Source organism: Salvelinus alpinus, chromosome 8 (genome assembly GCF_045679555.1).
Source record: "Salvelinus alpinus chromosome 8, SLU_Salpinus.1, whole genome shotgun sequence".
In the NCBI taxonomy this organism is placed as follows: domain Eukaryota; kingdom Metazoa; phylum Chordata; class Actinopteri; order Salmoniformes; family Salmonidae; genus Salvelinus; species Salvelinus alpinus.
In genome coordinates, this window is record NC_092093.1 from 66,795,760 (window position 1) to 67,001,854 (window position 206,095).

Consider the following 206,095-nt stretch of genomic DNA (forward strand, 5'->3'; position numbering starts at 1 on the left):
TGGCCAAGAGGCTACTCTCTCATCTCTCGCTCCCCCATATATCTCTCTTCACTTCTCTCTCTCTCTTCATGTCTCTCCCTCTCTCTCTAGGCAGCCAGGCAGTGAACTAAATGTCAATAACCCATAGACTGACAGACTCTTATTTACATCGTCTGAGAACGTGATTCACTCTCTTCCCCTCTCCCATTCTCTGTCTATCTCTCTATAGTTCTCTCTTTGTCTCTCTCTCTTTGTCTCTCTCTCTTTGTCTATCTCTCTATAGTTCTCTCTTTGTCTCTCTCTCTTTGTCTCTCTCTCTTTGTCTCTCTCTCTCTCTCTCTCTCTCTCTCTCTCTCTCTCTCTCTCTCTCTCTCTCTCTCTCTCTCTCTCTCTCTCTCTCTCTCTCTCTCTCTCTCTCTCTCTCTCTCTCTCTCTCTCTCTCTCTCTCTCTCTCTCTCTCTCTCTCTCTCTCTCTCTCTCTCTCTCTCTCTCTCTCTCTCTCTCTCTCTCTCTCTCTCTCTCTCTCTCTCTGTTTACAGGGCCACGAGCCATGTTCATCTGTCTGATAAGCAGTTGTCCATTAAAGACGAACAAGACAAATACCCAGCGATAAAACATGCAGACAATCTGTTCCGCTGGCAGACAAAATATTATACAAGACTCTCTTTTAAATCCTGAGCCACTGAAGAAAATAAATGATTTTGTTTACCACTGCATTTACAGGAACTGACTCTTTGAAAGATAGATATGTGATATATGCATGTACTCCTTTTGTACTAAACGTCAGGGGAAATAGGCCAATCCAAATGCTTGTATTGTAGAACATTGTCCACACTATCCTGTTTGTGCTTGATGTCCATAGATGTGTCTCTAAGCCTAGAGTTGCCTACATAGGAGGAGTAAGCCATAGGGCCACTGGGGGGCCTCAGAGACAGGCCATGGGTAGAGTCTGCTGGACTGCCTCCAATAAACAGAATGTTATACAGAGTCTGTCACCTGGCATAATTCAAATACTATTTGAAATCTTGCAAATACTTTGTGTTTTCTTTAGCATGTCTGGAGTGCCACCCTCCAGGTTTGGAATATTATTTTGGTCAATCAAGCCAGGTAAGCTCAACCAAGGATAGATGAAGTACTTGAAAAGACAGCCATACAACACTCCACGTCCCCCTGCCTCTGCCAAAGGCTGCCTTTCTGCTTATAATGTGGCAATATCTTGGTGCATTTGGACTGTTTAGTGGCTTTGATTGTGAAGGAACTTTCTCAATTTTGGTTATGTTGTGAATGATTTGTTTGTTGTTCATTCTTTTTAAGAGAGACATTCTGTTTATATTATTTTCCCTTTTGCAAATTATATCAGAACCTTCTTGACAGAAGCAACATTTCATCCTTGAACTCAAATCAAGGCTATGTTTGCATCCTAAATGGCACCCTATTTCCTACATAGTGCACTAATTTTGACCAAGGCCCTCAGTGCGCTATGTAGAGAATAGGGTGCCATTTGGGACACAAGCCTATGACTTTATTCCTGGAGCTCTGTGGTATTTTACTGTCCTCTGAATGAACCTGATCATTCACTACAACTAGCAACAGCCCTAACTGTGGGAAGCATTGGCCAGCATCCCTGTGGAATGCTTTTGATGCTTTGTATAGTCCATGCCCCAAGGAATTGAGGCTGTTCTGAGGGCAAAAGGTGTGGGGGCTTGCAACTCAATATTAGGAAGGTGTTCCTAATGTTTGGTATACTCAGTGTATATTTTAGTTGACCTATCTGTGTGATGTGTCTGATATGTCCGACACTCATCTATGGACGTTTCTCTTTGCCTGGATATTGTACATAAACAGAGAACAATATTAAGCCATTTGGTTATTTATATTGGCAGGCAGGCTCAGGGTCAGGGTCAGGGCAGGCAGAATGGTCAAAAATCAGGAGAACTACAAAACAGGAAGTAACGAGAAACAGGAGTACGGGAAAAACGCTTGACGAGACAAGACGAACTGGCAACAAACAAACAGAAGACACAGGTATAAATGCACAGGGGTTAATGGGGACAATGGGTTACACCTGGAGGGGTTGGAGACAAGCACAAGACAGGTGAAACAGATCAGGGTGTGACAAACTGCCTGTTACTCAGCACTCTATTGTCCCTCTAATCACTCTTGACATCAATGCAAATGTGATTGGGGATCTAATCAAACACTTCATGAGAGCCCATGAGCTCGTGTTACACAACATTTCTATAGGCTATGCAATTGCGTCAGAAAACAGAGTTTTGATGGCCTCTATTAAAAAGAGGAGGATCCCATCAGCTTTTTATAGGCTAGGCCTACTATATTTATTTCTCAACTTTCCAAATATTAAGCACATTGCTTCTATTTAAAACAGGGGTGTAGCCTACCTGGCTGGATAGAAAATTAACCACGAGAAAAGCGTCCTCCATTCGCTCTTTCAGTGCATAGATGACATGTATTTTTTTCCCCTGCCTCTGTTTCAAGACAGGTGCATGATAATGGTCCATTCTAAATCTTTTTTTTTTACATGTATATTATTTAGTATATGTAACGACACGATTAAATTAAGAATAGTCTGATGGGTGACAATATTAACCTATCACTTGTGAATGATATATCACTTGTGAATGATGCCCAGTTTGTGCAGTAAGGCAAAAAACAGCGCATGCCTTTTTTTGCGACTTTTTCAAATCATAGTCTCACACCTCATGTAGCCTAGCCCATCGGCCTAATGTTTTGATAAGGTTTGTATCACAACTAAAGTGGCCAAATAAATTAAGCATATTAATCTTCTTTACAACTGGTGTAGAGCCTAACTGGCATACATAGGCGGTTTGGGGAAGATAATTTTCACCATAAAAATGCACCTTTATAATAAAACATTACATGCATAATCGCATTTGCGGCCACTTTTGAGAATGGTGTTTTCCCGCTAATTGATTACATTGTAGAACATTTGTGCTTACAGCTTACTGCCGTGTGTATATTGCTGCAGTTATAATATGAAGAAATAGCCTAATAGTTTATCAACATTTTAGCTAAACTTTCTGATCTGTTGCATCAGACTCATTGCTTTTAAACATTTTTTTTATGCTAGTGGTTGTTTTAATTTGGAATATATCACATCCCACAACTGTCCCAGACTATGTTTGGAATATTTTTTTCTCGCAAAAGAGGACAATATGAATAGAATAGAATAGGTCAACTTTAGTACTATGGGTATAGTAGATTGACATAGGCCACTGATTTTGCTGTTCGTTAGGCCTACTCATCTTGTTGGCTGACAAAGTAAATGTGGCCAGTTCTTCCAACATCTTCACCTCGGAATTCGATAAGGATGTTGCGTCCCCGATGTGTCTGTCTTCACTTTTAGCCTGTGGGAAGGACGCGATCATGTGATGGGCATTGGCTAATAAGACTTGAGATATCTGAGAGAGCCATGTGAGCGAGAGTTGCTTCAGAGCACGCAGCCCGGAGAAGGGAATTATAGTTATTATATTCAGCCAAAGGGCACAGCGGCCACTGGCCGCAAAAGGCATGGATTTTTTAGGGGGCATTACGGCCACACAAAGGGGATACCGACAGGAAATTTGAGGCATTATCAAGTGCTTGTCAAATTGTGAATGAGAGACTGATGAAGTGTGTGCAGCCTGTGCAAAAAAACAAAGCAGAGCTCATGCCTTTTATGCAACTTTTTGCAAACCATCATTGAAATCGCATCAGGCAGCCATAGAATGTATTAAAAATCAAAACATATAGCCCAACGTTTGTATTACAACTAAAATTGTATAAATAACTATTGAAGGACCTGTTTCTTTGTTAACCGCTCAACACAGAATAGTCGCATGTGCGCACTTGTCACGCCCTGACCTTAGAGATCCTTTTTATGTCTCTATTTTGGTTGGTCAGGGTGTGAGTTTGGGTGGGCGTTCTATGTCTGGTGTTCTATGTTGTCTATTTCTTTGTGTTTGGCGTGTGTGGTTCTCAATCAGAGGCAGCTGTCTATCGTTGTCTCTGATTGAGAACCATACTTAGGTTGCCTTTTCCCACCTGTGTTGGTGGGTAGTTGTTTTCTGTCTCTGTGTCTGCACCAGACAACTGTTTCGTGTTGGTCTATTTTTGTTATTTTGTTTTAGTGTTCTGAGTTAAAATAAATATGAACATGGACACTTACCACGCTGCGTTTTGGTCCACTCCTTCTTCCACCAACAGCCGTTACAGCACTCCCTCAAATTGTTTGTAGAAAATATTATTTATATTTTATTCAGCTATGTTGAATAGTTTTCTTCAAACTATAAAATAATATAAAATAATGCTACAGAATTCTAAGCAAATCTTGTCTGCCTAAATTAACTAGTGTAGCCCACAGCCATTGGCATAGCCAGATCAGGTCCTAACATAAGGACTCAGAGTATGCTATTCTGTTTTTCTGAAATAGACTACATTTTCTTCATGTATGTTTCTTTAGACCTCTCTAAAATAATTAATGGATTTATTTTGAGGGCGTAGGCTATATTAAATGGGTTTCTAAGACTTTTTAAAATGTAGATGTTCCAAAGGTCTGCATCGGTGGCTTGTAGGCTGCAGTATGTGTGGAAGCCAGGAGATGCTAAATGTGTTTGTCAATTACCGTGAGACCGGCAGTTATTTGCTTGATAATAACCGTCTGACAAAATGTCATAACCGCCATAGACCTGCCCACGGTTCTGTCAATTTTGCTGGATGTCCTTTGGGTGGTGGACCATTCTTGATACACACGGGAAACCCAGCAGCGTTGCGCTTCTTGACACATTCAATCCGGTGCGCCTGGCACCTACCACCATACCCCATTTAAAGGCACTTCCATTTTTTTGGTCTTTCCCCATTCACCCTCTGAATGGCACACATACACAATCCGCGTCTTAATTTTCTCAAGGCTTGAAAATCCTTCTTTAACCTGTCTCTTCCCCTTCATCTACACCGATTGACGAGTGACATCAATCAGGGATCATAGCTTTCATTGGAATTCACCTGGTCAGTGTATGTCATGGAAAGAGCAGGTGCTCTTAATGTTTTGTACACTCAGTGTATATCCCAGACAAGATGGGACAAAGTAAATATAGGTCAGTGCTTGCGTACGTAGCACTTTAAATGGATTTGAGTGGTTACATATAATACATGTTGACAAAATGGCTGTGAGACAGAGACTGGGAGACTGTTGCTGTACTCCCAGGTAAGGCCATTGATTCCGGTACCACTGAAGGCCCCAGTATTCAGTCAGTCAGAAGATGTGTGTTACCATCCAGGCCCATGTCACAGCATGTAGTGGCCTGATTGGGAGATGGTAATGCATTCCTGATGTACCTTTCATCACCAAAGCCATGTTAGCGTTCACTGCACATGTTGCTGAACAATTCAACCCTTTTGTTAGTGTCATTGATATTTCGAAATGCAATATTCGGTTCATAGGCATTGACTGTAATATCTCCAGGGACCTGTGGTGAAAGGACAAGGTATGTGCAAGGTATTAAGCTTGGACGCAAATGCATCTTCCAAATGGACAATGACCCCAAGCATACTTCCAAAGTTGTGGCAAAATGGCTTCAGGACAACAAAGTCAATGTATTGGAGTGGCCATCACAAAGCCCTGACCTCAATCCTATAGAAAATTTGTGGGCAGAACTGAAAAAGCGTGTGCTTTTCCAGCTCTGTCAGGAGGAATGGGCCAAAATTCACCCAAGTTATTGTGGGAAGCTTGTGGAAGGCTACCCGAAACGTTTGACCCATGTTAACCTTTCACGGCTACTAACCCCGGATCCGGGAGCACCCCCCACACACTGATTAGCATAGATAGCATAGCTTCACAAGTAGATAGTAGCATCTAAATATCATTAAATCACAAGTCCAAGACACCAGATGAAAGATACAGATCTTGTGAATAAAGCCACCATTTCAGATTTTTAAAATGTTTTACAGGGAAGACAAAATATGTAAATCTATTAGCTAAACACGTTAGCAAAATACACCACTATTCTAACTCCATCAGTTTCTTACTCCTTCAGGTGCTATCACCAATTCGGCTCAACTAAGATATTGATAGCCAATAACCTATAAAAAAAACCATCAGATGACAGTCTGATAACATATTCATGGTATAGGATAGTTTTTGTTAGAAAAAAGTGCATATTTCAGGTAGAAATCACAGTTTACAATTGCACCGACCATCACAAATCCACTAGAATTACTAGATAGAGCAACGTGTATGACCAATTTACTCATCATAAAACATTTCATAAAAATAGACAAAGCATAGCAATGGAAAGACCCAGTTCTTGTGATTTCAGACCATATTTCAGATTTTCTAAGCGTTTTTCAGCGAAAACACAATAAATCGATAAGTTAGCATACCACATGTTCCAACGTTACCAGAGCATCGATTCCAGCCAAAGAGCGCTATAACGTAATCACCGCCAAAAGATATTAATTTTTTCACTAACCTTCTCAGAATTCTTCCGATGACACTCCTGTAACATCATTTTACAACATACATATACAGTTTGTTCGAAAAGGTGCATATTTAGCCATACAAAACCGTGGTTACACAATAAAAATACTAGGAAATCAAGCCTCAATATGTCTGACGTCATCTATCAGAGTGATCTAGTTTAATTGAAAGCTAATCATATACTTGACTAAAAAATACAGGGTAGACAGGAATCGAAAGACAAATTAGTTCTTAATGCAACCGCTGATTTACATTTTTAAAATTATCCTTACTTTTCAATACAGGGTTCGCCAGGTGAAGCTATACCAAACAAAATGGCGAAATATGCGTTTAAAATATTTCGACAGAAACACGGTTTATCATATTAAATATTGCTTACTTTGAGCTGATCTTCCATCATATTCTTGGGCAATGTATCCTTTCTATGTTATAAACGTCTTTTGGTCGATAGATGTCCTCTGTCCTTCGAAATGTCCACCACCAACGACCGACACCCCGAAACGTTTCCAAAGCTAAAAAGGGCACGACAAATAAATTCCTCAAAATCGCACTAAACGGATATAAATTGCTATAAAACGGTTCAAATTAACTACATTATGATGTTTTTAACAACTATAACGACTGAAAACATGACCGGAGAAATATCACTCTCTAAAAAACGATTTGGAACGAGGCAAGTCCGATGGCCTTCACGCTTCAGGCGCACGATGAGAAAGGGGGGTCTCTGTACATTTTGGGCTTTTATAATGGCTGGGAATATCCCATCGAGTTCATTGAAAACGTGATGACGTACAGACACCCAGAGGAAGACGTAGGCAGTGTCGGTTTCTTCATAGCATTCACTGTCGCCTTAAAAACAGACCCCAGATCAGAGGTAAAAATTTCTGAAATCTGAACCCTGTCATGAAAAGTGCTGTAGAAATTGTTCTGTACCACTCAGAGACAAAATTTCAACTCCTATAGAAACTATAGACTGTTTCCTATCCAATAATAACAATAATATGCATATTGTACGATCAAGAATTTAGCACGAGGCAGTTTAATTTGGAGACACAAATATGCTAATGCGGAACAGCACCCCCTATAGTTGCAAGAAGTTAAACAATTTCAAGGCAATGCTACCAAATACTAATTGAGTGTATGTAAACTTCTGACCCACTGGGAATGTGATGAAAGAAATAAAAGCTGCGTTTTGAAAATTCGGCATTGGCTTTGATACTCTGATTGGTTAGAGACGATCCAATCACTGATGACTTTGTTTTGTACAACACCCCTCGTTTTGACGTCACCACAAACCACTTCAACGATGGCAGTCTCAGACAGAGGTATGTAGAGAACATTGAGCAGCTGAAGAATTCAGTTTGAGTCGTCAGGCAAGTGAAAACACACGACCCTGCCTAGCTTTATCCCCCTGCCCCTTACACACACATATTTACACACACACTTACACACACACACACACACACACACACACACACACACACACACACACACACACACACACACACACACACAGATTGACACACACACTTATTACACACACACTTATGCACTCATGCACGCACGCACTCACACACACACCCACACACACACGCGCACACACACATACACACACACGCACAGCCCCCTGTCCTCCCCCCAGTGCCTTAAACCAGATCGCTTGGAAAGGCAATGTCCTCCAGTCTTTCTCTGGTTCATCCTGTTATGACTCTCTTGGGAAAACGTCAGGAATGATATTTTAGAAGTTCAATGTGAAGGTTTAAGTACACCTTTGTGTATTTTGGATATCCCCCATTTAGATGTCATATGATGGATCTGACTGGAAATGCCTCACAAAGTAGCCGTAATCTTCACTGACCACTTAGACCAAGTTAATAAATGACTTGCTTGATGAGTTCATTTCACCTGGCTTAAAGCCAACTTCAAGATGTGTGTGATGGGAGGGTTGTGTAGTCGGTGTTTTGTTGTGGTATGCTGTATAGCCCAGTAACATTTAAATGATTCAACATTCAGGTTTTTCACATATTTCTGAACTTCACAGTAATACAATCGTGGGCCTTTGTATCAATACTCCCTCAAAGAAATGGATTCCACTTAGAACTGATGAAATGTTTCTGCCCATCTCTGAGCATAACAGTAAAAGAGCCCAGTCTGGCATTGAGCCCATCCCATATAGAGCCAGTTCTCATTCAGGTGCCCATGTCCTGCTCCTAATAACACTCTAGCGAGGGAATTACTACTTAATTACACAAATACCACAGAAGCCCTAAGACCCTCCTTAACAACCCCCCCCCCCCCCCCTCCCTCCACCTCCTCTCTTACTAAAACCTCTGAGTAACCTCGTACTCCCTCCTCACATGACTGACTTTGACCTTTGAGTACCTCTGTAGCCCCCCCCCCCCCCCCCTCCCCCCTCGTTCTCTACTTTCTATCCCCTATATCCCTGGCTCCAACCCTGTAGGCCTTCCTTCCTGTTCCTGTCAAGAAATGACTCCCACAGTTGATCACACATACAGGCAGACACATGGTGGGGCTTGTATACAAGCCAGGGTGAGAGACATCGACATCTCTTGTACTGTCGGATAGCCATTCTGTATCCAAGGCAGTGTCCCAAATGGCACCCTATTTCCCAATGGGCAGACATTACCCCATAATGTCAAAGTGGAATGATGTTTTTTTGCCATTTTTACAAAATAATACAAAATGAAAGTGTTCAACCCCTTTTTAATGGCAAGCCTAAATAAGTTCAGGAGTAGAAATGTGCTTTATCAACTCACATAATACGTTGCATGTACCCCACAAATATAATTATCTGTAAGGTCTTAAAATCTTAATTTAATCTATTTTCAATTCAATTCTATTTTACCTTCTGAATGCACTGTAACTGCTCTGGGCATTGGTTCACTGCAGCTCATAGAAGTGAGTCTGTGTTTATGTTTGTTCCTATATTTACACTATGGTGTGTGTATCAGAGTGTGAGTCAGAGTTTGTGTACTACGTCTTAGCCAAAGGCACGATACTGCTTTTGTATACATCACTTCCTTCATAACACTTGAATTCTACAATATAATCGGACGTTTCTGCGATTACTCCCCTTTATTCACAGTGAAATGTCAGTTTTTCTCTTCACATTCGCATATGGAAGGTTAGGCTTGCATCCTAAACAGCACCCTAGTCCCTATTTAGTGAACTGCTTTGGAACAGGGTTTGCTTCCCAAACAGCACCCTATTCCCTATTTAGTGCATTGCTTTTCAACAATAGCCCTATAGGTTTCCCTATGGCCCCTGGTCAAAAGTAGTACACTCTTTAGAGAATAGTGTGCTATTTGAGACACACACCAAGACACACAAAGGGAATCCTAGCGGTTCTTAGCCATGAGCTTTAGGGCCCTGAACATTATATAGGTCAATCTGCTTTCCTTCCACTCTAAACCCATTCCACTGATATGTGTTGATATGATTATTTCATATCTATAAGTTGATTGGTCTGTCAGGTCCAGATGGCCTAGAAGTCTTGTAATGGAGGGCTGGGGTGCAGTGGCGGTTCTAGACCATTTCAACTGGGGGGGCCAAGCTGGGGCCAGTTGTACTGTTAGAGGGGCCAGTTACATTAGACGTTATTGTTGTCATATCGTTTTCTTCACTGCATTGCAGGCATTAGCAGGCAAAAGACCATGTTCATAATCATCATCGTTGCCACTGTCTAATAACGGATGTAAAAAAATAATGATAGCAAAAATGAGTTATGTAAAAATTATATCATACTCCACATTTAGGGGGGCCACAAGGGGGTCCAACATTTTTGTCACAGGGGCACTGTTATTACAAATCGCATTTCGACTGAATACTTGTCGCATCTGTGCGTGTGTGTATGTGTATGTGTGTGTGCGTGTGTGTATGTGTGCGTGTGTATGTGTGAGTGCGTGCGTGCGTGTGTGTGAGTGCGTGCGTGTGTGTGCGTGTGTGTGTGCGCATCTCCTCCAATATTTTTATAAACATTTCTGTAACAGTATTGCATTATACAAGCATATTATTGATTGATTTCCATTATGTTCCACACAGTCTTCGTTTTTACCAGTAAACCAACCATCAGGTTTTCCCACCCCATGGAAATCAACTGCAATAGGACTGTGAGTTTGCTCAACATATAGCTGCAACCAGGTCACCTGCGAGACAAGTCAGTATTCGACGTCCATCCATGTCTGAGGACGTCGGGAGATGACGTGGAAACCTGCCACTAGGGGCAAAAGTGAGCATTGTTACCTTCAAGTACTGTAGGTTTTGGTTTTGCTAGGGCATTGTGGACAGGGATGGACTGCCTACACTTCCTGTTCACCCACGACTGCGTGGCCATGCACGACCTCCAACTCAATCATCAAGTTTGCAGACGACACTACAGTGGTAGGCTTGATTACCAACAACGACGAGACGGCCTACAGGGAGGAGGTGAGGGCCCTCGGAGTGTGGTGTCAGGAAAATAACCTCACACTCAACGTCAACAAAACATAGGAGATGATCGTGGACTTCAGGAAACAGCAGAGGGAGCACCCCCCTATCCACATCGATGGGACAGTAGTGGAGAGGGTAGTACGTTTTAAGTTCCTCGGCGTACACATCACAGACAAACTGAATTGGTCCACCCACACAGACAGCGTGGTGAAGAAGGCGGAGCAGCGCCTCTTCAACCTCAGGAGGCTGAAGAAATTTGGCTTGTCATCAAAAGGACTCACAAACTTTTACAGATGCACAATCGAGAGCATCCTGTCGGGCTGTTTCACCGCCTGGTATGGCAACTGCTCCGCCCACAACCGTAAGGCTCTCCAGAGGGTAGTGAGGTCTGCACAACGCATCACCCTGGGGCAAACTACCTGCCCTCCAGGACACCTACACCACACAATGTCACAGGAAGGCCATAAAGATCATCAAGGACAACAACCACCCGAGCCACTGCCTGTTCACCCCGCTATCATCCAGAAGGCGAGGTCAGTACAGGTGCATCAAAGCAGGGACTGAGAGACTGAAAAACATCTTCTATCTCAAGGCCATCAGACTGTTAAACAGCCACCACTAACATTGAGTGGCTGCTGCCAACATACTGACTCAACTCCAGCCACTTTAACAATGTATAAATGTATGAAAAAAATGTATCACTAGCCACTTTAAACTATGCCACTTTATGTTTACATACCCTACATTACTCATCTCATATGTATATACTGTACTCTATACCATCTACTGCATCTTGCCTATGCCGTTCTGTACCACCACTCACTCATGTATTTTTATGTACATATTCTTCATTCCTTTACCCTTGTGTGTATAAGGTAGTTGTTGTGGAATTGTTAGGTTAGATTACTTGTTAGATATTACTGCATTGTCGGAACTAGAAGCACAAGCATTTCGCTACACTCGCATTAACATCTGCTAACCATGTGTATGTGACAAATAAAATTTGATTTGATTTGATGTGATACAGCCTGGATTCAAACCAGGGAATGTAGTGATGCCTCTTGCACTGAGATGCAGTTTCTTAGACCCGCTGTGCTGCTCGGGAGCTCCAAAGGCAAACATTCATTTGTAATTCGACTCAAGTTTTGAAGTGATAAAGGTTAAGGTTAGGCATTAACTCCAAATGGTTAAGGTTAGACATTAACTCCAAATGGTTAATGAAAGGGTTAAGGTTTGGGATAGGCTTAAAATGCTGGAGGCAAAACCATGTTTCTATGCATTCAGCTCACTATGAGCAAAGTCTGAGTCAACAAACTTTCACACATTAGCTCAATTTCTTGTCCTGCTGAATTCCACCCTACTCACAGAATAACACTGATTAAGCAATTGGTTAAGTTATTATTATTCTTTTTGAACAGTGTGGTGGTCCTCCCCTCTCCTGTGCTATAGTCCATTGGCTTGCCTGGCTGCTCTTTACTTATCTAATAGTTTGTTGATCCTGCGCTAACCATAATCCTCTGAGTGGTGTTAAATCTCTCAGCACACTGAACACAGTGCATACTGTACATAGTTAACATGCTTCTACTTCACATGCCAGCCAACACGCCACATAATGAAACTGAGCACATGTATCATAATACATCTATGGTGGGTAGACTCTGTAGCCTGTAAACAGTGTTGTATGTCACCAGCTAATACACGTATTGTGGCATGACCTCGGGTTCGTAGTCATATGTGAGTCACACCGTATGTGTGTGAACTGCCTGAAAATGATCAGCCTCACTGTTAACCCTTAAAAAAATAAAATCTCCCTCTGGGATTCTGTTACTGTCTGTCATTTGCCACATCCATGGTTAATTTAGTCTTTGTTTTACTGCTCCAGATCAGTTCTTTTGTTCTTTCTTTTGGAGATACTGTCTTTGGAATGAGGACAACCTGACCTCGGGTCTGTCAGCATCTTTGTTTCATACCCATATTGAAGTCTGAGATGACTGTTATGGTCCTGTCCCAAATCGCACGCTATTCCCTGCATTCTTAGAAAAAAAGGTGCTATCTAGAACCTTAAAGGGTTCATCGGCTGTCCCCATAGGAGAACCCTTTGAATCCTCTGTAGAAAGGGTTCTACATGGAACCAAAAAGGGTTTTACCTGGAACCAAAAAAGGGTTCTCCATGGGGACAGCCAAAGAACCGTTTTGTAACTCTTTTTTTTCTAAGAGTGTATATAGTGCACTAATTTTGACCAGAGCTTTATGGACCTTGCTCGAAAGAAGTACACTATATAGGGAATAGGGTGTCATTTGGGACGCAGCCTATCTTACCTCAGGAGAGGAGGATGTGCTGAGTGTGAGGATGAGCTGTGTGTACAGTTGTACAGAACATTCTGTTTAGGCTCAGAGGAGAGAGGGAGAATGCCCCTCTGTAGCTCTCTGATCCTCAAATGAACTTTCGTCTTTATCCATTTTTCTCTCACCTTCAAGCTGCACTGTGTTCACTATTTTGCTCTCTCTCTCTTTATCTCTGTCTCTTTATCTCTCTCTCTCTCTCTTTCTCTTTCTTTCATCTAAAGCTCAGTGTAGCAGCCAATCAGGGCCACACACACACACACACACACTCACTGTGCAGAGAAGCATGCTGCGTTCTACAGTAATCCTTCTTTCCTCTGTGCTCTTTAATTCTCTGTAAATGCTTCCGGTGAAGGGGTGTGTGTGGTGTGTGTGTGTGTGTGTGTGTGTGTGTGTGTGTGTGTGTGTGTGTGTGTGTGTGTGTGTGTGTGTGTGTGTGTGTGTGTGTGTGTGTGTGTGTGTGTGTGTGTGAGAGAATGTGTGTGTTTGTTACTTCCGGCTGCTTCCAGTATCAGGACAAGATCTTTTCACGCGCATGAGGAGACAGTGTGAATGAGGGAAGGAGAGAGAGAGGAAGAGTGATAGGGAGAGAGAGGATTGGGAGTTTGAAGTGAATCCGTCGATGGAGCGGTGAGCAGGAATGCGAGTGGCTGTGTGTGTTGGGCAGCTGAGCGGTGACATGAAGCATCTGGAACGGCTTCAGCAGCTGCACCTGAGGAGGAGGGATCACAAATCATCCGCTCTCTCTCTCTCTCCCTCCCACTCTCTCTCTCATGCTCTTTTTTTTCTCTAACTCACTCACTCACTCACTCTCGCTCTCTCTCGTGTTTTGTCTGTGCTCGCCAGAGCACTGCAACAGTTCCACACTGAGCAGCAGCAAAGCAGTGGAAGAGCAAAGAAGAGGAAACCGAAAAGGAAGAGAAGAGCAGAGAAAACGGGAGTACGGAATTGTTTGCATATGACAGAGAGTCAATGAGAGAGGGCGTACAGGACTGTCTGTATATGACAGAGTCAATGAGAGAGGGACTACAGGACTGTCTGTATATGACAGAGAGTCAATGAGAGAGGGAGTACAGGACTGTCTGTATATGACAGAGAGTCAATGAGAGAGGGAATACAGTAGATTAAAGAAAAGGAGGAGGGGATGAGAAGAGTGTGAGAGCGGGGGATAGAGAGGGAAACAGTGGGTTATAGAGCTGGAATGCGCTGACATTAAGGAACTGGCTGTTTATATATGCATTTGGCCCGGCACCTTCTGCCGAGCCACAGGTTTGAGCACACACACACAAACACACACACACACACACACACACACACACACACACACACACACACACACACACACACACACACACACACACACACACACACACACACACACACACACACACACACACACACACACACACACACACAGCTCTGTTTGCTTTGGAGGATAAGCCCAGGAGGCCCTGTCAGGAGAAGAGTACACCTTCCAGGGAGCTGTTAACTTTTCCCGCCCCCCTCTCTCTCTCTCCTCCTTCTCCCCTTCTGCCGTCCCAAATGTACCCTCCTCCCTCTGGCTGCCCAATCCAGCCTACCTGCTCCAGTCAGGACTCGCAGAGCCCAGTGGGAGACACACACACACCGAGAAGCTGGAATACTCTACTGTTTACCACGGACCTGGCACGAACAGAATCTAAGAGAGACAGATAGACCGAGAGTCCCAGACAGGCAGCCTTCCACTGACTTCCAGCAGGATGTCTAAAGCTTCACGGCTGGCTCGACCATCCTCCGCCGGGGCGGGCTCCAAGCTGTCGTCCTCCCGTAAGGAGGCTCCTGGTGGGGCCCGAGCCCGGGTGGTGAGTGTAGGGGAGAAGCTGATGAGGGCCGGCAGCGACGGGACCCTGACCAAGCAGAGGGCCCTGGCTGCAGCCGCCCCACCTGCACTGCAACAGGCGGACAAACAGCAGCCCCAGATGCAGTGTCAGACTCAGACCCAGTTCCAAAGCCAGGCACAGACTATGGACATGGTGGCCCAACCCAAGAGCAGAATCAGCCCACCTAAAGCCTCAGCCCTTCCACAGGGCTCTATGCACAGTAAGTACTGGACTACAGTCATGTTGCTTTTCATCTGTGACACCGGTGGCCATGTGTTTATGAGCATCTCAGATAGATTGTAGCTTCCATCAAGGCAAATGTCTGCATCACTTCCAATCCCCCATATATGTTTTTTGCAAATATGTCACCGACCGCCTTGATTCGGTCTTATGTAGCAACATTTGAAATTGTGTTATTTACATTGGATAAAAGCCGAGACTCAGAGCTACAAAATGGTATATCATACACTGCATTTGAGGAACAATGGGAAAGTAATTCTGCTTTGAAAGTTGATAAACTTGTAAATTCACTTTTGAGAAAAATATTTTTGGTAGCTACTGGAGAGCTCTTCTTTGTCTACACCCATTCAGCATTGTTCACACCTTCTTAAACTTTAGCTCCACCAATCTCTTTAAGGGTTGATCCGAGGGTTCTGTCCTGACAACAGCAGTCAAGCATCCAAGCTACCTAACAGTTGTCGCAGTGACATTCTATTAAAATGGACACTTGCATAGTGGAGTCTTTTGTTGAGACATGTAGCTAGCTAGCGTGCAATTTTTTTACCATAATCACAACTCATGACGTTACTACCCTGCATGAATATGCAGGTAGCTAACCAACCAGGTTCAATGTGAGCTAGCTAACATTAGGCTATAACAAGCAAAGCAAATGGCTCCGAGATACGAATAATACACGTAATGTTAGCTAGCGAGCCAGCCAGCTAACGTTAGCTAGCTAGCTAACAGTACACTTTAATTGAAATGAAAATATTTTGTCAAAATTAGAAACGTGTAACATCTGAAAATGTAGCTAGCTGGACTATCTTACCCGTGGTCTGAAATAGCTAGCTAGCTAACAGTACACTTTAACTTGAAATGAAAATATTTTGTCAAAATTAGAAACGTGTAACATCTGAAAATGTAGCTAGCTGGACTATCTTACCCGTGGTCTGAAATTGGAGTAGATGGCCAAAGCGAATTTACCAGCTATGTCTATCAACAGTTGTCGCAGTGACATTCTATTGAAATGGCTACTTGCATAGTGGCGTCTAGACTATTTTACCCGTATACATCATGGTTGGCCGCTTCTCCCTGTCACGGATACCATGGTTGCCATGGTTCTCCGTCTCCTTAGCTATCATACTCCAATTCCACTGATTTTAAAACTCGGTCCTCCAGAAAATGGAGAGCAACACTTATGCAGTTCTACTAAGCAATATATTTTTTTTAAAGCCGCGTTAGACAGGATTACCTACACATACTAACCAGCTCAAATAGACAGAAACGCGCTATATGGCAGACCAATCCAAATTCATCTCTCGGCATGTCCAGCCTACGCATTATCTCAGCCAATCATGGCTAGCGGGAAGGTTGCTCACTTTGTCTGTGGCTTAATCAACTAGGATCATAATTTAACGATGTATTCATATTTACAGATGGCATGCAAGTTTGTTATTAAGGCACATGAAAGTTCACATGTTCCAGAAGGCATTTCTGCCCAAAAAACGCATTTTGTTTAAATAAAGGATTACGTTCAAACGGCTCTCATGTGAAGTAGTGACCCGCGACATACGGCTAGTTTCCTGAAACGGGTCACTTATATATACACACTACCGTTCAAAAGATTTGGGTCACTTATATATGTCCTTGTTTTTGAAAGAAAAGCTAATTTTTTGTCATTAAAATAACATCAAATTGATCAGAAATACAGTGTAGACAATGTTAATGTTGTAAATGACTATTGTATCTGGAAATGGACGATTTAAAAAAAATATGAATATCTACATAGGCGTACAGAGGCCCATTATCAGCAACCATCACTCCTGTGTTCCAATGGCACGTTGTGTAAACTAATCCAAGTTTATCATTTTAAAAGGCTAATTGACCATTAGAAAACCCTTTTGCAATTATGTTAGCACAGCTGAAAACTGTTGTTCTGATTACAGAAACAATAAAACTGGCCTTCTTTAGACTAGTTGAGTATCTGGAGCATCAGCATTTGTGGGTTCGATAGCAGGCTCAAAATGGCCGACAGTCAAGTTCCTTACTTTTCCCCCCTTCCACGTTCCTCTTCCATTTTTGCGGTAATGATGCAATTAGTTGGTTGTAATTTTGGAAAGAGCATTTGAGTTTAACCACAATATTTGCTGTATTATTTGTTCAGTATTTTATGGGGCTCCCGAGTGGCGCAGTGTTCTAAGGCGCTGCATCTCAGTACTAGAGTCTTCACTACAGACCCTGGTTCATTTCCAGGCTGTGTCACAACTGGCCATGATTTGGAGTCCCATAGGGCAGTGCACAATTGGCCCAGTGTCATTAGGGTTTGGCTGGGGTAGGCCGTCATTGTAAATAAGAATTTGTTCTAAACTGACTTGCCTAGTTAAAAAAATTATGAAATTGCAACTAACTTTCTGTAGCTTGTTTTAAAATAGCGACATTTGGGAGACAATTTCCTTTTCAAGTAACTGAAAGTGAGAGGTCTGAATAAAGGAAAAGGAAAAAGGACATTCTTGAACATAGACATTCTTACTAATTTGCTAGAGAACCAGTTCGGATTTGAGTATAACTTTTGTATGATTGAAGCCTTTAGTGAGAGGTCACCCAGTAAAATACTATTTGAGTAAAAGTCTAAAAGTATTTGGTTTTAAATGTACTTAAGTATCAAAAGTAAATGGAATTGCTAAAATGTACTTAAGTATCAAAAGTGAAAGTAAAAATATAAACCATTTCAAATTTCTTATATTAAGCAAACCAGGCGACACAATGTTCTAGTTTTTTTTATTGACGGATAGCCAGGGGCACACTCCAACACTCTGACATTATTTACAAACTAAGCATTTGTGTTTAGTGAGTCCTTCAGATCAGAGGCAGTAGGGATGACCAGGGATGTTCTCTTGATAAGTGTGTGAATTGGCACATTTTACTTGTCAAAATGTAATGAGCACTTTTGGGTGTTAGGGAAAATGTATGGAGTAAAAATGATATATATTTTTTTAGGAATGTAGTATAGTAAAAGAAAAAGTTGGCAAAAATATAAATATTAAAGTCAAGTACAGATACCCCAAAAAACTACTTAAGTAGTACTTTAAAGTATTTTTACTTAAGTACTTTACACCACTGTGTAATAGTAGTATAGTAATTGTAGTAGTTACAGTATATGGGTGGTAGACTAGTTTCACTAGTCCCATGTTAGCCACCAAGCCATTTCCTTACTCCCATGCTACTCAGTTTACAGGTTTGTTTTGCCATGTGTGTGGTCGGCTACAGGGGATCCGTGTGTTATCTGTTTGTTTTGTGTGTATCGGTCAGACCGGCTTGTTGTGGGATTAGATCTACCTATCAGGGCTCCGCTTCCTGTCCTGTTCATCAGTCAGACTTTAGTGTTATGTCGTGTATTGTTCACGATAGGGTTGTCGTTGTGATATCCGTATTCTGATACTCAGAAGTATCATGATAAGCAAACAAAACATGAAGCAGACTTCATTTCTTGTGTCTTGAGGAAAACAGTCTTTTAATGTTGGAAACATAGAAACACATTTTGTCACGTTTGTTTATTTTTCTAACTTTAGCAGAAAAAGTTTATTTTGTAGTTTATTTTTTTAGTTTATTTTTCTAACGCACAATTTTAGCAGGTTTTTAAAATCATTTAAACTGCTTCGTTTTTCCCTTGTTGCCCTTGGAAAATTGAGTATCGTAGGACTGTGATACTGGTATTGTGATTGACAACCCTGGTCCAGCATTAGATCGTCCTATCAGCGCTCTGCTTCCGTGCCTCGGAGCCGAAGGCGTTCCTCACCTGATCACGTGACTGGATCCCACGTCACGTCGTTGTTTTTTCCAATCCCATCTCCGTGTGGTGCGGATGATGGAAGGGAGCAGGGGGCCTGATCACTCACTTTTGGCCCCATCATCACATTCCCTCACCCTAGTTAGCTTAGATTAAACACAGTAGGAGAGTTGGCCTCGTCCCAAACGGCAGCCTATTCCCTTTATAGTGCACTACTATTTCCTGGCCCTGGTCCAAAGTAGTGCACTATATGGGGAATAGGGGTCATATGGAATGCACCCTAAACCTACCCTTGGTTTTGTAGTGTCATTGTCTTGAAGTATTTGGTGAGTACCGGTATCTTGTATCAAGTAAACACATGTGTTTTCATTATAGGGAAACTTCAGGATTTTGGCAATGAAGCCCTTTATCTACTTCCCCAGAGTCAGATGAACTCGTTGATACCATTTTAACGTCTCTGTGTGCAGCTTGAAAATAAGTTGCTAACTGGCGTTTGTGCAATTGCTAACTAGCATTAGCACAACGACTGGAAGTCTATGGTAACTGTTAGCAGCGGCTCGTGAAACTACCTCAAAAAATTGGTATCCTTGAGTTAATAATAACTCTTGGGAAGTAGATAAAGAGCTTCATTGCCACAATCCCGAACTATCCCTTTAAACTATCTATCCCCTCTGTCAATCAAGATGTTCCCTGCCAATTACACACACACACGCACGCACGCACGCACGCACGCACGCACACACACACACACACACACACACACACACACACACACACACACACACACACACACACACACACACACACACACACACACACACACACACGCGCCTACACGCATGCACACACACGCACGCGCACGCACACACACACATACACAGACACACACACGTTTCGGGGGGGTTAAATAAAATGTTTTGTCACATGCTTTGTAAACAGCAGGTGTACACTAATAGTGAAATGCTTACTTACTGGCCCTTCCCAATAATGCAGACAGAAAAACAATTATAGAAAGATAATTACACAAGGAATAAATACACAATGAGTAACGATCACTTGGCTATATACACGGGGTTCCAGGCTTGGTGCATCAGTACCGTTTGCCATGCAAGTCTATGACTTGGGTGGCTAGAGTCTGACAGTTTTTAGGACCTTCCTCTGACACCGCCTGGTATAGAGGTCCTGGATGGCAGGAAGCTACCCTCTGTAGCGCCTTCCAGTCGGATGCCAAGCAGTTGCCATACCAAGCGGTGATGCAGACAGTCAAGATGCTCTCAATGGTACAGCTGTTGAACTTTTTGAGGATCTGCAGGCCCATGCCAAATCTTTTCAGCCTCCTGAAGGGGAAGAGGCGTTGTCGTGCGTTCTTCATGACTGTGTTGGTGGGTGTGGACCATGTTAATTCCTTAGTGATGTGGACACAGAGGAACTTGAAGCTTTCGACCCGCTCCACTACAGCCCCGTCGATGTGGATACCATTCATCCTAGTGTCAGGTCTGACTTATCTGTTTCTTGTCTAACTCAGAGACAGTCAGTTGGGGGAGGGGAAACAGGGGAAGAGACAGGGGAGACAGACAGCGTTTTGGCAGGGGGGAGGACGGTGGGAGGAGAGGTGTGAGCTGTAGGCGTGAGTCAAACTTTCGGGTGACAGAAGGAGGTCAGGAATGTGAGCAGGGTATGCTGGGAAGTCTGCAGGTCTGGAGCCGTGTGTGTGTGTGTGTGTGTGTGTGTGTGTGTGTGTGTGTGTGTGTGTGTGTGTGTGTGTGTGTGTGTGTGTGTGTGTGTGTGTGTGTGTGTGTGTGTGTGTGTGTGTGTGTGTGTGTGTGTGTGTGTGTGTGCGTGCGTGCGTGCGTGCGTGCGTGCGTGCGTGCGTGCGTGCGTGCGTGCGTGCGTGCGTGCGTGCGTGCGTGCGTGCGTGCGTCAGTTGTTCTTACCTGCAGTAAAAAGTCAGGTTGTGGGTTATGAGGGGCAGGTCTGTACTGGAAACCAGATGTCTCCCAGTCTGTGGCTCTGTGTGCTCCCTCCAACCTCTTCACACAAACAGACCACTGGCCAGGAGGACTCCTGCCCCTCCTATGCACGCACACACACATATGTCTTCTCTGTGTCTTTTTCTCTCTCTTTACTTATATATTTCTCTGTATCTTCATCTGTCTCTGTCTTTCTTTCTCTTTATGTCTCTCTCTCTCTCTCTGTCTCTATCTTTCTCTCTTGCTTCCCCCTCTTTCTTTCTATACCTTACTTTCAAATTTCCACCGCAGTATGTACAGAGTTTCTACCCACTGTTATTCTTAACTGAAGAATTACTTTGCGCCACGCCACCGCCCCACACACATACACTCTCTCTCAAAAGACTTTCAAACAGAATACATGATCTGTGTATTGTGGCAGATGGAGGCTTGGAGGACTCAGCTGTATGTTTCTCTATGTGAGTCGGAGTGATGATGACAAAAACAGAACTTTCTCCACATTTCCTGCTGAGGCCTGAATCTTAGAGGCAGCTCCACATACAAACACTGTAGATATTCAATTTGTAGAGCTATTTTGGGTGATTTTGTTGTTTGTCGAGAGCCCTCATTCACTATCTGTCTGTCTTTATTTGGAAGTTACTTCAATGATTCCGCAATTTTCTCTAAACAAATAACTAGTCGCACTGGCATCACCGTAACCTCCTATTTTTCACTTAATTTAAATCTTTATAGGAAAATAGGAAATAGCCTTCTGCCCTATGGGCCATTCTGGCTCGGATAAGGCTAATTTATCATCATAACCTTGTGTTTCACCTCACCTTTATGAACAGAGATTACCGATACAGGTTCATAGATCAAGCTCAGGTCCCATTTTGTGCTGGTTTAATAGGTCAAGCTATGGCATCTAAGGCCACGCATGGGCCATGACCAATGTGCGTCCCCAATGGCACCCCGTCGCCTATATAGTGCCCTGGTCAAAAGTAGTGCATTGTATAGGGAATAGGGTGCCATTTGGGACACAGCCCATGGCTGCAGCCGAGGCACTGAGGTCGGTCTAGCGATGATGTTGCGTGACTGGGGCCGGATGATAAGCGTGTGTGACAGGTGACATTTCCAGCATCTGTTAAGTCTTCAGTGTTGACGTAAGCCACTGAAGCTGAAATAAAAGCTCTGATTTGCCCTTAAAGATGTCAGCTGATGTACTGGCTGCTGTAACCTGGTCAGTAACAGTAACACACCTGACCAATCATATTTTTACTGCTCCCCACTGGAGACCGGGGTTCAATCCCAGCGTCCACTTTCTACTGTGGTCCCACTTGCCTGTCACCCCTCCGGTCTTGGCTGCTGTGGAAATCAGTTTGTCATCAGAGGAGACCATGGAGTGTGCCAGAGGCCAGTGGTCTAAGCTGGCCTCTTTAATGACACATCTGGCAGGTTTAAGGCTCTGTACGTCTGAGACACGCATCGATAAGAAGAGAGCGAGAAGAGAGAGAGAACGAGAGAGCGAGAGAGACTGCTAGGCTGCATTATCAACCATCAGCTAGTCTATCTCCAAGCACCCACGCGCTCTTATCTCACCAATTCAATTTAAGGGCTTTATTGGCATTGGAAACATATGTTAACATTGCCAAAACAGCCTCTCTCTCTCTCTCTCTCTCTCTCTCTCTCTCTCTCTCTCTCTCTCTCTCTCTCTCTCTCTCTCTCTCTCTCTCCCTCTCTCTCTCTCTCTCTCTCTCTCTCTCTCTCTCTCTCTCTCTCTCTCTTTCTCTCTCTCTCTCTCTCTCTCTCTCTCTCTCTCTCTCTCTCTCTCTCTCTCTCTCTCTCTCTCTCTCTCTCTCTCTCTCTCAGCTGTACTAGTGTATTGTCAGTAATTTTGTAAAGTAAAGGCGGGTGAGACACGAGCAGCACGGGGGAAAAGCTAAAGCCCAACGTTCCCCAGTTATCCTTAGTCATCCAGGCCATTAAACAGTATAAGGAGTCATCTTGTGTTGTGCCTGTGTGGTGTCAGTATGGCATGCAGACGGACAGCAGAGTTTAGTATGTGGATTTGTCTGGACATGAATGTGAGGGTACTCACTTCAGTTTCCTGTGAATCATCAGAGATTACAATAAGGATGCACTTTGAGACTGTGTGTGTGTGTGTGTGTGTGTGTGTGTGTGTGTGTGTGTACTTTCTCAGTGGTCTGTGAAAGACTTTTCTGATCGAGATTTTGTTACATTACTTCCGGCAGATGACACAGGAGCGTGCGTGACAGAATATGGTGCCATGACAGTTGGCACCAGGTTATTCCAGGCTTGAACCTTACAAGCTGAGCCATTCCACACCTGTTCCTTGTTCATTTGTTCTCGACTGACGCTTTCTGATTTGGGGTGGAAAACGCACTATGGTTAAATGAGCTAAAACAAGCTCAATCTAATTGGGATTACTTTCTTTAAGCGTGAGATAAGATCGCTTTCCTCAAAATCGAGAAAGGATTTGATTAATTAATGCCTAACATTACCCATAAAGCCCTCTGGTTTATCTATTGGCGACCTTGACAAACTTTGGCAACACTGTAAGTGTTATTACAGACCATCGTAACACACTGGCCCAGATCAAACAGCCCTCAAAGATTCTTCATTAGTGGTCCACATCTTTCATTACGCATTTCTCACTACACTGGGTTTTGAAATTTAATTTGCCTCAGAGTTTGTATAAATATAGAATTTCTTAGCTCCATTGACTGAGCGGTGGCTTGGACATATATACACAGCGGTCTGCCAAAGGAGAATTACATGGGGAGGGGAGTCACAGACAATACCATATCAAATTGTATTTGTCACATGCGTCATAAACGACAGCTGTAGACTAGCTGTGAAATGCTTACGAGCACTTCCCAATAATGCAGAGAGAAAAACAATTGTTATATATTGCTGTGTGTTCCAAATGGCACCTTATTCCCTATAAAGTGCACTTCTTTTGACCAGAGCCCTATTGATCCTGGTCAAAAGTAGTGCAACTACATAGGGAATAGGGTGCTATTTGGGATGCGAAGAAGGTTATGAAAAAAGCCTGTGCTAAAGGATTGAGATAATTGTCAGACTTTGGCACAGGAAGGAAAAAAAAGATAGACACCAGACATGAATCATCTCAGTCAGACAAACTCAGCCAATTTTAGAAGTCAAAGACCTCCATTTATGGTGGATTATGGGAAGAAGAGGTTGCATGGTCGCCATGGCAGCAGGGAAAATGGCTTCCAGGTTGACAACCTGCAATGTTTGAGAGAATCAAATATGTGATGCATTGTCGGTAAGTTGTGACTAATGGATCTACAAATAAGAATGTGTAGTTAGTTTTGATGCAAGGGGATTTGTAGGTGATTTGTAGATCCATCAGTTGGCAGTCACCTGTTGTGCCATGTTGTGTCGCTACTGTGTTGTTGTCAAGTTGTGTTGCTACCATGCTGTGTTGTCATGTGTTGCTGCCATGCTAGGTTGTCATGTGTTGCTACCATACTGTGTTGTTGTCTTAGGTCTCTCTCTATGTAGTGTTGTGGTGTCTCTATTGTCGTGACGTGTGTTTTGTCCGACATTTTTTTTTTTAACCACAGCCCCCGTCCCCGCAGGAGGCCTTTGGCCTCTTGGTAGGCTGTCATTATAACTGAGTTAAGTTAACTAAAAATAAAAAAAACACACTGTCTACCTTAGTCATGTGGACTGAAGAACTGTACCTGGCTGGCCCAAGGGTCTGAGAATGTAGGTGTGAGATCATCATCATGCCCTGCTTTAACTCTATGAGACGTGCTCCGCTGTTGTTCGCTAATGACCGGACGCCTATGTGTCATCCTTCAATCCAAACAGACTAGAATCAGGTCACTGAGCAAGAAGTGTGTGAGTGTTTCAGAGAGACTGGGTGGGATACTTTGTTTGGTCTAGTGGGACTTATTCATTCAAGCTCTAGCTTGAGGCAGTGCATTATACTGAACAAAACTAGAAAGGCAACATGTAAAGTGTTGGTCCCATGGTTCATGAGCTGAAATATGCACAAAACGCTTATTTCTCTCAAATTTGGTGCACACATTTGTTATGATCCCTGTTAGTGAGCATTTCTCCTTTGCCAAGATAATTCATCCACCTAACAGGTGTGGCATATCAATAAGCTGATTAAATAGCATCATCATTACACAGATGCACCTTGTGCTGGGGAATATGATGTCACACACGTCATTATACAGTACTTACTGTAATATGAAATACAGAATTTTACTTGCCACTGAGCTGCACATACAGTTGAAGTCAGAAGTTTACATACACTTAGGTTGGAGTCATTAAAACTTGTTTTTCAACACTTAGGTTAGAGTCATTAAAACTAGTTTTTCAACCACTCCACAAATGTCTTGTTAGCAGACTTGTCACAATCGTCTTCGTGAGAGAGAGATGACCAAGGCGCAGCGTGTGCAAAATACATCTCTTTATTTTGGAAGAGAGAAAAAACACGAAAACGAACACTATACACAAACTAACAAAAAACAACAAACGACCGTGAAGCTAAATAACGTAAGTGCACAGACAAGCAACAAACGTTCAACATAGACAAGACATATACAATGACCCACAACAGCTAAAGCCTATGGCTGTCTTAAATATGGCTCCCAATCAGAGACAACAGTAACCAGCTGTCTCTAATTGGGAACCCATTCAGGCAACCATAGACTTTCCTAGACAACTACACACAACACTAAACCATCTATACTCCTTAACCCTCTAAACCATACAACCCCCTAGACAATACAAAAACACATACTTCATGATGTCACACCCTGACCTGACTAAAATAATAATGAACACAAAGATAACTAAGGCCAGGGTGTGACATAACCCCCCCCTTAAGGTTTCGAACTCCGGGCGCACCAGCATCAAGTCTAGGGGAGTGTCTGGGTGGGCGTCTGTCCACGGTGGCGGCTCTGGCACTGGTCGTGGTCCCCACCCCACCATAGTCACTACCCGCTTACTTAACCCCACTGGAATAAGGGGCAGCACCGGACTAAGTGGCAGCACCGGACTAAGGGGCAGCACCGTACTAAGGGGCAGCACCGTACTAAGGGGCAGCACCAGGATAAGGGGCAGCACCAGGATAAGGGGCAGCACCAGGATAAGGGGCAGCACCGTACTGAATGGCGGATCCTGGCTGGCTGGCTCTGGCGGATCCTGGCTGGCTGGCGGATCCTGGCTGGACGGCTCTGGCGGATCCTGGCTGGACGGCTCTGGCGGATCCTGGCTGGACGGCTCATGACTGGCTGACGGATCTGTCTGCTCATGGCTGGCTGACGGATCTGGCTGCTCATGGCTGGCTGACGGATCTGGCTGCTCATGGCTGGCTGACGGATCTGGCTGCTCATGGCTGGCTGACGGATCTGGCTGCTCATGGCTGGCTGACGGATCTGGCTGCTCATGGCTGGCTGACGGATCTGGCTGCTCATGGCTGGCTGACGGATCTGGCTGCTCATGGCTGGCTGACGGATCTGGCTGCTCATGGCTGGCTGACGGATCTGGCAGATCCTGTCTGGTTGGCGGCTCTGGCAGATCCTGTCTGGTTGGCGGCTCTGGCAGATCCTGTCTGGTTGGCGGCTCTGGCAGATCCTGTCTGGTTGGCGGCTCTGGCAGATCCTGTCTGGTTGGCGGCTCTGGCAGATCCTGACTGACGAATGGCTCTAGCGGCCCCTGACTGACTAACGGCTCTGACGGCTCGGGACAGACGGGCGGCTCTAATGGCCCGGGGCAGACGGATGGCTCAGACGGCGCTGGGGAGACGGATGGCTCAGACGGCGCTGGGGAGACGGATGGCTCAGACGGCGCTGGGGAGACGGATGGCTCAGACGGCGCTGGGGATAGTTTTTGCAAGTCGGTTAGGACATCTACTTTGTGCATGACACAAGTAGTTTTTCCAACAATTGTTTACAGACAGATTATCTCACTTATAATTCACTGTATCACAATTCCAGTGGGTCAGAAGTTTACATACACTAAGTTGACTGTGCTTTTAAACAGCTTGGAAAATTCCCGAAGATTATGTCATGGCTTTCGAAGCTACTGATAGGCTAATTGACACCATTTGAGTCAATTGGAGGTGTACCTGTGGATGTATTTCAAGGCCTACCTTCAAACTCACTGCCTCTTTGCTTGACATTATGGGAAAATCAAAAGAAATCAGCCAAGACCTCAGAAAAAAATTGTAGACATCCACAAGTCTGTTTCATCCTTGGGAGCAATTTCCAAATGCCTTAAGGGACACCGTTCATCTGTACAAACAATAGTACGCAAGTATAAACACTATGGGACCACGCAGCCATCATACCGCTCAGGAAGGAGACGCGTTCTGTCTCCTAGAGATTAATGTACTTTGGTGAGAAAAGTGCAAATCAATCCCAGAACAACAGCAAAGGACTTTGTGAAGATGCTGGAGGAAACAGGTACAAAAGTATCTATATCCACAGTAAAACGAGTCCTATATTGATATAACCTGAAAGGCCGCTAAGCAAGGATTAAGCCACTGATCCAAAACCGCCATAAAAAAGCCAGACTACGGTTTGCAACTGCACATGGGGACAAAGATGGTACTTTTTGGAGAAATGTCCTCTGGTCTGATGAAACAAAAATAGAACTGTTTGGACATAATGACCATCATTATGTTTGGAGGAAAAAGGGGGAGGCTTGCAAGCCGAAGAACACCATCCCAACCGTGAAGCACGGGGGAGGCAGCATCATTTTATGGGGGTGCTTTGCTGCAGGAGGGACTGGTGCACTTCACCAAATAGATGGCATCATGAGGTAGGAAAAGGATGTGGATACATTGAAGCAACATCTCAAGACATCAGTCAGGAAGTTAAAGCTTGTTCGCAAATGGTTCTTCCAAATGGACAATGACCCCAAGCATACTTCCAAAGTTGTGGCAAAATGGCTTAAGGACAACAAAGTCAAGGTATTGGAGTGGCCATCACAAAGCCCTCACCTCAATCCCATAGAATATTTGTGGGCAGAACTGAAAAAGCATGTTCGAGCAAGGAGGCCTACAAACCTGACTCAGTTACACCAGCTCTGTCAGGAGGAATGGGCCAAAATTTACCCAACTTATTGTGGGAAGCTTGTGGAAGGCTCCCCGAAACATTTGACCCAAGTTAAACAATTTAGAGGCAATGCTACCAAATACTAATTGAGTGCATGTAAACTTCTGACCCACTGGGAATGTGATGAAAGAAATAAAAGCTGGGCCTCCCGGGTGGCGCAGTGGTCTAGAGCACTGCATCGCAGTGCTATGCTGCGCCACCAGAGTCTGGGTTCGCGCCCAGGCTCTGTCGCAGCCGGCCGCGACCGGGAGGTCCGTGGGGCGACGCACAATTGGCTTAGCGTCGTCCGGGTTAGGGAGGGTTTGGCCGGTAGGGATATCCTTGTCTCATCGCGCTCCAGCGACTCCTGTGGCGGGCCGGGCGCAGTGCGCGCTAACTGAGGGGGGCGGGTGCACGGTGTTTCCTCCGACACATTGGTGCGGCTGGCTTCCGGGTTGGAGGTGCGCTGTGTTAAAGAAGCAGTGCGGCTTGGTTGGGTTGTGCTTCGGAGGACGCATGACTTTCGACCTTCGTCTCTCCCGAGCCCGTACGGGAGTTGTAGCGATGAGACAAGATAGTAATTACTAGCGATTGGATACCACGAAAATTGGGGAGAAAAGGGGATAAAAATTAAAAAAAAAAAAAAAAAAAAAAAAAAGAAATAAAAGCTGAAATAAATCATTCTCTCTACTATTATTCTGACAATTCACATTCTTAAAATAAAGTGGTGATCCAAACTGACCTAAGACAGGGCATTTTTACTAGGATTAAATGTCAGGAATTGTGAAAAACTGAGTTTAAATGTATTTGGCTAAGGAGTATGTAAACTTCCGACTTCAGCTGTACATACATACAAAGCCTACTTCGAATGTTGAACATGTCACAGTGCTACCAGAGAGTAGCTGCTCAACATTGGTCAATCATCATATGATGGAACTTTGAGCTTTGCTTTACAAAGGCTTCAAAACTGGCAGTGAACTACAGGGCAAACAGACCAAAAGGACATGGCAAAATGCACAACCATTTCAGAATCAAGACTTGCTGCCACTCCAATCTGTTTCCTAAACAAATTCATGGGGCACTATAACCACATAGGAGTTAAATTGGTACAGCATTCTCATGGGTTCAACAAATATAGACTCTTACAAGGCACGTCGCAAAATATGTTAATGAGCAATACCATACAGCCACTAGTGGTCAAACGTTTTTTGGCGAGCCTGTATTCTGTGGGGTGGAATTACAGTACCATTCGAAATACAGCAATTCTTTGCTTCGCCCACAACATTTCCCCACAATACATTTTACTGTTGATAATACCCTAAATTGCTATGTAATTCACAGTTTTCTGTTACAGTGTGTACACTAATTAATATTGCTATTAAGCCCTCGTCTTTGTACCCCATCTATGCCCTTCTCCAAAGCTAATTACGGCAACTTGTAATCTCGCCAACCGAAACTTGTAGATCCTGCACTGAGCACATATTGTGTTCCTGCATCCCAAATGGTACTCTTTCCCCTACATAGTGCCCTACTTTTGACCAGAGCCCTATGCAGACTTTAGTTTTTTCCCCAATCTTATGTATGGACTATGTTGTTAGCTTTTAGCGATCATGGCTAATTCACTTGACTGGCGGATATGAGCAGATACCAGTGGATGCTAGCTCTCCCCCAGGCGTTTTCTCTGATAGAGCAGACAGAGCAATCAATACGCCTCTGCCTCCATTCAAACCACGCTGATTCATTAAAACATGGGGCTACGTAAATACTTGTGTGGTACCTAGTGCTCTCTCTCTCTGTGTTGTTATGGATCTCTGTATTCCATCACTTAGCACTGAATGTTCAGTCTATATGACGCTGTGATGTATCAACTTTATTCCTGAAAAAGAACTACCCTTCTGATGTTGATTTTCATGAATATTTGAATTCTGTGATCGTGTTCAGTTGCTATTACAGTGTTGTATTCAGGCTGCGCTCCTGTGGAGGAAATTCACAAAGTTTGAGTTTATTGATACGTTCTAAATCAATCTTCTCATTCATTCATTTTGATGTTGCTTTTCAGTCGTATTCCAACATCTGTCATGATTGTGTGGGGAAAGTACTTGTGTAAATTTATGACAGGGATGTTTGTATGTCAGCATCATGGGGGCTGTGTCCCAAATGGCACCCTATAGTGCGGTACCTTTGACCAGAGCCTATGGGGTATTGGTCATCTAAAGAGGGACTCCAGCTCAGGCAACTATCTCCCCTCTCTTTATTCCTTTGGATTTAGCGGCATCATGTTCAGTGACGGAAAGGCTGGGCCACACTCTGACAGGTGACCCTGTCTTGTGAGACGGCTTAGCTACAATACCACTGAGGGTAAAACTGATACAGTTAAACAAAAGATTTACTGTCGACACACTGCGGTTGTACTATATGCAGTACATTGGGCTGTGTGTCTGGCCGCTGTGCCACCCATAGAAAAATGGATGCATGCATGACTGTAAGTCGCTTTGGATAAAAGCATCAGCCAAATGGCATATATTACTATATTGTTTTATGAGCAAAGACCAGGAAATTCCAGCCCTGCATAATCAGGATTTGTAGGCTCTGAGCTCAAGAGGGGTAAAATGGATTCTTTGAAAACTACTTCCATTGAATCTATTCTTAGGACTAAACTAGATCTGTGAGCCACCATTCCAGAAGTGAATAGAATTTCCTTCCTATTATTGTGACGTTTCCTGGACGCTAGCCTACACGTTGGTTTCCAACGTATTTAGCTGTCTTGTTTATCACCATGAAGAGGCATGCCTGCTCTTTGTATTCCTGGTCCCTATATACAGTAGGGCACCACTTTTAACCAGGGCCCACAGAGGTAGCCCCTGACTCGCTGACTGCATTAATAAACCTTATAGGGAATAAGGTGCCATTTGGGACACATGTCCTACTGTGCATGTACAGTATGACTTGAATCAGTTCTGCCTGTACACTGCGTCGTGGTTATTACAGCTAGCTGTTATCTGTACATCTCTAAAGCCCTGTTTGGCAGAGAGAGAGCACATCCTCTTGGCCTCTTACTGGCCCATATTTGCTGCTGTAAATAAATACCCGTTGATAAATCAAAATCCAGGATCCAAAAGTCAAATAAATCAAAATCCCAAACCACTCAACTCCAGATTTATTTTGAGGAGTAAGAGGAGGAGTGGTGATGCTATTCCAGGACCATTTATGATTGGATAGCCTTTTGATTCAGATAGATACCAGCTTTAACACCTTTAACGCATAAACCGTTAACCCACCGTGCGCTGCCATCGCTGGATGGTAATGGTCCAATTCGAATGATTGGAGACACTAGTCATGCTTGATAAAAGCAGACTGAATGCACACACGCACTCTAAGAATGCGGAGCTCGCTCTTCACTAGTCCATTAAACAGAGCTCTTTTAAAAGCATTCCTTTTTGTCCAGAGAAATGCTAACTTGGGGCACTCTGCGAGCTTATTGACAGGTCATCATCTGACCTGGAGAGACTGTTAATGTTACCCAAATAACAGTGGTCTTCAGACTTGAATTCCCATTCATTGAATAATATGAATTGGCGATCTCATCTCACCGCGAGGATATATTAATAACACTTATCTTGAATTCAGAAAGTTGAGTAAACAGCAACAACAATGCAAGGTGCTGTTAAATGAGATTTGGTTTGTGCAAGGATATTGTCAGAAAATGACAGCAACAACCCACACCGGGTGTGGTGATTTTTTAAATGTAACTAGTCAAGTCAGTTAAGAACAATTATTTACAATGACTGCCTACCGGGGAACAGTGGGTTTAACTGCCTTGTTCAGGGGCAGAACAACAGATTTTTACCTTATCAGCTTGGGGATTCAATCCAGCAACCTTTCGGTTACCGGTCCAAAGCTCTAACCGCTAGGCTACCTGCCTCCCCAAGTGAATTGACTTCCATAACTGTAAATCTTACTTAATGTAGCAGATTCCAAGAACACAGGATGAGATGTTACTATCCTTTGTGCAAGCACTTCCAAGAGTTCATGAACAGTGAGCCTGGTGAAATTTGGGGAGCGCATCGTCAGTAGTGTACCTTTGGTTCCTAGGGTGTTTCGGCCTTTCACACTATACACCCTCCCCAAAGGCGGCCAGCGACAGGGTGATCAATCCTACGCTTGCGTCCCATTCCCAATTAGTCATAGGAGTTGCCTTGTTGTTGATAGCCAACATCCCATGGGACTATGCATGGCAGGGGCGTCCTCCTCCCTGAGTCAAGCATTGTTGACCGCATACCTCCTGGCCCTCTCACTTCGGGGCCCAGCTGGGGTCTTTCCTCTTCATCCAGAGCCATTGAATGCTGCCTTCTGCCGCCTCTGATACAGCTTTGATTGCCGAACGCTGGCTCTGGCCCTTAATTCCCAGGTCTCTAAGCAGTCTGGTTGTAGATGTTGCCACAAAACCTCTGCAGCCCACCTCCACTGGTCGGACTTCTGTGTTCCAGCCATGGTGCCGTGCTTCGGCAGCTAGATCGGCATAGCGCAGATGTTTTCGCTCATAAGCCTCATCTACTGAGTCCTCCCAGGGTACTGTGAGCTCAATGATGAAGACCTTCTTGAGCGAACGGGACCAGAGCACCATGTCAGGTCTTAGGGTGGTGGTTGCGATCTCCGGAGGAAACACAAGTTGCCGGCCAATGTCAGCTAGCATTTTCCAGTCGCGGGCCAAGCGCAGCTGGTCTCGCTCTAATGGTGTAGAGCCGCTCTTCGGTGGTTTAGCCCCTTCGCGGACAAAGGTCGTCCGTAAGGGGTGTGATGCTGCTGGGGGTGGTAGGGAGTTGGTGGCAGCTCGCTTCTCCTCCAGGGCGGACGCAAGGTTTTTAAGGACTTGGTTGTGACGCCAAGTGTAGCGTCCTTGGGTGATGCTTGTTTTACACCCTGTGAGAATGTGCCTGAGGTTGGCTGGCAGTATTACATCTATCTCTGGAGTCTAACTGGCCAACTATTATAACACTCTGATGGGTGAAACTCCCCTATTCTGTCCCAGTTTCCAGCAGTCTGCCTCCGAAGAATGTTTTTCCTCTGATTCTGATGGTGTGACGGTCATACAGCTCAAGCTGAGAGAAACTTTCATCTTAGCTTTATCCTGCAGTGCATTTGGGAAAGTATTCAGACCCCTTGACTTTTTCAACATTGTGCTACGTTAGTCTTATTCTAAATTGTATTAAATGTTTTTTTTCTTCTGATCAATCTACCCACAATAGCCCATAATGACAAAGTAAAAACAGGTTTTTAGAAATTGTTGCAAATGTATCTATATTTTTTCACTGAAATATCACATTTACATAAGTATTCAGACCCTTTACTCAGTACTTTGTTGAAGCGCCTTTGACAGCAATTACAGCCTCGAGTCTTCTTGGTTATGACGCTACAAGCTTGGCACATCTGTATTTGCGGAGTTTCTCCCATTCTTCTCTGCAGATCCTCTCAAGCTCTGTCAGGTTTGATGGGGAGCGTTGCTGCACAGCTATTTTCAGGTCTCTCCAGAGATGTTCGATCGGGTTCATGTCCGGGCTCTGGCTGGACCACTCAAGGACATTTAGAGACTTGTCCCGAAGCCACTTCTGCATTGTCTTGGCTGTATGCTTAGGGTTGTTGTCCTGTTGGAAGGTGAACCTTTGCCCCAGTTTGAGGTCCTGAGTGCTCTGGAGCATTCGTCAAGGACCTCTCTGTACTTTGCTCCGTTCATCTTTCCCTCAATCCTGACTAGTCTCCCAGTCCCTGCCACTGAAAAACATCCCCAAAGCATGATGCTGTCACCACCATGTGGTCACCGTAGGGATGGTGCCAGATTTCCTTCAATCTTGGTTTCATCAGACAATAGTATCTTTTTTCTCATGATCTGAGAGGAGAGGTACCTTTTGGCAAACCTTTTGGCAAACTCCAAGCGGGCTGTCATGTGTCTTTTACTGAGGAGTGGCTTCCGTCTAGCCACTCTACCATAAAGGCCTGATTGATGGAGTGCTGCAGAGATGGTTGTCCTTCTGGAAGCTTCTCCCATCTCCACAGAGGAACTCCTGAGCTTTGTCAAAGTGACCATTGGGTTCTTGGTCACCTCCCTGAACAAGGCCCTTCTCTTCCGATTGCTCAGTTTGGCTGTGCAGTCAGCTCTAGAAAGAGTCTAGCTGGTTCCAAACATCTTACATTTAAGAATGATGAAGGACCTTCAATGCAGCAGACATTTTTTGGTACCCTTCCCTAGATCTGTGCCTCGACACAATCCTGTCTCGGAGCTCTAAGGACAATTCCTTCGACCTCACGGCTTGGTTTTTGCTCTGACATGCACTGTCAACTGTGGGACCTTATATAGACAGGTGTGTGCCTTTCCAAATAATGTCCAATCAATTGAATTTATCACAGGTGGACTCCAATCAAGTTGTAGAAACATCTCAATGATGATGAACGGAAACAGGGTGCACCTGAGCTCAATTTCGAGTCTCATAGCAAAGGGTCTGAATACTTATGTAAATAAGTTATTTCTGCTGTTTGTTTTTAGAAGTTTGCAAAAATTTATAAAAACCTGTTTTCGCTTTGTCATTATTGGTTATTGTGTGTAGGTTGATGAGGACAATTTTTGATTTAATCCATTTTAGAATAAGGCTGTAATGTAACAAAACGTGGAAAAAGGGAAGGGGTCTGAATACTTTCCCAATGCACCGTATGTTTATCCTACGTTTCAGGAGGAAAGGTTCTCATAGGAACGTTTCGCTGTAGTATAATCCAATTCAAATACAGAGGATGTATGCATCTCAAAGTAAGGGTGATGATTTTGGATCAGTTGTGCCTTTTAGATCATATTTAATCATATTACATTGACAGGGAAGTCCTGATCCTAGATCAGCAGTCATACTCTTATTACGGCATTGTCGGAACTAGAAGCACAAGCATTTCGCTACACTCGCATTAACATCTGCTAACCATGTGTATGTGACAAATAAAATTTGATTTGATTTGAAAATAAGATTTGATTTGATTTGATACTCTGAGACGCTTGGTATACAGCCCCAGACCTGGCTGCGGTTGGCTATACTGTTGCCTGCATATTTATTTGGTTGAACTTAAAACAGTATCGATTTGTGTACTCTATAGTAGGCCTCGACTTATTTAGAGAATATTAATGGCCCACATCAAGTTTTTATTTGTGAGTGAGAGTCACACCTATTCCTTCCAAATTGAAATTGAGAATGCATCATGTTGACCGACACACTGTTCAAATGACATGACAAAGTGCATTGTGACACCATGAAATATTTAGAATACAGAGAGAGAATCAGAGAATCGACTCAGACAGACTCTCTGCACACTCTTAGAAATAAGGGTAGGGTATTGTTCCCTGGGGTACAAAAAGTTCAAAATACACATAATGTACCTTCAGAGGAACACATAGTGATCTCACATGGTACTGTTTGGTACATTTTAGGGTGCTTTTTTTGTATATACAGTACCAGTCAAAAACACACCTACATTGTAGAATAATAGTGAAGTCATCAAAACTATGTAATAACACATATGGAATCATGTAGTAACCAAAAAAGTGTTAAACAAATCTAAATATATTTTATATTTGAGATTCTTCAAAGTAGCCAACCTTTGCCTTCATGACAGCTTTGCACACTCTTGGCAAGGTAAAATATCACAAATAGAGCTAGATAAAGCCAGAAGAATAATATACTGGTTGTACATAGCTACGGATGTAGGATCTTAATTTGATCAACCTGTTGCAGGAGAACTTTCCTGCAATTCAGGACATTTTAAACGTGTAGTGTATTTGAGGTTTTAAAAGGCTTCTAAAGTTTGTAATGTCCATTTGAAATTTCAGACTTGAATTTCCCTTATGAACAATGAATCAACCCCTATAAACCACATAATAATTCACATTTCCTGTTGCTGCAGGATTATTTTCCCGCTGTAGCAAACTAGCTCAAATGTAAAGTATTTTGTGTTTTCATGGTCTTCACTCTCTCACTGTAAGTGTCTCAAGGTCCCAACATCAGCGTTAGCTCTCCTAGTACAGAGCTTTTTGATGTTGTGATGCGCGCCTGGGTGCCTGGGTCGATTTATGGTCCTGGTCTGTCCCTGCATGTACTTTTTGAGAAGTATCTCATTAACCCATCAAAGTTAATGTAGCTCAGTTGGTTGAGCATGACGCTTGCAAACAGCAGGATAGTGGGTCAAATTCCTGGAACCAACCATGTGTAAGAAAATGTATGCATGCATGACTCAGTGAGTGAGTGAAGACCATGAAAACCCGAAATACTTTCAATTTGAGCCAGTTTGCTACAGCAGGAAAATAATCCTGCAGCAACGGGAAATGTGAACTATTATGTGGATTATAATGCATTGACATCTTTGTAGGGGTTGGTACCCTCTTAGGCCTCACTCCCCCCTATCTGAGATACCTACTGGAGCCTTCATCCTCCACATACAACAGCCGTTCTGCCAGTCACATTCTGTTAAAGGTCCCCAAAGCACACACATTCCTGGGTTCCTCTTTTCAGTTCACTGCAGCTAGCGACTGGAACGAGCTGGAAAAAACACTCAAACTGGACCGTTTTATCTCCATCTCAATCATGGACACTCTTACTGACAGTTGTGGCTGCTTCGCGTGATGTATTGTTGTCTCTACCTTCTTGCCCTTTGTGCTGTTGTCTGTGCCCAATAATGTTTGCACCATGTTTTGTGCCGCTACCATGTTGTGCTGCTGCCCGCTTTGTGTTGCTACCATGTTGTTGTCATGTTGTGTTGCTACCATGCTCTGTTTTCATGTGTTGCTGCCATACTATGTTGTCGTCTTAGGTCTCTCTTTATGTAGTGTTGTTGTGTCTCTCTTGTCGTGATGTGTGTTTTGTCCTATGTTTTGCATCCCAGTCCCCGTCCCCGCAGGAGGCCTTTTGCCTTTTGGTAGGCCGTCATTGTAAATAAGAATTTGTTCTATAACTGACTTGCCTAGTTAAATAAAGGTTAAATGAAAAATAAACTGAAAAAGTAACAGCCCTGCTACACTATAGCAATCTGGCGTCCTGCATTGCCATTGAGGACCTGCTTCCTATGAAAGCTGTTATACTGTTGGCAGCGTCCAAACTCAAGAATCGCTGAGGTTCAATTCTCGATGGCTCATGTGAATTTAAATAATGAGGAATAAAAGTCGATTTTGGTTGCGTATGGCCTCAACTACACACCACTGGTTGTACTAAGACTTATGCGGTCAGGAAGCTACTAACTACGATAGCTACATTTATGTTCACAATGTAAACAAAAGCAACTAATGAGAACTTGCGAAAAAAGTGGAACAAAGCTATTGTACTTACGCATAGTCGATGAATATGGTACAGTACAGTAGGTTTAAATAGGACTAAAGACACTCTTCCCCTCTGCTCCTTTCCGCTCTCAAAACAACGTGCTCTCTGTAGCAGGGCAGAACGTCACAGTGACGCCGCGCTGATTGCAAAGCTTAAAAGAGTTAAATGGCATATATTATTATATTACATTAACAAAGCTTCCAAGAATGTATTTAAAAGAAACTGTGGTACATTTACAACAACATCATCCTGAAAATTGTTCATTAACAGGAATGTTCTATTTTGGGCCTAGAATACTGGTATGCTAGCATCCCTTTGAGTGAGCACATTGTTAAGCAGCAGAAAGGATTGCATGTAAGAGAGTGTAATGCAGTGGTCACCAACCTTTTCTGAGTCAAGATCACGTTTCTGAGTCAAAATGCAAGCCGAGATCCACATGATCTACATGACTTCAAAAAACAGAAGACCTTGCAATATTTAACAATTAAAAACAGATCTTTAGCAATGAGGTTTGTGCAGTAGGCTATAGGCCCAATACATTATCACTGCATACAGGCTATGCTTGCCCTACCAATGTTGTTCTTCTCAAACCATTTTGAAATTATATCTTAACAAATGTAGGTATATGACCACACTGGTAATATATCATTTGTTGTATTACTTGTGGGCCTCGCTGAGTGAGCATCATTTGTATTTTCATTTTCTGAACTGATCGCCTGCATTTGATGGTCAGTCTGAGGGTTTGGGAGGGAGCAGCGGTGAGCAGCGGTGAGGCTGCCTCTCACCCCACTCACCGTCCCTCCGCTCTCCCTCCGCAGAGAAAAGCTGATATCCAGCTGATATCAAAACTCAAGTCACACTGCATTGTTTCTGCCTCATGAACCAATTCCCGTTGTTACTCCTATGACCAGAGAAGGTGAAATATTCCTCGATATTAAAAAAGACACGAGCCACTAATATTAACAACGCAAGCTTATACTCATTGCAGCTGCAGTGCTGGTTGTAGCGTGAGTGGAAGTAGGGAGAACGCTCATTTTATAGCTTATAAAAGTGTTGAACAATGTGTTGACGGTTCTGAATAACAACTCAAACATGAACTTACTCATAAAAACAGCAGCTTTTTTGCTGTATTCGTTGAGTCTCTCTCTAGTCATGGTTTTAAACGTTTTTAAATATCACAGTATCAACTTTGCGGTGTGTCCGAGGCTTATTTTTTTACAGCTTGAGGAACGTGTGCAGACACCGTGATCTGAGCTATCTGATTGGCCAGCGGTAGGCCTATAGGTGCACTTGATTTGCTCTCTGGGCCTGCCGGGTTTGTGGAGTTCTACCTTCAGACACATGAAATGGTTCAAAATGGGAACACTTTGCCTTCCCGGCACTAGGGCTGCTGAATCAGGTGCACCTACCGCCAACAGGGTGAAACAAATGTTTAAAAATAGTAACGCAAGGCTTTACCATTGGGTTTTTTACAGAAATGTTTGGTGATCAACTAGGAATGCCTTGGAGATCGACCAGTCGATCACGATCGACCTGTTGGTGACAACTGGTGTAATGGATGAGCCAATTAGATCCCTGCTACAATGGGTTCCTTCCTGCTAGTCACTGTGGCCCAATTATCCTTTTTTTTACTATTCTTGCCTCATAGAAAACATAACATGAAAAAACCATCTTGACTACTACTTTTTCAGAGATAATTGTAGTGGCGGATGCCAAACGTATATATTTTTTCTGTCCTCTAAATGTTTATGTGAGCCGCAGGGCCATTTGCACAGTGGCTCATGTGTTTTTGGGGAATTAAACAGATTGGACAAGGGGCATTTACATTGGAAGGGCAATATGTAACCTACTGTATGTGATCTACAGTAAGTATAGATGCAATCAAAGGTGAACCTGGAAAAATGGATTTCCCCATGTTGACAGCGATTCCTGACCTTATCTTTGACAGTGAGTTCTAATCTAATCCTCTCTCAAGCTGCGTCCCAAATGGCACCCTATTCCCCATAATAGTGTACTACTTTTGACCTGGGCCCATAGGGCTCTGGTGAAAAGTAGTGCACTTTATAGGGCATTTGGGATGCAACCTGAGGCCCGTCAATACCAAACGAACTAGATGAATCTACATGAATCTACTTCACGTTAAATGTGGGCATCTGCTAAATGTGCAATGCCAAGAGTGTGCAAAGCTGTCATCGAGGCAAAGGGTGGCTACTTTGAAGAATCTCAATTCTAAAATATATTTTGATTTGTTTAACACTTTCTTGGTTACTACATGATTCCATATGTGTTATTTCATAGTTTTGATGTCTTCACTATCATTCTACAAGGTAGAGAGTAGTCAAACAATTATTATAATAATAACCTTGAATGAGTAGGTGTGTCAAAACTTTTGACTGGTACTGTATATGTTTATCAGTTCTCTAAAGACTCATAGTGTATATCGTTATAGGTGAGTTAGAGTGTCCCCAGCAGGCCAGGTAGAGAAACTACAGGGAAATACACCTCCCTCATACCGTACACTGAACAAAATAAAAGTGATTAAATGGTTCTTCCTCAGCTCTTAAGGTTCCTCGCAGAACTCTTGCCTGATAAAGAACCTGAGTTCAGTGTGGGGTTCTTGACGTGGCATCGACGGTTCTTCAGAATTCTAAAAGGTTCTTGAAGTCTATGGAAACCTGCATGTCCCGGTGTTAACTAGGGTTGCTTTTTCAGTGTAACATTTATAGTGTTGATTCAATAGTTAAATTAACACTGTGAATAGTTACATTTGTGTAAAAGAACCCCAGTGTTGGGGTTAATAACCAGAGTTGAACCAAAACCACAACCATCATTATCATATTTCCCAGCATGCTCTATAAGCATGTAGATTTTTTTCATTGTTTCTTTCACTGTCTATGTTTTTGCATGTACATTGTTTGATTGATTGATAAATTCATCTTATGTTACTGAAATATAAATAGCATACTATTCTAATCTGTTACGTGGATTTATTGCACCTGTTACTGAAATGGTTGTTCCAGTTTAGATGTTTAATGTAGTCTCATAACTTTATATCCCCAACTCTGGCTAGTCGTTTCGAATGCCGGGGAATTTTTTTCCATATGTTGGATATTCCCACTCTGGCTGGGTCTCAGTAGGAAATACACATCACTTCGGAAACCAGCATAATGTGTTTAAGGCCACTGTATTCAAGTTAAACTAGGTGCTCAAAAGAAGGCCTAATGACATATGCATTGTCTTAAATAGTACTTCAATGACAACATATTCATTTCGGATCTTATTTGGTGAATGCCACAGGACTGAAAATGTATGAATCCAACAAATATGTCTTTGTCACTAGCAAACAAAATCATGGGTGGTACTAGTAACTCTAAAATTCACTCGAAAGGAATTCTGGGAAATATGCAAATAAAGCTTAAAACCTTACAGCAGGGCTATTCAATTCTGGTCCTGGAGGGCCGAACCATTTCTGGTTTTGGATTGTGTATGGTTCTTCACAGAACCATCCCATTTATGGTTCTTCAGAGACCCTACAATGATTCCCCTATGGCCAGCTCGTTGTGTAAGTGTCTGATGTGCTTCTCTTTATCCTCTAGAGAGACCTACGGGTTTAATTAAGACTCAGCTAAAACCCAGCTCACTGTCAGCTCATCTCCTTAAACATTATGGAGAGAAGCTTTTGCTCCTCTCAGACTGGGACTGTGGGAAACCCACAATAATATAACACACACACACACACACACACACACACACACACACACACACACACACACACACACACACACACACACACACACACACACACACACACACACACACACACACACACACACACACACACACACACACACACACACACACAGGATCAAATTCCGCCACCTCATAATTCAGGGGATTTTGGAAAGGAGCAATAACATGGTTTTAAAGCAATGTGAAGTCATCTCTCAGAGATGTATGTTTGAAGCCAGGCGGTGAGGCTAAAGCCGTCATTCAACTGACACAACGTTTCGCCAGGGCTCTCACTGAGTAGAGAGAGGATATGTCCAAGATGGCACCCTATGCCCCCTGGTTAAAAGTAGTGCACTATAAAGCAGGGGTTGTAGCCGAAATCATTTTCCAATCGTTCTGTTCCGAGCAGAACCCCTTTTTTTCCGTTCTGTTCCAATGTTCCCGACCAGAAAATTAAGTTCTGAACCGGTTCGAAACCCCAAAAAAGTAACGGTTCATATAACATGAGTTCCTTTTTGTTCCTTTTGTAACCAGTAAAATCAACATTGTCATTACATTTAGCTCATTTATGCAGCTTTCTGTAAGATACAGTTGGATAGTTGTTTACATGTTTGATTGGCGACTGACATTTCACGGGTTTGGAGAAACCAAGAGAGAGGGATGGGTTGGAGGAGACTTGAAGCGCTGAACTTCATGACCTGATGACCTGACGTGAACCTCATGACCTGACGTGAATCGGAATGTGTTTAGGCTACTTCAAGCATTATAACTTCACCGGAATAATATTTTTGGAACTAAAAAGAAAATAACGATTCTATTCCGGAACACTAGAGATCACTTTCGTTACCAGGTCTGGTTCCGTTCCATGAAAAATGACGGTTCTGTTCCCTGAAGATAGTAGGGTGTCATTTGGGAGAGATCCTGAGAGAATAAGGGGATTTCAGCTCAACTCATGGGTTTAACACTTCATAGAACCGTTATTTTCTGTGGGCGTACTGCACTAGCATCGAATAGTCCCCGCGATATGCAACTTTTCAGGGAAGTCAGGAACCAATACACACAGTCAGTTAGGAAAACAAAGGCTAGCTTTTTCAACAGACATTTTCATCCTCTAGTTCTAACTCCAAAAAGTTTTGGGGCACTGTAAAGTCCATGGAGAACAAGAGCACCTCCTCCCAGCTGCCCACTGCACTGAGGCTAGGAAACACTGTCACCACCGATAAATCCACGATAATCGAGAATTTCAATAAGCATTTCTCTACGACTGGCCATGCTTTCCTCCTGGGTACCCCAACCCCGGCCAACAGCTCCGCACCCCCCGCAGCTACTTGCCCAAGCCTCCTCAGCTTCTCCTTCACCCAAATCCAGATAGCTGATGTTCTGAAAGAGCTGCAAAACCTGGACCCGTACAAATCAGCTGGGCTATACAATCTGGAACCTCTCTTTCGAAAATTATCCGCCACCATTGTTGCAAACCCTATTTCTAGAATGTTCAACATCTCTTTCGTATTGTCCGAGATTCCTAAAGATTGGAAAGCTGCCGCGGTCATCCCACTCTTCAAAGGGGGTGACACTCTAGACCCAAACTGTTACAGACCTATCTCCATCCTGCCCTGCCTTTCTAAAGTCTTTGAAAGCCAAGTTAACAAACAGATCACTGACCATTTCGAATCCCACCGTACCTTCTCCGCTGTGCAATCCGGTTTCCGAGCTTGTCACGGGTACACCTCAGCCATGCTCAGGTTACTAAACGATACCATTACCGCCATCGATAAAAGACAGTACTGTGCAGCCGTCTTCATTGACCTGGCCAAGGCTTTCGACTCTGTCAATCACCGTATTCTTATCGGCAGACTCAACAGCCTTGGTTTCTCAAATGACTGCCTCGCCTGCTTCACCAACTACTTCTCAGATAGAGTTCAGTGTGTCAAGTCGGGGGGCCTGTTGTCCGGACCTCTGGCAGTCTCCATGGGGGTACCACAGGGTTCAATTCTCGGATCGACTCTTTTCTCTGTATATATCAACGATGTCGCTTTTGCTGCGGGTGATTCCCTGATCCACCTCTACGCAGACGACACCATTCTGTATACATCGGCCCTTCTTTGGACACCTCCAAACGAGCTTCAATGCTATACAACACTCCTTCCATGGCCTCCAACTGCTCTTAAATGCTAGTAAAACTAAATGCATGCTCTTCAACCGATCGCTGCCCACACCCGCCCGCCTGACTAGCATCACTACTCTGGACGGTTCTGACTTAGAATATGTGGACAACTACAAATACCTAGGTGTCTTGCTAGACTGTAAACTCTCCTTCCAGACTCATATTAAGCATCTCCAATCCAAAATTAAATCTAGAATCGGCTTCCTATTTCGCAACAAAGCCTCCTTCACTCATGCTGCCAAACATACCCTCGTAAAACTGACTATCCTACCAATCCTCGACTTTGGCGATGTCATTTACAAAATAGCCTCCAACACTCTACTCAGCAAACTGGATGCAGTCTATCACAGTGCCATCCGTTTTGTCACCAAAGCCCATTATACCACCCACCACTGCAACCTATATGCTCTCGTCGGCTGGCCCTCGCTACATATTCATTGCCAAACCCACCTGGCTCCAAGGCATCTAAGTCTTTGCTAGATAAAGCCCTGTCTTATCTCATCTCACTGTTCACCATAGCAACACCCACCCGTAGCACACGCTCCAGCATAATAGCTCACTGGTCATCCCCAAAGCCAACACCTCTATTGGCCGCCTTTCCTTCCAGTTCTCTGCTGCCAATGACTGGAACGAATTGCAAAAATCGCTGAATTTGGAGACTGATATCTCCCTCACTAACTTTAAGCATCAGCTATCTGAGCAGCTTACCCATTGCTGCAGCTGTACACAGCCCATCTGTAAATAGCCCATCCAACTACCTACCTCATCCCCATATTGTTTTTATTTACTTTATTTTGCTCTTTTGCACACCAGAATTCTACTTGCACTATCTATCTGCACTTCCATCACTCCAGTGTTCATTTTCTAAATTGTAATTGGCCTATTTATTGCCTTACCTCCCTACTCCATTTGCACACACTGTATATAGATTTTTCTACTGTGTTATTGACTGTACGTTTGTTTATGTGTAACTCTGTGTTGTTGTTTTTTGTCGCACTGCTTTGCTTTATCTTGGCCAGGTCGCAGTTTTAAATGAGAACTTGTTCTCAACTGGTCTACCTGGTTAAATAAAATAAATATAAATAAAAAGACATTGGATAACTGAAGTGTGTTCTTCAAAAGCCCTTAGTGTTTGTTTTGTTTTACAGTAAATGGGCACATGTTCTCTCTGTGTGTGTGTGTGTGTGTGTGTGTGTGTGTGTGTGTGTGTGTGTGTGTGTGTGTGTGTGTGTGTGTGTGTGTGTGTGTGTGTGTGTGTGTGTGTGTGTGTGTGTGTGTGTGTCTGAGGATGATAATAAAAATGAATATTGATCTAATAAATGAATGTGCGTGGGGTTAATACAACATTTCCCAAACTGCAAGGGGTGCACGTTTTGTTTTTTGCCCTAACACACACACAGCTGATTCAAATGATCAAAGCTTGATGATTAGTTGATTATTTGAATCAGCTGTGTAGGGCAAAAAAACAACAGCAATAAAAAGCAGCATGTGATTGTCAGAGGTTTTCTTTCGCCACTGTTTTCATTCTCCACTCTTTGTCAAAACTTGGCTTTAGTATCCTGTAATCAGTTGAAATACAAGGTTAGCATCTTACATCATGCTTTTGTTTTTTTACTTCGAGTTTGCTATTTTTCAAAAATGGAATCTATGGCATTATTTAGGATGCTTAAAGAATGAATAAAATAAAACAAATGATTTGAACAACAGTGCAGGAAGTATGGTTTCACATTTAAAGAAAAATCTAAATAGTGTGCCTTCAATGAGATTCGACTCCATAGTTTCCTACTCTACCAGTCAGGTGAAACTACATGCAGAAAATCCAAGCTATATTTGTAAGAGCGATGTCCAGTAGAGGTCGGTGTTTGAAAGCAGTTTTACAGTCGGAGGAAGGACCGGAACCACAGCGAAATCAGTGAGCTCTTGCAACACACGGTTTGAAAAAGCATGTGATCAAACGAAGCTTCTAACATAATCTTTGACGTACTTATGATAAAGCGATACGCGCGTCGGCACAGTTGAAGTTGCTCGGTGATTTTGACGCACGACTACAAGCTACGGTATCAAATTTAAATTTAGTCTAACCCAACAGTTGTATCAGCTAAACAAACCTTACGTGTAAGCTCTCAAAATATGGCCTTGTATTGTGTTAAATAATGTAATTAAAATGACAACATATTCACTTAGGATATCACTTGAGGACTGAACATGTATGTATGCAACAATCATGTCTCTAACACATTCAGTCATGGGTTGTAACTCTACAATTCACTCGAAAGGCAAGGCATTGTGGAAAATACAGGTATGCAAATAAAGCTTTACACTATGCAGTGTGTTAATTCAACACTGTTCAGTGTCAATACAGGTCCACGCTTTCAGTGTTAATTTAACACTGTGGAATTTGCTGTGTAGGCACCAAACAAACCGAAGATAGCAGGCTGAAATATGGAGGGACTACCTCAATTTGTCCAATTACAAATACTTGTTTGTGATTTGTGCCCTAAAGATAAAGACCCTGATTGAGGCCCAGTGTGGAGTACAGGAAGAGGCCCTGGTAGAAAGTTGTCCCAGAGTGATACAAAGCTGGCCTGATTGATTTGCTTCATGTTGTCTGTGCCTGAGGGGATTCTACCACTCATGGTTCTGCTTCTCACTGTCTACTATAAGGGCACAGGGCGAGACCCAGATGCAGACACGGGAGGCAGATGGTTCGAGTCTCTGATATTTATTATAATCCAAGGGGCAGGCAAGATAATGGTCATGGACAGGCAAAAGATCATAAACAAGGTCACAGTCCAGGAGATACAGAGTGGCAGGCAGGCTCGAGGTCAGGTCCGGCTGGCGGGTTCAGAGTCAAGGTAGGCAAGGGTCAAAACCAGGAGGACTAGCAAAAGAGAGATAAGAAAAAGCAGGTGCATGGAAAACCACGCTGGTTGACTTGACAATACGAACTGGCAACAGACAAACAGGGAACACCGGAATAAATACCCAGGGACTAAATGGGGAAAACGGGTGACACCTGGGAGGTGGGTGGAGACAATCACAAAGACAGGTGAAACAGATCAGGGCATGACAGTCTACGTCCCAGATGGCACCCTATTCCCTATGTAGTGTACTACATAGGGAATAGGGTGCCTTTTGGGACACCCACACTGTTCCTACATCACAAGACCCTGACAAATAACTCCCTCTAATTCTCTGTGTTTATCCTATGACAGCTCAGAGATACATCCCCCATTTTCAGTCACGTGAATGAACTCAGGTTTAGTGAACTCGTTGGCCTTTGTCTGGTACTTGCATTTTTATTCAGAGTGAAGTTGATGCAAACGCTAGGTGTCACACTACAGTCCAATCGTCGTCTACACTAGCTTTCTGATAGAACCACAGTAATTCCTATCTGACTGAACATCAGAAACTAAACTACAGTGACTGTACCTGCCAGAAGCCTCAATGTCAAGATGGGAGGAGGATAGAGAGGGACGGAAAGGGAATAGAGAAAAAGTATAGGAAGACAGCTGTAGAGAGAGAGACAGCAGAGAGGAAGAGAGAGAGAGAGAGAGAGAGAGAGACAGCAGAGAGGAAGAGAGAGAGAGAGACAGCAGAGAGGAAGAGAGAGAGAGAGAGAGAGACAGTAGCGAGGTAGAGAGGTGCGGCGAGAGTGAAAGAGAGCGAGAGAAGAAGAAATCGAAGAATAGAAAGATGAGGGATGAGAGGAGGGTGAAAAGTCTATAGCTCGCAGCTGGCTCGGGCGGTGAACATGTCACACACCTCTCCTCTTCGGCGCCACCTGGTTTCCCGTGAGGGCCCTGGACAGAAAGTATAGGAAGGGTTCTCTCCTCCACCACCTGCTCTCTCTCTCTCTCTCTCTCTCTCTCTTCATCCCTCGCTCTCCATCTCTCTGTCTCCATTCTCTGTCTCCATTCTCTGTCTCTCTCTCATGACAGTCATTGCCTGGCTGTCACCGCCTCACGCAGGAGAACAATACCACTGCTAGTCATAGGCTGAGTCCCAAATGGCAAACCCAGGGCCCATGGTGCTCTATGGACCCTGGTCAAAAGTAGTGCAATATATAGAGAATTGAATGCCATTTGGGATGCAACTGTTCTCTTACCTTCAAAGGAGAGTAAAGCCAATGACACAACACATACGAATCCCTGACTGGAGAATCAGACATGATCTCTCTTTCAGAGACAGTGGAGTTGGGAAAGGGGATACCTAGTCAGTCGTATAACAGAATGCATTCAACTGAAATGTGTCTTCTGCATTTAACCCAACACCTCTGAATCAGAGAGGTGTGGGGGGCTGCCTTAATCAACATCCACGTCTTCGGCGCCCGGGGATCAGTGGGTTAACTGCCTTGCTCAGGGGCAGAACGACAGATTTTTACCTTGTCAGCTCGGGGATTCAATCCAGCAACCTTTAGTTTACTGGCCCAACGCTCTAACCACTAGGCTACCTGCCGCCCCCCCAACTGTGTTGTGAGTTCAGATGTTGTACAGTAAGTGTTTAACACGTAGAATCACCCCCACCCTCATCACTGTTGTTGTTACATTCATTTGGCTCAACTTGGCTGTCTCCTGAGGTAATATAGGAATATTATGAGATAATTATGTTCAGGGGCCCGAGACAAAACTTCTTTGAATATTCAGGAAACAAGATAGTTATAAAATATTAAGTCATGTACTTTGTTAATCCCAGCGGGGGGAATTGGGCTTTACTTCAGGAACCAAATAGTTTTATTTCAAAAAGTTTACCTAGGAGAGATGCTGAACATATGGCAGGGGTGACAAACTCATTCCATGGAGGGCCTAGTGTCTGCTGTTTCCACCCCCCCCCCCCTTTCAATTAAGACCTATACAACCAGGTGAGGGGAGTTCCCTCCTAATCAGTGACCTTCATTCACCAATCATGTACAAGGGAGGAGCGAAAACCCGGCAGACACTCGGCCCTCCGTGGGATGAGTTTGACACGTGATTTAAGGTTTTCGGAGGTAATCTCCTACAGAGGTACAACCTATGAATAATTGATTGTAGTTGCAGATGCTAAGTGAGAATGCGAAACACGAGATAAACTGGCAGCCGTCTGGTAGCTCAAACAACCTTGAACGTTCCAGAGAATTTTCTCTTTAACGAATATAAAACAATGTAGCTGTCTGTCAGGGTTGCATTTAGAAGAATCAGACAAAAACCAACATGTTTTTTTCATGAAATATGCATTACGGAGAAGCACTTATATGCACAATGACAACTAATTTCCTGGCAAAGAGAGAGAGAGATAGAGAGAGAGAGGGAGAGAGGGGGTGGGAGAGTTTGAGTATGAGTTAAAAAAAATACTTTATTGGGTCTGGGAACCCACAGCACAATAAACACTCAAACAAACAAAAACATGGTTACACATCAGTTAGAAAAGCAACACCAAATATTCCTCCACAGTAACTAACCACAGCAACCCCTAAACACCCCATATGCTCATAAACAGCCCAATGTTACTAACCAGTTTGTAACAGGCAAACTCAACCCTCAGTCTCGCTGCCAACATCCCCTCCAGCATGCCCACCACATCCACAGACTCCAGTCCCCAAATACTGTTCTTTCGTGTCTTCCAAATTGCTAATTTAGCTGCCCTTGACACAAAGTTAAGTAAGAGAACTCCGCATCAGCTGACCCAGCTTGGTACGCCCCACACCTAACAGGCATGAACATAGTCTGGCTGAACACATAGCACGGGACTGGGTGGCAGTGTTATAAAAAGAGAGGCTCTTCAAAAAGCCACCTCCCTGGTGGCATGCCGGCCTTACGGGACATGTCAAACTCTCCAAGCCTGCGTAACAGACACATAGAATGTTTCTACTGACAATTGAGATGCACAAACTATGGCATAAGGGGATGACAAGCGGAGAAGAGGCAATCAGTAATGTGATTAAGACATTAATGAGCGAGCGACGACGGACGTAGTCAATACAACTATTTGTTCAGCACTTTTGAAATGTACAGCGACAGAATTCAGAACATGGGCCATTCTTACAGTGTACTCCCTTTACACCAAGTCAGAACGGTAGGATAAATAAAGGGGGCATAGAAGCAGACTATGAAAGTGTCACGTCCTGATCTGTTTCACCTGTCCTTGTGCTTGTCATCACCCCCCTCCAGGTGTTCTTTGTTTGTCTGGGGCCAGTTCGTCATGTTTGTTCAAGCCTACCAGCATTTTCTGTCTCAGCTCCTGCTTTTCCCCAGTCTCTCTTTTTCTCGCCCTCCTGGTTTTGACCCTTACCTGTCCTGTCTCTGATCCCGCCTGCCTGACCACTCTGCCTGACCCTGAGCCTGCCTGCCGTTCTGTACCTTTGCCCCACCTCTGGATTACTGACCTCTGCCTGATCCGACCCTGAGCCTGCCTGCCGTCTTGTACCTTTCCCCCACTACTCTGGTTATCGACCCCTGCCTGCCTTGACCTGTTGTTTGCCTGCCCATGTTGCTGTAGTAAACATTGTTACTTTGAAACAGTCTGCATCTGAGTCTTACCTTGAAACCTGATAGAAAGATCTTACAATATTCAATGATTACATTTATCTAAAACAGGTTATAGGCTACATGTGAGCCACCAAGTTAGAACAGTAGGTGAAATTAAGAGGTGAAAATATACCAAATTATTAGGGTGAGGCACATTGAATGCCGTTTGGGTCTTTAAGTGTCAAAACAGATACACGTGAAATAATACTATTTGACCCATTAAATAAGCTTTTAATTTGACACGTCAAAGAACACAATTCTATTATAGAATGTTGTGTGTGCTGAACTTGCACGTGCAAGCCAAGTGCCACCACTACTATCAGTAGCACTGTCAAAGCTGTACAAAAAAAAGTTGGCAAACAAGCGCACACTGGCCACGAACGATGTGTTTACTATACCGCGTTGGTGAAAATAGACCAAATTATTAGGGTGAGGCACATGGTCTACTAACAGCTTACTACACAACATACACTTAGTATTTATTTCTTAGCTTCAGTATACATTTCTCCCTTGCATATTACATCATTTATGCAGCAGCATAACGTTACAATACATTTTTGGACTCACCTTGTGCTGTGCTCACTTAAAAAGGAAGGTTGCGCGGTGGTCCTTTGTGGGCAAATTTTGTCATCAAACTTTGTCTTCAAAGTCTGGCATTCTCTGGATTTATAGTGCGAACTCGGGGAGAAAACACACAACCACTCCACTGAATAGCAGGCAAGTGGTTGCTTTGCAATGCTTGCAGTTAGCCACTTATTCCTTCCAAACCACTCATTGTTGAATTTGCGATTTCTAACTTGTTGTGTAATGTTTATGTCCAATGGCCGATGAAACACCGATACCTTGTATCTATAATTTCTCTTCACTATTTATCTTCATATGACAAGGATTAAAAAGGATTTTCCAGGAGATTGTCGACTTGATTCATGATGATGACTGCTAGCTAAGATTTTCGAAAGTAAGATGTTGACTTGATCAGTCCAATCAAAGCTACTGTACATATAACATGATTTGACGTCATTTTATCTGTGGCCAATGACCTTGAGCCTTCTTGGAAGGGCTCTTCTAATGTAACTCTATGGCAGGACCCAAAGGGCTTAAATGTTCGACGTCTACTCTTACTAAGGACTTAGACTTGGCCTGTGATGTAGTGTCCCCATGAGTGACAAAATAACATGCAAAACAGGCAAGCCCCCCACACCTAACAGGCATGAACGTAGGCTGGCTGAACCCATAGCACGGAACTGGATGACAGTGTTATAGAAAAAAGAGGCTCTTCAAAAAGCCACATCCCTGGTGGCGTGCCGGCCTTACGGGACATGTAGAAAACTCTCCAAACCTGCGTACCAGACTCATAGAATGTAGTCAGGACAGACAAATCACCCCCCTCTAGCTTTAAGAGGAAAAGGTGCTTGTCTAAGCCCAAACAGCCTGTTCTCCTCATCGATGTGTAGGCTGTGGCGACCCAGCTAGAACCGTCACTGTACAACAGTCTCTGGGCTGCTTGAAGCCAGAAAGCCATGATCCTAGAAGAAATGTTCACCATGCCTTGCCCACCATCGTGCAGTGGCAGGTACAGGGCTGCCGCTTGAATCCAATGTTGTCTAGAACAGAAGAAATTGACATTAGAATCATTAGTCTGTGCCACAGGGTAGAGGCGGCTAGGTTATTGGCTACCAGCACCCTTCCCCTTTAAAAGACAGCTGGGGTAGCACCCATTTCCACCTAGACAATCTGGCACACACCTTCTCCACTACACCCACCCAGTTCTTTTTTTATAAAGACATTTGAGCCTAAAAAAAACCACAAAGTCTTCATCCCATCTCTGCTCCACTGAAGCCCCCCTGGTAACCGTGGAGCGGACCCTATCTGAAGCTGACTTGTCCACAGCGATTCACTCTTTTCCCCCAATTATCTCTAGCTGAGGAGGCCCCCTCATACACCTTTAAAGCGTTTGAGAGAGCCTTAAGATTCTCACTCCCTGTAATAAAAACTGTCACGTCATCTGCATATGCAGACAGTGCTATCGTAGGTCCCTTCATAACCCCTGGCACAGAGAAAACAGTAAGCCTCGCTCTTAAAAAACAAAGCATTGGTGAAATTTCCAGACAAAATAACTGTCCTGAAATTGGGCATCCCTGCCTAATACCCCTATGGACTGTTTGCGTTGCAATGTCAACTGCCCTAGGTTTAAAGTTAACAAAAACACTAGGAGCATCCATATCCTTGAGGGTAGCAAAGCGAGACCTAGTCAAGGCACCATTCACTATTTCATGTAAAAGCGACCTCAGTTCATGTCTCTTGTCCTGTAAGTTCATGACTAGTCTGGGGTCATTCTGAGTGAGCAACTTCAATTCAAGTTGATGTCCTGTTCAAGGGCCCTGATAGTCTCTTTAACTTCAATACTAGACAGAACAGTGTACTGGCCCTTCCCAACCTCCCACCATTGTCTCAAGGACTCCAAATTCCGTTTAATAACCCTCAATTTCTCCCAAAACAACAAAAACTTTTCACAAAATATGGCATCATGTAATAATTAGTCATTCAAATATCAATAAGGTGATGACCTTCGTGGACAGGACAAGTGAATATCAACAGTGACAATATGGTGATCAGAAAAATCCACAGGAGTAATGTCACATATGGTGATCGGAAAAACCCACAGTTGTGCTCAGATGCATACAACCTGTCTAACCTTGCTGCACTGACGTGACCTTCATTAACTTTTAGCCATGTGTACTGCCTAACTTTTGCATGTCTTACGCTCCCCACATCAGAAGGCTCAAACTCAGTTAATAGACCAGAGAACCTACCCTTAGTACCTCCATATAGAAAAGAGAAAGGAAAAACATAAAAAACCACAAAGAAACCAGACAAAGAAGAAAAAAAACCCTATGAGGCATGATAATCATCTTTGTTTTAATTTTCTCTTAACCTTGCCACGATTCCCACTACCTTTTACTGCCGTGACAGCAGTAACAAATTTCCTCAAGCGGAAATGTTTCTTCACACTCAACTTCTCTAACCCCACCGTCTTCTGTAACACCACAGCTGACCTCACAAACGTATCAACATCAAACAAATCTCCCAATTCAACAGATTTCCCAGAAGTCTGATCCAGGAACCAATGTACCTCTTCTAGATTGTAAATTGAGTCGTTGCCAGCTGCTATCATATCAACAGGGATATCAGAAATGTCCATATCCTTCTCCTGATCCTCCTCAACTGAGGCCACAGACCCCTGACTCCCCTCCACCACATTCCTCTCAACACTCCCCACTTGCACCCCGTCACTCGTACCAGGCATCTCCATTGCCTGGGAGACTAGACCCACCTGAACCCCCCTCCTGTATCCAATTACTCGTAATGGACATCTCCTCCACTACCTGGGAGACTAGACCCACCTGAACCCCCTCCTATACCCCATCACTTGTACTGGGCATCTCTTCACCAGTCTGGTGAAATGGCTCCCCAGACCCATCCTTACCTCCTACAAAAATATTTTTCTGCTGCACATCAGATGCTATGTTCCCCACTGGTACAAGCTGCAACTCAGCACCCTCAACACAAACAACTTGTTCCTCAGCAACAGGTGCTTGTGGCTGCTCTACCACAGTCGGCCCACCACTCCTTACATCAGAGGGCCCAGGCGTTACAAGTACCACCTGCGTCCCACCCTCCACCTTCTCCTTTTTCGGGCAAGCATGTCACTTATGGCCATCATCCCCACACTCAAAACACCATTGACTACCCGTACTCGTACAAGCCATATACAGTCTGTTGTCATAGTTGATTTTAAACGATAACTCCAAAGTCTGCTCCAGTGAATCCAAAAACATAAACACCCGTTGCCAAAAATACATAACCAGTTTCAGAGGCAGGTGTTTGCAACCCAGCAGGATTTCATTGAATTTGCTAACTTCCAAAACCGCAATGACTAGCGCTCCAATAGCTCATTGGGAATAAAAGGCGGTGCGTCCGACATCGTAACCCTTGTTAACGGAGAAAAAAGCGGCGTAACTTGAATAAACATACCTTAACCGATCGACATGATCACCCTTCTTTAAACAAAAAACCACCATCGCTTTATTCATCGCTTTATTTTCATAGCTTACCTTCTCTCTTACGGCGACCAGAAACTCCTCCACAGTGACAGTAGCTTCAGTAACACACCTGAAGCCGTGCTGAAGTGACAGGGACGGCGTCCCCATGTGGGTCGCCAACCTCACCAAAACCAGGGCAATTCCAACAAGAAATACAATATACATAATTCTACCACAAAAAAAATAATATTTATCATGCATAGAAAAAGGAAAAACCCCAAGAAAAGGAAACAAAAAAGAAAACACAGGCAATCTAACTCCAGACACCACTCGCACTCGCTCATACAATTCCCAGCATGCACCAACACTCCCAGCATGGAGAGAGAGAGAGCAAAGTAAGGAGTAAAAACTAAAAAGTTTGGATTGATTCCTCTAAAGGTGATTATTTTGCCTTATATTAGACTACTGACATTAGGTCAGAGTTGAGAATTATGCGTCCCGGGAGTATAAACATGTTAATATAATCAAATGACTTTGATTATGGCTGATTAACGGGCTAGCTATTTGGAATGCTAATTCAGCCACAGCCTACGGGTTCATGGGCATTGTGACCTTCCCTCAATTAAATTCTGTAGATCATTTAATGACCAAAACACCACACCAAACATCATCTCCTTTCCCTGCTAATTAGTCGACTTGAGGATCATCATTAAAAAGTCGCTAAATGCTTTAGTTAAAATTCTAAATTAGAACATCAATGTGGACTCAAAAAATTATATTTCCTTAGTAGATTTCTATGTGTGACGACGGGTAGACTAGCCCGCCTAGGTAGGGGTTTTACTCAACAATTTATTGGGGGGGGGACAGCCGAATAACTCTTTTTTTCTAAGCGTGTAGGGTCCACACTGCATCCCAAATTCCCCATAGTGTATGGTTGGGCTCTGGTCAAAAGTAGTGCACTATATAGGGAATAGGGTGACCACGCAGCTCCAGTCTTCCAGAGAGAGGGGGCATGAGATGGCTGTGGGGCTTGAGGAGGGTCAGTGAAGAGGGACAGTGAGTGACTGACTGACAGCCCAGGGTGGTGTTGTATCTCACCAGGGATGAGAAAGTCTTTAGAGAGCTGTAGATGTCATCCCTATCACTCACCACAGCAGCTGTTTTACACGCCCCTGATAACAAGACTACATCTTCCCTAAGGGACAGAATCTCTCTCACACACCACACACACACACACACAGACACAGTCAACATTTTAGTCTAATGGATGGATCAAATACATTAAGCAATACAACATTTATTTGTATTGTACTCTTCCAGTGCCTATTGGCTCAGTAATGAGCCTCATAGGGCTCTGGTTAAAATTAGTGCACTATGTAGGGAACAGGGTGACATTTGGGACAATATAATGCAGGCCTCCATGGTGAAGCCCTATCATCCCTCCAACCATTTCATTTATCAATGTTGACCCTGATTCCCCTGCTTTATGTTATGGGTCTGTGGTGCGTCAGCCTCTGTTATCTCAGTTAGTCCTCCTCCACGTTCTGTCTGGCCTTATGAAATCAAACATTCCCATTATGTAAGGCTGACATTAGTTAAGAACTTTGCTGATGATTCCATTCAAAACACATCTCCATCTCCACACTCTAAGTAGAACCATATAGGGTTCTTCGGTTTGTCCCCATACTGGAACCCTTTTTGGTGCTAAGTAGAACCCTTTGCAAAGGGTTGTACCTATAACCCTCTATGTAGGGTTCTTCATAGATCCCCCTGTATATGGGTCTATCTAGAACCCTCTATGAAGGGTTCTACCAATAACCATTTCATCATCTAATGGTTCTTCCTAAAACCCACTATGAAGGGTTCTACCAATAACCCTTTTATCTTTGAAGGGTTCTTCTTAGAACGGTGAACGGTTCCATCAGCCTTTTTAGCCTTTAAAATTAAAATCTTTATGACAATACTGTACATTACATATCTCATAAGGTCTTTATTTGAGGGGGTTAGTTATACCCTAACACAGTGGTTTTAGAACATTCCTGTTTCACAGGCCACCTCAGCCCTGCAAGTCACATTATACTGGCTTGCAAAGTGATGTGTAATTTCCAATGAATATGAATGTACAAAGCCATCGACACGTGACAACATTCATTCCTATGTGAAAATTCAATAGCGCATTTGAAGCCCAGGAAGTTGGTTAAGACGGCGTCTTATGTGGGAGATGTATGTAGACATAACATGCGCAGTTTGAGCTACTCCGGAAAGTGCCGTTGCAGGCTAGCTCAGTGCTGCCTCCTCTCATTGAGTATATCAAGCTTAAGGCCAACCAGGGTACTGCAGCCTGCCATTAGCTACTAAATGATCCTTATAACTTATTCTGTGTGTGATTTTAAACTAATCGGTTCAAGGACATACATCTGGTGTATTAGAAGTAATTATTGGTACCATGATTGTCTTAGAATGTTTTTTTTTTTTTCATGAACATTCCCATTATCCACTTCACTATAATGGGGGGATCCTGTTTTCTGCAAACAATGACTGCGGTCGGGCTTGAACTTTGTGGCTTCAATGAGAGGGGGCAGTCATTCTTCCCTGATAATTCCTATTAGAATCCAGCCCGATTGAGAATATCCACTATTGGAACTTTCAATCACTCAAAACCTGCATTCAGAATGACTGCCAAGGTAGGGAAAGTAATATTTGAGACGACCTGTTAAAATGGCGCCGGCGCAGAAGGCAGACGTTTTACGTGCCCCCAACCGATTGTGTTTTTTGTTCATTTATCTGCATGGTTTGTAACTTATTTTAAAAATATTTTTGTACATAATGTTGCCGCTGCCGTCTCTTATGACCGAAAATAACTTCTAGACATCAGGACTGCGATTACTCACCACGGACTAGCAGAATCCTTTTTCTTCTTTCATGACTCTGACGAGCCCGAGGCGGAGGATATACGGCTCCCTCGGGAACAGGCCCCGACCCCATTGATCTGCGTGAAGAGGATGCGGAGATGAGTAGGCGGAGATCGAACAAACCCCCACTCCCCTCAATTCTGCTCGCAAATATGTAATCTCTGGACAATAAAATGGACGAGTTATTGGGAAGATTAAACTACCAAAGGGACATTAAAAACTGTAACATCCTATGCTTCACAGAGTCATGGCTGAACAACAACAATATCAACATACAGCTGGCTGGTTATACGATGTACCGGCAGGATAGAACAGCAGCGTCTGGTAAGACAAGGGGCGGCGGTCTATGTATTTTTGTAAACAACAGCTAGTGCACGATATCTAAGGAAGTCTCGAGCCATCGCTCGCCTGAGGTAGAGTTTCTCATGATAAGCTGCAGACCACATTACCTACCGAGAGCGTTCTCATCTATATTCTTTGTAGCTGTTTACATACCACCACAGTCAGAGGCTGGCACCAAGATAGCATTGAATGAGCTGTATTCCGCCATAAGCAAACAAGAAAACGCTCAACCAGACGGGGTGCTCCTAGTGGCCGGGGACTTTAATGCAGGGAAACTTAAATCAGTTTTACCTCATTTCTATCAACATGTTAAATGTGCAACCAGAGGGAAAATAACTCTGGACCACCTGTACTCCACACACAGAGATGCATACAAAGCTCTCCCTGCCCTCCATTTGACAAATCTGACCATAATTCTATCCTCCAGATTCCTGCTTACAAACAAAAATTAAAGCAGGAAGCACTACTGACTAGATCAATAACAAAGTGGTCAGATGAAGCAGATGTTAAGCTACAGGACTGTTTTGCTAGCACAGACTGGAATATGTTCCAGGATTGCTCCAATGACATCTGTCATTGGCTTCATCAATAAGTGCATTGATGACGTTGTCCCCACAGTGACCGTACATACATACCCAAACCAGAAACCATGGATTTACAGGCAGCATCCGCACTTAGTTAAAGGCTAGAGCTGCCGCTTTCAAGGAGCGGGACTCTAACCCGGAAGCTTATAAGGAATCGCGCTATGCCCTCCGATGAACCATCAAACAGACAAAGCGTCAATACAGGACTAAGTTCGAGTCGTACTACACCGGCTCTGATGCTCGTCAGATGTGGCAGGGCCTGCAAACCACTACAAACTACAAAGGGAAGCACAGCCAAGAGCTGCCCGGTGACACGAGCCTACCGGACGAGCTAAACTACTTCTATGCTCGCATCGAGGCAAGTAACACTGAAACATGCATGAGAGCATCAGCTGTTCCAAATGACTGTGTGATCACGCTCTCCGCAGCCGATGTGAATAAGACCTTTAAACAGGTCAACATTCACAAGTCCGCTGGGCCAGACTGATTACCAGGACGTGTACTGCGAGCATGCGCTGACCAACTAGCAAGTGTGTTCACTTACATTTTCAACCTCTCCCAGTCCGAGTCTGTAATAACAACATGCTTTAAGCAGACCACCATAGAGCCTGTGCCAAAGAACACTAAGGTAACCTGACTAAATGACTACCGACTCGTAGCACTCACGTCTGTAGCCATGAAGTGCTTTGAAAGGCTGGTCATGGCTCACATCAACACCATCATCCCAGACACTCTAGACCCACTCCAATTTGCATACCGCCCCAACAGATCCACAGATGATGCAGTCTCTATTGCACTCCACACTGCCCTTTCCCACCTGGACAGAAGGTTTACCTATGTGAGAATGCTATTTATTGACTACAGCTCAGCATTCAACACCATCAAATCAAATCAAATACAATTTTATTGATTACATACACATGGTTAACAGATGTTAATGCGAGTGTAGCGAAATGCTTGTGCTTCTAGTTCCGACCATTCAGTAATATCTAACAATTACACAACAACTACCTTATACACACAAATGTAAAGGAATGAATAAGAATATGTACATATAATTATATGGATGAGCGATGGCAGAACGGCATAGGCAAGAGGCAGTAGATGGTATAGAGTACAGTATATACATATGAGATGAGTAATGTAGGGTATGTAAACGTTATATAAAGTGGCACTGTTTAAAGTGACTAGTGATACATTTATTATTACATCCAATTTGTAATTATTAAAGTGGCTAGAGATTTGAGTCAGTATGTTGGCAGCACCCACTCAATGTTAGTGATGGTTGAAGAGGCGCTGTTGCGCCTTCTTCACCACGCTGTCTGTGTGGGTGGACTATTTCAGTTTGTCCGTGATGTGTACGCCGAGGAACTTTCCACCTTCTCCACTACTGTCCCGTCGATGTGGATAGGGGGGTGCTCCCTCTGCTGTTTCCTGAAGTCCACGATCATCTCCTTTGTTTTGTTGACGTTGAGTGTGAGGTTATTTTCCTGACACCACACTCCGAGGATCCAGGACTTCCTGACAGGCTGCCCCCAGGTGGTAAGGGGTAGGTAACAACACATCCGCCACGCTGATCCTCAACACAGGGGCCACTCAGGGGTGCGTGCTCAGCTCCCTCCTGTACTCCCTGTTCACTCATGACTGCACGGCCAGGCACGACTCCAACACCATCATTAAATTTACCGATGACACAACAGTGGTAGGCCTGATCACCAACAACAACGAGACAGCCTATAGGGAGGAGGTCAGAGACCTGGCCGTGTGGTGCCAGGACAACAACCTCTCCCTCAACGTGATCAAGACAAAGGAGATGATTGTGGACTACAGGAAAAAGAGGACCGAGCATGACCCCATTCTTAATGATGGGGCTGCAGTGGAGCAGGTTGAGAGCTTCAAGTTCCTTGGTATCCACATCACCGACAAACTAACATGGTCCAAGCACACCATGACAGTCGCGAAGAGGGCACGACAAAACCTATTCCCCCTCAGGAGACTGAAAAGATTTGGCATGGGTCCTCAGATCCTCAAAAGGTTCTACAGCTGCACCATCGAGAGCATCCTGACTGGTTGCATCACTGCCTGGTATGGCAACTGCTCAGCCTCCAACCGCAAGCCACTTCAGAGGGTAGTGCGAACGGGCCAGTACATCACTGGGGCCAGTGAGGACCTCTATACCAGGCGGTGTCAGAGGAAGGCCCTGAAAATTGTCTATGACTCCAGCCACCCTAGTCATAGACTGTTCTCTCTGCTACCACACGGCAAGCGGTACCAGAGTGCCATGTCTAGCTCCAAGAGGCTTCTAAACAGCGTCTACCCCCAAGCCATAAGACTCCTGAACATCTAATGTCTACCCAGACTATTCACATTCCCCCCCCTCTCCACACCACTGCCACTCTCTATTGTCATCTATGCATAGTCACTTTAAGTAACTCTACCTACATGTACATACTACCTCAACTAACCGTGCCCCCGCACATTGACTCTGTACCTGCACCCCCCTGTAAATATTGTAAATATTTTTTACTGCTCCTCTTTAATTACTTGTTACTTTTATCTCTTATTCTTTTCGGTATTTTTTGAAACTGCACTGTCGGTTAGGCGCTCGTAAGTAAGCATTTCACTGTAAGGTTGTTGTACCTGTTGTATTTGGTGCACGTGACTAATTCAATTTGATTTGATTTTGATTTGACCTAAACAATCATCTCAGTAACGGGTGCATTAAGTCCAACTACCAACAGATTCAATTGGTTTAGAAAATCTATGTTATTTATCTTTTTGTAGCATAAGATCAATCAATCAATGCACATGTACTGTAAATGCACAGATATTGAAACAAACTTTTCTAAAAATCAACATGCTCGGAAATATGATAATGATGGGTGTGGTTTTGAGTGTTTTATTACACGCGGAGATCATCCGTTCACCAACTCTGCTTCTCACAAAGACATGGTGGTTGGAACCAAAAATAAAAAATTTGGACTCATCAGACCAATGGACAGATTTCCACTAGTCTAATGTCCATTGCTTGTGTTTCTTTGCCCAAGCAAGTCTCTTCTTCTTCTTGGTGTCCTTTAGTAGTGGTTACTTTGCAGCAATTCGACCATGAAGGCCTGATTCACGCAGTTTCCTCTGAACAGTTAATGTTACTTTTACTCTGTGAAGCATTTATTTGGGCTGCAATCTGAGGTGCAGTTAACTCTAATGAACTTATCCTCTGCAGCAGAGGTAACTCTGGGTCTTCCTTTCCTGTGGTCTTCATGAGAGCCAGTTTCATCATAGCGCTTGATGGTTTTTGCGACTGCACTTGAAGAAAGTTCTTAAAATTTTTGACTGACCGTCATGTCTTAAAGTAATGATGGACTGTCGTTTCTCTTTGCTTATTTGAGCTGTTCTTGCCATAATATGGACTTGGTCTTTTACCAAATAAGGCTATCTTCTGTAAACCACCCCTACCTTGTCACAACACAACTGATTGGCTCAAACGCATTAAGAAGGAAATAAATTCCACAAATTAACTTTTAACAAGGCACACCTGTTAATTGAGATGCATTCCAGGTGATATCCTAATGAAGCTGGTTGAGAGAATGCCAGGAGTGTGCAACGCTGTCATCAAGGCAAATTGTGTCTACTTTGAAGAATCTCAAATATAAAATATATTTTGATTTGTTTAACACTTTCTTGGTTACTACATGATTCCATATGTGTTATTTCATAGTTTTGATGTCTTCACTATTATTCTACAATATAGAAATTCGTAAAATAAATAAATAAATAACCTTGAATGAGTAGGTGTTTCCAAACTACTGACTGGTACTGTACATTTACTGTAGGTACAGTTTAAAACATTCTCACACCCATCCTTTTAAACTGTATGGTTAAAATGTCAAATTTAAACACTGATATACAACGCACTATTTTAAAGAAAGAGAAAAATACAATATAAAAGCTTATTCAGAATCAGAAGGGTTCTATATAGAACCATTCTTGCCTTCCAAAGAATCCTTCTTGCCTCCCAAAGAATCATCAAAGAACCCTTCCTCCCAAAAACGGTTCTTAGGATGAGAAAGGTTCTAGGTTGAACCCTATGACTTAGAAAGAACCTTTTCTCTTCCAAAAAGGATTCTTCAAATGAAAATGGTTCTTGGTAGAACCAAGCCCTATCCCTCTGTGAAGAACCCTTTTGGAACCCTTTATTTTCTAAGAGTGTAGAGCATCGTATGTAACATCCCCCTGCTCTCAGAATTAGATCCAGAAGCAATGGATTGTGTAGTGCAGATAGATACAAAGCAGACAATGGAGTTAGAAACAACGATAGTAGATCAAATGTGAAAATAGTTGTTATATACCAAGATTATATACCAAGATACTTAAGTCTAGTGGGTTAACCATGGACGTTCTGTGAAGAAAGTGTAGCAATTAAATAGAAGTTAAATTACGTAATTGTATCTTTTTTTGGTTTCCCATACAGACAAATGAACATGCACGCATGCATACATGCACGCACACACACATCCAATCTGTTTGTCTAGATGTGTTCGTAAACATGTGCAGTATCACTGTATAACAAACTAGCTGTTGGTGTTATTGTGTCAAAGGTCAAAATACAGGATATGATGTAGGCTGGGGCGGTATACCGATATACCGTATACTGGGTTATTTGGAAATAGCCACGGGATGGTTTTTCAATACGTTTTTTTACCCCCTTTTTCGTCATATCCAATTGGTAGTTAGAGTCTTGTCCCATCGCTGCAACTCCCTTACGGACTCGGGAGAGGCGAAGGTCGAGAGCCGTGCGTCCTCCGAAAACATAACCCCGCCAAGCCGCACTGCTTCTTGACACACTGCTCGCTTAACCCAGAAGCCAGCCGCACCAATGTGTTGGAGGAAACACTGTACACCTGGCAACCATGTCAGCGTGCATGCACCCAGCCCGCCACAGGAGTTGCTAGGGCCCGATGGGACAAGGACATTCCGGCCGGCCAAACCCTCCCCTAATGCGGACGACGCTGGGCCAATTGTGCGTCGCCTCATGGGTCTCCCGGTCATGGCCGGCTGCGACACAGCCCAGTATCAAACCAGGATCTGTAGTAATGCAGCTAGCACTGCGATGGAGTGCCTTAGACCGCTGCTTCACTCAGGAGGCCTGAAAATATTTATTTGAAGTTATTTAATACATTTCAATATTTGCAGCTACCTTTTAAGTAAATACCTGCAGTCAACTTGTTATTAAATTAAATTCTTCATTTCACCTGTAACATTATTTTTCATTATGAAGCTTACCAGTAGTCTCCAGTCACACAATGACTAGAGACCGGAGCCTTGTGAGTCACTCGCAGAATGCACCAGGTGATGTAGTTACAGTATGGATTTCACAACTGTTTGCCAGCTAGATATCTTAGAACTATTAAGTAAACTGTCTAAATGACAGTTTAAATGTGCTAAATGCTCTGCAGTTGTGCATTTGGTTAGTTATCTAGCTAGCTAAGCGTGGTTAGCTTCTTGCTAAATCGAGCTTCTCTTGGAATCAAGAACCTTGCTGTCTAATAACCTTGCTGTCTAGTAGCATTTTTTGTTACTTTTATAACTTTATGAGCTGGGATGTCTGTCCTGCAATTAGTTTATGTCAGAGACTGTTGGCATGTGTACATTAGCATTTAGCTATCATTCGCTATGGGATTTTTCAAATACTTGTTAGCATTGCTAACTTTCAGATTACAGAGGCTCAACGTGGTTTGAAAACAGCACCCCTCATGTTCAGTGCCGGTATTACCGACAATCCCGGGATGGCACAAGGTTGGTATGAAGTTATGACAATCTGGATACCGCCCAAGCCTAATAAGACGCATTAAAGAGATACATAAGTATTTTGGTAATGAGGCCCTTTATCTACTTCCCCAGAGTCAGATGAACTTGTGGATACCACGTGTATGTCTCTGCGTGCAATTTGAAGGAAGTTGATAACTAGCGCTAGCGCAAGTGCTAACTAGCATTTAACGCAATGACTGGAATATATGGGTATCTGCTAGCGATACCCATAGACTTCCAGTAATTCAGAAAATCCCAAAGTATCCCTTTAACATACAGTTGAATTGTTTCTACCTGCAAGTCACATTATGCTGGCTGGCAAAGTGATGTGTAATTCCTATTGGAATCAATCTGGAGTTAGGATATCCAACCAGAGGCATTGTCAATCACCAGCAACCTCCATTCAGAATGTCTGCCAGGGTAGAGAAAATTAATTAGTGGGATTACCTCAATCATTTAAACTGGAACAACCATCTCAGTAATGGGTGCAATAAATCCAAAAGATTGGATTAGTTTAGAAAACTGTTATTTATCTTTCTGTAGCATAAAATGTATTAAGCAATCAATGTACATACATGTAACGGCTTTCCTCCATCTCTTCATCCGAAGAGGAGTAGCAAGGATTGGACCAAAGTGCAGCACGGCTAGTGTTCAACATGTTTAATTAAAGAACAAGTGAAACACTACAAACATACAAAATAACAAATGTGAAAAAACCGAGACAGACCTATCTGGTGCAGACAATCACAGAGACAGGAAACAAACACCCACAAAATCCCAACACAAAACAAGCCTCCTATATATGATTCTCAATCAGGGACAACGATTACCATCTGCCTCTGATTGAGAACCATATTAGGCTGGACATAGAAACAGACAAACTAGACACACAACATAGAATTCCCACCCAGCTCACGTCCTGACCAACTAAACACATACAAAACAACAGAAAACAGGTCAGGAACGTGACAATACAAAAACACAGATATTACAGTAAAACAAACAAATCTGAACATCTCACTGCTGGGAGCATGCTAGGAGCATGCTGGGAAATATGATATATGGTTCTATGTCGAGCCTTTCTTGACTTCCAAAGAAACCTTCCTGCCTTCCAAGGAATCATCAAATCAAAAATCAAATCAAATTTTATTAGTCACATGCGCCGAATACAACAGTGAAATGCTTACTTACGAGCCCCTAACCAACAATGCAGTTAAAAAAAATTGGGATAAGAATAAGAAATAAAAGTAACAAGTAATTAAAGAGCAGCAGTAAAATAACAATTTCGAGACTATATACAGGGGGTACCGGTCAATGTGCGGGGGCACCGGTTAGTTGAGGTAATATGTACATGTAGGTAGAGTTATTAAAGTGACTATGCATAGATGATAACAACAGAGAGTAGCAGTGGTGTAAAGAGGCGGGGGGGGGGGGGGGGCACTGCAAATAGTCTGGGTAGCCATTTGATTAGATGTTCAGGAGTCTTATGGCTTGGGGGTAGAAGCTGTTTAGAATCCTCTTGGACCTAGACCTGGCGCTCCGGTACCGCTTGCCGTACGGTAGCAGAGAGAACAGTCTATGACTAGGGTGGCTGGAGTCATAGACCATTTTCAGGGCCTTCCTCTGACACCGCCTGGTATAGAGGTCCTGGATGGCAGGAAGCTTGGCCCCAGTGATGTACTGGCCCGTTCGCGCTACCCTCTGTAGTGCCTTGCGGTCGGAGGCCGAGCAGTTTCCATACCAGGCAGTGATGCAACCAGTCAGGATGCTCTCATTGGTGCAGCTGTAGAACCTTTTGAGGATCTGAGGACCCATGCCAAATCTTTTCAGTCTCCTGAGGGGGAATAGGTTTTGTCGTGCCCTCTTCACGACTGTCTTGGTGTGCTTGGAGCATGTTAGTTTGTTGGTGATGTGGACACCAAGGAACTTGAAGCTCTCAACCTGCTCCACTGCAACCCTGTCGTTTCTTCCAAAAACGGTTCTTAAGATAAGGTTCTAGGTAGAACCCTTTGCCTTACGAAGAACCCTTGTCTTCCAAAAAAGGTTATTCTGATCAAAAGGGTTCTTGGTTAAACCCTATTCCTCTGCAAAGAACCCTTGGGTTAAATGCGGAAGACACATTTCAGTTGAAGGCATTCAGGTGTACAACTGACTAGGTATCCCCCTTTCTCTTCTCCTTTCCCTGTTGGAACAATTTCTTTTAATGGTGTAGGGTTTTATGTTTTATGTATTACATTTGGGATGCCTCCATAGCCTTGATATACAGCAGTAAGACGATAACGCTGGTCTTTAACTATAACATTAGCCTTTACTGTAAAGGTTTTCTTCCAGGGGTGAAGGAGAGGACCAAAATGCAGCGCAGTTAGTGTTAAACATGTTTAATTAAAGAACAGTGAACACTACAAACAACTACCAAAATAACAAACGTGACAAAAACCGATACAGACCTATCTGGTGCAGAACACAGACAGGTAACAACCACCCACAACGAACAGAGTGAAACAACCTACCTAAATATGACTCTTAATTAGAGGAACGCAAAACACCTGCCTCTAATTAAGAGCCATACCAGGCAACCCTAAACCAACATAGAAACACACAACATAGAAGGCCCACCCAAAACTCACGCCCTGACCATCACACACATACAAAACAACAGAAAACAGGTCAGGAACGTGACAGAACCCCCCCCTCAAGGTGCGAACGCCGGGCGCACCAGCACAAAGTCCAGGGGAGGGTCTGGGTGGGCATCTGACCACGGTGGTGGCTCAGGCTCCGGACGCTGTCCCCACACCACCATAGTCACTCCCCGCTTCTGTATCCCCCTCCCAATGACCACCCTCCAACTAAAACCACCTAAATGAAGGGGCAGCACCGGGATAAGGGGCAGCACCGGGATAAGGGGCGGCACCGGGATAAGGGGCGGCACCGGGATAAGGGGCGGCAGGTCCTGGCTGAGGGACTCTGGCAGGTCCTGGCTGAGGGACTCTGGCAGGTCCGGGCTGAGGGACTCTGGCAGGTCCGGGCTGAGGGACTCTGGCAGGTCCGGGCTGAGGGACTCTGGCAGGTCCGGGCTGAGGGACTCTGGCAGGTCCGGGCTGAGGGACTCTGGCAGGTCCGGGCTGAGGGACTCTGGCAGGTCCGGTCTGGCGGAAGGCTCTGGCTGATCCGGTCTGGCGGAAGGCTCTGGCTGATCCGGTCTGGCGGAAGGCTCTGGCTGATCCGGTCTGGCGGAAGGCTCTGGCTGATCCGGTCTGGCGGAAGGCTCTGGCTGATCCGGTCTGGCGGAAGGCTCTGGCTGATCCGGTCTGGCGGAAGGCTCTGGCTGATCCGGTCTGGCGGAAGGCTCTGGCTGATCCGGTCTGGCGGAAGGCTCTGGCTGATCCTGTCTGGCGGACGGCTCTAGCGGCTCCTGTCTGGCGGACGGCTCTAGCGGCTCCTGTCTGGCGGACGGCTCTAGCGGCTCCTGTCTGGCGGACGGCTCTAGCGGCTCCTGTCTGGCGGACGGCTCTAGCGGCTCCTGTCTGGCGGACGGCTCTAGCGGCTCCTGTCTGGCGGACGGCTCTAGCGGCTCCTGTCTGGCGGACGGCTCTGTAGGCTCATGGCAGACGGGCGGCTTTGCAGGCTCATGGCAGACGGGCGGCTTTGCAGGCTCATGGCAGACGGACAGTTCAGACGGCGTAGGGCAGACGGGCAGTTCAGACGCCGCTGGGCAGACGGGCAGTTCAGGCGCCGCTGGGCAGACGGGCAGTTCAGGCGCCGCTGGGCAGACGGGCAGTTCAGGCGCCGCTGGGCAGACGGGCAGTTCAGGCGCCGCTGGGCAGACGGGCAGTTCAGGCGCCGCTGGGCAGACGGCAGACTCTGGCCGGCTGAGACGCACTGTAGGCCTGGTGCGTGGTACCGGAACTGGAGGTACCGGGCTAAGGACACGCACCTTCAGGCTAGTGCGGGGAACAACAACAGGGCACACTGGACTCTCGTGGCGCACTCTAGGCCTGGTGCGTGGTACCGGAACTGGAGGTACCGGGCTGAGGGCACGCACCTCAGGGCGAGTGCGGGGAGAAGGAACAGTGCGTACAGGGCTCTGGAGACGCACAGGAGGCTTGGTGCGTGGTGCCGGAACTGGAGGCACTGGGCTGGAGACACGCACCATAGGGAGAGTGCGTGGAGGAGGAACAGGGCTCTGGAGATGCACTGGAAGCCTGGTGCGTGGTGTAGGCACTGGTGGTACTGAGCTGGGGTGGGAAGGTGGCGCCGGATATACCGGACCGTGAAGGAGGACACGTGCTCTTGAGCACCGAGCCTCCCCAACCTTACCAGGTTGAATGGTCCCCGTAGCCCTGCCAGTGCGGCGAGGTGGAATAGCCCGCACTGGGCTATGCAGGCGAACCGGGGACACCACCTGTAAGGCTGGTGCACGCCGGCCCGAGGAGACATACTGGAGACCAGATACGTTGGGCCGGCTTCATGGCACTCGGCTCGATGCCCAACCTAGCCCTCCCAGTGCGGCAAGGTGGAATAGCCCGCACTGGGCTAAGCACGCGTACTGGGGACACCGTGCGCTTTACCGCATAACACGGTGTCTGACCAGTACGACGCTCTCTCACTCCACGGCAAGCCCGGGGAGTTGGCTCAGGTATCCAACCCGGCTTCGCCACACTCCCCTTTAGCCCCCCCCCCCCCCCAAGAATTTTTTGGGTGTTACTTACGGGCTTTTCAGGCTTCCGTGCAAGACGCGTCCCCTCATAACTCCGGTTCTTCACTCCGGTAGCCTCTGCTCTCCTCAGTGCCTCCAGCTGTTCCCATGGGAGGCGATCCCTTCCAGCCAGGATCTCCTCCCATGTGTAGCAACCTTTACCGTCCAAAACATCCTCCCATGTCCATGAGTCCTGTTTACTTTGCCGCTGTTGTTGGTTCCGCTCACGCTGCTTGATCCTGTTGTGGTGGGTGGTTCTGTAAAGGTTTTCTTCCAGGGGTGAAGGAGAGGACCAAAATGCAGCGCAGTTAGTGTTAAACATGTTTAATTAAAGAACAGTGAACACTACAAACAACTACCAAAATAACAAACGTGACAAAAACCGATACAGACCTATCTGGTGCAGAACACAAACACAGAGACAGGTAACAACCACCCACAACGAACACAGTGAAACAACCTACCTAAATATGACTCTTAATTAGAGGAACGCAAAACACCTGCCTCTAATTAAGAGCCATACCAGGCAACCCTAAACCAACATAGAAACACACAACATAGAATGCCCACCCAAAACTCACGCCCTGACCATCACACACATACAAAACAACAGAAAACAGGTCAGGAACGTGACATTTACTTTCACAGTATTGGACTTCCGCTCTGAAATGATGTTACTGCAGTAGAACTACCAGAAACATTATCCCACCGCCGCCTCACATTTGAGATTATAAAATGGGCTTTAAAAAGGAGAGCAGCCCAGTGAGGCTTTGGCTGATCTGAAATAAATAACTGTAAAAGTCTGCACGATCTGAGCTGAATCACAAGTAGAATCTGCTTCACATGTTAGCAGACACTAACCGTTAGGCTACCTGCCGCCCTATGGCGTATTTTTGCTGTGCGTTCAAAATGTCCGCCGGTCCACACGTCACAGACCCATCGACTTGAATGGGGACACCTGTTCTAGTTATTCTATTTCTATGGTGATCAGTGCCCTTTGTCCTAGCGCAGGAAGTGCATCGCTAGGCTCACTACTAGACACATTGGGCTCAAACTCAGTTCATGTTGTGAAAGTTCAGCGCTATAGCGCGATTTAAATGTAGAGGCAATGTTCCCGCGGAGAATGCATTCCCAGTGAACACTGCATACAGTGGCTCAATCAGAAATCACCTTTAAATTTAAATTGTGATATTGCGCTGAATTTCCGCGATACGGATTGAATCTAGCCCTGCGTTGGGCAAGTGGAATGATGCCCTCCAAACTACATCTAATATTAAAGTAGGAAGAACTCCATGCATGAGAGAGAGAGAGAGAGAGAGAGAGAGAGAGAGAGAGAGAGAGAGAGAGAGAGAGAGAGAGAGAGAGAGAGAGAGAGAGAGAGAGAGAGAGAGAGAGAGAGAGAGAGGGGGAAGCGATTCCCAAACCTTCCATAACAAAGCCATCACCTACAGAGAGATGAACCTGGAGAAGAGTCCCCTAAGCAAGCTGGTCCTAGGGCTCTGTTCACAAACACAAACACACCCCACAGAGCCCCAGGACAACAGCACAATTAGACCCAACCAAATTATGAGAAAACAAAAAGATAATTACTTGACACATTGGAAAGAATTAACAAAAAAACAGAGCAAACTAGAATGCTATTTGGCCCTAAACAGAGAGTACACAGTGGCAGAATACCTGACCACTGTGACTGACCCAAACTTAAGGAAAGCTTTGACTATGTACAGACTCAGTGAGCATAGCCTTGCTATTGAGAAAGCCATGTCTGCCGTAGGCAGACATGGCTCTCAAGAGAAGACAGGCTATGTGCTCACTGCCCACAAAATGAGGTGGAAACTGAGCTGCACTTCCTAACCTCCTGCCCAATGTATGACCATATTAGAGAGACATATTTCCCTCAGATTACACAGATCCACAAAGAATTCGAAAACAAATCCAATTTTGATAAACTCCCATATCTACTGGGTGAAATTCCACAGTGTGCCATCACAGCAGCAAGATTTGTGACCTGTTGCCACAAGAAAAGGGCAACCAGTGAAGAACAAACACCATTGTAAATACAACCCATATTTATGCTTATTTATTTTAACTTGTGTGCTTTAACCATTTGTACATTGTTACAACACTGTATATATATAATATAACATTTGTAATGTCTTTTTTGTTTTGAAACTTCTGTATGTGTAATGTTTACTGTTCATTTGTATTGTTTATTTCACTTTTGTATATTATCTACCTCACTTGCTTTGGCAATGTTAACACATGTTTCCCATGCCAATAAAGCCCCTTGAATTGAATTGAATTGAATTGAATTGAGAGAGAGAGAGAGAGAGAGAGAGAGAGAGAGAGAAAAAAAAGAAGCTGGGCAGCCAGACAGTCATTAAAAACAGAACTATAGGGATATAATGATGCTGCTGCAGTCACAGACACACACAGTCAGGCAGTCAGTGACATGAAACAGGTGGCGCATTCAACTAGCATCGGCCTTTCTAGGGAGTTTTTCCTAGCCACCGCGCTTCTACACCTGCATTGCTTTCTGTTTGGGGTTTTAGGCTGGGTTTCTGTACAGCACTGTGACATCAGCTGATGTAAGAAGGGCTTTATAAATACATTTGATTGATCATTCAACTAGCATCCCAGAATGCTTAGCTCTCGAGAAGAATAGCAGAAGCTTCAGAACGGACTGAATAATATGTCTGAATAGCTTCAGGTGTAAGGTTCAGAACAGACTAAATAACATGTCTGAATAGCTTCAGGTGTACGCTTCACCTTCTTTCTCCATTCCCTCCATTCACCTTCTTTTCTCCCTTCCATTTGTTTGGGCTCTGCAAAGACTGAGGAGGGATTTGGCAGCGGGGATTCGTCTCTGGCGAGGGAGGCAGATGAGAGGGGGCCTGTTTGTGTGTTTGTACAGAAGACAAGTGAGGTAAGGGGATTTCCTGCTTGATGAGGCGTCGGAGTTTTGCGTCCCAAATGGCACCCTCTTCCCTATTTAGTGCACTATTTTTGACCAGAGCCCTATGGGCTGAATCTATGGGCCCTGGTCAAAAGTAGGGGACTATACAGGGAATATGATGCCCTTTGGGACGTAACCACAGTCTTCTCCCAGCTCTGTGCATCATCCTCATTCATCCAACTTCCTTCCTGCTCCAAGCTCCATAAATCACTCGCTCAGAGAGTCAACATCTGAGCTCCATCAATTTCTCAATCCGCTCTCACCCCCCACTCACCCCCCTCTCACATCTCATATGTTCATGGGTTGCGGGGTAAAGACTGACACGTAAACACCCAGGTATCTACTCCCTCTCATCTCCCCCCACCTGAGCAAGAGTGGGACTGACGAAAACACGTTTAAAACACATTCTGTCACCATACTTATTCAACAGGGGCTGATCTAAGTTAGCTATCTAAGTTAGCATTCTCCCTCTTGGCCTCGTATTTATCAAGCTTGGTCTAGGATCAGTTTTTATCTGTTAGATCATAATGTATTAGATTATATGGACAGAGAGGACCTGATCCTAGATCAGCACGCCTACTCTGAGTCACAATATGCGTGTGTCTAGCTAGCCTGCTCCAACACATTGTACTCAGGCTAAACATTATTCATGTTTCCAGAACCGGCATGACTGTGGCATGATGAAGGAAACTTGATCTGACTGTGTGGTTATCCAGCATGGCTCTGAGAGTGACCTGGAGAGAGTAGTGGTGATGGGTCGAGTTGAGGAGAGCAGAGGAGATAGAGAGGAGAAGATAAGAAAGAGAGGAGAGGAGAGTAGGTGAGAGCGAAAGAGAAGAGACAGAGAGAGAATCTACTTTACTTGCTTTGGCAATGTTAACATATGTCTCCCATGCCAATAAAGCCCTTAAATTGAAATTGAATTGAGAGAGAAAGAGAGAGAGAGAGAGAGAGAGAGAGAGAGAGAGAGAGAGAGAGAGAGAGAGAGAGAGAGAGAGAGCGAGGTGGGTGGGTAGATGACAGGAGAAGAGGGAAAAGAAGAGGTGAGTTGAGGAAGGTAGAAGAAAGGAAAGGAATGATGGGAAGAGGAGGGTGATGTACTGCCTGGATGTGACCGATTAAGAACAGGGGATCTGCAAAAACTCTAACTGCAGACATGTTCTAGCACAATCTTAAAACGTATCATATTGTACTAGGCCTCATCATTGGACCATCGTGAAACCAGGGAATTTGAATTTTAAGTTTGTGCTTTAAATGAAGGGAGTGAACGTTATGTATAATACGGGTTACATGCAGAACAGTGGAGGCTACTGAGGGCTTTTAATAATGGCTGGAACGGAGTCATGGAATGGTACCGTTCATTTGATACCATTCCGCTCCAGTCATTACCACAAGCCTTGTCTCCCCAATTAACGTGCCACCAACCTCCTGTGATGGAGAAAATCTGACCTCTCTGAAATGAAAATGGATGGTCCTCCCTTTAGCAAAAATATACAGTATTTGACCTAAATTCCCCCTGAACGCTTGAAAAAAAAAAACAAGTGACCCTTGCCTAGACCCCAAATAATAGTTAAAACATAAAGTGGATAGCAGAGAACATGCCTACCGTTTACCCTCACGTTTACCCTCACTTCTTGGACAGACCATAGCCTTAGATATGTCTTTTTACCAACTGTTTTTCGTGTTATAATAATTTTGATAGCACACAGGGCTGCGGGCCAGAAGGTTGTGGGTTCACAGCCGACCGTGGACAAGAGTAGGGGTGGAATTATCTCCTTTATAGTAAAAGCATTGCATTAATCGATCCGGCGTATTTGCAGGTCTTGTTTGCAACCAAACTGTCCCTGTTTGCAAATAATGAAATCTGAGACGTCATTAGGAATCTGAGCATGGTAGCCTACTTTCAAAAGTTAGGCCTACTGGTACCTTTCCACAGAGTTGGCTGACCGACGGAGAATAATCAAAGCTTTACCTGCTGGTTACTCTTCTTCCATGGCTCAACCCAACGAGAGAAGATCACAAGGGTTTCCCTAAAAGCTGCCTGGGTTTAAACATCCTCTGTTGTACAGAAAGTGAATAGCTCAATCAATTGATAGTGACAGAATTAGATTACTTCCCCATTTTTTTTTTTGTATCCTCGGCTGTAGAAGGTTGTAGCTCAGCCTCAATGTCAAAGAAACGGAACACTGAGATATGCCCATATGCATCGGAGTCACGTCTTTCCCGGGTATTTTACAGCTTGTTTCTAGCATAAAGCATTGTGGACCAAAGCGCTGTTATAAATCCATTTATATATCAATTTATTTTCTTCAAAATCTTAAGCTAACAGGGAAATATGGTGCCATTTGTGATTCAGCGTAGTGCTTCTGTCAACCTGTGTTTCTCTCACCTCTCCCTCGTCATCTCTCACCCCTTGCCTCTCCCCCTCCCCTCCCCTGCCTGTCGGGGGCTAGGTTGGAGGTGGGGTATGGCTGTGGGTTGGGTAGGGGGATAGAGAGAGGGGGGGTGGAGGTATTAGTGGTGAAAATCTTTGCCAGGCCTCAGAGCAGATGCCTTGTATTGAGACTGAGCCTGGTGCCCAGTTAGCCTTGCATGGCCCAAGCCTGCGGTTTGTAACAGCTAACTGTTGGATTTAGAGAGAACGTTCCAGTCACACCCCCACCCCTTGGTTGATACCCCCTCCCTTCATCCCTTGCTCCCTCTCTCCACTCTAAAAATGTGTGCCTCAGTAGGACAACCCAGCAGGAAGTCCACATGTTTTCCTTTAGCCTCCAGCCCCCCCCCCTCTCTCTCTCCCTCTCTCACTCTCTCTCTCTCACTCTCTCTCTTTCTCTTCCCCCTCTTCTGCCCAGCCCTGTCCCCCTCTCACTTACAGTGTTTCATTGAGGTGAGCCAAATTCTGGATAGTGGCGAGGTTACACAAAACGTATTCAAGAGGGCACTCACACGCACACCAACACACACACCTATGCATGCACACACACACTTGGTCACACACACAGTCTCACACACATCCGAACATATGCAAGCTGAACAATGGCTGTTTACTGAGGGAGTAGGTAAAGGGGGGGGGGGGGGGCGTACCTCTTTGGAGGGGCTGATTGGAGCCAGCGTAAACACACAGCCCGGGAAGTGTTGAAGTGAGGGAATGAGGGAGGGGAGAGAGACAGAAGGAGGGAGGAACAGTAGATGTGTACAGACAGGGAGAAGGAAAGTTTTCTACTGCAGTGTCTGTCCCTCTGTACGAGTTTCGCCTCTCCCACACGGTTGTCCCGTTTGATTTCGGACGAATGACAGAGCACCCGAGAGGTGAGTAACTACATCTCTATATGCGACCACATACATATTCACACACACACACACACACACACACAAACACACACATACATTTGCTCATACACACACACTCACTGACACACAGACCAGTGTAAGAGCTGGACAACATGACAAGTCTGGGCTTGTGAGACTTCACTTAAGCTGTTCTCTATTTTATTGCCTACCTGATTGTCATTTCTAGAGGATTGTGCACGTTGTGATATGTTTTTAACTCCTCCTGATTGCTTTCAAATGTTCCTTTAAAAGTGGTCTTAAAATGGGCAATCTGGTTGAATGAGCCATTGTTTCTTGAAGAATATCAAATATAAAGGCCTCGTGAGCTTAGTTCAACTGTCTTACCCCTTCAGAATGTTAAATATAAACGTGTTGTACTCTCTGCAAGATGTTGTTGCCTGTTGCTGTTGTGTGGTGCTATGGAACGAAGCCAGTGGGTGAAGTTGGTGGGATGTTGGAGGGAGAGTCATGTGTGTACAGCTGTGTGTGTCTAATGAGACCAAATGGGGAAGGAGTTGTTTTGGGGTCATACACCAAGAGATACTGACATTGACAGAAGTTTAGACACTGTTGCATTATGGTTGCTTTATCAACACTGTCCTTAAGCTCACTCGCTATCATTTCCGGTATCCTCCCTCACTCTTTTGAAATCAAACCAGATCTGGGAACGTTGTGGACAGCATCTTTCTGTATTGTCATAGTTTGCTTTTCAAGATCACAGCAGAGAGATTCCTTATTCCTTATTAGGTAGATATGGATAATTTTCTATCAGATTTATTTAGATTTGACCATGTATTTTGGGGTGGCAGATAGCCTAGTGGTTAGAGTGTTGGGCCAGTAATCGAAAGGTTGCTAGGTCAAATCCCTGAGCTGACAAGGTAAAAATCTGTCGTTCTGCCCCTGAAAAAGGCAGATAACCCACTGTTCCTAGGCTGTCATTGTAAATAAGAATTTGTTCTTAAACTGACTTGCCTAGTTAAATAAAGGTTAAAAAAAATTAGATGAATGTAGTTTGCTTTCTGGATCAAATTTGGGGATGTGTTCTTATTTTCAAAGTGAACACCGGTGTCACCGAAGAAAAGAAGCGATCTTAGCCTCACATCACGTTGATCTGCTACAGTGTTACGCTCGATATACTTCATATACTGTAGGAAATGTCTGTTTGTTGTGGTCGGTGAAGTATGCCTATTTTAAACGGTACATTTTAGGCCAATGGAAACTAAGACTCCCTGGATAACAGTGGCTGGGTGTACTATCCTGGCAAAAAAAAAAATGAAAATGAAATGAAGACCCATATCAAGATCCACTGTAACCGAGGTGATATGTTCAGTATTTTTGCTGTGGGTTTGAGAAGCAGAAGTCTATTTTCCAGGCTGGCTTCATGATACCCCGGGACATTTTCAGTGTTTTCCTCAAGTTAAAGTAGATTCACATCTGGAGTTATTGGGCCAGTTGCCCGAGTGGAACCCTTATGGAATATCAATGTTTTCAACAGGCATTCACACGTAAATGTTTGATATGAATCTCACTTAACGTCAAAGTCTAAACAGTAAACTTCGTTTTTTCTCTCTTTCCCGTAAATTACCATAATGTATTTAGAAGCTGGACCTAATGTTTGCATGACGTGTCTAATAAGCCTAATAACTGATTGGCAGGGCATCACTACACTGGGTTAGTTGGTAACTGCTTTCTCTGCACTTTCTCTGCAGTTGTTTTTCTACTAGTTTTTCTCCTGCAGTACTCTCCAGTAAATGTCTTGCTACTGCTTTAGAGGCAATAGATTCACATTTAAATTAACCTAAAAAAAAAACATTTAGGCAAGTCAATTGATTAGCTAAATAGGTGCTTCTTACCATAAACACAATAGCTGAGATTTTTGAATTCGGACAGAATACTGATAGATTTGTCAAAATAACCGACTGAAGTTCTGCTTCAAAGCAATAAGTTCATACACGTTCCGTTTGAATATGCTGAGACATCCTCCGTGGTGAAATTTGAGATGTGTTGAATCTTTCTCAGCGGTTTGTTTATTAAGCCCCGCTCCCCGTAGGGAGAGGAACGTCTCGTCACATGAGCTCGCACCTCGTCCCGCACACCCCATCCCTCATCCCGCCCGGCGCTTGTTGCCTGGCAATGCCAAACGGCCTCCGTCTCACAAGTTTTCTCTTGCCCGCTCTTTGCTGATGCTGTGGATTGACACCAATTTACTCAAAGGAAAACTGCATGGAAAACTGTTATTAAGTGTAACGCAAGTCTGTTGAACCCAAATCAAGCTATTTGTCTAAGTGCTAGCACATGGAAGCACATAGAAGCACATGGAAGCACATGGAAGCACATGGAAGGGCAGGGATTTTGGCAGTAACCTACATCAACAAGCCGAAGCACAATCATTGTCGCCTCACACCAGATGTCCGCCCTTTATGATATTGTGATGCGAGTGTCCTTCCTGACTGACTAAGTTCTTGACCACGTGACTACACTCCATCGAGAGAAAGTCCCAGTGGGGGCCTCACTCCGCATCCATGCCTGGGATCAAACACCAAACTGGGTCATAGCTAGCAGTTGATGAGGGTCTGTGGCTATGGATTTGGATGGCTGTCTGGAGGGATTACGCTCTACGTTAACACACCTGCGCCCAGCGGCATGAGGACCAGTAAGATCCGACCAGGTGTTTACCCACCAACGCTATCAGCGACGTCTGTCCTCATTGGGCCCTCAGCCAACATAGTCAGTAATGTCAGCTCTCATTGGGGGTTTTGTGGCTTGATCAAACCCTGTCAAAGAACTTCTGATACGAGGTCACATTTTGAGTCGGAGCGTCGAACAAGATGAAACGCTGCACTGGATAAAATGATTGGAAGTTAGTGTGTGGTTCTTGGAGGTGTGTGTGTGGAGTTTTTGGTGGAGTGTGTGTGGGGGGGTGGCTTTCATCCTGAACTCGATATCCACGAAGCATCCCAAGGTAGTTTACCATCAATCAACGAATTAATCTATCCATTTAATCACCACCAAAGACTTAAGATGACGCCCTAAAGGCCAAGCACTTCTAGGAGACTGTAAGTTGCTGAAACATATCTTGTAAGGAGAAGATTTTGGAGTTGAGTTTCTTCAACACATCATCTGACTTCATACACAAGGCTTCTTTTGTGACTTGGAACCAGATAGCGATCATAGTCGATTATCTTAGTTACCATCATTGAAGTCATGTGAGCCCCACCACATTCTCATTGTTAGGGCTTTCATCCTGAACTCAATATCAGAGAAGCATCCTAAGGTAGTTTACCATCAATCAACACATCATCTGGGGTTAAAACTGGGAGGTGTCCTTTTGGCAAGAACAGAGTTTGTATAATTGAGGTGGATATGATGACAAGGGATTATCTCCTATTACATTAATCAACTTCTCCCTACTGCTTAGTGACCTCATCATGAACCAAATCACTTCCTTGAATTTTTTTACATTTTACCTTCATTTAACAAATTCTTATTTTCAATGATGGCCTAGGAACAGTGGGTTGACTGCCTTGTTCAGGGGCAGAACGACACATGTTTACCTTGACAGCTCGGGGATTTGATCTTGCAACCTTTCATTTACTAGTCCAACGCTCTAACCCCTAGGTTACCTGCCACCCCAAAGATGGAGGATAGGTAAAAAAAAATGTATTTTTGCAAAATGGAGGGAAAACACTTTCTTTGGAGAGACGAGTGAATTTTGAAAACATTTCATGATGTAAGTGAGCACCTCATCGGTCGACACTTTAAACAAACCAAAGATAGGCCCATTCCCATTTCACAAATAGACCACGGGTTTGTATTGCTCTTGGTTGCGGTTGAAGACGCTTTCGGTCAGCTTGTGATGGCCGCATTTGAGATACTTGTGCCAGGAAAAGTGACAGGCTAGCAGAAAATAGTGTAGTAGGGTGCCACATTTCAAAGTTATTCAACTAATAATGATTTATTATACTGTAGTTCTAGCATTTTCCCTCTATATCTTAACCCTACAGTATATTAGTAATTCAATCATCCTTGAATGCTGGAAAGAACATTTGTTTGACCCGAAGCAGTTATATGAAATGTTGTCCACATCTTACATAAACAATGGGGTTTTCTAATGGTGATTTACTGTGGTTACAAAGACGTTTTAATAGGATGGGAGGGAGGCACATGGAGAAAACAGGACTGGCATAAAGACAGCCAATCCTTCTTTCACTGATGCTGTGCTCTCTTTTACATTTCAGCGTTTCACTGATTTATTTCATTGTTTCTTTTTTGACATCTTTAGTCTTCCGTACTCTTTGTCATTCTATTGTTAGGTCACGGTAGAGAATGACATAAGACATCAGCATTTAAAGGAGTTCATAGGAGCCTATATGCTGGATGTGACAGGGATTATCCATAGATGAAATATGTGCTTCCTGTCCTATGGTGACGTGGGCTGGGCACTGAGCTTATGGAAAATCTGGCAAGACATTACATTTGTTTTTTAGGAGGCTGCGCTGTGAGGAGCAAGCCTCTATTAAAGGGAGGGTAAATGTGGCTTATACAGAGAATTGGTTGGAGTTGGGTCAAACTGAACTAGCATCAACCATTTGGCTTTAATTCTTTATTTATACATTTTTTGAACAATCATTTATCAATATTGTCAATGTCTTTGAAGACATGCTCGTCTAACACACACATGCACACACACACATGTTCTACTCACACACATCCCTCAATCTTAATCCCCCATCTTTTTAACCAAAGACATTCATGAACTCCACCTCATCACTTGCGAAGTAATTTGTTGACTCCCCTCTCCCATCTCCTCCCCCTCCAGCAGGGGCAAGACAAACGTTCCGCTCTCCTCCCATAGAGAACACACACCATCCTCCGCTGACACTCTCAGCTGCCATTATGCACTCCCCCTCTCACTGTTAACATTCCTGCGCAAACATTGTCGTCTCCCCCCACAGAAACGGCATCTTTAAAGATACAAGACCGGTCTGGTTTGGTCGGGTGCGTGGAAGGTCACACGTTCTGAACACGATACTGTATGTAACGTCACTTTGTTTGTCTCTATATGCTCATAGGCAAATCAACGTTTGTCGCTATGGACACCTGAACCTTAGATCAGCTTTACCACACTCTGCCTAGAGTGTTTCCTTCCTCCTTGCTTCCGTAGTGTTATGTAAGGGGTTTACCAGCATGATATCAGCGCGTGAGGGTTTAAGCAACAAGATATCAGCATGAAACAGCAAGAATGAGTCAGGAGCGAGGGATGAGGACGGAGCGATGAAACGACCTGAGGAGCACCCTGATAATCAGAATTAGTGGCTAATTGATGAGCGGGTGAAACATTGTGATAAGCCCTTGATGTGCCTTTCCTATCAGGATGGTTTAATTGGACATCCATTTGCCTTCGCTTCTCTCAATCCTTTTTTTGGAGTATTTGCCTCCGTCTCAAATGGGAGCCTTTTCCCTTTTATAGTACACTACTTTAGACCAGAGCCCCATGAGCCCTGGTAAAAAAAGTAGTGCACTATATAGGGAATAGGGTTCCATTTAGGATGCAGACATTGTGTTGGTAAGAAGTGGAAAGCTGTCTCCGTCCTTATGAACAGTTGTTAATTAAGATAAGTCTTTAGTTCGATATTTGATATATGGATGAAATTCCACCTCAGTAAGTCGTTTTTTGGAAAAGCTTGGGCCCTTGTCCTCGGATGATTTCTTTTCAAGTTTTTCCTCCATCCATAAGCTAATGACTCCTTATCGCACCCCATATTACACTTTCCGTTAGCAAACACAATGTTTTGAGGTCCCCGCATTGGACATATTCTTGAAAGCGTGTCCTGGGTTTGCTGGTTAGATTAGATTGCGGTCGCCGTTGCATGAAATACACGGGATGTGGTGTGATGCTGAGTAACACAGATATAGAGTTGGAGGAAACTGGCCCACTGTCTCTCTTTAGGGTGGTTAAACTATTATGATAACACTCTACACTTGCGTCACAAATGGCACCCTTTTCCCTATATAGTGCACTACTTTCAACCAGAGCCCTATTAAAAGTAGTGAACCACATAGGGAACAGGGTGCCATTTGGGGTGCACACTATGAGCAAAAACAGACATGATAAAATAAATACTGTCTCGCCCTGAAAATGTGAATATTGAGTCTCATCCATATAAACCTAAATATAGTGTCAGATGATGACTTTGGAGTGAGAGTGGTATGTTTTAAAGCTTTATTGATGTTGTACTGTGTGGATCAGGGAAGGCACTGCATCAATCCTGTGACATGGGATTGGGTTGGAGTGTGACAGAATTCCCAACTCTGAATCCACATCTGTGCTGAAGACATCGGTTTTGTCATATGATTGAGTCCATTACTTTAATACGAAACGTTATTGGGGTGTGCTCAAAGTTATGGATAGGAACTATGAAGACCATTGTTGAACACCCTTGTCCAGCCCAAGAACCACATGTACTTTTGCGTTTTGTTTTTAAGCGACTTTGATATTATCTGTATAATTGAAAAGCGCTACATAAAATATGTCTATTATTATTATTATGAAGCCAGACTACAGGTGGCAATCTGCATACACAGTAAATGCCTTTTAATCCATCCTTTTCTGAGTAATTGTGTCACACTTTGAGGGGGATTAAGGTACATTTTTAAAGGTCCTGTTTGGATGTCACTTTTTGCAAGGGTTTCTTCATGTTGGGATACTTTAGCGGTGAAAGATGTCGAGGCAGGGAGAAAGTGATAGGAAGTAAAGTACTATAAGCCTTCCTATTTTTCCCCTCGTCATTTCAAACAGTTTTCCATTGTATTGTTGATTTTCGGTTGTGGTTAAACCCTTTATAAGGAGACATTGCAAAGTAAGATGGGATCTGCTGCTTTCTGCGCGTGAATTTAATTTGGAGATGTTTTTGTTTCTCATTTTGAATATTTCATTTAGTTGCCTTCAGGATCTCAGCATATCCACTGAGGCCTCAGAATAATAAAAGGTGGTTTGAATTAAATCCATTTATTTACATGAAATATCATTAGATTTGAAATCTAACGGAGAGTCTGCACATCTGTAGATACTGAAGAAATAAACGCAGACTTAAATGCATTTGAAAGAAATCAGAAACTGGAAATCTTGGCTAGATTTGTCCTTAACTTTCAGAGCTCACCTCCCCTGGTAAAATAATTCTGAGAGAGGCTGCTGCTAAATTTCCCCCTTTTCCATCCCCCTAAGATATTCCTATCAGCTTACACCTTGAAAGTCACGGCCACAGAACATTCCTGATAATTCCAAGCCTTTCCATTGGTTTGTATAATGGCAGGAAGAGAGGAAGCTGTCCAGAACACTTCAACAATCCATCCAAGTGTGGCACGGAGAGAGAGAGAGAGAGAGAGAGAGAGAGAGAGAGAGAGAGAGAGAGAGAGAGAGAGAGAGAGAGAGAGTGTGTGTTGTGTAAAGTGTGTTGTGACTTTGTTAAATGCACTTTAAATAAATGTATATATTATTTGATTTGATTTGAGAGAGCGAGAAAGGGAGAGAGAGAGAGAGAGAGAGAGGTCTCTCAGGTCCATTGCCCTACCCTCCTTGGCTAGAGAGAGAGATGTCTCCTTGCCTTTTCTCGTGTCCTTTCTCTTGCTTCTTTCAAGGCTTTTGTTCAAAGTTGTTTTTCCTTTCCATCTGGTTTTCCTTCCAGGACGTCTATGTCCTTCCCTCCAGAAGCACAACAACAATACCCTGCTTAATTTTACCACTGTGGTCATGGTCCTTGACCACTGGAGAGCACATGCTAGTGCCATTAGGATGAGGATGACCGCAGCCTAACCACAAAAGGACCACAAATAACCATCTCACTTCTCTCAGGTTGAACCCTAGGGAACTGTAGGACTGAATCAGCTGATTGCATCAGGAGAGAGATGACTTCCCTAGGAAGACTCCTGTAAAGGGGGGGGGGGGTGAGTGAGTGAGTGTGTGCGTGCGTGCGTGCGTCTGACACTGATATCCCAGACATCTCACTGACTATATGACCTCACTGAATCAGAACTGTGGAACTGTGGACCCACCCAGGGGCGGGGACTGTTTTGGCGGTTGCGCCGATGAAACTTTTACTTAACCCTCAACCTCACTCTCTTGGGCCTGAGTTCGTCATTGTCCGTCCATTCACTAGACACCAACCCAATCAACCGGACCGGTTCTGAGGACCGCTTGAATGTAAAGCAGCGACGATCTGACTCTTATTCTAACATTCGATTCTGACATAAGTGAAGTTAGGAATCAGTATTAACCTCAGTCAGTTTGAAATGAACTCTTGTTTTTAACCTGTGGCCACTGAATATCTATTAGCCCCTGACATATGGATGACAGTCATGGGCCGGCGTCTCTGCTTTGATGGACTTAGACACCGCATGCCAAATGGTACTCCATGCCGTCCATGCCGTAGGGAATAGGGTGCCATTTGGGACGAACCCTCTGTCAGCATGGTGATCATGATGGAGGGCTCTTAATGAGTTTAATTATGGCCACTTTCTCGATCTACATTTATAGAGACTGTCTGCATCCATAATGGATGGGTGTCTTCCTCCAAGTATTGATGAGCCCCAGTTAGAAGGACTCAATATAACTGCATATCATTCACTATAGTCAAAATGGTCCCGTGTGGCTCAGTTGGTAGAGCACGGTGCTTGCAATGCCAGGACTGTGGGATGATTTCCGCTGGGACCAGCCACACGTAGCGTTATGTGTGTTGAGAGGTGTTGTGGGGGATATGAGATGAGAAATGCACTCAGGGTACAAACTGTTAAGGACACCTGCTCCTTCCATGACATAGACTGACCAGGTGAAAGCTATGATCACTTGTTAAATCCACTTCGATCAGTGTAGATGAAGGGGAGGAAAGAGGTTAAAGCATCATTTTTAAGCCTTGAGACAACTGAGACATGGATTGTGTATGTGTGCCAGTCAGAGTGTGATTGGGCAAGACAAAAGATTGAAGTGCCTTTGAACGGGGTGTTGTAGTAGGTGCCAGGTGTCGAGAACTACAACGCTGCTGGGCTTTCCACACTCAACAGTTTCCTGTGGGTATCAAGAATGGTCCACCACCCAAAGGACATCCAGCCAACCTGACACAACTGCGGGATGCATTGGAGTCAACATGGTGCAGCATCACTGTCGAACGCTTTCGACACCTTGTGGAGTCCATGCCCGAACGATTTCAGTCTGTTCTGAGGGCAAAAAAAGGGGAAGGCGTAAATGAATATTAGGAAGGTGTCCCTAATATTTTGTACACTCTTTGTAACATTCAACCTATAGCTGGTGTGTGAGATAGTATAACATGGTGTGTTTTGTTTGACCGTGTCCACGTTAGCTGGGTTTCTCAACTCCACGGTATGTACACGTCGGTAGAGTTGTGTTGCAACGACTGAAGGCCGAGTGTACCTCCAACTGCATCGAGCCGCTGTCAGTCGACACGAGGGAACAGTCGGTGGTTGTATTTGACGAACGTTTTATTAAAAAGTATGGATTTCGGCAAACAAAGAAAGGCACTCGCCTACAGAGGACAAACACAGGTACACGGTAAGGGTTCGATTGACAGCGACTACCCGCAGTCGTCTCCGCTCAACTCCTTTGATGTGATGTACAGTACATGGTGGAGATGAGAAAAGCTTGGCTAGGTATGTAATAAGTACCATTCAGACCATGGATAAAGTGTATAGGCATAAATATCATACCGCCACATAAATGCTAACCTCCCCTGTTATTGTAACTTTCTCACTCAAAATTATTTGAGATTCATTTAGGACTTTCCGTAATCATGGTAGCATCCACATTAACGTAGAAGTGTTTCTTATGTACAATAAAAGTGACACCAAAATGACGCAATACATTATTTACCATTCATTTCTATTGGGAACAAAATCATCTGAAACACAAACCAAAATAAACAGTGAATGCTTCCAACAGGTTTGTAGAGTCACGAGCTTGATGTAGTCATTGCGTGCTATGAATATGGGACCAAATACTAAACTTTTCACTACTTTAATGCACATACAGTGCCTTGCAAAAGTATTCATCCCCCTTGGTGTTTTTCCTATTTTGTTGCATTACAACCTGTAATTTAAATACATTTTGATTTGGATTTCAAGTAATGGATATACACAAAATAGTCCAAATTGGTGAAGTGAAATAAAATATATATATTTTTAAATGTATAAAAATAAAATAAAACTGAAAAGTGGTGCATGCATATGTATTCACCCCCTTTGCTATGAAGCCCCTAAATAAGATCTGGTGCAACCAATTACCTTCAGAAATCACATAATTAGTTAAATAAAGTCCACCTGTGTGCAATCTAAGTGTCACATGATCTGTCACATGATCTCAGTATATATTTACCTGTTCTGAAAGGCCCCAGAGTTTGCAACACCACTAAGCAAGGAGCACCACCAAGCAAGCGGCACCATGAAGACCAAGGAGCTCTCCAAACAGGTCAGGGACAAAGTTGTGGAGAAGTACAGATCAGGGTTGGGTTATTAAAAAAAATATCCGAAACTTTAAACATCCCACAGAGCACCATTAAATCCGTTATTAAAAAATGTAAAGAATATGGCACCACAACAAACCTGCCAAGAGAAGGCCACCCACAAAAACGCACGGACCAGGCAAAGAGGGCATTAATCAGAGAGGCAACAAAGAGACCAAAGATAACCCTGAAGGAGCTGCAAAGCCCACAGCGGAGAATCTGTCCATAGGACCACTTTAAGCCGTACACTCCACAGAGCTGGGCTTTACAGAAGAGTGGCCAGAAAAAAAAGCCATTGCATAAAGAAAAAAATAAGCATTCCCAAAAGGAATGTGGGAGACTCCCCAAACATATGGAAGAAAGTACTCTGGTCAGATGAGACTAAAATGTAGCTTTTTGGCCATCAAGGAAAACGCTATGTCTGGCGCAAACCCAACACCTCTCATCACCCCGAGAACACCACCCCCACCGTGAAGCATGGTGATGGCAGCATCATGCTGTGGGGATGTTTTTCATCGGCAGGGACTGGGAAACAGGTCAGAATTGAAGGAATGATGGATGGAGCTAAATACAGGAAAATACTTGAGGGAAACCTGTTTCAGTCTTCCAGAGATTTGAGACTGGGGCGTAGGTTCACCTTCCAGCAGGGCAATGACCCTAAGCATACTGCTAAAGCAACACTCGAGTGGTTTAAGGGGAAAATTTAAATGTCTTGTAATGGCCTAGTCAAAGCCCAGACCTCAATCCAATTGAGAATCTGTGTTATGACTTAAAGATTGCTGTACACCGGAACCCATCCAACTTGAAGGAGCTAGAGCAGTTTTGGCTTGAAGAATGGGCGAATATCCCAGTGGCTAGATGTGCCAAGCTTATAGATACATGCCCCAAGAGACTTGCAGCTGTAATTGCTGCAAAAGGTGGCTCTACAAAGTATTGATTTTGGGGGGGAGAATAGTTATGCGCTCTCAAGTTTTCAGTTTTTTTGTCTTATTTCTTGTTTGTTTCACAATTTAAAATATTTTGCATCTTCAAAGTGGTAGGCATGTTGTGTAAATCAAATGATACAAACCTCCCAAAAATCTATTTTATTTCCAGGTTGTAAGGCAACTCAATAGAAGAAATGCCAAGGGGGGTGAATACTTTGGCAAGCCACTGTATAAGTGAATTTGTCCCAATACTATTTGTTCACTAAAATGGGGTGACTATGTACAAAAAGTGTTGTAATTTCTAAATGGTTCACCCAATATGGATCAAATTAAAGCTGACAGTCTGCACTTTAACCTCATCATCATTGTATCATTTAAAATCAAGAGTACAAAAAATGTGTCACTGTTCCAATACTTTTGAAGCTCACTGTATGTGGTCATTTAGTATTATCTACGGGCGGGTAATCTGGACTCAGCGCTGCTGTGGCTCTCGTTGATTATGGCCAAAGTTTCTACACTAATCCGCTTGAGCTTAGGCTGTCCTCCCTGGGCGCGCACACACATACACACACGCACACACACACAATCACACCACGTGCACACACACACACACACACACACACACACACACACACACACACACACACACACACACACACACACACACACACACACACACACACACACACACACACACACACACACACACACACACACACACACATATACCGGGTGCATACACATGCATGCACGTGTTGCCCACACGTGCATACACACAGACACACACCGCACACAAAGTGTGTGATTAAAAATCAGATATGCTTGTCCATCCTCCAAAAATTCAATAAATAAATTCAATTGGAATGAAATACAAGTTCTTAGCGCCCACTGCCCAGAGTCTCTACTCAGAAGGCCACAGTATGTGTGTGTGTGCGTGTGCGTGTGTGTGTGAAGCGCGTAGTGTCTGTTTGCTGTAGCCCTGTGAGGTAGAGGCCAGAGAGCTGATCTTGGGACATAATCAGCAGCATAGCCTTTGTGGTTACCATGGTTTCCTCTTCCCTGCCTCAGCCTGCGGGAGAGACTTAGGATCTGTGAACCATATTTTAATTAAACCTCCCTAAGAGATGGATAGGAAGAGAGCTTAACCGATTTGACACCTCTGCTGTGTCACCCTTCTCTGGGCATGAGAGGAGATATGCTGGAGGATAAATGGTACAGTTTGGGTCCTGCATTTTTAAGGACTAATAAACACCCAATGAGCTGGGAAAAGAGTTGAAGGAGAAGAGTCTGGAAGAGAAATGAGAGAGAGAGAGCGAGAGAGAGAGAGGAGAGGAGGAGAAAATGAAAGAGAAGAGGAGAGGAGAGGGAAAGAGGGGTGCTCTGCTCAGCCCCACTGTCTGTGGTGTGACGGCCCTTCCCATCATTACATCACTGACATACCTCAGCACTGATGACATCGCACAACTGGGATGGGGCCTGTGATTGAATGATGTCATCAGGAGCAAATCAGATTGCTCCTATCCCGTGAGGTCCGCTAGCCACTGTTCCCAGAGTTCTGAAACAGTTAAAATCACCCACCTCTCTCTCTCGCTCTCTCTCTCTCTCTCTCTCTCTCTCTCTCTCTCTCTCTCTCTCTCTCTCTCTCTCTCTCTCTCTCTCTCTCTCTCTCTCTCTTCTCTAAAATTACAGCCTTTTCTCTCTTTAAAAAAACAAAAAACAAGTAGTCTCATTTTAGACCCCCTAGCTGCCTCTAGCTCGTTGCTGAGAGTGTAACTGTAGCCTCCTCTCTCCACCAGAGCATGTAATGCTGTAAATATGTCGCTACACGCTAGTTCGCTAAGAGAATTAGCATTTAGCTAACTTAACAGAAAGCAAGAATCTGTTGTTCTGCACAACCGAACAGGTCTCAACTTTACCTTGTTTGGTTTGTGTCTTTCTATATCGATATGTTCAAGGCTGAGAAGCCCAAATAATTTAAATTAGTCATTCTATTCCTACACTGTTACGAAAAACGGTAATTTATACAGTCATTTTAGGTATTATCAACAGTAAAAAAAAAACTCTGAAACATTTTACTACAGCAAACTGTAAATGATGGTGCATTGTGGGAAAATTGCTGTTTTTCCACCCCACAGAATACAGTACCGCACCATATCTTTGGCGCGCCAAAAACCTTTTGACCACTAGTGGGTGCATGATATTGCTGTTTCTGGCTCATTAACATATTTTGAGGTGTGCTTTGTAAGAGGCTATATTTGTTGCACCCGTGAGTGAGAATGCTGTACCAATTTAACTCCAATGTTGTTATAGTGCCCCATCAACTTCCAATGTACAGATGACATATTGGAGTAACGACTAGTCTTAAAACTTAAATGGTTGAGCCTTTTGGTCTGTTTTGTCCTGCAGTTGCTGCCAGTTTGGTTGCTGCCAGTTTTGCAAAGCTGTCGTCAAGGCAAAGGGCAAAGAATCTCAAATCTCAAAGAATCTCAAATCTAAAATATCTTTTGATTTGTTCAACACTTTTCGGGTTACTACATGATTCCACATGTGTTATTTCATACTCTGATGTCTTCGCTATTATTCAACAATGTAGAAAATAGTATAAATAAGTTGCGTTCAAGGGTGGCAATGTCATTTAAACAGATCAACTTCACGAAAAGCTGAGGTAGTCTATTAGCTATGTTATGAAACAGCATTTCCATAATGGGGGCTTGAATTGTTTTGTTGTGACTTGAGCCTCGACAACATTGTAGATCACAAGAAAGCTCGGAAGGATTTCGACGGGTCACAAGATACAACGTTTATGTTACACTTTACAATAAGGCAGCCTTTATTTTAAATTGTTACCAACGTTTATATAAAGTCTCTCTCTGACACTCCTATGTCCCTAACACTGGGGGGCGCTACCCACACAGGAGTAACTATTACAGCCAGGCAGAGTAGCATCAGTAATTGACACTGCATCAGTGTGGTTAGACAGAGCCAGCCACTGAGCCATTCACTCCATCTCAGCCCTCTCCCGCCATACATCACATGATCTCATTCCTGCTTGACTGTGGATTCTGTCAACATCCCAAATGGCACCATATTCCCTATTTAATGGAATAAGAGTAGTGCACTAAATAGGGAATAGGGTGTCATTTGGGACAAAGCCTCTGGCTCCGCTCTGGTGAGCCAGTTAAAGTCTGTGGTGACTCTTTCCCTCTCTGGTGGGAACAAAGCCTCTTATTCCCTTCACCATTAGACCTCCTCTATCACTTACATAGAGGTTTTATATGGGAGTGGGACTTGTATCTGTTTCGTGTTGGTAAACTGTTATTGCATGGGCCACCTCTGGGTTTTAGAAGTGACACCAGTTTTGTGATTGTAGCTCACCCACGCTTGCTGTGTAAACTTGGGAAGCTATTCAAGGTGTGGTTGGTTTCTCTGACCTCAGGCTGTTGTTGGTGGAGACTTTCACCCCCAAGCTACAGAACAATGTCTCTGCAGGAGAGGGGATTTACTCAGTGTGCATGCCCACACATATGCAGAACTTTCAACCTACTGACGCCCTTGTTTTTGAAGCCCATGTCTATTGATAGTTGGGGAATGTAACGTACTAACATGTTCGAACAGTCTGGCCAGTGCTCAGTCATCCCTCCATCTCTCCTTCGCTCCATCACTCCCACTAGAGATGGGCAGCCTGCCACCAAACACACCCCCAACCTCTTACAACCCATGCCTGGGTGCAGTCCACACAGTCACGCGCACGCACACCCACCACGAACGCACGCGCGCACGCACACACACACACACGCACGCACGCGCGCACGCACGCACACACACACACACACACACACACACACACACACAGCGGGTTTCACAAGTAAACAGTGAGACAGAAGCTAGGGTTCTTCGTGTGTTGTTCCACCACAGGGTATTTCATAATGCTCTGCCACCTGGTTGGTTTTTCTGACCTCAGGCTGTTGTTGGTGGAGACTTTCACCCCCACGCTACAGAACAATGTCTCTGCAGGAGAGGGGATTTACTCCGGATACATGTCCACACATATGAAGAACCTTCAACTTACTAACGCCCTTGCTTCACAATTCTGAATCCCGTTTCTATTCATTGCTTTGGTAGTTGGGGAATTATTTGAATTGTATTTACCTTTATTTATCCGGGGAAGTCTAATGTGTTGACTGGGGTGCATTTACAGACCTGCCTCCCTCCATGTTTGAATAGTCTAGCTGGTGCTCAGGAATCCCTCCTTCCCTCCCATGTACACGCACGCACGCACACGCACGCACGCACGCACGCACACCGCAAGTTTCACAGATAAACATTGAGACAGACGCTCCAGTGTTCTCAGTGTGAGTTGCTCCACCGCGGAGTATTTCACAACGCTCTGCCACCTGCATCATTTATCAACTCAACTGGTCCTCGTGTCAACACACCTAGCTAGATAACAGTGCCAACAATCCTCTGTGTTTATATCACGGACTGTCCCAGAAGATAAACTGGGATACGTAATGCAAATCGCAGTTGATGTGCACTTTGGTAGTTCTCAAATGTTCTTGAGAGAGAAAGAGACAGACAGACAGGCAGATAGTACTATGACAGTCTGGAGGACGCAACTGGAGGAAGTGCAGTTCACCCTAGGAAGTTCCACATCGATTTGTATCATTTATTTCCTATTTGCACTGCACTGCTGGACCTGTAGGGTTACAGATGAACCTGGGGTTGCAAATGAGGTCTGTGGCCAGCGAAGTCTAGCCTGGCATGTCCAGAGGCAAGAGAGAGATGGAGGGCGACAGAGGACGTGGGAGGGAGGGAGAGAGAGAGAGAGAGAGAGAGAGAGAGAGAGAGACAGACAAAGAAAGATGGAGAGAGAGTCAGAGAGGAGAGAGGCAGGTGTGGTGCAGGAAAGAAAAATAAGTAATGAATGTGTGATTGACTGGCTGGCTGGCTGGCAAGTCAGGGCCCTTAAGCTGCTTATCACTATGGAGAGAGCCAATTGCAGCACAATCACTTTTAAATAAACTTGACTGCAAGGACCGTCATATTAAAAGACACACTAAAACAGAACCAATATGGAACCTGTGCACCACCTACCACAGCTGTATAGATTAGAAAAGTGATTTTCTCTTTGTGAGTCTCTCTCTCTCTTTTCCTTTCTCTTCTCTTTGTCACAAGTTTATTCTTATGTGGACAGCTGATCCAGTCTAATGTCCAGTCTAATGGGGGGGGGGCGTAATCTTGCGCCTCCTGCCAAAAGATAAGAGGTATGTTATCATCAAGAACAAACACGTCTGCTATACTAAACCTTTTTATAATGTTATGATTGTTGACTTAATACTTCTGGCCCAGCCTCAGTGGACCTCTGTGGACTACTTGGCGGCTTGGTAGTGAAGTGTTTTAGGTCCAAGATCTCACTAAATGATTGGATTCTCTGGGGATATTAGGCTAGCATTACTTGTCAGGCATCAGCAGGGACAAGGAATACAGTACGTTGGATTCAATTTTAAATTTGGCGACATCATGGGCTGTTCCTGAGGTTCCTCAACTGTCCAACCACCGAGTCTCAACTGTCACTCAGATGGACTGAGAGACAGATCAATGCCATACACTCTCTGTTTGTTCTCTAGAGGTGTATACAGTATGTGAGCATGCAGTTCCCTGTACTGTAAGCAGTTATTGATTAGTTTGGGATTCATTATTAGTCTTAAAGGCCCAGTTCAGTCCAAAAATATTTTTTTCTATGTTTTATATATATTACCACATTATTAGGTTGTTAGTGTAAGAGCTGTTTGAAAAGAGCACCTGAAATGTTGTTTTGGTGGGATGGAGTTTTGGCCTGGCTTTAAGGCATTAAATGAGTTAATAGACCAATAAGAAAGAGAGTTCCAAATCTCTCTGCCAATAACAGCTAATGTTCAGGTTTCCCCTCCCCAATCAGACCACTCCCAGACAGTCCTAGGAAAAGTCTTGCTTGAGAAATTGCTCTTTGCTTTGAAGCAATTTTTGTTTCTTTTTAATCATTTTAATTGAAAACAATCACAGTAAGGAACTTAATTGATACCCAGCAATGATTTGATATTGAGATACAAATGGCTGCATTGGACTTTAAGCCTCCCACCATGATGTTCAACTATAATGACTCCATATTGTATTTGCAGGAGGAAGTCACGGACATGATCTTGAAATCTGTCCATTTAGTGGGTAAGATATCCCACTTCTCTGATACTTCATGTATTGTGCTCAGTCTCAGCGATACATGCAGAGGAGGGGATAATATCCATTTCATATACAGTAGCACCCAGCGAGGCAACTTCTCTGCTATGTTAGTGGTTGCTCTGGAGGTCTAGAGGCCGGGGCCCAGCCTTGAGTGACTCACAGCCCCAGGAACAACTCTCCTAGCAAGGGGAGGAGAGGGAGAGTCGGGGAGTAAATCAGGGGAAGAGAGTGAGAGGCGTTCCCCACTCTCTCTCTCCTGGCAGGATGTCCCAGTCACATCTGATCTCAGGCGATGCCCCTCTCCTCCTCCTCTCTTCTCTTCTGTTCCTCCTCTCCTCCTCTCCTCCCCTCAGGATGCTATGGGCCTGTCCGATGAGAGATAGATGGTGAGCAGGGAGGGAGACCAGCGGATGTCTGAACTGGGCTGTGTTAGGGAGGGCCTGAGCCAAGGTTTGGGTTGGGTTGAGTTAGTCCACCCATGCCTGAGCAGAGAGAATAACAGTGAAGGGGAGGTTGTTGGTAATAATATGCACACAAGCAGGCACACATGTGCCCGTTTTCAGACTTACGCATAGGTGTTCTGAGATTATTACTGAGTGAGGAAGAGCAATAGAAGCACTTTGTCCCATTTCAGGCCCTCCACACACACATACACACTCTCTCTCTCCACTTTTGCCAAGTTTTAACCCATTTTTCTACATGACTCTAACTGTATTATTAGATTGTAGCAAACAGCATCCCCTGTTGTAGAACATGTTCATGTGCAGGGACTGGCCCAGTTTTCAAGGGAGTGTATGTCAACTTCATATGTGCAGGAGTAGGGTGAAGTGCCTCTAGACGCTGATCCTGGGTCAGTTTAGCATTTCCCACCACTAATGGTTAAGGTTAGGAGTGAGGGTGGGTGGGGAAGCTGATCCATCGTCTGCACCTAGGGGAAACTTCACCGTGCATTTGTCACCTGTTAAGTCAACCTCGCATGCACACAAATGGAATGATGGATGGATGTTTACTGAAGGAGGGAGGAGGAGAAAGGGAGGAGAAGGGGAGTCGACTGGTGTCTCAGGGTACTCCAACGGCACATTGTGTCAGCATTCAGCAGACAAACACCGTGGGTTGATGATGTTCAGTGGAGCGCTAGGCAATAACAGAGAGAGCTGTCGGTTGGTTCTGTTCCTCCACAAAGCCATCGGGACGCATTCATTAGTACTGACAGAGCCCAACATCAGAGCTGTTTGGACTCTCTGTTTGTCAGGAACAGGGAGGATGGGGAGAAAGAGACAGACGGACGGACGGACGGACGGACGGACGGACGGACGGAGGGAGGGAGGGAGGGAGGGAGGGAGGGAGTTGTGGGTGATGCATGAGAAGACAAATTAAATCTACTAAGCAATTTGTTGTGATACGGACTGTTTCTTTTTAGCTCAATCATTTTCTTTTGAGTCAGATCTAAAGTATGATCTGTTTTCAGAAAGACACAGGCTTATTTGCTAGCAGGGCCTCTCTCACAGAGGATCAGGCTTATTGGCTAGCAGGGCCTCTCTCACAGAGGATCAGGCTTATTGGCTAGCAGGGCCTCTCTCACAGAGGATCAGGCTTATTGGCTAGCAGGGCCTCTCTCACAGAGGAAATAAAACTTGTTTGTGTGACTTTATTTGAGCTCACCGCCTTTTCCAGATGGGAGAATATTGAGTTTGCGGTCGAGTTAAAGACACACAGGTGTATCAACTCAAAATGAGCAATTCCATTCCATCGAGCACCAATAAAATCATGTAAAATGCATAATTTGTTTAGTTGAAGTACCTCACTGGAATATGATGGCCACTGGTGTTGTACCTTTGTGTTAATATGCATTTTCACTTTCAGAGAGTTACAGATAGGCAAATGAGTTATACACTTTTCCTCAACTACTCTTGTATCTATCTCGTCCTGTTTTTCTTTATCTCTCGGTCTCCCTCTCTCTATCTATCTCTCGCACACACACGTATGCACACACACACACACACACACACACACACACACACACACACACACACACACACACACACACACACACACACACACACACACACACACACACACACACACACACACACACACACACACACACACACACACACAGTCTGGCTATCACAGTGGTTCATATCATATCTAGCTCCTCTCTTTTGGTACCCGGCCTATCCAGGTTGGCAGACATGTCTCTATCTGTTTATTGAAGACAGGAAACTCTGGTCAGTCAGGTTTGCGTTCTCTCTCTCAGACGTCTTAATGCAGAAGTGCCATAATTAGCCTTCCATTTCGACTGAAGGGCTGAGAGTGTAGATATACACTGAGTGTACAAAACATTAGGAACACCTTCCTAATATTGAGTTGCACACCCGCCTTTGCCCTCAGAACAGCCTCAATTTGTCGGTGCATGGACTCTACAAGGTGTCAAAAGCGTTCCACAGGAATGCTGGCCCATGTTGACTCCAAAGCTTCCCACATTTGTGTCAAGTTGGCTGGATTTCCTTTGGGGTAGTGGACCATTCTTGATACACACGGGAAACTGTTGAGCGTGAAAAACCCAGCAGCGCTGCAGTTCTTGACGCAAACCGATAAGCCTGGCACCTGCTGCAATACTCCGTTTAAAGACACTTAAATCTTGTCTTTCCCATTCACCCTCTGAATGGCACACACACACAATCCATGTATCAATTGTCTCAAGGCTTAAAAATCCTTATTCAACCTGTCTCCTCTCCTTCATCTACACTGATTGAAGTGGATTTAAGTGACATCAATAAGGGATCATAGCTTTCAACTGGTCAGTCTATGTCATGGAAAGAATTGGCGTCCTTATTGTTTTGTACACTCAGTGTATCAAGCGCACTCATTTTGACCAGAGCCCTATAGGCCCTGGTCAAAAGTAGTGCAATAATTAGGGAATAGGGTGCTAGAGTAAACGGAGTTTGAGTTGTGGCGGTGGAGACTACGTTTGAATGAAAAGCCCCAGAGGAAGCCGATACAGTCAGAGAGGAGAATGAGCTGTGGTTATCTGTGTGGTGGAGGTTTGGGATTATACAGCTAGTGAGAGAGAGATGGCACAGCCATGGCTCCATACAGACCTCCATCACTGTTCAGTGCAGAGCACAGACTGTCCACTGGGTACCAAAGACATGGGTCACATGAACACTCACTGGGGACAGAGGATGAGCAAGAGAGGGGGGAAGGAAGTGGGAGACAGAGAGGTGTCAAGGGGGAATAGAGGCAACTCAAGTTAAGTGGTATTTTAAGGACAGGGAGAAACAGCCATCTGCAGAAATAGTATTCGTGTCAACAATCTGGCCTCCCAGCAGTTCTGGGTACTTGCGCCATTGATTATTCAAGATGTCTTAGTAGATTGCATAGGGAGACCCCATGAGACGACATGGGACGATATCAGCTCTTGAGCGTTGTACAGTAGCCTCATATAACGTTGTAACAGTGCTGTGATAGCATTATAAATTCAGTCTTACAGTTAGGAGTGGTTTTAACTTCAACCTTAAAGTTAGGAGGGGTTTAAATCTTCATTTTTAAAGTTCATTTTCAGTCTTAAGAGTGGGGAGGGCAAGGAGGATGTTGGTCTGTGAATGAACCAATAGCCGTTCTACTGAGCTCAGTGGGAGGTGCCAACCCTTGGACCCTCTCGAATCTAAACAGAGCAGTGGTGAGTTAGTCTGTCTAGGACTAGAAGTTAAAGTCAGCTCCCACGTGATTGGATGACAGGTTTACCAACGAGGTTCCGGCACCTAACTATTTTGGGAAAATGATATGTGACGGTATTATGGTGTTATTTTAATACTTTTTTCCCCCCATGACTGTGTATACTGTACATGCTGCAATGGGGACGAATAAAGTATTTCATATCTTATGCCAAAAAGCAGATCAACGCCGATGAAACTAGAGACGACAATTCTACACGTTTACATATCCTATCTCCCCTATAGTTTTGTTTGACTTTGTCCTAGTTATTGCCCTACTACAAACACTCAAGAGTAACAGAAATGACCTCGTTACTGGAATGTGTGTGAAAGTGTCGACATGTACGGAAATCTTTTTACGACAGGAACGTGCACAAAGTGAAGCAGATACACTCAGGGGCCAAAAGTTGAGAGCCCAAACGTTTCCTGTGTGTGTGTGTCGGATTGTGTGTGCAAAATGTGACCGGGCTGCATTGTGAGAGCATTAATAGGTGTTTTTCATTGAGCTAAAAGAACCAGCATGGAAAAGACCTTGTCGGATAGATCAGCAATCAGCTTCCTCTCAATGTAGAAATCAGCCTCTCTGTACGCTGTCAGACGCGGCAGGTGACCTCCAGACTGCCTGTCTCAAATGGCACCCTCAAAGGGCCCGTCAAAAGCCCTGATCAAAAGTAGTGCACAATATCAGGAATAGGGTGAGATTTGGGACGCGTTCCGTGCACTACCCGTCCTGCCCAGAGCATGGCAGAACCCTGGCAGGGTGGCAGGGGCCCTTTGACCGGCTGCTCATGGGAAGGAGGTGGGTACTGTAATGAGTTCTAGTGACGGACGTGGCAGGAATCAGACGGTCTAAAACTAGGCGACTGACGAGAATGCGAAGAACCTTCACGTGCTAAGAGAGTGAGTCCATGGCGACAAACAGGGGAGGGAGATATGGATCATGCGGATGTGTCCGTCAAGACGGTGGTCTTGAACAGAATCCTCTTCCAGAAGGTACAGGCAAAAAAAAACATCCGTATACCTTTGGATTGGGTTTCGACAGCCGATAGTCCAGATCTTATGCTCAACATTTTCAACACGTACGAATGGACATTGTGCATATCATCAGGGGAGTACAGATTGTCGTGTTCATAGTGATGCCCTATGTGGGCTCTGCTGTCGTAGCACACAGCAGCTCTTTGTTTCATGGTAATGGATAAGTCATACCAGAAGAGTGGGAGAAGTGCCTGATACATTCCTCCATAAATGACTACGGGATGTGTCCCGAATGGCAACCTATTCCCTATATAGTGCACTATTTTTCCCCCCAACTATATCGGGAGTAGATGGCGCCATTTGGGACCATGTACATGGAGCAACTGGAGACGACCAAAGCACGGGTCTATCATTGACTTAGCAGTGGCAAATGGGAGAGAGGACATTCTTTAGATACTTGCCTGTAGACACATTTCACTTTTTGCCACCTCTGAAGACTTTCTCAGAGTACGTGGTCATGTTCCGTCTAGGTGTTCACAATAGGGTCTGTTTGGTTGAGTGAGTGAGTGAGTGAGTGAGTGAGTGAGTGAGTGAGTGAGTGAGTGAGTGAGTGAGTGAGTGAGTGAGTGAGTGAGTGAGTGAGTGAGTGAGTGAGTGAGTGAGTGAGTGAGTGAAAAAGCCATAATCCCTTATTGATGTCACTTGTTAAATCCACTTCCATCAGTGTAGGATTTTTATGCCTTGAGACAATTGAGACATGAATTGTGTATGTGTGCCATTCAGAGGGTGAAAGGGCAAGACAAAAGATTTAGAGTGCCTTTAAACAGGGTGTTGTAGTAGGTGCCAGGCTTACTGGTTTGTGTCAAGAAGTGCAACACTGCTGGGTTTGTCACGCTCAACAGTTTCCCGTGTGTGTCAAGAATGGTCCACCACCCAAAGGACATCCAGCCAACTGGACACAACTGTGGGAAGCATTGTAGCCAACATGGGCCAGCATTCCTGTGTAACGCTTTCAACACCTTGTTGAGTCCATGTCCCGACGAATTGAGGCTGTTCTGAGGGCAAAGGGGGGATGCAACTCATTGAGGAAGGTGTTCTTAATGTTTTGTACACTCAGTGTATAATTACCTGTCCATACTATGCTATAGGGATTCTGGGTCAACGGTTTGATGGCTGTCTGGGAGTAAGCGGGTGGCAGTTCCACTTCTCTCCATTTGTTTGACATGATCTTTTATCTGGCTCAGCTTTGTGTGCTCAGACACACACACACACACACTCACACGCACACACAAGTCCCAAAATGTTGGGTATATGTTTGCAGTCCTTTATAGCAAACATATACGTTTCAAGTCAACAGTACACTCACACATTTAGACAAATCTAAATATGGAGATTCATTATTTTTGATTCCCATCACCCTTATTGTACTGCTTGAGCAGGTCAGCTTTGTTAGGTTATGCATATGTGTGGCATATATTACAAAACCATTTTCATGACTGTACTTATGATGGCAGCTGAGCAAAGATAAGTTGAGAGCCTTGTGTGATGAATATAAACTGTCCGTAATCCAGAAGTAGGACACGTTCCTGGTTACATCTCTCTTTTGACGAAAGTAGTGCACTATAAAGGGATTAGGGTGCCATTTGGACACAAGCCTGTCACTGTCAGGTTCCCTATGAGATCAGAGGGAATGGCTTAGTAGGAGTCAGCTCATATAAGACATACTGCAGTGACAAAGACCAGAGTGGTCCATGCGTGTGTCTGCGCGCGTGCGTGTATGTGTGATAGAGAGTGGGTCAGACACCTGTTGGGCTGGGGCCCACTCTCTAACTGAACGATGCCAGTAACCTATTTTAGATGGCTATAGAGAGGAGGCAACTTGCACACGCATGCAAACTCTCTCTCCCTCTCACATACACATGCACACATACCCAACCTTACACAAATAAGCAGTCAGTGAGTGGTTGGCCTGAGGCAGAGAAGAGGTGCTTGCTGTCCCTCCTGTGTCCTAGAATGCAGTTTGTTTTCTAAATCCCTACTGGTCACCCCTGTGGTTCTGGGCGGATCTCTAGGCCCTTTTTCACATGAGCCCTGTCTGCAATTTGGAAGTCAACAGTTGCCTGTGTTGTTTTTCTATTTCTCCCGACCCGTTTTCCTCGCTCCCAGTGTGTTGATAAAATGGAAGAAGGGAGAGGAGGACTTGAAGAGACAGGCGAGGAGGATGTATTCTATTCTATTCTAGAATGTTCAAGTCTTGTGGAAGGTAAGGAAACTGAAATAGAATTGGCTGATTTAACGTTTCTTGTAGTGTTCGGTCTAGATACAGTAGCGAAGTCATTTGGGAGTTAAAAATAGACCTGTGAGTACATCAGCCATGTTGCAACACTCAACTAGAGTAAGGGTAAGGGCAGTGGGATATCTTTCATTACCCGTCCCGCGGCACGGTTTGCTGGTATGTTCCTACCTCCATTACACCCCCATTAGCAGTGCTTAACTGATCTAGACAGAGTTTACAGTGAGTTGTGTAGGTGGATATATCCACGTGAATGCAACGTTACCAGTTCGGTTGGTGTTCAAGATTTAATGTCGCAAGTACAGTGAAATGCCTTTCTTGCAAGCTCTAACCCCAACAACACAGTAAATCAATAACAAAGGAATACAAAAAAAATTGCAAGGTAGAATAAAAACACACACTATATAAAAGAAGAAATAAGAAGAATGCGATAAAGTAAGTAAGCATACTATATGCAGGGTCAATTCCCGTACCATTTTTACAATGTGTAGGGATACTGGATCGATAGAGTGCTTTCAGGAAGTATTCAGACCCCTTGACTTTCTCCACATTTTGTTACGTTACAGCCTTATTCTACAATGGATAAAAAAAAAATAAAAAAAAATGATGGGGTATTGTGTGTAGATTGATGAGAAAAATAAATGGATTTAATCAATTTTAGAATAAGGCTGTAACGTAACAAAATTAAGTCAAGGGGTCTGAATACTTAGTAGCAGCAGCGTATATGAGGGTTGCATGTGAGTGGGGGTGTGTAGAGTCAAACTCTTGGATCTCTACTCCAGAGATGGCATCCTGTCAATGAAATACAAAAGGTCTCCAAAATACCGCTGTAATGGTTTTCTTTCATCTTTTATCACTTATGGTTCATTAAACAAGTCCAAATAGTTATTGCCATTTCCCTTCCACTGAAGTATTTCCTGCTCATTCAAACAAGCGTTTCAAGTTCAATGAGTCATAATTCGGACGTGACTTTTAGCAAGGCACTTATTAACAGAACACTTTAGTGTATTTTTAGACATAGAAATAGTGATGTGTGTGTTAGCAAATGATGAAGTAAGTGGTCACACTGGGTGACCTTAATCGACAGACCAAAACACCATGCGATAAGTAACACTACTGTGTGGGAGGGAAGCAGAGCGACTGAAACACAACGCTGGAACCGAAAGTCGTGTTACACCCATGTGCTTTTGTTTGGTGAGGGAGGGAACATAACACAGCGATGATGATATACTGTGGCTGGACGCTTTTCACGTGACTGCCGTTGAGCTTGGAGATGGTGCTGCAGGTGTTATTGAGAGAGCTGGTGTTATGGAGAGAGGGCATCTTGTAGACGTTTCTCTTTGCGTTCCCGACATTCATGCCTTTCTGTTACCACCGTCAGTGTGTTTTGTGAGAAGCCTCGTCTCTTCAATGCCTGCGTGGGTATGGCCCCGTTGTAAAGCCTGAGGAATCTCCCATTTCAAGACTCTGTGAACAGATGTACAGAAAATAATGATTTTGCTTGTTTCCCCATTGAGCTGATCAAGCACCGCTTTACAATGATTTTGAAGAATTTCCTAATTGAAAAAAAAACAAACATATGAAGGCCAATCTGGGATTCAAACAACAACACCCTGCCACGTTGATTTTCATGTACCAATCCCAGATTGCCCCGTTAAACTGAAGCAGTGAAAAATATCTGTTGAAATGCCCACTTTCTAATCTCCTCTGCTGTGTGCTTGACCTAGAAAGAGACGAATCCTGAGGTAACCTCCCCAGCCAGAGCCAGACCCTTATGTTTCCCCATTAGCCTTTGAAAAGTAAACATTACGGCTGTACCTGCAGTCTAGAGAAACACGCCAACAGATCAGCATGCTTTATTACTCTCGCCCTGTGTTTTCACACTCCACCGCGCTCCTCTCTTATCCTCCACGCCCCAGCTCAACGCAGAACCAACAGCCTGGAAGAATTACAGGAAAAAGAGTCTGTCAGCACACGGCCCCATGGGATAGCTCTCAGCAAGCCCCTCACTGTCACAAACACACTGGCTGCATCCCAAATGGCATATTCCCTATATAGCACACTGTAGTAGTGAAATAGTAATCGAAAGTAGTGATTTGTAGTGTTATGGCCCAGTCCCAAGGAACAGATAGATTTATAACAAGATAATAGAGTGTTTACAGCTTGAACTAAAGGAAATGTTTCTCATTCTCTCTTTAGTGATGCTTCAGAGCTTTTGCATCATTTCAGCCAGTAGTTTTGAAAGGAGTCCTCATGAGCCAAAACGGGCCCTTGAAATTGTGCACAATTATATACTACAACATCCTTGCAATGTATTTTTTTTTAAATTGCAATTCGTATGATATGTTACGAATTGAATTTGTACAATATGTTAAGATAAGATCCCGGGCTGCCTCTTTAAGATTGAATGTCATGTTGATATAGTTGGGTAGTTAACAGTATGTTGATGTGTTAAAATGAAGTTGAATGGTTTTCAATATTTATGTTTTTAACTAGACGTGTGGTTTCTGTTTGTCCTGGAAGTTCATGATGTATCAAAGTTCACAGTTGAGAGGAAGACAGGACATCCCTTTAGAGAATGGTGTTATTCCAAGTCAAGATGGCCGCCGTTTTTCAAACATCCTAATGTGCTACTGGATGGAATAACATTTCCTTCTGAAAATATTGACTTTGACGTACGAATGTCTGTAGTCAGTGACTTCTGTTCACTGTGATGATTCCATTTCCCAATTCTCTGGATAACGGTCCGTCTCTCTCCTAGACATATTTTGAATATTTGCCCAGGCTTTTGAAAGTGGGGAGAGTTTAAAGTGAACAGCTGCTTCAGTTTGATGTTTTCATCACTGTTATTGTTTCTGTCACATGAAATCTGGAGTTCCGATCGCTGATATAAGCAACAACATGACTATGTGATGAGATGGGGGGGTGCATCCTGAATGGTATCCTATTCCCTTTATAGTGCACTACTTTGGACCAAGGTTGGGCACTATATAGGGAATAGCGTGTGATTTGGGACACACATGGGGACTAGTCTGCAGTACTGGATGCTTCCTGTCCTGGAAGATATCAATATCCCACTTTATGATTTTATGATAATTCATGCAATGAAACTGAAAGGTTGTTTCCTGTGGCTAGATTTATTGAAAATTCCCAACAGATAACAGAACAATGCTTCTCATCATTTTCTTGGATGCTTAGTTCTCTGCTGATGCTGTCATTGAGTAGAGAACCGATGATCTTTTCATCTTGAGCCCCAAATGGAACTGTGTATACTAAACAAGAGCGGTCGGCTATGTCAATACATGTCCATTCGGGACATGTATCGTCCGAGGGTGAATATTCTGCAAATATTTTCTTCCTTTGCCCCAGGCAAGCTCAATCAAATGGCAGATAAAGCATTTGGTCTAATTTCAAATAGTAATTGAACCCAGGTCTGATCTGTAGATACATCATTTTTGGTCTAGAGCCTCTACAGGATCAGTGTCCCCCCCGCGGGACGGTTGAGCTAATGTGTGCGAATGTGATTAGCATGACGTTGTAAGTAACAAAAAAACATTTCCCAGGACATAGACATGTCTTATATGGGCAGAAATCTTTAATTGTTTCTAATCTAACTGCACTGTCCAATTTACAGTAGCGATTACAGTGAAAAAATATCATGCTATTGTTTGAGGAGAGTGCACAACAACAAAAACATTTTATCACGGCAACTGGTTTGATACATTCACCTCTGAAGGTAAATAATGTACTTACGTTCAGTAATCTTGCTCTGATTTGTCATCCTGAGGGTCCCAGAGATAAAATGGAGCATAGTTTTGTTTGATGTAGGAACTGGGTTCTACAGTTTGAACCTCTGCTGTTTGAACCCCTCCCAGTCTGGCCGGTCCACTGGTGTTCAGGGTTAGGTCTTTGACTTAGACTATAGTTTAATAGTCATGTGTATGCCCTAAAGGTTTGTCAATGCACCTAAGGACATGCACGCGCACACACACACACACACACACACACACACACACACACACACACACACACACACACACACACACACACACACACACACACACACACACACACACACACACACACACACACACACACACACACACACACACACACACACACACACACACACACACACACACACACACACAGTGTGAGAATAAACAGTAAAAGAATACTGTCCCAGTTTGTATAAAATAAAAACAAAAGGCAAACTACTTCCAAAACTAAGCTACTAAAACGCTACTAAAACTAAGTGCTCAGATGCATATGATTTCCAGTGGATCAACATTACTGCAGGATGGGACTAAAAACAAACAAAAGATAACTATTGTAAACTATACTATGTCCGTAAAATGTATTTAGTATGTACAGTGCATTCGGAAAGTATTCAGACACCTAGAACAAGTTACAGCCAAGTTACAGCCTTATTCTAAAATGTATTACATCGTTTTTTTCCCTCATCAATTTACACACAATGCCCCATAATGACAAAGCAAATCTTTTTAAATGTAATTTTAGCAAATGTATAAAAAATAAAAACACACATTTGTTTTTTCCTGCATAGTAGATTCTTGGGCGCCACTTCCCTGCCCACTGCCACACCCACCTCCTAAGCCCCTTTTTGGCCCAGGAGAAACCATACACCCACACACCGTAAAGAATAGTGCCACAGTACCTGTATGTTGACCCAGCCTCTCTCCCTCTCTCTCCAGAGCAAACCAAAAGCAACCTAAAGGTGACCTCCCCGGAGGACTCCGAGCACCTGAGCAGGAGGCAGGGCCCCCCGGATGGGACCCCCACCCGGGCCCAGAACCCCAAAGGTAACAGCAGCCGCAACGTCCCCCGCAGGCACACGTTAGGGGGGGCACGCAGCTCCCGAGAGATCCTGGCCATGCAGCCCTCGGACATGGACAAAAAGAGGGAGGCCTTCCTGGAGCACCTAAAGCAGAAGTACCCTCACCACGCCTCAGCCATCATGGGCCACCAGGAGAGGCTCCGGGAACAGGTTAGTGACGAACAGGTTAGTGACAGTGGAGATATTTCATTACATATTTTTTACTTGCGTTTCCTACTGGCGGTCTAAGCCACTGCCACCAGAATACAGTTACCAGTGAAAGCGTGGGACCGAATCCGACCCACTGCTATTCTAGCACACCCTCATCTCTTTCTACCTTTACTGCCAGTCTTTCACTTGGGATCTATTGTGACACTTTTCCTAGTTAATCAACTTCTTTGGTCCAAATTATCATGAATGTGAGACTACTCTTTTACACCTGGGGTGTTACAAGTAATTTGTATTTGTCTTGTTTGGGTCAGGTGACAGTCCAATTGCAACACTATTTCTCCCTGTTTTGCCACAAGTCCTTTCCATAAATCATGTTGTCACCTTTTTTTTCTCCTTAGTCTGCTCCAAAATTACACATGTTTTTTTTGTATTTTGTCTTGTGCAGAAGAGGTAAACATTAGGCTCCGTACTGTGTTGGTTTCCCGGGCACGGATTAAAGCTAGTCTTGGACTAAGAAACATGGTCAATGGAGAATCTAGCTTTTTAGTACAGGACTCAAATTAATCTCTATCTGGGAAACTGGCCCCCAGTGTTCACATTCAATATTTCACAAACTCTACAAACTTTGCATCTACCATTAGCTGCTTATTGCATGTTGGTCATTCATTAATAATGACCGCTAAATAACCATAGATTCATCATCAGAGTCCCCTGCTCACACACAAAAACAGACAGAGTCTTTAGTCTTTAGACAGCTCCCTGGTTCATCTATTGCTGCTCATTGGACCCTATGATCACTCTGCGACACAGCTGATGCCATTTTGTTTATCTGTCGGCCCCAGCCTCAAACTCAGGCCCTGTGTGTAGCTAACTGAACTCTGCCCGTTCATCGCCATTTACCCGTTGTTGTTGTTGTCCTAGCTGTTTACCTGTTTACCCGTTGTTGTCTTACCCGTTGTTATCTTAGCTCTCCCAATCAACACCTGTGATTGCTTTATGCCTTTCTCTAACGTCAATATGCCTTGTATACTGTTGTTTAGGGCAGCTCTCATTGTTTTATTTTACTGCAGAGCCCGTAGTCCTGCTCAACATGCCTCAGATAGCCCCCTTGTCCCACCCCCCAAACATGCAGAGACCGCACCTAACTTAACTGGCGCCTCCAGAGATGCAACCTCTCTCATCATCACTCAATGCCTAGATTTACCCCCACTGTACTCACACCCTACCATACCTTTGTCTGTACACTATGCCCTGAATCTATCCTACCACACCCAGAAATCTGCTCCTTTTATTCTCTGTTCCCAACGCACTAGACAACCAGTTCTTATAGCCTTTAGCCGTACCCTCATCCTACTCCTCCTCTGTTCCTCTGGTGATGTAGAGGTTAACCCAGGCCCTGCAGCCCCCAGCACCACTCCCATTGCCCAGGCGCTCTCATGTGTTGACTTCTGCAACCGTAAAAGCCTTGGGTTCATGCATGTTAACATCAGAAGCCTCCTCCCTAAATTTGCTTTATTCACTGCTTTAGCACACTCCGCCAACCCTGATGTCCTAGCCGTGTCTGAATCCTGGCTTAGGAAGGCCACCAGAAATTCTGAAATTTCCATCCCCAATTACAACATTTTCCATCAAGACAGAACTGCTAAAGGGGCCGGAATTGCAATCTACTGTAGTGATAGCCTGCAGAGTTCTGTCGTGCTATCCAGGTCTATGCCCAAACAGTTTGAGCTTCTACTTTTAATTATCCATCTCTTCAGAAATAAGTCCCTCACTGTTAACGCTTGTTATAGACCCCCCTCAGCTCCCAGCTGTGCCCTGGACACCATATGTGAATTGATTGCCCCCCCATCTATCGTCAGAGTTTGTACTGCTAGGTGACCTAAATTGGGATATGCTTAACACCCCGGCCGTCCTACAATCTAAGCTAGATGCTCTCAATCTCACACAAATTATCAAGGAACCTACCAGGTACAACCCCAAATCCGTAAACATGGGCACCCTCATAGATATCATATTGCTCTCTAAATACACCTCTGCTGTTTTCAACCAGGATCTCAGCAATCACTGCCTCATTGCCTGCGATGCGACCACCCCTCATCACTGTCAAACGCTCCCTTAAACACTTCTGCGTGCAGGCCTTTCTAATCGACCTGGCCCGGGTATCCTGGAAGGATATTGACCTCATCCCGTCAGTAGAGGATGCCTGGTTGTTCTTTAAAAGTGCTTTCCCTACCATCTTAAATAAGCAAGCCCCTTTCAAAGACATTTGAACTAAGAACAGATATAGCCCTTAGTTCACTCCAGACTTGACTGCTCTTGACCAGCACAAAAACACCCTGTGGCGTACTGCACTAGCATTGAATAGTCCCCGTGATATGCAACTTTTCAGGGAAGTCAGGAACCAAAGGCTAGTTAGGAAAGCAAAGGCTAAATTTTTCAAACAGAAATTTGCATCCTGCAGCACTAATTCCAAAAAGTTTTGGGACGCTGTAAAGTCCATGGAGAATAAGAGTATCTCCTCCCAGCTGCCTACTGCACTGAGACTAGGAAACACTGTCACCACTGATAAATCCACGATAATCAAGAATTTCAATAGGCATTTCTCTACGGCTGAGAGTGTGGTAGCCCTTTGTGACTCAGACTGAATCTTTAGACCAGGTGTGGTAGTCCTTTCCTGCTGTCATTGACCAAAAGCACACTCTTTAGACTCATGGGTGGAATATTATTAATATTTGTCACAATTCCATAATTTTACGACGAAAATAAAAAAATTCTATGTCAATTTTCTTTTTTTAAACATTTTTTCAGGCTTTTGTGATGTATAATAAAATAAAATAAAATAATAAAAAGAAGTGTAATATTGGGATGCAAACTCAAAATTGAATACATTTCAATTCTATATCTGACATGGTACAGGTGTCTTCTTTTTTAAGCCCATAACCATGTGTGTCAGGTTAATACTTGTGTTTCAAAGTAGATTTGTTTAAGACTACCAAGAAACACTCTGTGTGACCCTGATTCAGGTTCAACATTTTATTCGCAAGCTCATTCAATATGGCCTGCGGGGTGTTTGAGTAAAAACAAAAGTGTATACAGTATATATATTAGTGATGGGGGGAAAAAATGATACAGTTACATATCAGAATATTATTTTTGGCAATCTATTGTATTGTATCGTTTAGACAATATCACAATATTATTTTATGCGCTAATTGGCTGTACCTGCACCAAAACTCGAGTATCTTTCCTGCATAGCTTGTTCTCCATCTTCTTTTAAAATAGGGAGCCAATTTGTCTTCAGCACTTTTATTTCTCAAGGCTCGCTCTTGTCCCTCTGCTACAGACATACTGTATGGTGAGCAATATGTTTGGACCATGGTATCTCAATAAAATCACCGTATTGAATCGCAATACATAATGTATAGACTCGTGAGAATCGCAATACATATCGTATCAGCACCTAAGTATCGTGATCATTTTGTGTCGTGAGGTCCCTGGCAATTCCCAGCCTTGCAGAAGTATTCAGATTTTATTGTGTTACAAAGTGGGATTAAAATGGATTTAATTGTAATTTTTTGGTCAACAATATACACAAAATACTCTGTAATGTCAAAGTGGAAGATCATTTTATTTTTATTCATAAAAATGTAAATAACTAAAATATAGTCATTGCATAAGTATTTAACTCCCTGTTTTAGGCAAGCCTAAATTATTTCAGGAGAATAATTTGGCTTAACATATCACATAAAAAGTACATGGTCTCACTATGTGTGAAATAATAGGGGTTGGCATTCATTTCAAGCACAGATTCAGCTACAAAGACCAGGGAGCTTTTCGAAAGCCTCATAAAGAAGGGAAGTGATTGGTAGATTGGTAACAATATCAAATCAGGCATTGAATGTCTTAACAATTATGCTGTGCGTTATGTATTAAACCACCCAGACACCTCAAAGATACAATTATCCTTCTGAACCGAGTTGCAGAACAGGAATGAACGTTACCATGAGGCCATTGGTGACTTTAAAACAGCTACAGAGTTCAATGGTTGGGATGGGAGAGAACTGAGGATGGATCAACAACATTGTAGTCACTCCACAATAATGACCTCAATGACAGAGTGAAAAGAATAACGATAATATACAAAATAAAGACATTCCAAACCATGCATCTTCTATGCAACAAGACACTAAAGTAATATTGAAAAAGAAAAACATGGCTAAGGAATGTGCTTTTTGGCCTAAATGCAAAGCCCTGTGTTTGGAGCAAATCCAACACAACACATAACTGAGTAACTGCCTCCTAATTTTCAGTCGTCATGGTGTGGGTATGCTTGACATCGGTACATTCTGGGGAGTTTTTCAGGATAAAAAAAGAAACGGGATAGGGCTAAGCACAGGTAAAATCCTAGAGCAAAACCAAAATCGGTCTGCTTTACACCAGACACTGGCAGAGGAATTCACCTTTCAGCCGGACAATAAACACAAGGCCGAATCTACCCTGGAGTTGCTTACCAAGAAGACAGTGGATGTTCCTTATCAAGTTACCTTTTAAACTTAAATCTGCTTGAAATACTATGGCAAGACTTGAAAATTGCTGTCTAGCTATGATCCCCAACATCTTGACAGAGCTTGAAGAGTTTTTAAAAGAATACTTGGCAAAGCTCTTAGAGACTTACCCAATAAGACAAACAGCTGTAATTGCTGCCAAAGGTGTTTCTAACATGTAGGGACTCAATTTTTAATCCCACTTTGTAACACTTTGTAATGAAATGTGAAGAAATCCAAGGAGTCTGAATACTTTTGGCAAGGCACTGTATAGTATCAAAAATTCCAAACACGGTGGAAAGAGGAAAATGTTTTGCACGTTTTCACGGCGAGGAAATATATAACATTTTAAGTGCGGCCCTCCAGACCTCAGTGATGACCGAATGCGGTTTGACATCTCCGCTTTAGACAATGAAGAATGTATGTTGCCGTATCACCCTTGGGGCAACTTGGCCGAGCAGAATGTTTTTGGGGGAAGGAACAGTAGAACCTCAGACCTTTGGTTCAGCTGTCCTCTCTGTTTGTGGTTCAGATGAGACAAAAGGGCGTGGTCACCTGGCTTTATAGTCAAAACAATAGAGATAAATGTGAGCCGGGCACTAAGTCATGAGGGTGTACTGGCTGTGCGTGTCTGTGTACATGCGAATTGGTATGCATTCTGCATTTTCTGCCCATTATGATTGATTATCCATGAATAAGATTTTATGAGACAGCAATCATTGCAATTCAAGACAACAAACCTCAACAATTTGAGCAGCAATGTTAATTTTGTGGGGGGTGGGGGAGAACAGCTTTAATATTGGAGATAGATTGTGGCTTCCATCAATGTAGTTGTCTGCATCACTTTCAATCCCCGATATATTTTTTTGTAAATACAGTACCAGTCAAAAGTTTGGACACACCTACTCATTCAAGGGTTTTTCTTTCATTTTACATTGTAGAATAATAGTGAAGACATGAAGACAAAACTATGAAATAACACGTATGGAATCATGTAGTAACCAAAAAAGTGTTAAAACAAATCAAAATCAATCATAATAGATTTGAGATTTTATTCAAAGTAGCCACCCTTTGCCTTGATGACAGCTTTGCACACTCTTTGCATTCTCTCAACCAGCATCACCTGGAATACTTTTCCAACCGTCTTGAAGGAGTTTGCACATATGCTGAGCACTTGTTGACTGCATTTCCTTCACTCTGAGCTTCAACTCATCCCAAACCATCTCAATTGGGTTGAAGTCGGGTGATTGTGACGGCCAGGTCATTTGATGCAGCACCATCACTTTCCTTCTTGGTCAAATAGCCCTTACACAGCCTGGATGTGTGTTGGGTCATTGTCCCAACACAATGTTGAAAAACAAATTATAGTCCCACTAAGCGCAAACCAGATGGGATGGTGTATCGCTGCAGAATGCTGTGGTAGCCATGCTGGTTAAGTGTGCCTTGAATTATAAATAAATCCCTGACAGTGTCACCAGCAAAGCATCCCCACACCATCACACCTCCTCCTCCATGCTCCACGGTTGGAACCACTCATGCAGAGATCATCCGTTCGCCTACTCTGCGTCTCACAAAGACACGGTGGTTGCAACCAAAAATAGCACATTTGGACTCATCAGACCAAAGGACAAATTTTCACCGGTCTAATGTCCATTGCTCTACAGTTTCTTGGCCCAAGCAAGTCTCTTCTTATTATTGGTGTCCCTTAGTAGTGGTTGCTTTGCCCCATATCGACCATGAAGGCCTGATTCACGCAGTCTCCTCTGAACAGTTGATGTTGAGATGTGTCTGTTAGTTGAACTCTGTGAAACATTTGTTTGGGCTGCCAATTCTGAGGCTGGTTACTCTAATGAACTTATCCTCTGCAGCAGAGGTAACTCTGGGTCTTCCTTTCCTGTGGCGGTCCTCATGAGAGCCAGTTTCATCATAGCACTTGATTGTTTTTGCGACTGCACAAAGAAATGTTTAAAGTTCTTGAAATGTTCCGGATTGACTGACCTTCATATCTTAAAGTAATGATGAACTGTCGTTTCTCTTTGCTTTTTATTTTTTATTAAACCTTTATTTAACTAGGCAAGTATATAAAGAGCAAATTCTTATTTACAATGACAGCCTGGAATCCAACCAGTAGTGACACCTCAAGCACTGAGATGCAGTGCCTTAGACCGCTGCGCCACTCGGGAGCTGTTCTTGCCATAATATGGACTTGGTCTTTTACCAAATAGGGCTATGTTCTGAATACCACCCCTACCTTGTCACAACACAACTGATTGGCCCAAACACATTAAGAAGGAAAGAAATTCCACAAATTAACTTTTAATAAAGCACACCTGTTATTTGAAATGAATTCCAGGTGACTACCTCATGAAGCTGTTTGAGAGAATGCCAAGAGTGTGCAAAGCTGTCATCAAGGCACAGGGTGGCTACTTTGAAGAAATTCAAATAGAAAATATATTTTGATTTGTTTAACACTTTTTTGGTTACTACATGATTCCATATGTGTTATTTCATAGTTTTTCTTCACTATAATTCTACAATGTAGAAAATACATATCAAGAAAAACCCTTGAATGAGTAAGTTTGTCCAAGCTTTTGACTGGTACTGTATCTATAATATATATATACTGTATATATTTTTAAATATATTTTCCTTTATTATTTTCCCCTAACTCTACCATCCCTCCCCTAATTGGAGTAAACTAATGGACAACAACTCTTAGGATTCTACTTCCAGCTTATACAGTGCATTCGGGAAATATTCAGACCCCTTGACTTTTTCCACATTTTGTTACGTTACAGCCTTATTCTAAAATGTATTAAATACATGTTTTTCCTCATCAATCTACACACAATACCCCATAATGACAAAGGGAAAACAGGTTTTAAGAAATGTTAGCAAATTTATAAAATACTAAAAAACAGAAATACCTTATTTACATAGGTATTCAGACCCTTTGCTATGAGACTCGAAATTGAGCTCAGGTGCATCCTGTTTCCATTGATCATCCTTGAGATGTTTCTACAACTTGATTGGAGTCCACCTGTGGTAAATTCTATTGATTGGACATGATTTGGAAAGGCAAACATGTCTATATAAGGTCCCACAGGTGACAGTGCATGTCAGAGCAAAAAAAGCCATGAGGTTGAAGGAATTGTCCGTAGAGCTCCGAGAAAGGATTTTGTCAAGACACAGATCTTGGGACGGGTACTAAAAGATTTCTGCAGCATTGAAGGTCCCCAAGAATACAGTGGCCTCCATCATTCTTAAATGGAAGAAGTTTGGAACCACCAAGACTCTTCCTAGAGCTGGCTGTACAGCCAAACTGAGCAATCAAGAGAAAAGGGCCTTGAGGTGACCAAGAACCCGATGCTCACTATGACAGAGCTACAGAGTTCCTCTGCAGAGATGGGAGAACCTTCCAGAAGGACAACCATCTCTGCAGCACTCCACCATCAGGCCTTTATGGTACTGGGTAGACGGAATCCACTCCTCAGTAAAAGGCACACGACTGCTTGGAGTTTGCCAAAAGGCACCAAAAGACTCTCAGACCATGAGAAACAAGATTCTCTGGTCTGATGAAACCAAGATTGAACTCTTTGGCCTGAATTCCAAGCGTCATGTCTGGAGGAAACCTGGCACCATCCCTACGGTGAAGTATGGTGGTGGCAGCATCATGTTGTGGGGATGTTTTTCAGCGGCAGGGACTTTGAGACTAGTCAGGATCGAGGGAAAGATGAATGGAGCAAAGTACAGAGATCCTTGATGAGAACCTGCTCAGGACCTCAGACTGGGGTGAAGGTTCACCTTCCAACAGGACAACAACCCTAAGCACACAGCTAAGACAACGCAGGAGTGGCTTTGAGACAAGTCTCTGGATGTGCTTGACTGGCCCAGCCAGAGCCCGGACTTGAACCCAATCGAACATCTCTGGAGAGACCAGGAAATAGCTTTGCAGCGACGCTTCCCATCCAACCTGAGAGCGCTTGAGAGGATCTGCAGAGAAGAATGGGAGAAACTCCCCAAATACAGGTGCGCCAAGCTTGTAGCATCATACCCAAGAAGACTTGACACTGTAATCACTGCCAAAGGTGCTTCAACAAAGTACTGAGTAAAGGCTATGAATACTTATGTAAATGTGATATTTGCTTTTTATTTTTAATAAATTTGCAAACATTTCTAACAACTTGTTTTTGCTTTGTCATTATGGGGTATTGTGTGTAAATTGAAGGGGGGGGGGGGGGGGGGGACTATTGAATCAATTTTAGAATAAGGCTGTAATTTAACAAAATGTGGAAAGTCAAGGGGTCTGAATCCTTTCCGAATGCATTGTACATACTATATACATTTTACGGACACAGTATAGTTTAGAATAGTTAGTTTTTAGTCCCATCCTTCAACTCTACTCAACCCCTGAGCAGCAATGTTGATCCACTGGAAATCATATGCATCTGAGTACTTCGTTTTGGTCGCTATTTATTAGCATATTTTTAGAAGTAGTTTGCCTTTTTTATTTTAGGGTTAAGATTACAATACTGGGACAGGTGTCTGTCATTGAGTGAGTGAGCCAAACTCTAATATATATTTCAGCAACATGAGGCTAGTTGCCGATCTACAGATGTAAGATCTTAATTTGAGCAGGTTTGCGACAACAGAAAAATAATCCTGCAGCAGGAACTGTGAATTATTAATGGACATTTTTCATAAGGGGAAATCAAGTCAAATTTCAAAGTCGAAACTTCAAATCTTTTTATACCTCAAATGCACTACAACTTTTACATTTAACTTGGTGATCAAATTAAGACCCTACATTGCATATATATATATTAACTTAAAATAGGAAAGGAAACCCATTTTCAGATATTGCAGTCATACAGGTAAATTCAGCTTTGAAATGGGTGGAGTTAAAGTTATTTTGAAGACTCATGATGTTACCGCTTGAGAGGCTCAGTTTTCATGTAAGTGCCTGTTGGAGTCGAGAGAGTGGAGCTCGTATGTAAATGAAATAACGTAAGAACTCACTGAAGTTGCATGGAAGAGGATTGTCCGAACTCATGGCTCTTTCTCACCTGTCTGAATTCTTCATGGAAATACAAATAATCACATTCTGACAAAGGCACCAATAAACGTTCGTCTTCGCAGTTTGGACAAAGGTAGGCTATTCATTTTCTTTCATGCACGTTTTTTCGCATTCTTCGATCAATTCAAACATGCGGCCGTGCACTGTACCTCTTGAAACGTGCATGTTATGCGAATACGGTAGAATCTATGAATGCGCTCATTTAGCAATAGTTTGTATTATAATGTTATTTTATCTGAACCGTGGTGCATACTTGAACCAAGACAAGGAATGGTGAGTTATCAGATGCTCACACCGGGGCGGAATCGGATGTTGAAAAAGTTGCCACTTGAGTTTTATAATAAAGCTGGAACAAGCAATTTTCTGACGTTCTATTTTGGTTTTGTATTAATCACATTCATGCAAATGCAGGCTACGGAATTAATATTGTGGTGCGCTGGAGTTTCTCAATACCTTTATAACCGCAAGAGACGTGAGATCGTCATCGTGCGGGCTGATATTGAATTGCTAAACACTGAGTGTACAAAACATTAGGAACACCTGCTCTTTCCATGACAGACTGACCAGGTGAAAACTATGATCACTTATGGATGTCATCAGTTAAATCAGTGTAGATTAAGGGGAGGAGACCGGTTAAAGAATGATTTTTAAGCCTTGTGTATGTGCAAGGCAACATATTTAAGTGCTTTTGAACGGGGTATGGTAGTAGGTGCCCAGCCTGGTCTCATAGACTAGACGTAACATAGTACATGTATATCCGAAAAAGAGAAATTAGTATGTTATGTTACGTTTGGTACGGTTACTTAAGGCAAAATCAAAAGTAGGGTGGTTGGTGGTGTGGATGTGTAGGCGTGTAACGCGAACGTCTAGCAACCCACAGGTTGTGAGTTCGAACCTTAAGGTTAGGGTTAGCTAGGGTTAGGGGAAGAGTTAGCTAAGATGCTAAGTAGTTGCAAAGTAAACTCGGCAAGAAAAGAAACGTCCTCTCACTGTCAACTGCGTTTTATTTACAGCAAACTTAACATGTGTAAATATTTGTATGAACATAAGATTCAACAACTGAGACCTAAACTGAACAAGTTACACAGACATGTGACTAACAAAAATGGAATAATATGTCCCTGAACAAAGGGGCGGTCAAAAGTAACAGTCAGTATCTGGTGTGGCCACCAGCTGCATTAAGTACTTCAGTGCATCTCCTCCTCATGGACTGCACCAGATTTGCCAGTTCTTGCTGTGAGATGTTACCCCACTCTTCCACCAAGGCACCTGGAAGTTCCCGGACATTTCTGGGGGGATTGGCCCTAGCCTTCACCCTCCGATCCAACAGGTCCCAGACGTGCTCAATGGGATTGAGATCCAGGATCAGCTGTCCGTCCTGTCTCCCTGTAGCGCTTAGGCGTCTCACAGTATGGACATTGCAATTTATTCTGGCCACATCTGCAGTCCTCATGCCTCCTTGCAGCATGCCTAAGGCACGTTCACGCAGATGAGCAGGGACCCTGGGAATCTTCCTTTTGGTGTTTTTCAGTCAGTAGAAAATCCTCTTTAGTGTTCTAAGTTTATAACTGTGACCTTAATTGCCTACCGTCTGTAAGCTGTTAGTGTCTTTATGACCGTTCCACAGGAGCATGTATATTAATTGTTTATGGTTCATTGAATAGCCTGGTAAAATGGTGTTTAAACCCTTTACAATGAAGATCTGTGAAGTTATTTGGATTTTTATGAATTATCTTTGAAAGACAGGGTCCTGAAAAAGGGACGTTTCTTTTTTTGCTGAGTTTAGATCAAAAGTGGTATGTAGTTGAAGTTGCTAATTATCAGAAATTCCAAAGTTGTCTGTGATGAGATTCAAACTCACAACCTTTGGGTTGCTAGACATTTGCGTTATACGCCCACACATCCATCAGGACTAACCACCCTACTTTCGTTTTTGCCTTAGGTAACCATCTGTCTGATGTAACCATACCAAATGTAACATATTATACGAAGTGTCCCGGATTTACATTAACTGTGTTACGTCTAGTCTGAGACCAGGCTGAGTAGCTTGGTGCACTCTTGTTAAATTTGGCTGTTACACCATTGGAATATTTATTCTGCACTTGTGGGCCTACAATCTTGCGGTTGCGCGTCTGTCAACCTGATTCAGTACAGCTTTGACAAGTCAACAAATATGTGTGTTTGTTTCTACTTACTAGTACACTCTAAAATCAAATTGTTCCATATAGTGCCAAATAAGGGTCATTTGGCTTGCAACCATAGCTGAACCCTTTTTTTAAAGTTTCTTCTAAGAACCATGCTTATAAGGTTCTAAATGGAACATGACTGTTTATATAAAGAACCATAAAGATTCTATATATCACCAAAAAATGGTTCTGCTGTGGTCACAACCTTTTTGGGGGCGATGTAGAACCCTTTTTTATGGTTCTTGGTAGAACCATACAGGGTTTTGTATTGTGGTTTAATAGCCATATGATATACAATTCCATAGGTCTTACTGTGTTTTTTAACTAATTATATCAGGTGTGTTACCTCTGGAACAGTCGGGGGTCACTTAGGAGAAAATGAAGGACTACTGACTTCTTCACCTATTCTCAATTAACACAAGGCCATACATGAATCTTTCACAAATCACCATCACTAGCCATAGTCATATATACCATTTAATAGCATAACACAACAGGGTTACATGAACTGGAATGATACGCTCCCTCATGGTTGCACAAAAAGAGCTGTCCACAAACCACGCCCCAAAATATTCTAATGAGCTACCTCCCTACATATTAATTAGTGCTAAAAGAGGCCATTTTTGTCCAATACCGATATATTCCTTGCCAAAAAACCTGGTACCGATAACCAATATTAAAAATTTTAGGGGCCTTTTAAGCATTCTAGTACAGTTAAATAGTTGAAACACTGACCAAAAAGTTGTTTTGTTGGCATTTACATATGTCCCCATTACCAGTAAAACAATCTATTTATCTTTCAGCTCTGTCTGTCCGTGGCCTCTTCTGTCGTGGGTCCTCTTCCACGGTGCGCACTGATCACTGTGTCCGTTTCCATCTTGTCCAGCTGTGTCTGTAACATTTCACGTAAACCTTGTCTGCATCGAAGTAGCATTGAGCAAGGTGGCGACACAGTAAAGAGGCTCAGAGAAAATGCCACCGAATCGCTTGATCACAGCCTCTAGTACAGTACTTTTGCAAGTTTTAATCCCACGGTCTGTGTCGGCAGTTTTGTTGAGCAGGCGTTTCAATGCCATGACAGAGGGTATCACGTCTGCTGCAGACGCAGTTGATGAGCTTAGTTCTCGAGTCCGTTGGTCGAATGGAGCTAGGAGTGTGTTCATGTTTCCAAGTTTCAAACATTTTCTCAAATGCCATTGAAATAATGGCAGCAGCGGTATGAGAACCAGCACATTCTTGAGCACGCAATACGGCTTTCCTCAGTAGGAAATCCTCGTCGACCCACTGTTCTGTCAGACTCAGCATGCTCATGGGGCTGACATCGCTGGTCCAAATGTCAGTCGTGAAGCTAATAGCAGTGACCCCCATAGCAAGTAGCTCATGGATGTGCTTTTCAACAATACTGTGTAACTCCGGTAGGGCAACATCTGAAAAATAGCGCCTACTTGGTAGTGTGTACTGGGGCTCGAAGTGCTCGACCAGTCGGCGAAAGTCAACATCATCCACGACGTTTGTCAAGGGCAATAAATTCCATTATCTTGGCGTTGATGGATTTCACCTTTTGAGTTGTCTCGCTGAAATGTTCTTACTCTTTCAAATGACTGCTCGACTTGAACTTGTTTAGTTGTTGGAAGTGTGCCCTTAGTTTTTTACTGCTTTTGTTCTAAGTAGTCGCTGAACGTCTGGGGGGCGATGCACTTTCAAATGAGTAATTAGGTTTGTGGGATTGAAAGATTTCACTTTCTCCCCTCCTCGGGAAATAATAGCAGCACAAACGTTGCTTATAGCCTGTTTGTTATCTTCCTTTGAAACTTCAAAATAGATCCACACAGCAGACATTGTGGGCTAGGTTAGGAATTCTGTGTTGCACGTGCCGCACTGTCTTTTTCGTGGCGTCATTACGTCATCTACCTACGTTATATAGGTATGCACGTCAGCTTTGACATCGGTTTTGCACATCAGCGTTAAACTAGACATCGGGCCGATACCGATGTTGGCATTTTTTAGCTAATATCGTCCAATTCCGATATGCTTACCGATTTTATATCGTGCATCCCTACCACAAACCCTCTCATTCATCAACGATCATGTCATAACTCTACCTTAGTCCGACATTACTGTCGTTGTGAAAAGCAGTGCAGACTAGAAAAATCACTAGCAGTGTGAAAAGCCACTAAGGCCATTCTCTCCCACGCTACTGTTGTCACATCGTTGTCCGGACAGGAATAGCGAAGCAACAACCACGGTGCAGGATAGCGAAGCGGCAAGCACATACTTTGTAATCTCGCTTTGGGTTGAGATTTCACAGGAGGGCTTTTTTTCAAGGTTAAACAGCGGTCAGGAAGATACCTCTCTGTGCACAGTGGAAGCGGATAACCCAGTACAGAATGACTCGCACTCAATTTCTCTCTCTGATTCCTAACAAAACCTGAGGGGTTTCATTTCCTCCTCTACTCATTCGGACTTTAAAGACCTAGATCCATGGGAGATGAGATAGCTGCCCACGGCCCCATCCTCTCCTCTGGGTGTTGGATGAGCATGCTTAACCACTCCTCTCTACTCCCACACACTCTCATGCAAACACACACACACACTTCTCCCCATGAGGGAGCTGAGCTGTGACATGGCTGGCCACGGCTGGCCTGGTCCTCAGTGTGAGGGATTACAGCCGCCATGTTAGGACAGCTGTCTGGAGCTGTGTGCGCAGCCATGTCAGGCCACTCTACGTTACGTGATACACTGGATGGTTCCGACACAGTCGCAAGGTGGACACAAAATGACTTAGACGCAGATGCGGGGGGTCACGTTACAGGTGGATACAAAATGACTTGGACACAGTTGCGTGGTGGACACATTGTGATAGTAACCCTCTCTATTCCTTTTGGATTGTTTTGGTGGCACAATAAACACTGTGGACAGCCTCTTGGTAATCAACAGGTAGGCTTAGTGGAGTAGTCCATGGCAAAGTATTACCAAAATATATTACAAAAGTATTTTATGAAAGGGCATAGGTTGGATTCAAACCCATGCCGACTTGTGTGGCATGGTCTGCGGCACTAACCACTAGACCACACAGGCCAGGGTCAGTATATTTTCTTTGGAAGATCCATGGGTTTACCACCTGTCACATTCAGAATCACAATCCATAAAACTCATTGAGTGACTCATACCAGTGAGTATATCTTCTCCCATCCCTCAGAGACTCGTCAAATACTTTATTCAATGTTTGCAACATTTGGCCGATCCCTTGCATACCTCTCTCCCCAGGCTTCTGGCCCAGCTACAATGTTATTCCTTAACTCCAAGGTCACCTAGATAACAGTGAGAAGCAGCTCTCTCTCTGGCTGGAATTTGCGATCATCCACTGAACGCGAAAGAAATGCTTCCTCTGCATTTTTTTATTTTAACTCTAACACGAACAACATGCAGGAAAAAGTTGAAATGTGATTTTATTCACTGTGTTTTTCAGAGTTGGAGTGTGTACTATGTTCTTCAGATTTGTTTTGCTGTGTTACATATTTAATAACGTGAATGTACGGTCAACAGAGATGCAATAGTTTGGAATCTAGGTCCCTAACAGAAGTCTTACACGATTGCAAGTCTACTATGCTGTAATGCTAAGTTCGTTATGACACTGAAATGTCAACGGACTGGTTAAAACCAACCATATTAAACCCCAGGTTTAATATTATTATATTATTATATATTTTGACTCTCTCCCCAAAGCTTCGAATGAGACAAGGTAACACATTCTTATCCCTCCGAACCCTCTAACCGATATACTGTGGTATTTTCATAAAGAGACATGTCATGGCTCTAATTCCTGTGTGTCTCGATTCACACAATCACCTCAGTGGAGCAGGTGTCCGTCCAGACATCTGTTTTTAATCAGCCCCTCTCAGCAGTCTCGACGGCTGTCAGAACAGGAGGAAGGAGCTGAGGCTATTTAATGGTCTCTGCTCAGGTCCTCTCCAGCCACTCCTCCACAAGTGCCGCTTTCAGATCAGAATGACTCCTCGGACTGAAACAAACGACAGCCGCAGGGCTTGAGGAGTTAATGACAGACACGTGCAGACCTGCCATCCCGGGAGGTGTAGGGTGTTAAAGTGGGGGCTGGAGCTGGAGGTTTGGGGTTGATGGGATGCTGAGGGGACAAGTGACCCATAGATTGGCGCCGTGCCTGGGGTTTAATCCTGAAGGAAAGGGGGGTGACGGGGGGACAGGATGAGGGCTGTGGAATAAGCCTTTTTTGACAGAACCAGACCTGATAACACCCCTAGACAGACAAGTCTTTACACACACAAGTCTCACAATGCACACAAGGAAATCAGACTAGTTCAGCTAATCTGGCCAGCTAATCTACTGATGTAGCAGGATTCTCCGGTATGATACACAACAGCATTGTTTGCAGAGGCGTTTTTGCAGTCACACTGGAAGTCAACAGATCATTGTTCTTATTAGACAGGTTTCTGTTCTGATTCACCTCCGTCAGAATTGCTGATTCTCCATAACTGAAATTTTTTTAATAAATGTTTTTATTTCAATTTTATTTAACTAGGCAAGTCAGTTAAGAACCAATTCTTACTTACAATGACGGCCTACCCCGACCAAACCCTACCCTAACCCGGACGACGCTGGGCCAATTGTGCGCGACTCCAGATCACGTCCGGTTGTGATACAGCCGGGGATCGAACCCGGTCTGTAGTGACACCTCTAGCTAGCTGCTCCAATCGGTCGGAAATAACAATGTAATTATTTCATATCCAAATCCATTTGTTAATTTCTGGCTGTGAATATCGATTGCCCTCTTACACATTCCACATAGAGAAATGCTGCAGGAACATGACCGGAGGTAAAAACGCAGAAAAATATTACTCTGGGGAAGGTTTTGCAGGTTGCGCCTAGCCTGCCGAATAGCCTAATTGTACCCACTGGAATGTATGTGTTTAATGTTAAAGAAGTTTTTTTTTTAAAGTCTCCCATTTCATTGACATCTCTTTCGCCTAGAAATCTGCTCCTTTTATTCTCTGTCCCCAATGCACTAGACGACCAGTTTTGATAGCCTTTAGCCATATCCTCATCCTACTCCTCCTCTATTCCCCGGGTGATGTGGAGGTTAACTTCTTTGGGGTACCCCCCCTTCTTCTCAATTTCCACCTAAAGACATACCCTAATCTAACTGCCTGTAGCTCAGGCCCAGAAGCAAGGATATGCATATTCTTGGTATCATTTGAAAGGAAACACTCTGAATTCTGTGGAAATGTGAATTGAATGTAGGAGAATATAACACAATAGATCTGGTAGAAGAAAATACAAGGAAATAAACATAAGTTTTCTGTTTTTTATTGTTGCTGCATCATCTTTCAAATGACCAAGAACAGACAAACATACAGATAGGATGCTGTGGATGATTTGAATGAAGAACATAAGATGGCAACAATAGCTGAGCAAAGTTTTAGACAGATAACTTCAAAAATGAGCGAGCTACATGACATTGAGCATGAAGTCACCCAGGTGTCCCACACAAATGTACCCAAATGTACCCAAGTGGCTGAATTGGTACAGTGATACATTTTGAAGGAAAGAACTATATACAAAATACATAAATGCTATTCTAACACCCCCCCCCCCCTAAAAAAAAAAATATATATATATATATGAAAAAAAATATATAATAATAATAATAAACAAACAAATAACAAGGGTAACTATTTACACATTTTCTATTTACAATATTGTGAAGACCCTCAGTCCCGCCATGGCCCATAGCAGTCTCTTTCTGCTGTAAAGCAGAGGCTTACTGAGCAGGTGGTGCAGGTGATGGGGCATTTCCTGTGACAAAGGGCACAATGACGTCTCCCTACTGTGCCCTTTTTGCCCTGAGGCACATTCATGCCTGCAGAGATGAATCTGGGCAGGTGAACACCACTGGTTGGAGCAGAAGGTGCTGCAGTGGACTTGCTGTAGCTAGCAAGCTCCTGGATGAGCAGCTCCCTGAAGGCTAGCTGTGAGATGGGGGGCTGTCTCTATCAATTTCCTCTATAATTTGGGTTAAATCTGTATACCTAGACTTTGTTTTAGCTTTTCCTGATTTATTCGCCATAATTAAAATATATAAACTTGTTGAAAATGCTATTGAATATGTGCTGCTAAGCGTAACACTCGTGGCTCCGTCAAGTAGGATTTGCAATGGCGAATGAACCTCTTTTACGCCAGAGTTTACGACAAAGGCTGGTCTTCAAACGTATAACCATTACATGTTGCTGTTTACCTCAGCACATTGGCTATCTTCCAAGCTAGATTTCAAGATGATCAGTGGTCATTGGGCCAAAATACAGTCGATCAACGATAGACCGGTCCTACCATTGATGCGCAATGAGGTAATGATTGGTGTCTTCAAATCGGTTTGTTTCGGTCAATACGTCCCGGGAAAAGAGCCATCATGTATGGTTGTGTTAGTAACAACCAGAGGATTGCAATGAAACCAACTATGACTGGATAAACGTTTGTGTAATTACCACGAACGCTTCGTCCAAAGTTGAATGAGACGGAAATCACGACGCAACCGGTTTACAAATGTTTTGTGTTAGGCTATAAAAATTGATTTTATCAAACAAAACAAACATTCACTGTGTAGTTAGGACACTTGGCATTGCCACCAGAGGAAGATCTTCAATGGTAAGCGATTTATTTTATTGTTATTTCTGACTTTCGTGACGCTAATGCTTGGTTGGAAAATGCTAGGAATACTTGTGTGTGTGGGGCGCCGTCCTCAGAAAATCTCATGTTTGCTTTCGCAGTAAACCTTTTTGAAATCTGACACAGCGGCTGGATTAATAAGACGTTCATCTTTTAAATGATGTAAGATACATGTATTTACAAGAATGTTTAATACAACGAATGGTGTATTTAAAATGTTAGCTCTCTGCAGTTTCACCGGATGTTGGCCTGGTGGGACGTTAACGTCTCACCTACCCTAGAGAAGTTAACCCAGGCCCTGCGTGTCCCCAGGTGCTCTCATTTGTTAACTTCTGTAACCGAAAAAGCCTTGGTATCATGCATGTTAACATCAGAAGCCTCCTCCCTAAATTTGTTTTACTCACTGCTTTAACACACCCCGCCAACCCTGATGTCCTTGCCGTGTCTGAATCCTGGCTTAGGAAGGCCACCAAAAATTCAGAGATTTCCATCCACAACTACAACATTTTCCGTCAAGAAAGAACTGCCAAAGGGGGAGGAGTTGCAATCTACTGCAGAGATAGCCTGCAAAGTTCTGTCATACTTTCCAGGTCTATGCCCAAACAGTTCGAGCTTCTAATTTGAAAAATGCATCTCTCCAGAAATAAGTCTCTCACTGTTGCCGCCTGTTACAGCTCCCAGCTGTGCCCTGGACACCATATGTGAATTGATTGCCCCCCATCTATCTTCAGAGTTTGTTCTGTTAGGTGACCTAAACTGGGATATGATTAACACCCAGGCAGTCCTACAATCTAAACTAGATGCCCTCAATCTCACACAAATTATCAAGGAACCCACCAGGTACAACCCTAAATCCATAAACATGGGCACCCTCATAGATATTATCCTGACCAACTTGCCCTCCAAATACACCTCTGTTTTCAATCAGGATCTCGCTGCCTCATTGCCTGCATCCGCTATGGGTCGGCGGTCAAACGACCACCCCTCATCACTGTCAAACGCTCGCTAAAACTCTTCTGCGAGCAGGCCTTTCTAATCGATCTGGCCCGGGTATCCTGGAAGGATATTGACCTCATCCCGTCAGTCGTGGATGCCTGGTTGTTCTTTAAAAGTAATTCCTCACCATTTTAAATAAGCATGCCCCTTACAAAAAATGTAGAACTAAGAACAGATATAGCCCTTGGTTCACTCCAGACCTGACTGCCCTCGACCAGCACAAAAACATCCTGTGGCGGACTGCACTAGCATCGAATAGTCCCCGCGATATGCAACTTTTCAGGGAAGTCAGGAACGAATACACGCAGTCAGTCAGGATAGCAAAGCAAAGCATCCTGCATCCTGTAAACTCAAAAGTTTTGGGACACTGTAAAGTCCATGGAGAATAAGAGCACCTCCTCCCAGCTGCCCACTGCACTGAGGCTAGGTAACACGGTCACCACCAATAAATCTACGATAATCGAGAATTTCACCACTGCGACCTGTATGCTCTCATCGGCTGGCCCTCGCTACATATTCGTCGCCAGACCCACTGGCTCCAGGTCATCTATAAGTCTTTGCTAGGTAAAGCTCCGCCTTATCTCAGCTCACTGGTCACGATAACTCCCACCCATAGCACGTGCTCCAGCAGGTATTTCTCACTGGTCATCCCCAAAGCCAACACCTCCTTTGGGCGCCTTTCCTTCCAGTTCTCTGCTGCCAATGACTGGAACGAATTACAAAAATCGCTGAAGCTGGAGACTTATATTTCCATCACTAACTTTAAACATCAGCTATCTGAGCAGCTAACCTATCGCTGCAGCTGTACATAGCCCATCTGTAAATATCCCATCCAATCTACCTACCTCATCCCCATATTGTTTTTATTTACTTTTCTGCTCTTTTGCACACCATTATTTCTACTTGCACATCATCATCTGCACATCTATCACTCCAGTGTTTATTTGCAAAATTGTAATTACTTTGCTACTATGGCCTATTTATTGCCTTACCTCCTCACGCCATTTGCACACACTGTATATAGACTTTCTTTTTTTTCTATTGTTATTGACTGTACGCTTGTTTATTCCATGTGTAACTCTGTGTTGTTGTTTGTGTCGCACTGCTTTGCCAGGTTGAAGTTGTAAAACTTAACTGAGAACTTACCAACTAAATTGTCACTCAACAATACATCTGTTGGGAGATAGGTTACGGTTTATAATGAGATATTTTAATTGACCTAAATGTGAATGCTATTTACTGTAGTGATAATAATATTATGTTACAGTAGTAATATTCCATCTCAGCTCTTGTTGGCAAGAGTTACAAAGGTTCAAACCAACTCATCTTCAAGTCAAATCCAATTTTAATTGTCACATGCGCCGAATACAACAGGTGTAGACCTTACTGTGAAATGCTTACTTACAAGCCCTTAACCAACAATGCAGTTCAAGAAAGAGTTAAGAAAATATTTACTAAATAAACTAAAGTAAAAAAAATTATAATAAAAAGTAACACAATAAAATATTAACCGAGTCAATGTGCGGGGGTACAGGTTAATCGAGGTAATTTGTACATGTACAGTAGGTAGGGGTAAAATGACTATGCATAGATAATAATCAGTGAGTAGCAGCAGTGTAAAAACAAAGGGGGGTGTCAATGTAAATAAGTGGGTCAACAACCAAATCAACAGTATCTGCCCTATAACCTATCCTGATAGACCCCTAGAGGCTGTCCTAGTCCAGGACTGTATCTCACCTGGCACCCTATTCCCTATAAGGTGCACTACTTTTTGACCAGGTATAGGGAATAGGGTGACACTTGGAACAGTGTTGTCAGTGAGAGCTGATGAGTTTCCCAGCTCTCAACTACAGTACCTGACCTCTATCCATACAGTGAGCAGTAGGGGGGTGTTCACCAATCACCACCTCCACCCTCTCCCTGCACGCCTTCGCAGGATGATTTCAGCACTGACAAACTCCCAGCTCAAACTCCGAGCATCTGGTCCCGTTGATCCAACCCCTCCTTGACCCTCGCGTGTGCCCGCTTCAGCAAGCGTTTCTCATTGAATGAGAAAGGGGGCTACACCTGGAAGCTTGGAGAAAGTATTTTAAAGGAAGTTAGTTTTAAACTGCTTTATGGATGATATCATTGGTGATATACTGTATTCGATTAGACGGTGTTTTGATGTGACATGATTTGTTACGTCTTAAATGCTACAGATGGACAGGATGGCTGTGCTTCTCCTAATTCCTGCATAAGGTCTTACCGTGTGTGCATTTGAAAGTACACAGAAATGATTCAGTGTTGAATCAACACTGACAGTGTTCAATTTAACACTGGGCCAGTGTGTATGGGTCCACACTTTTCAGTGTTAAATTAACACTGCTTAGTACTGACGCTGTTATACTTTGTCAGTGTTAGGGAATTAACACATTTAGTGTTATGCATTAACACCTTAAAGTTTTTTTAACACTAGGAAGTGTATATACAGTGCCTTCGGCATGAATTCAGACCCCTTGACTTTTTCCACATTTTGTTACGTTACAGCCTTATTCTAAAATAGATTTGAGATGTTTTTGCACATTTATTAAATACAAAAAACTGAAATATCAAAATAAAATAAGTATTCAGACCCTTTACTCAGTACTTTGTTGAAGCATCTTTGGCACGATTACAGCCTTGAGTCTTCTCGGGTATGACGCTACAAGCTTGGCACACCTGTATTTGGGGAGTTTCTCCCATTCTTCTCTGCAGATCCTCTCAAGCTCTGTCAGGTTGGATGGGAAGCGTTGCTGCACAGATATTTTCAGGTCTCTCCAGAGATGTTCGAGAGTCCTTTAGGTGCCTTTTGGCAAACTCCAAGCAGGTTGTCGTGCCTTTTACTGAGGAGTGGCTTCCGTCTGGCCACTCTACCATAAAGACCTGATTTGATAGAGTGCTGATTTGATAGAGTAACTTGCTCACAACTTTCCCTGACATCACACATACTTTGTAATTTTCGATTTACCTGATATAGTAGGATGGCTAACATTCGATGTCTGTAGATGCGTTGTCTTCTAGGCACGATATGAAATGCAATCACAATTGACTGTAGCGCATATGAGGCACACACAACTGTTCCATGATGACTGAAAACACAACCGTGGGATGAACGAGTGACACATTTCTGGCCAAGAGCGGTCCATTTAAAGTGTATTAATTCTTCCCTTGCACCGCAAGTGTCATCAGAAGTGTCTACTTAAGTTGAAGGCTGAGGGGAGAGGGTGTGTCTTTTAATTGTTTGGAATTAGAGGTCGACCGATTTTATGATTTTTCGATACCAATTATTGGAGGACCAAAAAAAGCCGATACCATAATTCATCGGCAGAATTTTTTTATTTTCCATTTTTTATTATTATTATTTATTTTTAATCTTTTTTTTAATTTAAAATTATTATATTTAAGTTCTTTTTTTTGTAATAATGACAATTACAACAATACTGAATGAACAACTTATTTTAACTTCATATAATACATAAATAACATCTATTTAGTCTCAAATAAATAATAAAACCTGCTCAATTTGGTTTAAATAATGCGAAAACACAAGTGCAATATGTCCCATGTAAAAAATATACTGTTTAAGTTCCTTGCTCAGTACATGAGAACATATAAAGGCTGGTGTTTCAATATTCCCAGTTCTTCAATAATCCCATTAAGAAGTTTTAGGTTGTAGTTATTATAGGAATTATGACGCGTCGACTATTTCTCTCTATACCATTTGTATTTCCTATACCTTTGACTATTGGTTGTTCTAATAGGCACTTTAGTATTGCCAGCCTAATCTCAGGAGTTGATAGGCTTGAAGTCATAAACAGCGCTGTGAAGCAAGCATTGCTAAGAGCTGCTGACAAAAGCAGTAAAGTTTGAATGAATACTTACGAGCCTGCTGCCGCCTACCACCGCTCAGTCAGACTGCTCTATCAAATCATAGACTTAATTATAATATAATAAACACAGAAATACGAGCCGTTGGTCATTAATATGGTCAAATCCGGAAACTATAATTTCGAAAACAAAACATTTATTCTTTCAGTGAAATACGGAACCCTAAGTCTAGATATTGCTGTTACATTGCACAACCTTCAATGTTATGTCATAATTATGTAAAAATCAGGCAAATTAGTTCGCAACTAGCCAGGTGGCCCAAACTGTTGCATATACCCTGACTGCGTGCAATGAACGCAAGAGAAGTGACACAATTTCCCTAGTTAATATTGCCTGCTAACATGAGTTTCTTTTAACTAAATATGCAGGTTTAAAAAATGTACTTCTGTGTATTGATTTTAAGAAATGCATTGATGTTTTTGGCTAGGTACATTTGTGCAACGATTGTGCTTTTTTCGCGAATGCGCTTTTGTTAAATCATCCCCCGTTTGGCGAAGTAGGCTGTGATTCAATGATAAATTAACAGGCACCGCATTGATTATATGCAAAGCAGGACAAGCTAGTTAACCTAGTAATATCATCAACCATGTGTAGTTAACTAGTGATTATGTGAAGATTGATTGTTTTTTATAAGATAAGTTTAATGCTAACAGGCAGTTCGGGGGCAGTCCGTCATTGAAAATAAGAATTTGTTCTTAACTGACTTGCCTAGTTAAATAAAGGTTAACATTTTTTTTTTAATTATGCATGAATGACTCATGTTTTGGATAATGGCTGAGCACCAGTATCAGTTGTCAATGGAGAAGATCTGTCTGTCGATTACAGGTTCTCTCTCCAGCAGGTTGTGTGTGTGTGTGTGAGAAAGAGCTTAAGTCATGAGTTTAGTGTACTGTAATATCAGCGTGTGTGTGTGTGTGTGCTGGAGTTGTGAGTGTAGTGCGGCGTAGTATCTGATATAACTGATATAAGCACATCCAGGAGGTCAAAGAAAAAAACAGTGCTGGGGTCAATGGTGCGTGAGGAGCATACACGTAAAGGTCAAAGACGACCGGAACAGATGGAGGAGCGTGATAGGAAGGCATGATGATGATGGGCAACTGTAGATATGCAATATGCAATATGTTCCCTATTTGCATGGGTCAATCAAACAAATCCAGGTCTGATAAGATTGTCTGAACCTTGTGTGTTGATGTACGTGTGAGTGTATGTGCGAGTGTGTATGTGCGTGCTGGGATTACAGGAGATAAAAACGCACATGAAAGAGAGATGAACATTTGCTTAAGTAATGTCACATCGAATGAAAAGTTCAGTGTGTGACTAAGAGTGTGTTTGTGCGAATGTGTGTGTTTGTTCGTGCCGCTGTGTTGCCCGCCCCCTCTCCCTCTCCTTTGGGAGATAGAGGATCATTTAGTATGGGTAGAGTAAAGGGGTGTGAGTGGTCCCCAGTAAGCGTTCACTAGACACGTATAACACTTTAATAATGGGGATCAGGGCCCTGTGACTATTCCTCACTCTGAAGAAACTACACCTTGCCTCTGTCCCAAATGGCACCCTATTCCCTTTATGGGTGGACTACTTTTGACCTTTGGGTTCCTGGTCAAAAGTAGTGCACTACATAGGGAGTAGGGTGCCATTTGCGGCCGCATCCATTGTGACTTACTCTCAGACGTTAACTTATTTATGAGAGCATGTGGGAGATGTGATGCTAAGAAGACTTTACTTAAGATATTGCTTAAGTAACAGGTGGCATCTCACATTTCTTGTTACCTTCTCCCGTTTCTTTGCTATGCTGTCTTTAACGTATTCAGACCGAGATGGGGAAAGAAACTATCCTGTTACAATTACAAAATGTTTCCAATGGATCAAAATATAATACAAAACACTATTTTGTATTTGTTTTTTTTTATTCTTCGAAATACAAAATACATTTAACTACACGCCTTCACAACAACCACATTCTTAGTAACAAAACAAAAAAACATTGTACTTACTATGGCTGATATGTTGTTGTTTATATACCTTAGTTGAATTCCCTGACTGTAAGTCACTCTGGATAAGAGGGTCTGCTAAATGACCAAAATGTACAAATGAACAATTACAAAGCACACTGGGTCCATATTATTTTAAAGAAGTATTTAAATACGTATTTCAAATCCATGTAACAGAAATACTGTGCGTGTGTGTGTGGTTGTATGTGACCTGAGAGAAGAAGCAGCTCTGTGGGTTCGTGGACAGATAAGGATTTATTTTATTCTCTGAGAACTTCTTACCACAGTTTCTGAGCCATATTCTCATCTTCACAATCATCAGATACACACAGAGAGGCTCAAATTAGACCTGACGGTTATACGGGCCAGGACAAACTCTGGAAGAGAGTGTGTTCTGTGTGTGTGTGTGTGTGTGTGTGTGTGTGTGTGTGTGTGTGTGTGTGTGTGTGTGTGTGTGTGTGTGTGTGTGTGTGTGTGCGGGTGTGTGTGTGTGTGTGCGGGTGTGGATCCCCTTAGAATGAAACCCAGCAGAGCTGTTATTACGGGAAAGCCGGAAGCGTCAGAAGGGATAAATCATACTCGGAGTACTAATGTTATGACATTAAAGGACAAGTCTAGACAGAACGTGATGCCAGAGCTCTGTCAGCAAATACTTTGTGTGTGTGTGTGTGTGTGTGTGGAAAGTACAGTAATGGGTAAATGATCTGTTAAGACCTGGGTAGCCCAGACCTGTTAAACTCTGGCTTGCTCAATCCCAAAATTGCATGACAGTTACAGGCACCAGTACAAAACAGAACCAGTAAAATGACCCTGCAAGCGTGCAAGGTATTCCATGACTAACAGCCTCATATTATTTCCAACGTTTATCTTCTGATGTAATCACCTGTAACTTAAATGCCGTGCAACACAACTCTTAAGGAAAAAGCACACGAATTTCACGTGATCACACGTGTTTCACATGTGATCTCGTGTAAAAGCAACATGTGATAACATGAAAGTACACGTGAAAACATGACCCCGTGTGAAATAAATGTGACATGGCGACGCAACATTTCAACATGTGATAGCGTGAAACTACACGTGACAACATTTACTAAGTTTTTCACATGTATAATTGCACAGGTGAATGTTTTTCATATGTGAAAATGCAATTCCACATGTGAGAATTCGATTTTCACATGTGAGGAGCATTTTCACGTGAAAAACGTTCACATGTGAAAATCTAATTCTCACATGTGGAATTGCATTTTCACGTATGAAAAACATTCACCTGTGCAATTTTACATCTTGAATCAAGATGTCAGGAACGTGACAGTTTGAGTGGTCGTTAGTGTCTATGTCCCATGCTGCGAGGGGAAACTGGGACCAGAAATCGGCCAGGTCATTTCTAATACACCAGGCCATTTTTTTTCCTAGAGGCCCCCATTTTATTATCCAAATAAGGATTATTCTGTGCAACAAAAAAAATTATATTTAGACTGTCGCTCTTGGCCAAAGATGGACTGGTCCATCTGGCATTTTCCCGAACTGCCCTATGGCTAGTCTGTTTCTCAGAGACACTGATTACGTTTTACCAGTATTACCATTGAGGTTTAGCCTAGCAGGCTGAGGTCTTATCTGTTCTGGGGACCGGTGTCATCTTTCTGCCCTCATGAGATGGGTAAATACCAAAGGGGATTGGGGACATTTCAGAGCTATTCATTTTTGATCTAAAACACACTGTCAAACTTGTAAATCGATTTACTGCTCCCAGATAAATCTTGTCTCGGTGCACAAAGATATTATTTTTTTCAATGCACGACTTAGAGATTTAAAAAAAGAAATAAAGTGTGTTGATTTTGATTAGTGTGTGTTTTGTGTGTCCACATGGTTGGTTGCCCTGGTTCTACACACACACCCACACACACACACATCCCTTGACTGCTCTCCCCTGACACTGTGGTGGTGATTAGAACTTTGATGTGAGTGTATCCTGGGCAGGCTGGACTGGAAGTCATCGCCATCCTTCTATCCAGTCTGGGGGAGAACAGAACAGAACAGTGGGGCTGGAATAACAGCAGGATGTGTGTGTTCAGCAGACCAGGGGAGTTTCCACTAGACTAAGATATGGGAAGCTCTGCAGGAGGGAGATAATCGCCGTGCTGGTAATTCACTGTAAACATCTTCTATTCTATTAAATGTCTTCAAACCTGGAGGGAAATATTGAATCTATTTAATTCTGCTTATGATCAGGATTGTGACTATGATGATTGGGCATGTAGGCCTCTTATGTACAGGTTGAAATTGAGAGCATATTGATTCAGTGTTTGTAGTAAGTTGGTCGGATGAACAAGCAACTGAGCGACACTATATTGATTGCCACATAGCGCATTGTAATATGTGGCCTTTCAGAACGTCAACCTTCCATTTGCGTCGCTCGTAGGAGTACGTTTGGCTAGTGAAAGTCTGAGTTTGAGTCTGAGTTTGGTGTCGGCGAACCCTCTGTTTGTGTGCTCAGGCAAATATGTTTTGTATAGGCTCTCTCAGTGCAGGGCACACAGAGGTCTGTGTGCGAGCCTGATTGAGGTCTGCCTGAGTGAATGTAATCGAATGGCTGGGCCAAATCAGTTGTGCACATTTCAAAGTTGCTGAAACCGATTGAACGTAGGTTCTGGGAAGGTCAATGGACCTGTTGTCATATGGTTTATTTTTGCGTCCCAAATGGCACCCTATTCCCTTTTGCCCAAAAGTAGTGCCCTGCATAGGGAAAAGGATGCCCTCTGGGACATAGTCCATCTCTAGCTAGAGGGGTCTCACAGCTAACCCCCGTTTGAACGTTGCCATTCTCTCTTTTTCCAGACTCTCTGGATCTTATGACTGTACAACAGTAGGCTAAACGAGGTAGCTACTCGGGGGGACCAGGATGAATATGTATGAACTTTCCAATTTGTAAGTCGCTCTGGATAAGAGCGTCTGCTAAATGACTTAAATGTAAATGTAAATGTACTCCTACCTCTGAATGTGTCAGTGTGTGCTGTATCTGCTTTGACTGCAACTCCTGCTACAATTATTCACTTTTGTTCATCTTTTTTTCCATTAACCTATCCACTTTCTATTTTTTTATATATTTTACAGCTTTGCTGCCGCTGACACATACATTTTACATACATGGTACTTTTATATACAGCAATCGCATAATAATACATTTATTGATGACAGGGCCTAGGAATTCGATATACCGTAATGTGTCTGATATACTGTAATGTGTCTGTTACAGTGTAAGTCTGATATGTCTGTTTTGATTACAGTTAATACCTGATAAAAGTATATTTATCGCTGACAGAGAATAAATAGGAATTTGATATGCCGTAAGGTGCAACCACAGTGCAAACCGCCTCGAGTCCACAGATTACAGCCCTTCTCCATGGAACGCGTGATTGGCTTTGATTGTTGATACTGTAAAGTCGACCCCTTTTAACGAACCAATTAGCCCGGTCTGTCCAGCCCCAGGCAGGCAGTCTGTCTGAAGGTCATGTGATAATTTGGAGGGAGGGGGATTAGAGGTGGAATGTGGTATGAGAGGGGTTAGGGAGGGGGACACAGCCATAATGAATGGGAATGGATGACAAGGGGATACTAGTGTATAATGTCATTAACACTTGGGTTGTGGCACTTTTGTTGCTGGGCCACGTAGACATACGGATAACCCTGTCCAATCTGAGGAGCCACTCTGCTAACACACAGATGTACAGTTAGGGTTAGAGAGGGTGGTTCGACGGTGTGTCTTGCTGTCTTCCCATGATGTACAGGGCAGCATGTAGAAGTATAGTACACAGACAGAGTGTACATGGTTAAGGGACTCCAGATGTGTGATACTCATACAGATCTGGCCAGTTAATTACATGGGGCTGAGGGATGGTCCTCTCTCTCTCTCTCTCTCCTCTCCTCAGGGAGCCAACACAATTAGCATCTTAAGTGAAAAGGCTTGCTGACATCACCAGTGCGGGGGCTAAACCATGATGAGCTTTTGCTTCCTGGCAGAAGTCCACACTCCTTAATGTCTGCCAAGTTTGGCGAGAGAAAGAGAGAAAGACCTAGATGAAAGAAAGTTCATCTAGGTCTTGGCGAGAGAAAGAGAGAAAGACCTAGACGTAAATAGTCTTCGCTTCTTATTCAACTCTTAAAATGAGGATTTGAGAACAATTCCTTGACATTAGATCGATTAAGTTTGTCTATTTCTGTGCCGCACAACCTGAAGCACGAAGCGCTCTTAAACAAAGACTCGAAAACATTACTTGTGAAGTTGCTTCTGTTTTACAGAAATCAGCCCAGCCCCCTGGCAGCCATGGCTATATTTTCCACAAAGTGTTCTATGTCTGCCACTATCTTTTGATAGAAGCAGTGATTATTTTTTAAATATCATCATTCAGTTTAATCACCACGTCTCAGCACTGTACTATACCTCTGATCATCTGTCTGAAACCAAGACGCCACAACCGTAACGATGTTTAGACAACGGGGCGGCAGGTATCCTAGTGTTTAGAGCGTTGGGGCTAGTAACTGGAAGGTAACTGGATCGAATCCCCGAGCTGACGAGGTAAACATCTGTTGTTCTGCCCCTGAGCAAGGCAGGTAACCCACTGTGCGCTGCAGACGTGGATGTGGATCATGGCAGCCCCCTGCCTCTCTGATTCAGAGGGGTTGGGTTAAATGCCGAAGACACATTTCAGGTGAATACATTGTTGGACAACAATGTTATGGAATTGTTCTTATTTCTTGACTTTTCATCCATCCGTTTTTGCGGAGTATCTGCTCGTTTGTGAATCCAGGAAATGTACTTAAATTGTATGCAAAAGTAACCTGATTTGACACTCGTGAAAATCTTTCAAGGCTCGAAAGACAGAGACACACACACACACACAGGTAACCAGTGTGAAATGGCTAGCTAGTTAGCGGTGCGCGCAAGTAGCGCTTCAATCACTCGCTTCGGAGATCTTGAAGAAGCTGTTTCCCTTTCAAGGGCTGCAGCTTTTGTGGAGCGATGGGTAACAATCCTTCGTGGGAGGCAGTTGTTGATGTGTTCAGAGGGTCCCTGGTTCAAGTCCAGGTCGGAGCGAGGAGAGGGACGGAAGCAACACTGTTATGCACACAAAGTAAAATGCTACTCTACAAAATATTACTTTTGCTAAATAAAAACTCATATAGCAGCTAAACCGTTCATACATTTGACGGAGAAGGATAAAGGAATTTTAAGGGACGTATTCAATGAGTATAACAAAACAGACATCAAACACCCAATGGGGCGGCAGGTAGCCTAGTGGTTAGAGCGTTGGGCCAGTAACCGAATGGTTGCTGGATTGAATCCCCGAGCTGACAAGGTACAAATCGGTTGTTCTGCCCCTGAGCAAGGCAGTTAACCCACTGTTCCCCGGGCGCCGTGGATGTCGCCCCCTGCACCTCTCTGATTCAGAGGGGTTGGGTTAAATGCGGAAGACACATTTCAATTGAATGCATTTAGTTGTACAGTTGACTAGGTACCCCCCCCCTTTCTGCAATGGACACCACCTCTGGAAAGAGACCAGTTTGGAAATTAAACATGAACAATGTCGAAACTGCAACTAAAAGGCACGCTGGATCTTTTATTATACTCTAAAGACTTTGAAAACAGAACATGCTCTCGTGGAATAGAAAATAGTATAACGTTTATCAAATCAAATCAAATCAAATTTTATTAGTCACATACACATGGTTAGCAGATGTTAATGCGAGTGTAGCGAAATGCTTGTGCTTCTAGTTCCGACAATGCAGTAATAACCAACAAGTAATCTAACCTAACAATTCCACAACTACTACCTTACACACACACACAAGTGTAAAGGGATAAAGAATATGTACATAAAGATATATGAATGAGTGGTGGTACAGAACGGCATGGCAGATGCAGTAGATGGTATAGAGTACGGTATATACATATGAGATGAGTACTGTAGGGTATGTAAACATAAAGTGGCATAGTTTAAAGTGGCTAGTGGTACATGTATTACATAAAGATGGCAAGATGCAGTAGATGATATAGAGTACAGTATATACATATGAGATGGGTAATGTAGGGTATGTAAACATTATATTAAGTGGCATTGTTTAAAGTGGCTAGTGGTACATTTTTACATAATTTCCATCAATTCCCATTTTTAAAGTGGCTGGAGTTGAGTCAGTATGTTGGCAGCGGCCGCTAAATGTTAGTGGTGGCTGTTTAACAGTCTGATGGCCTTGAGATAGAAGCTGTTTTTCAGTCTCTCGGTCCCTGCTTTGATGCACCTGTACTGACCTCGCCTTCTGGATGATAGCGGGGTGAACAGGCAGTGGCTTGGGTGGTTGTTGTCCTTGATGATCTTTATGGCCTTCCTGTGACATCGGGTGGTGTAGGTGTCCTGGAGGGCAGGTAGTTTGCCCCTGGTGATGCGTTCTGCAGACCTCACTACCCTCTGGAGAGCCTTACGGTTGTGGGCGGAGCAACTTTAGGAACGATATCCAATTACCTTGATAAAGTAGTAACATTCAGACTGAATGTGTTTGATCAATTTGGTCCCGACGGTCATAATCATTGTCATCTTGTGTACTGATGTCCTTCAAGCTGTTTTTTCTATAGTGTATCACTTTTACTGTATCAAACGTGTTCACTTCTCAGTGCCACATGTTAACACTCATCACCTCTGCTGTAAGTGACCTACACAGAATGATATGATAGCCTACTCGGTGCTGAAATAGTAGGTGCTCTATGGTTACCATTGACTATCATAGCTAACTAAACCACACAGGGTGATATGTGTAATTTAGGTCTCCTCCCCAGCCGTGACCGGATCAACGTGTGGTCGATGTGTCTAACAGCAGGTTGGTGGTTGTAATCAGAGGTTAAACCGTGATTTTCACGTCTAGGCCATGACAGGAAGTGGTTGCAGCTGGGATAGGAAGTGGCTTTTCTGGGATAGAGGGGTGCCAAATGGAGTGCCTGCCAGAGAGAGGGAGGGAGGGAGGGTGTGTGTGTGCCTGTATGTGTGCGTGCGTATGCGCATGTGTGAAAGAGAGAGAAGGAGGATAACTTGCTAAGCTCATCCGATAGACACCTCATCATTTTGGTGTTGATGTGTGAACTTTATTACCACCATCCGCAGGGAGGTGGTAGGTCTATTTGACATTTTGTCCACATAATACAATCACACTGAAGAACCTCGATTGTCTCGAGCCTCTCTCCAACTTGCTCAGTATGTATTCTACCACGCGACAATATGTATTTAACACAGCCAGGTTTTCAGAGTAGCCTGGTACTGTATCTACCTCAACATAATTGGTTACACTCATAAATAATTACTTTTCACTCATAAATAATTACTTTTCACTCATAAATAATTCCAAATCAGTTCAAATTTCCGAGCATGCTCCTTGGTTTCGGATGACAAATCAACTGAACTTGGCCCTCCATGTGACTGTCTCATCATGGGCCATACATACAAAAGACCTTACCTTTCCACTCACTACACAATAGAGTTGTAGTGCTCGGGTCATCAGGCCTGCGTCCCATATGGCCGCCTATTCCCTATATAGTGCACTACTTTTGACCAGGGACGTATGGGAATAGGGTGCCATTTGGGACGCAGCCCCAGATATGCCCAGAGGATGCTGCTGCAATGTCAGGTGACAGGTCACTCCTGTGGTGAGTACGCTGAAGGTGACATGTCTCATCCACTCAACGATGTCATACGAGGTGACTCAGCACAGAGCTAGTCTGAATAATAATGAGGGCGATGGTGTGGAGGGTGATGACTATATAGAAACAATCATACAGCTATTTATAGCAAAGGATTAGTAGACTATAGTTTATGTTGGATCGATTGGAAAGCAGATACAGTATAATCTATTAAAATAAATATCTCACACAGTTCTGTTCAAATTGCTGCCTTGTTTCTTGACATGTTTGATGACCATCTGTCACCTCTCCCTTTCCCCACGTATTCTCTCTCTCTCTCTCTCTCTCTCTCTCTCTCTCTCTCTCTCTCTCTCTCTCTCTCTCTCTCTCTCTCTCTCTTCCATCAGTCCTTACAGGGCATGTTGTCTTCTCTCCATTCTGAGCTTGACATTCAGAGGTACTTGCTGAAAATCCAATTTCCCCACACAGTTAGTCTGATTTTTATCTTATCTGCATCATGCCTGGGCGTGTGACTGTCTGCATCCCAGCTAACCTGTCTGTCAGGGTTGGGATCAATTTGAATTAAAGGCAGTCAATTCAGGAAGTAAACTGAAATTCCAATTCAATGATTGAAAAAAACGGGCAACTATTTTCAATGACTTATCAATAAACGGAAAAGGAGAAGCTATTTATGTCAAAATGCGTCGTTGTGCGTGCACCTGGGTGTGTCCTCAGAACCGTTAGCTTGATAAAGGGCTCTCTGTGTGCTGACCTCTCAATGTTAGTCAAACTGTCACCCTGGCACAGATAACCTTACAATACTACCAGGCTTCTCAACGAGCTCCACAGCCTTTAACACTCTGCCAGGCCCACAGGACTGCCTGCCTGGTGAACTCATTAGTGGCTTTAATCAGCCTCGCTACACCTTTTCCCTTGGTTGTTGTGCAAAGCTTGAAAAATAACTCTGACCCGGAAGAAGAAAAATATGGTGTGCTGGAGTTATTTGTATATTTTTTTGGGGGGGGGCGATTTTGGGGCTGTAACTACCTGCACCACAAGCGAGAAAAGCATGGGTGTGTTTGTGTGCGTTAACTCTTCACTTCTCAAGTTGTGTGAAGCTTGTCAAAAGAGAAACGCATTATTATTACTACGTGATAAGGCCTCGGGACCGTTTCGTGTTTTCTTTGCAACTGCGACATGGTAAATCATAGTGTGTGTGCTTGTGTGAAATATAGTGGGGTGTGTCATGTTTGCCTCACCTCACCTTATCTGTATACTCCTGCTTAAATCACTGCCTGCTCCACATTAGTCAATGGGCTGAGGGGGATACCCAGCACAACCAAATGACTGCCCCCTCTAACATTTTTAGCAACTGCGACATGGAAAATCATGGTGTGTGTGTGTGCTTGTGTGACATAACCTATAACAGACAGTGTCGGTCTGTGCGTCTGCAATCTGCACTGATGCAAACAATTGACACCCAAATAGACTGAGTGCATGACTAGAATGTCACACAATGGCACTGGGCTTTTCACTGTGTTGACGTCCTTAGTGAAAAAGCTTGTCTTTTGTCTTAAACACTTAATTAACACGAGTGTTTGGTTCAGATGGCTTTGCTGGTTAAAGAATGGTGCTTGCAACACAGAGTTGTGGTGGGTTTGATTCCTGCATGGGACACTGGCACATAGCTTAGGGAAATTGTGTTTCAGTTTGTGTAAGCTTCCTATGTAGGGTTGCAAAATTCCAGTAACCTTCCCAGAATATATTTTGCGGGGGACATTTGGGGAAAGTTAACGGAATTTTTCCAACCCTTTTCCTGTGTATCGTGACCCCCCCCCCCCCCTCTTGTTGAACCTCTTTCTCCTCTTCTCCCTTCTAGAGCAGAAGCCCTCAACACGGCCTTAGCAGCTCCAGTGTAGGGGACCAGGCTGAGCACCTCTCCCTGGCCTCCCTGGAGTCTCTGGACACCATGTCAGAGGCTGATGCCCCCACCACCTTCACCAGAGGCAGCCGCTCCCGCGCCAGCCTGCCCGTAGTGCGCTCCACCAACCAGACCAGGGACCGCTCGCTGGGTAGGGGACCACAACATGGCCACACTGTGTTTGATGCTATTTTGATGCTATTAACCACAACTACACCAAGGACTGTTTCACACACACACACACACACACACACACACACACACACACACACACACACACACACACACACACACACACACACACACACACACACACACACACACACACACACACACACACACACACACACACACACAGATAGACACAGCTTGCATAACCCAGCCTGGCTCTCTTAAAAAAAAACACACACACACACTTACCAGGGTTTCTGAACATTTGACCTGCAGCATTTTAATTTACCAGACATTTGAGAAATGTAATGGACCCTGTATAGGGTGCTTAACCACCCACGGTGCTCAGAATGACAGAATTCACATTTAGATTATGGTTATGCATCTCAACGGACCATGCAACCCGAGGATGCAACAGCGTGCGTCCTTCTTACCGAATTCCGATGTGCACTTTGAAGATTTTTTAAAAACTTTTCCACAGCAGACAAGACGAGTAACGAACGGCAAGATCACTAGCCTATGTCAATCTACTATCCCCCATAGTACGAACGTTGACCTATTCTGTTGATCAGCTTGTCATTCATTGCGAGGAAGAAATAGCCTGTTCCAAACACACTCTGGAACAGATGTGGGAAGATGGATCCCAAATTCATAGAACCAGTACATAACAAAAAAACGTTAAAAAGCAATGAGGCTGATGCAACAGATCAGGGCCCGGTTTCCTGATAGCGATGGAACTTAGGCTTACAGGTGATTTTAACGATGCATATTTCTTACAACGGCCGAAAATGTAACATCCGTTTCCCAAAACAACCGCTCAGGTAAGTGCGTCATTGGAGCACGTGTCAATACTGATGGGATTGAAAGAAAGGAAGCGCTGCTCTCGGATCAGCTTTCTCCATTCAAATATTTCCTTAAAATGGGAAATAATTAACAATACTGACGTCGGATCAGCTCCTCGAGAGATTTGCCACTGAAAATATTGAGGCGGCTTATTCTTCTAATGCAGTGGTTCCCAAACGTTTTATAGTCCCGTACCCCTTCAAACATTCAACCTCCAGCTGCGTACCCCCTCTAGCACCAGGGTCAGCCATACACACACACACACACACTATACGATACATTTATTAAACATAAGAATGAGTGTGAGTTGTCGTCACAACCCGGCTCGTGGGAAGTGACAAAGAGCTCTTATAGGACCAGGGCACAAATAGTAATATAATAATAATCAATCATTTTTCTCTTTATGTAGCCATCTTACACATAAAACCTTATTTGTTCATCAAAAATTGTGAATAACTCACCACAGGGTAATGAGAAGGGTGTGCTTGAAAGGATGCACATAACTCTGCAATTTTGGGGTGTATTGGAGAGAATCTGTCTTAAATCATTTTCCACACACAGTCTGTGCCTGTATTTAGCTTTCATGCTAGTGAGGGCCGAGAATCCACTCTCACATTGGTGTGTGGTTGCAAAGGGCATCAGTGTCTTAACAGCGCGATTTGTCAAGGCAGGATACTCTGAGTGCAGCTCTGTCCAGAAATGGACTGGATGCAGGGCATGAAAAGGATAACGAATCCAGTTGGTTTGTGTCGTCCGTTTCGGGAAAGTACCTGCGTAATTGCGCACTATCACATTTGACATTGTCTGTAAGCTTGAGTTCATTTGCACACAAAAAATCATACAATGATGGAAAGACCTGTGTGTTGTCCTTGTTAATGCAGAAAGAGAAGCGCTCCAACTTCTTAATCATACCCTCAATTTTGTCCCGCACATTGAATATAATGCGGAGTGTCCCTGTAATCCTAGATTCAGATCATTCAGGCAAGAAAAAAACATTACCCAGATAGGACAGTCGTGTGAGAAACTCGTCATCATGCAGGCGGTCAGACAAGTGAAAAGAACTTTAAGCTGGTCTCTCAATTCAAAAAACGTGTCAATACTTTGCCCCTTGATAACCAGCGCACTTCTTTATGTTGTAAAAGCGTTACATGGTCGCTGCTCATATCATTTTATAGTGCAGAAAATACACAAGAGTTCAGGGGCCTCGCTTTAACAAAGTTAACCGTTTTCACTGTAGTGTCCAAAGCGTCTTTCAAGCTGTCAGGCATTCCCTTGGCAGCAAGAGCCTCTCGGTGGATGCTGCAGTGTACCCAAGTGGCGTCGGGAGTAACTGCTTGCACGCACATTACCACTCCACTATGTCTCCCTGTCATGGCTTTTGCTCCATCAGTACAGATACCAACACATCTTCACCACCAAAGTCCATTTGATCTCACAAAGCTGTCCAGTACTTTAAAAATATCCTCCCCTGCTGTCCTGGTTTGCAGAAGAGGATGTCTTCCTTAATTGACCCCCCCTCTCCCCCATAAAAGTAATGGAGCTGTGCCAGGCCTGCCACGTCTGACTCGTCCAGCTATAACGCATATAATTCACTGGCTTGTATGCAAAGCAGTAATTGTTTCAAAACATCTCCTGCCACGTCACTGCTGCGTCGTGAAACAGAGTTGTTTGATGAAGGCATTGTCTATAGTTTTTTTTGTCCTTCTCCCCCAGCATTGTCCCAGCCATATCCGCGGCAGCAGGAATAATTAATTCCTCCACAATAGTATGGGGCTTGCCTGTCCTAGCCACTCGGTAGCTCACCATATAAGACGCTTCTAGCCCCTTCTTATTAATGGTATCTGTTGCTTTTATACATGTCTTACTGCTCGAAAGTCGTCTTAATTCTCACTCAAAGAACTCCCGTTGCTAATTTTTCAAATTGGCATGTTTTGTTTCTAAATGTCTGCGCAAGAGTGAAGGTTTCATTGAGTTGTGAGATAGTACTTTTGCACATATAACACACGGTGGCTGAGGAAAGGCACTACTCCCAATATAAGTGAGCCCCAAATCAATGTAGTTATCATATTTGCGTCTCTTTGATGGTCCAACGTCCCTGTCTGTTGTTCAGTGCTTTCCCGGGTAAGGGGGCAGTAGCTCTTCGGCTGCATCAGATTCACAACTGTCAATGTCCATGCTAGCTGGGCTAACAAAACATGTAGAATTACTGATGCTAGCATTGGGTGTGCTCGTGGAAGCAGAACAACTTGTGTCGTTGATAGGTGCAGGTGTAGTACTGCTGGTAGTAGCAGTACTACCAGTAGAGCCGGTATGTGTCTCTATGTACACAGGCCTTACTTTTATTAATCAATTTTACCTGTATTTGACATTGTGTTGTTATTTTGCTGAACAGGTTTGGTTTAATAACATTTTTGCCAGTGAAACGAGGCTACTCAGGCGAGGGGGAAAAAAACTCCCCAAATGTATAGCCCCGTTGGAAAATATAAATGGACTGTTTGAAAATGTGAACAAAAATGATTAGTCTTTAAAAAATGTGAATCGCATTTTTCTTTGGCATACCCCCGATGGCATTGCGCGTATCCCCGGGTTTGGGAATACCTGTTCTAATGCTTACCCAATAAAATGCACAAAATCACAGATTTGGCCCATCAGTCAGTTAAGAACAAATTCTTATTTACAATGACGGTCTACACCGGCCAAACCCGGACGATGCTGGGCAAATTGATGGGACTCCCAATCACGGCCGGTAGTGATAAAGCCTGGATAGACTAGACATCATGAAATATTTAGAGACAAATTACAGACAGCAGCCTAATACAACAAAATACAACTCGATTGAACATGAAATATATTTAAATATAATTGAAATAGGCCTATACGTCGCTTTTTTTGTATCAATTACAAAGACGTTGGCAACATTGTATTTGTATTCAACTTTGTTCGGAAGTTATTGGTGGTCACAGAGACGGATAAACCGTGTGATTCTATGTTCTGTGTATAAAGTGGGCAAAAAAGCATCTAGCGACACACTTAGCTGTTTTACAAGTGGTCCGAGGCAGGCGATAGATTACGCACATTTCCAAGTGCAACGTTAATAACGATGGTTTTAGGAAACCGCTCTGAGATTGAATGATGCGCCCTATGAAGGTTCTAACAATGAATAAAGTGTGACACGCTGAACCCTGTCTATCTCTGCACTTGAATTGTTGAGCAATCACTGGGCATATAAAAGCACGAGTGGCGAAACCGAGTGGTGTAGACCATCACAGCCATGAGAAAAATGTCAAAAACACATGGACTCAAGTATATTATTGCTTTTATACAACGGGTTACCAGCATTAAAAAGCCACATTCTTTCCTAAACCATCCATTTTTTTCCAACAAAACGTGATTCTCAAGGAGTATTTCTATCTGTTTTTTAACGCCCTTTTGTGGTGAAAAATAAGCCCTCCTAAGCCCACCCGTGGTTGCACCCCTGTCCAGTCATGTGAAATCCATAGATTAGGGCCTAATGTATTTATTTCAATTGACTGATTTCCTTATTTCCTTATATGAACTGTAAGTCAGTTTGAAATTGTTGCGTTTTATATTTTTGTTCAGTGTACACTACCATTCAAAAGTTTGGGGTCACTTAGAAATTCCCTTGTTTTTGAAAGAGTAGCACATTTTTTTTGTCTATTAAAATAACATCAAATTGATCAGAAATACAGTGTAGACATTGTTAATGTTGTAAATGACTATTGTAGCTGGAAACGGCAGATTTTTTTATTTTTTATGAAATATCTACATGTGTTCCAATGGCACATTGTGTTAGCTAATCCAAGTTCATCATTTTAAAAGGCTAATTGGTCATTATAGAAAACCCTTTTGCATTTATGTTAGCACAGCTGAAAACATGATTAAAGAAGCAATAAAACTGACCTTCTTTAGACTTGTTCAGTATCTGGAGCATCAGCATTTCTGGGTTCGATTACAGTCTCAAAATGTCCTGTAAAATAAAATGTAAAAAAAAAGAATAATGTTCACTTCGACCCCCCTGTAGATGTCATAGCTATGCATCTCTGGAATATTGTCAGGCATTACATGCATTTTAGAAAATCATGTTACGTGACGTTAAATATATTGAAATGTATTTCTTTTTTCGTATGGGTATTGACAGGATTAGAAATGGTGTTAGCTATCAAGGCAGAGGGCACTTAATTTGCATCAGTATGACAAACGCCTTCGGTTGGGTGGAAATGGTTGCATTAATAGGCTGTAGCATAGCTCTAGTAATGCCACGGTGGTTCTTCTAAGAGCCAGTCATTTAACTTTGCTGACCTAAACCGAGAGAGTGCTACAGTACAACTCTCATAATCACACTACAATGTAGTCAGCCTCCGAGCCTCTCAGGATTTTGCTTCTTAAAACGTTATTTGAAAATGTAAGCAAAGGACACATCTTAGTTTGAAGTGACTTTAGGTTGACTATTTGTCATTTCATACATTTTGAGTGCCTCTAAATGTGTTGTTTACATTTGGGTACCACACCACTTTGACCAATGTGACAATTAATAGAAGTCATTTTGCATGCTGTTCTGTGCCAAAAGAGGCCTCTTGCTTAGGTTGAAATGCAGACATTTGCGGACACCGCAAGAGAAAGCGTTACGCTAGCAGCAAGGGTTATGGGGCGATGAAGGGCTGGAGAAAAGAGGGCACATTACCCAGCATTCCTCTGGTGGCCGTCCCATATGGACTAAGGTGAAAGTTGCCCCTAAACACTGATCTTAGGAAAGTTAGGCATTTTCCCCACTAATGGTTAAGGCTAGAATTGGGCGAAGGTAAGCTGAGCCTAGATTTGATCCCAGGGGAAACTTCACCCCGTAGCCTCCCACACACACACACCCGCAGTCGTGTCCCCAGAGACATCTGGTCTTCCTTAAGAGCCCTGTGCCAGTAGAAGTAGTGCCTTCAGTCAGAGGACTCCTTAACACAACATTGGAGCTGTAGTCGCTGACATCTACAGTAGGAATTACTCTATTCGAGTGAGTTTCTGTATTCTCTCGATGTTACATATGTGTGTGTAGAAGTGCAACATTATGCTTATACTAAAGTATAGTAGTAGTTGTTTTGGAAGAACTTTTGGATAGTTATTTATTGCTGTACTGCGTTTTGTATTGTAGAAGCGAGGGAGTGTGGGAATTTAAAGAACTCTCTTTATTCTGCATTTGAAGTGAACGTAATTTAAGGGGATTTGGGTCCATTTGGAGAAGCGTTAGAGTAGAGTGTTGAATAGGATGTGACTGCGGTAAAGCCTTGCGAGCTCTAGAAACTAAGGCTGCATCCCAAATGGCACCTCATTCCTTATGTCGTGAGCTACTTTTCACCGGAGTCCATAGGGCTCTGCTCAAGAGTAGTGCACTATATTGGGAATACAGATGTACGGTCTTAATTTGATCACCCTGTTGCAAGAGAACTTTCCTGCAATGCAGAAAATGTCAAACTTGTAGCGTATTTGAGGTTTAAACGTATTTGAGGTTTAAACATTAATTCTAATCTAATCCACAAAATAATGTACATTCTAATCCACAAAATAATGTACATTTCCTGTTTCTGCAGGATTATTTTCCTGCTGTAGCAACCTAGCTCAAATTTAGTTCCTAGTGTGCCATTTGTCAATCAAACAAAGTATATTCTTCTCTGTCCATGTGCTGTGCAGCCACGCCATTTGGTTCTGATTTAAGAGTGGAACCAGACAGAGTGAAACCAGACAATCAGCAACCACATACAGTCCTGCAATCCGACTCCATCTTAGAATTGAGCTGTCTAAAGTCTCCGGAGCTAATAAGGTTCGGTTTTTAGGGAATGTTACAAACGCTGCATGCGAAATAGAATGTGAAGCCCAGTGTGTGTCCCAAATGGCACCCTATTCCCTGTAGGCCCTGGTCAAAAGTAGTGCACTCTCAAGGGAATAGTGTTCCATTTGTGACGCACTACCAGTCATCAAATAATACATGTGGTATTAGGATCATCTGCAAGGTCTTTCATCATAATGAAAAGCTAGTGGCTAACTGCTAACATAACAGTACACCAGGGAAAGAGCGAGTTGGTTCACCAACTGACTACGTTGTTACAAGGAAGCCCTACTATTAGTTATAGAGCCTGAGATGTATGTACCATATAGGGGCTCAGCACTTTATTTCCTGGATCCTCTCTCTCTTTAATGGAGCCTATAGGATCTTTATTATACTACCGGAAACGTCTGGTCTTTAACTCAATGGAAATACACTGAAGATATAGTGTTTGTGCTGTATGTCCGACTGCGTACAACTCATGTGGCCCCACAGTACACAAAGCATGCGTCCCAAATGGCACTCTATTCACTATTCTCTATTCACACAACTTTGAATCGTGACCCATAACACTGATGTCATGTTCCTGTACATGGTTAACAGCCACCAGATCATCATCAACCAATCATTAACTCTTTGGTAACCCTCTCTACTTCCCAGGCGTGCTGTACCTGCAGTACGGAGAGGAGACCAAGCAGATCCGGATGCCCAATGAGATCACCAGTGGCGACACCATCAGGGCTCTGTTTGTGAGTGCCTTCCCCCAGCAGCTCACCATGAAGATGCTGGAGTCTCCGAGTGTGGCCGTCTATGTCAAAGATGACATGAGGAACATGTACTACGAGCTTACTGACGTCAGGTAAATGTTTGTGTGTGTGTGTGTGTTATGTCTCTATTTTCCCACACTGGGTTAGCTAGAGCAGGTCATTTGGGGGTTTCCTCCCTATGTCTCAGTCTCACCCCTGTAAGGTCCTCAGGGTTACCCAGCAGCCTTCCTCTCTCCCCTCCTTAGGCTCTTCCTGTCTAATGAGCTCAACTTACGCAACACAGGAAGTGACCCTCTCCACTTCCCAGTCAACCCAATAGCTGTGTGGATGAAAGACCTCGGGATGTGGAGCCCTACTGTAGTAGACGCTTTAGTTCCAACAACACCTAAACAAACCCAAACAATACAGTCCCAAATGACACCCTAATCCTTATCTAGTGCACTACTTTGGGTTTGCCTATGGGCCCGGGTCAAACGTAGTGCACTACATAGACATTAGGGTGCCATTTTGGGTTGTGAGAACAGTTTTAGAGCCTCTACTTTCTCAAATGTTGTCCCACGTGATGGAAAGTGGAACGTTCTATTGTGGTCGACTTCATGTGTTTTTACACGTGTCCTTCCTGCTCAGTTGGCAGGACAAAAGGATTGGACAATAACCCATAAACAGTCTTGTTTCTTCCAGAGCCACAGATTTAAAGTGAGTGAGGGAGCTGTATCAAAGGTGGCCACAGTCTGGCTTTCTTCTATGTGCAGAAACATGTGCTTGTGCAGAGAGACACTTTTAATGAGTCCCAAATGGCATCATATTCCCTACTTGGTGCACTACTTTTGACCAGGGCACAAAGGAACTCTGGAAAAAAGTAATACACTATGTAGGGAATGGGGTGCCATTTGGGACGTATGTTAAGTGTCTCTTTGCAGAGGCACATGTAGCATTAGCGTTAGCCTTTCTTTTAACACAGAGAGAAAAACGAACACCAGTGAGATTCTGTAAGACAACACTGACCAGGGTTTCTTGCCCTCACAGTCATCCCCACACACAGTCACGTCACCAATCACCCACTTCCTGGTATTATGGGTGTGTTTATGGGAGACAACACTTCATAAAGTCCAACCATATATACAGGGCATTTGGAAAGTATTCAGACCCCTTGACTTTTTCCACATTTTGTTACGTTACAGCCTTATTCTAAAATGGATTCAATTACATTTTTCATCTACACACAATACCCCATAATAACGAAGCGAAAACAGGTTTTTAGAAACTTTTGTGAATGTATAAGAAAAACAGAAGTACCTTATTTATAAAGGTATTCAGACCCTTCGTTATGAGACTCGAAATTGAGCTTGGGTGCATTCTGTTTCCATTGAGCATCCTTGAGCTGTTTCTACAACCTGATTGGAGTCCACCTATGGTAAAATCAATTGATTGGACATGATTTGGAAAGGCACACAATGTTCTATGAAAGGTCCCACAGTTGACAGTGCATGTCAGAGCAGAAACCAAGCCATGAGGTCTAAGGAATTTTCCGAGACAGGATTGGGTCGAGGCACAGATCTGGGGAAATGTCTGCAGCATTGAAGGTCCCAAAGAACAGAGGCCTCCATCATTCTTAAATGGAAGAAGTTTGGACCAAGACTCTTCGCCACCAAGACTCTTCGCCAAACCAAACTGAGCATTCGGGGGAGAAGGGCCTTGGTCAGGGAGGTGACCAAGAACCAGAAGGTCACGCTGACAGAGCTCCAGAGTTCCTCTGTGGAGATGGGAGAACCTTCCAGAAGGACTTCCATCTATGCAGCACTCCACCAATCAGGCCTTTATGGTAGAGTGGCCACTCTTTATGACAGAAGCCACTCCTCAGTAAAAGGCACATGACAGTCCGCTTGAAGTTTGCCAAAAGGCACCTAAAGGCCTGATCTTGAGAAACAAGATTCTCTGGTATGATGAAACCAAGATTGAAAACTTTGGCCTGAATGTCATGCGTCACGTCTGTAGGAAGCCTGGCACCAACCCTAAGATGAAGCATGGTGGTGGCAGCATCATGCTGTGGGGATGTTTTTCAGAGACAGGGACTGGGAGACTAGTCAGGATCGAGGGAAAGATGAACGGAGCAAAGTACAGAGATATGCTTGATGAAAACCTGCTCCAGAGTGCTCAGGACCTCAGACTGGGGGGGAGGTTCACCTTCCAACAGCACAACAACCCTAAGCACACAGCCGAGACAACGCAAGAGTGGCTTCGGGACAAGTCTCTGCATGTCCTTGAGTGATCTAGCCAGAGCCCGAACTTGAACCCATTCGAACATCTCTGGAGAGATCTGAAAACAGCTGTGCAGCGACGCTCCCCATCCAACCTGACAGAGCTTGAGAGGATCTGCAGAGAAGAATGGGAGAAACTCCCCAAATACAGGTGTGCCAAGCTTGTAGCATCATACCCAAGAAGACTCAAGGCTGTAATCGCTGGCAAATGTGCTTCAACAAAGTACTGAGTAAAGGGTGCGCTTTTTCATCATGGGGTATTGTGTGTAGATTGATGAGGGGTGGGGGAAACTATTGAATCCATTTTAGAATAAGGCTGTAAAGTAACAAAATGTGGAAAAAGTCAAGGGGTCTGAATACTTTCCAAATGCACTGTATACGGATTGCCCAGAGAATGATTTGACAGTGCAAACAGAAGCTATTTAGTGACTATATTGTATTTTACTATATTTGAATTTCTGTATAGTACAAGCTTTTGGCACACTGGGCAATTATACTCAATTCTGAAGGCTCAAATGGAAAAACAAGTGTTCTCTATCTGTAATGTTCTTGCGGTGGTGGGATGTTTACTTTATGACTAGCCGTCATCTTTTTTTTATCAGGGCTGTAAAAGTTGTCACATGTTTGTTCCTCGCAGACTGGTACGGTAGAGCGCAGGAGTACTCGCTGACTCGGAACACATCTAGACAGAGAGAGCTTTACTTAGGAGCTTTATATATTAGAGGAAAACTATTTACCATAACACTACTAAAACATTGTTGGACTAATTGGACATTTTGACACAGCACCGTGATGTCTCAGCCAGTGTATGGTCAGTACACCAGACCACGGACTGTGTATGACATCGCCTTATCAGAGTACACACCAATGTCTCGGTATAGGAGTCTCGCAGCTAGAGGAGACAGACCGCTGTCCGATAGTGATATAATCTGGGCACCTCGTCAAACTTCGGATGTTTCTCTCTACAGGAATATCACGGATCACTCCTGCCTGAAGGTGTACCACAAGGACCCCGCACAAGCCTTCAGTCACGGCCCAAGACCCACCAACGGCGATGCCAGGGTGAGTACTTTACTTTCGCTTTTATTCACCATCTTCAAACAGCTTAAAATACAATGTTTTTGTTTATGGAAAATATATTTCACAGCGGTTTAGATGATACAATGATTCTCTACACTATACTTGCTTGTTTTGTCACATAAACTGAAATTAGGCGAACTATTATAATTTTAGAAACCAGGAAATGGAGGAGCAATTTCTGCATAGTGCATCTTTTAATTCCTGTCTGAGCAAAGGAATATAGAGGGTCTAATTCTAAGTCCATCCCTACTGTGGTGCTTTTGTAAAAAAAAAAAAAATTGTATTTACGACAGGTATTATTATGTGCAACATGCCAACCATTCCCATGGAAACCGCTCCAGTACGGAATAGGCCATTCTAGTCAGTCTAACGTATAAATAACACCGTCTATGTGGGCCGTACCTCTTCCTCCACTCTCCGCCTATCCTCCTCTACCCTCTTCTCTCCTACTTATCATCCCTCCCTCTCAGCATCTAGGTAGAGGAATGACCCCCCCCAACCTCCCGTCTTCCTTGATCTGTTTATGGGGGTCTTCTGTTCATGGGGGTCTTCTGTTCTCCGTGCCTAATTTTGTGGGGATCGAGGGAGCCTTGTGTGTGCTTTAGCGCAGTTCTCCGGAAATAACGGAACTACATTCATGGGGCTTTTCCTTGTCCATTCTTCTCCAAATCTCCTGCTATTCTCCCACAAGGCTGTTGCCTGCTCTCCTCCATGTTGGTTTCCTGTTGATGTAACGGAACTAACGCTCAAAGACCTCATTCCTCGCGTGTTCTAACCCCAAATCCGTTCTGATCATCTGAACCCCATACTCCCTAGTCCTCTTGGATGCTTCATCTATCTAGCCAAGAGGAGTCTCCTCCATGTGTACTTTTGCCCAGAGCCCTATTGGGTCCTGGTTAAAAGATGGGCACTGTATAGGGAATAGAGTGCCATTTTGGGATGCAAAACAGGAGTGTTATTGCAGTTATTCCAATCACAACAACCCTTTCAATGAGCCCAGCATCATGTATTGTGTCTTTGTAGAGAGACGGCAGCTTTGCTTGATGGGAAGTGGAGTGTGCTGACAGATTCTGTAGTGTTTTAATTTAGTAGTAGAGTAAAGTATCATTGAGTCTTAAGTCTAGGGACTACTATTGATTAATTCTCTCTGTTATTTATGAAACTGTGCTTCAGTCTGCCTCTATTTCCTACTGTATAAGCATACACCGTGTAGTAGAGTATTTTACTGAAATGAATCGAACACATAGGATACCAAGGAGAAACCACCATTTCTAAAACAACTACTGCATGCACGGCAGAACATTTAAGAAATAACCATTGATTGCTCTACTGTTGATTGTTTAACAGGAAGTAGACATATGTTATGAGCAGTGTTATAAAAAGTGAACACACTCACCCACCCACATACACACACACACACACACACACACACGCGCGCACACTGCATGAATACGCAACCCAGTTCTCATGAGCTGTCTTATCAGTTCTGTCATTGTTTAACCCTCAGGAGCAATTCACACACTCATTCTGTCTCTCTAGACTACTGGACTACTCTAGGAGACTTATGGGCGTTGTCTTCCGCACACACACACACACACACACACACACACACATGCGCACACTCACGCACAGGTTGCACACACACACCCGCACAGGTTTGAGTTTATTTGTTCTGGCCTAGGCACTGGCGGTGGCCGCTTTGATGATGTTTGAATCCCAGATTGTTCCTTTAACAGACCATATGAGTTAGGCAATGGACTTTGATCTCATCCAGGGATGGGCAAAAATGACAAAATACAATTATAAAATACAAATACAAAATGCCATGAAGATCAATGTATCAAAATGAACTACACAATACTTGTATTTGAAATACATATTTTAATGACTTCCAAGTGTTCTATCATTTGAATTACTCTGGGCTGTATTTTGTAATGTATTTAATTAAAATACTAAAATACATTTGCAGGTAGCTGGCCCGAACAGCAACAACATTCTCAGTACCAAAAAAAAGAGACTTCTGATACCAATTGTTATGAATTTTATGAATAATGACTAAATGTGGAATACATTTAACGTAGAACTATAACTAACAGAATTCTACCCTGTCTCTGTTTAATGATAAATAATGTTTGTCCATAAGAAAGAGGGACTGTTAGCAGGCAAGGAACTGTGTCAAACAACTTGTGACCACTGTGGAACTGATAACAGGGAAGGAAGTCTCCCCACCCAGGGAGGGGAGAGACCTTGGGCTTGTAGTAGATTGTATAACAGGTGGCAGGCAATGTGTGAGAAGGAGAAGACTTGTGAACTATATTGTCATTGTTTCTGAGAGGAGGAGGGACATTTATGACGAAATGTGAGGTATATAGACCAATGTACAGGAAATGATAAGCAGAGCTCTCGCAAATAAACCTGCTGACTATTGTAGACTGGCCTCTGTCTGTTTCATTTTAATAAGAACCTTACAAATTCTTATTAACAGACCGAGTATTTTAATTGAAGTTCAGTTTATGAACATTGAGACCAAAATTCTCATGACACCAATGCAGGGGAAAAGCAGGGCCACAAAATGTATACAACTTACAGTATTTTGAAAATACAAAATACATTGGAGTGTAGTTCAGCCCAGTGTAATTCAAAGACAAAAATACTCAGAAGTCATTCAAATACGTACAGTGGGGAGAACAAGTATTTGATACACTGCCGATTTTGCAGGTTTTCCTACTTACAAAGCATGTAGAGGTCTGTAATTTTTATCATAGGTACACTTCAACTGTGAGAGAAGGAATCTAAAACAAAAATCCAGAAAATCACATTGTATGATTTTTAAGTAATTAATTTGCATTTTATTGCATGACATAAGTATTTGATACATCAGAAAAGCAGAACTGAATATTTGGTACAGAAACCTTAGTTTGTAATTACAGAGATCATACGTTTCCTGTAGTTCTTGACCAGGTTTGCACACACTGCAGCAGGGATTTTGGCCCACTCCTCCATACAGACCTTCTCCAGATCCTTCAGGTTTCGGGGCTGTCGCTGGGCAATACGGACTTTCAGCTCCCTCCAAAGATTTTCTATTGGGTTCAGGTCTGGAGACTGGCTAGGCCACTCCAGGACCTTGAGATGCTTCTTACGGAGCCACTCCTTAGTTGCCCTGGCTGTGTGTTTCGGGTCGTTGTCATGCTGGAAGACCCAGCCACGACCCATCTTCAATGCTCTTACTGAGGGAAGGAGGTTGTTGGTCAAGATCTCGCGATACATGGCCCCATCCATCCTCCCCTCAATACGGTGCAGTCGTCCTGTCCCCTTTGCAGAAAAGCATCCCCAAAGAATGATGTTTCCACCTCCATGCTTCACGGTTGGGATGGTGTTCTTGGGGTTGTACTCATCCTTCTATTCCTCCAAACACGGCGAGTGGAGTTTAGAGCAAAAAGCTCTATTTTTGTCTCATCAGACCACATGACCTTCTCCCATTCCTCCTCTGGATCATCCAGATGGTCATTGGCAAACTTCAGACGGGCCTGGACATGCGCTGGCTTGAGCAGGGGGACCTTGCGTGCGCTGCAGGATTTTAATCCATGACGGCGTAGTGTGTTACTAATGGTTTTCTTTGAGACTGTGGTCCCAGCTCTCTTCAGGTCATTGACCAGGTCCTTCCGTGTAGTTCTGGGCTGATCCCTCACATTCCTCATGATCATTGATGCCCCACGAGGTGAGATCTTGCATGGAGCCCCAGACCGAGGGTGATTGACCGTCATCTTGAACTTCTTCCATTTTCTAATAATTGTGCCAACAGTTGTTGCCTTCTCACCAAGCTGCTTGGCTATTGTCCTGTAGCCCATCCCAGCCTTGTACAGGTCTACAATTTATCCCTGATGTCCTTACACAGCTCTCTGGTCTTGGCCATTGTGGAGAGGTTGGAGTCTGTTTGATTGAGTGTGTGGACAGGTGTCTTTTATACAGGTAACGAGTTCAAACAGGTGCAGTTAATACAGGTAATGAGTGGAGAACAGGAGGGCTTCTTAAAGAAAAACTAACAGGTCTGTGAGAGCCGGAATTCTTACTGGTTGGTAGGTGATCAAATACTTATGTCATGCAATAAAATGCAAATTAATTACTTAAAAATCATACAATGTGATTTTCTGGATTTTTGTTTTAGATTCCGTCTCTCACAGTTGAAGTGTACCTATGATAAAAATTACAGACCTCTACATGCTTTGTAAGTAGGAAAACCTGCAAAATCGGCAGTGTATCAAATACTTGTTCTCCCCACTGTATTTCAAGTACAGTACATGTAACAGAAATATGACACTTGCAATAAGTTGTTCTGGGATTCAAACAGCAAAGCGGTTAGATTCTTCAATAATCAATGGCTTTATTTAATTTAAATTTGATAATCCATATATTTATATGTATGTATTCTTATTCCATTCCTTTACTTAGATTTGTGTGTAATAGGTAGATGTTGTGGAATTGTTCGATTATAAGTAAGAAATTGCTGCACTGTGGGAACGAGAAGCACAAGCATTTCGCTACACTTGCAATAGCAGCTGCTAATCATGTGTACGTGACCAATAAAATTTGATTTGATTTTGATTTAAAAGTCCCAAAATTGATGTACCAATCCCAGATCACTCCTTTATATGCCTGCTCATGAAGTGATACAGCTATAATAGTGTATACAGGGCATTCGGAAAGTATTCAGACCCCTTGACTTTTTCCACATTTTGTTACGTTACAGCCTTATTCTAAAATGTATTAAATAAATGTTTTTCCTCATCAATCTACACAGACATAACAAAGCAAAAACATATTTTTTTCATTTTTTTTCCAAATGGATAAAAAATATAAAACATACCTTATTTACATAAGTATTCAGACCCTTTGCTATAAGACTCAAAATTGAGCTCCGGTGCATCCTGTTTACATTGATAATTCTTGATGTTTCTACAACTTGATTGGAGTCCACCTGTGGTAAATTCAATTGATTGGACATGATTTGGAAAGACACACACCTGTCTGTATAAGGTCCCACAGTAACAGTGCATGTCAGAGCAAAAACAAAGCCATGAGGTTGAAGGAATTGTCCGTAGAGCTCTGAGACTGGATTGTGTCAAGGCACATATCTAGGGAAGGGTACCATAAAATGTCTGGCGCATTGAAGGTCCCCAAGAACACAGTGGCCACCATCATTCTTAAATGGAAGAAGTTTGGAACCATCAAGACTTTTCCTAGAGCTGGCCGCCCGGGCCAAACTGAGCATGAAGGGAGTTTACCAAAAACCAGATGGTCACTCTGACAGAGCTCCAGAGGTCCTCTGTGGAGATGGTTGTCCTTCTGGAAGGTTCTCCCATCTCTGCAGCACTCCACCCATCAGGCCTTTATGGTAGAGTAGCCAGACGAAGCCACTCCTCAGTAAAAGGCACATGACAGCTTGCTTGGAGTTTGCCAAAAGGCACCTACAGGACTCTCAGACCATGAGAAACAAGATTCTCTGGTCTGATGAAACCAAGATTGGACTGAATGCAAAGCGTCACATCTGGAGGAAACCTGGCACCATCCCTATGGTGAAGCACGGGGGTGGCAGCATCATGCTGTGGGGATGTTTTTCAGCGACAGGGACTGGGAGACTAGTCAGGATCGAGGGATAGATGAACAGAGCAAAGTTCAGAGAGATCCTTGATGAAACCTGCTCCAGAGCGCCTCAGGACCTCAGACTGGGGCGAAGGTTCACCTTCCAACAGGACAACGACCCTAAGCACACAGCCGAGACAACATAGAAGTGGCTTCGGGACAAGTCTCTGAATGTCCTTGAGTGGCCCAGCCAGAGCCCGAACTTGAACCCAATCGAACATCTCTGGAGAGACCTGAAAATAGCTGTACAGCGACGCTCCCCATCCAACCTGACAGAGCTTGAGATAATCTGCAGAGAGGAATGGGAGAAACTCCCCAAATACAGGTGTGCCAAGCTTATAGTGTCATACCAAAGAAGACTCAAGGCTGTAATCGATGCCAAAAGTACTTCAACAAAGTACTGAGTAAAGTGTCTGAATACTTATGTAAATGTGATAATTGTTTTTTTATAAATTTGCATACATTTCTAACAACCTGTTTTTGCTTTGTCATTATGGGGTATTGTTTGTAGGTTGATGAGGGGTGGATGGCGGACAATGTAATCAATTTTAGAATGAGGCTGCGATGTAACAAAAAGTCAAGGGGTCTGAATACTTTCCGAATGCACCGTAGTGTTCTGAAAAATGAAGTGGACATTTGTAGTGGCTGGTGTGCAAATACTTTCTGCTTGAAATTGACACGTGAATCAAATTCATTCAACATTGATCCATGCCAATTTTGTACCATTACTATATATACGGTATAATGCCTGTATGAATTAACTGTTGTTTCTATGCCATTGAGCCATTAGCTTATGGCAGGTTGCCCTTTTTAAATGCAGACTGTGCAAAGTCATACATTTTAATACTGAAGCACACACACACACACACAGGCAAGGTAAACAGTGGCTTTATTCCTGACAGATGTGAAGCTGAGAGTGCAGGTGTTTTGTCTAGAACATTTGCGAGACAAAGGAGCTTTTCTTATGCATCCTCGCATTAGCAGCTCCTCTTCGCTGTGAAACCAAAACCTGGCATACGAGGAAAAGGGCAAATGCAGAACAATAACCAATCGAGTGGTGCACCTGTTCGAACAAAATGTTTTGATTGGAGTGGAAGAACACTGCTGCACGCCTCAGTAGGGCTAAGCAGTGTCCTGTCTCCTCTAAAGAAATGATCAGATACACACACTGCATTGATTATGTCTATCGACAGTAAAGTCAGTGAGAAATCATTTCTGCTATTGGTCTCCATTTTGTTTTGTTCTCCTCTAAGAGATTGTTTCCCAATGTTTTGGGGGTTAAATATAGGGTTTCGAGTCTCATTGCAACAATCAAACTGCTATGAGATCGAGTTGGAGATACTGACTAGATGCTAGCTAAGATAACGTTGTTTTTTGTGTGTTTATTTTACTCTGCCTGCTAACACGCTGGGTGATTCAGAATCCATTGAAGAGCTTGAACGATTCATTGACGAGAGGTACTTACGAACTCAAAGAAACATGTCGCTGGTTTCGGAGGATTCAAGCATTGTTAAGGACAACCAACCCAATCAACAAAACAAACCAAATCCAAGTTGGCCAAGCGGTATCAACGATGGCACCAAACCATCCCCAAGCAAGAGGGCGCGTGTGGAGAGAGGTTTTTGGATGTTGACTTGTTAAAATCCATCAATGAACGGCTTGCCAAACATGATATCTTGGATATACTACGAGAGGACATCAATGCATTATGTGCCAGTCTAGAATTCAGCCAATGTCAGATTGATTATCTAAGGAAAGAGAACACAGAGCTGAAAGGTACTATAGACTCTATTCATGGCAAGGTGGAGGTGGTGCAAAGGGAGAACAAACAACGTAAAGAAACCTTGCTTGATGTACAGTGTCGATCAATGCGGGACAATCTAATATTTTCAGGGATACTGGAGAATGACAACAGCAGAGGCTGTGAGGACACTGTCCGAGACTTTATGTAAACTCAACTGAAACTGCCCACTGATGTTGTGTGTAATGTCTCTTTCTCCAGAGTCCATAGAATGTGTAAGGCCTCTGGGAATAGGCCACGGGATATTATTGCATGTTTTGACCAATTTAAGCAAAAGGAAATGACGAACAGCAGGGGCAGAGAACTCAGAAACACTGATTTAGGAATGAATGATCACTTCCCCACTGAGATCAATGAACAGATATATATTTTTTTAAATCCCATCATGAAGGAAAAGCGTTGCCTGAATCAATGAGTCTCCATGGTGATGGACAGACTTTACATCAACGGGCAACTGTATCGGGACTCTAGAGTAACTCCCTGGCTATTTTAATTCAACGTTCAAATCAGAGTTTGTGTGTTGTAGTGTATCATGACAACTTCAACTATAACGAATACATGCTCTATTGATCTCCACTTGATAAGGAAAGACCATTTCCGGAGACCTTCTCCCTTACCTCACCTCGCTCATCAACTCATCCTTGACCGCTGGCTACGTCCCTTCCGTCTTCAAGAGAGCGAGAGTTGCACCCCTTCTGAAAAAACCTACACTCGATCCCTCCGATGTCAACAACTACAGACCAGTATCCCTTCTTTCTTTTCTCTCCAAAACTCTTGAACGTGCCGTCCTTGGCCAGCTCTCCTGCTATCTCTCTCAGAATGACCTTCTTGATCCAAATCAGTCAGGTTTCAAGACTAGTCATTCAACTGAGACTGCTCTTCTCTGTGTCACGGAGGCGCTCCGCACTGCTAAAGCTAACTCTCTCTCCTCTGCTCTCATCCTTCTAGACCTATCGGCTGCCTTTGATACTGTGAACCATCAGATCCTCCTCTCCACCCTCTCCGAGCTGGGCATCTCCGGCGCGGCCCACGCTTGGATTGCGTCCTACCTGACAGGTCGCTCCTACCAGGTGGCGTGGCGAGAATCTGTCTCCGCACCACGTGCTCTCACCACTGGTGTCCCCCAGGGCTCTGTTCTAGGCCCTCTCCTATTCTCGCTATACACCAAGTCACTTGGCTCTGTCATATCCTCACATGGTCTCTCCTATCATTGCTATGCAGACGACACACAATTAATCTTCTCCTTTCCCCCCTCTGATAACCAGGTGGTGAATCGCATCTCTGCATGTCTGGCAGACATATCAGTGTGGATGACGGATCACCACCTCAAGCTGAACCTCGGCAAGACGGAGCTGCTCTTCCTCCCGGGGAAGGACTGCCCGTTCCATGATCTCGCCATCACGGTTGACAACTCCATTGTGTCCTCCTCCCAGAGTGCTAAGAACCTTGGCGTGATCCTGGACAACACCCTGTCGTTCTCAACTAACATCAAGGCGGTGACCCGTTCCTGTAGGTTCATGCTCTACAACATTCGCAGAGTACGACCCTGCCTCACGCAGGAAGCGGCGCAGGTCCTAATCCAGGCACTTGTCATCTCCCGTCTGGATTACTGCAACTCGCTGTTGGCTGGGCTCCCTGCCTGTGCCATTAAACCCCTACAACTCATCCAGAACGCCGCAGCCCGTCTGGTGTTCAACTTTCCCAAGTTCTCTCACGTCACCCCGCTCCTCCGCTCTCTCCACTGGCTTCCAGTTGAAGCTCGCATCCGCTACAAGACCATGGTGCTTGCCTACGGAGCTGTGAGGGGAACGGCACCTCCGTACCTTCAGGCTCTGATCAGGCCCTACACCCAAACAAGGGCACTGCGTTCATCCACCTCTGGCCTGCTCGCCTCCCTACCTCTGAGGAAGTACAGTTCCCGCTCAGCCCAGTCAAAACTGTTCGCTGCTCTGGCACCCCAATGGTGGAACAAACTCCCTCACGACGCCAGGTCAGCGGAGTCAATCACCACCTTCCGGAGACACCTGAAACCCCACCTCTTTAAGGAATACCTAGGATAGGATAAAGTAATCCTTCTAGCCCCCCCCCCCCTTAAAAGAGTTAGATGCACTATTGTAAAGTGGTTGTTCCACTGGATATCATAAGGTGAATGCACCAATTTGTAAGTCGCTCTGGATAAGAGCGTCTGCTAAATGTCTTAAATGTAATGTAAATGAAAGGGCTGCATATAGCTCAGGTTAATGTATGTAGCCTTCCTAACAAAATACATGAGGTTTTTAACTTGGTCCACATAAATAATATTCATATTTTGGCTTTGACCAAAACGCATTAAGATTCATCTGTAAATGATGGGCAAATTAACATTCAAGGATATAGTCTACTGAGAAGGGACAGGAATAGGAATGGTGGGGGTGTAGCACTGTACATTCAGAATCATATACCTTTTAAGAGGAGGGATGACCTTAATGCATGTCAAATAGAGGCACTATGGGCTCAGGTACATCTGTCTCACCAGGCACCCATATTGGTAGGATGTGTGTATAGACCTAGCTCTAAGGTGTCCTATCTGGATGACTTATGCACTGGGTTTGACCAGGCCACAGATAGCAACAGAGATGTATTTATCTTTTCTTTTAATATAAATTGGAAGGATCATAATCATTCGAATAGAACTAAATTGATGATATGCCAAGAACTGTGGTTTGAAACAAATGGTTAATGATACTATTTGATCATCAACTAAGTTGGGTCACCGTTCAGACACATGCATTGATCTGATTTTCTGTAATATACCATTGCAATGCTTAAAAGCCAGATCAATGCCAGTGGGCTGGACAGACCATAGTATTGTGACCATAACCATGAACACCAAGGTTCCAAAGAAACCCCCAAGGATTGTGGTCAAGAGAAATGTTAAAACATTTAATCATGAGCTATTTCAAAATGTTTTGGCTGCTGTACCCTGGGAGCTGATTTATCTAGAGGATGGTTTAAACTACGCTACAGAATGTTTTATTGATTTGCCCACTGAGGTAATGGACCATCATGCACCAGTAAGAAAGGGTACTGTTGGGGCTCGTCCATCTCCATGGATTGATGATGAACTGGGTGAGGCATTTTCTCAAAGAAATATAGCAAAAGTCTTAGCAGCCAAATCTGAACTAGAAATTGATGAACAGAATTATAGAACATTTACGTAATTATGCAGTTAAATTGAATCGTAAGAAAAAACTGTTATTTTACAACAACGCTTTTATTGATTGTAAAAAGGTATGGAATACAGTTAAGGGCTTACTTGGTGCATCTATCTCATCATGCCCGTCTAGTGTGGAGGTTGACGGGAGAACAATCACAAAACCAGCTGATATTGCCAATCGTTTTGCAGATTTTTTCTTTTTTTTACAAAGAAAATTAATTTACTGAGCAATAATGTGAACACACATTCTTCCAAACAAACTATTGTCCAATGGATTGATGATCATATTATGAGCAACCAAGACCTGCTCTTTTAGTCTAGAAATGGTGTCAGTAGAGGAGGTGTTAAACCTATTGAAGTCATTACCCGATGGTAAATCTACAGGTTATGATCTTCTGGACCATTTTTTACTTCGCTGTGCTGCTCCCCAGATTGCAGTTCCACTGAAATAAATGTTTAATTGGTCACTGGAAAAGGGGATGTTTGCAAATGTATGGAAGCATGCGAAACTGTGTCCTATTCCGAAAGACAGCAAACAACCCATTACGCCTGCCGATAGTCGACCAATTAGTCTACTCCCTTCACTCAGCAAGATATTGGAGGGTATTGTGAGGAGACAAATATGGGAGTACATGGAAAAGAATGATCTGATTACAGAAATCAGCATGCTTATTGAAAAAACCCAGTCCACTACCACTGCATTGGTTGACATGACTAACCAGTGGCTCAATGCTATGGATAATGGCAGGTTTGTGGGTGTACTATTTTTAGATTTTAGTGCAGCATTTGATTTAGTGGATCGTGAAATAATTCGGACAAAATTAATGCATTATGGAGGTAGCATTGAATTGGGTACAGTCATATCTAACTGGCAGGAAACAGTTCACCTACAGTTCAAGTTGGAAGTTTACATACACTTAGGTTGGAGTCATTTAAACTAGATTTTCAACCACTCCACAAATGTATTGTTAACAAACTATGGTTTTGGCAAGTCGGTTAGTATATCTACTTTGTACATGACACAAGTCATTTTTCCAACAATTGTTTACAGACAGATTATTACACTTATAACTCACTGTATCACAATTCCAGTGTGTCAGAAGTTTACATACAGAAAGTTGACTGTGCCTTTAAACAGCTTGGAAAATTCCAGAAAACGATGTCATGGCTTTAGATGCTTCTGACAGGCTAATTGACATCATTTGAGTCCATTGGAGGTGTACCTGTGGATGTATTTCAAGGCCTACCTTCGAACTCACTGCCTCTTTGCTTGACATCATGGGAAAATCAAAAGAAATCAGCCAAGACCTCAGAAAAAAAATTGTAGACCTCCACAAGTCTGGTTCATCCTCGGAGCAATTTCCAAATGCCTGACGGTACCACGTTCATCTGTACAAACAACAGTATGCAAGTATAAACACCATGGGACCGTGGTCATACCAGCCGTCATACCGCTCAGGAAGGAGACGCGTTCTGTCTCCTAGAGATGAATGCACTTTGGTTGGAAAAGTGCAAATCAATCCCAGAACAACAGCAAAGGACCTTGTGAAAATGCTGGAGGAAACAGGTACAAAAGTATATATCCACAGTAAAACGAATCCTATATCGACATAACCTGAAAGGCTGCTTAGCAAGGAAGAAGCCACTGCTCCAAAACCGCCATAAAAAAGCCAGACTACGGTTTGCAACTACACATAGGGACAAAGATTGCCCTTTTTGGAGAAATGTCCTCTGGTCTGATGAAACAAAAATAGAAATGTTGGCCATAATGACCATCGTTCTGTTTGGAGGAAAAAGGGGGAGGCTTGCAAGCCAAAGAACACCATCCCAACCGTGAAGCACAGGGGGGGCAGCATCATGTTGTGGGGGTGCTTTGCTGCAGGAGGGACTGGTGCACTTCACAAAATAGATGGAATTATGAGAAAGGAAAATTAAGTGGATATATTGAAGCAACATCTCAAGACATCAGTCAGGAAGTTAAAGCTTGGTCGCAAATGGGTCTTCCGAATGGTCAATGATCCCAAGCATACTTCCAAAGCTGTGGCAAAATGGCTTAAGGACAACAAAGTGAAGGTATTGGAGTGGCCATCACAAAGCCCTGACCTCAATCCTATAGAAAATTTGTGGGCAGAACTGAAAAAGTGTTTGCGAGCAAGGAGGCCTACAAACCTGACTCGTTACTCCAGCTCTGTCAGGAGGAAGGGGCCAAAATTCACCAAACATATTGTGGGAAGCTTGTGGAAGGCTACCCAAAACGTTTGACCCAAGTTAAACAATTTAAAGGCAATGCTACCAAATACTGATTGAGTGTATGTAAACTTCTGACCCACTGGGAATGTGATGAAAGAAATAAAAGCTGAAATAAATCATTATCTACTATTATTCTGACATTTCACATTCTTAAAATAAAGTGGTTATCCTAACTGACCTAAGACAGGGAATTTGTACTGGGATTAAATGTCAGGAATTGTGAAAAACTGCGTTTAAATGTATTTGGCTAAGGTGTATGTAAACGTCCGACTTCAACTGTATATCAATGGTTCACTTTCTTCCCCTCATGCTTTAAACTGTGGAATACTGCAGGGCAGCTGCCTTGGGCCACTTCATTATTTAATATATACCATGACCTTCCTTATGAAGCTCAAGCTACCATATTTGCAGATGATACTACAATTTATGCAGCAAGACAATTGGTTCAACAGGTACAGCAAGCTTTACAAGGAGATTTGGAGAATATCAGGGAGTGGGTTTGCCGGGAACAAACTTGTTTTAAACACCAAGAAAACCGAAGTTATGTTGGTCATTTCCACTAGGAAAAGGCCAACACAGCATAGGATACAATGAAGTATGGGAGGAGTACAAATTGAGGAAGTGTCAGAAACCAAACTACTAGGAGTGCAGCTAGACAACTGCTTATCATGGTCATCTCAAATAACTCATCTATGTAAAAATAAATATTAAAACAGCATGCATGAACAGAAGGATAGCTAAATATTTACCAGGACAGATTCTTAAGCAAATAACACAAGCATTAATTGAGAGTCAAGTGAATTACTGTTCTGTGTTCTGGGGAAATGCATCATCAAGTGAAATTAGGAGGCTGCAAATTGCACAGAACAAAGCAGCAAGGATTGTTTTAAGGTGGATATATGGTTCTCCTGTTGTAGAAATGCGCAATGCTCTTGGTTGGTCATCAATCAACAAGATAATTGAAAAAAACATGCTTATTTTATAATATACACCATTTAAAACAGCCAAACTCTGGTATTCAGTTGGTAAGAGACAGACATTCAGTAAATACTAGGAATAGATTGTCCACCATCTGTATTATCCAGACAGAAAAGAGAAATAGGCAAAAATAACATTTTGATTTAGAGCAAAAAGAAATGGAATAATTTAACTGAGCAAACCAGAAACCTTTCAATATATAAATTTAAACAATACTTTAATACCATTTAAATATAATACATAAGAAAGTTGTGCTGGACTATGGTAGATGAAGAATCAATATATATTTTTAGACTGAGTATTTATCGGGTCAATATGTTCGTCTATTATGTCTGTTTGTAACATTGTGTTATATGTGAAAATGTGTACGTATTATAAATTGTATTTGAATGTTTAAGGACTCTTGGAAGATTAGTCCAAATGAGATCAAAATATATTAGTGGGGTTAAATAAGTTAGCGGTAGCCATGCTCATATGTTGACAGTTTCCCCAGTGCGTGTGTGCAACAGTTAATCAGTAAGCTTGCAGGCTTCATTTACATCAGGGTGTTGTAACAGAGGTGACTGGAATAAAACACATAATTTCCACTACACATAAGCCACACATGCCTGACAGTCAAGTAGCCTATTTATGCATCACTGTTTTATTCAAAAAAATCCTCTGTGTTTGTAATGTTCAGAGTCAGAAAGCAGCAAAACACTGCTTAGAGTCATCTATCTACATTGAAAAAATAAAGCTTCTTAAATGGTTCTTCCTCAGCTCTTAAGGTTCCTCGGAGAACTCTTGCCCGATAAAGAACCTTTGAGTTAAGTGTGGGGTTCTTGACGTGGCATCGACGGTTCTTCAGAATTCTAAAAGGTTCTTGAAATGTATGGAAACCTGCAGATGTGTCCCATTTCATAACACACAGAAAATTGCCCAGTGTTAACTAGTGTTGATTTTTCAGTGTAACACTGTCAACAGGGCCGGATTAATAAATCATGGGGCTTAGTTTTATTTTCTAGGTCCAGAAATCTGCCTTAAAAAAAAAGAAAAAATAATTTCATTCAATTCTACGTCATTTACATGATCGAAGACATCTGAATCTTTTGTAATACCACACAAATGACTGAAATTAGTGGCTACTCTGACTGACAAACTGAGATCAATTTGGTCTTGAATTCAAACAAACAATAGCTCAGGCCAATGAAGCGACACACAGATTATACAATATTAGGAGGACATATACAGTATATGCAGTATATCATAGGCTACTAAATACAATTTTCAGTGGCACACTGACTCACCTAATGATGAAGAAGATGAAACCATAGGCTACTCACGTTGATGGCCGGTGTGCTCGTAGTATGTCTGTATCTCAAGATGAGGTACTTTGAAAAACAGTGCTGCTGTTCGCAGAAAATTGGCAGTCGTTGAGACGAATGTTTTATATTGGTTCTACAGAAAGACTAGTCTTCTCTTCTCAGCAGTAGGCATTTGCTTTCCAAACCGTAAGTTTTTGCGATTTGTATTTTGAAATCTGCAAAAGGCAAACCGGCAGCCACAACCAACCATAGAAATATAATCCATAGATGGCAGTTCCCATTCAAGTCAGAACTGGCAGCCATTGCCAGTGTACCAATGAGTTTAACAGTCAAATTGCCAGGCTAAGAGGTTACAAAACCCTTCTATGGGTTATATGTCTATGGCCACAACGTAACAAGCTGCATCTTTGGAACGCATACTGCCCAATCTGCGGCCTTCCTGACTGTAGGCATACCGGTAACTGCCAAAATAAAGGAAACACTTGAGTAAACGAGGGATACATATATGTTATAGTGTGGTGTGCATTTTCCTGGAATGGTTTAGTTCCACTTGTAGAATCTAGGCCAAGGCGCATTGAAGCTGTTCTGGCAGCTCGTGGTGGCCCAACACCATTTTAAGACCCTTTATGTTGGTGTTATTTTGGCAGATACCTGATACCTGCATGTGCTTGTGATAAAACTTCATCCACAGGTCTTTTTTTTAAACTATTGATCCTCTGTGGCTGAATTATTTTTGAGCACTGAGAGCGGCCTACTGTGGTTGGGCCCTGACTCACACAATTGACCAGTCACAATGTGTATTTAAAATGTTTTATTAATCAGTTACTCAAGGCAGGGCCTATCATTTACCCACGTGGGCCCCCTACATCCTATCCTCACCCATCTGATGATTAGCAGAGCTGTCTACACTCCTTGAGAGTGGGCTCCTGAGTCCTCCTGTGGTTGGTGTTTGCAGTAAAATAAATAAATAAATATATATATATATAATATATACTGTATATATTTCCTTTATTACTTTTTGTAATAATAATTGGGCTCCCCACGGGCCTTGGCCCAGGGGCTTCAGGTAAGCCCCTGCATTAACCTGGCCCTGAATGTAAAGAGTTAAATTAACACTCAGTGGTGTAAAAGAACCCCAGTGTTGGTGTTAATAAGTTGTTGAACCAAAACCACACCCATCATTATCATATTTCCCAGCATGCTCTATTGCAGCTTGATTTGTTTTAAAATAGTTTTTTTTCAATATTACATTTAAGTCATTTAGCAGACGCTCTTATCCAGAGCGCTATGTTTTTGCGTGTACATTCATTGATTAAATAATCGTATGTTTTTCAAATATAAATAATATACATTTGTCTAAACTATTGCTGTTACTTGGACTTATTGCACGCGTTACTGGGATGGTTGTTCCAGTTTAGATGTTTACGGTAGTCTTATATCTTCGTTTTCTCAACCCTGGCAGTCATTCTGAAAGCAGGCCGGGGGGGGGGGGTTACACATTCAGGCCATTGTATTAGGGTAAAACTAGGCCCTCAAAAGCAGGCCTTGTGGAAAAAAACGATCTAAATCTCGAAGGAGGATTCTAAAGATTGTCAATGTAATATATACTGTATAAAATACCATCGTGTTTTTGTGTTTCAGAAACGATTAAGTGTCTACTGAATGGTTCTTTCTAAAAGTGAACAGCAGTGGGGAGGGTGTGACAGCTGATGTGTGTGAGAGAGGTGAAAAGTCTGTATCACTGAACAAAGACTCCCGACTGGGCTGCATCCACAGCCAACAAAGACAAACTCATTGGTTGATTAGTGAAAACACCCTTTCTATAAATATGTTAAAGGTAATACTGGCTGGGATTCTTCTATTCAAAGGCACTGGAACGACATATAATAGAGAAAAAATGTAAACCACAAGCTACGGAGTTCAAAAACTTTCGAAGTCAAATATTTTCACACGTCTCGTATGGAAATGCTCAATGTTAAAACTGTTTTGGTTTAATAGGATTATTACAAGGTGGACATCGTACTGCATATATGTCCTAACAAAGCAAAAGCGCCTGGTAGTTGTATGAAGTTGAACACAGCTGTTCTATGCTGTTTGTGATGGCTTGTCAATCCTAAACAGATGTTATACCTGAAACGATGCATTCCTTTCATCCTCTTGAAAGACCACGTTGCATTTTCAACAGCGTGACCTTATAAGGCAGGAGGTCCAGGTTGGTCCGCAGACATATAAAACATGGCCTTTTTTAATAAATAAACAAACGCATCTGAAGATGTGGGGAGAACTAGTCGGCGAAATGGGGAACATTTGGTTTGAGTTTGGCTCATGTGGACTTCTGGCTCCGAGACCTCGCTCTTTCCACTGCCTCCTTAAGGTTCTCATTAGAAGGACAGTATGTCTAGGAGGGTCTCATAAAGTCAGCTCAATCCAGTAATACGTGAGGCTATTAGAGTCCTGCACCAGGCTAGATACACACCCACATGAATCAGGAGTTCTGGTGCAGAAGTAGTGAGACGTATTGTATTTGTATTGGTCTCCACTGCAGTCCTTGGATGAGATAATAGGGATTTTCATTGTTATGATGACGGTTTATGGGCAATATCGCTTTCTCTCTCTTATACAGTGACTACCACCTTGGCAGGAGCACATTTGAACTGTCTGACTCTTTGTGGTCATAGGTGGGGAATCAAACAGTCACCATATGAAATCATTTAATTAGTGGGCGAGTGAGATCACAATAGTAGCCAAGTCGAAGAGAGCACTGTATACGAAACAGCTCCAATAGCCACCATTTCGGCCATGTGTACAAAACATGACTTCTGAGAGCATGATATTGGGACTGCTGGTATTGACACACTAAACAGGTAGTTGTGAACACTTTGACGCTTGTATACAAATAGCAGGGACGCAACAGATGAGATAATTACATTGAGGTTGGACCATACATTTGCTTCCACCGAAGCAGGTGGCTGGCCACAAAAACCACTGAACCACAGTAGAAGTGAGAGTGCGAAATGAGCGCACTCTCACAGCCTGGCAGTGAGTTAACCACGCATTCCTGTGTGTAAAGATCTCGGCATACTCTCTGCCCTTCACATTTTGACTTTTAACTCCCTAAATCTGCTCCGGTCATGCCTCTCCTCTAAACCAGCTGTAGCTGAAATGAAGTGATTTCATAGTTTGTCCACAGGTACTCTGGGGCCCTTTATGTGTGGTTCAATGCTGCCTGTGTTGCTGTTTTGTACCAGACAACGGAACCTGCTGCTAATTTACCAGATACTTCTTTCCCGCCTGTAGGCACATAGTTGAAATCATTCTCTCTGTGTTTTCGCATGCTGGTTGTTTTAAAAGGGCACACTGTTATCGGCGACCAGTGGCAATTGAGCTCACAAGCTAGCGTGAGCCTTAAAGAAACCCTCAAGGTAATCACCTAGCTTTCAAGTTAGTGTGAATGTCCTGCTTATGAGGGGAATTTTATCCAAAACACTTATCTTATCCAAAAAAAACTTGTTTTCATGTCAAATCATATTTTATAAGCCTGAGGGTCTAGGCAATGTGGGGTGTCTGTATCCCTGTGGAAAGTATCCCTGTGGAAAGTATCCCTGTGGAAAGTATCCCTGTGGAAAGTATCCCTGTGGCCTTAGCAGGATTTAAGATGTTTTCTCACTCTGAGAATGTGCTGATGCGACATTCTTTTTCTCTAGACATGAAAACCAACCGTCCTGGCTGGCTTAGAGCGTAATGGTCTGCATCCCAAATGCCACCATATCCCTATTTATTCCACCTTTACCGGAGCCCTAGTGAACGGCATAGGGAATAGGGTGCCATTTGGATTGCAGGCATGGTGTGTTTGGTGACCTCTCTCCAGAGACGCAGGGTATACAACAGACCAGAGCTCTAGACGCTCGGACGGAGGTGTCATGGCCGACTACCTGAGGGCTGTGACACTCGACAACGTTTGGTAAACATGGTCAACTAACGTAAGTGTAACGTAGTAATAACGGGATTTGGTGTTTTTGGGTCCACTCTTCCTCCAGATGCACAGAGAGGTGATGTATGCCAGCAGAGATGGCCAGCACCCCCCAATGCGACAGCTCTCCATGGGCCCCCCTCCACACCACCCCATGCAGGGCTCCCTGTCCCCACCCACGGCCCACTCCCTGCCACCCTCGCCCTCCCGGATCCCCTTCGGCCCACGCCCGGGGTCCATGCCAGGCACTGCCACCATGCCACGGGAGCGCATCTCCAACGCCACCCCTCCCGCACGATCCGTGTCCCCCTGCCCCAGCGCCATCCTGGAGAGGCGGGACGTCAAGCCCGACGAGGACCTGAGTGCTATGAGTCCCAGCCTATTGAGGGGTGGAGAGGGGCTGTACGCCGACCCATACTTGCTCCTCAACGAGGGGAGGATGGGCCACGGCCTTGCCCATGGAGGGCACCCTCCTGCTGGGGACATTGTGGATCATGGCAGCCTGGCTGGATACCACCGTGTCTCCATCCGCTCCACAGGCTCCTACAGCGGGCCCAGCCCCACCGAGGCCATGGAACAACCGTCACTCTACCGCCAGAAGTCCAGGAAGTACGGAGACAGCCAGCTGCCTACGCTGGGCTCCAAGACCCCACCCCCCTCACCCCACAGGATGGCAGAGGTGAGGATGATTGACATCCACGGGGCGCCACCCCCTCCCAGCGGCATTCCCCAAGAGCGCTCCTCGCCCATTCGCCAGTCCTTCAGGAAGGAGGAAGTGGTGAAAAGCAGAAGCAGCATGGCGTCTCCAGTTGTCCCGGACCTCCAGGGTGGTCACGGCCCTATCCCGCCAGCCAACGACCCCCAGACACGGTAAGCCAACCCTGGGGACCTGAGGTGTGGCTGGGGCTCAGTGAAAGGGTATGATACTGCATGGGGGCATAGATGAACTAACACTGCATCCTTGTACCACCCTAACAGTAACCGTGGGCTGCTCTGTTTTAATCTTAGCTCAGAATGTGTCTCATCATCACCACTGCAGGGCAGAGACATCTCCGTTTTCTGCCCTGTCTCACAGATACACACACACACACACACACACACTGCGTGTCTGGTCCGCCCTGTCAAGGTCATCACATTTAGCACAGTGGGCTATAACACTGTATTATGGTTATGAATATACTTATTGTCTTTTATCTAGATCAATTAGGGCCGTGTGTGTGACCAGCTCTGTTGATATGAATAGCTTATTCCTAGTCCTAAAATCTTGGAAGTGAAAGAGTTGAAGAGGGCTGGTTTACTTAGTGCTACATAGTTGACTCTGTAAACCAGGCCAATGCAGTAATGGAATAGCGCTTCAAGCCCCCTATCCAGACTGTATATCAATAACTCTCTGTCTGCATGCTCATGTACATCGTCTGTTGGCCCTGCACTCCGGCAGTCATCTCTGCGGCTATTTCAACTTGGCTTGTTCTGTTTCACTGAAGGACAGAACACACAAACACAGGAGAGAGCGTGAGGGACATACTCCAGCCATACAATCATTTGTGGTTTCATTGGAATGCATTAGACCGGATGGCTATGGGGGTGTGCTGCTCAGGAAAACCAAAGCAAATATTGGCCAGGTTGGATAAGACCTGGGCTTCCTGAAAGCCGAATCACGGGGAACAGATCACTAGGACCACCTGCATGGCACAAACACCATGCCTGTGTCCCAAGTGGCACCCTATTCCCTTTAAAGTGTACTACTTTTGACCAGGGCCCGCATAGGCAGGTAGCCTGGTGGTTAGGAGCGTTGGGCCAGTATCCAAAAGGTCACTGGTTTGAATACCCAAGCCGACTAGGTGAAAAATCGGTCAATGAGCAAGGCCCTTAACCCCAATTGCTCCCGTAAGTCACTCTGGATAAGACTGTCTGCTCAATGACTCAAATGTAACATACATTTGGGACGTTCCCATCTTAAATGGGTCTGGAAAAAAGGAGTAAAGGAAATTTCTGTGGAAAGGTACTTCATGTACAACAAACAGGGTAGTTTTGTTCACTTACTTTATACTCTATAACTACGGAGTGGCCTTCAAGCATGAGTTGTACTTACATGCACAAAGACTATTCCGTATAAGCACTGCTCTATAATGGCTATATAGGCACAAGAAACTTTTCTCTTTGGCTTTGCGTTTCAGTGCCCCAGGGAGACATAGCTAAGTGTCTGTTTCTCCTACAGTACATTGCCTGGGCGCAATATACAGCACTATCAGGATCACAGTCATTTCTCTTGTCCTCATCTAGCCCCATCCAGCGCTCTCACCTCCCCTCCCCTCCCGTGCCATTAGATATGTGATGACATGTGAAAAGACAGTGCTCCTCTATGTCTGAGCCTCACTGGTCAACAAGCAATCACCAAGCATAAGGATCCCTATTCAACCCTGTGCTTGGTTTTCTTCACATTGCTGGTCGTGCCAGAGTAATATGAGAATTGATGAGTTTGTCTTCTCGTTCTCGTCCAGGCGCCCGTCACCAGTGACACAGTCTATTGTTTTATCCACAATGTGCCCACTAAGGTCCAACTCATCTCAACTCATCTCAACCTCTGGGCTAAATCTACTAGACAGCCCTGTCTTGTATTCAGAAATTCAGACTAGCCCGCTCTTGTTTTTCTAGACTATTCCAGGCAGACTCCGGGAGGGCAAAACAGGAATTCTAAAGCGGTTGTATTTATTACACCGTATAAGCTGGGATATAACGTTTATTTTTGCCTGAATGAAGCCTTCACTACCTTAGCACAGTATTTTGACAGCTTGGAACACTTACTTTTGGCCAGATATTGCTTTAAAAGTGCATTTAACTGTTGTTTATATAGCAGAAGCCCATCTATTTGACAAATCAATTAAGTATTTATAAAAGTATTCATAAAATTAACTTCTATTCTCAATATCCAGTACATGACTTACTCCTTGTGTTTTTAATTTTATATCGCTAATTTGATTTCTAAGCAACCACGTCTGGCATGGAAACAATGCAGGTAGTATTTAGGAAGTAACTCCTAACTTAAAAAGTACTTCTAGCTTAAATGTCAAAAATGCCACCTCCCTAGTATGGCCCCATTTTTAAAAGCTTGATTTTCTGATGTTTCCTGCAGAGAGCGAATGAAGGCTATGGAGCAACAGATTGCCAGCTTGACTGGTCTTGTTCAGCATGCACTTTTAAAGTCCCCAAACACTAGTGGCACCAACGAGGCTCTCAGGTAAGCAAGAAGATGAAGAAGTGAGGCAGCTTGGGACATTGAGTTCTCCGAGATAAGCCCAGGCTGCCCCAGCCAAAGTGGAAAAAGATAATAGCAGATAAACTAGCTCTCACTTTTAGCCATCTGAGCCAGCCTAGGTAAACAGAACATTGTCAGGGGGAAATAGGGTGCACAAGGGGTCTGATATTATCTCCATTTATTCTCCAAAATGGCTGCCTCAATAGGTTGATTTTGCTGCAGTTGACCTTTGCATTTCAACCTAACTGTGGAGATCTTGTGCCAACTGTGTTTGCTCGAGTTTACAATTAACCATCTCAATGAATGCACGATGACTGGAATGAACATGGGATGACTTACTATGGGAACAGACTGCTCCTAACAGCCATCATGTTAACATGTCCCTCTATGTCAGTCTGCCCAACCATACTGTATGGCTGTCTGTACGTCTCTAATGCTTTCACTAATATGTATCAACCCTAACTCAAGGACAGTGCCCAGGTTTTTTTTATTGAATCTCTTATATCCTGATTCAACAGAATTCATAGGTCTCTTTCTCTCCCTCTGTGTGTGTGTGTGTGTGTGTGTGTGTGTGTGTGTGTGTGTGTAGCGAACGACCCATGAAGACATCAAGACAAGCGTCTCCGGGTCAGAGTGCACACAGTGCAGGTCAGGACCACTATTACCCTTCTGCATGTATCACATCACGAACTGCATCCCTATATAGTGCCCTACTTTCCACTTGAGCCCTATGGGCTTTCCTATGGGGCCTGGTAGAAAATGGTGCACTATATTAGGGAATAGGTTGGCAGTTGGGATGCAACCATGATCTACTTCACGATAGTTTTCTGTTGTAGATCCACGTTTTTCCCCATGATGCATTGCATAGACAAGTCTCTCATGTTAATGTCACTCAACAGTCTGCCATATGCTCTCCCCTACCGCTCCACAAAAACTGTCAGTGAGTCAGTCACAGCTACTTTACTCTTCGCCAACTCATATCCCCCCTCCAATCCTCACTTCTCATACAAAAACAGCAAACCTAATATGTGCCGTGGAAAAACAAGAGCGATGTATTATTTCTCGATCCCCGCCAAGATGATTCAATCTCGTCTGGCTAACAGTCTGTGCAGATGTGGGTTCGATAAAAGAAGTGCAATCTCGAGGGCGGCGGAAGGAAAACAGAGCAGTATTTATCTGTCTGCTGCTGAAGCAGTTCCTTACATCTTAGCGATACACTTCCTCTTCTTCTTACGCCACGCTGATACAATCTGCTGTTTCCCGTTGTGTGTGTGAGTGAATTTCAATCTCTGCAACACCAAAAAGACTGTTCATGTCTCACAGGATTTCCCTTCGTTTATCGTTCCCCCGCATCAAATACATGAAGAATTTACATATTTCTCTTGATTCCTCAGACTCTCTTGTTGTTGCTTCATAATCTCCATCACAAAAACACTCTCTGTCTCCAAACAGTGTGTGTGTCCTAAATGGCACCCTATTCCCTAAAAAGTGCACTACTTTTAACCAGAGCCCAATGGGCCGTTTGGTACGCAGACAGTAAAACACAGGAACTGCTTTCTTCCGAACCTGCACTTCAGGTCTGTGCCGCTGTCATCCACTATGAGAGGACTGTGGTGAATGTTGGAGGGGGATTACACAGTGACAATAGCAGTGTGTTCTTTAGCCCCACAGCAGGGCTGTACTATGTCTGTATCCCAAATGGCACCCTATTCCCTTTATAGTGCACTACTTTTGATGGGCCATGTCAGAAGTACTGCACTATATAGGGAATAGGGTGCCATTTGGGATGTAGCTCTACTCTGTTTGGAGGGAGCTTAGAGTGTGCTTTCTCTCTCTCTCTCTCTCTCTCTCTCTCTCTCTCTCTCTCTCTCTCTCTCTCATTCACAATATTCCACTCTTTTCATTGTTCTGACACTGGACAGGGACTTTTTCACTTCCGCTAAGGGACTTTAGTGGCTTGCAACACCGCATTGGAACTTAAAGTGCCACTCCCACAACAAGCGCCCGAGAGACACACGTTGACCTCGGTCAGTGTTCAAAGGTCGTACTACCACACTCTGAATGTGAGGAACAGCGTCCTTTTATTCAACGTGAGTTACCGTCAATGCAGGCTGCAGAGGGCACAGCATGTAAAGAGTAATTATCTTGTCAGTCTGACAGCCTCCGAGGCCAGAGGGCATGACTGGCGGTTGTTTTCGACGGCGGGCGAACCCGTCTCCTGTCTCCCATTTACTCACAGTGATTGAAATGATCTGCGTACCAAATGCCTCTCTCTTCCCAATACATCGGACTGTTTTTGACCAGAGCCCTTAAGTCCCTGGTCAAAAGTAATGCACTACATAGGGATTAGGGTGTAATTTGAAACGTAACCTCTGTGAGTCATTGGCCTGGCTAGCGCTCGCCTCACACATCTTCAAACACATTCCCCACGCTCACGTTGGGTCCTGATTCAATATCTCTAATGTTTAGTAATAAGGGCCTGTGCTTCCTGTGGCGTCTGCCCACAGAAGCACACGGCCGACCGCCAAACTCACCATGTCTACATCCCAAATGGCACCCTATTCCCTAATATACCTGCTTCCCTTATGGGCCCTGGTCAAAAGTAGTGCACTACATAGAGAGTAGCAATGGTATTTGGGACGTAGACAGACATAAGGCAGAAGGTGAAAAGGAGGAGAGAAAACATTACTCCCTCCATTCAATCGCAGAGGAGGAGAGGAATTACATTTTAACGTGCCTGTGCACTTTTGACTGTGTGGTATTTCCTTTTCAGTTAATGAGGGAGTCATGTATTTCCTCAAGTCTGCAGTGTTGCTCAAGTTTCCGTCACATTGTGAAAGAGATGTATGTACTTGTGGATGCATACAGCATAGCCTACATGATGAATAATTCAATGATATGGCTTTAGATGCATTTTCACATACCGGTTATTGTTTTGATTCCGTTGTTCTAAATCAGTTTTCATAAATCTGGATAGAGGGCTCATCTTTATGGAAAGTGAGCCGTCTATCCAACTCTATTTTCTTTGCAGTTTTGTTATCACCGTTGTACAACTGACTAGCTCGTAGGGTTTTTTAAATGTGGCTATTTGATTTGATGTCGTTCAGGAGGTTCCCCTATCCTAGCACCCAAAAGTGCCGCACTCCCCTCTGAGAGTGGCTCCACCCCTGCACTACCAGGCTCTGCCCCCTTTCAGGCCAACCTGTTCCAGTTCAAGAAGAACGTCTCGGACCTTCGGCTGCAGCTCCATCAGATGAGACAGCTGCAGGTAACAGCCGTGATGCTCTATCTAGGAGTGGGATTAAGTTTCTCCTAGACGCTGATCGTGGGTCCATTTTGCATTTTTCCCACTAAAGGTTAAGGTTCAAATCAAATCAAATCAAATTTTATTAGTCACATACACATGGTTAGCAGATGTTAATGCGAGTGTAGCGAAATGCTTGTGCTTCTAGTTCCGACAATGCAGTAATAACCAACAGTAATCTAACCTAACAATTCCACACTACTACCTTACACACACACACAAGTGTAAAGGGATAAAGAATATGTACATAAAGATATATGAATGAGTGGTGGTACAGAACGGCATGGCAGATGCAGTAGATGGTATAGAGTACGGTATATACGTATGAGATGAGTACTGTAGGGTATGTAAACATAAAGTGGCATAGTTTAAAGTGGCTAGTGGTACATGTATTGCATAAAGATGGCAAGATGCAGTAGATGATATAGAGTACAGTATATACATATGAGATGGGTAATGTAGGGTATGTAAACATTGTATTAAGTGGCATTGCTTAAAGTGGCTAGTGGTACATTTTTACATAATTTCCATCAATTCCCATTTTTAAAGTGGCTGGAGTTGAGTCAGTATGTTGGCAGCGGCCGCTAAATGTTAGTGGTGGCTGTTTAACAGTCTGATGGCCTTGAGATAGAAGCTGTTTTTCAGTCTCTCGGTCCCTGCTTTGATGCACCTGTACTGACCTCGCCTTCTGGATGATAGCGGGGTGAACAGGCAGTGGCTTGGGTGGTTGTTGTCCTTGATGATCTTTATGGCCTTCCTGTGACATCGGGTGGTGTAGGTGTCCTGGAGGGCAGGTAGTTTGCCCCTGGTGATGCGTTCTGCAGACCTCACTACCCTCTGGAGAGCCTTACGGTTGTGGGCGGAGCAGTTGCCGTACCAGGCGGTGATACAGCCCGACAGGATGCTCTCGATTGTGCATCTGTAGAAGTTTGTGAGTGCTTTTGGTGACAAGCCGAATTTCTTCAGCCTCCTGAGGTTGAAGAGGCGCTGCTGCGCCTTCTTCACAACGCTGTCTGTGTGGGTGGACCAATTCAGTTTGTCCGTGATGTGTACACCGAGGAACTTAAAACTTTCCACCTTCTCCACTACTGACCCGTCGATGTGGATAGGGGGGTGCTCCCTCTGCTGTTTCCTGAAGTCCACAATCATCTCCTTTGTTTTGTTGACGTTGAGTATGAGGTTATTTTCCTGACACCACACTCCGAGGGCCCTCACCTCCTCCCTGTAGGCCGTCTCGTCGTTGTTGGTGATCAAGCCTACCACTGTAGTGTCATCCGCAAACTTGATGATTGAGTTGGAGGCGTGCATGGCCACGCAGTCGTGGGTGAACAGGGAGTACAGGAGAGGGCTCAGAACGCACCCTTGTGGGGCCCCAGTGTTGAGGATCAGCGGGGTGGAGATGTTGTTACCTACCCTCACCACCTGGGGGCGGCCCGTCAGGAAGTCCAGGACCCAGTTGCACAGGGCGGGGTCGAGACCCAGGGTCTCGAGCTTGATGACGAGTTTGGAGGGTACTATGGTGTTAAATGCTGAGCTGTAATCGATGAACAGCATTCTCACATGGGTATTCCTCTTGTCCAGATGGGTTAGGGCAGTGTGCAGTGTGGTTGCGATTGCGTCGTCTGTGGACCTATTGGGTCGGTAAGCAAATTGGAGTGGGTCTAGGGTGTCCGGTAGGGTGGAGGTGATATGGTCCTTGACTAGTCTCTCAAAGCACTTCATGATGACGGAAGTGAGTGCTACGGGGCGGTAGTCGTTTAGCTCAGTTACCTTAGCTTTCTTGGGAACAGGAACAATGGTGGCCCTCTTGAAGCATGTGGGAACAGCAGACTGGGATAAGGATTGATTGAATATGTCCGTAAACACACAGGTTAGGATTGGAATAGGGGAAGCTAATCCTAGATCTGTACCTAGGGTAAACTTCACTCTGGAGCCCAAATCTACTTTTATTGGCTATCAATTGGATATCAGCTGTCAATCAGCTGTCAATCCACCCCCTCTATCTGGATTGGTTAAGAAACAGAACTCTTTCTTTCTCATTAATCAATGGAAGGGAATTATGCCACCAGATACAATCAAAAAATGGTGTTCGCTCCTTGAGATATTTATGCGTGTGTGTGTGTGTGTGTGTGTGCGCGTGTGTGTATATTCATGTGTATGTGTGTGTTACCTAGCTCCAGAACCAGGAGGCTCTATGTGTGCAGCTGAAGCGGGCTGAGCAGGAGATCAGCGTGAAGCTGGTGGAGGCAATGAAACGTCTGGAAGCCCCAGTCCAGAGACAGAGAGACCTGGTGGAGGAGGACAGACACAAGTACCTGGGCTTGGAGGAGAGGGTATTCAACCAGCTAGGGTAAGGGGGAAGGGGCGGGTCAACAACAAACACATCAACCACTAGAACCCCATTTCCTGACTACCACACGAGAGCTTTATCATTTTTTACTGGGTAATATTAAGTAGTGCAGATACTATACTCTAAAACAAAAAAGTGCTCGTTAGCACAAAAAAGTGTAATGTTGTCCCTGTGGAACCCAAAGGGGTTTGAATTAGTGTTTTTGCCATAGTACTACACAGCTGATTCAAAGTATCAACTCATCATCAAGCTTTGATGATTTGAATCAGGTGTGTACTGCTAAAGCAAAAACAAAAAGGTGCACCTCTTTTGGTCGCCAGGACCAGGATTGAGAAGCACTGCTGTAGGAGAACCCTTTCTTTGCCTGTGGAGAACCTTTTTATATCGGTTATTTGAATAACCCTTTGTATACCCATTTGTCTGGTTCTTCATTACACTGTTCCAATCAGAGAGTTCTTCATTACACTGTAAAAAATGTACCGTCTACTGGTTGCAGTGAAAATACGGTAAATATACAAAAAGTTACTTTATTTTTTAGAGCTGGAATAAGGTATTATTGTTGTAAGGGACAGTATGATGCTGATTACTTAGGAGTCAACCTCACTTGGGATTTGGACTCTTCTTTACAGTAATGTAATGTTAAAGCAAAGTTTATTTGAAATTTACGGTAACATACTGTATTTTGTTTACAGCAACTTACAGGTAACTGGCTGCCGGTAAGATACCATAAAAACAAGTTACGGGTTTTACAGTGTAGTGAATACAACCCAGGTGTTATTGGCAACTGCAAGTACACACCCTCCAAATTACCCACAGGTTTGAACAGGCAGGCCATGTCTGTCTCTCATTGGAGCCCAGCAGTCACTGAACAATAAGACCAGGCAGCCTGGGCAGGCAATTATTCACAGCATTCTCTTAATTTAATTCACTCATCGCAGCTTGCCAAATTGGGAACATTAATTTAATCCTTTTAATTCCGTTGTTTAACAGGCAAGGTCAGAGTGCTGCCTGGGTAGACAGTGGTAAACATATTCCCTGATCTACATCACGATAGGAGCGTTGCCTGGACATTGGTCTTCTGGGGAATCAGACATGCGCTGGGCGTTAAGCGCTGGATGTGTTTTCCTTGGTGCTTTGCCAGGTCTTACTCAGCAAAGGCCTGCAGTAGTGTTTTAAATAAGGCTAGCTAATGAGCTCTGTTTGGCTGAAGGGGGACTGTGGTGTGAAAAGACGCAGCATTCTTCTCCGGAGAGAAAACCCAATTTAACATGACCTGGGAGAGTGAGTCTGGGACTCCTAATAAAAAAACAATACTCTGGGAAGAAATGAGGTGACAAACGACCAAGGTTCAAATAGGACTGTTTATCGTTGTTAGCATTACTGTAACAAGGCCCTTTAAATCTAAGGGGCTGTAACATGAGGATGCTGCTAACATGGTGGATTTCAACGGAAGTGGAGGTGTTGTGTTTTGCGTTCCTTTTCGCAAATGTCAGCAGTCCTATAGGGTTTTCCGTAGTTCTGAACACATGCTTTTCCTGCATTCCCATTCCTTGGCTCGAAACCGACTGGCCATAGGGTGGCTCATGCAAAAGCCAGATGGGCTGGTCCATCTTTAGCCCACTGGGCCGGTCTCAAGTGGGGATTTTTTTACAGAATGATCATTATTTGGCTAATAATGGAGGCCTCAAGGGGGGAAATGTCCTGTTTGGGGGGCCCATTGTGTGTGTGTGTGGGGGGGGGGGTATATTTCTGGTCCCAGTCTGCCCCTGGTCGTTCCTATTTATTTCCAGTCCGTTCCGTTCACCAGTCATCATGAGCCTGCCAAGGAGTCTAGATCTTAACCAGCTGTCAGCACTCAGCCGGTGATTCTACTACCCTTGAGCAATAGAGAAAGATGAGAGAGAGTATGAGTGCCCATTAAGCTTCCTCAAATAGATGATCCCTGGGATATCTTGCATGTTTGTCGAGCCATCTTTAGAAGTGCATTTTAATGCAGCAACGTTTCATCGACTCACATTATAGACATTACTTTCTAAAGTCCTGTATAGTTCTTTTAAGAAGAAAGAGATGCTTTTCCCTCCCCCCCGCCGGCTCTTCAGTTGAATTTTTCCATAGTCATCATCAAGAGGCTCTTCACATAAGAAGAACTCTCTTTTGACAGCAGCTGTACAAAAAAAACGTACTCTTCTCAAGGGAATCCGGTCACAAAGAATCTAAATGTTTTGTTCTCATGCAGTTCAGAGCGCCACACAATGCTATCATCTACCCCAACACGTTTCCTCTTGGAGTTGACTGCTCAGAATACAGAGTACAGTGTTCTCAAAACAATAGGGACTCTAGGTAAGAAAGTTGTTGCACAAATAAGCCCAGATTTCCATGTGTACACAGTTGAGGTTTCGGGAAGTAACCCAATCCAGTCGGAGCGGACTCACATAGAGGAAGTGCAGTGTGGTCTGACTGAGAAAGTCCGCTTTGGTCATTAAGGTTAAAGACTTTGGTCATTAAGGTTAAAGGGCTGACGTCCCTACGACCCACATGGTTTTTAGAATATGAACATTGTTGGATTTCATCTGTTTGCCCTCTCACTTTTTTCAGTTGTCGTCCAGCTCAAACTAGAGCTCGCTGGGTGCCAATAAGGTTAAATGAGTATTGTCTGCCCTCTAGTGTTGGTGTGTAGTCAGTGTTTCAGGTGACACATCAAGCATGCAATCTCAAGTCTACTATAGTGATATGTTAGCATCACCATGTATGTCAGGGATTTGATGATGCCGTCTTATCTCATTTGGTAGCTGTGGAGATGAAATTAGGATAATGATTGATTTGGGCTTTTCCAGATGCTCAAAGCGCTTACATAGTAAGATGGAAATTCGCCTCATCCACCACCAATGGGTGACAACCATTTGGGTGATGCACGGCAACCAGTTGTGCCACAAACCTCACCACACATCAGCTAGTATAGTGGAGAGGTGAGGAGTGATATACCAATTAGGAGTGGTGTTTTGAATGTTCTCTCTGTCTCGCTGTCTCTGTGTGTGTGTGTGTGTGTAGGGAACTGGAGCATTATGTGGACACTCTGAAGAGGGAGAGCAGCTCGGCGGGGGCTCACAGAGCTGTGACACTGAAGCATGTGGAAGAGGGGGCTGTTAGCCTCAGGAGAGTGGGAGAATCTCTGGCAGGACTCAGAGGTAAGACTTGCCCGTACAGTGTAGTCTACTTTAAAAAAGACACAATATCTCAGATGATGTGCATCGCCATGGATTCCATAGGTTTCCAAGTGCTATGGTTTTCAGTTACGGGTAAAGTAAGATAATATAATTTCTAACTGAATAAGACAATACTACAACTAGAAAAAGGTGCATTTTCTTTGTTGAATAGCAGTCGCGTTCTGCTAAAGCAGCACGTTAATAAAGTTGTCCTCCAATGAAGGGTGGTGGAGAATTAAAACATCTCTATATTTTTCTAGTATTTATCTTTTTTTCACGTTTTCTCAGGGGAGTTCCCGCCGCTGCAGACCAGGATGCGTTCGGTGCTGAGGGTGGAGGTGGAGGCAGTTAAGTTCCTCAAAGAGGAGCCCCACAAACTGGACAGCATGCTGAAGAGAGTCAAGAGCCTCACGGAGACACTCAGCGGCCTGAGGAGGTACAGGAACCAGGGAGGGAGGGAGGGAGGGAGGGAGGGGTGGTGATGGGCGGAGGTGGCGTCCAACTTGATTTAGCTCTCCACTGAACCGATAAGTGAATTAATTTGGGCGCAACGCAACTCCCTGCAGCATCCCATTTCAATATAAATATAAACGTCATCAATTTTACCCAGGGAGCACCACACTGCACCACGCGGCCAAACTCATCTACATTACCTCGTCCCCTTAGTGCGCTTCTCTCCCCGCACGTCAGAGATGATTACACCCACTTTGGTGTTGGATTTGGGCCAAATACACTTTGTGAGGTTTATACTATTTTCAGGCTAGACAAGCCAGGGTGGTAAAGTAGTTCTATCAAACTCCAAAGTTCCTTATGCACTGTCCTGTGTTATGAGGTTAGGAGATTTGAAGCATTCGTTCATGGCAGCATGGCATATGTCATCATAGGTATGTTTTACCTTAGTGGGATACCAATTGTTGCAGTTTGGATAAACTAGTCCCAAACTTCCCAAACTTTCTCCAAATTCTAGGGGGAAAATCCACTTGGAAATCCTGGTTGGAATATTCCAGGAGTGAACACACAATCCATAATCCTGCTACCAGGATTTTGGGAAAGTAACCTTAATATTAAGTCTATCCTGCCCTCTCTGCCCTACAGATGTGCTACAACCCCTATAGAGAGCAGCCCAGCCACCACCGCCATGGTGGACCCCGACCCCCCAGCGGAGCCTCCAGCCTCCCCCTCGGCCCTGCCCGAGCCCCAGAGCTCCTCCATCAGGTCTGAGGTGGTCATGCCCTCCTGCACCATGGTCATCCACCACGTCCAGAGCTCTCCGGTCCACATTCAGCAGTCCCAGCAGTCTGCAGCCCTGCTGGTCCAGCCCAGTCCCCCCATAACCCCCACCCACAGCCAGGGCCGGGACTCCCCCAGCTCAGCCAAGGGCTCCACAGGCACCGCCTCGTCCTCCAACTCCAACCCCTCCAGCCAGGGGGGAAGCCCTGCCCAGCAGAAGAAGACCCCTGCTGCCACTGCTGCTGCCAACCAAGAGCTGCCCACCCAGGCTCCGGTCAATAACGGCAGCAATGGTACAGGGAACTTCTTCATCGAGGAGATTCACACCAAGAGCAGCAAGAGCAAAAACAGGGCCATGTCTATAAAGGTAAGCCCTATGGAAGTTCTAGTGCGTTTCAGTCTTCAATCTATCATCTATGACATCTCATATCAGATTTCCCATAAGGGTTATTGAAAGCACTGTCTGTTTCTCTTCCCTCCACTCCTCTCTCTCTCTCAATCTTCCCTCCTCTCTCTTGCCCTCCACAGGCAGCAGAGAAGGAGTGGGAGGAGCGGAGGCAGAACATGGGCCACTATGATGGGAGGGAGTTTGAGAGGATCCTGGATGAGGCCCAGGCCAACATGATGAAGGGCATCCCCTGTCTGGAGGTGCCGAGCGAGGGGGAGGCCTCTACAGTGACCCCTGCTGCCCTGGAGGACCAAGTGGATTCCCCCAAGCCTGTGGCGCCAATCACAGGTAGGGAGGGTTCTTTTATGAAACTACCTGGACACACTCAACATATTTCACTACTATAAAAATACTTGTGGACATCTTTTTTTTATGCAAGCACATAATTGTTCTTCAGGAAAATGACCCTTTGTAATTTTCATGTAGGCCTTATTGTTGAACTTACATGTGTGTTTGTCTATTACAGAAGAGACTCCGCCTGAGCCCAGCTCAGAGATACCAGCAATAGCCAAGCCTGCGTGTCCTGAGAAACTCCCCAAGCCGGTACTAGAGAAGCCCACCACCAAGCCCACCGCCCCTTCAGACAAAGTGGGCAAAGTCAGCTTGGAGGCCAGCAAGTCGCCTCCCCCTCCTCCACCCAGAAAAACCTTCTCCAGCTCTGGAATGACCACCACTAGGTCTGGAGAGGTGGTCTACACCAGCAGGAATGAGTCTGCCTCGGGACAGGTCAGTCTGCCATGTAGACCTAGCCAGACCTGACCTATAAGCGACATGGGGAGAGGGGACAGTTTAAGGACAGTTTTATCAAGCAACTTGAAAGCAATATCATTTATATACCTTGGAATGGGCAATGTTGATCTGTTGATCTGACTCTTGTGGTAAATAACAGTGATGCTAGTATTTGAGTCATATTAAATGTAGCTATTAACCCGCGTCCCCCATTCCCATCTAAACCAGGAGGAAGAGGAGGCTGAGGTCCCAGCTGCCCAGCGCAAACCCACCAAGATCCCCCCAGAGACCACGGCCTCCACCCCTGCCCCCGTTGCTGCCTCAGCCATCCACGAGGAGGAGGAGGACGACGAGGGGGACAAAATCATGGCAGAGCTCCAGGTAAGACCCATACATCCAACAGCTGCTGTACATTTACTCCCACACACACATACTTCATACTGTACTATACGATACTATATTGATCAAATAGGACCACCGGGAAATATATCCACATCCACACTAATGACTGTATCTCTCCTTCACTATGGGAGTGGGTCCTCTATCCCTTCCTTTCCTGGTGGTTGGGTTACCTTCACTTGGCAGAGGATGGACGCAGTACTTTACAAAATCAGAATTAGCCATGGTCTTACCCCTAGAAAGTTTAACCATTCGGCCACCACAGCACTAGGTTAATAGAATACAAGCAGTATCAAACCAGCACCAGGCTCAGTGACTTTAGGAGAAGCATTTTCTCCACTTAACTGCCGGGTACTCTACAGTCGTGGCCAAATGTTTTGAGAATGACAGAAATATTAATTTTCACAAAGTCTGCTGCCTCAGTTTGTATGATGGCAATTTGCATATGCTACAGAATGTTATGAAGAGTGATCAGATGAATTGCAATTAATTGCAAAGTCCCTCTTTGCCATGCAAATGAACTGAATCCCCCCAAAAATATTTCCACTGCTTTTCAGCCCTGCCACAAAAGGACCAGCTGACACCATGTCAGATTGATTGAGTTCAAATAACAGACTGGAAGCTTCAAAAGGAATGCTTCCTCTGTCAACCAAGGTTACCTGGAAGGAAACATCTTGATCATCAAGAACTTCAAGGAGAGCGGTTCAAATGTTGTGAAGAAGGCTTCAGGGCGCCCAAGAAAATCCAGCAAGTGCCAGGACCGTCTCCTAAAGTTGATTCAGCTGCGGGATCGCGGCACCAACAGTACAAAGCTTGCTCAGGAATGGCAGCAGGCAGGTGTGAGTGCATCTGCACGCACAGTGAGGCGAAGACATTTGGAGGATGGCCTGGTGTCAAGAAGGGCAGCAAAGAAGCCACTTCTCTCCAGGAAAAACATCAGGGACAGACTGATATTCTGCAAAAGGTACAGGGATTGGACTGATGAGGACTGGGGTAAAGTCATTTTCACTGATGAATCCCCTTTCCGATTGTTTGGGGCATCCGGAAAAAAGCTTGTCCGGAGAAGACAAGGTGAGCGCTACCATCAGTCCTGTGTCATAACAACAGTAAAGCATCCTGAGACCATTCATGTTCCTGAGCATACTGAGACCATTGCTTCTCAGCCAAGGGAGTGGGCTCACTCACAATTTTGCCTAAGAACATAGCCATGAATAAAGAATGGTACCAACACATCCTCAGAGAGCAACTTCTCCCAACCATCCAGGAACAGTTTGGTGATGAACAATGCCTTTACCAGCATGATGGAGCACCTTGCCATAAGGCAAAAGTGATAACTAAGTGGCTCGGGGAACAAAACATCGATATTTTGGGTCCATGGCCAGGAAACTCCCCAGAACTTAATCCCATTGAGAACTTGTGGTCAATCCTCAAGAGGTGGGTGGACAAACAAAAACCCACAAATTCTGACAAACTCCAAGCATTGATTAAGCAAGAATGGGCTGCCATCAGTCAGGATGTGGCCCAGAAGTTAATTGACAGCATGCCAGGGCGGATTGCAGAGGTCTTGAAAAAGAAAGGTCAACACTGCAAATATTGACTATTTGCATCAACTTCATGTAATTGTCAATAAAAGCCTTTGACACTTATGAAATGCTTGTAATTATACTTCAGTATTCCATAGTAACATCTGACAAAAATATCTAAAGACACTGAAACAGCAAACTTTGTGAAAATTAATATTTGTGTCATTCTCAAAACTTTTGGCCACGACTGTAGGTGCTTCTAATAGACTATCACTTCACAAATGGCAGGTATAGTTAGGCTCTCACCCTCAGGGCCCTAAACCCTAATCCCCTAACATATCTTCACTCCCCAGGTGTTCCAGAAGTTCACAGTTAAGGATGTAGGGGTGAAAAGTAGTGTGCTAGAGACACACCCTACTCGAGTTGAGCCCCAGATCAGAGAGCTAAGACCCGGGGCCTTATTGCCCCTCAAAGAGAAAAAGGTAAAGGACGTGGTGCCATTTAGCCGTCCGCCTAACTGCCTGCTTCTGCCCACTGTGTGACGCCAGCTAACAATTGATGGCTGTACCTTAACCACCTCTGTGCCTTTCACAACTCCCTGCTTCTGCCTCCATCAAGAGATCTGTACTGTAACAACTCCACTACCCAAGATCCTTTCTGATTCTGACTTATTCTCTTTTTCCCTTTTTGATTTCAATGGAACTCATGCCTTGGACTTTCTCTCTGACTAAGTCTGCAGAAAATGTCTGGAAAAGTGTATTGTGTGTATCCAACAAATGAATGGTGTCCTGTTGCTACTGATGTTTGATTGCGTTATGTTTGTCTTGCTTGATCCAATCAATAAACTAATCCTTTATCTTGCATCCAGACCTAATCGAATGGTCTTGTCTGTTTCTTGGGAATAACTGCCCTTTATTCAAATAATAATTTGCTTATCGACTTTGCTATAGGAAAGTACTTTGATTGGCTATTTGAGGGGAACAAGGTTTTATTACTTGTTACCTAGGTCACAGACTTGTTTTTGCAGACTTGGTTTACTTTAGGTCACTGGGACCAATTTCTTTACTGGACTTATTTCTTGGGAATGATACCTTACTATATCTCTGAATCTCTATATAACTTTAACTCTTATCTTCTAATTCATTTTAATACCCAAACAGATGCCTAATGTGGTTGTTGTCCACAGGAGAACAGGGAACTACAGTGCATGCGTCCCATATGGCACCCTATTCCCCTACTTTTGACCCGAGCCATATTGGCCCTGTTGAAAAGTACACTCTTAGAAAATAAGTTGCTTTCTAGAACCTAAAAGGGTTCTTCGGCTGTCCCCATAGGAGAATCATTTAAAAAACTATTTTTGATTCCAGGTAGAACCCTATTTGTTTCCATGCACTGTAGAACCCTTTTCCCAGAGGGTTCTACATGGAACCCAAAAGAGTTCTACCTGGAACCAAAAAGGGTTCTACCTGGGACCAAAAAGGGTTCTACCTGGGACAGCTGGAGAACTCTTTTTAGAACCCTTTTTTTCTAAGAGGGCATGTAGTGCACTACAAAGGGAATAGGGTGCCATTTGAGATGCACCCTTTATCTCATGCTCCTCTCTAACTCGCTCAGAAACCACGTCACAAGATATTGTACATGGACTGTATGAGAGATCCAGTTATTCTGAGGGTCAGATATGATCTTTTCCTGGTAAAAACAATGTTCAGCTCAAACACCAGCAATGCATTGGTCATGTTATTCCTACATGCACATTTTCAGTCATACATCGTTGCATTCCACTCACCAAATGGGAATGATTGATTTAAACATTCTCTTAAACCAACAACAAAGTTGAGAGAGAATATATAAAAACGTGATGCAACACTGAACGTAGTATGTTAGCTAGTCTGTTGGTAGAATGGGTGTCAGTCTATACCTCAGATTAGAGTATTAGTTTGGTAACTAACAATTTGGCATTGTTAGGTCATTTTTTAAACTTTTAAATCAATGATATATAGACTGCTTTGTTGTTGTTTTGAATCCCAGATTGTCCCTTTAAAGGTCTTTACATAATAGCAATAACATACCATAACTATTCACTTGTGCCTGCATGTATGATCCTATAAGGTATCTAATATGTTATAAGCACGTATCTTGAAACTCAATCAAAATATGCCTTATAGGAGGGTTGTTGTCCAATGCTGTGTTGCATAGTAGAGGGAATAAATGTTAGAATTCACCCATAGAGTGCAATTGCACAATAATGCTGTCCCTTCACGAACTGTCCTAGCAGAGCTCTGAGAACACTCGTGAGGACAAAGATCCCAACGTGGATGAAAACGGGAACACCACCCCTCTTCGTCAGAGCCCTGGGGTACGAATACCATATTTTCACCGCTAACACTTCATAGTCAAAATCTCAGGGCATTTACTATGCTAACATTAATCTTGACATCCAAAGTTCCAAACGTGCCTTGAAATGTTTACAAATGTCATGTTGTATGGTTATATGGGCCTTATGAAGTCATACTGTATGGTTATATGGGCTTTATGAAGTCATGTTGTATGGTTATATGGGTCTTATGAAGGCATGTTGTATGGTTATATGGGCTTTATGAAGTCATGTTGTATGGTTATATGGGTCATACGAAGTCATGTTGTATGGTTATATGGGCTTTATGAAGGCATGTTGTATGGTTATATGGGTCATACGAAGTCATGTTGTATGGTTATATGGGTCATACGAAGTCATGTTGTATGGTTATATGGGTCATACGAAGTAATGTTGTATGGTTATATGGGTCATACGAAGTCATGTTGTATGGTTATATGAGCCGTATAAAGTCATGTTGTAAGGTTATATGGGCTTTATGAAGGCATGTTGTATGGTTATGTGGGCCTTACGAAGTCATGTTGTATGGTTATATGAGCCGTATAAAGTCATGTTGTAAGGTTATATGGGATTTATGAAGGCATGTTGTATGGTTATTTGGGCTTTATGAAGTAATGTTGTATGGTTATATTGGCTTTATGAAGGCATGTTGTATGGTTATATGAGCCGTATGAAATCATGTTGTATGGTTATATGGGCTTTATGAAGGCATGTTGTATGGTTATATGAGCCGTATGAAATCATGTTGTATGGTTATATGGGCTTTATGAAGGCATGTTGTATGGTTATATGAGCCGTATGAAATCATGTTGTATGGTTATATGAGCCGTATAAAGTCATGTTGTAAGGTTATATGGGCTTTATGAAGGCATGTTGTATGGTTATGTGAGCCGTATGAAATCATGTTGTATGGTTATATGGGCTTTATGAAGGCATGTTGTATGGTTATATGAGCCGTATGAAATCATGTTGTATGGTTATATGGGCTTTATGAAGGCATGTTGTATGGTTATATGAGCCGTATGAAATCATGTTGTATGGTTATATGAGCCGTATAAAGTCATGTTGTATGGTTATATGAGCCGTATAAAGTCATGTTGTAAGGTTATATGGGCCTTACGAAGGCATGTTGTATGGTTATTTGGGTCATACGAAGTCATGTTGTATGGTTATATGAGCCGTATAAAGTCATGTTGTAAGGTTATATGGGCCTTACGAAGGCATGTTGTATGGTTATATGGGTCATACGAAGTCATGTTGTATGGTTATATGAGCCGTATAAAGTCATGTTGTAAGGTTATTTGGGCTTTATGAAGTAATGTTGTATGGTTATTTGGGCTTTATGAAGTAATGTTGTATGGTTATATTGGCTTTATGAAGGCATGTTGTATGGTTATATGAGCCGTATGAAATCATGTTGTATGGTTATATGGGCTTTATGAAGGCATGTTGTATGGTTATATGAGCCGTATGAAATCATGTTGTATGGTTATGTGGGCCTTACGAAGGCATGTTGTATGGTTATATGAGCCGTATGAAATCATGTTGTATGGTTATATGGGCCTTACGAAGGCATGTTGTATGGTTATGTGGGCCTTACGAAGGCATGTTGTATGGTTATGTGGGCCGTATGAAATCATGTTGTATGGTTATGTGGGCCTTACGAAGGCATGTTGTATGGTTATGTGGGCCTTATGAAGGCATGTTGTATGGTTATGTGGGCCTTACGAAGGCATGTTGTATGGTTATGTGGGCCTTACGAAGGCATGTTGTATGGTTATGTGGGCCTTACGAAGGCATGTTGTATGGTTATGTGGGCCTTACGAAGGCATGTTGTATGGTTATGTGGGCCTTACAAAGGCATGTTATATGGGCCGTATGAAGGCCAAACGCGTGCCTTACATGTCATGATATATTTTCTCTTATTGATAGGCTTGTCATGTGTTGTAGTTTTTAACATGTACTCTCTCATCCTTCCTTTGCTATTTGCAGGTCATATACTACGTAACTGGGCAGATCTCCAAAGAGCAGCCACCACCCCTGGCCCCAGTGGAGGAGGCTCCTGAATGCAGAGACAACCCAACACTGTCCCCCTCACAGGTGTCAAATGTGAATGCTAATGACAATTCTCCAAGCCAGCAGCCACAGCAGCCGCAACCGAAACCCCAGCAGTTAGGGCCACCTATATCTCCCAAGCCTCTGTTCTTGAATTTCCCCAGCCCTCTGTCTCAGAAACAGGTGGTGAGATCAGAGTCGTTGAAGACCAGCCCAGGAGTGGTAGAAGGGGTTCTGGAAAGCCCAAGGGCCAACACTGTAGATAAGCCTCAGATAAGCACAGTCAAGAGACTTGAGACTCCAGTCTCCTCAGTCGTCCAGGAGTCTAGCATTTCACTTAGTAAGAGTGTTGTGTTGCCCGCTGCATTGCCTAAAGTCTCTCCACCAATCACCATGACAGAGGCTCTTAAGGCGGTGGTGGTGTCTCCCACAGAGAAGGCCCTTAGTGAGGCCACCAATCAACCCAGAGATCAGCCCAGACCCAAGTATGAGGAAGTGGAAGAGGAGGCCTTTCTGAGCCCTGACCTCCCTGGTGAGGAAGGCCCTCCGCCCCCAGACAACATCGCCTTCATGATCACCAACACCAAGGTCCAGGCCCTGTCCTGTGGGGAATACCAGGAGCTGGTCAATGCCAAACGGGGCATCCAGACTGTGACTGTGGGGGGGGGGCCTGGGAACCGGGACATGACCCACACCACCCCGGGCGGCGACGGCGGCAGCTCGGTGGGGTCGCAGGACGACAGCTTCAACAACAAGAAGCCGGTCATCATCATCTTTGACGAGCCCATGGACATCCGCTCGGCCTACAAGCGCCTGTCCACGGTGTTTGAGTGTGAGGAGGAGCTGGAGAGCATGCTGGCCGCGGAGCGCATAGACGAGGAGGACGAGGAGTTGGAGGAGACATGGGGGAGCAGCGGCGGACTGCAGGTAAAGGTCGGGCCCGAGGGGGGAGAGAGGGCGGCTGGTCCCACGGCCTTCAAGGCCCCCAGCGGCGCTCTTTGCTCTTCCAGTAGTAGCTTGTCGCACTCTTCCTCCTCGTCTGCAGAGCTCGCCGAGTTGTCCAGCGACGGCAAGCCAGACGGGAAGAAGAAGTTCAAGTTCAAGTTTCCCAAGAAGCAGCTGGCCGCTCTGTCGCAAGCCATCCGCACAGGCACCAAGACAGGCAAGAAGACGCTGCAGGTGGTGGTGTACGAGGACGAGGAGGAGTCGGACGGCACGGTCCGACAGCACAAGGAGGCCAAGAGGTTTGAGATCCAAAGCCGCTCCAAACAATCTGTTCTTCCAGCAGACATGTCACCCAAGGCTCAGCCTCCAGCTGTAGTAAGGCGGGAGCATTCAGATTCCCAAGGCAGGACGGACGAGATCCGGAAAAGCACCTACAAGACCCTGGACAGCCTGGAGGAGACCATCAAGCAGCTAGAGACCACCATCAGTGAGATGGGCCCCGCAAGGCCCCACCAGGAGGAACCAGTGAGGAGTGCAGCCATCGTGGAGCCCCATGCTGGGTGTGTCTCGAGTGGGGAGAGTGGAGGCCTGAAGAGGTCCTTATCACTCCCTTCTAAGAGTTCACTCCCCAAGGTCCCCCAGCCCAATAAGGCCTCCTCTCTGAGGAAGAAGACCAAACCTCAGCTCCTCCCCAGGCCAGCCGCCCTCCCCACCGCCACCATCACCCCCAGCCAACAGGTCTCTTTCTAAGCTCTTGTCGGTCTGGAGGCTTTGGGTCCCCTTTTTACTCCTCCCTTCACTCCATCCTAACCACTTGGTTTACAAACCAACCACTCATTAATCACTTCCCAGGTGTTTTGGAAATGACAGAGCCCTTCTCTGTTGCTTTCTCCCTCCATGGTCCAATATTATTGGGGAGTGGCATTTTCAGTGGGTCCCGTCCCCTGTCTCTCATATCTCTACTTCGATTGGCTGCTCAAACTCTAACCGGGGTTTCAGCGAGTGGCAGACTTTTAATCAGACAATGACACTCAATGTTGATTACACTTTTGGTTTCTTGAATCTGTTGTCCTTGGACTGCATTAACTGTAGGCTTGTACGTTTTGGTATAGGCTATTACGGTACAGGCGGTGCATGTGCTCTTACTGGTGTTCAGTTTTTAACGGTTAGTGGTAATCTTGAACGAACAGGTTTGTGACCTGTCATTGCCTTGCTTCTATCAGTTTGTCATACCTCCAATATGGTGCTCTGTTTTTTTCTTTCTTTTATTTTCTTTCTTGTTTTGTTTCGTTTGGATCCTCTTGCAGAACGCAACCAGTGTCGCTTCCCCAACTAGTCGGATGCCAGTGCCCATGTCTGCGAAGTCCAGGCAGTCGCCAGGGACTACTACTGACAAAGCAGGAAAACAGCAAAAGCTACAGGACAGCGCTCAGAGGCAGTTCCGACAGGTAGTTTTACTTTAGGGCCTTACCAGGGACCATAGGGACTAGAGGGGACAAACGTGTATAGTGAACAGGGTATAGAAAACGAGAGACCTGTGTTAAGGGAAAAAATACAAAAACAACCAAAGCTGTGAGAGTTCAAGTGTTTTTAAAAAAAATGGGATTGAGGTGGCCATTTTGACTTCTGTTTGTGTTCTCTCAATCTGCTCTGACTGAAAGGCATGTTTGACTCTTGACTGTTACCCTTATAACATCACCGTATGCTTCTGCATGGTCCACACTGCTCATGGCGGCTTTTGCTGTGTTGGTTACGAGAAAAAAAGAGAAAAAGAAAAGAGAAAGAAAAATAGTGCATCCTGTCATCGACTGAGTTTTCCATCACATCCCCAGTTTCCATCACAGCTGAGTTCCTAAACAGTGTTGCCAACCAACCTCAGGATGCTTTACTAAACCAATATTTCTGATTGGCCACACTCCCTCCTACCCACAACGCACCTCTATTAAACCCGAACAGTCTACCTGATACGCTCATTTATTTTCCCAATGCACAGCTACTAAACCACACTTTAATACCCCTCCCTTCTAGCCTGCTGGAACTAGCCTGATCGCTGAGTTCACCATTATATTCCACTTAAACAGAATGGTGAATGCAGCAATCAGGCTGGTTCCACCAGGCTGCCTCCGGCGCTTCTCTGAAGGGTGCTCTTCTACCACCCATCTCTCCCCCTTGCACTTGCAGTACCAGTCAGTGGAATATTCACCCTTACTTCTCCAGTTATGCACTTTTATCTTTCTTACCCTTAAAAATATGCCCTCTTTTATCTAACATACTCCTCTTTCCTCCCCAACCAAGATGTATCTCTGGTTTTTCCCCTCAGTTTTTGTCTCCACCTCTCAGAAAGCTTGACAATCACTCTTAACACACAGGCATCACCAGGCAGTGCCCCCTCCCCCATCTCAAACTTCCTTCATCCCTCCTTCCATCCTTTCAATCTTTTCTTTCTCCTTTTTAATTAACAGTGTGTTTCTCAGTTACCTCAAGTAACCCAGTAAAAATAGATACTGTAGCTAGTTTGAGCCTTTTTGTGTGTCTTTTAGTTCTTAGTAGCAATGTTTGTTTTTGGGATTGTTTCTTGTCTATAACTTTAGTTAAGTCAATGTTGTCTTGCCTTTTTTTTTATTACATTTGTTACTTTAATAACCAGTTCCCATTTTGACAACCAGTCTTTGTTCTGGCATCTCTGTTTGCAGGCTAACGGAAGCGCTAAAAGAGCAGGGGAGGGTCATAAAACTACTTCCCCTACTATACCTGCCTCTAAAATTCCTGCTTTTTATCCTAGCTCTGCTAAAGGCAGCTCCTCCCAGTCTGCTCCAAACTCAGATGCTACTAACCCTATTAACCTTTTCCCCTCTTCCAACTCCTCCTCTTCCTCCCCCCACACCACCAAGTCCTCCATCCCGTCCCCTTACGCCCCCCGCCACCCTGGCTCAGCCCTCCCTACCTCCTCCCACACCCCCGCCCTCTCTAACGGTTCCTCCCACAAACTCCCCAAGCCCTCTCACACAGGTAAAGCTCTCTCGTTCTCCTCGCAGAGTCAAAACGGCCGAGCACCCTCCTCTTCCTTCTCCTCCTCCTCCCCCTCCCCTCTGTCGCCCACCCCGTTGGGCACGGGTGTGAAGAGCATCCGCACCATACACACCCCCAGCTTCACCAGCTACAGGCCCCAGAATGGCAGCAGCGGCAAATCCTGCATCCCAACCACCACAGCAGCCAAGGACTCCACTTAGTACAGTAGCCCTGTTTGGGTTACTGCTCTCTCTCTCTCTCTCCCCCTCTTAGGAGCTAGATTTATTCTGTTGTTTATTGGTTTGTATTTTGTTGTAAAAAGGGTAATGGATGCACTTCCCCAACCATTCATATTTCAATTTGATTTGTCACTGGCATTCTCACACTGATGCTTTGACTTCGTTTTAAGTTGCATTTTCCTTTGGCTGATGCTTTGAACTTGAATCCTGGATTTTAAAAAGGTGTACTGAGGAGTACTGAGGAAATTATTTTAAAGATGAAAAAAAAAAGATTTTTCTGACTAAGAAAATACAGTTGATGTACAATCACTATTACCGTGTAAAAAAAAATGTTTTATTTTTGAAAACCAGAGACTGGATAACCATAGTATATCGTCATCTTACACTATTTCTTGTGTTCTCATTCAGCATAGCCCTTGTAAATGCCTTTTATGAATGTATACTGTAAGTATACAGACGTTTAAAGTGGAATTGCGTTGACTTGACTTCTATTTTGCTAAGAATATTTTCTCATATAGTTATCCATGCACTGCCAATGTATTTTTAGGAGATTTATGAGGTATGACAGTTATTTCTGTAGTTATTGTGCCTACTTGCCAAAGTTGTGTCATTTCCTGACTGTATTACTGTAATCATGACATACCAAGTGGAAACTCTACACATACACTCAAGGTGTGATGGCTGAGGTCTTTACCTTCAATAGCTTGACTGGAGTTCTATGTTTCCTAAGTTAATGTTTATCGATGTCTAAATGTATACAGTACTAAAAACAAAAGAAATTCACAAACTGTTCTAGCAAAGTGTACATAAATGCTTCTATTAAGAACTTTAGTAGTTTTGTTAACATACCAAAGTTTCTTTGTATGCATGCCTTTAAGATACTTTAGGAGAGGGATTCGTGTTAAAAGAAGAATTATGTTTGCACAGATAGATTTTGTAAATATTTGGTTTGCTCTCATTTTTGTAAAGCTTTAAACCATACTACATAAAAAGCAATGTGGTAAAGAATTGTGTTGGAATAAAAATAATAAAGGTCTGCATGCTTGTAATGCATTTAAGTTCTAGTCACGTTTAGTTCCTGTTCTGCTCTCAACTCTGTACACAGTTTCAACCATGTACCAAGCAGATTTGAACTCTGTATTAACTGATGCATTACATTTACTTGACCAGGAGGTGTCAGTGAGTGTCCAGGCCACATAATGGCTGCGTTCCAGGCTGACTAAGTTGCAGATGCAAGCCTGATCTCAAAACCCCTGCAACGGTGTTTATCGTATGCCACGTCTGCAATGTGGTCAGTCTGGAAAGTGACCAGTGCTTTGAGGGTGTGAAAACTGTGTAACAGGAAGTTAACCTATGAGAATATCATCTCTAAGAGTAGAAACAACAGAACTACTCTCATCCCAGTCTGCAACAACCACCACTTTAATGTGTCTGTAATCCATTGAAAAGATATATCCAGCATTACCCCTTGAAGGAAAAGGGCCTACTGGTAAGTTATGTATTAGAAGTGGTTATTTACTCTTCTGTACTGTTACTCATATTTAATAATTTCTTATCTTAAATTAAAGTTTGTGTTAATTTGATTTAAATTTCAAGTTTAAAGGGGCAGTCTGCAGTTGATGCATACATTTTTGGGACTTTTAAATTAATGGTATTACCCATTGATACTTGAAGAATGTAACTTATAAATGCCTTATGAGCTTAGTTCAACTGTCTTAACCAATCAAGAACCCACTATATACGTTGTGTAAACAATGTAATTGTAAACCAACAACGTATGGCCTCAAAACATTGTTAAAACTATCATGTTGATCTCATGGATGGTCAGTCCTTACATCCATAGCTTCTGTCTAGGAATATGAGAGTGGTTACATTTCACCGGCCCTCAGCTGTTTACCAAATCAGTGACAGGGTTGACACTTTGTTATTGTTTGAACTGCAGATTGCCTCGTTAAATTTATTTAAATGAACTGGGAAAAGTGAAAGATAACACAGTACATTTTCCAATGTAACATTCTAGTGTTGATTCAGGAATTAAATTAACACTGTAAAGGTTTAAACTAAACTACCCCTCAGTGGTGTAAAATAACCCCAGTGTTGGTGTAAATAACCAGAGTCGAACCAAAACCACGCCCATCATTATCATATTTCCCAGCGTTCTCTCTTGCAGGTTTAGAATTATTTTGTTTCAATATCTATGTTTTTGCACGTACATTGATTGATGAATTAATCTTATGCTACTCAACTATAAGTAACATACATTTTTCTAAACTATTCCAATCTTTTATTGAGGACTTATTGCACCCCATTACTGAAATATTTGTTCCAGTTTACATGTTTAAGGTATTCTCATATCTAGTTCGCACTTAGTTCTTGCTGTGAGGTGGCATATTTCTGCTTTACCAAATGAGGAGAGTTACAAACTACACACCAGTCAGAGTTATACTTAAACTTCATCTTTAATAATAATAAGCTTTGCAATAGCATTTGACTTTCAACAATTCACTATTTCTAATTAACCGTTGAGAAGTACCAACAGAAAAGTACAAAAATCTTTTATAGCCAAGATACACCCCTCTCAACTTACACTGACGAACCACAGATCTTAGGAACAGTTCACAAAGGTTAAGATTTGTATGAAATATATCTATAAAACATAGCAGACAGTTACTGCTGTGTCAACAGTTTTCATTGTATAGACCAGTGTCTGGCCCCCTTACTCCAAAAGGGAACCGTCTCACCCTGGTACGGCATAGAACAGAACCATTAGCTCATGTTCTCTGGAATGCTCTTTAGGTTTTATCACCCAAAGACATCGTAAATCTCCTCTGTCAGTGCTATCTCATAGAGGCCCATCCTCAGTGGAACACACATAATACTCTATTCTGTCGAATAAAACAACCATTAAAATGCAATACAAGCATTATATCGTAATCTTACAAGCATTATAACATAATCTTGCAATTTTCCACGACATCTCCCCCATTTTGAGAATCTTCTCAACTTTAAAAGAAAATTACAAGATTTAAGAGAACATTCATTTACATAGAAAATACATATATTCTACATAAACCAAAAATCACAAAACAATAACTCATTGCATGGGGTTCCTGCACATGACCAGCTTCATTCCAAGAAGCTCAGCACTGTCTCTTATTTCAAAACCCAACACATTTTCTAAGCACTCTAGCAATTTGTCTGGGAAGGTTATGATCCACTGTCACCTGCACGAACCCACGAAGAAAAACAAAACAAATGCATACAGTTTGAGATTCAAAGCTATATTTTCCATAGACAGTGAAAAGCACATGTTTAATGCATAATGCAGTGCATGCAACAATGGAGTTTAATCAAATAATCTTGAGTTATCTATCACACTGCAATGGATCAGCATAGTATGTTGGAAATAACTATTTCCATTCCAGACACTAAAATGAGCATATCCTGTTGTACAAATCCAGCTAATGACTCCTAGTTAAAATAAAAATGTATCTCCTTGGTGCCTAATGAACATGACCCAAGACAAGCATCATGATTCCACTATTTATAAGGCAATGCCGATAGATCAAATAGATTAGGATCCATTTCACTCTCCAGATCAGAGTTCACCCTCTCCATTCACCAGGGCATGCTTATAATAGTTTCAACATCTTTAGTTCATAACAACAATCAAAACGATCCTTCAGTTTTAAAAATCATTACATTTCCAAATAAAATCATAATTAGAACCCAGTTAATTATCCAACCAAAATGTTGGATAATGTAGATTCAAATTGGTCCTATCACTCAAAGTAAAAAACTAAATTTAACACGCATCAATATTGGCAGAATGTACATTCATATTAACATTCAGTATAATTATCCCATAATTCTACTATTAACTTTTTTATCACGATTATAATACAGATCAGTATCTCAATGCATTCTTAATCTAAATTACTATAATTTTACGTGGTGTAGACCTCTACAATCAACCTGATACCCCAAAAGTCTAAAAAAAAATTTGGGCACAGTTGACCAACCCCCTCCTTCAGGCACTGATTCTTCTGGCGTCCTTTTCGTTCTTCTTCAGATAACTTTACAGTTCAAAGTGGATGGCCCATGATAATGTCCCAATTTCAATGTCTCACCTTTACCACCCATTATGTCTTGTCCATTCGTCAACCAGCAACATAAGAGAAGTTTAGAACAGATTTCTCTCCATCCTCACTCCACGTGGACTCCTCTCGCACTCCTGAGAGAAACATGAGAGAAAAGCAGTTGATAGCTTAGATCGGATACTGTACACCGATTTCTGGCTCGGCTCCTTTCTCTCGGTAGAAGTGGTTCGGACAGGGCCTTATTCAACGCCTTTGTCACTCTTCTTCAGCCAGTTAGAGGGGGTTTTGAGGTACACACACTGTTCGGTCCAATTATCTCTTCCATGCATTAAGATACCGTCTGATGTCACTTTTCATGATAACCTCGAAAGAACAGATCAGAACAACAGTTTAGTTCAGTTCATTAACTACATGATACATTATTACTTTGACCAATTATTCTTAATACAAATGTCTAAACATATTTCAAAGAGAATAGCAACACATTCTATTGAAACTATTCTTTCAAATTAGCTTATACTCCCCATCACACTGTCAACTTCATCGCAGAGCCAAAGGATCAGGAAGTTAGACCTATATCCCCTCGGGAATAGAACAGAACAAACAACACAACAATACACTCCTTCACATATTACTCAAGGTGTGTAAACTTCAATCCAAAACCTCAAAGGACTGTGTCCTCCCCCATTTTTAACACATAACTCTCCATGAGAGTAATGTATAAAATAACACTACTACTGGTACAAAAGATAAAACAACATTTCAAATAACCTAATCAAATTAAAATCACTACTCTGAAAAACTCCACAAAGAAAAATGATTTTACCCATATGGTCATAGGAAAATAGACTTAAAGCAGAGTACCCTTAGTTAAAGGCAATGCCCTCTCCTTCTTCACATTGGTCCAAATTACAAATATGGCTAAGAACTATAAATTCCATCATATTTATCAATTACACAAATTACCTTGAAATCAGTATTACAAATGACCTTAAATTCATTATCCAAATAGCTTTCCAATGAGGTTGATCAAGCCACAACGGAAAGTCATGATAGAGGTCATAGGTTCATAGGTCATACAAACCCTTCAAAGAAGTGTGTCTTACTATATTAGACAAATTTAAAAAATAGTCAAACATTTCCTACATGTTGTATCCCAGGTTCCCAGAACATTCCTTTATCAAAAGAATTCACGTGTTTAATTAAAACTCAGAAAATAAAAACTCATAAAAATTCCATGTGCGTGCATGGCCCTTACCTTGGCACTAAGTGAAATGGAAAACTCACCAAACCCAAAGGAAATTTCAAAACAAATCAAACATAGAATTTTAAAAACACCAACAAATAGTCATAACAAATGTGTTGTGTGTGTGTATTTGCAAACCTTAAGGTAAAAACACACAAAAACTTCCAGGTCCTTTTCAATTTTGTAGTTTACGGCCTCAATCTCACTCACTCTCCCCAAGATTATAGTCCCAGGAAAAATTTCAAAGAGAGACAATGACACGCCCATTTCCCCAGAAAAAAAAACACAAAAACACTTTGTTAGCATTCATTATACTACACCGATTCAGAAACCCAAAAGTTAACTATAAACAAAACCTAATAATAATGATAATTCCACTGTACCTCAAATCATCAATGTATATGTATGGTTAATTGAACATATGCTACCCTTAGATACAATTATCCTGATATCATTACTATCTAAATGTACTTTTTTCCCCCTCTGTCGCAAATGTAGTACATTTCTCAGCGTAAGGAATCAGTGATATTTAATCCCAGGCATTTAATAAACTGTTGTTTGAGACGTGTTCTCCCATGGCTCCTTTAACATACATACTTTAGGTAACTTCCATCCGTCCCGGAAGAAAGAATCCTACTCAAACACATCAGATAATACAATGTTTAATTAAGTAAAATCAACACCTAAAATCAACAATAAACAGTAAACAATTAACAAACCCATAACCCCTTTAATCAGCAATCTAATCATTTCAACCTGCTGATATGTTCAGTAAAAACTATCCTGATTTTAAACAAATCTAAAATCTTTCAAAAGTTGGCGCTGTCTCATCAGCGTAAAAATCAAAACTAACTTTTTTCCACTCATCTACAATGTTTGCATTCCCCAAAGGTCAATACTGTTCAGCTCGTACATTAATGATCTTCCTTCTGTCTGTACAGGGTCTGAAGTTCCAATGTATGCAGATGATACAGTGATAAATGCATGCAAATAACGAACAACAAGCTACACAAGAACACACTACTGTAATGGTTCAGACGACAATGTTGCTCAGAGACACATATTTGCATCTCAATAAAAAACACAGTCTGCATGTTCCTCACAAAGAAAACAACTGATGCCCCTGAGACAGATGTATATGTATCAGGGGAAAAGCTCCAGGTGGTATCTGATGCCCCTGAGACAGAGGTCTATGTATCAGGGGAAAAGCTCCAGGTGGTATCTGATGCCCCTGAGACAGAGGTCTATGTGTCAGGGGAAAAGCTCCAGGTGGTATCTGATGCTACTGAGACAGATGTCTATGTATCAGGGGAAAAAGCTCCAGGTGGTATCTGATGCCCTGAGACAGATGTCTATGTATCAGGGGAAAAGCTCCAGGTGGTATCTGATGCCCTGAGACAGATGTCTATGTATCAGGGGAAAAGCTCCAGGTGGTATCTGATGCCCCTGAGACAGATGTCTATGTATCAGGGGAAAAGCTCCAGGTGGTATCTGATGCCCTGAGACAGATGTCTATGTATCAGGGGAAAAGCTCCAGGTGGTATCTGATGCCCTGAGACAGATGTCTATGTATCAGGGGAAAAGCTCCAGGTGGTATCTGATGCCCCTGAGACAGAGGTCTATGTATCAGGGGAAGAGCTCCAGGTGGTATCTGATGCTACTGAGACAGATGTCTATGTATCAGGGGAAAAGCTCCAGGTGGTATCTGATGCCCTGAGACAGATGTCTATGTATCAGGGGAAAAGCTCCAGGTGGTATCTGATGCCCTGAGACAGATGTCTATGTATCAGGGGAAAAGCTCCAGGTGGTATCTGATGCCCTGAGACAGATGTCTATGTATCAGGGGAAAAGCTCCAGGTGGTATCTGATGCCCTGAGACAGATGTCTATGTATCAGGGGAAAAGCTCCAGGTGGTATCTGATGCCCCTGAGACAGAGGTCTATGTATCAGGGGAAAAGCTCCAGGTGGTATCTGATGCTACTGAGACAGATGTCTATGTATCAGGGGAAAAGCTCCAGGTGGTATCTGATGCTACTGAGACAGATGTCTATGTATCAGGGGAAAAGCTCCAGGTGGTATCTGATGCCCCTGAGACAGATGTCTATGTATCAGGGGAAAAGCTCCAGGTGGTATCTGATGCCCTGAGACAGATGTCTATGTATCAGGGGAAAAGCTCCAGGTGGTATCTGATGCCCTGAGACAGATGTCTATGTATCAGGGGAAAAGCTCCAGGTGGTATCTGATGCCCCTGAGACAGATGTCTATGTATCAGGGGAAAAGCTCCAGGTGGTATCTGATGCCCTGAGACAGAGGTCTATGTATCAGGGGAAAAGCTCCAGGTGGTATCTGATGCCCTGAGACAGAGGTCTATGTATCAGGGGAAAAGCTCCAGGTGGTATCTGATGCCCTGAGACAGAGGTCTATGTATCAGGGGAAAAGCTCCAGGTGGTATCTGATGCCCTGAGACAGATGTCTATGTATCAGGGGAAGAGCTCCAGGTGGTATCTGATGCTACTGAGACAGATGTCTATGTATCAGGGGAAAAGCTCCAGGTGGTATCTGATGCCCTGAGACAGAGGTCTATGTATCAGGGGAAAAGCTCCAGGTGGTATCTGATGCCCTGAGACAGATGTCTATGTATCAGGGGAAGAGCTCCAGGTGGTATCTGATGCTACTGAGACAGATGTCTATGTATCAGGGGAAAAGCTCCAGGTGGTATCTGATGCCCTGAGACAGATGTCTATGTATCAGGGGAAAAGCTCCAGGTGGTATCTGATGCCCTGAGACAGATGTCTATGTATCAGGGGAAGAGCTCCAGGTGGTATCTGATGCTACTGAGACAGATGTCTATGTATCAGGGGAAAAGCTCCAGGTGGTATCTGATGCCCTGAGACAGATGTCTATGTATCAGGGGAAAAGCTCCAGGTGGTATCTGATGCCCCTGAGACAGATGTCTATGTATCAGGGGAAAAGCTCCAGGTGGTATCTGATGCTACTGAGACAGATGTCTATGTATCAGGGGAAAAGCTCCAGGTGGTATCTGATGCCCTGAGACAGATGTCTATGTATCAGGGGATGAGCTCCAGGTGGTATCTGATGCCCCTGAGACAGAGGTCTATGTATCAGGGGAAAAGCTCCAGGTGGTATCTGATGCCCTGAGACAGATGTCTATGTATCAGGGGAAAAGCTCCAGGTGGTATCTGATGCCCCTGAGACAGATGTCTATGTATCAGGGGAAAAGCTCCAGGTGGTATCTGATGCTACTGAGACAGATGTCTATGTATCAGGGGAAAAGCTCCAGGTGGTATCTGATGCCCTGAGACAGATGTCTATGTATCAGGGGGAAAGCTCCAGGTGGTATCTGATGCTACTGAGACAGATGTCTATGTATCAGGGGGAAAGCTCCAGGTGGTATCTTATGCTACTGAGACAGATGTCTATGTATCAGGGGATGAGCTCCAGGTGGTATCTGATGCCCTGAGACAGATGTCTATGTATCAGGGGATGAGCTCCAGGTGGTATCTGATGCTACTGAGACAGATGTCTATGTATCAGGGGAAAAGCTCCAGGTGGTATCTGATGCCCCTGAGACAGATGTCTATGTATCAGGGGAAAAGCTCCAGGTGGTATCTGATGCCCCTGAGACAGATGTCTATGTATCAGGGGAAAAGCTCCAGGTGGTATCTGATGCCCTGAGACAGATGTCTATGTATCAGGGGAAAAGCTCCAGGTGGTATCTGATGCCCTGAGACAGATGTCTATGTATCAGGGGAAAAGCTCCAGATGGTATCTGATGCCCTGAGACAGATGTCTATGTATCAGGGGAAAAGCTCCAGGTGGTATCTGATGCCACTGAGACAGATGTCTATGTATCAGGGGAAAAGCTCCAGGTGGTATCTGATGCTACTGAGACAGATGTCTATGTATCAGGGGAAAAGCTCCAGGTGGTATCTGATGCCCTGAGACAGATGTCTATGTATCAGGGGAAAAGCTCCAGGTGGTATCTGATGCTACTGAGACAGATGTCTATGTATCAGGGGAAAAGCTCCAGGTGGTATTTGATGCCCTGAGACAGATGTCTATGTATCAGGGGAAAAGCTCCAGGTGGTATCTGATGCTACTGAGACAGATGTCTATGTATCAGGGGAAAAGCTCCAGGTGGTATCTGATGCTACTGAGACAGATGTCTATGTATCAGGGGAAAAGCTCCAGGTGGTATCTGATGCTACTGAGACAGATGTCTATGTATCAGGGGAAAAGCTCCAGGTGGTATCTGATGCCCTGAGACAGATGTCTATGTATCAGGGGAAGAGCTCCAGGTGGTATCTGATGCTACTGAGACAGATGTCTATGTATCAGGGGAAAAGCTCCAGGTGGTATCTGATGCTACTGAGACAGATGTCTATGTATCAGGGGAAAAGCTCCAGGTGGTATCTGATGCCCTGAGACAGATGTCTATGTATCAGGGGATGAGCTCCAGGTGGTATCTGATGCCCCTGAGACAGAGGTCTATGTATCAGGGGAAAAGCTCCAGGTGGTATCTGATGCCCTGAGACAGATGTCTATGTATCAGGGGAAAAGCTCCAGGTGGTATCTGATGCCCCTGAGACAGATGTCTATGTATCAGGGGAAAAGCTTCAGGTGGTATCTGATGCTACTGAGACAGATGTCTATGTATCAGGGGAAAAGCTCCAGGTGGTATCTGATGCCCTGAGACAGATGTCTATGTATCAGGGGATGAGCTCCAGGTGGTATCTGATGCCCCTGAGACAGATGTCTATGTATCAGGGGAAAAGCTCCAGGTGGTATCTGATGCCCTGAGACAGATGTCTATGTATCAGGGGAAAAGCTCCAGGTGGTATCTGATGCCCTGAGACAGATGTCTATGTATCAGGGGAAAAGCTCCAGGTGGTATCTGATGCTACTGAGACAGATGTCTATGTATCAGGGGAAAAGCTCCAGGTGGTATCTGATGCTACTGAGACAGATGTCTATGTATCAGGGGAAAAGCTCCAGGTGGTATCTGATGCTACTGAGACAGATGTCTATGTATCAGGGGAAAAGCTCCAGGTGGTATCTGATGCTACTGAGACAGATGTCTATGTATCAGGGGAAAAGCTCCAGGTGGTATCTGATGCCCTGAGACAGATGTCTATGTATCAGGGGAAAAGCTTCAGGTGGTATCTGATGCCCTGAGACAGATGTCTATGTATCAGGGGAAAAGCTCCAGGTGGTATCTGATGCTACTGAGACAGATGTCTATGTATCAGGGGAAAAGCTCCAGGTGGTATCTGATGCCCTGAGACAGAGGTCTATGTATCAGGGGAAAAGCTCCAGGTGGTATCTGATGCCCTGAGACAGATGTCTATGTATCAGGGGAAAAGCTCCAGGTGGTATCTGATTTTAAGTACCACGGCATCATACCTGATTCCAACCTCTCTTTTAAAAAGCAAATGAAAAAAGGTAACTCGAATAACCAAATTCAACCTAGCTAATTTCCAAAACATATGAAATTGTTTTGACTACAGAGGTAACAAAACTATACTTCAAATCTATGATACTCCCCCACTTAACATACTACCTTACTAGTTTGGCCCAAGCTTGCTTTACAACATTAAAACCCATTCAGTCTGTCTGCAAACAGGCTCTCAAAGTACTTGATAGGAAACCCAATAGCTATAGAAAGCATAAGCTCCTGAGTTGGATAAAATTTTATGCAATACACTGACGCCTATCTTGTATTCAAGATTATAAATGTCCAGGCTCCCCCTCCACTCAGTACTTTTGTTAAGCAGAAAACCCAAACGTTATAGCAGCAGATCCACAAGATCTGCCATGAGAGATGACTGTATAGTTCCCTTAAGGAAAAGCACCTTTAGTCAATCTGCTTTCAGTGTGAGAGCTTCCCATGTCTGGAATACCCTGCCATTAGACACACACAACTGTGATTAATATGCACTGTCCCTGTAAAAATAAAAATGAACTCAAACTGCAATCCACTTTAATGACCTGACATTGTTCCACGTAATGGAAACAGATTATAATGTTAGAATACATGAACTTCCTGCTCAATTTCACTGGTGTTACCTAAACAATCAAACCAAGAATCAATAATTATCACAAAATGTTTCCTTATTCACACCTGAATCCCTTTCAGCCCAACATATCCCAACGCAAACAACCAACTCTCCTATTGTTTTACCAGTGGGCAAAAATATAACCCCTACTCAAACAACGTTCTGCCTTACCTCTATCGTAAAATTAAAATCAAACTTTACAACTTTCTCTTCTCTTTCGGCTTCACACTTATGAAATGTACAAGACTTTAAAAATAACATGTAAAGCACCAAATTTATTCATTAGATTTAGGTAACTGTCTT

General features: G+C 43.7%; 1 protein-coding gene and 1 long non-coding RNA gene across 13 annotated transcripts; one reads left to right on the forward strand and one right to left on the reverse strand.

Annotated features, from left to right (window-relative positions):
- Positions 1-13,949: 13,949 nt before the first annotated feature.
- Positions 13,950-195,433, forward strand: LOC139583554 (sickle tail protein homolog). Of its 12 annotated transcripts, none has more exons than XM_071414758.1 (21): positions 13,950-15,346; positions 103,942-104,249; positions 139,176-139,368; positions 146,722-146,920; positions 150,055-150,148; positions 169,373-170,175; positions 172,439-172,543; positions 173,151-173,209; positions 175,669-175,829; positions 178,040-178,215; positions 181,264-181,400; positions 181,707-181,854; positions 182,514-183,015; positions 183,177-183,384; positions 183,563-183,822; positions 184,054-184,206; positions 186,101-186,229; positions 188,020-188,103; positions 190,114-191,859; positions 192,429-192,569; positions 193,815-195,433. In XM_071414758.1, the coding sequence occupies exons 1-21, from the start codon at positions 15,007-15,009 to the stop codon at positions 194,349-194,351; spliced, it is 6,483 nt and encodes a 2,160-aa protein (XP_071270859.1). In that variant the 5' UTR covers positions 13,950-15,006; the 3' UTR covers positions 194,352-195,433. The 12 variants fall into 12 exon arrangements, with proteins under 12 accessions (XP_071270859.1, XP_071270861.1, XP_071270860.1 ...); XM_071414760.1 differs by having other exon boundaries at positions 103,942-104,234; XM_071414759.1 differs by having other exon boundaries at positions 13,951-15,346; positions 188,023-188,103.
- Positions 99,500-101,234, reverse strand: LOC139583557 (uncharacterized). Its single transcript, XR_011676571.1, has 2 exons — positions 101,045-101,234; positions 99,500-100,693 (listed from the first exon to the last, which is right to left on the reverse strand). It is a non-coding gene; the product is annotated as an uncharacterized lncRNA (long non-coding RNA).
- Positions 195,434-206,095: the final 10,662 nt, after the last annotated feature.

Coding starts and splice junctions, on each gene's coding strand:
- LOC139583554 (XM_071414758.1), top strand. CDS start 15,007: ATGTCTAAAGCTTCACGGCTGGCTCGACCATCCTCCGCCGGGGCGGGC. Junction 172,544..173,150: donor GGCACCAACGAGGCTCTCAG/GTAAGCAAGAAG, acceptor GTGTGTGTGTAG/CGAACGACCCATGAAGACAT. Junction 175,830..178,039: donor ATCAGATGAGACAGCTGCAG/GTAACAGCCGTG, acceptor TGTGTTACCTAG/CTCCAGAACCAGGAGGCTCT.